Here is a 272,337-nt window from a genome sequence, read left to right as displayed (position 1 = left end):
GACACCCACCATTTCTGCACCAGGATCTCCAGGTCTCCCTCGGGGGTGGGCTTCAGCTCCTCCACGTACACTCTCAGGGGGGCGCTCTCGGCGTCCAGGAGGGATATGTCGCTGGCAGCCATGGCCAAGGAGTACCACGTCCCCGCCACCTGGGGAGGACCTTGAGATGCACTCCGGGGGCGGCAAGGGGGCCCGCAGCCCCACAGTGGGCTCTCTGTCCCACCCTGGCCTGGGCAGCCTTGAGACGCGCCCCCCTCAACTCTGCACCCTGAGGAATGCTCTCCCCAGACTCACTCTGAGCCCAAAGAGAGACCCAGATGAGCCCCCGCACGCATGGCAACGTTTGGATCTTAGGGAGATGTGGCTGGAGGGGCAGAACAACCCTTTTAGGGGCTGAACTGTGTCCTGTTAACCCCCAGAACCTCAACACATGACTCTGGAGACACGGCCTTTAAAGAGATGACAAAGGTCAGATGAGGTTGTAAGGGCGGGCCCGGATCCAGCAGGCCTGGTGACCTCACAGGAAGAGGAAATCAGGGTGCGCAGAGGACGCAGGGAGAAGACAGCCGTCTGCTCCCCAGAGAGCAGCCGCAGGAGAAGCCAGCCCGGCCGACGCCTGGACCTCAGGCTTCCAGCCTCCAGAATGCAAGACAGTGAACGCCTCGGTGAAGCCGCCAGGCGGGGGCTTTGTCAGGCAGCCCTAGCTGACTGGTGGGAATCCCAGACGTCACAGCCTCCTCTGTCCTCCCTTCGTCTCCTGAGGCTCAGCTCCCTTGCCCGCCCTGCAACTCACCACCCACCCGGCCACCCTCGAACCTTCTGGACGTCTAGGTCCTTCATGGTCTGAGTGACGATGATGGCTTGGACGCCACAGGTGAGGGCCAGGCCCAGGGTGAGCAGGAGGCACTTCATGGCTGCGGCCAGGGTCACACTTCTGAGCTCTGGAGGGAGTGGAGGGTCAAGACAGCGGGCTCGGCGCCTTATATAGGAGGAGGGCTGGCCAGCCAGCCCAGGCCGGGCCCCCGGCCACGCAGTTCCCAGAATCCCCCTGGGCTCATCCTCGGGCCCTCGGGTGGCTTCCTCTACGAGGACAATAGGAGGCCTTCTTATATCCAAGGCCAAGCAGGAAGGCCCCCTCTAGGCCTGGAAGGTTCCTGGTAAGCCCCAGAATGGGGGGGGCAAGGGGGTGTCTGGGCTCTGGGTCCAGGCTGGCTGCCAGCGCCAGGACCACTTCCCGGGTCAGCCTCTTAGACAAGGACAGGTCAGAGCCAGCACTGGGACAGCTGTGTCCTGGAGGGTGGCCCGTGGGTCAGCCAATGGCCAGAGAGCCCCACGCCCACCAGAATCCAGGGACATGGCCAGGGAGTGGCTGTCTGCCCACGTCCCCTGTACCCCTCTCCCCTCTCCTGCGGGCAGCTCTTCCTGGCAGCTCCACGTAGACCCCTGCTCTGCCCACCCCACTCTGCTGGGCAAGGCCTTCCAGCAGGCTGTGGTCCTGCCTGGTTCCTCCAGCTTCTGCCTGGGGCACCAGCTCCTCCAAACCTTGTGACCATGGCCTTGGATGAAGGGTTCTCTGCAGTCACCCCACCCTCCACAGGCTGGGGCGAGGGTGACTCGGGGTTCAGGTCGAGCTCCGAGGGGGGAACCTGGTCAGTATCAAGGGCTCTGCAAGCACCTGCTGCCCGGTTAGGGTAGCAAAAATGGCAACGCCAATGACAATAGTCATAACAACCCTCAGGACGGGAAAGTAACCTGACCCCTGGGGCGGGGACACTAGTATCACTAGGGCTCCATGCAGGCACGTGGGATTGGAAGGACAACAGGACCCAACCTCCCACCTCCCACCTCTCACCTTTTAAATGTCCCAGGGCACTTCCCCCCACGCGGCTCAGGCTACAGCGAGCTGCCTTCAGACCTCAGGAGCAACGGGAATGCCGCTGCTGGGTGTGTCTCTGAGTTCGGAGGGGGATCGAGCAGGGAGGGCACCGGACAGTCCTCCTGGCTGAGTCCACATCGGCATCGGTACCTGGCGGGCTGTGGGTGCCCTGTGCCTCTAGCAAAGGGGGTGCAAAAGCCATCAATCAACATTCTAAGCGATTAAACCGCTCATCTCAGGGGCAGGGTGTGTGTATTGGGATAGGGGAATGGGAGCAAGATGGGGATGTCTCCTGATAATGGGGGCCTGGTGGGTCGGCCCCTGTCCCCCCTGGACCGTAGGGTCTTTCCAGGAGGCCCGCTGGCATGGTCAGCATTTTGGGTGGAGGCTCAGGGGTCTCCTAGACTAGCTCTGGTTTGCTATCTGGCCTCTGGTTTCCTTCCCGGAGAGACTGTTGGTGACTGCACCAGGAAAGAGCCCACCCACGGGAGCAGACCCCCGGCTGCCCCCAGACCTCCCTTTCCGGGAGCAGGGGGGCTGTGACGGAAAGAGGAGGCTTGGCCAGCTCCAGTCCTTGCCCTGATCTGTATTAGCACCTTTAATTCTTGCAACAAGCCTCGAAGCTCAGTGTTTTATGATGAACCTGGGTTTTATAATAAACCCCAGGTTCCGTGTTTTGTGACAAACCGCAAGTTGTGATGGGGTTGAAGGGTGTCACCCCAGAACTCACGTCCACCGGGAACCTCAGGATGGAATCTTGTTTGGAATCTAGGTCTTTACAGATGTGAGCTGTTCAGGTGAGACTGGAACAGGGGCTAATCTAATGTCCAGTGTCCTTGTGACAGAAAGCGGGGACATGGAGGGGACAGCAGGAGAAGGCGTGTGAACGTGGAGGCAGAGACTGGAGCAAGGCTTCTATGAGACCAGGCCCAAGGGTGCGGCACCAGGAGCTGAAGGCGGTGGCGGGGGACAGGCTGGGGGGTGGCAAGGATCCCCCCCTGGAGCCTCCGGAGGGACCTCGGCCCTTCAGCGCCTGGACTGGGACTTCTGATCTCAGAGGGGACGGGGGCACCCCAGCAGTGAGGAGCCCTTCCCCATAGGTGGCCCCCCGAACACCAGCACAGGTGATTTGGACACAGGTGTCAGATGTGAGAGGCTGTGGCCTCCAGCATCACTCTGCTCTCAGAACTGGGTGATGCAGGGTGGAGGGAGGTCAGCCAGAGAGAAACAAGCGCCCCGTTCCCCAGCGAGCTCAGGGAATCAGGGTGCCACCAACCTCGGGGCGTCTGAGCTGCAGGGTCTCCGGAGTTCCTGTGAACCATGACCACAAACCATGCCCTTCAGGGCAAAGCTATTCATAACTTCCAGGAACCTTCAGCTTCCATAGAATACCATCCAGAGAGAGAGAGAGAGACGGAAATAAAGCACCTCTGACCTGGGGCCTGGGGCAGCTGGCACTGACCACTGTGGGAGGGAGACTGGGGCAATCTTCTCCAAGTGCTGCCCCAGAGAGTGGGACCTGGGAGCAGACCTGGACCCCTGTCGGCTCTCAGCGTCTCCCCCTCCCACCAAAACCCCTGCTCTTCAGAAGCAGGTCAGGTCCTGGGCCTGTAACTGCAGAAGCAAGAAATCACTTCTCTCAGAATGAAATTGTGGGCCTGGGCAGGGTCAGCGGGCTTTCCCACAGTCCAGGATGCCGTGCTGCTTGGGGCCCCAACCTTGGCCCCCGGAGGCTGGTATGAGTCTCACTGGTCGGCGCCGTGTGCCCCCACGCAAGTCCAATAAAATGCATAACCTGGAAGAAATGGACACATTCCTAGAAATGAACAATCTCCCAAGGCTGAGCCAGGAAGCAATAGAAAATATGAACAGACCAGTTACCAGTAATGAAATTGAATCAATAATTTTTTAAAAATTCCCACAAGCAGAAGTCCAGAACCAGATGACTTCACTGCTGTATTCTACCAAACTTCTTTTCTGGGTTGTTCTGGGTCTTCATCGCTGTGTGCAGGCTTTCTCTGGTTGTGGCGCATGGGCGCTGCAGTGGTTGCAGCTCAGTAGTTGCAGCTTAGGGACTTGTTGCCCTGCGACATGTGGGATCTTATTAATAGTTCCCCGACCAGGGATCAAACCCACATCCCCTGCATTGAAAGGCGGATTCTCAACCACTGGCTCACCAGGGAAGTCTCTAAACATTTAAAGAAGAGTTAATACCGATCCTACTCAAATTATCCCAAAAAATCAAAGAGGAGGAAATGCTCCTAAACTCTATGAGGCCAGCATCACCCTGATACTAAAACCAGACAAAAACTTTACAAAAAAAAGAAAATTTTAGGTCAATATCATTGATGAATATAGATGCAAAAATACCCAACAGAATATTAGAGAAGTGAATTCAAAAATATATTGAAAGTTCATGATCAAGTGAGATTTATCCCAGGGATACAAAGATATCTGCAAATCAATCAATGTGATATACCACATTAACAAATCGAAAAATAAAAATCATTAACAAATTGAAGAATAAAAATCATCTCAATAGATGCTGAAAAAACTGTTGACAAAATTCAACATACTTTTATGATGAAAACTCTCAACAAAGTGGGCATAGAGGGAATAAACCTCCATATAATAAAGGCCACGTATGACAAGCCCACAGTAAACATCATAATTAATGGTGAAAAACTGAAAGCATTTCCTCTAAGATCAGAAAAATAAGACGAGGATGTCCTCTCTTGCCACTTTTTTCAATATAGTATTGGGAAACCTGGTCACAGTACTCAGACAGAAAGAAAAGCAAAATCCAGACTGGAAAGGAAGAAGTAAAACTGTCACTGTTTGCAGATGATGTGACACCTTGTCATACCGTACTATGCCATTTTCATAAGAAAATCCTCAAGATGTCACCAAAAAGCTAATAAGTGAATTCAGTAACGTGGCAGGATACAAAACTAATACACAGAAATCTGTTGCTTTTCAATACACTAACAATGAGCTATCAGAAAGAGAAACTAAGAAAACTATCTCATTCACAATTGCATCAGAAAGAATAAAATACCAAGGAATACTCTAGCCAAGGAGGTATAATACCTGTACTCAGAAAACTGCAGTGAAAGAAATTGATAGAAGAAATTGAAGATGATATAGAGGGGAAAATATATCACGCTCATGGGTTGGAAGAGTTAATATTGTTAAAATGACTATACTGACCAATGACTATATCTGTAGCTTTACAGATTCAATGTAATCCTTATCAAAATACCAGCAGCATTTTTCACAGAGCTAGAACAAATAATTCTAAAAATTGTGTGGAGACACTAAAGACCCAAACAGCCAAACAGAATCTTGAGAAAGAGGAACAGAGCTGGGGGTATCAGGCTCTGTGACTTCAGACTGTAGCTCAAAGCTACAGTCACCAAAACAGTATGGCACTGACATGAAAACAGACACAGAGACCCATGGAACAGAGTAAAGAGTCCACAAATGAACTCAGCTATGACGGTTGGTTAATCTACAACAAAGGGGGCAAGACTACACTGTGAGGAAGACACAGTCTCTGCAATAAATGGTGCTGGGAAAACTCTTCAGCTGCAAGCAAAAGAATCCAACCAGACTACTTTCTAACACTGCATGCAAAAATAAACTCAAAATGGATTAAAGACTTAGACGTAAAACCTAAAACTAAAACTCCTAGAAGAAAATATAGGCAGTACACTCCTTTTAAGGAAGAGGAAACATTTGAGATAGACTTGCAGCACTGACAAGAATTTAACAAGAGGGAACAGAATGAGCAAAGCTAGACGCAAAAAGGGTAATGCATATTTAAGAAACATGAAATAAACCTGTATACGTTTTGTGTAGATTGCTGCTGCTAAGTCGCTTCAGTCGTGTCCGACTCTGTGCAACCCCGTAGACGGCAGCCCACCAGGCTCCCCCGTCCCTGGGATTCTCCAGGCAAGAACACTGGAGTGGGTTGCCATTTCCTTCTCCAATGCACAAAAGTGAAAAGTGAAAGTGAAATTACTCAGTCGTGTCTTTGTGTAGATTAAGAGTTAACAAATTAAAATTTTAACTAGGTTTACATTTTTGGAAGTCCCAAAAAGTCAGTTAAACATTTTACTTAATTCACTAGACAATAAGGAGCTGTTGGAGATTTTTGAGAAGATTATCTTAGTAAAGATATTTAAGATACACTTTAGGTGAAATATTAAAAACACAATCAGGAATTAAGAGGTCATTGCCCTTGTCTCTCTGGATCTGACCTCCAGCAGCAGTGCACATGAGGGTAGTTTGGAGCTAACGAGCCGTGACCAAGACTGAGATTCAGTTCATAAGTGTCGGGGCTCAGGATCCTTATTGATGACAAAGCCCTGGTGATTTTGCAAATGCTGAAGCCTAAGCGTCCAAGCGACAGGTGATCCTGGTCCTGAGTGTGGCAGAAGAAGTGGCTAAGAGGGCACAGATGAGACAGGTGTGGTACCCGGACTGCAAAACCTGAGTGTTTATGGATGACTTGGTTCTGAGGCTTGCTTAATGGAAGCATCCAAAACAGCGACTGTTTCCTGGGTAACTGTGCTAATCTTCAGAATGGCCTCCTGAAGTTCACCAAAACACACGTGCCTCAACACACATGGTTTGGATTGGACCTAGCAAGTTGGGACTAGACTTAGTGACTTAGAGAGTCATCACACCTTCCTTGTCTCCTAATTTCTTAAAAGCACGGTGGGGCTGTGAGAGAAAACAGCAAAAAGGAGGATGAGATAGCGTTGCTCCAGGTCAGGGTATGAGCTCATTCATCTCCCAGCAGGGTCCATGTTTGTGGAAGGAACAGACACATGAGTGGGTGAGTTAGGAGGAAGCATGACTGAGTTTTGATGAAGGTTTGTTTACAGAACTGTAGTTCAAATAAATCAGGAAAAATATAGTCAATGATGTCCTGGGGCAGGGAGGGGTCAACCCCCCGCCAATGTCCTAATGGAACTGAGCAGGACCCTATGGGGCCTCCCCAAAACAGGCTTCCCCCCATCCCCAGGTCCTCTGCCTGCCTCTTGTCTTTAAAAAACTTTAGTCTCCTAAGCTTTCCCGCACTTCCAAAGAGTACATTTAATCAGAGAAGTGAGAAAATACAGAAGAAAGGAAAACAGTCAAACAGTAAAAAAAAAAAAAAAAAAAAGTAATAGTTTGGCCATTAAGCAAAGTCCAGGATATTTAATTCTTCCTCAAGGGCTATGGCAACCCACTCCAGTATTCTTGCCTGGAGAATCCCATGGACAGAGGAGCCTGGTGGGCTACAGTGCACGGGGTCACAAAAGAGTCAGACATGACTTAGCGACTAAACAAGGGCTATGGAGAATACCCTGAGCCATCCTGTGAGGTGTTCTGCAGACACCGAGATCCCCACCAGGTGAAAGAAGGTAACTGTATGCTGCCCGCAGACCAGGTGGACCCCAGCTCAGGTGGAACTAGAAGATGGTGACTCCCGATGACCTCAAAGTTAACCAATAAGAAGAACGTCCACACGCCAGTCAGATACCCTGTAGCCCACTGTAGTCCACTCCTGTCTCTGAAAAACCCTTCTCTGAGAGCCTTTGGGGAGTTTGGGTCTTCTGAGCACTAGTGGCTGGGACTTCTTGGCACCTGCAGTAAACGCTGCCCTCCTGACCCTGCCGTCGGGAGACTGGCCGTACTGCGTGTGAGTGAGAGGATCCAAGTGTGGTTTAGTAACGCTAATAAAGATTTTTTTTTTTAAAGACTACAAAATATGTTTCTCTGACTTTTCTACCACTACTGGGAACAAAGGTGAGCCCAGGGCCAAATAACCCCCAGTCTGCCCTGTGGGATCTAGGGCTCTGACCCCAGAAACACAGCCAACACCCGGGTGGGTATTTCAGATGAGACAGTCCTAATGCAAGGTCTGTTCAGTGTCTCTTGGAGGGAAAGGCACATTTCTTAAACCAGATTCTCCTTCTCCTTGGAAAACTCAGCAAAGGATAACATGAAGCTCAGAAGAGAGACTTGAGGAAAAGATTGGTGCCACAGAGCAAGAAATGTGGTTGTGAATCAACTCTGTGTGACCAGAATTTACAAACATACCCACTTCACGGAAGGTCTTGAGTGCTGGGTTAAGAATACGTCTCATTGAACGATGTGTTAAATTCTGGAAAACAGCTAGTTTCTAAGCCATTCTCCAGAGCAAAATTATTTAAAAGTAAAAAGCAATATGTGAACTGTGAAATTCCAGATGTCCAAGCTGGTTTTAGAAAAGGCAGAGGAACCAGAGATCAAATTGTCAACATCCGCTGGATCATCGAAAAAGCAAGAGAGTTCCAGAAAAACATCTATTTCTGCTTTATTGACTATGCCAAAGCTTTTGACTGTGTGGATCACAATAAACTGTAGAAAATTCTGAAAGAGATGGGCACACCTGACCTGCCTCTTGAGAAACCTGTATGCAGGTCAGGAAGCAACAGTTAGAACTGGACATGGAACAACAGACTGGTTCCAAATAGGGAAAGGAGTACGTCAAAGCTGTATATTGTCACCCTGCTTATTTAACTTATATGCAGAGTACATCATGAGAAACGCTGGGCTGGAGGAAGCACAAGTTGGAATCAAGATTGCCGGGGGAAATATCAGTAACCTCAGATATGCGGATGACACCACCCTTATGGCAGAAAGTGAAGAAGAACTGAAGAGCCTCTTGATGAAAGTGAGAGAGGAGAGTGAAAAAGTTGGTTTAAAGCTCAACATTCAGAAAACTAAGATCATGGTATCCGGTCCCATCACTTCATGGCAAATAGATGGGGAAACAGTGGAAACAGTGCCAGACTTTATTTTTTGGGGCTCCAAAATCACTGCAGATGGTGATTGCAGCCATGAAATTAAAAGACACTTACTCCTGGGAAGGAAAGTTATGACCAACCTAGACAGCACATTAAAAAGCAGAGACATTACTTTGCCAACAAAGGTCCATCTAGTCAAGGCTATGGTTTTTCCAGTGGTCATGAATGGGTGTAAGAGTTGGACTATAAAGAAAACTGAGAGCTGAAGAACTGCTGCTTTTGAACTGTGGTATTGGAGAAGACTCTTGAGAGCCCCTTGGACTGAAAGGAGATCCAACCAGTCCATCCTAAAGGAGATCAGTCCTGGGTGTTCATTGGAAGGACTGATGCTGAAGCTGAAACTCCAGTACTTTGACCACCTGATGCGAAGAGCTGACTCATTTGAAAAGACCCTGATGCTGGGGAAGATTGAAGACAGGAGGAGAAAGGGACGACAGAGGATGAGATGGTTGGATGGCATCACTGACTCAATGGACATGGGTTTGGGTAAACTCTGGGAGTTGGTAATGGACAGGGAGGCCTGGCATGCTGCGGTCCATGGGGTCGTAAAGAGTCAGATACAACTGAGAGACTGAACTGAACTGAACTGAATAATGCAATTATTAAAGGTATAATTATTTTAACAACTATAGAACATTTATATAGCAGTGGAGGTGTCTTTAGTTTAATAGCTCCTGCAGTAATTACTTCTGTGGAAAGAACCAGAGGCTAATAATAAAGAATATAGCACTTCTTTAAATTGACATCCATATGATATTATTTCTGATATGTTTGACTCTTGAGCTCTGTCACTTGGAAGATAAATACATCTCATTTGAGTTTGATCAGCTGGTGTTTAACAAGAAAAGACCGAACAGTATAAGAAAGCTTGCCTGGAACATAAGTGGAAAATGCACCCCAGAGCATGAGCGGAAAATCAAATCAGCACTGGGTAACAATCCATCGTGACTAACTGTTTGTTCCCCAGCAATGCAAGGATCATCTGATGTTATAAAAGGTATTAATGCAATTTACAACCTCAGTAGGTTAAAGAAAAACTATTTGGTTATCTCAAAGCAGAAAACATGTTGGTTAGAGTTTAATAGCAATTCTTGGTTAAAAGCAAGCCAAAACAAAACCTTTTATCTAGGGACTTTCTTTAACCTAGTGAAATGTATAAAACCAAAATTCCCAGCAAAAATCATTCTTAAAAGTGCTGCCATCCTTAACTTTGTTCCTTTTTTTCCCCTGAATTTTTTCTCTGTTGCTGGTTTAGAATAATTTGCTATTTATGGCCTGGTGTATCTTTCTTTAGCTTCCCAGATGGCTCAGTGCTAAAGAATCTTCCTGCCAATGCAGGAGATGTAAGAAATGCGGGTTTGACCCCTGGTTTGGGAAGATCTCCTGGAGAAGGGAATGGCAACCCACTCCAGTATACTTGCCTGGAGAATTCCACAGACAGAGGAGTCTGGTGGGCTACAGTCCTTGGGGTCGCAAAGAGTCAGACACGACTGAGCATGTACGCACACACAAAGAATAAAACCCCAGAGGGCAAGGTGTAGAGGGCTTCCAGGTTGGTGAATACACGGGGATTCAGGGAGTGCGGTGCACCCGGCACGGATGTTTCTTATCCCTCCCGTACCTCGCCCTACACATCCCTCCCACCTGGCTCTCCCTTAGGTATAATCTTTATAAATCACCCGTGATCGAGTGAGTGAAACGCTCCTCAGAGCTCTGTGAGCTGCTCTAGCAGATTAATCCAACCCGAGGTGGGGTGGCTGGAACCGTCATCCTCAGGCGGGAGTGCAGTGGTCAGAGCGCCGGTAACAGCTCCGACCGGCATCTGAAGTGGGGTCTGGGGGCAGCCTTGTAGGACGGGGCCCTTAACCTGCGGGGTCTGGAGCGTGGACTATCCTGGTGACCGGTCCACGGGCGCGGGGAAGAGCTGTGTCCTGGGGTTCGGTGGAGTGTTCTGTACGAGCCACTCAGACCCCCTCGGTTGGTCGCACTGTGCAGACCATCACTGACTTTTCGGTTTCACTCTGTCTCCTCGGTCACTTGCTCGAAGGGGCTGGGACGTTCAGCCCCAACTCAAACCGTAGGTCTGTTCTCTCTCCTCTCGGCTCAACAGCTTTGCTTCTTGTGCTTGGAAGCTCTGATGCTGGTGCGTACACATTTAGGGAGGAGCAGGGAGAGAGGAGGGCTTCCCGGGTGGCTCAGACAGTAAACACTCTACCTGCAATGCAGGAGACCCAGGTTCGATCCCTGGGCTGGGAAGATCCCCTGGAGGAGGGAATGGCAACCCACTCCAGTATTCTTAACTGGAGAACCCCATGGACAGAGGAGCCTGGGGGTGGGGGTGGCATAGAGTTGGACATAACTGAGCGACTAACTTTGAGAAATACACTACTTTGAGAAATACCAGGGAGAGATGGGTTCACACCATCTGGTCCAGACTGGAAGTCCAGCCACCTATGGTCTTTGGGGAAAGTTTCCTATTAACCTCCGCCAGAGTTGCCTCTGCTTGCTTTTTTTCTTGTTATTTTCATTAATTGTTAGTTGATTTACACTGTCGTGTTAGTCTCTGCTGTACAGCAAAGTGAATCAGTTGTACACATGGATATATCCACTCTTTTTAAGATTATTTTCCCATACAGGCAATTGTATTGAGTACATTTCCCTGTGCTGTACAATAAGTCACTATTAGTTATCTATTTTATGTATAGTAGTGTGTATATGTCAATCCCAATCTCCCAGGTTATCCCTTCCCTCTCCGCCTGGTAACTATGTTTGTTGTTTTTACATCTGTGACTCTATTTCTATCTTGCAAATAAGTTCATTTGTACTGTATTTTTTAGATTCCACAAATAAGCTCTATCATATGATATTTGTCTTTTGCTGCCTGACTTCCCTTAGTATGATCATCTCTAGGTCTGTCCATGTTGCTGTAAATGGCATTAATTCATTGTTTTTTAGGTCTGTCCATGTTGCTGTAAACGGCATTAATTCATTGTTTTTTTATGGCTGAATAATATCCCATTGTATGTATGTACCACATCTTCTTCTTTAAACAAGCTTTTTCTTTTGTCCTGGGGGGTAGCTGGTTAACAACGTTGTGATAGTCTCAGGTGAACAGCGAAGGGAATCAGCCGTACATATACAAGTATCCATTCTCCCCCAAGCACCCCTTCTGTGCGCCCCATTTTACAGGTAGGGAGCAGGCGGGGGGCGGTGACGGCAGGACATCGATCAGGCTGGCCGGCAGCCCCCCACCAGCACCTGGCCGGGATGACCGCTGCCCTGGGCAGTCAGAGAAACGAGCTCCCGCCCTTCCCACCGCCCAGGGGCCAGGTCTCGGCCTGTCTCCTCTTTTCCTGTCTGGGAGCTTTCCCTCTGGAGGGGTTTGGTATCAGCTGAGAGCCGGGGTGTGGAGCCGAATGGCCTGGGGCCAGTCCAGCCCTGAGCGGGTGTCAGGGCTGGGGTTATGTGGCTGGACAGTCCGCCCAGCCCTGTCCTCCTGCCTCTTGCAGAGAAAGAAGCATCATCAGTACCGTGCAGGGGCATCAGTACCGAAACGGCTGAACATTTCTTGCTCCCGTTTCTCTCTTGAGGGGTGTGGATCAGCCCGGCCATGGCTCCTATGGGGAGGGGGCCCTGAGCTCTAAGAGGGCGGGGACAGTGACCCTGCCTCTTTGATGCTGTCCTTGTGGATGTGCCCACAGAGCAGGCCGCGGCCCCTCCCCACCCTGGAGCTCCGACACCCCCACCTCTGGGAGAGCAGGAGGGGTCAAGAAACTATTTTGTTAAGAAACATAAATGAAAATGTATGATTTCCAGGGTGAACAGCCCTACCAGCAAATAAGGTTTCCGCAGCCCTGCGATGGTAGAGGTGGGTGAATAGTAAAGGGAAATTGCGTCCAACACTCCCTGGCATGGAGGAGGCTGCGCCGGGGGGCAGACACAACCCTTCCCAGTCGGTCCTGCCGCCACCCTCTGAGCCGTCCCTGGCCTTGTCCAACCCTGCCCATCGTCCAGGAAAGACTCAGACGGGAGTGCACAGGTTTACACCTTTATTGCTGAAGGAGGAGCAGCCCCGAGCAGGAGGCCCCAGGAGGGGCCTGGAGGGGCCTGGGTCCCAGGAGGGGTGACCTCGGTCCCGGTCCCTCCTGGTCCCACTGATGGGGGAGACGGGGGTGACGTCATCTGTCCCCGGAGGGGCCAAGGCTCCCGGGCCCTGAAATGGACATGGGGCTCCCCTGTGATTCCTGGGGCACCCGCCAGACCCTTGCCAGCCTCTCCCCGGCTGGGAGTGCAGGACGGCCCCTCCTCGGGAGAAGGACCCCCTCCCCTCCCCTTTAGGTGCCCACTTCCTGGGCCTCCACCTTGGCCCTTAGCTCTGCCCGAAGGAGCTGGAGGAGGTCAGCGTGTGAGTGAGGCCAGGCCACAGGTCACTCCACAAGAGTGGGCATGCGGCCAGCCAGCTCTGCAGTCGCCAGGAGGGACCCCAGCTTCCAGCCATTCCCCTGGGAGGGATCCCGGGCCTAATGGGGGATCCCAGGCCCCACCAAGACCCCCTACCCCATGTGTGTGCCCAGGATGTGGGGCAGGGTGGGCAGCTTACCCCAGAGGCGCTGGCAGGGGCTCATCTAGACATGGCACTGTTCTGTGGGAGAGGGAGAGTCGTGTGGGGAGTCAGGAAGGGCCTGAACACCCCAGGACAGAGGGAGCTGGGGAGCGGGTGGGGAGGGGGCCCCCCACGGGGTGCTGAACCCCACCCCTTCCTCCTGGGAGGCCTGGGGAGGGAAGACGGGCGGCCAAGCTCACCCTCCCCCTGGCGCAGGTCCAGGATCATCTGCATGTGCTCTGGCTGTGATGCCAGGGCCCCCTCGAATTTCTCCATGACCTCGTCGTTCACCTTCGGGGTCCTGGCTGTGGGGGCAGGGCGTCAGGCCCCGAGGCAGCCCCAGCCCTCAGAGCCCAGAGACTCCAAGGGCTCCACCCACGAGCAAGCCCGGGAAGGAGGCACCGATGTGCTGGGGTTCGAGCTTGGTCCTGCCCCTCCTCCCAGGGTGGTCTGCAAGGCTCGGACCCCTGCCCCGCCCCCTCAGCCCCGTTCCTCTCCACTTCCTCCCTGGGTTGGTGTAGGGGTGTCTGCACCATCACGGGAGGAAAGGCTCCCCCCTGCCCCACTAACCTGGTCTCCCCCACCACCCCCAGCGACCTGACTTAGGACCAGGGGCCTCGACTGCCCGGTGCCCAAGGCCCCCTTGGGAGCAAGGGCAGCATCGCCTATATATTTACTTCGGTCAGAAGGCCGCCCTTTAAAGTTGCTTTCATATCTGAAAGTGTTCTGAAGTCATTAAAAATCTCCTCCTAGAAGACTGCTGATTAATATCAGCCAGTTCTGCCCACCGGGATGCGAGGCCCCTCCTCCTGGGAAGAGACCTGCCTCGGCCCGCTCACCCATCCCAGACCTTGTCCCAAGCACTCCGCCCCCTGCGTGTCACCTACATCTGACCACCAGTGTTTGGTGCCGAGGCTGGGACCTTGGCTTGCGTGTCCCGTGGGGGCCGGCGAGGCAGACCCCTCCCCTTCCTGCCGCCAGGGGCCGTGAAGGTTGGGAACCTCGGGTGCCTCTTATTCACAGCTCCACCACGGGTCACGTCTCGGTGAGGCGCAGCCCCTCCGGACACGCTCTGTAGGGTCCCCCCGTACCCAGATACTGGCACATCAGGCTGGGCATGGAGGGTGTGGGGCCTCCGTGCAGAAGATCATGTAGCTGCTGTGGTCTGTGTCCAGCACGGAAATCTTCCTTTCCCCGTGACCTGGAAAAGGGGCCAGAACGGAGCCTGAAATCTCTTCTGACCCCCTCCACCACAGCCGTCGGGGCGCCCAGAGCATCGCCTGGGAGCGCTGTTTCCCATGGCGGCCACTGGGCAGGCAGTGCCCTCTCCAGACACCCAGTGGACACCCTCTCTACGGGGTGCGGAAAGGCCACCGCTGGCAGCACTAGTCTGATGGACCCGCAGCCAGGACACGCCCGACAGCATCATCCGGCTGAGACCGGCCCCTCCCGCACTCGGGCCAAGATTGGAACCAGCTCGGACACGTTCACGCTGCAGCAAACCCGCTCTGTGTGCCTACCGCCTGCTTGGGCAGACTCTGCTCCCCGTGTCCTACACGTGGCGTCCATTCAGTCAGTTATTCGTCCACACCCCCAGGCACTAAATCCCAGGTGGGCCCCCTCCCTGGGGGTAGGTGCCCAGGTCCATGAGCAATCAACAAATAATTCAGGGTGGAACTTGAGTCTGGGGTGATACATGGACTGCAAAGAGTGGAAGACAGAAGGGAGGGTATTTCCAGAGGAAGGGTGCCGATGGCTCTGTCTTTCAGAGGTGAGGGGACCTGGGGGACCGTGGGGGAGACCCTGCATCCTTGGAGTCCTCGTCCTGGCTTGATTGGGAGCAGGATGATGGTGAATCCTGCCACCTTTCCAGGCAGACCCGAGGTCCTGCAGGCGAAGAGGGGGGTCTCCACCACACCCACTGCCTTTCAGAGAGAGGATGGGGGGCCTTCCCTGGCAGCTCACCGCAGCTAGAGAAAAGCCCGTGCAACAGGGAAGACCCAGCGCATCCAAAAATAAATAAACAAATGAAATTATATGCATATACGAAAAAGAGAATGTGACGAATAGCAGAGGCGAGAGGCCCTGCGGATCAGAGAGAGGGTAGCTGGGCCCTGGCAGGGGGGCTGGATCTGGGGGCCCAGGGGTGTGTCCCAGGGAGGTTGCCAGGGCTGGGGTCAGGGAGTGAGGCCTGGAATGTTCCAGAAGCAGGCTCCAGATCAGAGAGGCAAACGCACAGTGCGCCCACCCACAGGTCTGGTTTGTTTTGGAGATTTTTAAGGAGCCTCAGGCCAGTTAGTTCGTGAACGGGGAGGCGGCCACATGTCTGCCCACCGAACCCACCCCCATGGTGCACAGGACACCTGCCCCCTGCCCGCCACCTTCACCAAGCAGGGGGTGTAGACAGGGCAGGAGGGCGTGGGGGCCTCGGGCCTCGTCACCCCGGGAATGACCTCCGTGGGGGGCGGGGGGCAGGGCCTGGTATGCAGGTCTAGGCCACAGACTCCAGCTGACTCCTGCTGCCAGGACGGTGAGCATCTCAGAGCATCGGGCGGGGCCCTGTGTGGGCTGGGGCTGCCCCGAGGGCACACGGGGCCTGGGCTGGGGGCACTCACAGTCGACCGTGAAGACAGCAGGGTCCTCAGTCTTCTGGGCCATGAGGGTCCTCTCCACACACTCGTGGTTTTCCCTGAAAAGCCAGGTGGTTGCAGGGGGAAGGGGGTCATTCGTGAACCCTGCAGAGGGACAGGAGCTGGGCTCAGGGAAGTGTCCACAGGGCAGGCGTGTGCCTGGGCTGGCCAGGGCACAGTCCTCAGGTGTTGGCTTGAGCAGGCGCAGCCTTCCATGGACGCCAGCAGGCGACCCAGGAGAGGGACAGCAGGGCAGGCAGAGCTGGCCGGAACCCAGCAGGCCAGCGGCCGGAGGCCAAGGGCACAGGGCCGCTCAACACTAACCCTGTCCATGCGGGGCTTGGACACAGCGCTTCCGAGGATGCTGGGCTCATGATGGCTCAGAATTCCTCAAGTCTCCGGCTCCCCCTCTTTGGGGCAGACAGGACTCCTGGCAGCAACTGCCCAGGCCCTGATGCCCGGCGTCCTCCACACGGGTCTCTCCCCACACTGACCCCAGGACCACTCTGTGTGATGGTCTTTTTGCCCCAGAGCCCTGGGCCAGGCTCCGAGGACACAGGGACCTCTGAGCCCTCTTCCCCACCCCTGGGGCCCTGCTCCTGCCTACAGCCCACCCCTGGGGGGTCCACAGCCCTGGGTACGGGGAGTTCCAAATTGTGGGGGGGGACGCCCACCATTTCTGCAGCAGGATCTCCAGGTTGCCCTCGGGAGGGGCTTCAGCTACTCCACATACACTCTCAGGGGGCCGCTCTTGGCGTCCAGAAGTGACATGTCGCTGGCCGCTGTGTCACGGCGTGCCATGTCCCTGCCACCTGGGGAGGGACCTTGGGCTGTACTCCGGGGGCAGGAAGGGGGCCCCAGCCTCACAGTGGGCCCTCTACCACCCCGGCCGGGCCAGGCTGTCTCCCACACGGCCAGGGTTCTCAGGACGTGTGATACACTCAGCTTCCGGGTGCACTTGGGGACCACCTGCTGTGTGCGGACACGTGGGTGGGAGGGGGGAGGTTCTTGAATATTTGGAAAAACCACTGTCTCTGCCTACCCCCCTGGCCCCTCACTGTCCTAAGTCAGCCCCCATTCAGGGTGTGGACCGTCTGAGGACGAATCCATCCCGGGACAGACAGGGAAACGGGAAAGTCTGGGGAAGCCTGGGACAGACTGGGAAAGTCTCCAGGCCCGGTGGCTGGAGACAAGTCCCTCCAACGTCTGCGGGACCAGGTGGTCGCCTCCTTTGGTCCCGCGTTAGACTTCCACGGTCCAGGCTTTCCTGCCCCCTCTCAGCCCCGGACCCCAGCCCCTGGCACCCATCCTCCACACCAGACCCCATACCTTTCTTATGTCCAGGTCCTCTGCCGTCTGGGGGATGTGGGCAGCCTGGACGCCACAGGCAAGGGCCAGGCCCAGGGCGAGCAGGAGGCACTTCATGGCTGCAGCCAGGGTCGCGTTTCTGAACTCAGGAGACACGGGAAGTCCGAAGCAGCGGGCTCAGGGTCTTAACAGGAGGAGGGCCGGCCAGCCAGCCATGGCCGGGCCATCCCCCCCACCTCCTCGCAGTTCCCCGAATCATCCATGACTCACCCTTGGGGCCACAAGGGCGCTATCTTCCAGGACAGCACAAGGCCCTCCCTCTGAACCGATGTCACTGCCTTCCATTCGAGGCCAAGCAGGAAGGCCCCCTGTGTCCTGGGCCCTGATGGTTCCTGACAAGCCCTAGTCAGGGAGGGTCTGGGCTTCGGGTCCAGGCTGGCTGCCAGCATCAGAAACACTTCCTGGGTCGGGTTGTTGGACAACGACGGGCAAGTGAGAGCCAGCACTGAGGACAGGGTGTCCTGGAGGGCGGGTCCATGGGTCAGCCAGTGGCCAGAGAGCCCCATGCCTGCCAGGACCCAGGGACATGGCCAGGGAGTGGCCGTCTGCCTGCACAAAGGGCTCGCATCACTCACTCCTGACGGGTCCCCTGAGTGTGCTGTCCCCGTGGGTGTGTACCTGGTTCACACAGCTACCCGAGTGTGCACGCCCTGGGCCGCGTGTGCTCCGTGACTGGGTGGCCCAAGTGACCCCCTCCACACATACCATCTTGCTCCCATTGTCACATCCGTGGGAAAGGCCAACATCTCGGTCGAGGTCCGAGTGGTCCAGGGGCACCTTCCAGGGGGCAGCGCTAGCCCACGCGCTCAGACCTCACAGGGTGCCCAGATGGCTCTGGCTCAACCCCTCACTGGAACCTTGCTCCTTTCCAATGCCACCCTGTCAGGCTGGCTCTAAGTGACCTCAGCGTGGGCAGCCGCCTCTTCCACCCCCAAGCCCAGCCCATCCGGGACCTAGGCCTGCTTCAGGAAGCGCTGGTGCAGGGGGTCCGCAGCCCCTAAATGAGAGCATGTCCCAGAGATGGGAAGTAGAGACTGAGGCAGGTGAGTTTTCCGGAAGATTTACGCAAGGGGGCAGGCCTGGGGGACATGTGGGGGCAGGAGAAGTGACTGGAGGGGGCTGGCACCTCAGGGGATGCAGACAGGCTGGGCTCCCTGGGCACAGAGCGGGGTGCAGGGTGGACCTGCAGAAGTGCAGGGGAGGGGGTTGAGGACCCAGGAGTCCAGTCCCCAGGTGGAGCTCCCTCCAGGCCCTAGGAGGCTGGCAGGCAGTGAGCAGCTCGCTGAGGCTGAAAGCTGGCCCCCTGAACTCCTACACCTGGGCTCCTGGAGCTACGCAGGGAGGGGCCTTTGGGACCATAGTCCAAACCCAAGAGGCGTGGGCCTGAGGGTGGAAGCAGACCAGGGGCCTCCACCCTACAGATGCCTCCAGGAGCCCATAGGGGCCGGCCCCAGATTCTCTGCCAGAGCCTCTGAAGGTCCCACACCTGGTCATCAGACTCCCAACCCCCGGACTAAGAGGCAGAGTGTGCTGTCTGAGACACTGGTCTAAGGCAGTCTGCTCCTGCAGCCCTGGGAGCTTCCTGGTGGTGGGTTAAAACACCACACACGTTCTTACAGTCTGGATGGATGAATGGATGAGTGGGTGGATGGATGAGCTGAATGGAGGATGGGTAGATGTGTGAGTGGATGGATGGATGGATGGATAGAAGGACTGAAGGATGGATGGTTGGATGAATGGATGAGTGGATGTGTGAGTGGATGGAAAGATAGATAGAGAGACTGACAGAAGGATGGATGGACAGGCAGATGGAGAGATGGAGGATGGGTGGATGGATGGATGAGTGGATGGATGAGTCTGTAGATGGATGGAGGGATGGAGGGAGGGAGGGATAGTGTGAGTGGATGATTGGATAGGAGGTAGGGGGATGGATAGATGTATGGGTGTGTGGATGAATCACTTAACTCATATCGGATGGGCCATTTGGCTTCTCTTTCTCATGATCCCTCTGACTTTCAAGGTGCTTTCATGTCCATTGTCACTTTTGCCTCCCACACCGGTGGCAAGAATGAGACACACAGTACCAAGGACCTGACCTAGCTACACCACTGTTAGTGACCAACGTTGGCCTTGAGCCAGGTCAGCCAGAAGCTGGCTCGGGGACATGGCATCACTTCCTCCTTCCAGGGCTCCCAAGGCTTGGCATGGGGCCATCCTCCTGAGCCCAGGGTGGGCCCCAGGCCTGCCAGATTCCACAGACCTCCAGGCCATTCCTCACAATGGGTCCTTGTGTCTCGCTGGCTCAATTTTTGGCTCCATCTGGAACTTGCCAAAAACCCCAATTGAAGGCAGTGTGGCAGCTGTCTCCTAGTCAACGGTGGAAGGCAGGAGAGAGAGAGCCCCAGCTCCCCGGGCTGCGGGCGGTGGTTACGGCTTTGAGGTGGTGCCGATGCATATTTGCACAGAGTCAAAAAGTGGAACTCGGAGTCCTGAACACACGCCCTGTCGTCCCCCAGCCTGCCTCCCCCACCAGAAGGACTTGATACACATAACGAGCCTGGAAAAGGGACACTTTCTGCCCCTGCAACTCACGTTTTAGGGTGATCAAAATCCGAGCCTCCTCCTTCACAAGTCAGACTATTCTATTGTTCCTTTTACTACAAGAAGATGAAGATTGCAGCGCAGCTCTTGAGTTAAAGAGAAAATGAAAGAATATGAGAAAATCAAAAGGAGAGCACAGCCTATCAGAACCTGAGGGACCCCTTTAAAGGAGTGCTCCCAGGAGAACCTGTTGTCCTAAAAATAATCTAAGTAGACAAGATGAAAAGGAGTTAATTAGCCATAGTGCTGAAAAATAGGGGGTAAACACAAAATAAACACAAGAGAATAAGGAAGGAGAGGCAAATATAAAAGCAGAAACTACTGAATTAAAGTTCGAAAGATGAGGACTTCCCTGGTGGTCGGTCCAGTGGTTAAGAATCTGCCCGGCAGTGCAGGGGACACGGGTTCCATCCCTGGTCTGGGAAGATTCCACAGGTCAAGGGGTAACTGAACCCGTGGGCCACAACTACCGAACCCCACAAGCCTAGAGCCCAGGCACCGCGACCAAGAGTAGCTAGCCCCCACACCCCATAACTAGAGAGAGCCGGCGTGCACAGCCACAAATCAACAGATAAACCGAACGGAAGTGTGTTATATCTGACCAAGTGGTAATTCTTCAGAACTATCAATGAAATAGATACACTTTAGGTGGCAATCTTAAAAAGGAGAAAAACACATGAAATAATAAATGCTATTGTGAAAGTAACCACAAAAGGAGATGAAACTGAAAAACCATTAGAAAGAAAAGGTTTGCTTAACTCCATGGGGAAAAATGAAAACTTCCATGAAGCAGGTAATTTTCTAGAAAAATACAAATTACCCAACCTGACAGTGAAAAAGCTATGTTAATGGACTAATTTTCTAGAAAATCTAGAAAAAATAAAGAGTTATCCCCCCCCCAACAAAAATACCAGTTCTGGACAGTTTTACAGGGAAAATTTTGCACAAGTTTAAAGATCAGTTAGTTAGAATGCTAGAAAATTAGGGGAACTTTTCATCATTTTTATGAAGGTAAGACTCCCAAAACCTAACAAGAAATTTACAGATGTCTCTTTTTTAGTATCTAAAAATACTAACTAAAATATTATCAAATAGAAGAAAGCAACAGTTTTAAAGGGTGATACACAGAGGTTCATTCTAGGATGGTAAGTTTTCATATTTGTAAATCTATTGATAAAAGTTATCATAGCAACATGAATAGATTATGAGAAAAATTATAAAATCATTTATATTGATACTATCAAGATTGATCATTTCAAAATTATTTTTAATACTAAAATTTTTTATTTATTTATTTTGATTAGAGGATAATTACTTTACAATTAGAACAGTTAGAACTGGACATGGAACAACATACTGGTTCCAAATAGGAAAAGGAGTACGTCAAGGCTGTATATTGTCACCCTGCTTATTTAACTTATATGCAGAGTACATCATGAGAAACGCTGGGCTGGAGGAAGCACAAGCTGGAATCAAGATTGCCGGGAGAAATATCAATAACCTCAGATATGCAGATGACACCACCCTTATGGCAGAAAGTGAAGAAGAAATAAAAAGCCTCTTGATGAAACTGAAAGAGGAGAGTGAAAAAGTTGGCTTAAAGCTCAACATTCAGAAAACTAAGATCATGGCATCTGGTCCCATCACTTCATGGCAAATAGATGGGGAAACAGTGGCAACAGTGACAGACTTTATTTTTCTGGGCTCCAAAATCACTGCAGATGGTGATCGCAGCCATGAAATTAACAGACGCTTACTCCTTGGAGGGAAAGTTGTGACCAACCTAGCAGCATATTTAAAAGCAGAGACATTACTTTGCCAACAAAGGTCCATCTAGTCAAGGCTATGGTTTTTCCAGTAGTCATGTATGGATGTGAGAGTTGGACTATAAAGAAAGCTGAGCGCAGAAGAATTGATGCTTTTGAACTGTGGTGTTGGAGAAGACTCTTGAGAGTCCGTTGGACTGCAAGGAGATCCAACCAGTCCATCCTAAAGGAGATCAGTCCTGGGTGTTCACTGGAAGGACTGGTGTTGAAGCTGAAACTCCAATATTTTGGCCACCTGATGCGAAGACCTGACTCATTTGAAAAGACCCTGATGCTGGGAAAGATTGAGGGCAGGATGAGAAGGGGACAACAGAAGATGAGATGGTTGGGTGGCATCACCGACTCAACAGACATGAGTTTGGGTGGACTCTGGGAGTTGGTGATGGACAAGGAAGCCTGATGTGCTGCAGTTCATGGGGTCGCAAAGAGTTGGACATGACTGAGCAACTGAACTGAACTTCACAATATTGTGATGGTTTTCACCATACATCAACAAGAATTAGGCACAGGTATACGTATCCCCCCAAAATTTAATGAGTGTGTGCTCATTTGCTCAGTCACGTCCACCTCTTTGTGGTCCCACGGACTGTAGCCCGCCAGGCTCCTCTGTCCATGGAATTCTCCAGGCAAGAATACTGGTGTGGGCTGCCATTTCCTCCTCCAGGGGATCTTCCTGACCCAGGGATTGAACCTGCATCTCCTGCGTTGCAGGCAGATTCTTTACCATCTGAACCACCAGGGAAGCCCGGGGAAGCCCCTGGTCTTAAGCCATTAACTGATTCAGAAGCTGAGTCACATGAACAGTTCGCTCACAGAAGGCTCCGTTCTCTCCCGACTCTCTCCGGCCGCTTCCCCCCAGGACCCAGTTCGGCAGTGCCCGCGCATTCCTGGAGGACTTCCTTTTCCAAACACACCTATGTGCTCTTCTCTTCTCTCTCCCGGGAAAGTCAGCAGGCAGTGCACCTGAGCTTCTGCTTTCCCTTTTCTTCATGAGCAGTGCTCCCTCTAGAGAACTTAAGGAAAGAGCTTTTAAGAGACTTCATCATGTACACAGAAATCGTTGTTGCTCTTGATCTTTATTATTGGAGACGTCTTCTGGGTCTAACATTAGCCCGGATGCTTGCAGGGCTGTTGGATTCTAGGGACAACTATGAAACAGATCAGGACCTGTGGTCCTCTCTGCCATGTCCTCCACCTGCCTTTTGTCTGTAGAAAACTTCAGCCAAGAACGTTTAATCAGGACAAAATAATAATAGTTCAGTCATTAAGCAAAGTCAAGGACCTCTGGTTCCTCTTCAAGGGCTGTAGATGATATTCTGAGCCATATCCTGGGAGCTGTCTTATAGATACCAAAACCTCCAGCAGATGGGAGCAGTTAACTACATGATGACCAGACTCGACATTCAGTTCAGTTCAGCTCAGTTCAGTTGCTCAGTCGTGTCCGGCTCTTTGTGACCCCATGAACCGAAGCACGCCAGGCCTCCCTGTCCATCACCAACTCCCAGAGTCCACCCAGACCCATGTCCGTTGAGTCGGTGATGCCACCCAGCCATCTCATCCTCTGTCATCCCCTTCTCCTGCCCTCAATCTGTCCCAGCATCAGGGTCTTTTCAAATGAGTCAGCTCTTCACATCAGGTGGCCAAATTACTGGACCTTCAGCTTCAACATCAGTCCTTCCAAAGAACACTCAGGACTGATCTCCTTTAGGATGGGCTGGTTGGATCTCCTTGCAGTCCAAGAGACTCTCAAGAGTCTTCTCCAAGACCACAGTTCAAAAGCAGCAGTTCTCTGGTGCTCAGCTTTCTTTATAGTCCAACTCTCACATCCATACATGACCACTGGAAAAACCATAGCCTTGACTAGATGGACTTTGTTGACAAAGTGATGTCTCTGCTTTTTAATATGCTGTCTGCTGCTGCTGCTAAGTCGCTTCAGTCGTGTCCGACTCTGTGTGACCCCATAGACAGCAGCCCACCAGGCTCCTCCGTCCCTGGGATTCTCCAGGCAAGAATACTGGAGGGGATTGCCATTTCCCTCTCCAGTGTGTGAAAGTGAAAAGTGAAAGTGAAGTCGCTCAGTCGTGTTCGACTCGTAGCGACCCCTGGACTGCAGCTCACCAGGCTCCTCCATCCATGGGATTTTCCAGGCAAGAGTACTGGAGTGGGTTGCCATTGCCTTCTGGTCATAATTTTCCTTCCAAGGAGTAAGAGTCTTTTAATTTCATGGCTGCAATCACCATCTACAGTGATTTTGGAGCCCCCAAAAATAAAGTCAGCAGCTGTTTCCCATATTTCCCCATCTATTTGCCATGAAGTGATGAAACTGGATGCCATGATCTTAGTTTTCTGAATGTTGAGCTTTAAGCCAACTTTTTCACTCTCCTCTTTCACTTTCATCAAGAGGCTCTTTAGTTCTTCACTTTCTGCCATAAGGGTAGTGTCATCCGCATATCTGAGGTAACTGATATTTCTCCCAGCAGTCTTGATTCCAGCTTGTGCTTCTTCCAGCCCAGCGTTTCTCATGATGTACTCTGCACATAAGTTAAATAAGCAGGGTGACAATATACAGCCTTGACGTACTCCTTTTCCTATTTGGAACCAGTCTGTTGTTCCATGTCCAGTTCTAACTGTTGCTTCCTGACCTACATACAGGTTTCTCAAGAGGCAGGTCAGGTGGTCTGGTATTCCCATCTCTTTCAGGATTTTCCACAGTTTATTGTGATCCACACAGTCAAAGGCTTTGGCATAGTCAATAAAGCAGAAATAGATGTTTTTCTGGAACTCTCGTGCTTTTTCGATGATCCAGTAGATGTTGGCAATTTGATCTCTGGTTCCTCTGCCTTTTCTAAAACCAGCTTGAACATCTGGAAGTTCATGGTTCACGTATTGCTGAAGCCTGGCTTGGAGAATTTTGAGCATTACTTTACTAGCGTGTGAGATGAGTGCAATTGTGCAGTAGTTTGAGCATTCTTTGGCATTGCCTTTCTTTGGGATTGGAATGAAAACTGACCTTTTCCAGTCCTGTGGCCACTGCTGAGTTTTCCAAATTTGCTGACATATTGAGTGCAGCTCTTTCACAGTATTAGGCTGCCACAATTCCAAGAACTGGCCTCAAGAAAATGGGAACAAATTGACCCTGGAATTGAAGATTAATTCTTCTTAAAACAAGCAAGATGATGCTGGTCAGATCACCACATGACCAATTTCAAGACGATTGTCAGAGCTGACTGCCAGAGTCCTGCTCCAGCTGGTCCAGGGGTACCCAAGGCATGAATGGCGTCAGCGAGAGGAAAGAAAGAAACAGAGCCTTTTTTTATGGCCCAAGGACCATAGTCTTTATTGCTTTCAGTTTCTATTTATATAGCACATGCTCTTCTACGTAATGACTCTTACAATATTGTTCCATTCAGATCAATATCCCCCGATTCTAAGATGTGTTAAAAGTTTTTTTTCCTAGTCCTTTGTTACATTTTGGTTACATGTTTACCCCGAAATCTAGTTTTATTCTACTAAAACATAGTCTATGAATCGTATTGTTCCATCTACTTATTCTGTGCAGCCTGCTACTACAGCAAACACAGCGTCTTGCTTCAGTGAATAAGGACGATAGCGGTGTCTAAGGTCAAGAGTTCCTCAGCACAGCCATTGTGAGTGGTGGTTTGTTTACCATCTACCCACATACCACAAGATTATTTCTGACAGGGAAATAATTATTTCTGCAGCTTACCTAGAAACTATTTATAATACAATTCATATATTTCTTTCTGTTTACACTTAGATTCTAAGGGGCACAAATATCTCTAGAGTCCCAATCTTTATGAGAAAAGGTAATTGGCTTAGTTTCTGTAATTTTCCCTGATACATGACCCAAGTTTTCCAGTCATCAATAATAATCTCCTCATGAGGCCAGGTCACAATAGGCTTAGGGCTTGTTTTCCAAATGATCATGGCCTTATTCCCTGGCTGAGTGTTAGGGACCCACCAGTCAGGGGCCCCAGTAGGTTTAATCATTTTTGGAATGTTTCTCTGGGGCGAGGGATCATTTTTCTTTTCCCTGGACTCTCGTGACCTCATCATGGAAGCCCCTATAACTGCAGCCATCAAAGAATGAAACAGAGTTAGCCACAACAAAAGCATAGAAACAGGAAGGAGGGAAGGTTCCGATCCTGGAGAGAAACCGCTGTGCAGTTTCTTCCTGAGTGGTGCCGTGACTTTGTCATCCGGCAGCAGATCCAGAACGGCTCTCAACAGCTGACTGCTATTTCTGCATGTAGCCCCCTCCTTCCATCTTTAGAAGCTCTAGCCCTTTGGTCATCAGTGGAGGGTGGTCAGCTTTTGGACACGGGTCTGCCCTCCCCTGCCCTGATCCCCACTCCCCTGGTTGCCAGCCTCCAAAGTAAAGCAAGTCTTCCTTTGGACACCACCTTGGCCTCTTTACCGGCTTTGAAGCAGTGAGCAGTCAGACCCCACTTCTATTAACAGCTGGGCATTTAGGGTTTCATGTAGATGCACAGAATGTCTTGACCATAAAAGCAGGAGGTGGGGTGGGCGGTACACGGATGTTGGGGCAGCTGCCGACCCAGGCAGAGCCCACTGTTGGATTGGTGGGGCGCTCTGGACCTCAGTGAGCAAACGAGATATGTGAAATGACCAGTTGTGTGTCAGGCACACAGAACTCTCCTCTGTGCTATGCAAACACTAAATATTAGAGTTACAGCTTCCTTCACATGCTTTCTCATCAGGCTTGGCCGGAGACCTTTGCCCAGGGCTGTAGGAGAATGTGAAGCTCTGCTTCCGCCCCCCATCCCAGGAGCTCCTTACTCCCTAAAGGAGCAGGGATTCCCAGAAAGCTGCCTTCTGGATGCTGGGTTGGAGGTGCTGGGGTGGGAGCTCCGTCTGTCTTGATGAGGGACTTGTCTCCTTTTCCTCTAGTTGCTCTCCTCTGTTTGGGGCACTTATTGTTGCTGTTGTTGTTGACAGCCCCATGACCACGGCACTCCAGGCTTCCCTGTCCTCCACCATCTCCCAGAGCTTGCTCAAACTCATGTCCATTGAGTCAATGACACCATCCAACTATCTCATCCTCTGTCACTCTCTTCTCATCCTACCCTCAATCTTTCCCAGCATCAGGGTCTTTTCAAAAGAGTTGTCTCTGCATCAGGTTATATTTGCCTTGAAAATTATCCATCTGGGGCTTTAAGCACATTAGGTTACCGTCGAACAGCATCATCAGTCCCTTACGATTCTTTTGAATAACTTCCCCTCGATCTGTGGCCACTGATGGTTCCTGAAATGTTTGACTTGTGTGTCTCCCAGGCGTTTGTGGCAGGTGAGCTAAACCCTCCATGCCTCATCCCACCCCCACATCTGGGACACAGGTGCCTGGATTTGTTGAGTTTCTCCATTTTATTTTTTGTTTTGTTTTCATCCTTGTTGAAGATGACAGACGTGCTGCTGAGTGTAGGAAAGGAGAGACCGAGTCCTGCAACACCCAAGCCCCCGCTGAAGGTGAGAGGCCAGGTGGGAAGACGGCCAGGTGGGCAGGGCAGAGGCAGATGTTACAGATGGCCGCGAGGAACTGGGGCTGGACTCTGGGCTCTGAACAGCAGAGCAACACGCTGAGCACTCGGGGTCAGGGCGGAAAGAGCTGAAGGAAGGCGGAAGAGGGGGTTTACATGTGGGAAGGAGGAGCTGAGAGGGCAGAGACCGAGGACACAGGCCATGGGGAGTGACTGGACTTGGAAGAGGGTCGGGATGGCCCGCCATGAGTGCGAGCGTGAGAAACAAGACTGTTTGCAGGGGAAGAGCCACCAGCAATTTCTCTTGCATCCTTTTGTTTCTGTTTAAAGACAGTTGTCCACAAGCAGACAAGAGGCTCTGACCCTGGACACTGAGTCTCCACTTTTTTTTTTTAATAATTCACCAGAAAGCCGCACATGTTGCAAACGGTCATGGAAAAGTCAGAACAAGAAGACGCTGTGTGTGCTCTCTCCGGCGACGCCCTGGTCCCTGCATCACCAGCAGAGGGCCCGGGGGCTCAGAGAGACGTGTGAGCAGGGGCAGGCCTGGTCTTTTGAGCCAGAACCGACCCACGAGGATGGTCTTGGAGGAATTCACGCTGCCCCCGCTCCGGCGTGAGGCTGGAGGCAGCCGTGCATGGAAGGCTCGTGTCCGGGCCTGGACACCCCCACGTCCAGGCAGTGCTCTCCGCTCCCCCACCCCCAAAGTGCTGCTGGCGGGTCGGGGTCAGGCGGCCGGGCCTCTCCCTGAGCTCGGAGCAGCTCACAAGGCTGGGCTCGGGGCCTCATATAGGAGGACGGCCAGCCAGTCAGCCCAGGCCGGGCTCCCGGCCACACGGTTCCCCGAATCCCCCTGGCCCATCCTTGGGCCCCTGGTGGCTTCCTCTACGAGCACAATGGGAGGCCTTCTTCCACCCGAGGCCAAGCAGGAAGGCCCCGTGTGTTCTGGCTGGACGGTTCCTGGTAGGCCCCAGATAGTGGTGTTGGCTTCTGGGCTGTGGGTCCAGGCTGGTCACCAGAGCCAGGAGCACTTGCAGGGTCGGCCTCCTGGACACCTGGCCCCCCTGGACAGGTCAGCCTGAACGGGGTTCTCTCCCCCAACCCCGTCACCTCTGTGCCCCAGAGCTCTGTCTGTTTGGCAGCAGGGAAACCTGGGGTCAGTGTGTCGTGTCTACACGGTCTTGACATCTTCACCCCCAAAACAATCTCTTAAATCCACCTCTTCTGTTGTGTTCCCCATAGCATTTCCCTCGTTCTAGACCCGCAAATAAGTGTTTATGGGCAAGATGACTGAAACACCCCTCCCCTCCCCATGGCACGTTCAGCTGCCAGAGAGAAGTCTCCAGTGCAAATGTGACCCAATTCTTCTTTTCTCTGAAACAAACGTGAGTCCATCTTGGCATTCCCCGTTATTAAGGGAGTGGTTCTCACCCTTTAGGGCTCCTCAGAATCACCTGGAGAATCCCTCAAGGATGGTGCTCCCCCGGGGTCCACCCAGATCCGCAGGGCAGGGACTGGCCTGCCACACCCGAGTGCAAGGCAGGAATGTGGACTGGAGAGAGGTTATGAAGGACCGTCACACAGCCTCGTGTCAACTTTATAGCTACATCACTTAGTATCTCTGTGATCTTGAGACTGTATGTATACATATTTCCTTTTTGCTTAAAACTTTTTTTAAGTATTATTATTTTTTTGGCCATGTGGCGTGTGGGATCTAGTTCCCCGAGCAGGGACTGGACCACGTCGCCTGCATTGGAAGGTAGAGTCTTAAGCACTGGGCCGGCAGGGAAGTCCAAGGCCTGCGGTGGTCTGGGCCCCAGGAGCCCCCACACTGGTGAGAGGCTCACCCCGCAGGGGAACCCCTGCCTGGCGTCTCCTTGTCAGGGAGGAACACCCCCAGTTTCCGGAGTGGACGCAGGCTGGTCGCCCCTCGCGGCGCGGGGGTGGGAAGGAAGGGCTTGGTCTCCCTACCCCTGGGGGGTCTCAGGGTGGAAGGGCAGTGGCCGGGAGCCTGAGGGTCAGTCCAGCTCGTGGCCCTTTGGCGCCACTCCTCGGCCTCCACGCCAGAACCAGGTCCAGCTGGGGACGAGCCCCGTGGCTGACAGTGGGACACAAGCCCTGGACACAGCCCCCCGAGGTCCTCCTGGTCCCTCCCGTGGGAAGCGCGCTTACAGGATTCTTTTCCGATCCTGCGGGCCCCCAGCTCATTTTGCCCTGACCATCCTCCCCGCAGCCCCCGGCCCAGCGCAAAGCTGTCCCTGGACCCCTCCAGGCAGGGCCAGGGTGGTTGAGGAGCGTACAACACTGGGCCAGAGCTGGGCTTGGTTTCCAGACAGAGGAGAGCGTCTCCTTGTGGGCCCTGCAGCCTCTCCCCAGGAAGACGGACCACGAAAACCATCTCCATAGAAGCCGGAGCTGGACACTGGGCCCCCCAGCTGGGCCCAGGTCTCTCCAGGTGAGTGGAGGGAGGTCCCCTGGGCAGGTCTGAGCAGGACTGTCACCGGGCAGGCCCTCGCACCCCCACCACGAGTCTTACCCCCAAATATCAGGACTCTGAGCCCTGGCCCTGCCAGCCCCCGGCCGCTTCTCTGCCTCCTAGGGGACAGTCAGGTCAGAGGGGACCCATCGCTTAGGGACAGGTCAGCACCAGGTGGACAGATGGTGCCAGGCCCGGATCCCAAGACAGGAGCCCGAGGACCAGGCAGCCTTCACCGTGACCCCTGGTCAGGCTCCCGGCTCGATGGTCTCGCACTGTGGCAGGGACAGTGGGGCCAGGAGAGTTGTCACAATGGAAAGTGGACATATGCCACCAAGGCCTGGGAAGGTCTGGGCCCCAGGAGCCCCCACACTGGTGAGAGGCTCACACCGCAGGGGAACCCCTGCCTGGTGTCTCCTTGTCAGGAACCAACACACCCAGTGCCCAGAACCTGGTATCCCCATGTGGGGCCTGCTGTGTCCAGGAGGGTCCCGGAGAGCCGGCCGCCCCCACTGGGGAGTCCCACTGACCCTGTGTGGAGGGACCCCTTTTCCCCAGTCTGCAGGGAGGCTGGGCTGGGAGTCTCCTCCCACCACAAGGAAAGAGACCCTGGTCACCATCAGCTGGCTGTCAGGCGGCTGATGCCAGGCCCCAGGGGGATCTGGGGAAACTGTGGGTCGGCATCAGAAGAAGCCAGGAGGTCACTGCTGACATGGTCCCCTCCCCAGGGGCAGCGCCTGTGTGCAGCCAGGCCAGGCGGGGGGGAACAGCAGAGGCATCCCGGTCCAGGGCCCAGTGTCGGGCCGTCCCTGTCCTAGTGTGCCGGGGCCAGCCTGGCCTCCCCTCTCTCCTACCTCGGCCTGTGGGGGGCCAGGGGGCTGGGCAATCCCCACCTGCACATGTGTCCCCACCTGGGCCTGGGGCTGACCCTGCTACCCTCACACTCCTCCCCCAACCATGGGACCACCCAAATCTGCGCTCATGAGCATCACAGCCCTCCCCCCAACCATGGGACCACCCAAACCTGCACTCGTGGGCATCACAACCCTCCCCCCAACCAGGGGACCACCCAAATCTGCCCTTGTGGGCATCACGCCCTTCCCCCAGCCACATGACCACCCAAACCTGAACTCTTGGGCATCAGATTCTTCCCCCAACTTCAGGACCACCTAAACCTGCGCTTGTGGGCATCAGATCCCTCCCTCCAACCACACGACCACCCAAACCTGAGCTCGTGGGCATCAGACCTGCAGAGACCCCCAGGACCTCAGGCAGAGCTGCCAGCACCCGCCTCTCCCCGGACCCCCAGACCCATCGGACAGAGACACAAACCACGGGGACCCAGGACACGAGCAGGTCCTCTGGTCCTTCCTGCGAGGCTTCCACCTCCCTGTCCTCCCCCCTCACCCCCTGAGGGACCCCACAGACAGGCAGAGCCAACGGGGACGCTGAAGCCTTTTATTTGAAGCCAGGAGAGGGGAGGGATGGCTGGGGGAGCAAGGGGGCGGGGGAGCAGAGGGGTGGGGAGGCCCAGGTCCCAGGGGCGCCTCCCACGTCCCGCAGGATGGCGGGTCCTGATGGCGCTGCCCGGGGGTGGCCGTGGAGCCTCGGTGCCCCCTGCCCTGGAGAGGAGGGGAAAGGCCATGAAGGAAGGGGGCAGACGGGGCTCTCCCCGCCCCCAGGGCTGCAGCGTGGGGGGCAGAATGCACCTTCCACCAGGTGCACAGGTGGGCGGGCACAGACGTCCGGAGTTACACAACAGTGAGCCCTGAGCACAGAGAGGGTGCCGAGGTGCAGAGTGAAGCCCAGGGACAGGCCCTGCAGGGAGGGGCCGGCCGGAGGGGCCCTCAGAGCCGAGACACCTCCTCCTGGCCACGCACGGTCCCTCGCGCCTGCACTGGGGAGCCCGGGACACCCTGACGCCCCGTTGAACCAGGACCCTCGACGGCTTCAAGGACCACTCACCCTAGTCACTTTCAGGGTCGCAGCTTTCTGTAGAGACCAAGAGAAAGCCAGGAGTGAGAAGATGCCCCACACAGGAGCCCGGACCCCTCACTGCCCGCAGCCCGGACGTGGGTCACGGAGACCCAGAGCGGGGTCCCCGGGGCTCCCTGTGACCCGTCACAGAGCTGACGTCTCCCCACGGAGGGGCCGGGGAGGGCCGGGAGAGAGAAGGAGGGACCCGGGGCGTGAAGAGGGCGCAGAGTGGACCCGGGGGTGCTGCAGGGCCGGCCCCTCACCTGTCTGCTTAGGTGTGAAGACGTCCTCTGGGGACAAGCCCTTGCTCTGTGCGAATTTCTTAAAAGCCTCCAGGGCCTCTGGGTTCACGTCGGGATTCCTACCTGCAGGCCGGGCCCTCGGTGAGTCTGGTCTCGGGGACACCCGGAAGCAGGGTCCCTCCCAGCTCCCAGGGAGGGCGGAGGGCAGGAGGGCTCCGTCCGGGGTGGACGCCGAGCCGGCGCGGAGGAGACGGGCCCCTCGCAGCCGACAGGTCCCGGGGAAGGAGGTGGGGGGGCCCCGGGGGACACCCGAGTCCCTGGGGGTTCCGGGGGGACCTGGGCCGGATCCCAGAGCCACCTGTAGCGTCAGGCCCCTGACCTGGAAGGGCTCGCCTCCCAGAGGAACTGCGCTGCCCTCTGACCAGAGAACCCTGGACTTCACCCCCCTTGAGGGTCCTTGCCCCGAGAGTTCCTCCGTCAGCACCTCCTGCCTCCCGCACGCTGACCAGGCCCTGGCCTGAGACCCCAGGAAGTGGGACTCTGCGTGTGCAGTGACCAGAATCCCCCTGGGAGTGGTCAAGTCCCAGAAGGAGCCTGGACTGGCTGCTGGGCCGGACCACGTGGTCTCCATTCTGGAACCAGGAGTGGACGATGCGGTTCCTCTGGCTTCTGGAGGCAGAGGCTGTGGGGCGGGTGAGGACACAGGCATCCGAGGGCAAGAGGGCGGGCCCTCACCTATGAGTTTTCCCATGCGGACTGATTTCCCCTGGCGCTGGCCTTTGCAGTAAAAGATGTAGTGGCCCTCGACGGGCGGTTCCAGGATGTACACGTGCTTCTTGCCACCATCTGCGGATGGACAGAGAAAACGCATCTTGCTGTCTCAGTTCCTAGACAACATACTGGAGACCACATTAAGGAACATTGTGGAACATTCGGACTTCTCGACACCCTAGCCGTACTCAGCTCCCCGTCATCCAGGGACCCCATGGGTCTGTGCCCAGGACAGGCTGCTGCCCCAGCCAAGGCTGTAACCCCGGGGAGGAACCTCCTCCTAGGAAAGTCTCAGCCGGAGGTGTGGAGTCAGAGAGGCTGAAGGGCTCGGAGGCTGGGCCGGGCTCCAGCAGCCGCCCCGCCTGCTTCCCCATCCCGAACCTTGCTTCCCCGTGGGGTGGACGGCCAGGACCACCCGGTCCTTTATCCTGTTGTGGAGAGACCTGTCCCATATGGTGTCTGATGTTAGGACGAGACCCCTGGGAAGGGAGGAGTGAGACCCTCTGAGTGGGGACAGGGCAGGGGCCCCGGGCAGCGAGGCCGCCCGTGGGGAGGGCAAGGCCGGGGCCCTGCTTGCGGGGCGGGGATGGGCAGGGACTCACTGGAGCTGTATTTTCCGGGCTCCGCGGTCGGCTGCATCCTCTCTGTCTTCTCATAGCAGCGGTCCTCCTTCCTGGGACACACGAGGAGCAAGGGAGCCATGCTCTGCAATCACACCTGGGCCCACCCGAGCTCGCCTGGCACGTGGGCCTATCGCCCAGCATCCCCCAGATGGCACCGTCGACCCCTGCCGCCCGGGACACTTTCCCCTTGAGGTCCAGGGGATGTGCATCTTAGCAAGCACCCCGATCTGGGTGGGAAGAGGTGTCCTGAGGGGCTGGCCCCAGGCCACCCTCAGTCCATTTAGGGGGAGGGAAGGGGACAGCAGGAGCAGGATCGGGGAGGGGTGGCGACACTCACATGAGGGTGAACCTGACTTCCAGGTCCCCGCTGCCCAGGGCCATCACCGTCACAGGGGACACCTCCTTGGGCCTTATCTCCTTAGGCAGGTTCTTGTCAGTCACCATGGCCTTCACATACCAGGTCCCTGCAATCTGAGCAAGGCGAGGCCGTGAGCCCCCAGCATGGGGCAGCCCAGGTTCACGTCCGCACCCACCACCTGCCTCCGCCAGCGCAGGCTGGGCTCCAGCACGTCTGCACCCCCGCTGTCGGTCAGAACAACCTGGCGTGCAGGGCTCCCGGTGCTAGACAGAGGCAGGATGCCTGTCTTCTTTGGGGAGCAGGCTCTGCGCCCGACGCATCTTCTCTGCAGAGGGTGCAGCCGTGTCATTGGGGGTCCTGGGAATCACTTCCCTGGGCCCTGAGCTGGAGCTGCTCCCTGGGCAGCCCTGGGCCCCGCCAGGGCCTGACTGAGAGTGGAACAGAGAGCCCCCTGCTCCCTGACCCCTTCCTGTGGGGAGCCCGGGGCCAGAGCCCATCTCCTGAGACAGGCCTGGTCACGCAGCCCCCATGCTCACCGCCTTCCCCTCCACCAGGCTCACATTCTGAGGCTCCAGAGGGTAAGATGGGGGGTCCTGGGCCCGCAGGGCAGTGAGCAGGCTGAGGGCGATGGTCAGGAGTAGGGCCTTCATCTCCAGGGCTTTGGGCTCCCAGCTGCCGGCGGGTCCGGGGGTCAGGGTGAGGTTGTGCCGGCTCCACACAGGGCGGCTGTTTATACCCAGAGAACCTGGCACGGACCCCACCCCGCCCACCCAGTACCCTGCCTGGTCCTCACCAGTGGGGGTGTGTGTGCTCAGCGCTGGCGTCTGAGGAGCGGCTGTCAGGTGCCCCAGAGGAAAGGACGCACGATGCTGTCCCGGGTCCGCCTCCCGAGGGTGCTGGCTCACATACAGCCGCCCGGAGGACAGAGTCAGCCAGGGGTGTGGGGGCAAGGGGGCGTGAATGTCTCTGCCCTGAGCCCAGAAGGCAGGTCAAGGCTTCCTCCCCTCCTCCACTGCGCCCCTCCCAGAGCCCTGGGCTGGGAAGTTCTCCGGGAGCCCGCCCAAGGGACTGAGCTTCAGAAGGGAAGCGCGGGGTGTGACTGGCGGAGTCCCGGGGTCCCCAGAGCCAACTTCTCACCCGCCTGGCACCCGTGCCCTGGCTGGTCCCAGGCCTGGGAAGCAAACCCTGGGTCCTCATGGGGCTGGGGGTGCTGGCTTATGACCTGGGGTCAGTCTGGGTATCTCCTCTTCAGAGTGTGTTCCCCCGGGGGCCCTGGAGGAGGAATCCGGCCTCCCCGCCCCTCATTCCGGACCCCAGGCGGGGCTGGGTTTCCAGGTGAACGCGTGCTATCCTCCCAGTGGGGCTGCTCGCTTCTGCACACGGGGTTCACTGCCCCTCTGCCCTGTTGCACCTGCACTTCCCCAAAGTGGGGGTTCCGGCCACGTGGTAGGTGGTCACTGGACGTTTGTGTCTGAAAGAATAAACTAGTGACTGGGTCTCTGGGGCCTCAGAGGATCCCTCTCCGAGGGGAACTCACACTTCTGTGGCTCTGGGTCCCATGAGCCTCGGGAGGACCCGTGCGTGTCGGCCCCTGGGCACGCAGGAGGCTCAGCGAACCTGGGCGCTGCCTTGCGTCCTCCTGCCTGGAGTGGGACCCGCACTCATGCCACTCCCTGACTTCTTTCATTCTTCCAGAACCCCGACCACCCCGGAATGTCCCCTCTCCCGTCAGCTGTGACCCCTGTGTCCCCCGAGAACAGACCCTGCAGCCTATTCCATTTGGATAAACGGCCCGAGTGAGGCACAAACTGGCCACAGGCGGGCTGGTGCTCAGGGGTCCAGGCTGAGCCTCCTTGCGCCCGGCTCGGTTAGCCTCAGCGCCGGCTGCCCCCTAACAAGATCCTGGCCTCCCTCCTCCCTGACCGTGTAGGTCCTGGGTCTGAGTCACCCTCTCTGAGCCCCACGCTGACCCAGGGCCCGCAGGCAGGTGCTGGGGAGCGAACCTGGGCGCTGCCTTGCGTCCTCCTGCCTGGAGTGGGACCCGCACTCATGCCACTCCCTGACTTCTTTCATTCTTCCAGAACCCCGACCACCCCGGAATGTCCCCTCTCCCGTCAGCTGTGACCCCTGTGTCCCCCGAGAACAGACCCTGCAGCCTATTCCATTTGGATAAACGGCCCGAGTGAGGCACAAACTGGCCACAGGCGGGCTGGTGCTCAGGGGTCCAGGCTGAGCCTCCTTGCGCCCGGCTCGGTTAGCCTCAGCGCCGGCTGCCCCCTAACAAGATCCTGGCCTCCCTCCTCCCTGACCGTGTAGGTCCTGGGTCTGAGTCACCCTCTCTGAGCCCCACGCTGACCCAGGGCCCGCAGGCAGGTGCTGGGGACAATGACACAATGGTGTCTTTGTGCCTTGTTGGCCCGAGGCTGGACATGGCTGCAGATGGTCCGCCCCAAGTACTGGCTCAATAATAATAATCAGCTTCTCCACAACCGCGGGGGGCCGCACTGAAGGTGCTGGCGGGACCCAGTAATTACCGCATCTGGGAAGGAACTGCTGAGCACAAAGCCCACCCTCCCCGGGAGCGGGAAAGAGCCGGGTCCTTACTAAGGGCCTGACCTTAGCAGGCTGGTGTCTCCAGATCACGAGAGCTTTTCCTGTTCCCGGTTCTCCTGGACGTTCCCCAGGGAACCTGGATCTAGGTTATTACCTGGGAGTTCCTGATCTAAGCGTTTTTGACAGTGACAGACTTGATTCAGGCCTTGAGGAAACCCTGGACACAGGCAGGTCTCCCGGGGAGAACAGGGTGCCCGCCCCTGCCCTCTGCGGGGTGCGATCCAAGCCCTCCAGGCCCTCTGGTCCACCACGGCCCTGTGCCCTGGTGGGTGGAACCCTGCCCAGGTGTTCAGCTGTGTTCTTCCTGGATCCTGGTCGTGCCCGGCGCAGGGTGGACACCCCCGGAAGTTAGTGGGCAGGAGGGAACCGATACCCTTGCCCCAGCGGCCCGTAGCCAGGGGCCTGTGTCTGGCTGCTGCCTCCCTTCACGACGGTGGATCCTGTGGGGCTGCCTGTCCGCAGCCTGGCTCTCACCGCTTTGAATCTCAGGGTGGCCGCAGCCGCTTGCTGCAGCCCCTTCCCGGGGCCTCACTGCAGTGCACAGCTTCTCACTTGCCTTGGCGTTTGGGGCATAGGAAGGTTTTGGCGACACTGAGAGTGGAGGGCAGGCTGGCAGGGCTGAGGGACGTGCGCAGGGGTGGCAGAGGAGGCTGGCCGGATTTAACAGGAAGCCTGAGTGCAGGAGCAGGGCGAGCGGTGACTGCGGGATGGTGCTGACGGCCACCTGCAGCTGGAGTGCATGGCTTCTGCACGCAGACCGGACCCCGGCTTCCCGCCTCCACTGCCCGCACCCCTTCTTCTGGGCCTCCGCCGATACCCATGGGTCATAGCCAACGTGCAGGTGAATGGACACACCCAGTCCGCACGGAGCAGAACTCAAGGGCTACATACCTTGGGCTCCTCGCTCCCCAGTGGGACAATCTGACGTGATTCCACCCATTTCTCAGAGGTCTCAGGAAGACTGAGTCCCAGTTGCCCACAGTGAGGACCTTCTCATTAAAACCCCCTTTATTGAGTTTTCTACCTCTCCATCTGGGCTTCCCTCATAGTTCAGTTGGTAAAGAATCCGTCTGCAATGCAGGAGACCCCGGTTCAATTTCTGGGTCGGGAAGATCCGCTGGAGAAGGGCTAGGCTACCCACTCCAGTATTCTTGGGCTTCCCTTGTGGCTCAGCTGGCAAAGAATCTGCCTGCAATGCGGGAGACCTGGGTTCGATCCCTGCGTTGGGAAGATCGCCTGAAGAAGGGAAACGCTATCCACTCCAGTATTCTGGCCTGGAGAATTCCATGGACTGTAGAGTCTGGGGTTGCAAAGAGTCGGACAAGACTGAGTGACTTTCACTTTCACTTACTTTCACGTCTCACCTGACCTCAGATTTCTGGTTTCTAGAACTGTGAAAGAATGGAATTTCTCTGCTTATGCCGCAAAGTTTGTGGCACTTTGTTACAGAAACTCTAGGAGACTGACACAAGCTCTACCATTAAATATTCTGTCAAAATATAAGTGGACTAAATATGCAAAGTAAAAGAGATTGCCAGGGTGGATTAAAAGTCATAATACAGCTACATGCTTTTTTCCAAAGCTTACTTCAAATGTAAAGTAGTAGGAAGTTAAAATGCAGAAAAAGTAAAATAATTAAGATAGCTAACTGATTCCAGTGCCAGCTGAGTGGACTGACTCTGTAACCCAGCATCACTCTACTGTCCCCCATTGCCGGCTCTGCAGTGGTGGAGCTGGGCCAGTGGGCATTCCTCCTTTGCTTCTGCCCTGAGTTAAGCTCTGTTTGTAGGAGGCTGAGGATGAAGGGGCTTCCTTACTGGTTCCGGGGTGCTTCCATTTGATCCGTTTTCTCTCTCCTGCTGTACGGCTCACCGTGGCACCAGGAGGGGATGTCCACAGCCACTCACCACACTGAATACAGGGGATGGCCCCTGCACCAGTGGGCTCCCAGTGAGTCCTGTAGGTGCTCCAGCCTCATCCCCTGGGAGGGCAGAGGGCTGTCTCGCTTGCCGGTCTCAGCCTGCATTTCCCTGCCTGCTGGCCTCTGCCCGGACCATGAACCAGCACTGGTCCAGGGCAACCCAGCAACGTCTCCATCCTTCGGGTTGCATGCTCCCTTCTCCCACAAGGTCGGTCCCCAGCCCTGGGGAGGGGTCTCCCCCAGATTGGGTTCTTCTTTAGCTACTCTACTTCACTCCTGAGCTATGCTTCATGGTTCTTTTTTATTTATTTATTTTATTTAACACCAAAAACATTTTGTATTGGGGGATAGCCGATTAACAATGTTGCGATAGTTTCAGGTGAACAGTGGAGGGACTCAGCCATACACATACATGTATCCAATCTCCCCCAGACTCTGCTCCCACCCAGGCTGTGTTTCATGGGTCTTTACAGCTGATTGTTCACTCTACAGACCATCTCTTCTCAGCCTGTTGTGTGGCTTCTGAATCCTGATTGAAGGCTGCTTCATATAATTATGTATTATTTAAGAGGTGATAAGCGCTAAGGGGAACAGTCAAGGTGGATCAAGTAGAGTTGGAAGCGTGGAGACAAGGGGTAGTTTATACTCTAAGTGGCAGGTCCGAGACAGCAGGGTGACCTTTGGACCCAGAATAAAGATATTGGAGGAAGTGAGCCATGAAATCACCAGGTGGAGAAGCCTCCAGGTGGAAAGATCGCCCAGGGCCCGTGTTCAGGTGGGAGAGGACTGGGCACGTGTCCGGGAGGCACAGGAGAGCAGAGGGCTGGAGCAAACCACACCTGGACACGTGTGAGTCGAGCCGGGGAGGGCTCGGCCTGATGGCGCCAGGTGTGCCGGCCACACGCGGGCCTTATCATTTGCTCTGAGGAACGAAGACCCTACAGAGAGATTTTACAAGGTCAGAGAGTGACTTTTGGATTCAGAGGGTCACTCCGGTTGCCGCCTTGAGGATAGAATTTGCGAAGGGGGCTGGCAGAGAATAAAGGCGTAAAGGCAGAGAAATCAGTCAGAAAGATGCTGCTTGTAACCCAGGCCAGAAGGGGAATGCATTAAGGTCTACGCAGCCATCAGGGAATCACAGGGCGTGGACCTACACACCCACCACGAATAGAAAACTGGTCAAGTGTGTGAAATAGTTGCTGTTTTTAGATGTTGGCCCACAGGCAATGCAAGGCTTCGGTCCCTGGGAGGGAAACAAGGGCGGTGTGCCATTATCCCTGCAGCCCTGAGTCAGAAGGGAGGTCCAACACTGCAGCCCGGGGAGGGGATGGAGGCAGGGCACAGCACAGAGCAGGCTCTGGGGCATCTGAGACGACTAGAGGGAGGCGGCAAAGTCCTGGAGCAGAGAAAGCCATGCGGAGGAAGAGCTCCAGAAGCCTGCAGAGGATCTCACTGAAGTCCAGTCTATAGTCTGATCGGTATGAGCTGAAATCTTATTGTAGTTTTGACTTGCATTTCTCAGCTTCTCTGATGACTCAGCAGGTAAAGAACCCGCCTGCAATGCAAGAGATGCAGGAGACAGGGCTTTGATCCCTGGATCGGGAGGATCCCCTGGAGAAGGAAATGGCAGCCCTCTCCAGTATACTTGCCTGAAAAATCCCATGGATGGAGGAGCCTGGCGGGCTACTATCCAAAGGGTTGCAGAGAGTTAGACAGGACTGAGTGACTAAGCACAATAATTAAAAAAGATTTCTGAAGTGAGATCGTGTTGATGATTACACAACCCTGTGAAGATATTAAAATCCACTGAATTGTACGCTTTTAAAAATTGAAGAGTTTTTTTTTTATAACGCAGTTTTAGATTAACAGCAAAACTGAGGGGAAGGTACAGAGCTTTCTCATAGACACTCTACACCACACAGATATAGCCTCCTGTCCTCAGTATCCCCGTCCTCAGTATTTACTCAGAGTGGTAAATATTTCATGACTGATAGGCCTACATTAACATGTCATAATCACTCGAAGTCCAGAGCTGGCCTTCGGGCTCACTCTCGGCGTTTGGACACATGCACGGTGTATATCCATCTCTAAGATATCATGCAGCCTGTTTTCAATGCCCTGAACACCCTCCCAGCTCCCGCCCCCAGCAGTCTTTGGCAACCACTGGTCCTTTTCCCATCTCCCTAATTTTGCTTTTTCCAGCATGTCACATCGATGGGATCAGTGTGCACCCTTTCAAAGAGGTTTGTGTCACTTGCTCATATGCATGTAAGATTCCTTCATAGCTTCATGGCTCATTACTTTCCAGTGTTGAACAATCCTCCTTGTCTGTATGTACTGCAGCATAATGTTGCATGATATCCCATTGTCTGGATGGACCACGATTTAAAAATCCATCCACCTACTGAAGGACATCTTGGCTGCTTCCAAGTGTTGGCAATTTTGAATAAAGCTTCTATAAACATCCGTGTGCTGGTTTTTCCAGGGACATAAGTTTTCAATTCCTTTGGATAAATACCAAGGAGTACAACTGCTGGATCACGTGGTATGAGTTTGTCAGCTTTTGCAAGAAACCAGCAAACCATCTTCCAAAGGGGCTGCACCACGTTGGGTTCCCACCAGCAGTGGTGAGAGTTCCTGTTGGTCCACATGCTCACTGGACTCCGTGATGTCTGTGTTGCCGAGTTGTCCGTTCCAACAGGGATGTTGCTGTTCTTCAGTTGTTAAGTTGTGTCCAAGCCTTTGCGACCCCGTGGACTGTAGCCCGCCAGGCTCCTCTGTCCAAGGGATTTGCCAGACAAGAATGCTGGAGTGGGTTGCCGTTTCCTTCTCCAAGGGATCTTCCCAACCCAGGGATTGAACCCAAGTCTCCCGTGGTTCCTGCATTGGTAGGCTGATTCTTTACCACTAAGCCACCTGTGTTTCCCCAATAGGGGTGTAGTGGTATCTTATTGTGGCTTTAATTTGCATTTTCCTGTTGACATAGGATATGGAGCATATTGTAGTTGTTCTAGAAAGTGCTTAGTGTTTTTTTTTAAATTTTTTAGAGTATAGTTGATTTATAACATTGCATCAGTTTCTGTTGTACAGCAAGGTGTATCAGTTACACATACGCATACGTGTTGTCCTGTGCTAAGTTGCTTAGTCGTGTCCCACTCTTTGCAACGCCACGGACTATAGCCCGCCAGGCTCCTCTGTCCATGGGATTCTCCAGGTAAGAATACTGGAGTGGGTTGCCATGCCCTTCTCCGGGGGATCTTCCCAACTCAGGGATCGAACCCAGGTCTCCCGCATTTCAGGCAGATTCTTTATCATCTGAGCCACTAGGGAAGCCTGTGAATACTGGAGTGGGTAGCCTAGCCCTTCTCTGGGGGATCTTCCTGACCCAGGAATTGAACCGGGGTCTTCTGCATTGCAGGAGAGTTCTTTACCAGCTGAGCTGTCAGGGAAGCCCCACATACGCATACAGCCACTCTTTTTTTTCAATTCTTTCTCCGTATAGGCCATTACAGAGTACTGAGAAGAGTATGTGCTATGCAGTATATCTTCACCAGTCACCTATTTTATAGTTAGTAGTGTGTATGTCAATCCCAGTTTCCCAGCTGATCCCTCCCCAGCTCTCTGCTTTCCCTCCTGGTAACCATAAGATTGTCTTCTCCATCTGTGTCCCCATTTCTGTTCTGTAAATAAGTTCATTTGTACTGTTGTTGTGTTGTTGTTTTGAGAAGGGAATGGCAATCTGCTCCAGTATTCTTGCCTGGAGAATTCCATGGACAGCAGAGTCTGGGGGGCTGTTCCATGGGGTTGCAAAGAGTTAAGATTCCACATATAGCAATATCATATGATATTTGTCTCTCTCTGACTTATTTCACACAATATGACAACTTCTAGGCCCATTCATGTGGCTGCAAATGGTGTTATTTCATTATTTTTAATGTCTGAGTAGTATTCCATTGTGTATATATATATATACCACATCTTCTTTATCCATTCATCTGTCGATGGACATTCAGGTTGCTTCCATGTCCCGGCTATTGTAAACAGTGCTGCAATGAACAGTGGGGTGCACGCGTCACTTCGATTTATGGTTTTCTCTGGATATATGACCAGATGGAGGATCTTTTCATATGTTTATTTGCAATCTGTATATCTTCTTTGCTGAGGTGTCTGTTAAGATCTTTGGCCCATTTTTTTAATAGAATTATTTCTTTCCTTATTGTTGAGTTTTAAGAGACTTTTCTTTTTAAAAAGCTTTTTTATATCGGTCCTTTGTCAGATGTGTCCCTGAAAGCTCTCCTCCTGGTCTGGCTTCTCTCCTCATCCTCTCACCCTTGTCTCTCACGGAGAGACACCCAGCTTACCAATTATTTTCCCATGCACTGTGCCTCTTGATGTATCCACGTAGTCATCACCATGCCCAAGGTCATCTAGCAAATGATGGATGTGGGTGTGGAGGGGCTGGGCACCAAGCCTGGCATTTGTCAAAAGCTGGCCCTGGGGGTGACTAGGATGAGTTTGGGGTCCTTGGAGGCTGAGGGAGGCGGCCCTGGGGGTGGCAGCAGAGGGGGGGTGTCCTAGCCTGCTCCACAGAGAGCCTTGGGGCAGGGGGCTTGGCTGGGGCTGGGGTGTTGGGGAGTGGCTTTGGCAGGTCCAGGAGACTAGGCTCCTCACCGCCCCTACCCGGATGGTACAAGGTGCTGTCCCCTTCGTGGACCGGGAGCTGCTGGGCTCCGTGGTGGAGGGCTCTCTGGGGTGGCGGTCTGAGGGCAGGGCCGAGGGGGACCAGGATCCCCAGATGTAGGGGGGAGAGACCCTGCTCTGAGCCCTGAGCTCTCAAACCCCCCTCTGAGAGCCTCCCACCTCCCTGGAGGCTGGACTTTGGGCCCAGCCTGGAGTGAGCAGAGGCTCCACAGAGCCCCCGGCCAGGCCTCGGGCTGGTGGGCTCTGAGCTGCCCACAGAGCCTCAGGAGGCTGGTCTACACTGGACCCCAGCCTGGGCTCAGGTGGCGCCGCTGGAGAGGGAACTGGGGCCCCCGCAAAGTCGGGGAGCACAGAACTGCCCCAGCAGCTCCGATCCCCCGGCCTCAGCCTCCTCTGTCATCAGAGAGGGTGGGGCTGGGAGCCCCCTCCCCTTAGACCCCGGCCTGCGGCAGATCCAGTCCTGTTTCCGGGTATGCTCTGCCCCTGCTGGTCACTGTCGGTAATGCAGCCTCAGAAGGGGCCCTGGGGGTGGTGGGCTGGACCTTTCAGGGGAAGATGAGGGTGGGGTGTGAAATCAGAGACCCACCCGGGAGGACTCCCCCATCCCAGCTCCGTCCTCTGCATCTTAGATATATTGGGAGTTTGATGCACAGAGCCGACCTGTCCCATTGGCTGTGGGGGGAAGGGCGGCCAGCGGGAAACCTTCCTGGAGGGGGTGGTAATTGGTATTTGAAGCCAGCTGTAAGAAAAGGGGAGGTCTGGATGGAATTGGAAGGAAGAAGGTCCCATGTGAGCAAAGGCCCAGGAACAGTCCCCTGCCCCAGCCCGCACCCCAGACACACCCGGGGCCTGTGTCCTGTCCTTTCTCAGCAGCGAGGGCACAGCTGGGCCCTCAGGATGCCCTGGGCTGGATCCTCCCACTCTGATGGAAGGAGAGCGTAGGGAGCCTTTTTCGGGGTCCCTGAAGCCACTTGAGAAGGAAGGAGAGGGGGCGTCCCCATCTCTTGGGCAGCTCCTCCCCAGAGATTATCCACCTCTGAGGGAGGAACAATGTCTACTTGTTGTAAATGGTAAATGCAAGCCTTGATTATCTTATTAAAGCCCAGGTTCCATGAGAGCTGAGCAGCTGCAATTTTGCCCTTTCACTCCCTGTGTTTTTTTTAAATCTATTTTGATTGGATGATGATTCCTTTACAAGACTGTGATGGGTTTTGCCCTCCATCAGCATGAATCGGCCATAGGCATACATGTGTCCACTCCCCCTGGAACCCCAGCCCACTCCCTGTGTTAATAACGCCACACAGAGACTCTCAGACCCTCTCTGAACTAAGACATTTGCGGGATCAGATGAGTTTCACAGGCTGCCCATGCGCCTTCCACAGGTTTTCTCTTCCCCTTCACAAGTTTATGTCTCTTTGTCCTTCTGTCTGATGGACACAGTCCAAGGACACCGAGGGGCTGGTTCTGCCGCGGGCTTCTGAGCAGGAGTCACAGCAGTTAACTTGTTCTGTAGCATTTGGGCTTTCAGGGTTCTGACCACTAATACCAGGTGGGACTTCAGCGAAGTTAAGCAGAAACGATTCAGAAGGAGGACCCTGCTGCTCATACAACTAGCAGGAACCTGGGCGATCTGACCAGAGGGTGAGCGGGGTCCAGGGGGCAGAAGTCACAGGACGCCCAGCCCAGAAAGAGCCAGGTCAGCAGCGTGTCCTGGACCACAGACGTCACTGGTTAAGGCGTGCGCTGTGCTAGTTTCCTGACAGCACCCGACTTTGCACACTGGGCCCCCACACTGAGAGCATGGCTGTGTGTTACTTCGTGTGTGTGCACACACATAGACACAGACTCACACACACACATACATAGATACACACACACAGACTCACACACACACACATAGACAGACACAGACTCAGACTCACACACACAGACTCACACACACACAGACTCACACACAGAGACTCACACACAGAGACACACACACACACATACATAGATACACACAGACTCACACACACACACACATAGATACACACACACAGACAGACACAGACTCAGACTCACACACACAGACTCACACACACACACAGACTCACACACACACACAGACTCACACACACACACAGACTCACACACACAGACACACACACACATACATAGATAATACACACACACAGAGACTCACACACACACACATACATAGATACACACAGACTCACACACACACACAGAGACTCACACACACACACACAGAGACTCACACACACACACATACATAGATACACAGACTCACACACACACACACATACAAACACACATACAAACACAGACTCACGCGCACACACATACATAGATACACACACAGACTCACACACACACACACAGACTCACACACATACATAGATACACACACACACAGACACACACACACAGAGACTCACACACACGCACAGACACACAGAGACTCACACACACACACAGACTCACACACACACAGACACACACACACACAGACTCACACACAGAGACTCACACACAGAGACACACACACACACATACATAGATACACACACACAGACTCACACACACAGACAGACACAGACTCAGACTCACACACACAGACTCACACACACACACAGACTCACACACAGAGACACACACACACACATACATAGATACACACAGACTCACACACACACACACATACAAACACACACACAAACACAGACTCACGCGCACACACATACATAGATACACACACACAGACTCACACACACACACACAGACTCACACACATACATAGATACACACACACACAGACTCACACAGACACACATACACAGACTCACACACACACAGACTCACACACACACACAGACTCACACACACATACATAGATACACACACACACAGACACACACACACAGAGACTCACACACAGACTCACACACACTCACACACACACATGCATAGATACACACACACACAGACTCACACACACACAGACACACACACACAGACTCACACACACATAGACTCACACACACACAGACTCACACACACACACAGACTCATACACACACACAGGCCCTCTCCTGCCCACAGCTGAGCTCGGCATCTCAAGCTGAATGGTGGTTGCTGTTCAGTCTCCAAGTCGTGTCTCTGTGACCCCATGGACCACAGCACGCCAGGCCTCCCTGTCCCTCACCATCTCCTGGAATCTGTCCAAATTCATGTCCATTGAATCAGTAATGCCATCCAACCATCTCATCCCTTCTGTCGTCCCCTTCTCCTCCCATCTTCAATCTTTCCCAGTATCATGGTCTTTTCCAATGCATCGGTTCTTCACACCGGGTGGCCAAAGTATTGGAGGTTCAGCATCAGTCTTTCCAATAAATATTCAGGGTTGATTTCCTTTAGGATTGACTGGTTTGATCTCCTTGCTGTCCAAGGGACTCTCAGGAGTCTTCTCCAGCACCACAGTTTGAAGGCATCAGTTCTTTGGTGTTCAGCCTTCTTTATGGTTCAACTCTCACATCCGTACATGACTACTGGAAAAACCATAGCTTTGGCTATATAGACCTTTGTCAGGAAAGTGATGGCTCTGCTTTTTAATACGCTGTCTAGGTTTGTCATAACCTTTCTTCCAAGGCTGGATTACCCCCTGAAAAGCCCACTCGGTGACTTGAAAACATCTCCTGCCTTTGGTCCTGCGAGGCCTGGACCAGCTCCTCCCAGAGACCTCACCACCACCGGCCTTTCCTGAGCCCTGCCCCTCGTGAGTGGCCAGCCGACGCCCTCCTGAAGGAGCTGACATGCCCCCACTCACACCATCTGCCCGCAGACCAGAGCGGCTCTCTGTTTGCACCGGCTCCTCCTGGGGGCTCCAGGCAGAGCCCATCTGCTCTCCTTCCCGGCCTCTAGAGCCACTGGCCCCCACAGCCCGCAGCCCCTCCGTCCACCTTCAGACCCAACGGCATCCCATGGAGCCCCTGCGCCGGGTCCTCTGACTCAGCCCACCCCCATGTCCTCCCTGCCCGGCCCCCCCACCCCCATATCAGGGGTGATGGCACCAGGCCCCGGATCACCAGGATCGTCTCCATCTCACGTCCTCCCTGCCTGGCCCCCCGCCCCCTCCCCATAACAGGGGTGATGGGACTGGGCCCCGGATCACCAGGATCGTCTCCATCTCACGTCCTCCCTGCCCAGCCCCCCGCCCCCTCCCCATAACAGGGGTGATGGGACTGGGCCCCGGATCACCAGGATCATCTCCATCTCACGTCCTCCCTGCCTGGCCCCGCCCCCCCATATCAGGGGTGATGGCACTGGGCCCCGGATCACCAGGATCATCTCCATCTCACGTCCTCCCTGCCTGGCCCCCCCCCATATCAGGGGTGATGGGACTGGGCCCCGGATCACCAGGATCATCTCCATCTCACGTCCTCCCTGCCTGGCCCCCCGCCCGCATATCAGGGGTGATGGCACCGGGCCCCAGATCACCAGGATCGTCTCCATCTCACATCTTCCCTGCCTGGCCCCCCCGACCCCCTCCCCATAACAGGGGTGATGGCACTGGGCCCCGGATCACCAGGATCGTCTCCATCTCACGTCCTCCCTGCCTGCCCCCCCCATATCAGGGGTGATGGGACTGGGCCCCGGATCACCAGGATCATCTCCATCTCACGTCCTCCCTGCCTGGCCCCCCGCCCCCATATCAGGGGTGATGGCACTGGGCCCCGGATCACCAGGATCGTCTCCATCTCACGTCCTCCCTGCCTGGCCCCCCGCCCCCTCCCCATAACAGGGGTGATGGGACTGGGCCCCGGATCACCAGGATCGTCTCCATCTCACGTCCTCCCTGCCCGGCCCCCTTGACCCCCTCCCCATATCAGGGGTGATGGCACCGGGCCCCGGATCACCAGGATCGTCTCCATCTCACGTCCTCCCTGCCCGGCCCCCTTGACCCCCTCCCCATATCAGGGGTGATGGCACCGGGCCCCGGATCACCAGGATCGTCTCCGTCTCACGCTGAGCTGACCGGTCCCCTGGTCCAGCCTCACCTTCAGGTCTTCGCCACGAGCCTCACCTGGTCCTCGACTGGCTGGGAAGGGCGCGCAGGCAGCGCTGCCAGGACCAGCGGGAGGGACGGTTCCGGGGGCTCTCAGGGGGCCCATGCCAGCCTGACTCCACAGAGCAGACGTTTCTTCCTACCACCCAACAGTGAGGACAAGGCCACTGCGTGTGAGGACCCACGAGGGGGTGGGGGGACTCACAGAAGGACTGAGCCCCTCGGGAGCAGCAGGGGGACCTCCCAGGAGGGGATCCCTGGCCTTGTCTTGACCTCATGGTGATGCGTCCCCAGCAGAGGGCTGCATGGTCAGGGGGAGGGGTCATAGCAGGTTCTGTAGTCTGGGGGGGATGGGACCACCCATCACTGGAGTCAAAGCTGTGCAGTGTGGGAACCATCTGGAGCCTTCCCCTATCTGTGCAGAGGCAGACACACTCACACACACACACATACACTCACAGACACACACGGACAGATGTATGTACGCATGTGCACATGCACAGAGACACATGGACACACTCTCACATAATACAATATGCACACAAAGAAACACACATACTCAGACACGCATATCACACAGATGTACATGCAGTACACATGTACACACACTCTTGTGCAGACAAGACACCATACACACACGTGTACATCCATACACACAGCAAGGCACACATGCACCGACACACATGTGCACAGGCAAACCCAGATGCACACACGTCACACACACATACATGCACACACACATATGCACAAACACCTGCACAGGGGCAGGACGATGCCATTTGCACGTGGGTGGAAAGTTCTGGGCGCAGAAAGGCAGAGGAATGGGAGTGGGGAAGCGAGACCTCTACGTTTCTGTCGGTAGAGTCGCCCCAGCACCTTGGAGCTGGAATCAGGGAGGAGCGGCAGCGATGGGGGAGGAGGTGGATTTGGGAGGAGGGCAGATGGCTCAGGCTGCGTGGGGAGCAGAGAAGGTTCCAGAGGGTCAGCGAGGCCTCTTGGGTCCTCACTGGGGTACTGACCAGAGCACAGGAAGGTCGATTCAGACTGCGAGGGGTAAGGGACTGCAGTAGGCCTGGTGGGCCACTTGGAGGAGGTGCTCAGAGATGGCCTGAGGCTGCACTTGGGGCTCAGGAGGTCTGGGGATATCGGGGCATCAGGTCCAAGGTGGGAGCTGGAGCCTGGACGGGGACCAGCTCTCCAGGGGGCTCAAGGGACCAGGGCGGGTCCAGGATTCCTGGGGGTGGTACAGTGAAGGCCGCGGGGTGGGGGGGGAGCACAAGGAAACCTCTGACTTGTCTCCCGGCTCTGAGCCCAGAGGCACCGCTTCCCGCTCTGATAACATTCTCCTCCCAGACAAGGCTTCTCTGGACCTGTCCGACCCAAGAGTCATGGGAGCTAATGGCACACGATTGAGAACCTCCATTCACGGGATCCAAAGAAAACGATGCTTCCCCACCCACCCCGCCGGACTGAGGGCCCTTTGTGAAGGGGAGGGGGCGGGGCCCACCAGTCCGGGAATAAGTGGGTGACCTGGAGGCCAGGCGAGCCCAGAGCGGACATGGGGACCCCGGCCGGGCAGCTGCTCCCCGCCAGCGCTCAGGAGGTGAGGGGCTCTGAGAGGGTGGGGTGGGGGGACCAGCGTGGCCCAGGTCAGGCGCCTGCGCTGGGCTAGGGTCCCAGTCCTGCTGCTCCTGCCCCAGGCGGACTTGGCCAGAGTCCCCGTCTGTGTCTTTGGGGATGTCTCCCACGCAGAGGAGGGATGCGGGTGATGCCAGGGAGAGCTCACTCCCCTATCGGAGCACGGCTTCTTCCTGCCCACCTGGGGGATGCAGGCTCAGGGAGGCTTTGGGCAGATTTCCATCCACAGAGGGTCCTCTCGGCCTCTTAATCCCGGTGATGTCGTGGCCAAGGTGTGTGGCCTTTCTAAGACGTAGTTCCCTCAGAGGTCAAAGTCACAGTTTGCAAGGAACTTTGCATATCTTAAGCCCTTCCGTAAACGTAAAGAATATTGTCCCAATTATATTTCGCAAGGCTTACTGCATTTAGGGTCAGTATTAAAGATCAAGCACACTATTATCAAGCATGTTACAAACTTGGAAGAACAATGATGCAGATGGAACAGTATTTGAGGTTTGCATATGTCCAGATGCCACCCACCGAGTTCCCCCGGGGGACTGTCACAGCCTCACGTCTCAAGACCCTTGCTGCCTCCTTGGCACATCCAGGGATGTGACCTGGATGTCCCTGAGACTCGAGCCTGTGCTCCTGGCGTCCCCAACACCAGGGCTCCCGCTCTAGTGTCCAGGCCCCCCCCACCTTCTCTGCCCCCTTACTCCCCACGTCCACCTTCCCTCTCTCAAAGATGGTCAACTTGATGGCTTCTTGTCCGTCTGGGTCTAAGGACCCAAATTCCTCTCTCTTTCCCTTTTTCCTTATTAAATACCCATATCTGGGTCCTCCCTCTTCCTCACCCATGAAGGGACTAGACTCATTCAAACCTGAGAGTTATCATTCTCTCAAGAAAGTGAGTTCCAGGACCCAAGGATGAGGCAGGAGCTGCTGCTGGGAAACCAAATGCTGGTCACTGGTCCTGCCCCAAACCCAAGAACTGCCAAGCACACATGTGCTTGTCATGAGAACAACTGCCCTGGGTTTCAGGGGATGCAGTTTGGCAAAAACCAATGGTTAGAGGGCATGGGGCCTTCAAAAGTGTCAAGATAAAGAAAGGCCTGGCCACACGATCATAGTAATTTCTATGTCGGTTCTTCAATGACCTAGTAAATGAATAGATAAATGAATGATCGATGAATGGACAGCGGGTGGAGGAATGCAAGAATGGAGGGAAGCAGGCACCCGTGGATGGGGGATGGATGGGTGAGGGAAGGACGGCAGGATGGTGGGTGGATGGACGGATTAACAGATAAGTGAATGGTGGGTGGATGGATGGATGAAAGTGGACGATGGATGGTAACAGTTGGATGGTGGATGGATGAATAGATAGTGGATTATGGTAAAAAGACAAAAGGGTGGTGGACGGATGGATGAATGGATGGTAAGTGGGTGAATAGGTGAATAAATGAACGGATAAATAGTTGGGGAGGGAGGGATGGTGGATGGATGGATGATGGACACATGAGGTGAGATGAGATGAATAGACAGCGGGGTGGGCGCCTGTGAGGCCAGGACTGGTCAGGCACACGTGGACCCCTCTAAGGGCAGTCTAAACCGACCTGACCATCACTGTGAGCAGCTCTCTGCACACTTGCTCCCTCCTCGCCTCTTGCTTTGCTTGTTGCTTCAGGCCCTCTGAATCCAGAACTGTCCTGCTCTCACGGGGTCCAATGCCTTGCACGTCTCCACTCAATGGGCTCGTCAACCCAGCCTCCTCAGGAGGTTAGGGCCGCAGCAGTCTCACAGGAGGTCTCCCTCCAGAGTCAGCTCCCCTGCCGACCAGGTGGGAGGTCGGATCCAAGGACGGGGACACCCTGCGGCATCTTTCTTCCCACAGGAACAAAGACTTCATTTCTGGACCTTTCTGGTTGCTTCCCAGAGCTCCCTCGACCGTCTGACCTCTCCCTGACCCACCCAGACTTCCCAGCCCACCTTCCCAGAGCATCTCCTCAGATATTAGTCATTGCAGAAGTCAGGGCTCAGCCCTTTTCATCCTTTTATATGTTTTATAACCGTCTCTTTTTGAAGACTTATTCGTTTGTTGGCTGGGGCTTGTTGTGGCATCCGGGCTTTCTCTGGTTGTGGTGAGCGGGGGCCACTCTCTGCCGCGGCGCTCAGGCATCTCACTGCAGTGGCTTCTCATTGCAGAGCGCGGGCTCTAAGCACGTGGGCTTCAGTGGCTGGGGCTCCAGGGCTCTAGAGCGCAGGCTCAGGAGTTGTGGCTCACGAGTTTAGTTGCTGTGAGGCAGGTGGGATCTTCCCAGACCAGGGATCCAACCAGTGTCCTTTGCATTGCAAAGCGAATTCTTAACTACTGGACCACCAGCCACGCTCAGTTGCTTCAGTCATGTCTGACTCTTTTTGACCACAGGGACTGTAGTCCCACCAGGCTCCTCTGTCCATGGGGTTCTCCAGGCAAGAACACTGGAGTGGGTTGCCATTTCCTCCTCCAGGGGATCTACTCCAGGGGACCTTTCCAACCCAGGGATCGAACCCCCGTCTCCTGCGGAGCCGTATCATTGCAGGTGGATTCTTTACTCCTGAGCCACTGGGAAAACAAGGACCATCAGGGAAGCCCCCAGTCATTTTATATTTTCCTCACAAAAGCTCTTATTACAGACATCCTTTTCCCCCCAGCTTTTAGGAACATGTATATAAAGCACCGGGCCGGAACCTCAGACTTCCCCAGGGAAAAGAAGCTTCACCCCCCTGCCGCCCTTCACCTTCGTGACCAACACCAACGCTGCTTTGTAAATTAGAATGAGTATCATGTGAGTGCCCTTCTCCCCCCGCCAATTCTTGGGGTCCCCCATCCTGACCTTGGGGCTGTTGGACCTTCCTGAGCTCCAGAGCCAGGCAGCAGCTACCGGGGTCGATCCTGTGTCTTCCACATGGTTTATATGCTGGTTCTCCTGGCAGACTCCATGCAAGTAACGATGATGGTGGAGGTAATGAAAATAAGGCTAAGTCGCCATCATGGACCGAGAGGGAACTAAGCCTCAGCTACCTGAGAAGTGCTTCACAAGCCTTGTCTCATTTGCATCTTGCAAAGCTCAGCGCTGTGGGTTCATGGGAGGACCGGCCTTCCAGGCTCTCACTCACACTGGAAATGAATGGTTAGCTAGGCACACGGCAAACCTTCGGACTGGCTTCCACAGAGACGAGCAACGGAGGGCTCTTGTCCATAGGACAGGTGGCCAGTGGTCGTTCTGATGCGCCCTGTGGGCACCCCCAGTGGGCTCATCCTGCAGCTCAGCGCTGTGGGTGGGGCGGGCGGGGGACAGGCTCGGGGTCTTCACCATCGCAGGTCGACAGCCCTGTCGGGATCGTGCTGGGTGCTGTCAGGAAGATGAGCATGATGTTTCTGACAGTAGACCCGATGGTGCAGTTCTGAAGGTCCCATAACGAGAGGCTCCGAGCCCCGTGTCCTCATGGGGGAAGGGAGCTAGTCGGGGCACTGACCTTTCCAGTAGCTCCTCCCCACCCCCACCCCGGCCCCTGAACCTGCCGGGTGTTGGTCTGCACCGCCCTGGGCTCTGGAGACACGCAGGTAAAGAAGATGTGTTCTCACCCCAAACCTCACCCCAAGTCTCCTTGAGCCACAGGTGGGCAAGCTCGGTCCAAGAGAAAGGCCAGTCCTGCTGCCTGAGGCCTCACCGGGCTTGAGATGGGGGGACTTCATCCAGGCTGAGGTCTGGGGGAGAAGAAATTTGTAAGCTTCCTCGGATAACTTGTGACCATTCGTTCTGTGTGGCCAAGTCGGTGCTGGCTGGGGACGTGGATGGGGGAGGCCACAGGTGTCCAGCTGCTTTGGAAGAGCAGGACAGCAGAGCATCCGAAAGGCGACATCAGGGGCTACAGTGTTGGAACCAGCCTCTTGTTTCGTTTGAGCAAAGATGCTGCAGAATTCCGGGCCAAGGTCCTGGAAGCCTTGGGGAGGGGCGGGGGCGCTGACAGGGCAGGAGCCTGGCTGGGAGGATGAGCTGGGGATGAGCCCTGGGTTGAAGGAGGCAGGCTGGGGACAGAGCAGGGAAGGAGGGGGCCCTTTGTTTGGAAGCCAGGGCCCACCCCCTCCAGACTCTGGGACACTTCCATCACCAGACATGGGCTCCAAGGTCACTTCTGTTTTCCAGGAAGCCAAGTGGGTGCCTTCTGTTTAAAATGCCTTTCCAGGAGCTATCACCTGGGAAATTCCAATCCTGTGAGTGACCACTGGCTCAGCCCCATTGAGAGCCGGTCTCCAGGTCTCCGGGAGACGGTATTCCGGGCAGGATGTCAGAGGGGACGCCCAGCGCCTGAACGTGAGAAACTGGGCCTCTCTGGCCCCTGAAAGCCTTAGCTCTCCGCGGGCGGGTGGGGCTGGCAGTTTTCTGTCCTGTGCTCAGATCTGTCAGGCCCTCGGCTGCTCCCAACACTGGCTTGTGGTGCTTCTACACCACATCTGAGAACCAACTTCCTCTAGTTTCCTGGAGCCCAGGACCTCCGTTGCCAGGCCACTCCCCGCCCCCGGCGATGGCTTTCTCACTGAGGCTGGCCCTGCACCCAGGGACAGGAATCCTGTGCTCCCCCCACTTACCGGGTCCCATGCTTGGGAGACACAGTGCCCCGTTGGCACAGTGCCTGCCATCTCCCCTTATTTCATCCCGAGACCCAGCCAGGAATTCTGGGGGTCACGAGTCAGCTGCTTACCCGCTCCCTGCAGCATTTGGGGGAACCCACAGGGATGAGCCTCCAGGAGCCTTGGCTGCTGGCAGCCCTGCTGGGGCCACTAGAGAGGGGCCTGGTGCCTGGTCCCCACAGCCCCGAGCCACCGCCCCCTCCTGGCCTCAGGCTCCCCGCACGGGCCTCCCTCCCGCTTATAGTCACTCTCCTTCGGGCTGTGGGACCCTCTCTGATCCCGTGGGCCCCAGAGAGTCCGACCCGTGTCCCTTCCAGGGTGGAGACCCATCGTCCAAATCTGGTTCATCAAGGAGAGGACACAGGGCCTGGCCTGCTTCAAAGATGTGACGAACAGCCAGCACTTCCAGATGATGGCGCTCTTCGGTAAGGGGCTCCAGGGCAGGAGGGGCCATTAAGATGGTGGCCTGGCCACAGAGGGACTGCCCATCTCCGCGGGCACCTCTGGCAGCAGCGCTCAGCCTTTGGGTTAAACTGCATTGCACGCTGTTCATTGATCAGGGCCTGTGTGTGTGTATGTGTGTGTGTGTGTATGTGTATGTGTATGTGTGTGTATCTGTGTGTATGTGTGTGTATGCATGTATTTGTGTATCTGTGTGTATGTGTGTATGCATGTATGTGTGTGTATGCATGTATGTGTGTATCTGTGTGTATGTATGTATATGTGTGTCTCTGTGTATGTATGTATGTGTATGTGTGTCTATGTGTGTATGTGTGTGTGTGCGTGCGCATGTGTGTATATGTGTGTGTATGTGTGCGTATGTGTGTATGTATGTATATGTGTGCGTGTGTGTGTGTGTGTGTGTGTGAGCCTGCACTGTCTGCCACCATCACTGTCAGCTGACCTCTCTTGGTCACTCTTTTTTTTAAATTATTTCTTTATTTTTGGCTGTGCTGGGTCTTTGTTGCTGCACGGGCTTTTCTCTAGTTGCAGTACGTGGGCTTCTCACGTGGGATCCTCCCAGACCAGGAATAGAATCCATGTCTCCTGCACTGGCGGGTGGATGCTTTACCACCGAGCCCCCAGGGAAGCCCTCTTGGTCACTCTTCATGCCCCCATGATCCTTCCAGCATCCTGAACCCTCCCTTCCTTCCCTGGACCCCCACCGCTCACGGCCTCGGCCTCATTCGACACATTTCAACACCCCCACTCGCGGCCAGCCCCCACTGGCCAGCACCTGCTTGGAGTCCTTCCCGCCGGTTCACCGTGGGCTTCTCCCGCCCCGGGTCTTTTCCTGCCGACCTTGCCCCCTGCTCACTTTCCTTCCTCGGCATCATGCTGGGCTCTGGGACAGCCGCAACTCCTGTCCTCCCGGGTCCTGGCTGGGTGAAGCCCGCCCTGGGAGCCCAACGCTCGGCTTCACTTGCCCCTGCCCCAGCCATGAGCGGGGCAGAGGCCGGCACCGCGCAGGGCTGGTCTCACCTTCACAGTATCACTGCAGACCCCTCCCCGGGGTCGCCGGGTCGTCTCCCTCCTCCCTGCTCCAGGCAGCATCTCCCAGGGGCCTTCTCTCCTCACTGTCCACCCCTGCTTTCCTGTGTAGGACAAACCTTCACTCTGAGCAAGGCCCCGTCCGGGCCTGGATGGCACACGCCCCGGGCGGACAGAGCTGGGAAGGCCTGGATGCGGGTGCGATGTCCCCCTGCCCGCTGGGAGGGGCTCGGGTGCAGCTTCTGAGTCCCTGGCTCCCGCAGGGAGAGGCTGGGCCCAGGCAGCTGGAAGGGGCAAACGCCCTGGGGGGCCAAGGGCCACAGCGAGAGACCAGCCGATTCTAGGATGGTGTCTGCACTGGGGGGTGGGGGGCTCATGGCCATGCTGGGGAAAATGCGGGCCCCCTCAGGAGGGGCTGGGAGGCTGGGTCAGGGTGAGGAAGACAAGTTGCGAAGGTCACCGGACCCTGGAGATCAGGCACAGAGGGCTGGGGCCCTTTCTGCTGGTGTGGTACCTCCCACCCCCACCAAAACATCAAACCCTGGAGGTCCTTTCCGAGGCCGAGGAAGGCTGGGCACAGGGAGGAGGTGTGACTGGGGGCTTCCCCATCCTCCACCAGCAGAGCAAGTCTCTGCCCTCCAGGACTGGGGTGGGGTGGGCCCCCTTTCCTCTGGAGCCTTCGGATAAGGGGACCACCCCAGGCCCCCCCCGTCACGCGGGTGGCTCCTGCCCCAAACGGCCCTCACACATACCTTGTGTCTGAAGGCGCTCGCGGGTCCCACCTGTCTGGAGGTCTTGGCCGGCAGCTCTGGCCGGGGGTTGTCCCTAGGGAGAGCGGCAGGTGTCCTCTCCGTGCCCAGAGGGCTCTGGCTGAGACGACGGCCCTCCTGACGCGGGCTTGATCGACGGGCCTCAACTTCCCTGACCCACCTTCACGCGTCTCCCCTGCGGGCCACACCCTGGGTGAGAACCCAGAGGTCCTGAGAATCTTCGAGGGTTTTGTAGAACACAGAGGGCTGAACAAGACAGAAATCATCCACCCGGCTCAGGCTGGTAATGGGAATGTGTGTTTATTTCTTCTGACCTCTTAGCTGTGATTTCCTAAACCCAGGAAATGACTTTTGGCCTGTCCTTGTGAACCAGGGTAACATGAAAGGCCTGGAGCAATATACACGGCCCCTCACCGCGCTATCTCCCTGCTTCTGCAGACATCTGTCAGTTACACTGTATTTCCTGGTGCACAGCAGCTGCTCAGGATGCAGAATCACAGGGACCCTGCAGCCCACCTCCTCCTGGTGGTGCTTCTGAGTGACCTGCACCCCATTCCTCCCAGAGTCAATCCGCCTGCCCCCCTGTCTGAGTACCCAGGCTGCCCGTTTTCTCTCTGTAGCCATTCTCTTCACCACCCCCGGTTTTGCCCTCTGTGAGACGGGTGTAAGATATTCGCTCCTAAGCTCCTCTGTGAAGTTGGTCTTGATCCTCTGAGGCGCACAAGGAACTCCGCATTGCGTGTCTTCTCAATAGGACCCCCGAGGTAGGGTCTGTGTTCGGCAGGGGAGCTAGACAGTGTTTTCCGAGGGGACTGGTTAGGGCTTCCCCTTTGGTGAATAGATGAGCTGGGCTAGAAGTCCTGGGCTCTGAGCCCTGGTGGCCTTAAAGATCAGGGCATTGATGACACACATCCAGGCGCGTCTGGAGGTGCTCGGGAAAGGCAGCCCGAAGTCTGGGGGACGCACCAGGGGCCATCCTCCAGGACAGCGCTCAGGGGTCTTCCTCCCTTCCCTCTTCTTGCTGATTTTCTTCCCCAACGACACTGTGCCTCTCCTCTAGTGGAGGGAGCTGGGATGTTTCTGTCTTTTGCTCTGATGAGGAAGGTGCAGGAAATAAAACATCACAGGGCAAGTGTAGAGGTGTTTCTACAGCATAGAATAAAAGTTCCTCTTTGCACACAGCTCCAGAGTATTCTTTTAGCTTATCAGGTCTTTCGTGTGTGTGTGCACGAGAGAGAGATTATAACCAGAACTGAGCATATTTCCTTGTGCTTAAGTCTATTTTTTTAAGTGAATCATAGTGTCTTTTGTGCATATTCTCTGCAAGATTGCTTTTTTCTTTTTAAAATCTAAAACTCTTTCTATAAGGCGGCCAAGCCACTGTGCCTGTGACATGAGGCGCAAGTATCTGTCCCAGCTGATTATTTGTTTTTATGTGCTTTACCTTTACATATCGTCAAGATGTCAGTTCTTTCCCAATCTGTTAATATCTATACTTTAACATATCCTTTATAATACCTCAGCAGACATCTCGGGGAGAAACTGATGTGATGATTTGAACATTTACATAAAAATCCGAAGGCTGAGAACATGCAGGATGACCTTGAAGAAGACAGTGGAGGGCTCACCACCAGGTATTCAGACGTATGAAGCTCCAGGAACTGGGGCAGTGGGCGGGGGCAGGCACGCCGAGCAGGGCAAGGACGGGGTCCAGCCCAGACCCACACGGGGGGGCGTTGGCGACTCTGACCCGCCTGATGAGGGAATCCAGACCCGAAGAGCAGACTCTGCATCCCTCTATGTAAATACGGTCCAGCACAGACACACAGGCATTGTACTTATGACTGAGAGGCGCCGCAGACCAGCGGGAGAGGGTACTCTCAGTAAATGGTCCAGGCCCACCTGCTGTACATTCGGGGAAAAAAGTCATCTTTACTCTCACTTCACATCGTAAATAAAGATCGAGGTGGAGACAGTGATGAGAATACACTCGATGATTTCAATACCTGTAAGACCATGGAGTTTCTGCACCTTGTTTTATGTCCCTGGATGTGTTCCAGGGCCCCCTGCAGTCTGTGGGAGCTTGAATTTGTATCCTACTGTTGTGTGACGTTTGTATAAAGCTTGATTATGTTGAATTGGTTCATAGTGCTTTTCAGGTCTACCATATCCTTCTACTTCTCTGTATATTTATTCTAGTAATTTGGGGGAGTTGATATTGAAACTTCAACTAAAAATCTTAATTTACCTACTTTTTAAAAAATAGTAATATATAGTGGAACTATGCTTTTGAAGTGTGGTGTTGGAGAAGACTCTTGAGAGTCCCTTGGACTGCAAGGAGATCCAACCAGTCCATCCTAAGGGAGATCAGTCCTGGGTGCTCACTGGAAGGACTGATGTTGAAGCTGAAACTACAATACTTTGGCCACCTCATGCAAAGAACTGACTCATTGGAAAAGACCCTGATGCTGGGAAGGATTGGGGGCAGGAGGAGAAGGGGACGACAGAGGATGAGATGGTTGGATGGCATCACCAACTCGATGGACATGGGTTTGGGTAAACTCCGGGAGTTGGTGATGGACAGGGAGGCCTGGGGTGCTGCGATTCATGGGGTCGCAAAGAGTCGGACACGACTGAGCGACTGAACTGATACTAGTTCTATATTTTCCAAGTTTCCTGTAAATATTAAATGTGTTATCCTACTTTCATAATTTAAAAAAATTAAAACACTTTTGGAAAGGTTTTATAAAACAATGTAAAATGATGAAATACTAAATATACAAAAATCAGGTGTGACCACTGTAAACACAGCATGCCTTTAATCAGGCAAAATAAAAGCACAGATACTTAAAAACAAAGCTCAAGGTGGATGTTAGATCTGAGTGTGAGAGTTTAAAACAATGGCATTTCTAGTAGAATAGAGTATTTTTGTTCTTGGAGTAAGCAAAGACTTCTTAGAACAGAGTACACGAACAAATGGACAAATTAACAAATTGGATCTTTATAAAAGTAAGAAATTCTCTACAGCAAACGGCACCGTTACAAGTGTAAAACGGCAGGAGTAGAGAGAGGACAGACACCGGCCCTGTTAGTCGCTGGGCCTCGCCCAGTGTTTCCAAGTCAAGAGGCTGGAGTGTGCGCTGAGTGCCTGCACTTCCGACCAGTAGCTGATGCCACCGATGACTTGAGAGCCGCTGTCTCAGAGGATGCGTGGAATAGCCACTTGAGAGTCTTTGATGTGCTAAGACCATCATGAAGCTGGACAAAATTTACTTCAGATTCTGAGAACGTTTTCTCTGCCTGAGGCAGATTTTTCATTCACTGTCTGGTTCAAATGCCCAGTCAACCTTGTTCATATCCTTCCACCCGCTGGAGACGGACTTGTCCATCACACAGGAGCCTGAGGTCTCTTTGGAAGCTATCCCTGCTCTTAATAAAAAATAGGCTCCAAAATCATTTTTTCAAGCCATTAATGCACATGTAAAATGTAACCTTGTTTTACAGCCAAACTTTAAGAAAGTTACTAAAAATTTATATTTCTGCAATGTTGAAGGTATCTATTATTGTACAAGGTGGGCTTTCCTATACCAGCTAGAGGAAATGTAATGGTGAAACACTACACTGGTGCTGGGTGGTTATGTCTGAGCGGAAGTGTGGGGACAGAGGATGTGTCTGTCCATCTGTAGGAAGTACTGAAACTGCACCCCTTGCATGGGACTCAAACCCCCCCGCATCTTGGGGTGGAACTGGACCCACAATCCCTGACTTAGGAGGGAACTTGAACCCACTGTCTTTTCACTGAAACCACTAACCGGGTGTCAGGACTTCCTGAAGCTCAGGGGATTTTTGTCTCAACTGAACGTGGTAGGCAAAGAGTGAGTTTATGAGCATCCGCACTTGTGAGAGATGCAAGTGGGCAGGTGAGCGGGCTCTGCCTTGAGGACTGAAAGGGCTTTATTTTTATAAACAAAAGTGGGCAGGGGAGACCCCCACCTTCTTCCTCATTCTTGGGCAGACTTCGAGGCTTACATCGTTAGTTCCACTTCTGACCCTATAGGGTCTAGCTAGGACTGTCACGGCACTGTTTAAATCATATGTATAGGTAGCATAAGGATAGTAACACAGACTAAAACATGATAACTCATCTCAGGTTTTGGTATAATGCCCCCTTTCACCTAGTTTTTCCCCTTTCACCTGCATTTCTGTCTTGGCTACATGCAGAAATGCTACCCTTCAAGAACCGTTAACTCCCTGACTTCATGGAACGAGAGTTACAAACCCCGCATCTTATGCCTTGTGCTTTAACTACCTGGGCTTGTGGCTTGAGTGTGCCTGGCACTCGGATGCACCCGTCTTCCTTCACGGTGGCACAGATTGTCACTAGGTTACTGGATTCTCTTCTTGAGTGGTCATTAGCTTGCAACAGTCTCCCAAACTCCCTTAAAATTTCTGTTCTGTCTTTAGTCCCCTAGTGGGATTTCTAAACTGACTATTTAATTATCCTACTCTCTCCCTATCGATGGTGGTGGTGATGGTGGTTTAGCTGCTAAGTCATGTGTGGCTCTTGAGACTCCTCGGACTGTAGCCTGCCAGGCTCCTCTGTCCGTGGGATTTCCCAGGCAAGAATCCTGGAGCTGGTGGCCATTTCCTTCTCCAGGGGATCATCCCAAGCCAGGAATCGAATCCACGTCTCCTGCGTCACAGTCTCCTGTATTGCGGGCAGATTCTTTCCTGACTAAGCCACTGGGGGAGCCATTCCTATCAATACTACCTCAAAAAGGGGATTGAACAATTTATACGCAAACAGCCATGAATGAGAGGTCTGAATTGCCCACATCCTCACCAGCACTACAGGATGTTTTTATCTCAACCACCCTGGTGTATGTGTGGTGCTATCTTGCTATGGCTTTAATCTGCATTTTCCGAAAGCAATATACCTAAGGAGTAATGATGTGCATATCGCCAACATTTGGTGACTTTTTCTGTGAAGTGCCTCGTCAAATCTTCTGTCCATTTTTTTTCTGATGAAATTGTCCATATAAGTAAGTCTGTGTTGGTCTCGATTTAAACAGCTTCACTTGGAATTACTCTTTTTATTGTGTGTTTTTTTTTAAAAAAAAATTATAGCATTTAATTTACCATCTTAGTCATGTTAAGTGCACAGGTCAGTCAGTAGTGCTCAGTACATTTACATTGTTGTGAAACAAATCTCCAACCCAGAGCTTTTAATCTTGCAAATCGGAAACTCCAGACCCCAAACAAGACTCCCCCATCTCCCCTGCCCCCAATCTCCTGGTAAGCACCATTCTAGTTTCCATTTCCACGAGTAAGCCCACTTTAGATGCCTCCTAGAAGTGCTTCAACAGTGCTTACCTCTTGGGAATGGCTTATTTCACTTATCATAATGTCCTCAAGATTCATCTATGACAACAGCATATAGCGGGACTTCCTTCCATTATAAGGTTGAATAATATTTCACCGTATGACTCAACCACGTTTGTTTACCCATTCACCCACCACTGAACACTGGGGTATTCCACCCCTTGGCTATTGTGAAATACGGGCATGCAAATTTCTCTTCCAGACTTTGCTTTCAATTCTGGATATATACACAGAGGTGGGAATACTGGATCACAAAGCAGTTGTGTTTTTAGTTTTTTAAGTCATCTCCATACTGTTTCCCATAGTGGTTATGCCATTTTAAAATCATATCAACAGCACACGTGAGTTCCAGTTTCTCCGTCTCTTTACAAACACTTGGTATCTCCTCTATTTTTAATTAAGCAGTCAGCCTCATCTGATGTGTGAGATGATATCTCTTTGGGTTTGGGGTTTATATTGCTCTAATGATTAGTGATTTTAAGCACATTTTCACATGCTTGTTGGCCATCTGCGTATCACCGGAGAAGCGTCTATTCAAGTCTTCTGCCCATTTCTCGACAAGCGCGAGTCCTTTCCTCTCTGGGTATCAGCCCACCGTTAGACACATGGTTCTCAAACATCGCCTGCCATCCTGCGGGCTGTCCACTCAGCCACCGCGCCCTCTGATGCGGGCCTCTTGGACTACTGCGGCCGCAGGAGACAGAAAATCACACACAGAAAATCATTATCAATCTAGTGTCACGAGCGTTTCCCCTGTTTTATTTTGGGAGTTTCATAGATTTGGGACTTTCATTTAGGTCTTTAATCCATTTTGAGTTAATTTTTGTACAGGATAAGGGTCCAGCTTTGTTCTTCTGCACGTAGACATCCAGTTTTCCCAACATCATTTGCTGAAGGGACTGTCATTTCCCCGTTGTGTGCCCTGGCTCCCTATTGAAGGTCAAGTGAACAAACACACAAGGGTTCCTCTATGGGCTGCCCATGCTGCCTCTCTGGGCTACTCACTTTCATGCCAGTACCACGCCATCGTGAGTAACGAAGATTTGTGATGTGTTCTGGAGTCAGGAAGTGGCATCCCCCTACGTTGTTCTTTAAAATTTTGTTTTGGCTGCTCAGGTTCCCTTGAGATTTTGAATGGATTTTTAGATAAATATTTCTATTTCTGCAAAGAAAACGCAAAGAGACTGATAGAGATTGCACTGACGTTGTAGATTGCTTTCGGCAGTATGAGCACTGTAGAGACGCTGTCTTCTAGTCTGTGCACAGGAGCTTTCTTTCCATTGATTCGTGTCTTTAGTTTCAGCCACGTCTTGTAGATCTCAGTTTACAAGCCTTTCACTTTCGTGGTTAGACTTCTTCCTAAGTATTTTGTCCTTTTGATGCCATCGTTGACGGAATCTAAATGTTAGACTGTTGACTCTTGGCATACAGAAATGCAAATCATCTGTGGGCTGGCTTTGTGTCCAATAATTTTGCCGAATTACTTTATTAGTCCTACAGTATTTTCTGCTGTAATCTTTAAATAAGAGTTCCCACATACAAGATCACATCATATGAACATAGAGGTAATTTACTTCTCCCCTGCAAATCTGAAAACCTTTCCTTTTTCATGCCTAACTGCCTTTGCAAGGACTACCTGTACTGTGTTGAATATAAATGGCAAATCGATATCATTGCCTTGTTCTTGCTTTTAGAGAAGATATTTTAGTCTGTCACCACTCACTGTTAATTTAATGTGGGTTTTTCAGAAATGGCCTTTATTACGTTGAAGTAGTTCCCATCTATTCCTAGTTTGTTGAGTCTTTTTTATCATGAAAAGGTGCTCAATCTTGTCCTGTCCCTTTTCTACATCAGTTCAGACCATCGTGCAGATTTTGTCCATCTGTGAATGAGGGGCCCATGTCTGGGTTCATTCATTTACTCTTCCATGCATTGAGCATCTGTGCACTGTTCCCTGCTGGGTGCAGGGAGCTGAAATATCACAACGTTTTATATCCTAGATGCCACTGTTTCCTTGGAGCTCATGGCCACTGGGGGGGGGGGGGTGGCGGGCAGCATCTCAGCCACAGGCGCTGTGTGGGGTCCGCAGAGCCAGGGCATCTCTAGCACAAGGTTTTGCACCAGCTGTGGAGCTAGAGCGGGCTCTGGAGTCAGCCCCAGGGCCAGAGCCACCCGAAGGATGAGAACGTGCTCCATCTGTAGACTAGTGCTTGCCCTGACAGCAACTATTGAGCTGCAGCCGGTGCCAGCTTCAGACTAGAGCCAGCTGCAGCTCCAACAGACCAGCTCCAGAACAAGAGCAAGCTCTGGCTGTAACTCCAGAGCTAATCTCCATCACCAATTCTTGCACCACCGCCAGGCTTGGAGCTGGCCCCGGTATCAGCTCCCATTTGGGAGCCAGCCCTGCCCTGCGAGGAGGCTGCGGGACGTGTCTCTCTTCGGGAAGTCACACGGAAGGGCAGTCAGGCTGCTGGCCTTTCCTCCTCTTGTTGCTTCAGCGCCACCTCAAGATCTAGAGCAGAGCTGGCTTCAGCACCAGGCCGATTACCATCTGAGAGCTAGATCCAGCTGCAGAAGCAGCTACAGAACTACAAGCACTAGAGTCACTCCTGTCACTGGCTGTAGTGCCACCTTCAGCAGCTCCCCCCCGGGAACTGGCACCCACGGCACAACCAGCCATAGCAGCAGCTTGGAGCCTGGCCAACGTCTGCACCAGGACCAGGAAGAGAGCCAGAGTCATCACAGGACTGTTTGCCCCCTGAGTAAGTAGAGGCACATCTGATACACGCAGGAAAGCTAGAGTTACCTTGACCTGCAAAGCTAGGGTCACTGAAAGCCCCACAATTTGCACCAACCTGGATTAATGTCAGCTCTGTCACAGAGCTAGAGCTGGGGCCAGCTACAGAACCAAAGCCCCTTCCACCCAAACATGGGGACCAGCTCCACAATGCAAGCCTTTGCAGGTGCTGGTTCTTGCCAAATTTGGGAGTAATACCAGAGACCTAGAGTCAGCCTCAGCACTAGAGTCAGGTCTAGAGCCGGCTCCAGCACTATGACCGGAGACAGGGCTGGCTCCAGCCCCGGCACGGACACTGCTCCTGGGCCAGCCCTAGGCCGGGCCAGCAGCATCTCAACATCAGCCGCAGCTCCCGCTCTGGGGCCGGCTGCACCTCTGCCACGCCTTCAGCTCCAACTGACCTCCAGCCACACCAGCTCCAGCCCCAGAGCTCGTCACCTGCCCAGGAAGGCAAGTTTTTCTTACTTCTCTCTTGTATATCATCTTTGGTTTTACATTTCATGTGTTACAATTCAAATTCAATGACAATTAGCCCTGCAATTGTTTTAAATTGTACAGTTCAGCAGCATTAACCACCTTCTCTGTGCTGTGCGCACCACCACCCTCTAATTCCAGACGTTATTATCTCAACGGGAACCCTGTGCCCATTAAGCAGTCACGCCCCAGTTCCACTCCCTCAACCCCTGACAATCACGAGTCTGCTTCCTGTCTCTATGTGTTTCCCTCTTCCTGCCCCACAGCCCCTTCATGAGTTCAACTGACCCTCCATCACAGAGGTGAAGACCCTTGAAAATGCCAACATGTTCCATCGTATGACCTCGACCACCAACTCTGATGGCATCCTGACAAAAATGACCTTCAGCAAAGGGGTGAAGGTCAGGCATAGAGCCCACTCAACCCTCCCCCACCCAAAGCAGAAGGGACTCAAGACGGCGAAGGGCATCTTCTAATTGGTCCTCAGCATTGGCCAGTCACATGGTTGCCCTCCCCAGCATCTGTAACTAGGTAACTGGTTATTTACAGACTGGTCAGGTGGGCACCTTCCCCCCAACCTGCCAGCCCAGGTCACCTCCGGGCCCAGTTTCACCCTGAACCTCTCTTGCTGCCCGCATGATGCCTGCCAGTCAACAGGCTGACCCGACCTCCGTGACTGCCTGTGGCCTCTGGTGCCTTCTCGTCTCTGGGGTCCAAAGGACTAGCTGACTGTGCCAAGCAGCACCACCCATGGGCCTCATCCCTGTGCACCACCCAGGCATCGCCCTCTGCACACTTTCCTCACAAGATCCTAGTACAAGCCCCTGCCATTTGTGCCCATGGGTCCCCCCGAGCATCCCTCACCCTGTGGATTTAACCCCTGCAAAGCTGGCTCTGCCACGCAGTCACCAGGTCCCTGACACAGATTTCAGGACCTGGGGCAGCTACCACCTTGGTGCTGTGACCAGCTCAGATGGGGGCAGAGGTCTGCAGCGGGGACTCTGCCCACGTACCCCCGTGCACTCGGCCAGCTCCTCCAGCTGCGGAGTGTAGGAAATTATATGAGCTTTGGCACAGAGTCCCCTGATGTCCAAGAAAAGAAGGTCACTGCCCACCCCTTCTCCCTGACATCCCTTCCCAGCCCCTCCATTCCTGGACCGGACCTCCCCACTCCACACCCACAAAAGGGGCCAGGAAGTCCTGGCTCCTAAACAGAGTTTCTAGAAGCCCAAGAGCTGGTCGTCAGCCTCCAGTGCCCTACAGGGTCCAGAGAATCTGCTGACCATGCTGTCTCCGTGATAATTGAGAAGATCTGGCATCCGCTCGGCCCCCAGCATCACCTCCCCCTTTTGAGCTTCAACCACACACCCACGAGCTCTCTGTCTCAGGGGTCTGCAACCACACCTCCTCACTGCAGCTCTGCATCCAGCACGTGGGCAACACTGCCTCATCCACCATGGACATGGACAATGGCAACATGCGCGAGTGCATCCTTGTGAGCTCGGCAGGCTGACTGTCCTCTTGGTCCCCTCATTCAGACCTCTCTGGTACCAACCTCTTTTGAATGGCTGCCTTCCTGGCAGCATGCCCATCCCTAAAAGAAAGATGCCACCCCTTCCCCCCAATGGACACAGGAGCAAACTGAGGCAGGCTCATCAAGAGGCAGGCCTGACTCCAACAACAATTACAGAGTCAGAGGCAATGCCAGGTTCAGAGGACGACCTGGCTCCAGCATGGGCTCCAGGGTTCAAGCCCAGGCCGGCCCCAGCTCCAGAGCTACCGGCAGTTCTAGCACCATCACCAGGGCTGGAAACAGCTCCAGCATCAGCTCAAGCACCAAAACTAGAGGTAGAAAAATCTCGAGTGCCAGTCTGAACACAAACTATAAAGGAGAGGCAGTTTTATTACCAACTCCTGGGGAAACTCCAGTGATAGAAACACCAGGCCTGGAATTAGAACCAGCTCAAATTGGAGTCTGGTCCAGAACCAGCTCTAGTACTCCTTCCACGCTAGAGTGCGTGCAGTCCCCAGAGCCAACAGCAGCTGCGACAATAGTCTGAGCTCAAACACCAAAGCTGGGAGGAGCCCCAGCCTCCCGTCACCATCATCCGGGAGACAGGGGTGGCTCTGTCACCAACGCTGGAGTCAGTCCCATCCCCCGCTCCAGAGCCAGAACCTGCTCCAACATCAATTCCAGAGACAGAGCCAGTGCAAGTCTCAGGACTAGAATCAGCCCCAGATCTAGCTCTCGCCCACCTCCTGCCCCAGAGCCCGCTCTGGAGCCCCGTGCAGAGCTACGGCTGGTGCAGTCGACGCAGCAAGAGTCAAGGCCAGCACCAGCCCCAGAGCCCAGCCTGTGCCAGCCACCAACCCACAAAGCCCCGAACCCGCCTCCAGTAGCTGCTCATCAAACACAGCTGGTGTCACCTCCAGAACCAGAGTCTTCCTGCCCTCACCTGTGAGGCTATCCTTTTTCTGCTTTCTTTTTCTTTTCACATACTTTATGGTTTCCTGTGCTTTATGAGTTAACTTTCAAGTAAAAGTTCATCTTTGCAGACATGTTTAACTGTACAGTTCGGTGGCATTGACTACATTTACTGTGCTGTGCACCGTCACCATTATCTAGTTCCACAGCGTTTTCATAAACAAAACAAACCAAAACAAACCCAAAATTTTGTTTTCCCAAAACAAACCCAGTAGCCATGTACCACTCAGTTCTTGTTGCCCACTCCCATTCCACAGCATCCCCCACCCAGCAATGTAAAGAATTCCAACTCATCAACATCTTCACCACCTGTTATTTTCTGTTTACTGAACTACAGCTGTCCCAGTGGGTGTGAAGCAGCATGTCCCTGTGGTGCTGGCCTGCATTTTCCTAATACCTAACACCTGATACCTGGTGATATTTCCATGTGCTTCACGGGCCATTTGTGTATCTTCTTTGGAGAAATGTCTATTATTTGCGATGATGCTGTGTTTATGCTCTTGTGTAAAAGTCCTTTATGTATTCTGGATACAAGACCTTTATAAGATTTATTATTTGCCAATATTTTATACCATTATTTGGGCCTTCTTTATACTCTTTTGAGATTGCCCTTTCATTCATAAAAGGTTTTTGTTTTGATAAAGTCCAATTTTTCCTTTTTTTTCTTTTGTCTCTTATATAATTGCCATTCTATTAAATATCACATCAAGGGTATGAGCTTGTCAAACCCAAGGGTATGAGATTTATCCCTATGTTTTCTTCTAAGATGCTTCCGTTTTGGGTCTTAAATTTAGGTCCTTGCTCCATTAGTTTTTCTATGATGTGAGGTAAGGCTCCATCCTTGTTCTGTGGCATGTGGGCATCCATTTTCCCCACACCATTTGCTGAAGAGACTGTTCTTCTCTTATGAATGATCTTGATATACAAGTCCAAAATCAATTGCCTGGATTTATTTAATTCTATTGATATGAATTTGATATGATATTGATATGAATTTGATATTGATATGAAAGTGTTAGTTGCCCCACCATGTCCAATTCTTTGCAACCCCATTGAGTGTAGCCCACCACGGTCTTCGGCCCACGGCGTTCTCCAGACAATAACACTGGTGTGGGTTGCCATTCCTTCTCCAGGGGATCTTCCTGACTCAGGGATCGAACCTGGGTCTCCCGCAATGCAAGCGGATTCTATACTGTCTAAGCAAGACATGTATCTATAGATATATTGATATATAGATTGTCCTTGTCAGATTTCCATTACAATTTTGAAATGAAAAGCAAAAGTGGGCATCACCAATTCACTCCTGTCCTTGGGGAGAGAACTTTAAGCCTTTCTCCCCTGAGTATGATGCACGTGTTTTTCTCAAATATCCTAAACCACATGAAGGAAATGCTCTTCTACTTTTACTGTATTGATGCAGCTAATTAAAAAAAAAAAAAAGGCTTGTGTTTCTTCAAAGTTTTAAATGCTTTTTCTACATCAGTTGAGATGACCACGTGTTTTTATTGAGGTGGTGTATGACACTGATTAACTGTGCTGAACAGCCCCGTTCATTCCTGAGATAGCACTGGAGATGACCATATAGTCCTTTCAATATGCTGCTGGGTTCTGTCTGCTAGCATTTCACTGAAGATTTTTACATCTTTCTAACGGATTTTGGCCTGCAGATGTCTTTTCTTATGGCATCTTTCAGTTCAGTTCATCACTCAGTCGTGTCCAACTCTTTGCAACCCCATGGACTGCAGCGTGCCAGGCCTCCCTGTCCATCACCAACTCCCGGAGCTTGCTCAAACTCATGTCCGTCGAGTCCGTGATGCCATCCAACAACCTATCCTCTGTCGTCCCCTTCTCCTTCTGTCTTCAATCTTTCCCAGCATCAGGGTCTTTTCAAATGAGTCAGTTCTTCCCATCAGCTGGCCAAAGTGTTGGAAATTCAGCTTTAGCATCAGTCCTTCCAATGAACATTCAGGACTGATCTCCTTTAGGGTGGACTGGTTGGATCTCCTTGCAGTCCAAGGGACTCTCAAGAGTCTTCTCCAACACCATAGTTTAAAAGCATCAATTCTTCGGTGCTCAGCTTTCTTTATGGTCTTACTGTCTTTACAGCATCTTTGGAGTTTATGTTAATGGCATCACAAAATGAGTTCAAAAGTGTTTGCTTGTCTTGTACTTTCTGAAGAAATTCAGAAGGATCTGTTTTCTATCTTTAAGTATCTGAGGCAAAATATCAATGAAGGCATCAGGTTCTGGGTTCTTCCCTGTTGGCTTCTTATTACTGCTTCAGTTTGTTTACTTATAAGAGGTCTACTCAGACTTTCCATTTCTTCTTGAGTCAGTTTTGCTAGCTTGTGTGTTTCTAGGAATTTATCCATTTAATTTAGGTTAAGCAACTTGTTGATATACAATTGTCCCACGTTGTCAGTTTTTTAAATCTTTAAAAGAAAGAACTACTGGTGTCATTGACTTTCTCAAGTGCTCCTCTGTTGTTTATCCCTGCTCTAAGTTTCATTATTTGCTTTGTTCTGCTAACCTTGGGTTTATTTTGCTCTTGCCTATCTAATCAAGGGCATCATCTCACCAGCCTCAGACAACAGCCATGGCCTCTCCCCAGGTCTGCACTGTTGGGTGGACAACAGTCATAGATAGGAGTGGACCAGGCTACCAGGCACTTTCCACCCCAACTGGCAGTCCAGGTCTCTCCCCGACTACAGTTTCACCCTGAACTTCTGCTGCTCCCAGGTTTTGGTGGCTGCCCATGGACAGGCTGATCTGGCCTCTCACAGACCACAGCCTCAGGTGTTGTCTGTGCTCTGGAATCAAGAGGACTTGCTGAATTTTGCAAAGGGGCACCCACAGTCACAGGGCCCTACCCGCCATCACTAGACTCTGCCTCTGGGTACTTCCCTCACAACTTTCAGGCTTGGGTCACCGGTGCCTATGCCCATGGGCACCCAACAGCATCCATCCATCAGCTCCGACAACAGCAAAGCTGGTCCTTCCATACAGCCACCAGGTCCCCAACATGGAGCCCAAGACCAGCACAGACCCCATTCCAGGACCTGGGATCAGCTAAGGAGGTGGCCTGAGCTCAGCGGCTGGAAGTTGCCCATGTGCTCAGCGTGCACTCCAGGCCCAAGCAGAGAGGACCAACCTGAGCTTCTCCAACATGAGCTTGGCCCCCCAGGTGGCCAGGGCGAGGAGATGACAACTGCCCCCTATTCTCCGGGACAGCCCCCCTCCCCAGTTCCAGCGTACCTCACCCCATACCCGGAAGGGACCAAGACGCCCCAGCTCCTAGAAGCCCCTGGAGTCAGACGCTGGCACGGGGCACCCTGTGGGGTCTGGGCTCTGCTGATCCTCCACTCCCCGGGGGCCAGGAGTAGACTTTGTCCTCAGCGTCCCCACGGCCCTCGGCCTCCAGCAGCCCTCGTCTTCAGCTCCACACGCCCTTGGCAGCCTCGGGCATATGAGGGCTGGGTCTCAGGGTCTGCAACGCCAGCTTCTCGCTGCTCTCCAACCAGCAGGTGAGGGACCCCACTGCATCCACGTCAGCCTGGACATCAGAACAGCAACAAGTGCCAGAGTGCCCTGCTGATCCCCCCAGCCCCTCACTCGGACCTCTCTGGTCCAGACGGCACCCAAAAGGCTTTCAGCAGCCCCCTTGGGGCCCTCCGGGCAGCAGGCCCCTCCCTGAGAGGAGGAAGATGACTGCACAGCCTCCACTGAACACGGGAGGAGACAGAGGCCGCCTCCGCATCCCTGGGGGGTTCTCTGGGATCCATGCTATACGGGCTGGAACACAGGTCCAACAAAACACCTCTGAATCTAGGAGCTAAGAGGTGGGGGTTCTCCCCAGACAGCCTGTACCTTGTCCCCCTCCCCCTGCAGTGACCTCTGACTCCCTGTCCCACACTCAGAGTCCTGTGTGGTCTGGTCCAGACACCCTCCCTGGTGAGCACCTCTCATCTCCGCCCCAGGCTCCCTACCGCCTTCCTCCTCCAGGGACCCTCCCAAGCTCCGCCCCACCCCATCACCCCCATCCACAATGGACTCACCTCCAGGGCTGGGCTCAGAGACTCAGGCTCCTGCGCAAGGACAGCCTTTGGGGCCAGGCTGGCCGGGACTCAAACCCACGGTGGGGCCACGTCACGGCCCGTGACAGGCCAGCTCTTGTGGTGACTCTCTGAGCCTCAGTTTCCTCCACTGAAAACGGGATCAGTGACTCTGACCTGGGGAGGGGGTGTTGGGGATTAAAGCAGGGAGAGGAAGACACCCCAAGTTCTTGGACTCAGGAGGTGCCCTGTCTGGGGGAGCCCAACCCAGGACAAGGTCTCAGCAGGGGCTCAGTGGGGGTGAAGAGCCATGATTCTGACCGCCCGTCACGGCTGGGTTTGGTCACTTAGACTGGAATGACCTTGAGTGCTGGGACCGCTGCTCATCTACAAAGTGGGGAGAAATCACTGGGTGATTAACAGGAACTGCCCCCCAACACTCTCCATAGGGGTGCTGGGCGCCCTTCTCCATGGGCTCCCTCTGACCCTCTTACTCCAGCCAGGCCTGCCTGCGGGGACAGGCTGGACCTCAGTCCTGGGGTGCTGTCAAAAAAGACAAGCAACGTGGGCAGAGGAGGAGGGGACGTGGTGGCCCCCCTTCTCCCTGCCGAGTCGGCGTCCAGCGACTCACCAAGCCGGACCCTGGGGTCCAGACGGAGGGCTGGGGGTTTGCACGGTGACTGTCCTGTCTCCTGGTGTCCGGGACCACCCAGCCCAGCGCTCGGCGGCCAGCCTGGCTGCGGTGGGGGCGGAGTCGGGGCTCACGGGGACACGGGCCCCAGAGCAGCTGACTGGGGGGCCCGGGAGGACGTTCACGACCAGCGGTGCGGGAGCCGTTGGCGGTGCGCGCGGGTGGGAGGCCGAGGCGCATGCGCGGTGCGGCTGCAGGGGGAGGGGTGAGCAAGAGGCCCCGCCCCGCCGGCGGGTCACCCCGCACCCCATCCCGAGGTGGGGTGGGGAGGGCTGAGAGCCTGTAGCGCTCCCCCAGCCCCAGGAGGGAGGGTCAGCGCAGTGACCGCCCTGAGCCTCCTGAGCAATTCCTCGTCCAAGCGCTCACGGGACAGTTAGGACACAGGCCAGGAGAGGGGCGGGGACTCGGCCCAGCACAGCGGTGAGCCCCGCGCAGAGGGGAAGGCAGGGTTCCAGGCTCCGAGGCCGGGCTTCAGCCCCGCCATGGGGTTTGCTCTGGGAACCAGACGTCCTGAGGTCCTGGGGTACCCTGCCCACCCTCCCACGTCGGACCCTTTGCTTTGGGCATCCGCACATGGGCTCAAGTGCGCGCGTGTGTCACACCCACACTCTGAATGTCCTGCTGGGGAGTGGACCCTGGAAGGAGACGAGGAGGAAAGAGGTGGGAAGCGGCCTGAGGGGACCCATCAGTGCGGAGGGCACAGGAGGTGGGTCCCTGCTGCCTGGACGCCTTCGTTCTGTGTCCCACAGTTACTGAGCGCCTATTCCATGAAGGCGTCCGCGTGGCTCAGTCATATTCGACTGTTTGCGATCCCATGGACTGTAGTCCGCCAGTCTCCTCGGTCCATGGAATTCTGCAGGCCAGAATACTTGAGCAGGTTGACAAGTCCTACTCCAGCGGATCTTCCTACCCGAGAATCGAATCTGCAGTCTCCTGCATCTCCTGCATTGGCAGGCAGACTTTTTACCACTGTGCCACCTGGGAAGCCCCCTACCCCATGCGGGCGCCTCCCAAATGCTGTTGGCAGAGCCATGAACACAGGCTGACAGATGAGATCTTCACGCCCAGGCACACATGCCTCCCAGGCAGGTTTAGTTCTCAGGAGATGGGTCTGACAAGAGGCCTAAGTAAGGCTCCTGGAGTTCCATAATCCAGGCTGGAGGGGAAATGGGCTCCCTGGGGACCTTTTAGCATCCCATCACCAGGATGGGGCTGGGAGGGCACAGGGACCCCTGGGAACATGACGCATGTGCTCTCTGCCATGGGGAGAGTTGTAAAGTCCTTTGTCTCTGACCCTGGAACCCCGTGTCTTCTTCCGGCAGCTAGGAAATGGTGACAGGCTCAGCTGTTAGTGTGCAAGAGGTCCAGTCTCAGACCCTTCTTAGTTTTCAGTGGACCAAAACCGAAGTTGCTCTCCATGGTCCAGCCCAGAGCATTGGGGCAAAGGACTGAGGGCCTGAGGAGAGCAGAAAGGGCTTAAAGCAACTCTTTTAAGAACCACGATTTGGACAGGAATGGGTTTGGGGCTCCAGCAAGTGCTGGATCATGGTAGACTGGGTAAGAGGGCAGCCTCTGGACCAGTTCTTTGGGTCTAAGTCATGTCTCTACCACTTAATTTGTGTAGGTCACTTCCTCTCTCTGGGCCTTGGTTACCCTTTAAAAGTAGGGATCAGGTGAAGATTAATGAACCAATACAGGGAAAGTTCTTAAGAAAATGTCTGGCACACCAAGAGTTCTATAGAAGGTTTTGTGCAATTGGTTCAGCAGATCAGGGGCCCTTGGGCAGGACAGGGGGCAGAGGCCTTGCTGGTGGGAAGGGCATGGAGGCATGGCAGGTCCAGAGGATGAGGGGGGCTAGCTATGGGCTACCATACCTGATACCTGTCAGGCTGTCTGTCTGGTTCCCCAGGAGGCCATCAGGGGTAACAGTGCCCCCAGTAGAATTGGGTGACTGTTACCAGGTGGGCAAAACCTCTGGGAGAGAGATGAAAGCACCCTGAAATTGGCTGCTCAGCCAGGTCATCCAGGTGCAGGAGAGATGCGAGGGGCCCTGGGAGGAGGAGAGGGTGAGGGGCTGGTGGCTGAGCGGATAGTGAGAAGGAGGCGCAGCTGACTCGGGAGACACTCGGGGCTTCTGGCGGTCACCTGTGCTCCCTGTTACCAGATACACAAGGGAAGAGAAACATGGATCTGAAAGAACCTGGCTGGGGTGACCAGGGCCAGTGGAGTAAGGAATCCAGATTTATTAAAAAGCAGACAGTGATTTTACTAACAAAGTGGGTTTCACAGGAAAGGCAAGAGGATTGCTATCAGGACAAGCATGCCACAGAAAAAACTATAGGCAAGTCCGCCAAACAGAGAAAAAGAGAGTTACTCTACAGAGAATAGTAGGCAGCTGGGAAACAGAACATTGGAGGAAAATCCATTGGAGCAAAGTGCCAGTTCAGGGGTGGTGAGGGCTTCCCATTGGCTGAGCTGCCTGCTTTCCCATTGGCTAAGAAAAAGATATGCAAAAAGGCAAAATGGCCTTACAAATAGCTGAGAAAAGAAGCGAAAGGCAAAGGAGAAAGGGACAGATACCCAACTGAATGCAGAGTTCAAGAGAATAGGAAGGAGAGATAAGAAAGCCTTAAGTGAACAATGCAAAGAAATGGAGGAAAACTATAGAATGAGAAAGACTAGAGATCTTGTCAAGAAAATTAAAGATACCAAGGAAATGAAGGACAGAAACTGTATGGACCTAACAGAAGCAGAAGAGATTAAAAAGAGGTGGCAAGAATACACAGAACCATACAAAAAAAGTCTTAATGACCTGGATAACCACGATGGTGTGGTCACTCACCTAGGGCCAGACATCCTGGGGTGTGAAGTCAAGTGGGCCTTAGGAAGCATTGCTACAAACAAAGCTAGTGGAGGGGATGGAATTCCAGCTGAGCTATTTCAAATCCTAAAAGATGATGCTGTGAAAGTGCTGCACTCAATATGCCAGCAAATTTGGAAAACTCAGCAGTGGCCACAGGACTGGAAGAGGTCAGTTTTCATTCCGATCCCAAAGAAGGGTAATCAGAACTTTTTCCTGGGGGATGAGACTGCTGTGTGTTCTGGAGAGGGTCAGGCTGCTTCCTCGGAGATGATCTGAATGACCCGGGGAATCCGGTATTCACACTGTAGACCGTGGTATTCCCTGGGCCCAGAGCTTTCCAAACATAAAGCTGAGACAGAAGAGTCAGGCTTTAGAAAATACACACTAAAGGGAATTCCATGGCAGGCCAGTGCTTAGGACTCTTGTGTTTTCACTGTAGGGGGCACAGGTTTGATCCCCGGTCAAGGAACTAAGTCCCACTAGAGACATGGTGAGACCAAAAAATAAGAAAAAACGTAACACATATAAACTAAGTGAATAATAATAAAACAAATTGACAGTGCAGACCTTTGTCTGCCCCCAGGTTGCCCGTCTGGTCCCGGGTCTGCTCACACACTCGGATGCTCCCATGTTCCTGGCTCTGAGGCATCTATCTGCTGTCTGTCTCGCTTACTCGGGACAGCCAAATGTTAGTCCATCAGTGATCCCGTTATTCCCACAGAACTCCCACTCCAGCATGGATCTGCCCGCCTTTCCTCCTCACCAGCTGCTTCATGAGCTCTGGGGGCAGAGAAGGGCTGGGGTCCCGCTGAACAAACCCAACTGCTCCGAAAAGCCACACCAGGGCGAATGCCCCAGGGTTCAGCCCCCAGGCCAGGAGGGCAGCACGCAGGGCAGTGAGGCAAAAGAGAACCCGACAACCGGATGAAAACACCGATGTACACACGGGGACCATGATAATGTCTTCTGTGGCAGCAGTTCAGAAGGTCCCTGGGGCAGAGATGGGAGAAAGGAATGAAAAGACCAAGTCGCACAGTGAGAGATGTGCTCCGGTATTTTATCGAGTCTGTGCTTAACTGGGGGAGAAGAGACACCGTAACAGTACGCAAGGGGAAGGCACAATACGCCGCTGGAGCTAATGACTGTCACCGCGTGTCAAGGCGGCGCCACATCCTCTTCTGTAAAAAGTCCTGAGGGGCCTCCCTGGCGGTCCAGGGCTTAGGACTCAGGCTTTTACTGCTGAGGGCCCGGGTTCAATCCCTTGTCAGGGAGCTGAGATCCTGCAAGTGGCGCAGCGCAGAGCAGCCAAAAAAAGAGAGGAGTCCCTGGGAATGAGGGGAAGCAGCCACGCAGAGAGAGGAGCACAAAGGGCATGTCAAACGGGCACACACACACAACAGTTCAGTCTTATGACTCCAAAACCCCCCGAGCTCGGGAATAGACTCTGGGGCTGTGTGGAAATAGGAACTGTATTCATCATCGATGGGAATACATGTCTCTCCGATGGAGACAGTTTGGTCACGTCTGCCAAAATTACAGGTGCATTTACCCTCTGACTCAGCGGTCCCAGTTCAGGGGGTCCATCCCGCAGAAACACCTCTACACTTGCCGTATGTATATTTCCTGCACCTTCCTCATCAGAGCAAAAGACTGGAAACATCCCAGCTCCCTCCACTAGGGGAGAGGCCACGTGACGACCGTCCACGGGAGGAAACAAAGTGTTACTAGGGTAGAAAATAAGGAAGAAGAGGGAAGCGAGGAAGCCCTCTGAGTAGTGACCTGGAAAGATCCCCCTGGTGCTGACCGCTGGCAGGGCTGAGCCTCACTGGACAGTCCCCCGGACTTCGGGCTGCACCTTGAGGAGTAGCTGGATCTGTGAGCCCAGGACTTCTGGCTCAGCTCAGCCACTGAGCAGGAGGGGGACTCTAGCCAATGCCCTGGGAGCCGCGTCTGATTCCCCGAGTGAACTTGAGCCAAGCCTTCTGAGTTACCGGTGGGAAGACAGAGAATGGCTGGTTCTTTTCTGACTGTCTGAAAAGATCAAGGCCACCTTCGTGACAGCACCTAGGAACAGACATCTCACAGGCCCATTTTCTGGAAGGCAAGGCTGAAGACAGCGAAGAGAACAGGTATGCGGGGTTGATGGGCAGCATGGGCACTCAGACCAAGGACCTCACCTCCCCTCCACCACAGCCCCCGCCTGATTGGTCCTGAGCGGCTGGACAGGGACTCCTGTGGAACCTGTGGCTCCCACCTGAGCTGGGACACCTTCCCGGGCCCCGAAATTGTCTGAATCCGGCTCTGGTCGGCTCCAGGCTTATTCAGCCCGGTGTTCCCAGGCCTCTAGAACACTGCCTGCTACGAGGTAAGCAAGCAAATTCTATCGAACCAGTGCGACCCTCCCAACAGGCCTAAGAGGTAGGGGTTATGTTACAGGTGAGGAAGCGGAGAGATTCTGGGGTTCGTTCACTCGGGCCTTCTGCGCTGTGAGTGGTCCCTGCTGTGTGCAGACCCCCGGAACACTGAGGTGAGCCCACCCACGGAGGGCAGCGTCTCAGCCGCAGCCACAGGTGGGGACGCAGAGCCAGGGCACCTCTAGCACCACATCTTCCACCAGCCGTGGGGCTAGAGCAGGTTCTGGAGTCAGCTCCAGGGCCAGAGCCCCCTGAAGCGCTAGAGCGTGCCCCATCCGTAGACTAGTGCCCGCTCAGGCCCCAGCGACAGAGCTGGAGATGGGACCAGCTCCAGACTAGAGCCAGCTCCAGCTCAAATGGACCGGCTCCAGAGCTAAAGCCATTTCAGTCGCTAGTTCTTGCACTGAATCTGGTATCAGCGCCAGAATTGGAATCAACCTCAGAACTAGAGCCAACTCTAGAACTATCTCCAGCATGGTTGCCTGATACAGCCGTGTCCCAGCCTCCTAAGAGGCACCAGCTCCCAGGCCTGTTCTGCAGGCCGAGCCAGCCATCTGTCCAGCCTCGTCCACAGCTCCACCCTCAGCGCCCGTCCCTAAGCTCCGGCCACTCCTGGCTACAACCCCAGAGACCTCCTCCACCTCGCCTGTGAAAGTGAAAGTCGCTCAGTCATATCTGACTCTTTGCGACCCCATGGACTATACAATCCATGGAATTCTTCAGGCCAGAATACTGGAGTGGGTAGCCTTTCCCTTCTCCAGGGGATCTTCCCAACCCAGGGGTAGAACCCAAGTCTCCCTGCATTGCAGGCAGATTCTTTACTAGCTGAGCCACAAGGGAAGCTCGCCTGTGAGGGCAACACCTTATTTCTGCTACCTGTTATGATATTTTTATACTTAATACGCTAAATTTTAGATGCAGTATAATCTCATCTTTCATCGGTTTTGAGTGGGGCACTTTGTCAACTCCATGCGCTGGACTGTGTAACATCGCCACTCCCTAGTTCAAGAGCATCTTCATCAGAACAGCAGGAGCCCTGGCACCCACCAAGCAGTTATACCTCAAGCCCCGCCCCTGACAACCATCCACCTCCTTCGGTCTCTGTGCACGGCCCTCCCCCTGGCCTGCGGCCCCCTCCAGAGCACGGCGGACCCTCCTCTGCCCCGCCCCACCAGAGGTGAAGACCTCTGACAACACCAATGTGTTCGGTGCCACTGGCTCCACCGCCCAGCATGACTCCGTCCTGGAGATCCTGACCTTCACAAGTGGGGTGAGGTCAGGCATGGAGCCAGCTCAACCTTCCCCCACATGAAGCCGAGGGGCTCAAGGTTGCCAACAACCCCTTCTCATCGCCCCCTGCACTGGCCAGTCACAGGGTGCCCTGCCAGGGTCTACAGCCAGCTGGGAAGCCGAGCACTCACAGACTGAAGAGACCAAGCCCAGCTGCGCACCTTGTTCCCAGAAAGACAGTCTAGACCACCCGAGCGCACTTCACCTTGAACTTCTGCTGCCAGGATGACACTTGCTGCTCCACGGGCCGACCTGGCCTCCGGTGGCCCACTCACAGCCTCGAGCGCCTTCTCACCTTTGGACCAGCTCCAGGCTCTGGCTTCCAGTCCAGAGCTAAGCCACACCCATCTCCACTGGCTCGGGCATCACTCTGGGCACAGCTGCCAGAGGCAGAGCCGGCCCAGCCCTGGAGCCCGTCCACCAGGCTAGCTCCGGCTGGCCTTCCGAGGAGCGCTGCCCCCGAGCATGGCGCCCTGTCCACCAGCCAGGCCCTGTCCTCTGTGCGCCTCCCCCGCACCTCCCCGGGTGCAGGTCACATGGTCCCCAGGTGTGCCCATGGGCGCCCCAGAGCACCACTCACCCAGCGGGTGTGACCCCTGCGGAGCTGGCCGCTCCCTCCAGTCACCAGCTCCACCACAGAGACTCCAGGACCAGGGACAGCTCCCACTCCAGGGCCGTGGCCACTCAGGAAGGGCATGGACCTCAGTGGTGGGCACGCTGCCCTGTGCTGAGTGAGCGCGTGCCCAGCTCCTCCACTCTGCAGTGTGTCACGACAACGCGAGCGGTGACCCCAAGTCCCCTGATGCCCAGAAAAACAAGGTGACTACACCACCCCTCCCCGAACAGCTTTTCCCAGCTCTCCTTCCGGTGACCAGTCTCCCCCTCCACACCACAAAAGTGGCCAAGAGGCCCCAGTGCTGGATGCTGGCATGGGGCGCCCTGCAGAGTCCAGGGCACCTGCTGATCTCGCCATCCTTGGGTTCTGGGAGTCGACCCCGTCCTCATCCCCCAGGACCTCGGGCCTCCGCGGGGCCTCCGCACGTCCGTGGAGCTCCGGGCATACGAACGCTGGGTCTTGGGGACTGCAGCCCAGCCCCTCACTGTCGCTCTCCATCCAGGTGGACAACGCTGCATCATCCACGTCAGCCTGGACGTGAGAATACAACACGGACAAGAGCTTCGTGCCCACTGGAAGGGCGACGACACCTCGGTGCCCTCACTCACACGTCCCTGGGTGCAGACCTCTGCTGAATGGCTGCCTTGACCAGAGGCCACCTCTGGGCCCTCCGGGCAGCGGGCCCCGCCCTGAGACGAGGTTATGAACTGAAGTGATGCTTGAGGGGGAGATAGTTAACGTGCCCTCCATGCTCCCTCCAAATCCAGGATGCTGCAGATCTGATAGGACAGCCCCCTCATGTCCTGTCCCCCCACACACACAACCTGCGGTGACCTCCGACCCCTGGCCCCACACTCAGAGCCCTGTGCGGTCTGGTCCACCCTCCCTCACAGGTGAGCACCCCTCACCCCCACCCCAGCCTCCCTACCGCCTTCCTCCCCGGGACCCTTCCAAGCCCTGCCCCCCAGAGCCCCCTGCCTGCAGCGCCCCCTCCCCACTGCCCCCCGAATGACAGACTCACCACCAACCTGGTTCAGAGCTGTCTCCAAGGCTCCTGCGCCGGAACTGATTCTGGGGTCAGAATGATGACCTGGGTGCAAACCTATAGTAGAGCCACGTCCCAGCCCTGTGACAGGCCAGCTCCTGCGGTGACTCTCAGAGCCTCTGTTTCCTCCACTGAAGATGGAGTCAGCGACTCTGCCCTTGGAAGGCTTTGAGGGGATAAAGGTTGAGAGATGAAGGCGCCCAAAGTTCTTGGTCTCCCCTGATTGGGGGAGTCCAACACGGGACAAGGCCTCTGATGGTCAGCACAGGCTCGGTGGGGGTGAACAGCGATGGCTGGTTCTGAGTCCCCCCATCAAGCCAACCTTGGTCACTTAGAGCTGAATGGCCTTGAGTGATGGGGCCGCTGTTCGTCTCCAAGGTGGGGTGAAGTTCCTGAGTGCCCAGAAGGCTTCCCAATACCAGGAGCTGCCCCCCAGCCCTCACGCATAAGGGTGGTGGGCCCCCTCCTCCATGGACTCCCTCCTGTCCCTCTTAGACCAGCCAGGGCGGCAGCCAGGGAGAGGCTGGACGTCACATCCCAGGGTCCTTCCAGGAAGACCAGGGGCCAGGACAGGGCGTGGACGAGGCAGGCTGGGGCGGCCTGCCCTTTCTCTCCAGCGTAGACCTCCGCTGCTGCTCCAGGTCCCAGGGCCGGCCACACGCTGAGCTGGAGCCTGGGATGGAGTCTGGCTGCCAGGACAGAGGGGTGGGGGGCTTATTCGGCCACTTTCCTCTCCCGACGATGGCAATCCACCGCGCCAGCACCCTGCGGGCAGCCTGGGTAGGCCGGGGTGATCCGAGCGCTCCGGAGACGCGGGGATCGTAGAGCCGTTGGCTGGACGAACTGTGCGGAGAGCTGTTCGTGTTGCGCAGGCGCCGCGGGGAGGTGTCACGTGCACGCGCTGCCCTCGGGCCGGTGTGCGCGCCCGGCCATGGACACGACGCCCGGCTGCCCGGCAGGATGGCGGCGCACACGCCTCAGAGCCGGTCCCGCCACAGTCACCCAGGATGGAGACCCGGGACCGCGACTAGGCTGGGCTGGACTCACGCATTCTCATACCCAGGCCCTCATAGGCCCTTGGGTCACTGCGGCCGTGAGAGGCAGGACTGGCCCCAGCCCAGGAGGTGGGCAGAGGGATTACTGCCCCCATTTCACTGATGAGGAAACTGAGGCTTAGAGAGAGACTTGCCCCTTCTGTGCACTACAGAGTGAACAAAGCAGCCTTTGAACCCAGTGCCTCTTAGACCCCTCAAGGCCCACCTGACATTAAAGCTGCATCCGGATGCTACAGGAGGGACCTCTGGGCTCTGGTGTTCCCTGAGTCATTGGTCCTGGTGCCCAGAGAGGAACCTCGTCCTCTGGTGGGGATAGGCTGGTCCAGGTACTGGGAGAGCCCGCAGTGCCCAGGGCTGGTGGCCATTCCCCAGCGGTCACTGCCAGCCCCAGACAGAGGCATGGCTCTGACCCCCGAATTCACAGGAAACTCAAGGCCGGGAGGGTGTGGCCCCCAAGGAAGCCAGGACCCCTGAGCGCCAGGAGGCCCCCAGTGTGGGACAGCGGTCATGAACGATCCAAGTTTGAGAGGCGGAGTCCTAACTCCAGCTCAGCCTCTTTGTAGCTGGTGCCCCAGGCAAGGCTCTGAGCCTCAGTTTCCCTGTCTGTGAAATGGAGATATCACTGGTCCAGCCTGACGGGTTGTTGTGAGAATCACCCCAGAAATGAGTGTTAGGTCTCTTGCTCAGTGCCTGGGATTAAGAGCCAACTGCAGGTGGCGCTAGTGGTCAAGGGAAGGGAAGTCGCTCAGTCGTGTCCGACTCTTTGCGACCCCGTGGACCGTAGCCTACCAGGCTCTTCCGTCCATGGGATTCTCCAGGCAAGAATACTGGAGTGGTTTGCCATTTCCTTCTCCAGACCACCTGCAAATGCAGATGACATTAGAGAGGCGAGTTCCATCCGTGGGCGGGGACGATGCCCTGAAGGAGGAAATGGCAACCCACGCCATTACTGTTGCCTGGAGAATCTCATGGATGGAGGAGCCTGGTGGGCCACAGTCCACGGGGTCGCACAGAGTCAGACACGAGCTCATGATGGTCCCACAGGGCACATGGTCCAGGAAGCTCCTCCTCAGGGGCCCCTCCGCAGCCCTGCCCCCAGGAATAGGCAGCATTATGTGAAGAAGGTCAGGAGGTCAGCACAGCGCAAGGGAAGGAGACTCAGCGCTGGAAGAACAGCTGGAAGGCCTCCATGCCACCCTCCAGGGCCAGTGCTGTGACCGCCCCCCGCTTGCTGGTCCTCACCCCCAGTAAAGGCTCATTTAGAGGAGACTCCTGCCTCTGTTGTTTCATTCACTCACTCTTTCCTACACTGAGCACATGTTACCTCATCCTTGTCATGTTCTAGGCTTCATCAGTGAAGACCACCCTCCAGAATGGGGGTGGGCTGCATCCAATCAGTTGAAGGCCATTGAGAAAGCAGACAGAGGGCCCCCCAGGAGGAGGGAGCTGTGCACCCAGAATGCCTTCAGGCTCAAGCTGCGGCGTCCACTCTTCTGGGTCTCCAGCCCCCTGGCCCACCTGCCAGCCTCCAAAATCACATCACCTGATTCCTAAGAATGAATCTCTGTCCATAAATATGCGTACCCTATGGGGTCTGTTTGTCTAGATAACCCAGGATAATACACACTTTGTACTTGGATGGCTCTAGAGGAAGAGAATCTTAAGGGCAAGTTTACAGATTGGCTCTGGGATTTCAGGTAAGGTTCCTGAATCTGATTCGATGGAAATGCTCTGATGATTCCATTTCCAGTATTGAAGGAGCTCTGACATGGTGATGGGCAAGCAGGATGTACAAAACAGCCCACTGGGGCCCCAGTCATATCTGTATAAGAGGCAAGCTCTGGATGATCATGCATTTGATCCTCTGGGACATTTCTGTCAAACTAACAAGCATAATGAGGTTGGCTGGTGGCTCCTAATGGTGCTGGACAATGTGGGGAACACACAATGCGATCAAGGATCAGCGATCCTGGCTCACAGGCTGCGTAAGTTGCTAGAGTCCAGCTCCGACAGCCAGGGAAATGCTGAAGGGATGAACGGGGTCAGCAAATGAATGATGCAGTCTCTCACTCAAGGCACTGAACTGCATGTTTATTTTAACCATCAGGTTTTCTTTTATACTTTTATAAAAGCATTAGGTCAGAAGTATGACATCTTCAGTTTCCCCTCACCCAGATTTACTGTCTCCATAAATCATTGTTGTCCTTCAGAGTTCCCTCTTAAGTGTCCTTGTGATAAAATTGTAACTCAAGTTTGTCTCTGGGCTGCATACCACATTCCTCAGTTTATTTCTTATCTTTCTAAATCCTGCTTGAGCTCATTAACTCCTAAAAAGACTTCTTTAGCTATTAGTATCTCTAAAATTCCTAGTTTCTGTAAGCTATAGTAAAATATGCCAACACTACAACATACCTTAAACTTTTAGCTTCTAACTATTCTTAATTATTCTTAAATCCTAAACTCAGCAAACTGCTTTTGCCATAAACATTTCCCTTACAAGCAGGTTTCAGATAACAATGTTTCCCATGGCCTCAAGCTGCGGCCTATGTGCTCATCCTGGAACATTCTTTGTAAAGGTCCTTGAACAAATGTAACTTTATGAATTATTTCCTGGGCAACTGCACAAGGCTTTGTGCTTTCTCATGCAAGAACAATAAGCACATTAACATACTTTCCAGCCAACACAACCTAAGGAAGGAAAGGACAAGTCAGAATCACAAGACCTAACTCCTTCATCCCCAGACCCTGCCTGCGGGATGAGGAGAGGGGGTTGGGGCCGTGCCTCCATTTTATCAGTAATGCCTAACGAGGCTCCCAACAGTAAGTGACCGTGAGTGTCTATATTTGCACAGTCCTGCTGACTCCACGACTCCAGGCTTTATCCTTCAGAACTGTGAGGACAAATTTCTGTTGTTTGGGTGGTGGCTTAGTCACTAAGTTGAGTCCGACTCTTGTGACCGCATGGACTGTAGCCCACCAGGCTCCTCTGTCCATGGAATTTCCCAGGCAAGAATCCTGGAGTGGGTTGTCATTTCCTTCTCCGTTGTTCTAAGGCACCCAATTGGTAGCACTTTGTTATGGAAGTCCAGGGAAATGAATGGAATCCAAATATGTGGGATTGCTCTGACAAGCAGGGATCGTTCCAGTATTTTAATTGCAATATAATTTACATACCCTAAACACACCAAGTATGTTTGGCAATTGCAATATACCCTTTAATCACCTATAACAGGATGAGAATATTTCTGTCACCCCCATATCTCCCTCCAGCCCATTTTCCAGGCAATCACTGCCACCTCTCTCCGTGGCAGCCACTGTCTGATGTCAGTCACCGCAGTGTGGGGTGCCACGTCCAAGTGCCGGGAAAAGCACTCTGGCTTTAATTACCCATGAAAAGTGAAGGACGCGTCAGCGCGCCAGAGTCAGAACCGTGCTGCTCATTTCCTTCTTACTGCAAAACTGTGTACCTGGAAGGGATTCCCAACTGCCTCAGTGATAATCACCTGCCAAGCAGGAGATGTGGGTTCGATCCCTGGGACGTGGGAAAGATCCCCTGGAGAAGGAAATGGTAACCCACCCCAGTATTCTTGCCTGGAGAATCCTATGGACAGAAGAGCCTGGTGGGCTACAGTCCATGGGGTCACAAAGAGTCAGACACGAGAAAACAACAACATATCTAGAAACAAACAACTAAAGAGTGATGACAAGAAACAGGACTCACTACTTCAACTTACAAATTGTTAATGAGTCTGAAATAACTTTAAAATACAAAGGAAAAAAATCAGACTATTTCAAAGTGTATGGTATTTTGAACCTTCTTTGGCATTGCCCTTCTTGGGGGTTGGAATGAAAACTGACCTTTTCCAGTCCTGTGGCCACTGCTGAGTTTTCCAAATTTGCTGGCGTACTGAGTGCAGCACTTTCACAGCATCACCTTTCAGGATTTGAAATAGCTCAGCTGGAATTCCATCACCTCGTCTATCTTTGTTTGCAGCAATGCTTCCTAAGGCACACTGACTTCACACGCCAGGATGTCTGGCTCCACGTGAGTGACCACACCATCGTGGCTATCCCGGTCATTAAGACCTGTTTTTCATAGTCTTCTGTGTTCTCGCCGCCCCTTCTGACTCTTCTCCTTCTGTTAGATCCTTGCCATTTCTGTCCTTTACTGTGCTCATTTTTGCATGAAATGTTCTCTTTCGAAATGAGTGACAGTGCAGACCCTGGCTATGAAGGTCCCAGAACACAATTTATGCTCTCCTCAAACGGAAAGTTGAAACCATATGCTTTTCTTAGAAACAAGTAGCATTCAAAATAAATGACTCTGGTAACCAAGCACCTTACTCAAGAAGGGTGGAAAAAAAAATAAAAATAAAGTTAAAGGAACAAATAAGCATAAAATCGGAACCACGTGAAAACCACGTGTTTTCCAAGAAAATATAAATGATCAAAACTGACTTGAGGTGGAAAACTTGAATAAATTACAACAGAAGGAACTGTACCCTAGAAGGAAATAGAAATCTCATCAAATATTTACCACCATACATCATGCAAGCAAACACAAAGTCCAAGATTATTCAAATATCTCTGAGCCTAAAAAAATAATGAAGAGTTCTCAATTCAGTCTACTAGACTGTCCAGGGCTTCCCTGGTGGCCCAGACAGTAAAGAATCTGCCTGCAATGCGGGAGACCTGGCTTTGATTCCTAGGTTGGGAAGATCCCCTGGAGAAGGGAATGACAACCCACTTCAGTATTCTTGCCTGGAGAATCCCATGGACAGAGGAGCCTGGCAGGCTACAGTCCACGGGGTCGCAAAGAGTTGGACACAACTGAGCGACTAACACTTTCACTTTTGGGGGCTTTCTGGGTAACTCAAATAATTAAGAATCTGCCTGCAATGCAGGAGACCTGGGTTCAGTCCCTGGGTCAGAAAGATCCCTTGGATACAGGCATACCAACCCACTCCAGTATTCTTGCTTGGAAAATTCCATGGACAGAGGAGCCTCGTGGGCTACAGTCCATAGAATAGCAAAGAGTCGGGCATGACTGAGCGACTAACTATTTTATTTTCAGACTATACAGATCACAATAAAAATTTTACTAAGAAGATTCCGAAAGGAAACCACAAATCAATCTTCAGTTCAATTCAGTCACTCAGTCAGGTCCCACTCTTTGCAACCCCATGAACTGCAGGCTTCCCTGTCCATCACCAACTCCCATAGTTTACCCAAACTCATGTCCATTGAGTCGGTGATGCCATCCAACCATCTCATCCTCTGTCGTCCCCTTCTCCTCCTGCCCTCAATCTTTCCCAGCATCAGGGTCTTTTCAAATGAGTCATCTCTTCCCATCAGGTGGCAAAAGTATTGGAGTTTCATCTTCAACATCAGTCCTTTCAATGAACACCCAGGACCAATCTCCTTTAGGATGGACTGGTTGGATCTCCTTGCAGTCCAAGGGACTCTCAAGAGTCTTTTCCACACCACAGTTCAAAAGCATCAATTCTTAGGCATTCAGCTTTCTTTATAGTCCAACTCTCACATCCATACATGACCACTGGAAAAACCATAGCTTTGACTAGACGGTCCTTTGTTGGCAAAGTAATGTCTCTGCTTTTAAATATGCTGTCTAGTTTGGTCATAGCTTTACTTCCAAGGAGTAAGCGTCTTTTAATTTCATGGCACAGTCACCATCTGCAGTGATTTTGGAGCCCCCCAAAAATAAAATCTGTCACTGTTTCCACTATTTCCCCATCTATTTCCCATGAAGTGATGGAACCAGAGGCCATGATCTTAGTTTTCTGAATGTTGAGCTTTAAGCCAACTTTTTCACTCTCCTCTTTCACTTTCATCAAGAGGCTCTTTAGTTCTTCTTCACTTTCTGCCATAAGGGTGGTGTCATCTGCATATCTGAGGTTATTGATATTTCTCCCGGCAATCTTGATTCCAGCTTGTGCTTCTTCCAGCCCAGCATTTCTCATGATGTACTCTGCATATAAGTTAAATAAGCAGGGTGACAATATACAGCCTTGACGTACTCCTTTTCCTATTTGGAACCAGTCTGTTGTTCCATGTCTAGTTCTAACTGTTGCTTCCTGATCTGCATACAGATTTCTCAAGAGGCAGGTCAGGTGGTCTGGTATTCCCATCTCTTTCAGAATTTTCCACAGTTTATTGTGACCCACACAGTCAAAGGCTTTGGCATAGTCAATAAAGCAGAAATAGATATTTTTATGGAACTCTCGTGCTTTTTCGATGATCCAGTAAATGTTGGCAATTTGATCTCTGGTTCCTTTGCCTTTTCTAAAACCAGCTTGAACATCTGGAAGTTCACGGTTCATGTATTGCTGAAGCCTGGCTTGGAGAATTTTGAGCATTACTTTACTAGTGTATGAGATGAGTGCAATTGTGCGGTAGTTTGAGCATTCTTTGGCATTGCCTTTCTTTGGGATTGGAATGAAAACTGACCTTTTCCAGTCCTGTGGCCACTGCTGAGTTTTCCAAATTTGCTGGCATATTGAGTGCAGCACTTTCACAGCATCATCTTTGAGGATTTGAAATAGCTCATCTGGAATTCCATCCCCTCCACTAGCTTTGTTCGTAGTGATGCTTCCTAAGGCCCACTGGACTTCACATTCCAGGATGTCTGGCTCTAGGTGAGTGATCACACCATTGTGATTATCTGGGTCGTGAAGATCCTTTTTGTACAGTTCTTCTGTGTATTCTTGCCAGCTCTTCTTAATATCTTCTGCTTCTGTTAGGTCCATACCATGTCTGTCCTTTATCGAGCCTATCTTTGCATGAAATGTTCCCTTGGTATCTCTAATCTTCTTGAAGAGATCTCTAGTCTTTCCCAATCTGTTGTTTTCTTCTATTTCTTTGCACTGATCACTGAGGAAGGCTTTCTTATCTCTCCTTGCTATTTTTTGGAACTCTGCATTCAAATGGGAATATCTTTCCTTTTCTCCTTTGCTTTTTTGCTTCTCTTCTTTTCACAGCTATTTGTAAAGCCTCCTCAGACATCCATATTTGTGAATATGACATAAATAACAAATCAGTATGCTGAAATAATATACCATGGCCAAGTACAATTTACTTCAGGTTTGTGAGGATAATTAAATTCAGAAATAATCTTTGGAATTCACTTATATTAATGATATGAGAGAGAGAAATTATATATCATAGTAGATTACAAAACAACTTGACATAATTCAAAATCCATTACTGAGTTGGACGGGGGAACCTACAGTTAAGGAACTCTAAATTTAATAAGGAGAAGTTATCTTGAAACAACAACAAACTCTGGTTCCTACAATGCATCACCACTAACACCCCAGTTACAGTAAGAAATATGAGAAGGATGCCCCCATCTGAACCCCAGCAGGGAAGTCCCAGAATTTCCCCACGGCAAAGTCTTGGGGGTGACAGTCTGGTTGAAAGCATTGTGAGGAGCTTGTTTTGAATCACAGTCTTATTTAAGACCAGGAGAAGGTATGTTTTGCACATCAGAGCATGACAGACCCTTGGGACAATGTACTTCAAGTTGTGTTGTTGTTGTTTAGTTGCTAAGTTGTGTCTAGCTTGTTTGTGGCCCCATGGACTGTGGCCCACCAGGCTCCTCTGACCGTGGGGTTTCCCAGGCAAGACCACTAGTGTGGGTTGCCCTTTCTTTCTCCTGGAGATCTCCAGGGATCTCCAGGGATCAAACATGTGTGTCCTACATTGGCATGGATTCTTTACCCTCGTGCCACCTAAGAAGCCCACTTCGCAGTAGCAGAATAATGGAAAGAAAGAGGGAAAAGGAAACCTCACTAAAGATGAAGGAAATGGTGAAGCTCAGTTTTTTTTTTAAATCTCAAAAGATGATTTGTTCATCGAGCTATTTTTTTAATTGATTTATTTATTTGGCTGCCCTAGGTTTTAGCAGTGGCACACAGGATCTTTGATCTTCACTGCAGCATGCAGGATCTAGTTCTCTGACCAGGGATCGAACCCAGGACCCCTGCATTGGGCTCATGGAGCCTTAGCCACTGGACCACCAGCTCAATGGGGACTTCCATTGAGCTATTTTTGATAAAAGACTCTTCTGTGCTGTAGTCCGTGAATTCTTTCATGCTTGAGAAGGGACAGACATGCGCACAGTGAGGATACCACCCGAGGATGAAGGCAAAGGTGGGGGGCAGTTCAACAGCTGCAATCCAGGGACCCCGCCCAAAGATCAGCAGCAAAACACTAGAAGCCAGGGAGAGGGATGGACCAGAACTTGCCTGATGGCCTCAGAGGGAACCAACCCAACCAACCAACACCTCAATCTCAGATGTCTAGCTTCCCAAGATGATGAAACAATCTCGCTGTTGTTGAAGCAAGAGCAAAGCAGAAGGGGACTCTTGAAGGACAAGGAGTCTTTCTTCTTTTTTAAAACTTGTTTACCTGTCTATTCATGGCTGTGCTGGGTCTCTGTTGTTGCGCGGGCTTTTCTTTACTTGTGTCAGTCGGGGATTACTCTCTAGCTGCAGTGCGTGAACCTCTCACTGCTGGGACCTCTCCTGTCATGGCGCGCAGGCTCTAAGCATGCAGGCTTCAGCAGCTATGGCACAGGGGCTCAGTAGTTGCGACTCCCTGGCTCTAGAGCCCAGGGCCAGTAGTTGCGGCTCCCCGGCTCTAGAGCCCAGGGCCAGTAGTTGCGGCTCCCCGGCTCTAGAGCCCAGGGCCAGTAGTTGCGGCTCCCCGGCTCTAGAGCCCAGGGCCAGTAGTTGCGGCACACAGGCTTAGTTGCTCTGCTGCACGTGGGATCTTCCCAGATCAGGGATTGAACCTGAGTCTCCCATATCGGCAGGCGGATTCTTTGCCACCGGACCACCAGGGAAGCCCTGGGGAATATTTCTTCTAACAGTCACTGTCCAATGTTGCTCTGGATGTCCTGCAAGAACTAGGAAAAGGAAAAGGGAGGAGCAAAAGAAAAATAAAGACTTGGAGGGAGTTAAGTAAAGAATAATAGCAAGTATAATGGTAACTTAATGATAAGTAGATTTAGTGTGAATAAACTTAGGGTTACACACACACACACACACACACACCCAGAATCAACAGGTCAGGGACAATGTATAAACAGTTAAATCTGTTTATTACCAGCTGGCTGGCAGGCGATGTCACCAAAGTAAACATATAGCTCCTTCCATGGTTCTGATTTCAGAGACACACTGTGGTGTGTGCACACCTGGAAGGAAACCGACCAGCGTGAAGACTGATGCTGCTGAACAAGCACTTGGAGTAAAACGCAGTAAATCCAGAAATGAGCAGTTTCACTATGGCACCACAGTGAAACCAAACCACGCCCCCAAAAGGGGAAAAATCACCCTTCTGAATACCTCTGGGTCAAAGGAGGACGTAAAACCAGCCTGGTCAGCGATGTGAACACTGGACACAAAAGCTTTGAGAGGTGGCCGAGGACGCCAAGCCGTTTCCCGTGGGATGATGACGGAGTCACCCCACAGGAGGTGCTGCTGCCAAGGGAGGTCTTGGTGGAGGCAACACCACGGGACCACCCAGAGATGGTACCGACCACCTGGGTGGGTGTCCTGTGCAGAGATGTGTGTGGAATCCAGGGAAGAGTGGTTTGGGGGCTGCACAAATTCCAACATTCCTGTCGGAGGACATCTGGGGAACAGCTGACCTGAGGACACATTTCTACCAACTTGTTGCCAATTGGAGGAAACCAAGAAGAGGGAGCAAGAAGAAGCTCACTGGCCACGTGCCCTGAATGAGCTGGTCTTGGAGCACCGAGATCCAGATGGTGTGGACGGGTGTTCCTGTTTATCATGACCCTGAGAGCTGGCCAGGAGTCAGAAGGGAATGAAAAGAGAAAGTCAACAGGACTACTAGAAGAAATAAATAAAAGTATTATTATTTTCATTATTATTAACCACTGATGTGATGATCTGCCTAGAAAATTCAAGAGAATCAATTAGAAGAAAGCCAACTAAGACTAATAAAAGATTCTAATAATATAACCAGATGCGTGATATAGACACTGTATAATATAAGTAGCTTTCTCATACACTGCACACCAGCAATAACTAACTGACAAATGTGATAGCAGGGACCAGCAAATTATGACGTGTGGACTAAATCTATCCCACTGTTTTTAGAAATAAATGTTAATTTGAACACAGTGGCACTCATTTGTTTATGTACTTATGGCTGCTTTTGCCCTAAGTGCAGAGTTAAATTAGTTATGATAGGGGCTGAATGACCCATAAGCCCTAAAACATTCACTATTTGGCCCTTCACAGAAAACATTTGCTGAATTGCTGACCTTGGTAATAGGAATAAAACCATTCACCATTCACCGTAGCCATAAAAACCATTAAATGCCTAGAAATGAAACTTACTAACCATGGGCAATGTGTATAAAAGAAAATTAGGAGCTCCTGCTTTTAGTAGTGGGTGAGTAGCTAATAGACGACTCACCTTCTTGGACATGACAACTGTAAACTTTGGCCAAAATATACATTTTTTACAAAACTACCTGAAGCCTTTAAAAAGTGATGAAAAGTGAAGATTTGGAAGGAAAATCTTCACTTGGAAAAAGAGATAACAGTCGGAGAGATTCCTTTACTTATAGCTGGTAGTCCGAAGCCACAAGCCCACCAGCAACATGCAGCTAAAACTCAATAAAGAAAAGAATTCACATCTTACTTGTTTGAAGAACAAGGAGACAAGTCTGGGGTGACCACAGCAGCTGGAAACTACAAGGGAAAATACCAGAAATGAGAGAGCCAGAGAGAAGGAGCCCTGAATTCTGTGTGTAACCTCAGCCCAAGTCTTTGGCTGGTCTGTGAACTAGTCATGTGCAGGGCGGGCGTCAAGCCGCCCAGCTGACTCCAGCAGAGTAATCGAAGAATTGAGCTGTGGCCCACCCGCCGCAGAGGGGGGCCCGAAATCTGGAGCCACCCAGGTTCCTACCTCCTACAACAGGAGAGTCAACCTTTTCCTAAAGACTCTAAAAGAAACCCACTCCACAACAAACATCACAGTGTCTAGGAGACAGTGAAGAATGAGTGGACGCATGAAGAAACAGGAAGTGTATCTTCCTGAGTGGGTGGGTGGGTGGGTGGGTGGGTGGATGAAGGCGTGAATAGACAGATGGGTGGCATACGTGAGTGGTACAATCACAGTACACAGCAAAATGTTAGTGGTAGTATTTAGGCGATAGGTACGTGAATATTCACTGTACAATTTCTTATAATTTTTTGCATGCTTAAAATTTAAAATAAAATGTTGAGAAAAACAGATTTTAAAAACTTGAAGTCTTTAAAGATTTTTAAATCTTTAAAAAAAGATTTGGAAGACCTTTATGGGAAAACCTATGAAATTATTGAAAGATATTAAAGAAGACCTAAATAAATGGAGAGAGTTGTTCTTAGTTTGGGATATCCCAATTATTGAAAAGATGCCAAATATCTTCAACATAATTCTGATTTTTAAAAAACCCAGAAGGCTCCTTTGTACAATTTGACAAAAGAGTTTAAAATTTAGATGGAAATGCAACAGGCCAAAAGCAGTCAAGATATCCTTGAGAAACCAGGTGGGAAGACTTGCCCACTCAGATACCAACATCTACCTATAAACCTGGAGTGACTAAGATGATGTGTTTTTGACAGAAGGACAGACAAACAGACCAATGGCACACAGACTAGAGAGCCCCCTAAAAAACCCGGGCACATACGGACACTTGATACCATGTGGCCAATGATACTGGACATCAGTAGGGAAGAGAGCTTCTCAATAAGGTTTCAAACACATTTTCAATAAGTGGTCAGATAATGATTACCCAGAAGAAGAAAAGTTTAAATGGGCCCATACATTAAGATCACACACAAGTCAATTCCAGTAGATTAAAGACCTAAGTCTTTAATCTTGGGTCTTCCCTGGTGGCTCAGCTGGTAAAGGGTTTGCCTGCACTGCGGGAGACCTGGGTTCGATCCCTGGGTTGGGAAGATCCCCTGGAGAAGGGAAAGGCTACCCACTCCAGTACTCTGGCCTGGAGAATTCCATCATGGGGTCGCAAAGAGTCAGACACTGAGGGACTTTCAGTTTCACTTTCAAAGACCTAAGTATGAGGCAAGAACATAAAGCTTTCGGAGAATACCTAGAAAGCTATTTGGATGATTTCAAAGCAGGGTATGATTTCTCAAATTTACCTGCATTAGAAGAGTTGAAACGGCAACCTAAAAACTGGAAGAAGCTATTTTTAACATGTGTCTACTAAAAGTACTAACATCCAGAATACTAATAGACACCTACAGATCAATAAGAAAAAGACAGACAACCCAAAGCGAAAAGCTATCAACACAAGCAAACCAAACCCGGAGGTGGGCCTCGCCCACTGTCACACAGCATAGTAAACTAGGCTTTCAGGAATCCCTGACATTTAGGAATTCCCTGGTGGTCCAGAAGTTAGGACTCCAAACTTTCACTGCCGAGGAATTGGACTCAAGCCCTGATGGGGAGCTAAGATCTTGCAAGCAGCAAAATACAGCACTGTTCCCCCCCAAAAAATGGTTAAAAAAAAGAGTCAGTCTGCTCAGTGTTGTGTGGCAGCTTGGATGGGAGGAGGGTCTGGGGGAGAACAGATACATATGTATGTACCGCCGAGTCCCTTCCTTTTCACCTGAAACTACAACACTGTTAATCTGCTATTCCCCAAGACAAAATAAAAAATTTAAATAAAGTTTGGGGGGGGGAAAAAGAAACTACAAAACAAAGAGTCCCTTAAATGTATGCATTTACTTTTAATTTTTAATTAATTAATTTTATTTTTTTAATTTATTGATTTATTTTTGATTGCACTGGGTCTTCGTTGTGGCACACAAGCCTCTTCCTTGCTGCACGTGGTCTTTGGGTCTTTCTCTAGTTGCGGCAAGTAGGGGCCACTCCTTTGGTGGTCTCTCCTGTTAGCTCTAGAGCGCCAGCTGAGCACTCGTGGCCCCACAGCATGTGGGGTCTTAGCTTCTGCATCAGGGGTGCAACTTGTGTTCCCAGCATTAGCAGGCAGCCTCTTAACCACTGGACGGGTACCAAGGAAGTCCCTTGCTGAAATTTAAATACGAACAGTTTTGAAAGTCCCTGGGCATCAGGCACTGAGGTATGTACTGATGGATAGAAAGATGAAGACGTCTTGACCTCCACCCTCAGGATCTCACATTATAATGGGCAAGACCAATGGGTAAGGGAGGCAGAAAGGCAGACACAGCCAAAGGAATACCCTTAGTGCTTTATGAAAACACGGTCGTTTCTGTTGTCGTTGTTTTGTCAGCGGGAGGAGCAATTCCCTTCAACCACTGGAAGAGAGACCCAAAGGAGGCGCCCTAGGAAGGTGACCTTGTCAAGCGCTTGGAGGAGGAGTCACATTGAAGAGAAGGTGGGATGAGGAGGGAATGAAGACTGCAGGGCTGGCTTTGTCTGCAGAGTGGAGCTCCCTCCAGAGGAGGAAATCAGGCGACGGCTTCACCCGCGCCTTCAAACCTTTGGCCAATCCCTTATCGAGACGGTGGAACCCCTGACATGCGGGGCGCCCTGACACCCACGGACTTGCTCGGCAAGCACGTTCTCACCGGTTCCGAATCTCCGCGTGGTTCTTGGGCACAGCCACGTAGCGCAGCTTCCTGAGTAAGGGTGGCCTCTGCAGCATCCGCTCGTCCCACAGGTACTCGGGGGACAGCACCTTGCTGGGCTTGTGCGACAGCAGGTACCGGTTCAGGTGGCTCTCATCATGCCACACGGCCTCGATGCCCTGCGCCTGGTCGGCCGTCATGGCCTGGTGGCAGGCCGTGGTGAGCCGGTAAACCTCAGGGACCGACCCCCCAAAAAAGCCGCCCGCGTAGTAAAAATCACCCTCGTCTCTCGGGATGTAGGCTCGAGACAAGGGCCGGCGCTCATAGGTGAAGGACTGGCGCTCAGCGGCGTAGAAACCAGGGTGCAGGGTCCCGAAGAGCGGCGCCAGAATCTCCACGCCCACGTGGTCGCTGAACTTCATGTCCACGTCCAGGCACACCAGGTAGTCCACCTCGCGGAGGAAGCGCTGCCGGGAGAAATTGCTGATCATCTCCATCCGGTGCATGGAGATGTCCTGCCAACGTTTGTAGTTGCCGACGTGCAGGACCACCACCTGCCTCCCATCCTGGAGGGCGACCTGGGGCACGTCCGCCGGCCGGTCGGTGAACACGTAGTAGGTGACCTTGTGTCCCACCATGAAGTACTTCTCCGCCGTCTCCAGGAAGAGCCGCAGGAAGACCACGTATCTAATCCAACAGGAAAGAGAGGGTGGGCGTTAACAGAAGCAAACAGCGGCAGAAGAATCCACTTGGGCAAAACAGTTTATGAAACCTTAGCCTTACCTTGAGGATGTTACCTAAGTGAAATAAACCAACCACACAAAGTCAAGTGCTATATGGTTCCACTTAGATGAGGTACCTAGAATAGGCAACGTCTCAGACACAGAAAGAATGGTGGTTGCCAGACACTGGGGGATGGGGAACCTGGAGCAAGTGTTTAATGGGCACAGAAAGTTTAGTTTTGCAAGATGAGAACCGTTCTAAGGAGGGTCAGTGGTGATGGTCGTACCACATCTTGAATATGTAACACTACTGAAGTGTACACTTAAAAATAGTTAAGATGGTAAATTTTATATTATGTGCGTTGTGTCTGCTCAGCTGTGTCTTGACTCTTTGTGACCCCATGGACTGTAGCCCACCAGGCTTCTCTGTCCATGGAATTTTCCAGGTGAGAATACTGGAGTGGGTTGCCATTTCCTCCTCCAAGGGATCTTCCCGATCCAGGGACTGAACCCGAGTCTCCTGAGGCTCCTGCGTTGATAAGTGGATTCTCTACCACTGTGTCACCTGGGAAGTCCCATGTGCATTTTACCAAAATCAAAAATCAGAAACAAAACTACAGCCATTCCACAGTTAAACATAGCAGTAACAGACCCTGACTGGCTAGTAAGAGGAGGGGTTCAGATTACTTAGTGTTGAGCAAATATTCAGAAGCATAAGATATTTGATTAATCCACAAGTTTGGCAAAATTCAAATGATTGATAGTATCCAAATGATGGATGTCTCCCAGCTCAGGAGCATCCAATGGCTTCTTGTCTTTTTTTTTTTTTAATTGAGGTATAGTTGATTTACATATTATATTAGTTTCAGGAGTACAAAATTGTCATTCCAACTTTATATAGATTATACTCCTTTTAAAGGTATTGTAAAATACTGGCTATAAAATTGGATCATAAAGAAGGCTCAGCACCGAAGAAGAACTGATGCTTTCGAATTGTGGTGTTGGAGAAGACTCTTGAGAGTTCCTTGGACAGCAAGGCGATCAAACCAATCAATCCTAAAGGAAATCAACTCTGAATATTCATTGGAAGGACTGATGCTGAAGCTCCAATACTTTGGCTACCTGATACGAAGAGCTGACTCATTGGAAAAGACCCTGCTGCTGGGAAAGATTGAAGGCAGGAGGAGAAGGGCATCACTGACTCAGTGGACATGAGTTTGAGCAATCTCTAGGAGACAGTGAAGGACAGGGAGGCCTGGTGTGCTGCAGTTCATGGGGTCACAAAGAATCGGGCAAGACTTAGCAACTGAACAACAACAACATTCCCTGTGGTGTTCAATATAAATAAAGCAAACAAATGAATGTAACACGACAGAGACAGACTCACAGATATACACAACAAGCTAGTGCTTACCAGCGGGGAGAGCTGTGAGGGGAAGGGTAGAACAGGGGTAGGGGGCTAAGAGCTACAAACGACTAGGTATAAAATAAGCGGCTTCTGGGACTTCCCTGGTGGTCCAGCGGTTAGAAGTCCTCCTTCCAGAGAAGGGCCCACGGGTTTGATCCCCCGTTGGGGAGCTGAGATTCCACATGCCGCTATGCCCGAGCGCTCTGGAGCCCGCCTACCAAAGCAAGGAGCCTGCGTGCCACAACCAGGACCTGACACAGCCAAACGATAAATAGTTTTTAAAATACCATTGGGTTTTTAAAAAATAAATTAAATAAATGGCTTCTTGTCTTAAAAAAAAAAAAGGCAATTCCAGATCCTGCAATGGTCTACCAGGCCTGCTCCGACTTTGTCTCCTTCCCTCTCCTCCATCCTCTGTAGGGCAGGCCAGCTCCTGACACATGCCATCCATCCTCCTCCGGGCCTCTGCACCTTCTGCCTGGAATCCTTCCCCTGCAGTGCTCACCCTAGAGGGGCATTCCATCCTCTGACTAAAGCCCAGACTGGACACGCCCCAGAGCTCATTCTGCTGGCATTTACACCAGTGCAACCGACTGTAAAACTGAAGCAGGCCGTGCACTTGAACATGTCCATCTGACCATATGCAGATTACAGCTCAATAAAAAGGAGCAACGATGGAATATTACTCAGCCACAAAAAGGAACGCATTTGAGTCAGTTCTAATGAGGTGGAGGAACCTAGAGCCTATTATACAGAGTGAAGCAAGTCAGAGAGAGAAAGATAAATACCGTGTTCTAACGCATATATACAGAATCTAGAAAATGGTACTGAAGAATTTATTTACAGGACAGCAGTGGAGAAACAGACATAGAAAATAGACTTATGGACATGGGGAGAGGGGAGGAGAGGGTGAGATGTATGGAGAGAGTAACATGGAAACTTACATTACCATATGGGAAATAGAGAGCCAACGGGAATTTGCTGTGTGTCTCAGGAAACTCAAAGAGGGGCTCTGTATCAACCTAGAGGGGTGGGATGGGGAGGGAGACGGGAGGGAGGTTCAAAAGGGAGGCGATAGATGTGCACCTATGGCTGATTCATGTTGAGGTTTGACAGAAAACAACAAAATTCTGTAAAGCAATTAATCTTCAAGTAAAAAATAGATAAAAATTAAAAAAATAAAAAGGAGCAAATAAACATGAAAACAGATTACTCTCTATCCCCTTGCCCAAACTTAGTTATTTTTTAGAGCTCATATCGCCATCTGACATTTTTTTTTACATTCACATAATCTTCTCTTTTTAAATATGTGTGTATCTGCTCCAGGCCTTAGATGCAGCATGCAGGATATTCACTGCCTCGTGCTGGATCTTCGTCGCAGCGCGTGGAGAAATTGAATATTGGCACAGAGAAGAGTGGAAACAGCCCTGTCTCCCATGACTCAGAAAGGTTAGCTTGAAATGGGTTGGAGACTGACAGATGAGGCCGAGACCATACGATACTTAGTAGAAAACAGTGGGGAAGCGCTTGCACGTTGATCTTTGCAGTGACTTATTGGACACGACACCTAAACCACAAGTAACAAAAAATAAATGAGCGCTGCTACATCAAACTGAAAATCTTCTGTGAGAAACGATCAACAGAATGAAAAGGTGACCAACAAGATGGGAGAAGATATCTGCAAACAGTTGGCCTCCCAGGGTGACAGACTGGGGTAACGGAGCACCAGTGTCTGGGCTGCGGTGGGGTTAAGTCCCTGGCACAGTGGCTGGTACTGGAAGTGGTGAATTGAGCTGCCCGTCTCTAAAAGGCTGACAGTGACCTCTGGGGTGATGACTCTCAGCTGTGGGACCGCTGTTTTGAGCAGGGGTTCCCAGATGGCGCTAGTGGTAAAGAACCTGCCTGCCAATGCAGGAGAAATAAGAGACAGGGGTTTGATCCCTGGGTCGGGAAGATCCCCTGGAGGAGGGAATGGCACCCATGCCAGTGTTCTTGCCTGGAGAATGCCCTGGACAGAGAAGCCTGGCGGGCTACCATCCAGAGGGTCAGAAAGAGTCAGACACAACTGAAGTGACTTAGCTCAACATACACACGTCACTGTGTGTTATCACGGCACATTCTCTCTCTCTATGTGTGTGTGTATATATATATATGACTGCCTAGTGACCCCTGCACAACCCAACCCTATACCTAAAGTCACCTATACCCACGTTCACCTGTACCCAAAGTCACTGGTGCCTCAGCACCCCCACCCACCCTGTGAGCTGAGCACCTTGTCCCAGAAAAGAGAGAGGAGTGCTGCAGCTCAGGCCAGCTCCCTGGCTCACCCTGGGTGAGCATCCTTCACTTACTTTTTGATGGCAAACACAGTCAGCCCAATGGTGGTGTCTCTGAATTGCGCATCCAAGATGGCAGAGTCAAAGGTCCCGTCCCAGATGATGGGCGCAAACCAGGGGGTCATGACCAGCACGTCCACTCTCCTGGGGAGATGAGTCACAGCAGGTGAGAGCAGGTCACAGGGATGTGGGCCACAGAGAAGGATTTGTCCAAAGCTGCACAGTCCGTGAGCTGCAGAGCTAGGAGCAGACAGGACCCCGGACTCCCGACCCAGTGCTTTTGGCACCATAAGCTCAGCAGCCAGGACTCAGCACTTCCATCCCTTCACTGCCCTAACTCAGAGTATCTCCTGAGTACCGACCGTGTGCTAGATGCCCTGAGACATCCTTTTGTGAGGCTCCCTGTTTCCAGGAGAGCACAGTCTTGAGGGAGGGCAAGCACTAAGTCCTCTCTCAGCACGTGGGAACTTTGCCACAACAAGAAATAGACGTTCAGTCTCTGCCACAGCCCTCCCGTCACCTGGCACTACGCTTCTAGGACCCCTGGGAGGTCCTGGATCGCAGGAGCGGCATTTGTTCTGATGAGGTGACTCTGGGTGGGCTTGCGGGTAGTTCAGGGTGGGGGCTGCTCACCAGAAAGACAAAGCCAGGATTAGAAACTTGGAACTTAGAACTTTCTGCCTCACATCCCTTCCTCCTGGGAAGGCAGAGGGGCTGGAGGTTGAGTTAACAATCAATCACGCCAGCGAGATGAAGCCTCCATCAATATCCCTTCACTGTGGGGTTCGGAGTGCTTCCGGGCTGGTGAACACAGGGAGGTGCGGGGAGGGAGGTGCTTGAGCGCCCCGTCCCTTCCCCATCCTGCCCTATTTACCTCCTCATCTGACTGTCCCTGAGCTGCATCCTGTATAACAAGCCAAGGATCTAGTAAGTAAACTGTCTTCTTGAGTTCTGGGAGCATCCCAGCAAACCAGCAAATCCAAGGAGCGGGTGGTGAGAAATGATTTATAGCCCGTCGGCCAGAAGCACAGATGACAACCTGGAACTTGCCACAAGGGTCTGAGTGGGGGCAGGCCGCGGGGCTGACCGTCCACCTGTGGCATCTGTGCTAACTGCGGGGAGTGTCAGAATCGCCTGGTGTGGGTAACCCACACGCTTGCTGTGAGTAGACAGAAAGAGGGTTTCTTTCAGAGACAGAGCTGAGCCTCAAGCCCCCTCCCCTCGCAGGGGCTCTCCGTATCCTGTGATCTCGGCCCCTTCTCCATTCTCCAGCCGGCACGGGCCCCTCTCCCCTCCCCCCAACTCTTACTTCATGAGTGTTCATTCACTAGTTCATCACTCTGCCAGGGCCCACCAAAAAAATTCATGCCAACCTGCCCCTCCAGATGTGTGCCGACCCATGGAAATGTATGTCACTAAAAAGTGTCACAGAAAAGTAAAAGGAACCAGGTAAGATGACTGTTAATATGATGGACTTTGTTCAACTCAACATATCCAAAATATTATCATTTCCATATGTAATTGATATATTTATTGAAGTATAGTTAATCGACAATGCTGTGTTAGTTTCAAGCGTACAGCAAAGTGGTTCAGTTATACATCTATACACATATATTCTTTTTCAAGTTCTTTTCCCATATAGGATATTACCAGATGTTGAGTAGAGTCCCTGGGCTATTCAGTGGGTCCTTGTTGTTTATCTATTTTATATACAGTAGTGTATCTATGTTAATCCCAAGCTCCTAGGACACTCTTCATGTACTAAGTGTTCGGAGTCCACTGGGCACCTCAGTCACTGCACGGACAGCACAGCTCATTCTAGAGCAGTCCTGTTTCTAGTGTTCATGGCCACACATGGCTGGTGGCTCTGGAAATTCAAGGAGGTGTGTATGTGGGTCTCAGAAATGACAGTGAGCACCTCCAGGTCCCCTGGCAGGGACGTGGCAGGATGTGACAGAGGCCACTCGGCTTGCATTCCGATCTCTCTCCAGCCGTGGGGCCTCAAGCAACCTCCTTCACTTCTCTGAGCCTGTTTCCCTGCCCATAAAACGGGGGCTGATCAAAGTGGTCTCTGGGCGACTTCCTGTCCCAGAGCTCGGGGTTCTAGTGCCTCCGTGACAGGCTGCCAGCACTCTCGGGCAGTGGAAGCAGGAGGTGTGGGCCCAGGCAAGGAGGCCTGGATTAGGTGACAGGCACTTGTATGTGGAGGCAAGTTGGAACCATCCGCCCTCAGACACTGACACTCATGGAAAGGCCTCGGCGATAACCCAGCCCAGACCCCAACTTCCTTCCCTGAGAAGAAACAAGAGAAGGTTCCATGCCTGGTGTGGCCCTTTGCAAAACTCCTGGTGACCGCAAATTAGAAGCACCTTCCATCGGTCCTTCAATGGGTACCAAACCCACTGAAAACTAGCCCAGCCTCTCATAGAACAGACAGAAAGGAAAGCAAAAGGGCAAAAGAAAGACTGGAACCAGGGAGTGAGGTGCAAGAAAGGCAACCATAGGGTAGGTGGTGGCAGGGAACCCACTGGCCGCAGCCACAGCAGAAACTCATCTACTTACGAGGGCTTGAGCAGCTGGGCCTTGGGGTAAATCAACCTGCGGACAAGACATGCGTGTGAGCATACACTCGCATCACCAACACCAGAGCTGCCAGGGGCCTCTTCCTGGTTCAGTGGGCAGCTCTGCCAGGAGGCGGCAGTCAGCCACAGGGGCTTCCTTCCTTCCATCCTCCCATCTTCCTTCATCCAGCCACCTCCCATCCCCTCCCCCAGCCCAGGGGTGCCAGGGGCTTCCCCAGGGATAAACTGACAGATAAACTGATGGGGTGGAAATGCGAGGACGGGCTAGGAGGCTCTTCCCCGTCTCATGCTCGGCTGAGGTTAGAGACCTTCCTGTGCTTCGTAAGTCCTCCTTGTGGTCTAACTCGTTATGAGGAAGGTCTTCGTGTCCTGCTCTATTCAGGAGTGGGAAGCACAGGGGTGGCCTCTCCCATCCCGTCCACCAGCTGCATCCCGCCTGGAGCCACCTCACTGCCCCCCTCCACTCTCCTGCTGGCTTCTTCACCCTCCATGCCCCCCCTGGCAACCCTCTCAGTTTTCAATCAGTTTTCAATGGAGCTGAGGGCTCAGAAGCTGCAGCTAGTCTACCCTGGGTAAGACCACTGAGCTGGGACAGCCGAGAGGCCGAGGTCACGGGGGGCTCACCTGTGACCCCACCATCTGACGCCCGCTCCCCCTGCTCCCATTCTCTTCTGCCCCTCGGTACCCTCCTCCCCGCTTCCCTTGCTCCTTCCCTCCTGATAAATCTCACAATCAGGCTCGAAGTGGGTGTGAGGGGGACCGTGTAGTGGGGAGACAGCAAGCTGACTTGCTTGGAAAGAGGCCCAAAGACGCGGTCTCCAGTACCTGGGTACCTCAGGTATCCTGCAGGTGTCCAGGTGGCCGTCACCTTCACTGAGGGAGGGAAACGGAGCGCTCAGAGCTGATGGCGCTGGGAGAAGCACTGCTGTGCCGCCCGGCCAGGGCTCCTGAGGGCCATCACGTCACAGACCCTACTGAGGAGAGCTCCCCGTGGCTGCAGAGCTCGGCCGTGTGGCCAGGTGAGGGGACCGGAGGCGGGAAGCAGGGCGAAGACACCCCGGACACGATGGCCGTGTCGGCGCCTGGTGCCCAGCCTGCCGAAAGCGATGCCACGCCCGATGGTGACAAACCAGCCTGGGGAGAGCCCCGCTCCGGAGGGGAGGAGCCATGGACGCCCAGGTCAGCCCTGCGATCCGAAGGGAAGCTCTGGCAACGGCCCCCTCAGCCCTGGGAGCCCAGCTGCCGCCCTACCTGGACTCCTTCTTCTCCAGCAGCATCCGCTGCAGAACCACACTGTTTTCATCCTGGCTGCAGAGGGGACAGGCTCCCAGTCACTTCAGGAAAAAGTATCGCCTTGCTAACGAAGCGCCCCTTCAAGAAGGGAGGGGGCTCACCAGGCAAAGGCTAGGTGTGCATCCACTTGCCGCAGCCCGGCCCTCCCCGCCATCCCCGCCCCTTTCAACCAGCCCAGTCCCTCTCCAGCAACCCCGCCCCTTTCCACCAGCCCCGCCCTCACCAGCCCCCCTCACACCAGTCCCTCCCCGCCGGCCCCGCCCTCCCCGCCCCCACCAGCCCCGCCCTCTCCGCCCCCACCAGCCCCGCCCCCTCCATCAGCCTCACTCCTCCTCACCAGCCCCGCCCCTCCTCACCAGCCCCGCCCCTCACACCAGTACCCCCGCCGGCCCCGCCCTCCCCGCCCCCACCAGCCTCGCCTTCTCCATCAGCCCCGCCTCTTCCCACCAGCCCCGCCCCCTCCCCACCAGCCCCGCCCCTCCCCCACCAGCCCAGTCCCTCTCCAGCAACCCCGCCCCTTTCCACTAGCCCCGCCCCCACCGGCCCCCTCACACCAGTCCCTCCCCACCGGCCCCGCCCCCAGCTGGCCCCGCCCTCCCCGCCCCCACCAGCCTCGCCTTCTCCATCAGCCCCGCCTCTTCCCACCAGCCCCGCCCCCTCCCCACCAGCCCCGCCCCTCCCCCACCAGCCCAGTCCCTCTCCAGCAACCCCGCCCCTTTCCACCAGCCCCGCCCCCACCGGCCCCCTCACACCAGTCCCTCCCCACCGGCCCCGCCCCCAGCCGGCCCCGCCCTCCCCGCCCCCACCAGCCCCGCCCCTCTCCGCCTGCCCCTCCCCACCGAGGAAGCGCGGAGGGGCCGGAGGGGCCCGTCCCAGTCCGGAAGAGCAAGCAAAGTCTCCAGCTGCTGGCAAGGCTCAGGAATGTCAATTTTTGTGGATAAAAAGGAGGAGGTGAAAGTCATTACCTCAAAGGCAGGCTCTCCCGTTGGCCCTGCAGGTGGTGGGCCTCGGGGCTGCTGAGACAGAAAAGCCCGGTCAGCTCAATGCATTCATCCACACTTCTACCCAACAAGGATTTGCTGGGCCCCAGGGCCTGAACAGAGGAGGGAGCTGGGCCGGACTTGACTTCGAGGTCCTGCCCTGCGGGCTCCTGCAGGACCCTGGTCAGGAGCGCTCACCTTATCTGTTGTCGGTCAGCCAGAGATTGACGACCGCGTAAGAATTAGCTCTGGGAGGAAAAGTGAGCCTTTTCCCGTCTGGGTGCTAATGGGGTTAGAGGGCTCCCTGTCACGGACTGGCCGCTGGGGATGGCTTTACATGGAACAAACACTGGTCACTACTCGTCCCCAAACCCGGGCCTGGAGCTGCCGGCAGCCGTAAAGGGGTCCTCTCCAACGGAAAGCAGGATTCTGTCTTTGTAGTTTTTTAGGTTTGAGAAAGCATGGTAGACAGAGGAACTCGGAATCAGCCGGGAACTGAGTGCCTCTTTCATTACAAGGACCTCCAATCCACTGCATATTCAATGTTTACTTCTGTTCTAGATCTTTCTAGAAGGAACCACCTTGACTCCAAAGACCCGTCCATCACCTTTGAGACTCTTCGGTCTGTCTTCCGGGCATCAGGCTGAACACGTTGCTGGGGGGACAAAAGAGCGTGGAGTTGAGTCCTCACCAGATAGAGGAGAGCGGACAGGCTGTGGTTTTGAGGCCGAGACTTCAACACAGACAGCATTCTGACCTTCTGGTCTCTGGCTCCTGAGAAAATAGATGCGGGGCCGGAGCGGAGCTAGTGGGACATCTCATGCGGGTGGAAGGGGAGAATGGGGTGCACAGGCAGACGCCCCAGTCGGTGCCCTACTCCCCCCTTCCCCCATTCCACCCTATTTTAACCCCATGTCATCACCCTAACTAATAACTTGAGAAATATCAATAACCTCAGATATGCAGATGACACCACCCTTATGGCAGAAAGCGAAGAAGAACTAAAGAGCCTCTTGATGGAAGTGAAAGAGGAGTGTGAAAAAGCTGGCTTAAAACTCAACATTCATGGAGAAGGAAATGGCAAACCACTCCAGTATTCTTGCCTGGAGAATCCCATGGACGAAGGAGCCTGGTAGGCTAGAGTCCACGGGGTCGCAAAGAGTCGGACACAACTGAGCGACTTCCCTCCCTTGATTGATAAAAAAAAAAAAAAAAAAAAAACTCAACATTCATAAAATGAAGATCTTGGCATCTGGCCCCATCATCACTTCATGGCAAATGGATGGGGAAACAGTGGAAACAGTGACAGGCTTTATTTTCTTGGACTCCAAAATCACTGAAGATGGTGACTGCAGTCATGAAATTAAAAGACGCTTGCTCCTTGGAAGAAAAGCTGTGACCAACCTAGACAGCATATTCAAAAGCAGAGACATTACTTTGTCAACAAAGGTCCGTCTAGTCAAAGCTATGGTTTTTCTAGTAGTCCTGTGTGGATGTGAGAGTTGGACTATAAAGAAAGCTGAGCACTGAAGAAATGATGCTTTTGAACTGTGGTGTTGGAGAAGACTCTTGAGAGTCCCTTGGACTGCAAGGAGATCCAACCAGTCCATCCTAAAGGAAATCAGTCCTGAATGTTCATTGGAAGGACTGATGCTGAAGCTGAAACTCCAATACTTTGGCCACCTGATATGAAGAACTGACTTATTGGAAAAGACCCTGATGCTGGGAAATATTGAAGTCAGGAGGAGAAGGGGATGACAGAGACTGAGATGGTTGGATGGCATCACTGACTCGATAGACTTGAGTTTGAGCAAGCTCTGGGAGTTGGCGATGGACAGGGAGGCCTGATGTGCTGCATTCCATGGGGTTGCAAAGAGCTGGACGTGACCGAGTGACTGAACTGAACTGAATAGCTTGTAAGTGCTCATGGCCTTGTTGTCTGTGGATAGGGAACCCCAGCATCACAATCATCCAAGGAATTGTTTTTAGAGGCAAATCCAGACTCCTTGAATCCAGGCCTGAGCAGTTGGGAGGTGTGTGTGTGTGTGTGTGTGTGTAGCAATCTCCATTTTTAACAGGTTCCCTGAGGATTCTGTGTACACGCTAAAGTTAAGAAACAGCCTTCTTTCTGTTTTACAACAACTCTGCCACATAGAGCACCACGTGGCACATGGGGATCTTAGTTCCTTAACCAAGGATTGAACCTGCACCCTTGCATTGGAAGATGTGGAGCCTTAACCACCGGAGCACTAGGCGTATCCCTGGGAGTCTTTGAAGCTTGCTGGAAAGTGTTCATATTCGAACCAGGATTCGATTTTAAATTATATGCAAGCAAAAAATGTAAAAAATCTGCATCTATAAAAAAATTATGAAGGGAATCTCTGAGGCAAAGTCCAATTTTTTAAAAACTCTGCTCTAGAAGAAAACTTATTTCAGAAGTCAGATGACTCTTTTCAGTCAGTCAGTATCAGTTGAGTTGCTCAGTCGTGTCCGACTCTTTGCGACCCCATGGAATGCAGCACGCCAGGCCTCCCTGTCCATCACCAACTCCTGGAGTTTACTCAAACTCATGTCCATTGAGTCGGTGATGCCGTCCAACCATCTCATCCTCTCTCGTCCCCTTCTCCTCCTGCCTTCAGTCTTTTCCAGCATCAGGGTCTTTTCCAAAGAGTCAGCTCTTCACATCAGGTGGCTAAAGTATTGGCGTTTCAGTTTCAGCATCAGTCCTTCCAATGAACACCCAGGACTGATCTCCTTTAGGATGGATTGGTTGGATCTCCTTGCAGTCCAAGGGACTATCAAGAGTCTTCTCCAACACCACAGTTCAAGATGACTCTTTTGGATGTCAATATTTATCAGGTTTGTTTTTTCTTGTTTTTTTTTTAAAAAAAAGACAAGATAAAAACTGCCAAAAATGAGGGGGTGGGGAGAAGATGAAATGAAATCTAAACACAAAATGAGCTTCTCTGATGATTCAGTGGGCAAAGAATCCTCCTGCAATGCAGGAGACACAGAAGACCCAGGTTTGATCCCTCGCCTGGAGGAGGAAGTGGCAACCCACTCCAGTACTCTTGCCTGGGAAATCCCATGGACAGAGGAGCCGGGCAGGCTACAGTCCATGGGGCCCCAAAGAGTCAGACACGACTGAACACAAACTTGAATAATGTAGAAGAGGTGGCTGCTGGATGAAGAATCCAAAAAGGCTGCATTGGATAAAGAAGAGCAGTCAGGGACTTCTCTGGCAGCCCAGTGGTTAGGGCTCGGAGCTTCCACTAAAGGGGCTTGGTTCAATCCTTTGTTGGGGAAATAAGATCCTGTGTGCTGTGCAGTTTGGCCAAAAACAACAAAAAAGAAGCGAGGTCAGACCCCAGACTCAACAGGCTGCCAGACCCAGGTGCTTTATGGTAATAGGGGGAGGCCAGAGGGGGTGAGTGGTTTCAGAGCTGAGTCACAGTGGGAAGCTGCAACACAAGGCCACGGGTGTCTCCAGACTCTTGAAGGCACAACCCAGCATGTGCCACATGGCTCTCTGGGCTCCCTGGGGTCCTTGTGTTATAAGGAAGACTATCTTTATGCAGATCCAGCATCTGTTCCAAGAATCAGATATGGGGACAGGCTGCTTGCAGAGAACTGAGCGCTCCTGCTGGGGGAAGATCGGATGGAGACTTGGTCACCTGCCAGTCACGCTGCGGAACCAGCGCGGCCCCGAGACCCACAGCACGACAGAGGCGGCTCCGAGACGGAGATGGGCGCCCGGGGGAGCTGCAGCAATTCAGGAGGGGCCCTGTGCATGCCAACAGCCCCACCCAAGGAATGTCACACCCTTCCCAACCCTGCACCAGATGTGTGTGTGATGAGCTCATTTTGTTGCTCAGACAAGACTTACTCCAGGAAGCCCCAGTAAGTCCAGTGCTGGCAGACCAAGGAGGGGTGGTCTCCCTCCCAGGAGCACCAGGAAACCCTGTATCCACTCTTGCGACAGCCGGTCACCCGTAACTGCCTGGCACCTGTCTACTCCTCCTAACAGACCTGACATCCTTCAGAATGGGGAGCCGTCCCATGCACACTGGCAGCCCAGTGTCCTGCCAGCCAGGCTCAAAGCAGCTGAATGTGTGGGCGTGTTCCACGGCACATGCGCTCCGTTTTCCAAAGCCTGCAATGGCTAGGCCATCAGCCCTGAGACTGGATGCTTATCCCAGAGGACACTTTCCCCGAGGGACCTGGCAACCTGGGTTTGGAGTCCGGTGGAGGGGCTGGCACCCTGGCCTTGCCACTTCCTACCTTATGACCTTGGTCTCATTCCTTAACCTCTGGAGCCTCCTTTCCTGGAGTATAAAATGGGAATTGTAATGCCTGGCTTGGGCTTCCCTCGTGGTTCAGTGGTAAAGAATCCGCGTGCCAATGCAGGAGACCCAGGTTTGATCCCTGGGTCAGGAAGATCCCCTGGACAAGGCAATGGCAACCCACTCCAGTATTCTTGCCTGGGAAATCCCATGGCCTGGGGAGCCTGGTGGGCTACCGTCCATGGGGTTGCAAACGCGTTGGACATGACTCAATGACTAAACAACAACAGTGATTTTCTTACAGGTTGTAGAGAGAATCGAGAAGAACACCCACCAAGCGTTCCCTCAAAGCATCACACAGACTAAATAACCCGGAAGTGGAGGCTCTTTCTAACACATTTCTTTGCAAAAGTCATCAGTGACAAAGTATATAGCTCTAACAGCTAACAACTAAATACATATGCCATCTGCACTCTGAAATAGTAAATAAACATTCAGCAGCCATTGCACAATTGAGTTTAGGGGTAATTTCACCCTCTTATGGAATAAGAACCGGAGTACTGAAAAATAGATTTAAGGGACTAGATCTGATAGACAGAGTGCCTGATGAACTATGGACACAGGTTCATGACATTGTACAGGAGACAGGGATCAAGACCATCCCCATGGAAAAGAAATGCAAAAAAGCAAAATGGCTGTCTGAGGAGGCCTTACAAATAGCTGGGAAAAGAAGAGAAGTGAAAAGCAAAGGAGAAAAGGAAAGATATTGTCATCTGAATGCAGAGTTCCAAAGAATAGCAAGGAGAGATAAGAAAGCCTTCCTCAGCGAACAATGCAAAGAAATAGAGGAAAACAACAGAATAGGAAAGACCAGAGATCTCTTCAAGAAAATTAGAGATACCAAGGGAACATTTCATGCAAAGATAGGCTCGATAAAGGACAGAAATGATATGCACCTAACAGAAGCAGAAGATATTAAGAAGAGGTGGCAAGAATACACAGAAGAACTGTACAAAAAAGATCTTCACGACCCAGATAATCACGATGGTGTGATCACTCACCTAGAGCCAGACATCCTGGAATGCGAAGTCAAGTGGGCCTTGGAAAGCATCACTATGAACAAAGCTAGTGGAGGTGATGGAATTCCAGATGAGCTATTTCAAATCCTCAAAGATGATGCTGTGAAAGTGCTGCACTCTATATGCCAGCAAATGTGGAAAACTCAGCAGTGGCCACAGGACTGGAAAAGGTCAGTTTTCATTCCAATCCCAAAGAAAGGCAATGCCAAAGAATGCTCAAACTACCGCACAATTGCACTCATCTCACACGCTAGTAAATTAATGCTCAAAATTCTCCAAGCCAGGCTTCAGCAATATGTGAACCATGAACTTCCAGATGTTCAAGCTGGTTTTAGAAAAGGCAGAGGCACCAGAGGTCAAATTGCCAACATCCGCTGGATCATCGAAAAAGCAAGAGAGTTCCAGAAAAACATCTATTTCTGCTTTATTGACTATGCCAAAGCCTTTGACTATGTGGGTCACAATAAACTGTGGAAAATTCTGAAAGAGATGGGAATACCAGACCACCTGACCTGTCTCTTGAGAAACCTGTATGCAGGTCAGGAAGCAACAGTTAGAACTGGACATGGAACAACAGACTGGTTCCAAATAGGAAAAGGAGTACGTCAAGGCTGTATATTGTCACCCTTCTTATTTAACTTATATGCAGAGTACATCATGAGAAACGCTGGGCTGGAAGAAACACAAGCTGGAATCAAGATTGCCGGGAGAAATATCAATAACCTCAGATATGCAGATGACACCACCCTTATGGCAGAAAGTGAAGAAGAACTAAAGAGCCTCTTGAAAGTGAAAGAGGAGAGGGAAAAAGTTGGCTTAAAGCTCAACATTCAGAAAACTAAGATTGGGAAATAGATGGGGCAACAGTGGAAACAGTGTCAGACTTTATTTTTTTGGGCTCCAAAATCACTGCAGATGGTGATTGCAGCCATGAAATTAAAAGATGCTTACTCCTTGGAAGGAAGGTTATGGCCAACCTAGATAGCATATTTAAAAGCAGAGACATTACTTTGCCAACAAAAGTCCGTCTAGTCAAGGCTATGGTTTTTCCAGTGGTCATGTATGGATGTGAGAGTTGGATGGTGAAGAAAGCTGAGTGCCACATAATTGATGCTTTTGAACTGTGGTGTTGGAGAAGACTCTTGAGAGTCCCTTGAACTGCAAGGAGATCCAACCAGTCCATCCTAAAGGAGATCAGTCCTGGGTGTTCATTGGAAGGACTGATGTTGAAGCTGAAACTCCAATACTTTGGCCACCTCATGCGAAGGGTTGACTCATTGGAAAAGACCCTAATGCTGGGTAGGATTGGGGGCAGGAGGAAAAGGGGACGATAGAGGATGAGATGGTTGGATGGCATCACCAACTCTATGGACATGGGTTTGGATAAACTCTGGGAGTTGGTGATGCACAGGGAGGCCTGGCATGCTGCGATTCATGGGGTCACAAAGAGTTGGACACGACTGAGCGACTGAACTGAACTGAACTGAAAAAGTATTGACTAGCTTCTTTGAAGGGAGTAACAGTTTTACAGCTGCCAGGTTTGTTTTAAACATAAAATGGAGTATTACGATGCAGTGAAAAGGTGTCATCAGTTCTCCATGAATCTATGTAACGTGTGTGCGAGCCCCATGCATGCATGCTCAGTCACTTCAGTCGTGTCCGACTCTTTGTGACCCCCTGGACTGTAGCCCTCCAGGCTCCTCTTCTCCAGGCAAGAATACTGGAGTGGGTTGCCATGTCCTCCTCCAGGGCATCTTCCCAACCCAGGGATCGAAACTGCGTCTCTTATGTCTCCTGCATCGGGAGGCAGGTTCTTTACCACTAGTGCCACCTAGGAAGCCCCGTGGGCCCCACATGTTGATGTAATTGGTGTTTCTAAAAAGCTATAGACTCTGCCTTCTGAAGCCCTCCCCGTCCACAGCTGTGTTGGCGCTACCCTCCCAGCTGAACCCACGCCTCTGGTTATGGTAACATCTGTGAATCGCCTGGGAGCAGGGCACGGTGCTGGCAGGGAGCCGGCATCTCAGCGGTGCCCCAACGAGATCGGCAGGCTGGGAGTTACCGTGTCATTCACAGCTGCTCTGGTCATGTAGGTCATAAATCCCCACCTGCCACAGGACCCCGGGCTGTTCCCATCCTCCTTACCTGTAGAAGCCCAGAAGTATGGCAAAGAGCAGGATCAGACACAGCCAGGACCTGGTGCTCTTTCCCCAGAAATCTGTGAAGAGGAAGCCTGGGTCACCTGGCGCCTGCCACCCTGTCGAGGCCAAAATCAGGCACTGGCTGGGGACAGCCTCTCCCTCCTTTATGCTCACAGGGGAGGTGGCTTGTAACCTCTCCTGGAGCCATAATCCCACTGAGCCTTGCCCTGTAGCCCCTGGGCACCTTGCCTGGGTGCCCTTGCTCATTAGCAGGCCCCAGACAGCCAGGACCACTCGTACACTCCAGGGAAGCAGGTGCAATGGCCATGAACTGACCAGCGGGGCAGGTGACGAGACACAGGACTGAGAGAGACAAAGGTCGCAAATCCAGCTTGCCAAGGGGATTCCCAGCCTCCTAAATACCCAAATTCTAATGCTGTAGGAGCTCACACCAGGGTTACCTGCAACAGAAACAGTCAGGGCTGGGAGACCCTGCAGGGATGCTACACTCCAGGGAATGTGCACGTTTGAAGGAAGTTGTATCATATGTGCTGATAAAATCTTGGCTGGAGGCTGTGGGTTTAGCAAGCCCCACGCTGGCGTGCTGCAGTCCATGGGGTTGCAAGGAGTCGGACACAACTGTGCGACAACAACAGCATCCTGAATAGCCCCCACCCACAGCCACCACACTGCTGGGTCTCAGAGGCCCAAGTCTCAAGCTGCAGCGGCCAGAATCTGGTTTTGAGGGGCTCCCAAGTGTTGACCTAAGAAAACTATGTACCTCGGATGCAGTCCAGAAACATTTACCAAAGAATTGCATTTGGTCAAGGATAGATACCTCTGTTTCCTTTGACTAGGTATGAAGATGAAAATGGTGTGAAGATGAAAATTCTAGTCACACATATATAGCCAAGGTATGGAAGCAACCTAAATGACCATCAACAGATGAGTGGAAAGGGGTGACGTCATCCACTGTCTGGTCAAAAGTTAAGGGAGCTCTCTCAAAGTTCACCTGCTTCCTTCCCCATGGAGGCCCTTTCGTGACTATGCTTCTTTCTAGTCCTTGTTTGTTTAACCTTTTGATTAAGTTTGTGTCTACTAGGCTCCCAAGTTTGAAATAAGGCTCATGATGGCTCAAGGAGTTCAACCCATTCCCGCGGAGGGTGGTTCAGGTCCCTACATTTCCTTGGAACAGTCAGCAAGGGATTTCTACACCTCTAGGGAAACCTAGAGTCTTCGGGAAGACCAGCAAGAAGAAGTTTCAGAAGAAGAGACCGTCGGTCCCTTACCCCTTAAGAATAAGGGTGTAGAGTCTCTCAGTGGGAAGTGAGACAGGCTGGGACCTGGGACCCTTTTCTGCAATCCTTGCACCTGGACACACCTCTCCTCCAGCAACAAAGAAACTCTATGGCACTAAAAATAACTCCATGCATGTGCTGTTGGGATAAATTCTGGACAAAAGATACAAAAAAAAACAAACCCAAAACCCAAACCAACCTTTAGTTATCAGCTCAGAAAAGCCAGGAACAAAAGCAGGGCATTGGGAGCAAAAGCAGGGTAGCCTGTATGCCCCCTGCTCACAACAGCACCTAAGGGGTGGGCAAACCACCCCTGCAGTCCCACTCCTGGACACACTCCTACCCTCACCCCACATAAGGAACAAGCTTGCCCACCCCCACCCCCCAGAAAGCGAGCAAGCAAGGGAACCTGTTACTTCTCACTCCCCTCTGCTACCGCAGAGCCCCCAGTAAAACCCTGCCTGAACTTCTCTGGCCTCTGGTCAATTTCTGTCGACTGGAAAAGGCCAAGAGCCCTGGTCCCCGTGGCTCCCACGCACCACCCTCACAAGGGCCTCTGGGCTTTGGTCATGAAGAGCAGACTCTGAGGACACACAGCTTTAGGGAACCAGTACAAACCTGAACCACTTGATCCGGGAACACCCAGTGTGTCCTTCCCAGTCTGGGAAAAGGATTTCTTCTGGGAGCCCTGCCCTGAGACCCAGCCCGAGCCAAGTCAGTCTGCCTCCTTCCATCAGTGAAAGAGAACTTCTGTGTCAAGCGTCAGAAAAAAGAGGCGGCCGTGCACCCTGGTCTCCCGAGAGATGTGCGCCCCCCAGGCCCCCAGGGGCTCCCGTGAGCAGGCAGAGGACTGGGTCCTGCGGCCACTGACCCCCTGAAGGACGGCGTGAGTCCCGTCTGCCTCCGCCGCCTCCTCGCGGGTGGTGGCAGGCAGTCCCCCCCTCCCCGTCCCTGGAGCCAGGAGGGCACAGAGCGAGGGATCCAGGTTGCTGCTGGCCGCCTCTCCGACCCTCCCAGCTTCCCACCAGGGCCGCCTCCTGCTGCACTGGGTTGGCGGATGGCCGGGAGGGCAGGGGAGACTTCCTAGGTGTTTGGAAAGCCCAGAGCCCCTCGGGTCCTCCCTACCTTTCTCCACCGGTCAAGTAAGGGGAGACTCGCGCTGGGGTTTGACCGCAGCCCTGGTTGGTACCCGGGAGAAGGGGACCCACAGAGCCGGTTTTCCCATTTATGCCTCGAACTGCCGCTCCGGAAGGTTCATTGCAACTGGCCCCAGATGAGGTGAACAGTGCCTGGGCCGGCCCGGGACGCACGCACGGAAGAGTCAGGTCCTAGTGTCCTGGTCCCCCCCAAGGAGCAGCCCCCGGCCGCAGGGTGCCCCCCGCCCCTCACCGGAGGGCTGGAGCTCCGGCCGCGCACCAGCGCCCCGCCATCCCGCCTCGCACTGCGGGCGCTCACTGAGCTGGGCTCTGTGAAGGGGGCACACGAATGCCCCCGTGCGGGGGTCCTGAGGAGCCCAGGTGCCCAGCAGTCCACTTGCCCGCAGAGCCTGGGTTTCGCATCGGCAGTCACAGGGGCTGGGCGGGCCCGGGGCTTGGGAGGGTGGGGTGAGAGCAGGCGGTTCCCACGAGGGAGAGGAGTGGTTGCCAGGAAGCCACAAGCGGGGGCGAAAGGGGCCGGGCTGAGCCTCCACCCCCCACCCCGGAGGCACGGAGCACCCTCGTGGTGCGCCGCCCCTTGGTCTTCCTCCGCCCGCTCTGCTCCGTTCCCCTCTGCCTCTCGACCCCCAGCCTCATGGGTGACCTCGGTGGACCTTGGATCCGGTTAGGGCTGGGCTGGGTTCTGCCATCCAGGACGCAGCCTGTACCTACTGAGCCTCTTTGCCCCTTGGCCAGTTCCTCCTCCCCTCCCTCTCTCCCTCTCTCTGCTTCCTTCTCTGTCCCCGCCCCCACCAACCCCCCACTCCCCAGCTGCCCTGGGTTCCGACTTCCCATACTGGCACTGGGAGAGACTTTGACCCGGGAGGGGCTTTGACCAGGCAGTCTTCACAGCAGAAGGAAGTCCTTCAGTGACCACCTGCTCCCTCCTCTGGGGCCCAGACAAGTGGAGGAAAGAGAGAGCTCCGGAGATGCGGCTGTTGGGGGTGCTTCTACCTGGGGGAGACCTGGCAGTCAAATCAGGACAGCTGCCCTCAAAGGTCTGCCCTCCACCCTCCACCACCCTTGGCACGTCCAGGTTCCTCTGTCCGTGGAATTCCCCAGGCAAGAATACTGGAGTGGGTAGCCATTCCCTTCTCCAGGGGATCTTTCCTACCCAGGGACTGAACCCCGGTCTCCTGCATGGCAGGTGGATTCTTTACCTGACTGAGCCACCAGGGAAGCTCTACGTCCCCGGGAGCCATCACTATTCCTGCCCAAGACCACCCACCACACGTGCAAGGCCTTCTCTGCACCCGCCTCCTGGTTCAGGACCACCGGCTCTAACCTCGCTGGGCATGCTTGGCCAGATGGTCAGATCCCTCAAGAGGTGCCCACAGCCCCATTCCTGGAGCCCTTGGCCCTCCCCACTCACCTCTGGGATCCATGGCTCCTGGGAGGACCTGCAAGCCTGGTGCCTGGAGGCAGAGGCTGGGGATGGGAGGCTGAGGTCAGCGCAGCAGAAGCTGAAGGCAGCGCTGACCTCAGGCTCAGAGCCAGAGCTGAGGGCTTAGGTCCAGCCCGTTCCCCAGGGCCAATCCTGTCTGTCCATTCGGGGTGGGAGGAGCCTCAGCAGCTTGCCTGTTTGCCCAGATCTGCCCAGGGCCGCCAGCCAGGTCAGTCCCACGATGGAAACTAGGCTTGTTGGCTGGATGCCTAAAGCCAGTTGCCCCCACAGTTTGGGGCAAGGTCTTGCCCACACCTCAGATCACAGAGGGGCCCGGTGGGCCGCTCCCCCTGCTCTCAAGGCCAAGCCCTGCCCCTCGCTCTGGCCCTCAAGCCTGGGTGCGGGTGGTTGGCCCCTGCTTGCCTCTCTCTCCCCTCACTCACCCCCCTAGGCCATCTCTCCACCCGGGGGCTGCTTTTCTCACCACACCTGGTGTCTCACCTGCCTGGCTGCTGAAGGGCCCAGAGGCCCTGGACACTCGCAGGGCCCAGTTGTTTTCTCTGGAGGGAAGCTTCTGGTCCCAGAGAATCCCAGCATCCAGGGGTAAAGAGGAGCTCCAGTGAAGTTGTCTCCTGTGTCTTCTGGGGAGGTCCATCTGGGGAGCCGGAACCTCAGGCCAGTGGGCCTCATTCAGAAATTCGACAGAGCCCAGCTGAGCAGCTCAGAGAGGGGCAGAGGAGGTGGCAGCCCTCTCTCCGCCCCCTCCCCCAGCTCACGCTTTGTGTGCCGGTACCCCCACCGCCACCCCGGCCGAGGGGGGCGAGGGAACCAGGCTGCGTGGGGAGCAGCCTCCTGAGCAGTGGCTCCCAGGCTCAACCTACAACCTGGACACTCTCTCCTCTCCGGCCTCCATCCCTGGGTGCCGGCCACTGGGGGTGGAGGAGAGGGTCCTTCCACCAGCATCCCAAGGGCACGTCCTAGCCTTGGCCGAGCTGGGGCTGGGAGAGCCACAGGAAAAGAACGAAATCGTGCCATTTGCAGCAACATGGATGGACCTAGAGATGATCATACTAAGTGAAGTAAGTCAGAGAAGGACAGATATTATATGATCTCACTTACATGTGGAATCTAAAAAAATGCTACAGATGAGCTTCTTTACAAAGCAGAAATAGACTCACAGACATAGAAAACAAATTTATGGTTACCAAAGGGGAAAGGATGGGAGAGGGATAAATTAGGAGTTTGAGACTAACATATATACACTACTGTATATAAAACAGATAACCAACAAGCACTTACTGTATATAGCACACGGAACTTGACTCAATATCTTGTAGTAACCTATAATAGAAAAGAATGTAACATATATATATACGAATTCTAAAGATTCAGTATATATATATATATGAATATATATGAATCACAAAGATTATATATATGAATCTTTTCTGTATACCTGAAACTAACACAAAATTGTAAATCAACTATATTTCAAAAAGAGTTTTTAAAAAAGAGTTGAATGAAAATCAACTGTCACCTTTACCTCATACCATATACAAAAAAGTTAACTCCATTTTTAGTTAGTTTTTGTGAACCTAAATAAAAGAGCTTAAACTATAAAGCTCTTAGGGGAAAACAGAGGTTTCTTGACTTGGATTCAGTAATGGACTCTTAGATATGACTCCAGAAGCATAAGAAACAAAAGAAAAAATAAGTTGGGCTTCATCTGAATTTTAAACTTTTATGCATCAAAGAACACTATTGAGAGAGGAAAAGCAACCACAGAATGACGGTGTGGGATATTTGCAGATTGTATATCTGATAAGTATCCAGTGTCCAGAATGTATAAAGAACCTTTAGGACGCAACAAATAACACTCAATTTCAAAGTGGATGTTTCTCAAAATACACATCGCCAATAAGCACATGAAGAGATGCTCAGCCCCACTAGCCATCAAGGATACTCATACACATCAAAGCCACAATGAGCCAACCCTTCACACCAAATCCAAAAATAAAAAGGAAAATGACCAGTGATGTGAGGGTGTGGAGAAATTGGAACCCTCACGCTTTGCGTGGAAATGTAAAATGGCGCAGTTGCCGTGGTAAACTGTTCGGCAGTTGCCCCAAAATGTAAACGTAGAATTATCCTGTGACCCACCAATTCCACTCCTGGGTATAGACCCAAAGGAATTGAAAACATACAAAAACAAGCATTCATAGCAACACTGTTCACAACAGCCAAAAGGTAGAAAGAACCGCAATGTCCATCAACAGATGGATGGGCAGACACAGTGCGGTCCGCTCTTACACGGGATGTTATTCAGCTGTAAAACAGAATGAAGTACTGACACACGCCACCTCGTGGATGGACCTCAAAACCCAGTGTGATCAGGTAAAGGAATGAGCCAGGAAGGCCCAGATCACATAATTCCACTTGTAAGAAGTATCCAGAAGAGGGGGATCTGTAGGGATGAACCCAGACTGGTGGTTGGCGGGCGAGGAGTAGGAGGGGACGGGGGGTGCTCTTTGCTGGGTCCTGGATCTTTTCAGGGCGCGATGAAAATGTTGTGGACAGAGTTCAGACAATGGCTCCACAGGATTGTGAATCGACCAGGCGCCACTGAATCTCACACTTTAAAACTATTAATGTTGTATGTGAATTTCCTCTTAACACTTTTTAAAAAATCGACCGTGTTTTATTTTCTACCAGAGGCTCATGATGAATAAATAAGGATATTTGCTTTTCCCAGCAACCATGGCTCCTAGTTCCTGGGACTGGGTTTTTCTTACCAGGAGAAGTTTGGGCTTTGATGGGTCTGGTGGGGGGCGTGGGGAGAGGCAGAGGGAGGGTCTCCAGTGCTCGCCAAGCCTGGGATGGCAGGACATCCGCTGGGGGCATGTGCAAGAGTACCCGTGGGGCTGGACACTGAGATCGAGGCCTGGGGAACAGAGCGTGGGGCCCCTGGAGGCCCAGCTGAGGTCAGGGCTGAGGACTGCCGTGTGGCACCGTGTGGCTGAAAGAGAAGCGGTCACCACGTGGCCACAAGAGATAGGAACGGGGTGCGCTCATGGGTGATGACTCTAACTGGGTCGAAGTCCCAAATGCTAAGCACATAGGTGGAGCAGAGCCTGACTCAATGGAAATTAAGGAAAAATAAAGGTGATGTTGCTCAAGCCCGGCTGGCAAGGAGCCCATCCAGCCAGGCTACAACCTCCCTATAGCTCCGGCTCTTTCCTCAAACTTTCTCCCGCCCTTGCCTTACCACAGGGGCCTTACCCACGGGTCTTCTCTGCCTCTGTGCCCGGCCTGCAGGCCCCTGCCCCTGGGCTCTGTGACCGTGCTCCCCACGGCTGGCCCCAGCCTTGCCCCGAGCTGGTCTGGTCAATCCAATCTCCCTGAGCCAGGGTTCCTGGCACCTTATCTCCAGATTCTCGATACCCAGGACCATTTCCTTCTTGGCCGACTAAACGGCGTTCGCTCCTTGCTCCCCACGCCCCTCAGCCACCCAGCACCTGTGAGGCCAGGTCACCTTAGAGGGAAAGGCTTTGAACACAGGCCCACAGATCTAACGCACCCCCAACGTGCCCCACCTGCCCACCTTGGCTCCCCTGCTGCCTGAAGCCCACCAGAGCCAACTCCCTGTGGCCCCCCAGCAATCCTTCCTCTCTCCCCCACCCCCACAGCTGCCCCAGCACCGCTCCCCTCCGACTGGCTCCCCCGGGGTTCCCCCTGACTCCCCAGGCCTGCGGGCACCGGGCACTGCTCCACGGAAGGCCTGCCCACACCTCTGAACAGTGCTTCCTGTGACCTGCAAAATGCAAACCCCAAGGGCAGGCTGGCACGCATTTTGTCCCCGTGTGTCCAGCAAGACGTTGCATAAAGGTTCATGTACTAGGTGACTGGGGTTGCGGCCGGCTGCGCGGCAGATGCTGTCGGAGGTACCAGGTTCGGAGGCCTGGTGAAGAAAGGAGGGTAAGGACCCCCGCCCCTCTCTCTCCCCAGCACCACAGTCTCCACCCCGCGTGGTGGCTTCGACCCGCTTCCCCCTGCCATAAGCTAGGTGGCCCCCAGATGTCCGCCTCCTCTGTCCCGGCCTCCAGGAGCCTCGGGGCCTGGTCACAGGCCTGTCCCTCGTCCCTCCTTCCCTCCGCTGGTCGCCTTCACCTGTGCCGCTCTCTCTGTGCCCAGGAGACGATCCCCTCTCCTGGTGCCCCCAGGCTCGCCATGACTCCCTGTCTTGTCGCCTGCACAATCTCTGCAGGGACCCTCCATGTCAGCCAGTGACCCCCACCCTCTGCCCCACTGCGCCCTTCTCTCGCCTCCCGTCTCCCGCCTGAGCCTTGCTCCCTCTCCCCCGCTGGCTGGGCACAAGCTCTCCGATATCCGGTGTGTCTGCAGTGCACCCCTGCACCTAGTTATTTGTTGGATTTTTTTAAAATAAGGGCAATACTTCTAACAGGTTCACAATGTTAATAAGCAATAATAGTCAGATTCTGCTCCAAACTTTCTCCATCCCCAAGCTCCCCACCCCCCAGAGCCCATTTCCATGTTGTTTCGGATTTTTCTGGAATTTGCATCCATATTTTATAACTTGTATCTACATATTTCTTTATGAATCTATTTTGGGGTATTTTTTTCTCTTCCAGTGTTATGGAGATATAATTGACACACAGCACTGTGTAAGTCCAAGGCATGAAGCATAATGAACTGATCATCACAGTAAGTTTCCTGAACATCCATCATCTTATTTAAATACAATATTAAAGAAGTAGAAAAAATTGTTCCTTGTGATGAGAACTCTTAGCGTTTACTCTTAGCGATTTTCATATATAACATACAGCCGTGTTAATTGTATTTATTATGTTGTGCATCAGATTCCCAGTATTTATCTTAGAATTGGAAGCCTGTACCTTTTCAATGCCTTCCTCCAATTCCTCCCTCCACCCATCCGTTTCCTTCGGCAAACACAAGTCTGATCTCTTTTTCTGTTAGCCTCTTTTTTTTTGACGTATAAATGACGTCCAACACAGTTCCTATTACGCAACATCAGTTCACTTCAGTTGCTCAGTCGTGTCTGACTCTTTGCGACCCCGTGAACTGCAGCACGCCAGGCCTCTCTGTCCATCACCAACTCCCGGAGTCTACCCAAACCCATGTCCATCAAGTCAGTGATGCCATCCAACCATCTCATTCTCTGTCATCCCCTTCTCCTCCTGCCCCCAATCCTTCCCAGCATTAGAGTCTTTTCCAGTGAGTCAACTCTTCGCATGAGATGGCCAAAGTATTGGAGTCTCAGCTTCAACATCAGTCCTTCCAATGAACACTCAAGATTGATCTCCTTTAGGATGGATTGATTGGATCTCCTTGCAGTCCAAGGGACTCTCAAGAGTCTTCTCCAACACCACAGTTCAAAAGCATCAATTCTGCGGCGCTCAGCTTTCTTCACCGTCCAACTCTCACATCCATACATGACCACTGGAAAAACCATTGCCTTGACTAGATGGACCTTTGTTGGCAAAGTAATGTCTCTGCTTTTAAATATGCTATCTAAGTTGGTCATAACCTTCCTTCCAAGGAGTGTCTTTTAATTTCATGGCTGCAATCACCATCAGCAGTGATTTTGGAGCCCCAAAAAATAAAGTCTGACACTGTTTCCACTGTTTCCCCATCTATTTCCCATGAAGTGATGGGACCAGAGGCCGTGATCTTAGTTTTCTGAATGTTGAGCTTTAAGCCAACTTTTTCACTCTCCTCTTTCACTTTCATCAAGAGGCTCTTTAGTTCCTCTTCTCTTTCTGCCATAAGGGTGGTGTCATCTGCATATCTGAGGTTATTGATATTTCTCCTGGCAATCTTGATTCCAGCTTGTGCCTCATCCAGCCTGGCATTTCACAGGATGTACTCTGCATATAAGTTGAATAAGCAGGGTGACAATATGCAGCCTTGATGTACTGCTTTCCCAATTTGGAACCAGTCTGTTGTTCCATGTCCAGTTCTAACTGTTGCTTCTTGACCTGCATACAGATTTCTCAGGAGGCAGGTCAGGTGGTCTGATATTCCCATCTCTTTCAGAATTTTCCACAGTTTGTTGTGATCCACACAGATAAAGGCTTTAGCATAGTCGATGAAGCATAAGTATATGTTTTTCTGAAATTCTCTTGCTTTTACGATGATCCAATGGATTGTGGCAATTTGATCTCTGGTTCCTCTACCTTTTTAAAATCTAGCTTGAACATCTGGAACTTGTCAGTTTATGTATTGTTGAAGCCTAGCTTGGAGAATTTTGAGCATTACTTTGCTTGAGTGTGAGATGAGTGCGATTTTGTGGTAGTTTGAACATTCTTTGGCATTGCCTTTCTTTGGGATAGGAATGAAAACTGACCTTTTCCAGTTCTGTGGCCACTGCTGAATTTTCCAGATTTGCTGCCATATCGAGTGCAGCACTTTCACAGCATCACCTTTGAGGATTTGAAATAGCTCAACTGGAATTCCATCACCTCCACTAGCTTTGTTCATAGTGATGCTTTCTAAGGCCCACTTGACTTCTCACTCCAGGATGTCTGGCTCTAGGTGAGTGATCACACCATCGTGGTTATCTGGGTCATTAAGATTATTTTTGTACAATTCTTCTGTGTATTCTTGCCACCTCTTCTTAATATCTTCTGCTTCTGTTAGGTCCATACCATTTCTTCCCTTTATTATGCCCATCTTTGCATGAAATGTTCCCTTGGTATCTCTAATTTTCTTGAAGAGATCTCTAGTCTTTCCCATTCTATTGTTTTTCTCTATATCTTTGCATTGATCACTGAGGAAGGCTTTCTTATCTCTCCTTGCTATTCTTTGGAACTCTGCATTCAGATGGGTAAATCTTTCCTTTTCTCCTTTGCCTTTAGCTTCTCTTCTTTTCCCAGCTATTTGTAAGGCCTCCTCAGACAACCATTTTGCCTTTTTACATTTCTTTTTCTTGGGGATGGTCTTGATCACGGCCTCCTGTACAGTGTCACTAATCTCTGGCTATAGTTCTTCAGGCACTCTGTCTATCAGATCTAATCCCTTGAATCTATTTGCCATTTCCACTGTATAATTGTAAGGGCTTTGATTTAGGTCATACCTGAGTGGTCTAGTGGTTTTCCCTACTTTCTTCGATTTAAGTATGAATTTGGCAATTAGGAGTTCATGATCTGAGCCACAGTCTGCTCCTGGTCTTGTTTTTGCGCACTGTATAGAGCTTCTCCATGTTTGGCCGCAAAGAATATAATCAATCTGATTTCAGTATTGACCATCTGGTGACGTCCATGTGTAGAGTCTTCTCTCATGTTGTTGGAAGAGGGTGTTTGCTATGACCAGTGCGTTCTGTTGGCAAAACGCTGTTAGCCTTTGCCCTGCTTCATTCTGTACTCCAAAGCCAAATTTGCCTGTTACTCCAGGTATCTCTTGACTTCCTACTTTTGCATTCCAGTCCCCCATAATGAAAAGGACATCTTTTTTGGGTGTTAGTTCTAGAAGGTCTTGTAGGTCTTCATAGAACTGTTCAACTTCAGCTTCTTCAGCATTACTGGTCAGGGCACAGACTTGGATTATTACTGTGATATTGAATGGATTGCCTTGGAAACTAACAGAGATCGTTCTGTCATTTTTGAGATTGCATCCAAGTACTGCACTTTGGACTCTTTTGTTGACTATGATGGCTACTCCATTTCTTCTATGGGATTCTTGCCCACAGTAGTAGATATAATGGTCATCTGAATTAAGTTCACCCATTCCAGTCCATTTTAGTTCACTGATTCCTAAAATGTCGATGTTCACTCTTGCCATCTCCTGTTTGACCACTTCCAGTTTACCTGATTCATGGACCTAACATTCCAGGTTCCTATGCAATATTGCTCTTTACTGCATCAGAATTTACTTCCATCAGCAGCCACATCCACACGTGGGTGTTGTTTTTGCTTTGGCTCCATCCCTTCATTCTTTCTGGAGTTATTTCTCCACTGATCTCGAGTAGCGTATTGGGCACCTCCTGACCTGAGGAGTATATCTTTCAGTGTCCTGTCTTTTTGCCTTTTCATACTGTTCATGGGGTTCTCAAGGCAAGAACACTGAATGGTTTGCCATTCCCTTCTCCAGTGGACCACGTTTTGTCAGAACTCTCCACTATGACCCATCCATCTTGGGTGGCCCTACACGGCATGGCTCATAGTTTCATTGAGTTAGACAAGGCTGTGGTCCATGTGATCAGTTTGGTTAGTTTTCTGTGATTGTGGTTTTCATTCTGTCTGCCCTCTGATGGAGAAGGATAAGAGGCTTGTGGAAGCTTCCTGATGGGAGAGACTGACTTAGGGGGAAACTGGGTCTTATTCTGATGGCTGGGGCCATGCTCAGTAAATCTTTAATCTAGTTTTCTGTTGATGGGTGGGGCTGTGTTCCCTCCCTGTTGTTTGGCCTGAGGCCAAACTATGGTGGAGGTAATGCAGGTAATGGTGACCTCCTTCAAAATGTCCCCTGCACGCACTGCTGCACTCAGTGCCCCCGACCCTGCAGCAGGCCACCGCCGACCCATGCCTCCACCAGAGGCTCCTAGATGCTCACGGGCAAGTCTGGGTCAGTCTCTTGTGGGGTCACTGCTCCTTTCTCCTGGGTCCTGGTGCACACACGGTTCTGTTTGTGCCCTCCAAGAGTGTGTTTCCCTAGTCCTGTGTAAGTTCTGATGGCTCTATGGTGGGGTTAATGGCGACCACCTCCAAGAGGGCTTATGGCATACCCAGGTCTGCTGCACCCAGAGCTCCTGCCCCAGTGGCAGGACACTGCTGACCTGTACCTCCTCAGGAGACACCCAAACACAGTTCTGGCTCAGTCTCTGTGGGGTTGGTGCGCACAAGATTTGTCTGAGCCCTCCGAGCGTCTCTGGCGAGTATGGGGTTTGATTCTAAATGTGATTTCGCCCCTCCTACCGTCTTGCTGTGACTTCTCCTTTGCCCTTGGACATGGGGTATCTTTTTTTGGTGGGATCCAACATTCTTCTGTCAACGGTTGTCAGCAGCGAGGTGTAATTTTTAAATTCTTGCAGGAGAAGATGAGAGCACCTCCTACTTTGCCATCAACATGTGGTCCATCGGCACACCGCCGTGAAAGGTGCTCCACGGTTACTTACTGCATTCCCCCCCCACACACACACACACTGTGGTGTGATCACTCACCTAGAGCCAGACATCCTGGAATGTGAAGTCAAGTGGGCCTTAGAAAGCATCACTACGAACAAAGCTAGTGGAGGTGATGGAATTCCAGTTGAGCTATTTCAAATCCTAAAAGATGATGCTGTGAAAGTGCTGCACTCAATATGCCAGCAAATGTGGAAAACTCAGCAGTGGCTACAGGACTGGAAAAGGTCAGTTTTCATTCCTATCCCAAAGAAAGGCAATGCCAAAGAATGCTCAAACTACCGCACAATTGCACTCATCTCATATGCTAGTAAATTAATGCTCAAAACTCTCCAAGCCAGACTTCAGCAATACGTGAACCGTGAACTTCCAGATGTTCAAGCTGGTTTTAGAAAAGGCAGAGGAACCAGAGATCAAATTGCCAATATCCACTGGATCATCGAAAAAGCAAGAGAGTTCCAGAAAAACATCTATTTCTGCTTTATTGACTATGCCAAAGCCTTTGACTGTGTGGATCACAATAAACTGTGGAAACTTCTGAAAGAGATGGGAATACCAGACCATCTGACCTGTCTCTTGAGAAATCTGTATGCAGGTCAGGAAGCAACAGTTCGAACTGGACATGGAACAACAGACTGGTTCCGAATAGGAAAAGGAGTACGTCAAGGCTGTATATTGTCACCCTGCTTATTTAACTTATATGCAGAGTACATCATGAGAAATGCTGGGCTGGAAGAAGCACAAGCTGGAATCAAGATTGCCGGGAGAAATATCAATAACCTCAGATATGCAGATGACACCACCCTTATGGCAGAAAGTGAAGAAGAACTAAAGAGCCTCTTGATGAAACTGAGAGGGGAGAGTGAAAAAGTTGGCTTAAAGCTCAACATTCAGAAAACTAAGATCATGGCCTCTGGTCCCATCACTTCATGGGAAATAGATGGGGAAACAGTGGAAACAGTGTCAGACTTTATTTTTTTGGGCTCCAAAATCACTGCAGATGGTGATTGCAGCCATGAAATTAAAAGACGGTTACTCCTTGGAAGGAAAGTTATGACCAACCTAGATAGCATATTAAAAAGCAGAGACATTACTTTGCCAACAAAGGTCCATCTAGCCAAGGCTATGGTTTTTCCAGTAGTCATGTATGGATGTGAGAGTTGGACGGTGAAGAAAGCTGAGCGCCAAAGAATTGATGCTTTTGAACTGTGGTGTTGGAGAAGACTCTTGAGAGTCCCTTGGACTGCAAGGAGTTCCAACCAGTCCATCCTAGAGGAGATCAGTCCTGGGTGTTCATTGGAAGGACTGATGTTGAAGCTGAAACTCCAATATTTTGGCCACTTCATGCAAAGAGTTGACTCATTGGAAAAGACCCTGATGCTGGGTAGGATCGAGGGCAGGAGGAGAAGGGGACGACAGAGGATGAGATGGTTGGATGGCATCACCGACTTGATAGACATGAGTTTGAGTAAACTCCGGGAGTTGGTGATGGATGGGGAGGCCTGGCGTGCTGCAGTCCATGGGGTTGCAGAGTCAGACACAACTAAGCGAATGAACTGAACTGAACTGAACTTTTGACCTACTTCACTCTGTGTAATAGGCTCTTGGTTCATCCACCTCATTAGGATTGACTCAAATATATTCTTTTTTATAGTTGAGTAATATTCCATTGTATATATGTACCAATTTTTTTCTCTACTCATCTGTCAATGGACATCTAGGTTGCTCTGAAGGACATCTTGATTGCTTCTAAGTTTTGGCAATTGTAATTAAAGCTGTTATAAACATCCTTCTGCACGATTTTGTATGGACATAAATTTTCACTTTATTTGGGTGAATACTAAGGAGTATGATTGCTGGGTCATATGTAAGAGTTTGTTTCATTTGGTAAAAACTGCCAGTGTTTTTTAACACAGCTGTATCAGTTTGCTTTCTGGCAGTGAATGAAACTGCACTGCTCCATATCCTCACCAGAATTCGCTATTGTCAGTGTTGTGCATTTTGGCCATTTCTAACAGGTGTGTTAGTGATATCTAGCTGTTGTTTTGATTTGCCTTTCTCTAATGACATATATTGAGCATCTTTTCATGTGCTTATTTGCCACCTGAATCTCTTCCTTGTTATCTGTTCATGTCTTTTGCCCATTTTGAATCACGTTCATTTTGTGATTGCTGAGTTTTAAGAGGGTTTTGTGTTCTGATTATTTTGGATAATGGTCCTTTATCAGTTGCCTCCTTTGCAAATATTTCCTCCTAGTCTATGTCTTATGTCTATGGCTTAGAAGAGTAAGTCTCTTCTTATTCCCTTGGTATTGTATTCCACAGAGCACAAGTGTTTAATGAAGCCATTCATATCAATTACTTCTTTCATGTATCATGCCTTTGATTTTGTCTCTAAAAAGTCATAACCATACCCAGAGTCACTTAGCTTTTCTACTGTTACTTTCTTTCAGTTTATAGTTTTGCATTTTATATTTAAATCTATGGTCCATTTTGAGTTAATTTTTGTGTAAGGTGTAAGGTCTAGGTTATTTGTTTGCAGGCTGATGTCCGGTGTTTCCTACACCATTTGTTCAGAAGCCTATCTTCGCTCCATTGTATTTCCTTTACTCCCCTTTCACAGATTAGTTGACCACGTTTGTTGGTCTATCTCTGGGTCCTCTTTACTCCCCTTTCACAGATTAGTTGACCACGTTTGTTGGTCTATCTCTGGGTCCTCTTTACTCCCCTTTCACAGATTAGTTGACCACGTTTGTTGGTCTATCTCTGGGTCCTCTTTACTCCCCTTTCACAGATTAGTTGACCACGTTTGTTGGTCTATTTCTGGGTCCTCTTTTGCCGAAACCATGCTGTTTTCATCACTGTAGCTTTATTATCGTCTTGAAGTTGGATGGTGTCAGCCCTCCACCTGTGTCCTTCTGGACCTTTAATACTGAGTCAGCTATCCTGTGTCTTCTGTCTCTCCACATAAACTTTAGAATAAGTCTGTCAATACCCAGAAGCTAACTTGCTGAAAATGCAAGTAGATCAAGTTGGGGAGAACTGATATCTTGACAATATCAAGTCTCCCTGTCCATGAACACAGAATATCTCTCCATTTATTTAGCTCTTCTTTTGGTATCTTTCATCACAGTTTTGGTATATAGATCAAATATATAGTTTGTTAGATGTATACCTAATTACTTCATTTTTGGGAAGCTAATTGTTAACCTAAAGCAATAAGACAGCCAGTTATTTCACCACCAACAAAAAAAAGGCCTATTCAGGAGCAGCAAATAACTGCAATTCAGGACATGCAACTATGGTGAACTGCATGCAAGTCCAGTAAAGAAAAGGAGACTTTTTAAATTATTATTTGGCTGCATCAGGTCTTAGTTGCAGCATGCAGGATCTTCTTTGTGTCATATGGGACCTTTTCCTCACAGTGCATGGACTCTCTGGTTGTGGTGCACAGGCTCAGTAGTTCTTCCATGTGGACTACAGTGCCCTATGGCATATAGGATCTTAGTTCCCTGACCAACGTTTGAACCCACATACCCTGCACTGCAAGGCAGATTCTTTACCACTGGGCCACCATGGAAGTTGCAAGGAAAATCCTTTATAGAGCAGAAGGGGGAGCTGGAAAGGGCTACTAAAAATTAAATGTCCATTGGAGTAAACTGGGGTTTGACGTATAGTGGGTTTTCATTAGCTGAGCTGTGACAAGCTGACATTGAGCTATCACCAGGCGAGAGATTCTCTCTTCCTCCTGTTGGCAGCAGTGGTGTCATTCCTGCCTGAGAGGCAAGGCCCATCTCCTGTTGACACTGTATTGAGTGATACGTGCACGAGAGCTTCTTCTTCTGTCCTTTCAGCTTCGTTTTAGCAAGGTTCCCCTTTACAGGCACTTTGCCTTACTGAATGTCAAAGACACTGCTTTTTAAAAATTGAAGGTTGGTGCATCAAGCACCATTTTCCCAACAGCATTTTCTTACTTCATGTCTCTATGTCCTATTTTGGCAACTCTCACAATATTGAAAGAAAACTTTACACTATTACTGTATTTGTTACAGTGATCTGTCATCGTTGACTTTAATACAACTCACTGAAGGTTCAGATGATGGTTAGCATTTTTCGGTAATATTTTGAAAATTAAGGTATGGGTCTGTGCATTTTCTTAGACATGTTATTGCACACTTGGTAACTGACGACAATATAGAGTAAACATGACTTTTATATGCTCTAGGAGACAAAAGAAAACAGTGTAACTTTACTGCAATATTCACTTTATTGTGGTGGTCGATCTGCAATATCTGGATATTGCCATAAATTGCAATATATCTGAGGTATGCTTGTATCAATTTTCACAGTGTAAATGATAAAACTGTTGATTTCAGAGTTCATTTGTTCATTACTGGCATACAGGAAAGCAGCTGATTTTTATGCTTACTTTGTACTCTGCAACCCTGATATAATCACTTGTTAGTTTCAGGTTTTGTTGTCTTTTGGGTGTCTATGTAGATGATCATGTCATTTGCAAAAACAATTTGACTTCTTCCATCCCAATCCGCATGTTTTATTTTTCTTGTCTTATTGCGTGTGCTAGGACTTCTAGTGTGACCCTGAAAAGCAGCTATGAGAAGGGACACGCTTGCCTTGTTCTTGATCTTAGCAAGACACTCTGATGATGGTATTAAGTATGATGGTATTTTTATGCTTTTGGTAAACTTTTATCTAGTTGAGGACTGAATGAATTAGGGAAAATCTGGTATCTGGCTGGATTTTAGCTGTATATGCTAAGGTGCTTCTGTCGTATTGACTCTTAGCAACCCTATGGACTGTAGCCCACCAGGCTCCTCTGTCCGTGGGATTCTCCAGGCAAGAAAACCGGAGTGGTTGCCACGCCCTCCTACAGGGGATCTTCCCAACCAAGGGACTGAACCCACATTTCTTACACCTTCTGCATTGGCATGCAGGTTCCTTACCACTAGTGCCACCTGGGAAACCTACAATTTTAGCAGAGGGTAGTAATCTAGATAGTACCAAGGGAGGGGTCCCTGGATATATTGGCACACAGCTACAAAACAACTTATCTGGAGATGTGGGCACCAGAGATTTGTCTCTTTTGAAGGCAAGACTATTGAGACTAGCTGACACCACCTGAAAAACAATAAGAAAGACTTGAGAAACTCAAGGACTACTCAAGGCGGCAGTGGGTGGGGAGGCCTCCTTTAACAGTGCTGGGTAAATAGACAATGATAGGCTCCAAGTCCTAAAGTTTTAGGTTAAGACAAGGGCTGAGAATCAGGAACTTTCTCTTCCTTTGTAGAAGAATCTCTGAGTTTGCAACTGTCAAGACTGAGTTGACGGAAAACCAAAGTTTTAGCTAGTTCACCAGCAAATCCTACCTACAGGTGAATTCACAACCTTACCCGATCTCTCATGGGAAAGCCGGAGCACTCATCAGTCCTGGGAATTGAAACGGGGATATTTGGACAACCCTGGGTGTCTCAGGGACCCTGAATATCCAACCTACCGAGGACCACCTTGAGAAATCAGTCCCTGCCCTACCTAAAAACGCTCGTTTGAGGCAGTTACTTCCAAGGGGAAGCCAGTCTCCTCCATTTCACCTCCGTCTCACCCTGTCTCTAGAGTGACACACAAGTGAGATCTCAGCAGGACCCACGTGGTCAATTAGAAAGTCAGAGTCAGAAGTGTTTGAGGGGCTTCCCTGGTGGCTCAGTGGTAGAGAATTTGCCTGCCAATGCAGGTGACATGGGTTCCATCCCTGATTCGGAAGGATCCCACACGGCAAAGAGCAACTAAGTCAGTGTCTCCCAACTACTGAGCCTGTGCTCTGCAAGAGGCCGCTGAAATAAAGCCCATGTGCCACAGCTGGAGGGGAGCCCCTACTCACCGTAACTAGAGAAAAGCCTGGGCAGTAACGAACACCCAGCACAGCCAAAAATAAATAAAATAGTTTTTTATTAAAGTTGGAAAAGAGCTCCCTATAAAAAAAGAAAAAAAGCAAAGTTTGAAAAAAAAAAAATCAGGGAACTATGTGGGAACTGATTCTAGAAGTGCCTGGCCAAGAATGGAGTGGTGGTTTCAGATGTGGTTCCTTCAAGAAGCAAGATTTAGTGGGCTGGCTAGGTAACTGGCAAGGATCCCATTACTTCCTTTGCTGCTCAGCCAAAACCTGGAAACCACAGTGGCCCACGCTAAGGTTAAGTGAACCTTACAGAAATCCCTAGGAATAACTTACAAGAGCTAAGAACTGTCAGTAGAGGGGCAGGCGTGTTGGAAGGTCTTAACTGTGTGACCTGCTCATCCACCTCATAGGCTGGGGAGCCTACAGAAGACTCATCCTCTCCCAAGCTCCTGGGAAAAGCACCAGAGAAGCACTGCAGTGGCTGTTTGAAGGCTGGATGGAATGCTGTGGGAGATACAGGGGCAGAACCAAGCTTCCTGGCTAGTGCAGGTCCGGGGATCCGAGGGCAGCAGGGAACACACTGTGACATCGTTGTGAGAAGTTCCTCAACTGTTGGCCAAGCTAGTGCACAGTGCAATGACCCAAGTGAGCCAACCCATGGGGGTCTGGAGACAGCTTTCCGCCCTCTGCCCCCGGAAGGCAGGTCTGAAGAAAAGCCTCACTTGAGCTACTCAACTGCTTACAGCCCCTGAATTTCTAACTGTGAGTTCACTCAAGTCCTGGAGCCCCCAAGTAGAAGGCAAGGCTGGCTGGGAGCCTTCTTCCCAGCTTCACCCAAAGGGGGCCAGTGGGCCAAGACTACCCTGTCTTTGCAGGACTGTTGGAACCGCAGTTCCTGGTGAACCATAGTCCATGAATGTGTCCTGGTTAGGGCTATTTTTATCCAACTCACTGGATAGACCAGGAGGGGAGCCTTCCGACCCGGACTCTTGTCATTTGGTTCTGAAAACATGAGACATGAGGCCTGTTGAAGTTTCCTCTCTTTACTCTGCATTTCACTTTCTGCACTCGAGGCACACAGCACCCAAGAAGTGGGCACCAGGCTTCCTAGACTCAACCAGAAACGTTCTCTTCCCTGCAAGTGAGATGCTTCTGTTGCCCCAAATCCTGTGTGGCACGTCCTTGCTCCTGTGCACCATCAGCTGCCAGCCCTGACTCAGGGAGGAGCCTCGGTGGCCCAACCCAGGGCGCTGCAGTGTTATCTGTGTCTACGCCTGGACACAGCCAGCCTCCCAAAAGGTGAGTGCTCCACACTTCCTCATCCTTTTTCCCCTCCAACTCCTACTGTCCAGGGCTGCTTCTGATGCCACTTGCCACCAAAATGCACCAGCTACATGAAATGAAGGCCACAGCAGCACCCTAGGTCAGAGAGGCATGCTTCCCGGCCTTCCAGGCTTCAGAGGAAGGAGTGGAGTACCCAGTGATACACGTCCACCAGGCTGTGCGACGCTCCTGCGACTTCCACAAGGGATTATACTCTCCCAGCTCTCCTGACTGCAACGTATGGACATGAATTCCGGAGCAACTGTCAGGGGCAGAGTGGGTCAACAGAATCCAGGAATGAGGCTCTAGGTCAAGAAGGAAATTGTGCTGCATGATGGAATCACTTCCTAACATTTATAACCAAGGATACATATAAGCACAGCTTTACGGCTATGAAGTGCTTTTTGCACTGCCTCAGCTGCTAAGTCGGTTCAGTCGTGTCCGACTCTGTGCGACCCCACAGACGGCAGCTCACCAGGCTCCGCCGTCCCTGGGATTCTCCAGGCAAGAATACTGGAGTGGGTTGCCATTTCCTTCTCCAGTGCATGAAAGGGAAAAGTGAAAGTGAAGTCTCTCAGTCGTGTCTGACTCTTAGCGACCCCATGGACCGAAGCCTGCCAGGCTCCTCCGTCCATGGGACTTGCCAGGCAAGAGTACTGGAGTGGGGTGCCATTGCCTTCTGTGGCCCACAAATTTTAATGCACACCACTTCTATTATCTTCCAGTCCTAAACAGTCTCTCACATCTATGAGGATTCTTTGACCAGTAATTTAGAAGTGTGTTTGTAAATTTCCAAACATGTAACTTTAACAGTTACCTCTGAAATTTTAAAACTGTTTTATGGCCCAGTAACACACTTTGTATGATGCCGAAGCTTTGAAATATGAGTTGCTTTGTGGCCTAGGTGATGGTCAGTTTCCACCACTGTTCCATGTGTGCTTGAGGTTTTTTTTTTAATTTAAAAAAATTTTGGCCACACCCCGCAGCATCCGAGATCTTAGTTTCCCAAGCAGAGATTGAACCCGTACCCCTGCACTGGAACAGAGGCCATCACCAACTTGACGGACATGAGTTTGAGCAAGCTCCAGGAGTTGGTGATGGACAGGAAAGCCTGGTGTGCTGCAGTCCATGGGGTCGCAAAGAGTGGGACGCGATTGAGCAATGGAACTGAAATGACCCACTGGACCACTGGGGAAATCCCAGTACACACTGTTTTCAGATACACTGGTCTCTGTGTGTCCACCAGCTCGAGCTTGTAACTGCTCTCATCCGAATCTTCTGCATCCATCTAACTCTGTCTACTGGATCATCAGTCCCGAGTGCAGATGTTGAACACCGCCCACTTGAGTCTGTGCATCGACTTCTCCCTGCAGTTGTGTCAGCTTCTGTTAGGCAGATTTGAAGCTGTTTCTGGTGCAAGGCTGTTTTACCTTCCTGGTGATCGGAACCCATTTCATTATTCAGTGACATTTTTTCTCTCTAGCAATACCTTGTAAATTCTAATAACACATCATCATCTAATGACGGTCATACCAGTTTCGTTTTGGTTGCCATCTGTTTGTTAACTGAGATTTGGTCTAAAGGATTTTACTAACAGTCTTTCCTGAAATACAGTCCACCCGCGAGCGTTCACTTTGCCTGCCTGTGGGCTTGGACTTACCTCTGTCCCTGGGGACCCTCCAGTCACCCCAGGTAGTTCTCCAGGTTTTACCCCTTCTCTCCCGCCTCCCCCTAGACTGATACTATCCATCCAGCTCCATTTTCTTTTCCCTCCTACTCCAATAACACTGTTTCTATCTTTTAGTAGTTAGAATTTTTAATGACCATCTTCACCTTAAATTCTACTCTTTACCCACTTTACACATCGACTTGGAGTAAGTCAGTTACAGTCTGAGGACGCCCTGCCTTCTCCATTACGAAGCCCATCAACTCCACGTCAGCTCTGGCTGCAGGAGCTGGTTTTCACCCTTTCCAAGTGAGCCTGGGGCTAACACCGCAGTCACAGAGGCCATTCCCTTCCTGCTCCTGTGAAAACAAGAGGAAGAGGCGGCCAGCAAAGCCCACCCTAGATGCCCACTCCCGCCTCACGATCCCTGGTCCACGACCCTACAAGCTGCAGGGAGCCTCTGGTCTAATACGAGGAGGCTGGGGCTGGAGCTGGGTCACCCCCTTCCCCGCATCTGAAGGCTCTTCTGCACGTAGTGGAGTCCGCTTTCCGCTGGAGCCTGCACCGCTGGGATGGGGGCCGGGCAGCCGGGACCTCAGGCTAGGCCGGCGCGCGCCAGGTCTTGGGGCAGGATGCGGCCCTTCCTGCGGGCCTTCTCCAGGCGCCGCTCGGCCTTGGCTGCCTTCTTCTTGCGCAGGTTCTGCCGCCGCTGGTCCTGCCGCTGCTGCATCTTGCCCACCACGTGTGCCGTGCGCTTCTCCCAGGCGCGCTGGCGCTGTGCGCGCCGCTTCTCCTTGCGCTTCAGGGCCTCCTGCAGCAGGCGCTCGTCGTCGCGGATCCGCACGCCCTCGGCCTTGTACAGCAGGTTGGTCCAGCGCATCTTGGCCTCGAGCTCCCGGGCCTGCCCGGCGTCCCTGTCCCGCAGCTCCTCCAGCCGGGTCTGCCGCGCCTGCAGGCGCTCCAGCAGCTGCCGGTAGTTCCTGCCCGTCAGTGGCGTCAGGTTCCCCTTCAACTTCTGCCTCTTCTCCTTCCGGCGCTGGGCCTTGCTGGCCGGCTCCTCCTCGGTCACCTCCACCTCGGGGGAGAGGGCGACGCGAGCTGAGGGCCGCTCCCCGCCTGCCCCGGGGGCCCACTTCCGCCCGCAGCGAAGGGCGTGCGCTCAGCCCAGCGGTAGGCACTCACCTTGTTGAAGAGCAGCCCCGGCTGGGCCCGCGTCTCCTCCCCGGGCACCTGAGGGTCCGGCTCGCCGGCCTCCACCCCCTCCAGTGCCTTGGCCGCCTTCTCCTTTGCTCTCAGCTCCCTCCGTTTCCTCTTTTTCCGGTCACGCTCCTGCTTCCTCCGGCGTCTTTTCTCCAAAACGGCGGCAGACAGCTCCTTGGCGCTGCCCTGCGGGGCGATCCCGGGCTCACTCATAAGGTTCTCATAACGGGGCCCCCAGCTTAGCACGTGCAATCAGGTCAGGACAAGGGCCGACGGGGTGCGGCGTTCCACCCCAAGACGACCTGGCCCCAGAGTGCACCCGAAACAAGGATGAGGGGACCCCACGAGAACCACACCTTCCTGATTCCAGGCACAGACCACAGGCCAGGGCACCTCCCCAAAAGGGGGCCACTAAGTCTACTCAGTGACCCAAAAGGGACGCCCCCGTGCTCCATCCAGTCAGACGGGGCAAGGGCGGGGGGCTGAGGCTCGGTCAGGACAAGGCAGCGTCGCCTGTGCAGACCCCGGCGCTACTCTGAGCTCCGCCAGGCAGACGAGAGCGCTCTGGACCACCGCAGGAAGGCAGGGCCCTCGGGCCCGTCCCCACGTGGCGAGAGGCCTGGGGAGGTCCCCAGGGAAAGGAGCAGGAGGCGACCCCACTCAGCACTCGGCACTGAGGCTGGTTCACATCCTGGAGGGTCGGTCCCACGGTGGTCCCCACGGGCAGGTCACCTCATCTCAGGCCCTGGCTTACCTCAGGGGCTGTCAGGATAATCAGAAGCAACGCCCAGGAAGTGCTGCTGAGTGAGGAGCCCAAGCCTCTCTCAAAGGCCGCAGCAGAGAAGAGCCAGCTGCTCAACACGGAGGCTTAGCCTGCACCCCCCCAACAGATGACAAGAACGGCACCTGACCTCCCACAGGACAGACCTGCTGAGACCCTCCTGTCAGGCCCGCGACGGCTGGCAGAGCAGGGAGCTGACCTCGGAGAGCACTGGGGTGTCTCCTCCTCCAGGCGGGGTGGGGAAAGCCCGGCAGCACCCAGAGACCCCTGCCCGCCCCACACCCCACACCTACCTGGCCCCGCGCCTCCTGAATCTTCTCATGCAGGCGCTGCCGCAGAACGTCCAAGGCAAATAAAGAATCAGGCTCTGCGGCCAGGCCATCTGCAGGGTAGGACCAGAAATCCGAAAGGAGAGCCCCTCACCAACCTTCCTGTGTCCTCCCCCAGGGGCCCGATTCAAAGCCTGAGTCTCCGTGTGCGGCGTCCCCCTCCCACCCAGTGGCCACTGGTGGACCTGCAGGGCAGTTCCAGTGAACTCTCCACCTCTTCAAGCTGGACTGGCCTCCGGGGCAGGGCTTGCTTGCGTAGCACGGGCCAAACCCATCTCTGGGTTCTTCCAACTCCTGCGGCACCCACCCACACCCAGAGGCAGCTCTCAGGACATCACTTCAGAGACTTGAGGGCAGTGAAGCTCGGCAGGCCCGGCTGCGCAGGGTCTCAGAGGACACGGCTGTGCCCCTCCCGGTTACTATATGGCCTGGGCCTTCTGTGCCCTTCCTGAGCTTCCCATCCACGCAGAGGCCCTGTGATCTGTCCTCTGCAAGGTCTCACACCATCCCAGTGTATCTGATCATGTTGCTATGACCAGAGAGGGCCACATTCACACCTATCCCAGATCCCAGGGGGCCCTGCCTGCCTGCCCCCCTCACCTGTCGGGATCCTGGTGGAGCTGGCGGCTTCCTCCTCCTCCTTGGCTGCCTCTGGCTTCCCGGCCTCAGACTTCTCTGCAGGGGCCTGGGCCTTGGGCTTTGCAGTCTTCTTTTCCCGCTCCCGGGATTTCTTCTGTGCTTTCTTCCTCTTCTTTCTGGGGGCTGCAGCAGCTTCTGAGACTTGAGTTTTGCCAGCTGAAACAAGAAACGAGAAAGGGCTGCCACTTCAATCCCTGTGACCCAGTCAGTAGGTAAGAAGGTCCTGCAAAGGTTTTGATTCCAGAAGGATGCCAAAAGCCAGTTGAGCTGGGAGTTGTGGGGACCCTCATCCACTGAGTTCAGAACCACACACCTCCTGGGAAGCAGACTGGTCACACTCATCAATCCCTGAAAAACATCCCCACGCTGAGCCAGTGGTCTACTTGTAAAATTCATTCCCGGTGTGCAGATAGATCTGGCCTCAAAGATATTCATCATAGCATCCTTTTTTGAGTGAAAAACTAGGAAAACCTAAATACCCATCCGTAGGAACAGTGATGGCACCTCCCACAAAAAACTGCTGCTGCTGCTAAGTCACTTCAGTCGTGTCCGACTCTGTGAGACCCCATAGACAGCAGCCCATCAGGCTCCACCGTCCCTGGGATTCTCCAGGCAAGAACACTGGAGTGGGTTGCCATTTCCTTCTCCAATGCATGAAAGGGAAAAGTGAAAGTGAAGTCGCTCAGTCATGTCCGACTCTTTGTGACCCCGTGGACTGCCGTCTACCAGGCTCCACCATCCCTGGGATTCTCCAGGCTAAGTACTGGAGTGGGGTGCCCCACAAAAAAACCATGTAGCCATAAAAAATAACAGCATAAGCTTTCATTTTGGGCTTCCCAGGTGGCGCTAGTGGTAAAGAATCCACTTGCCAAAGAGATTTGGGTTCAATCCTTGTGTCAGCGAGATGCCCTGGAGTAGGAAATGGCAACCTGCTCCAGTACTCTTGCCCGGAAAAATCCCATGGACAGGGGAGCCTGGCAGGCCATAGCACACAGGGCCCGCAAAGAGTTGCACACAAGTGAGTGACTGAACACACACACGCTTCCATATTAACAGGTGGAGAGGGAATTCCCTGACAGTCCAGGCAAAATGATTGTCTGAGGAGTCCTTACAAATAGCTGAGAAAAGAAAAGAAGCAAAAGGCAAAGGAGAAAAGGAAAGATACACCCACTTGAACGCAGACGTCCAAAGAATAGCAAAGAAAGCGTTCCTAAGTGATCAATGCAAAGAAATAGAGGAAAACAATAGAATGGGAAAGACTAGAGATCTCCTCAAGAAAATTAGAGACACCACGGGAACATTTCATGCAAAGATGGGCTTAATAAAGGACAGAAACAGTAAGGACCTAACAGAAGCAGAATATATTAAGAAGAGGTGGCAAGGACACACAAAAGAACTATACAAAAAAGATCTTCATGATCCAGATAACCACGATGGTGTGATCACTCACCTAGAGCCAGACATACTGGAGTGGACCTTAGAAAGCATTATTATAAACAAAGCTAGTGGAAGTGATGGAATTCCAGTTGAGCTATTTCAAATCCTAAAAGATGATGCTGTAAAAGTGCTGCACTCAATATGCCAGTAAATTTGGAAAACTCAGCAGTGGCCACAGGACTGGAAAAGGTCAGTTTTCATTTCAATCCCAAAGAAAGGCAATGCCAAAGAAGTTCAAACTGCTGCACAGTTTCACTCATCTCACCCGCTAGCAAAGTAATGCTCAAAATTCTCCAAGCTAGACTTCAACAGTACATAAACTGACAAGTTTAAGGTGTTCAAGCTGGATTTAGAAAAGGTAGAGGAACCAGAGATCAAATTGCCAACACCACTGGATCATAGAGAAAGCAAGAGAGTTCCAGAAAAACATCTACATCTGCTTCTTTGACTACACTAAAGTCTTTGACTGTGTGGATCACAACAAACTGTGGAAAATTTTTAAAGAGATGGGAATACCCGACTACCTTATCTGCCTCCTGAGAAATCTATATGCAGGTGAAGAAGCAACAGTAGAACCAGACATGGAAAAATGAACTGGTTCAAAATTGGGATATGTCAAGGCTCTATATTATCACTCTGCTTATTTAACTTATATGCAGAGTACATCATGCAAAATGCCAGACTGGATGAAGCACAAGCTGGAATCAAGATTGCCAGCAGAAATATCAATAACCTCAGATATGCAGATGATACCACCCTTATGGCAGAAAGCAAAGAGGAACTAAAGAGGTTCTTGATGAAAGTGAAAGAGGAGAGTGAAAAAGCTGGCTTAAAACTCAACATTCAAAATGAAGACCATGGCTCCAGTCCCATCACTTCATGGCAAACAGATGGGAAAACAATGGAAACAGTGACAGACTTTCTTTTCTTAGGCTCCAAAATGACTGCAGCCATGAAACTACATGACACTTGCTTCTTGGAAGGAAAGCTATGACCAACCTAGACAGCATATTAAAAAGCAGAGACATCACTTTGCCAACAAAGGTCCATATAGTCAAAGCTATGGTTTTTCCAGTAGTCATGTATGGATGTGAGAGTTGGACCATAAAGCATGCTGAGCACCAAAAAATTGATGCTTTTGAACTGTGGTGTTGGAGAAGACTCCTGAGAGTCCCTTGGACTGCAAGGAGATCCAACCAGTCCATCCTAAAGGAGATCAGTCCTGAATATTCATTGGAAGGACTGATGCTGAAGCTCCAATACTTTAGCCACCTGATGTGAAGAACTGACTCACTGAAAAAGACCCTGATGCTGGAAAAGAGTGAAGGCAGGAGTAGAAGGAGTCAGGATGGGATGGGAGGGCTGACAGATGATGGGATGGCTGGATGGCATCATGGACTCGATGGACATGAGTTTGAGCAAACTCTGGGAGTTGGTGATGGACAGGGAAGCCTGGGGTGCTGCAGTCCACGGGGTGGAAAAGACTCAGACACGAATGAGCGACTGAACTGAACTGAATCAGTGGTTAGGACTCCACACTCTCACTGCCAAGGGTCTGAGTTCAATGTGTGGTTGGGGAACTAAGATCCCATAAGTGATGTGGCAAAGAAAAGAAAAGGTGGAGAAAATGTTTACATTTTAAACGGAAAATGAGAAATGAGTGCACCAAGTAGGGACCCAATTGGTTCAGGGAGAAATACACAGGAAAGGAACTAGAAAGACACAGGTCTAACTTTTCACTGAGTGATGAGAAACTCACTTAACCTCTCGAGTGAACAGGTTTTCCTGGTATAAAAAAAGGCCGTTTCTCCTCTGGTAGGTCCACGCCGGTCCCTGCCGCTCTCCCCCTCCTCCAAGCCCCGGCTCCCCACAAGGCAGTTTCTGTCTGCTTCGCCTGTTTGTGTACATGAGGGACCCTGTCTTCCTCGCCACGTACACTCCCACTGGCAGGAGCGATCTTCTTCCTTCCTTCTCCCCACACTGCCCACAGTAATGGGCTGAACGAGTCATTTTTCTCGTCAATGCTCACACCAGTCTTTCCACTCAATGTGGAGAGCTGGCCGAGCCTGTTCCACAGAATCACCTCCTCCAAACCCCGGCCGAGCTTCCTGCCTGGTGGGGCGCACGGCTGAGCCCCCTCGGACCCCGAGACGGGGCCCCCCAACGGGCCAGGGCAGGGGCGCGGCCCTGAAGCGTCTCTCAAGGTATCTCCCTCTGGTACTTCGCAGGCCTGCTTCACGCGTCTGCGCGTCTATTCCGCCTGAAGACGGCTCAGGGGCGGTGCAGGGGAGTGGGGACGCGAGCGCCGCGGGGGTGGACGGGGTCCCCCTTCCGAAGCCCTCTCCGCCCCGGGCCCCCGGCCTGCGCTTTTACCCGATTTGCGCTTCTGTGGCTCGGCGCCGGGCTGGGAGCAGATCTTCTTGGCCAGGCCTTGCAGGTAGGCGTCCTTCGCCTGCAGAGAAGTCATGACTGGAGGCTCGGGGGTCGGCCGGGGCTCGCTCACCGTCCTGCTTGGAGCGAGGAGGGCCGGGGTGCAGCGTCTCGGGCCGCCACCGGACCCACAGGACCCTCACAAGACAAGACCCTCACAACGCAAGACCCTCACCGGTCCGGCGGCGCTCGCCGGAAATCACCACGTGCGCAGGCGCAGCTGGCCGAGCGCCGAGCCGCCAGCGCGCGGCGATTGATTAGCCGGGCCTCGGTGCCGCCGGAAGAAGCCTTTGGGGCGGGAAACGCAAAGCACTGTGGGGCGGAACGCAAAGCATTGTGGGGCAGGGGCGGCTCCCCGTAGGCGGCGAGCGCCTGGATACCTACGGGGGCGGCTGGAATAGACCCCCAGAAATTGAGGCCTGTTTAGAGCTCAGCCCCCAAGGGGAAGCTAGCGAGACCGAGACCGCGTTCGTCCGGAAAGGACTTGCGCGCCAGCCAGGTTCCGAGCCCTGGGGATGCGAGCGATGAAGAAAACACGCGGCGGTGTCCCCGTGGAGTGTATGGTTCTTTGGTGACTAGTTATAAATTCCGAATATCGGAGGTGTCGGGTCGCGGGCTCTCATTTCCTCCGTACACTGGGACGGTGACCTCCCTCTGGGAAGGAGACAGGGCGCAGGGTTGACGTCCCGGCTCTTCTGGGGTAACGGCCCCCCCACCGCCCCCTTAGGTGAGCCTGGCTCCAGGCACTGGGCCTCGTATTCCACCTGGGTTGAGTCCTGGCCTCTCTCACTGCACTCCGCAGCTCGGAGACCACGGGATACAACACTTCATCCCCTCCGGAGCCTGCGGTCGGTCCTCCCTGAGATGCCGGTAACCACAGCCCTGACTTGGGGGGCAACCGGAGGTTCGGGCGCCCGGGCCACATGACATGCAGTAACGGTAGCAGTTTCTCATACATTCACCAAGTATTACTATCAAGGCCCTTCTAGGTCCTAGCCCGCTCTTTCCAGGCAATGGAAATGCAGCCATGAACTCCATGCTGATAGAGCCCCCCGGGGCCAGAAGGCTGACCTGGAGGCCAAAGTGGACTAGGCAGAGCCGAGGGGCTCTTTTCCGACAGCCACTGGCAGACCGAGTGGTCCAAAAGCAAGAAAAAGAACCAACCGATGCAAAAGGGCAGAGGTGGTTTTATTCAACAGTCTTTTATAACAAAAATAACCAAATGTATGCAGCAGCAGAATTAGGAAGGACCCTGCCTGACTTCCATGAGAGTGGGCAGCCCCCTTTCCCCACAGCCCTGCAGGGGCAGTCAGCTAGCACAGAAGCCTCACGGTGAGGTAGTGGGCAGAGCTGTGCATGGAGGCCGGGCCTTGGCTAGTACTGTCCACTCTGAGCACTTCCCCCCTCCCCCCATAGTAAACAGTATGCACAGGTCAGGTTTCCCAACACTGGGCATCCTCCTGCCCCGCTGCTAGGTCCCCAGCGGGACAAACTCTCCTGGAAACTCCCTTCTAGCCAGTCTAGAAGGTAGCAAATAGGAAGGATGGGCCACCCTGTAATGGTGGGGGGCACTCCTTCCCCCAACACTCCTAGGTGGGCTGTCCCAGGGCTGACAAGGTTCCCAAAGAAGCCACAGTGGCTCCCCAAGTGGGAACCAGGGAAGAAGGGAGTGAAGGCTGGGGTGGGCCCAGAGGGGAGGACTGGATTTTGTTCCTAAGATCCTGGGGCCCCAGGGGGGGAGCCCCGGGAGGCTCAGGTGTGCTCCGTGGGGCCGGGGCCACCAGTGTGGGAGTGGGCAGGGGCTGCAGGCTGCAGGGGGCCGCCAGCACTGGGCTCCGGGGACGTGAGCAGAGGGGCTGAGAGGCAGTCAGCGGAGTCTGTGTCCGGGTCCAGCCTCCAGTAAGCTTCGCACAGAGGCAGATCATTAGCTTCGCATAGACTTGAGCTTTTCCACCACCAGAAACCCAGGGAGAGACAGGAGCAGGCAGAGATGAAGCCAGGGAAGGAAAGCAAGATAGAAGCAGTTAAGGAAACACAGACCACACCCCAGACCTGCATTCCCCTCCTCCCCTGCGTGCGAGCCCCTCCACCAAGTAGGCTTGGCTGAGGGGGAGGCATGGGGTGCTGCGCCTGCTTACAGGTCATCCAGGGACCCATCAGGGACCCATTTGGGAGCAGCCACTGGCAGGCTGTGTGACCTCAGCAGGTCCCTTCCACTGACCGATCCGTGTCCCTCCTGCCACGTGGCCACCCCCTCCTGTCCTGGCTCCGGCTGCCTTCCTCCTGCAGGGAGCTGTCAGCTCCACTCTCCAGTTGCAGGAACCAGCATCCAGAGGTGGTCTCCACAGTCCTTGCGCTTCTCAAGGCCCCTGGGGGCAGAGACCCTGTCTCCTCTCTGGGTCTGGGACTCAGCCTGAATGGGGTGGTGATTAGGTGCAGAGGCCCTGGCGTTCTGTCCTGCAGCCCGGCACCAGCTGTGTGACCTCAAACAGGACCCCAGCCCCGTGAACTCAGGCTCCCGTCTCTAACGTGGGGACAGTCTTCGGCCACACCACACTGAATGCACCAGCTCTCGTCTAGTATGGGGACAGCACGGCTGGCCTCCAGGGGCAAGGATGCAATGAACAGAGCATGGCTCATGGGGGTCGTCAAGGGGGCGAGTGGAGCCTGCCCCGTCCCCACACTTGTCTCGTTGGCTCTCCCCCGAATCCTGCCTCTCGCTCCCTCCCTTGCTCCCGCCCCCAGCATCCAGCCTCAGAACCATCCTGGACACAGAGCAGAGTTTCGAGTAGAGTGGAGGGAGAGAGGGAGAGAAAGCAAACTGAGCAGAAAGCGGGGGAGCAAGCGTGTGGGCAGTGGCGACGCACGCGGAGAACTGGCTGAGCACTGGTGGCTTGAGGCGGGAACGTGCCGCCTGTGTAGGGGACAAGCAGGGAGGGGCCCACAGCCGGCACGCCCTGACTCAGCTGAGCCCCGGCCACCACGGGCATTTACAGACGGAGGACCTCAGCCTCTCGAAGACCCTAGGCTGGACTAGAAACGCCTCTGAGCTAGACTGATGGCCCAGAGCCAGGACAGGAGGAGCCTGGCTCTCAGGCGTTTCCCTGCAGCCCCCACTGCCCTCAGCCTCAAGAGGCAGGGCTAAGCTGCTCTCCTGCAGACATTCAGTCCACAGCTCCAACCCATGGGAGCCACAGGGGGACAAACACAAGGGCATAAGGAGCAACGTCCCCAGCAGGGTCTGAAACCCCCCCAGGGACCACGCTGGACCCTTCCCTGAAGACTGGTATGTAGGAGGCACTTGCTGCGTGTCTGCTGAGCCAACAGGCATCAGGGATGAGGGGTGCCCCAGAACCCTCTGGAAGAGTTTATAAACCACTCCAACTGAGCAGTGACTCTTGTCCATTCCCACGAAGGTAAAGGTGGGAGGGACCGTGAGGGGTGGCACTGGAACCCACGCAGAGAAACCAAGCCTCAGACCACAGACACGCTGGCTCTGGGCATCTGTGGCTCTAGCCTGACTGCCACTGGACAGAAAGGAGCAATGAAAATCCATAACAGGAAAGACACATTTGTCCAGCGAGGGCGTGCGGGTGCCAACCCCATGTCTTCTGGACTGAGTCTTGATTTTTCCAAGCTAACAAGGACAGATGTGAGAGGCCTCTCCAGCCTCTGTTTCCCCGTAAGTAAATTACACCTGGATTCTGATCTCCTGGGGCCCCTCCAGCTCAAACTGCCTCGGGTTTCAGGATTCTAAGCAGGCCACGAGGGCTGGGGTCACAGGCCTTGCCCACTGCTGTAACTGAAGCCCAGTATGGGCCTAGCGCGCAGGAAGGCTGTCGTCTATGAATCACGCTGAGCTGAATGGGAACTCAGTGGTCCAAGTGCCCAGGCCTGGCGTTCAAGGCCACGCTCCGCTTGGATTTTCTCCTCCTCCTTCCCAGGAACCCCCACCCCAACGCACACATACAGAGTGGGTGCTCAGTGACACCCATGGCGAATCACAACCCTGGGCAAGCACTGGGGTCCTGGACAGGGGCTGGGTAGCCAAGAGCGCTGGCCCCGCGTGGCTGGGATGTTTAAATCTGGATTAGACGGTTAAGATGGATGGACGGGGCCCCAGACAGAAACGCTGGCCTGGCCCTCCCAACCCTCGAGGTTCCAATTTTCATTCTGATGCCTGGGCCCCGGGAGGTGGCATCAGTTGTCTGTTGATCAGATGCTCTGACCCTGAGGTCTGCTCTGAAATCCAGACAAAGGGTTCTGTTGCCGAGACCAGGGAGGATTTGGAAACAAGGACCTTCGGGCTGCCAGGCCACCCCTGCTGGCCGAGCCCGGGTCCGCAGGTCCGCTGTGCACAGGGTCCAGCCCTATTTGTACCTGGACGAGTAATACTCCTCCTCCAGCTCGTACAGGTCGATGGAGACCTCGTCCCGCAGTGCGATGAGCTTCCGGTCACACTCCTCCTGCAGGGCTCGCAGCTGCTGGTTGCGCTGGTCGATGGCCTCATTCACTGACGGGAAGTCGTTGAGGATGAGGAACTGCTTGAGGTCAGACACCAGCTTCATCAGGGACTCGCCGGCTCGGACCTGCAGCCGTGGGGATCAGGCGGCGTGGTGAGGGGCTGACAGCCGCCTGCCTCCGTGTGCCTGACGCTGGGTAAGCAACGGCAGCAGGGGCCTCATCCGTGAAGCGGGGCCACGGCACGCACACAGGGTCATCGTCAGAAGTGAGGGACTAGAAGGTGAGCGAGGGGAGGGCAGGGTCCCTGGCAGCCACTGCAGGCACGTGAATTTCTGCCAAGGCAGGCGCCATCGGGCCTCTGGCTTCCACTCCTGCAGGTATGATGGCCAATTGCACACTTTACTCAATCACGTATCCTGCTTTGGAAAACCTCAAACCCCAGACAAAACTGCCGTCCAGTTAACCTGCCCTGTTATTCCTCAGGGCCAGCACACCTGCCAGTTGGGGGTGGCTCGTTTAGAACCCTGCGCTATGCATTTCCATCATGGGTGTGGACCCGTGGGAACGCTTGGTGGCTTTGCTTATTCTGTGGCATTGAAAGGGACCAAGAAGCCTGTCCTGTTTCATCTGGCCGTTTGCTTCCTGCATTTATAGAACCTTCACTTATAAAGAACCTTCATTTATAGAGACCCTGCACTTACAGAGACCCTTCAGAGGAAGGGCTGACCTCTTTGAAACCCCTGCCCAGCACTGGACAGCGTGGCCGTGCCCACTACCTGCCAGCCCCTCCTTCAGCTGCCGAGGAAAGCCCTCCTCTGGAAGGGAGTCTCCTGAGCAGCGGTTTGCCCCTCTGCCCCCAGGAGCCCCAGTAGGGACCACAGGCTTCTGGAGCCCGGACTATCCCCCCCATCTGCTGACTCACGATGTTGGCGGCTCTCACGTGCATCTCGTAGTTGTCCTGCTCGCCCTGAGTGGCCCTTGATACCTGCGTCTCGTCCTCAATCTGGAGGGCAAATGAGAAAGTCCAGCGTGGGCAAGTGCCCTGGCCCACAGGTACTCAGCGGCGGCAAGAGTGCACCCACACTTCACACCCTGTGGCCTGTCTTGCCCTCTGCACCAGGCGCTGCCCCCAGACCATGGGCCGCGTGCACCAGTGCCCACCCCCGCCCCCTTCTAAGGGGTAACGGGCACCCTCACACGACCAACAGATGCCTAAGTACGAGAGCTGCTGTGCCAGGTGCAAGGAGGGGTTGGCCCCATCTTTTTCGCTCGGGCACTCAGTGACCTGCTGAATGGATGAATAAAAGGACAATGTATTTTTTTAAGTGACCATTTACTGAGCACTTCCTGGGTGCCAGGCACTGTGTTAAGCACTTGACCATCATCTTAGGAAACTCTCACTGAAGCCTGGACCATCTTCCCTGGTGGGCAAACCTGAAGGCAGGGACAGACCTGAGTGCACTCAGGTGTCTCAGACAGTCAGTGGAGGAGCGGGGAGTCCTGCCCCACCTGTCCTGTCCAAGGTCCGGGCTATTAACTGTCCCAACTCACCCATCAAGCAGGATGTGGGCAGGGGTCAGGGCACTCTAAGTGGTAGGGACCCAGATTTCCCAGGTCCCATTCCCAGCCCTGCCAGATATTCGCAGACTGACTTGGGGCAGGATGCTAAAGCTTCTGAGTCTCAGTTCTCTCCTCTGAAAAGGAATTGGGAGGGCAATGACCTGCCTCATAGCATCCTTGTGACGATCAAATGGGACAGGACACAGAGGGCCCTCACAGCTCAGCCTGATACCACGTGAGCACTAAATATCACCGACAGACTGCTGTCATCATCACTATTAAGGCTCAAACGAGTTACAGGACTGGAACAGTCATGCAGACCAGCCGCTGACCCTCTCTCTGCCCACATGAGGGGCTTTCCCCAGCTTCTCTCGGGGACCACATGCGCTCACAATAATCCCCACAGTGACCGCTTTATGCGGATGAACTCATCCAGCCACACAAGGACGCAGTGCTGCAGGGGACACTGAGGCACTCAGAAGTCAAGACCTCATCCAACCCCTTGCTGCTAGTAAGTGATGCTGGATCCCGGCACTGCGACTGGAATTCCCTACAAATGCCTCCCCAGGGCCTGTAGTTAGCCGTATGATTTACCTGTCTCCCTGTTTGCTGTGGTCACACACACCCCGCCCCGACCCCGCCCCCCGGCCCTCCCAAACGTCCTCCCCATGGGGACGAGGGCCCGGCCTGTGGGCTCACTGCAGTATGGCCACCACCTGGTTGGGAGCACCCATGTGCAGTGGGTGCTGTTGAAAGTGGACGCCCCGACTCAGCTCTGCTCACCACTGTATTGGTCTCCAAGGGAGCCGGAGACCGGCGGCCCCCACCCACCTTGGCGGTCTTGATGATCTCGGTGAAGTTGTCCATGATGGACTTGACGTCGTCCTTGAGCCGCTTGTTGTAAGACTGCAGCAGCGTCTCCTTGCTCTGCGGCAGGGCTCTCTGCTGGGCCATGGCGGGGCCTCAGGCGGCGCAGGGCGGGGAGGGGGCACCTGGAACCGAGTCTGGGTGTGAGCAGGCCAGCTCCGGCCTCTCTCCCCGCTGCAGGCGCCTGCCTGGGTAGAACCTTCGGGCAGGCTCTCCGGAGATGCCCTTTCCGCCAAACACGCGCTACGGGCTCTCCTCTGGCCCGCGCCCCCTCGGCCGGACTCCGATGACCACCCAGCCGGCACCGGCGCAGCCCTCTCGGAGGCCAGGCTCACGCACGTCCCCGCCGGCCCGCGCGAGCCCGAGGAGCCGCTCGGATCCCACCTCCACTCTGCCGCCCCCGTCTCCAAGCCGGGGCCCCTGGAGGGCCGCCCCACGGGGCGTCGGGGCTCCTCCGTCCCGGGACCGCCCGCCCTGCCGCCCCGCGCCGGGTGCCTCCGGGCTGCGCGCTCCCGCCCGGCGAGGCCCCCCCGACCGCACTCGCGGGGCAGTAAACCCCACCAGAAGGACGCCGACCGAGCCACGCCGCCCCAGCTCCCGCAGTGGGTCCCCAGAGCCGGAGCCCGCCGGGTACCTCGCCGGGGGCGGAGTGGGGGGACAAGCGCGCGCCCCTGCCAGTCAGTCTCCGCGGCCCTTCCCCGGGGCTCCCACGGCACTTCCTGCTCTAGGCACCGCCCCCGACCCAGAGGACGGAAAAGGGAGTTCTTTCTCTTTAAATCCGAGATCCCGCGCCGCTGCCAGTTCTCGCGATCTCCGAGGGCGCCTACAAATTACCCACAATTCCCTGTCCTTTCTCTCTACGCCAGTCCTTCAAGATGGTGAGTTTCCTTTCTGCTCGTGGTGCCGGCTCTAACGTCTGAGCTCTATCCGCCGCCATCCTCCTCGGAGCGCGACCGCGCGGGGGTGCCTCCACTGCCCAGAGCGAGGGGCGCCCCGCAGGGCCTCGCTCAGCGGCCTTGGGTCTGGATAAGATTCCCCGACTCCGCCTGGCAGGGGCGGATGAGGATCTGGAGCGCCGCAGCGCGGGGCTCGGGGACGGACGGAGCCGAAGCGCCCCGGGGGTGGGGGGCTCCTCCATTTCTTGGAGGGCCGCTCAGGGGGTCTTGGCCCGCGCGGTGTTTTCGCACGCCTCTGCTGTTTGGAGCCTGCCGGTCCCCGAAGAGGGGGCCCGCTGTCCCCGTCGCGGGTTCGCGGGCGCGCCGGGCTCGTGCAGATGATGTGAAAGAATATTTGCTATCTGAGTGATGGTGAGGACGTATCTGACCACCAAGATCGCTGATGTACGAGCCGGGGGCGGCCTCCGGGCCCGCGCGGCGCCCGATACATGTGGGGTCAGGCTTGCCCTCGGGGGGTGGCGGGGTCGCCCGCCGTCCGCGCTCGTCTTCGGGGGGCCAGGCCCCCGGAACCCGCCCCTCTGCAGAGAAACCGGCAGAGGCGGCGGCGGCGAAAGCTGGTGTTTTTCTCGCCCAGCCGAAGGGAAAGAAGGCCAAGGGGAAGAAGGTGGCCCCGGCCCCGGCCGTGGTGAAGAAGCAGGAGGCCAAGAAGGTGGTCAACCCCCTGTTCGAGAAGAGGCCCAAGAATTTTGGCATTGGTGAGTAGGAATAAAGGGAGATGTTGTGTTTCCACGTTATCCTCGATGGAGAAAAATAATAGTTGATTGAACAGAAGGTCGTGTTCTATTCTAGATTTCACTGGGTTTGGAGTCGAGGCTTACTTGGGTCGGAATGCTCACGTTTTGCCACTTTGTAACTAAATTGCGCTCGGCTGTTAATCTCTCGTTTTGAGAGTGGGCGGCAGTGATGGTCGTTTTTCGGTGGCCTCACTGTAAGCCCGAGCGTGTGTCACCATGGAGCCCAGGTGCTGGCCTTTGGGGTTCGACTTGGCCATCAAGAAACTGGCGCTCCCAGAGCAGAGGTGATGGGCTGACTGCACCTTGGCTGCTTGCTGAGCAGGAGGTGGTGCTATAGTCTCCCCTGTGTTCTTTGGTGTTTGTGTGCAAGTGATGTAAAAGTATTTACCTGGAAGATGGTGAGGACATTTTAAGCCACCAAGATCGCTGATGCACCTATGTCCTTAAGGGTGTCTCTATACCTGAACTTGACAAGGAGCTTGAGCCACCTCGTTGCTTGTTACTTCACAGGACAGGACATCCAACCCAAGAGGGACCTCACCCGCTTTGTCAAATGGCCCCGCTACATCCGGCTGCAGCGGCAAAGGGCTATTCTCTATAAGCGGCTGAAAGTGCCTCCTGCAATTAACCAGTTCACCCAAGCCTTGGACCGACAAACAGGTGAGGTTCCGTGGCCTAAAAACACCGCTGGGGATGGGTCCCTTGGGCGTGTGGTTGCCGCCCTTCCTTGCACCTGCAGTGGGTATGTTTAATAGGCTGGTTTATTAAAACTTAAACCATTCCTTGTCTAGTTCCAGAACGTGATATACTGATGAGATGAACTGGGTCTGAGATCTCTTGGATTGTGGTTGTATTCAGGATAGTGATCTAGCATTTATTAAGTGACAAACATTGGAACTTCAAATCTGGTCTTTTTTTTTTTTTTTGTCAGCTACTCAGCTGCTTAAGCTGGCCCACAAGTACAGACCAGAGACAAAGCAAGAGAAGAAGCAGAGGCTGCTGGCCCGAGCTGAGAAGAAAGCTGCCGGCAAAGGCGACGTCCCCACCAAGAGGCCACCTGTCCTTCGAGCAGGTAAGTGCACCTCTCCTTGAAGTGGGTGAGTTGTGGGGCAGGCTGTTGGCAATGATGCATGAATTTCTTCACCTGGAATCACTGTGGAGAGTAAAATCCGAGCTTTTTAACCCTGAGTCACAGCCAGGCTGCAGTGGGACTGCTTTTGTGAACAGCAGCCCGACCCCTCCCTCATGCAGACGGTGTGTTCTAGGTGTCAACACCGTCACCACGCTGGTGGAGAACAAGAAGGCTCAGCTGGTGGTGATTGCTCACGATGTGGATCCCATCGAGGTGTGTGTGGCTTTTTCTCCTGTGTCAGCTGCTGCATTTAGATTGGGGGTGCTTGTCTGTACCAGGAAGATAGCGCCAAGCTAGATGCTGGGTCTGACAGGCCATGGTGGAGTGACAAGGGTTGTCAGCTTTTCATACAAGGAAGTCCTGACAAGGGATCCAGTTCCTGGCTTTTGCAATGATGTGAATTTCTTACTGAATTAAACCTTGAAGTGCAAACGCATGAGCTTTTTAACCCTGAGCAACTGCCACCACGTTAGCCTTTTTAAATTCCTGCTTTTGCTCCAGATAACTCTAGAGCTAACGCTGTCTTCCAGCTCGTGGTCTTCCTGCCTGCCCTGTGCCGCAAGATGGGGGTTCCCTACTGTATCATCAAGGGCAAGGCCCGGCTGGGGCGCCTGGTCCACAGGAAGACGTGCACCACCGTAGCCTTCACACAGGTCAACTCGTAAGTGCAGCGGAGCCCAGCATTCCCAAGTCACTCGGGGACCACCCTGCCCCGATTCCAAGGTCACGTAATTTCTCAGGATCTTACCTTAAAGGCCACGCTTTAAAAAGTACATTTTCTGAATCTTTGCCAATGATGGTTATGAATTTCTTCACCTGAATAAGCCATGTGGTCACGCTGTATCTGAGGCAAAAGGCTTGTGTCGGAGCTAAATTGATGTCGTGTCTGCTTTGAGGGAGGGGGGTACCTTGACAGGTCAGTGACCTGAATTGCCCCCTCTGCTTTGTCAGGGAGGACAAGAGTGCCCTGGCTAAGCTGGTGGAAGCCATCAGGACCAATTACAATGACAGATACGATGAGGTAAGAAACACATTCGTACAAAATATTGTCTTTGAGGGAAGCCTTTAGTCCAAGACTGGCTGCTCTTGGCTCTCTGAACAGTTGTATATGCCAGTGAACTTGGAACAAGGAAATAGAATTGCATGAACTAGCGTGGTGTGAAAGCCTCAGAAATGACACAGCAGGCTGACTGCCTCTCCCCCACAGATCCGTCGTCATTGGGGAGGCAATGTCCTGGGGCCAAAGTCGGTGGCTCGCATCGCCAAGCTGGAAAAGGCGAAGGCTAAAGAACTGGCCACCAAGCTGGGCTGAGTGTACACTATTGAGTTTTCTGTGCATACAAGTAATAAAGGTTCCTCCTCAGTTGGCGCCAAGCGTTCTGGGAGAGGTGTGCTCATCAGTTGTGTCCGGTTTTGGTTTGGGGGGGGGGGCATGCTTGGTTTTCTTTTACTGCACAGGCTTTTCCCTCTTATTTGTGGTGAGCAGGGGCTCCTCAAGTTGTGCATGGGCTGCTTATTGCAGTGGTTTACCACTGGGCCACCACTGAAGGTGGGTGTGTGGGTGGGTGTGTGTCCAGCTTCTTGAAAGGCTGTCTTAGGTGGTACATTGGAGTTTGGGTGGAAAGAAAGGCACTTGGTGTGGTGTAGAGATTTATTTATACCAAGAGCATGTGTTCAGCATAAAACCAAATCTCTTGCAGTGGCTTCGGTTGTTCAGGGGTAGGCTGACTTCTGCTAACCTCACACACCAGGAGTCCAACTTAGGAACTTCTTGCACCACAGATAGGATGTGGCCGCACAGAGTCCGTACCTTGGTTTGAGAAGCAGGGAACACGGTCAGCGTCGGGGGTGGGGGGAGGGAGCGGGCGAGGCTGGGCCGGGGCTCACCAGGTGATGATGTACTGCAAGTGCTCATTCCGCAGCGTGACTCTGGTCTGCCCTCCAATGGGCCCTCCAGGGACTGTGCTCTCTGCAGGGACAGCAAGCCCCTTGATGTTCTCAGCACCTGTCAAGCAAAATCGGGCACGCCCGCCCACCGACACACCCGCCGGGCTGTAAAGGACAGGAGGGGAGGTGTCTAGCCAGGGTAACAGGAAGGCATTGGGGTGTGCCAGTCATAACATACTGAAGTCAGCATCGATGAAGATGGGCTCTGCGCCTGTGAGCCTGGCCATGGCCTCCAGGTCCCGGTAATGCCAGTGGTTCCGTTCCGGGTTATTCTCGGGGACAAAAGGCTTCCGGGTCTCTGTGAGCCTCACCATCCCCACCAGGTCCACTTCCCCCTCAATCTGAGGGAAGGTGAGAGATGCTGTTTCTCTACAGAGCTGGACAGCTCCTCCCGGAGAGGACGGTCCATGCCCCTTACCTGGCCTTTGTGTCGTGTGTCTGGATTCACCTTCCTCCTGGGCACAAACCCTCTGTTCACCAGAATGGTGATTCTAGAGGAGTAAGAACACGCTGTTTCAGGCAGGGAAGAGGTTCTGAACAGGTGATCACTAGTGGTCATTGGGGGCCTCAGGAAAGACAGCACAGGGAAAGATTTCAGGAGCGCGAGCTGGGGCGGTGGCTCCAGCCCCAAGAGTACTGGGGGTTCACGCCCTCCCCACCGCCAACCTCTGCTGTGTTTCACCAGCTGCATCACAGCCAGTGACTGACATCTCCCCCCTGCCTCTCCCTTCAGCTCCTGCCTTCAGTCCCCTGTCCTGACCTAGCTGCAGCACTGGGGCCCATCCAGCACCTAAAACCAGAAGGCGGAGGCTGAGGCCCTGGGGTTTCCTTCGTAGGCCAATGCTCTAGTTTTGGATCTTGGTGCGGGGGGTGGGGAGCAGTGCTGCGGGAGTGGTACTGAGTACATACCACTTCCTACTCAAACAGCGTCTTGGGAAGGCTCCCCTGACCCAAAACCCTCCACGCAAGGCTGGGGTTCCTCTGCTGGCCCCTCCTGTCGCCCCCTAATCATTAAATGTGTCAGCCACTGAACAGTTTTTCCAAAGATACCTGTTTCGTTCTTCCCCTTCAGAGCTCGACAACGCAAACGAAGTTCAGTAATTAGTTGCCTTAATAACACCAGGATGACATTTCAAATTCTCCAAGGAGTTAAGCTGTCTGGGTAGCTTGGATTCCCCGGGGTAGGGGGCCGAGAAGGAACGTGAGAACCAGTACCTCTGCCAGGCCACTCACCCCAGCTCAGTGCAATGGAAGGGAGTGACCACGTAGGCACCGCTCTCGGCTGCAGATGAGAGCCGGCCGGCGTCCCGGGCCTCTCGGGCAGGGTCCACCATCGTTCGCGGCATCATGTACAGCTCTTTGGAGTGGTCAAAGTGCCCCCTGACCTTCACAGGCCTGTACTCCAGGTTCTTCAATTCCATTGGGCTATACGGGGTGGGAAAAGGGGAGCCGAGACCCACTTGAGGGTCCGCAGACCACAAGGCCCACCATGGCCTCAGCAGTGATGCAGAAGGTGAAGCACAGGACTGTGGGGGCTGCAGGGCTGCATGCTGTGCCCTCTAAGGGGGGCTGAGTCCTTGGAAGCTACGTGGGAATGAGGATCTGTGCTGCCAAACGGTCCTCGTTTTCAAGAAAAGCTTAAAGCTGTGGACTCCTGTGTGAACTCAGTAAAACACGGGGGCCAAAGTGACCACTTGCAAGGCAAATACGACCCACTGTCTGCTCCCTTGAATGGAAACCATCATGACAACAGCTGTCCTTCTAGGTGAGTGCTTTTAAACGAGGGGAGGAGGCAGGAGAACCACTAGGCACATTTTCAAAACGGCACTCATGTCCAGACACGACAGACGTCTGCACTCCCGCCACCTAAGAACTTCTGCTACGGGAGGCAGGCAGCACTGCGGGGCCCCTCAGTACACTGGGCCTGGAGATGCGTGAAGCCCAAAGGCCTTTCTACACGTGTGTGTCAGGCAGCAGCTGGGTGTCAACAAGAAGCCTAGCAGAACCACTGATGAGTCAGGAAGGCAAGCTGCAGCCAGGCCCCACTGCTGACCTTGAGCAAGCCCAGCCCCAGCTGGGCAGCCGCACAAACTCACTCTGCGGGCAGTGGGATGGGCTCGGCCATAACTCTGGACTCCAGCTCTGCGATCAACTGTAGCTTCCACTTCCGACGCTGGACCTGTGGGCACAGGGCGTAAGCCCAAGTGGGCGGCAGCACGGTCAAGGGCTCAGGGCCAGGAGAGCCACGTCAGCCTTTACCTGCCACGTCCCCAGGCCAAAGGCAGTCACAGGAATGAGAAGCAAAAACCAGCGGAGGAAGGACTCATCTTCGGTTTTTGTGGCAGTTGCTTCGGCTGAAGAGCTGCTACACCTGCTGGGCCTCCAGGCCAACCCTAGGAGGTGTCACAGCATGGGCATGGGGCCGGAAGCCCTGGAACGAAGAACTGGAGTGGCCAATTCCTCGAAGCTGCCCTGACTGCCTGAGAGAACGTGGTCACAGGAAGAGGGCCAGGCCACCACAGGCAGTCGGAGCCAACCAGCAGCACCTGCGTCAAGTCCAGCTCCTGACCCAGGGCCTGGCGCAGGACATCCACTCAGTGGACAGTCACTGACTGAATGAGATCCAGCTTAGGTCCTGGCTCTGCCACCCACCATGACCCTGGGTAACTCATGGCTTTCTTGCAAGAACATGCTGAGATGTATCCTGTCACTTAGACGCACGGACTGCCCGTGCTCTGCAGAGACAGAATGTGATACACTTCAGGAAAGTGGTTTACAGAGCTCTCAGAACGACTTTTCTCTTGTTCAGTTCAGTTCAGTCGCTCAGTCGTGTCCGACTCTTCGCGACTCCGTGAACTGCAGCACGCCAGGCCTCCCTGTCCATTACCAACTCCTGGAGTTTACCCAAACTCATGTCCATCGAGCCGCTCATAAATTGAAAGTTGGGAAAACGTGCACAAGAGGTACCTTTAAGCTCTCAGAGCGTGAGTCCCAAGCATCCTAGGTCTTAGGGATGGTTAAAAAAAAGCAAGCCTGGAGTAGAGTTACAGCCGCTTTTGCAGGGCGCACAGCGCTCTATACACAAACACCCTTTGCTGAACCTCGGGGACCACATGCAAACTCTACAGACTAGCCATGCTTTCCTTTAGGATCCCAGACGGCTTCGGTCTCGGGTCGGCCCCGCCGGCCGGGCGGCTGCACGGAGAACAGCCCGCGTGCACACAGGGCCCGACTCCCGAGGCTGGGGCGGCAGTTTCAGAGCTTATCGCGACACCCTCGCCCCCCGGCAAAGTGGACGCACGGACTGAAAGGCTTTCCCGGGGCGCCTGGGGCGTCCCTGCACGAGAACTCACCTGCGCGCGGGGCGACCCCCAGGACGCTCCTCCAGACAACGCTGGCCGGGGCCTGCGGAGACGCGAGGAGCCGGCTGAGCTCGCCCACTCCGAGGGCGCGCCCGGCCGGCCGCACCCCCGCCCGGCCGCACCACCCCGGTCCGCTCACCGGCCCCGTGCCCGCCGCGCACAGCAGCGGCCGCAGCCCCGCCGCGCGCAGCCCTAGGTACCGCGCCGCCGCCGCCGCCGCCGCCGCCGCCGCCGCCGCCGCCATCGCCCCCCCCCCGCTCACTTCCGGGCCATGGAGGCGTCTGCTTCCGGAGTGTTGCTCGGCCCCGCCCCCGCTCGCCCCGCCCCGCCCCCGCCCCGCCCCCTGATACACGTGTTTCCGGCGAAGGTCTGTACCCAGCTCCGCGCGCCGAGCCATGAGCGAGCTGCCCGCCGACGTACGCGCCTTTCTGCGCGAGCACCCGAGTCTGCGGCTGGAGCCCGGCGCCTGCAAGGTGGGGGCGGGGCGGGGCTGGGGTGCGGGAACCCCACGGCGGGCCCCGAGACCCCCACCACCCGGACCCCGTGACCGCGCCGCGCTCCCGCCCGCAGGTGCGGTGCGCTCTGACGGGCCACGAGCTGCCCTGTCGCTTGCCCGAGCTCCAGGTCTACACCCGCGGCAAGAAGTACCGGCGGCTGGTCCGCGCCTCCCCGGCCTTCGACTACGCCGAGTTCGAGCCGCACATCGTGGCCAGCACCAAGAACCCGTACGTGGCCGGACCGGGGCGGGGCGGGGCGGCGGGGCACTGCCGGGGAGGCCCGGGGAGGGACATTTCCTAGTGCTGAGTCTGGCCGGGGCTGGGTAGACTCCGGAGCCCCGACCCCTCCCCTCAGAGATGCGGCCAGTTCGGCAGCGCCCACCCTCCCGTCAGATAGGACACTTGAGATGCAGGTGGGAGTTCTGGAGCTGTGAGTCACCTGGGACCCCAGTGAGGCCCCCGTCTCGTTCATGTTTGTATGTGTGTGTGTTCAGTCGCTCAGTCGTGTCCGACTCTTGGCTACCCTGTGGGCTGCAGCGCACCAGGCTTCTCTGTCCTTCACCATCTCCTGGAGTTTGCTCAAATTCATGTCCACTGAGTCGGTGATGCTAGCTAACCATCTCATCCTCTGTCGTCCCCTCTCCCCTTGCTCTGAATCTTTCCCAACTTCAGGGTCTTTTCCACTGAGTCGGCTCTTCGCATCCGGTGGTCAAAGTGTTGGAGCTTCAGCTTCAGCATCAGTCCTTCCAGTGAATATTCGGGGTTGATTTCCTTTAGAAGTGACTGGTTTGATTTTGCTGCAGAAGGGACTCTCAAAGGTCTTCTCCAGCATCACAGTTCAAAAGCATCAGTTATTCGGCTCTCAACCTTTTTTATGGTCCAACTCTCACATTCCTACGTGACTGCTGGATGGTACTGCATTACAGTGGTGCCATCTGCATATGTGAGGTTGATACTTCGTTTCCTTTTTGTAAACACGAGATTTGCCACCTGGGCCTGTGTGCTTTGTAGAGGGTTGGCGCACTGGTGCTTTGTCACCTGAGGTTCTGAAGGCGGTCATTTTCCTTCTTTAGTTTAAAGGAGAGCTTTGATTTAGCTGAGAAGGCACGGTTGACAATAGTGGTCAAGATAAAAGGGGACGGCAGACAGTTCCACCGTCCAGCACTTTGTGAAGCGGTAGTCCATATGCCTCTCCTGCGGGAGCAGTCTGGGGAGGCGGGCCAGGCTGTCGAGGCCTGTTTTCTGGGTGGACAGTGAGGCTGTCTGGAGGAGTGGCAGGCTGCAGTGGCTTGGAAGCTTCAAATCCTGATGCCTAAGCCACATGGCAGACCTCCCCCATCAGACTTTCTAGGGGTGATTCTAAGACGTGGCCATGGTAGAGAGCTGTGGGTCTGGACCCTGGCTTGTGAACTGTCCCTTAGGCACCAGCTGTTCTGCAAACTCACCCTGCGACACATCAACAAGTCCCCGGAGCACGTGCTGAGGCATACCCAGGGCCAGCGGTACCAGAGGGCGCTGCGGAAGTGTAAGTAGCCTCGGGGGACATGGGTGTCTGGGTGCTTGCGTGCTCTCCCCAGGACCAGCACCCCTAGAAGGCAGAAGCTGCAGCCCGGTCAGCCTTTGGTGGCCCTTGGTGGATGCACCAGGCCTGGTCCCAGCACGGTGAGGAGAGGGTGATGGTAGAGACGGCACAGAGCGAACAGCAGACTCCAGAGTGACGCAGGTTGGGTTAAGTGCTGTGAAGAAGACGGTGCTGAACCTCACCAGGTGGGCCTGCCTTACCCAGGAGGCTCTCTGAGGGTTTCTCTCCAGATAGGACTTGAGGGGCTGTGGGGAGAGTGCTCGGCTTGGCTGTGGGGGGTTCTGTAGGATGGCTACTGTGCCACCAGGCAAGGTGGGCTTAGAAAGGCAGGTGGGGATGAAACCACAGAAGCTCTTGGCAGCTTTGAATGGGAGTGCGCTGGAGGGTTAGAGCCGGGACTTCATGGAGCCGCATCATCCAGGGAGGGGTCCCAGCTGTTGTGCCTGAGGGGACTTCAGTCTCTGGGTGGCAGGCTGGCGTGGCTTCCTGTGCCTGCTTGGCCCCCTCCCAGCTGCGGCTTCCTGGAAAAGTGGCTGGAGCCGAAGGAATGGGTGCTCCGGGCCCATTCAGTCTCCGCTGTCCTGCCCCTGGCCCGCACCCCCACGCACCCGGCTGCTCTCCCAGGAGGAGCCGAGCTAAAGGCTCTCCTGATGTTTCCCTGGGGAGAAAGGTGGCAGGGCCGAGGCCGAGCCCAGCTGTGTACTGGGGAGACGCGAGGGAGCCAGGCAACGTACCGGTCTGTCTCGCAGATGAGGAGTGTCAGGAGCAGGGCGTGGAGTTCGTGCCGGCCTGCCTCCTGCACAAGAGGAGGAGGGAAGACCAGCAGGACAGTGACGGGCCGCCACGTCCTAGAGAAGCCTTCTGGGAACCCCCGTCCAGCGATGACGGCGCCGCCCCGGGTGACAGTGAAGACAGCATGACAGACCTGTACCCGCGTAAGCTAGCATGCGGCCCCCCCCACCTCTCCTCCGGGTCGGGTCACAGCTGTCCCCGCGGATCCCATCGGCAAGCAGCTCCCTCCCGCTGCGTGTCCTCCTCTGGTCCTGGGCCTGGCTGACCCCTCGGCACAGGTGGTGCACTTGACCTAAGACAGCCCAAACCTCTACCCCTTGCAGCTGAGCTGTTCACCAAGAAGGACCTGGAAGCGACCGGGCCCGGGGACAGCACTGACAACTTTCTGACAGAGGACAAGGCCGAGAGGCCGAGGTGCCCCGCACAGAGAGGCCCTGAAGACAGCGGGGCCCTGGGAGTGGGCCGGGGGCACGTACTCAAGCGCAGGAAGGTAGTGCTATCCCCTAGCAGCGGCTTCCTGGAGCCTTGGGTTTCAGCTTCTTTAGAAAAAAATCAGATACCTTTTTTTTTTTTAACAGCTGAAAATTTCAAGCCAGCAGTATAGGAGACAGGCGCTGGCGGGGCTGCTCGGTGGGGGCGGGGCTGCCTCCTGGTCTGCGCCTGCGCAGAAGAGGCTGCACGGAGCCGACTCAGGGCCCCCGGTCTAAGGCAGGGCGGCCCCGAGCGCAGCGCAGGAACCTCGAGGAGGGGACTCGATCAGAGCCTCCGGAACCTCTGAGACTGGGGCAGGAAAGAAGGTTCCGTCAGTGACACAGCACTGGGCCGGTAGAGGGCAGGGCAGGGCTGTGCGGTTGGGGTTTGAATGCTGCCTTTAACTGCCCCGCCGAGTGTTCATGGAAGCCGCAGGCAGAAAGCTGCCCAGGGGTTCCCACTAAAGTCCCTTACTCTCTGCAGGCTGGGCTTGGGGGGCAGGCTCACAGCACCCCGGCATGGCATCAGAATGCCCCCACCGACGGGAATTCTCTGTTTATGCCACAGAAACAGTCCAGCTTCTTGAAAAAGAAGTTCAAAAGTCACCACTGCAAACCTAAGAGCTTCAGCTCTTTTAAACAGTCGGGTTAATGGAAGGTCGCTGGGGAAAACACATCTTGAGAGAATTCTGAAAGTCCTCGGAAGCTGCCCGCCAGGGTCCCCGCTGGTCCAGTGTCCCAAGACCTGCTCCACACTCCTCGTTTGCTGCCCCTGCACGGCTGGGGTCTGACCCCCACCCCTAGGGAGCAGTGGGGACCCCAAAGGAAGACCTCCGTCTGGACACCGTCTCCGGCGACGCCTGGAAGGGGCACCCAGGGAGAGCCCTGGCCAGGCCCCTACCTGGCTGGAGGACACCAGAGGACCACACTGCATACAACAAATGCCATTATTTATTTTGACGTGTCTCCAAAAATCAAAATGTTTTCAAACACAACTAAGATATAAAATACAGCATGAGATTTATACCTATTTCCCACAGAGAGCAAAAAAAGATTTTTTTTTCCCATAAATTGTTTTTGCTAAAACCAATTTAGTAGGTCCTTTTTCCTATTCTTACATGAGCATCTACCCCTGCCCCGAGCACTAGCCCACTCAGGGACAGGGGAGGTGGACTGGTGACCAGGGGTCAGTCTGTTTTTACAAACCAAAAACTATACCCTGCCAAACAGTGCCGCAAGCAGCTGCGGCCTAGCCAAGTGGGCTGTTCCCTGGGGCCGGGAGGCTGGGGTACCTGGGCAGGGGTGTGCAGAGAGAGGCCACCCTGCCTACACTGAGACATGGAGTCAGAACCCCCTTCGTGTGGGAGCACCCCAGGGATGGAAGTAGAAAGCCCTCCAACCTTATAAATACTTGGGGAGTAGGGAAGTGGGTCCTGGGGGTGGGGTATAAGGAGCCTCTGCAGTGGGGGTCTCGGGGAGGTGGGGGGACACACGGGTGGTGCTGGAAAGATGGCAATGGCTCCCCTCGGGTTAGCTGGGTCCAGACGGTAGGGAAGGTTCTAGCAGCTCTAGTGGGTAAGAGCCAGCCTCCCCCTGCCCTGTGAAGCTGGCCAGGGGCTCGAGTGGGTCGGTGTAGGGGTGGTTCCCCGCCTCACCCTGGCTCGACATGGAGGTCTTTGTGGATCCAGGTTCAGGACTGGCCCCGGAAGCCCCAGGGAAGGCCCTCGGGTCAGGATCACACCCCCAGCAGATGAATCTAGAGAAGATGAGGCCAGCTCCAAGGCAAGGCTTGTGAGATCTCAGAGGGCCTGGTCCCCAGGAGGGCCTGGGGAGGGGCCCGGGGTAGCCCGGGTGGTCACCTCGGGGCATCTGCTCCAGGTGGACGAGCGAGGAACAAGCTCATGGCCCCGCCCCCAAGAAGAGAAACACAGTATAAGGCAATGTTAGAAAACTTTAAATACAGGATCAAGATCCAATCGGTAAGGCATCAGAAATCGTAAAAAGTAACTGGGGCTGCATTCAGCATAGCAAATAGACAATCTGAGCAAGCAGCGGCCTCGTGAGGGCGGGGAGCGAGCAGGGCTGGGGGGCGCCGGGCCGGCTGCGGCTCTGGGACGGGTCGGCCTGAGGTAACTGGTCTGAGCACCCGCTCTGGCCCAGCCCTGCCCGCGGCGGCGGCTGCTCCCCGGCTGGGCACGCGGGCACCGACGAGGCCCACGTGCTGCCAGGCCTGGGTGAAGGCCCCCGCGGGCTCTGGGCGGCTTTTCTGAGGGCCTCGTCCCCGCTATGAGCCCCTTGCGCTCCCAGGCATCGCCCCGCGGAAACCACACCGACCCCGGCCAATTCTCTGAGGAATGCCCTGACGGTAACTGCGGCCTCGGCTGCCGCTCTAATACTGCCTTATTCTTTGGGTCTGGGGTTTCTCTCAACGCTCTCACTGGCCCTATAAAGGGGTCACAGCGCAGGGCGGAGACCACGGGGAAGGCACTGGTGCGGGTCTGAACCAGTGTGTGGATGTTGGGCTGGGCCACCCCAAATCATTGAGCAGTTTTAGCTAAAAAGGTAAACTTCAAAAAAAAAAAAAGAGGGAGACTGCTTTGAATGATACACGAATGTATCTGCTCACAGTACAGCTTCAAGGTCCCCCACCCCAAAAATGAAACAAAAAAAAAATTGGGTTGACAGGCCACAGCCAAGCAAGTTGCTCACTCCAACAAGCCACAGCCCTGCCTTGGGGCGGGGGGCGCTGACCTCAGGCCGGCAGGCTCTGCGCGGTCAGATACCAGGCTGTGGGTCCATAGCAGGTTTAGCTGTTAATTATCAGGTGTCTGCAAATAAAGTTCTCAAAACATCTGTGCCTTTACCAAGGGAGGGAAGGGAAGAGGGTACAGGAGATGCTGGCAGTTACTCGAATCCACCCTGAACCAGTCCTCAACGGCCGCGGGTCCCAGCCAGGCAGGGAGGACTCCGTTACCATTCTTTCTTCTTCTCGTCCATGGACACCCCCCCGGGGCCCAGCGCCACCACCAGGAGCAAGCCTCCGATCACCGACATGGTCTGGAAGAAGTCGTACTTGAGGAAGTCGTGCATGGGCTTGTAGACGGGAATGGTCCAGAAAGCGTTGAAGTACACGTTGATGGCAAACAGCCAGATGACAAGAGTCAAGGCGGCCAGCTTGGTTTTGAAGCCGACGGCCACCAAAATCATCAGAGCCGTGCCCACGATGTTCTGGAGGATCTGCATGGGTCGGAAGGTATGGAATGAGGATGTGGAGAAGAGACGTGTCCCATTTGGCAGGCAGGCGAGTCCCAGCTGCCTGCGTCCCCGCAGGCCCCGCGCTAGGGTGGAGTAACTCAGGGCGTGCTGAGAGCCGGCATCACAAGCAGGGAAGGAAAAGAGGTGCTCCCGCGGCGAGGGTGGCAGATGGCCACCCGGGCAGAGCGAAGTCTGCAGTTCACAGGGGTTATCAGCGGGCCTCACTCATGGCTGACCCTAGGTGCCCTGTTAGCTGGGACCACACTCCCCGGGGCTGCTCAGGACCAACCGCTCCCTGCCCTCAGCTCCAGGAGCCCCTCCTGGGGACCTGCCCAGCCAGGGCCCCAGTTCTATAAGCTCCTAGGGGTCAAGGATGAAGCCTTTGACTCTGCAACCCCAACCCCTGGTGTACACGCTGCAGACAGGCGTGCCCGGAAGGAGAGAGAAGCAGGTGGCTGCGCTGTGAACCTGCATCCCCAGCTGGAGGAGCCCTGCGGTGAGGTCAGGGCAGCTTCCTGGCCCTGAGAACTCAGCAGCGTCATGCCTCCTTGCACAGGACCGTTCTGATGGCCCCTTGGTGGTGTGCGGTGCACAGGGAGGAGGGGGCAGCGCCCTTCTAGAAGGTCGGGGATCAACCAGGGACACGTACCGAGAAGAAGCTGGCGTCAAAGTGAAGCAGCGTCATGAACATCAAGACCAGCAAGACCCGGCCTCCGAGCTGCATGTACTGCTTGGGGGAGCTCTCGCGCATGGTGGGGACGCCCGCGAACATGCTCTTGCCTTCGGAACGGGACTCAGCCAGCAGCAGCAGCAAGCCTCCTCCCAGGGCCAGGTTCCTGCAGGACACACCCCCACAGCGTTCGCTCAGGCCCACCAGGCCCCGCGAGAGCCAGGCGGACCGGGTCAGAGGCCCCGGCAGGAAGGGGACTCCGCTGACCCCTGCGGACAGGACCGGAGACACAGATGAGTCTGCGCCCCACCGAGGGGCCCGGGCGGGCTCTCCTGCTGACCAGCGCTCCCCCTGGAGTCTCAAGCCCTCATGAGACTGGGGGTTCTCACCTATGTTCTCGGGGTTCGGGGACGGGGAGGAAAAGGCCTCACCAACGTCCACTACAGAGTCTAGGAAGCACAGTTTTGACCCAGAGCAACTCACTTCACCCAATCGCTACTGAGTTTAGAGACATAAGGAGATACAGTAGTCACCAACCAGAAGACACCTACCTCATCAGAAACTTCAAGTCCCATAAAATGCTGTAGGCGATCGTCTGAGGGACAGAGGAGAGAAACTGGAGTCTCAGCGTTTTCAGACAAATTTGTGTTTCTACAGAATTAACAGTATCAGGCAATTCTTCCAATATACGTGAGAAATCTAAATACAAGACAGACAAAACCCTTTCGGGACACCAACAGCCCCAAACTCAGCAACAGGCTCAGCGTCCCTCGGGGTGGGTGGTGGCCCGGACCTGTCAACAAGCTCCTGCTTCCCCAGATGGTTCTGGAGGACACAGTGGCTCCAAGACCCGATCCGGATGAAATGTGAGCTAAATATTTCATGAGTAGCTACGTGTTCTCTGTGAAGCAGAGAACCCTGTGACCTGCTGCCTTGTCAGAAGGAACTCGGGGAAGTGGCCAACAGTGGAAGCCCGGAGCTCGGCCCGAAGCACTTCCAGGCAGACCAGGGCGGGCTGAAAGGGGAGCGGGGCTGAGTCCTCACGGCGCCTCTGCCCCAGGGACTCAGCTCTAAGCAGAGCGAGGAGGAGGGAGACCCGCTCACCTGCAGCGCGATGATGCCGAAGAGCCCGAAGCAGGCGTACTGCACGAAGTTCCTGCTCAGCACCAGGATGCAGCCAGCTGGAAGGAGGCTGAGGTCAGGGCTGTGGCCCCTCACCGGGCCGCTGCCTCCGCGGCAGCCCAGCCACCCACCCCGAGCAAAAAGCAACCTCTGGCAGGGAATGGCCTTAACCTATCAAAAGCCCTGGTCCAGAAAGCGGACTCCTGGCTAGAGTCGCCGTCTGTTACAGGCAGCTCTACTGGGAGCCGCAGTCCTGTCCTGGCCCCTGCCGTGCAGGGGACGGAGGGTGGCGCCGAGGACGGTCAGGGGGTGCCGGGCCCAAAACCCACGCGGCCCGCCCTTCTCCGTTTACCTCTGTCATCCTTTCCAGACCCCGCGTTTGGGGTGCCTCGGCTCCTCAGTGGCCGTCCCCCAGCCCCCTGCACCTCCTGCTCCGGGCACTGAACCCAGGGCCGCAAAGCAACGTGGCCAGGACTACATACAGGGCAGCCAGCCGCGGGCCGGCAGGGCTAGCTCCCAGCCCGCCCGGCGCCCTGGAGGAGGGAGACCCTCGGGGGTGTGGGCGCACTCACTCAGCTGCCCGAGCAGGTTGAGGAAGACGAAGGAGGAGGCCAGCAGGTAGCCGCAGCTCCAGGTGGTGTCGATGTAGTCCCGCTGCTCGCCCCACTGGAACCACATGCGGATGCCGTCCTCCAGGAACGTGCTGATGAGGCAGAGGCGCGCCACGTGCGGCAAGTACTGCTTCGTGACGCGCAGGAACTGCGGAGCCAGGACAGCCTCGGTGAGCGCGGCGCCCGCTCCCAGCCCTGCCCGGCCCTGCCCGGCGGTCGGGGCCGGGGTGGGGGAGGGGGGACCTCAGGCCGGCCCCCGCCCTCCCCTCTGTCGGGTGTGCGTCTGTGGGTCGACGACAGTCATCACCCCTGGAACTGCAGCAGGACCCCACGTCCACGCTCAGTCAACAGCATGGGCAGCCAGACTGGCCCGTGACAGACTCAGCGGGCCCTTGGGGACGCCCTGGCCCAGGGTCTCTCTGCCGCACTACTACCCCGGCACGCGCTCCGTGTCTGTCGTGGGGCATCCACGAAGGCCGTGAGAGCCTGCCTGGCCTCGCTAGCTACCCTCGAGCTGCTGGGGCAGCCCCACTCCCATGCTGACAGCCAGAAACGCCTGCAGACGCAGCTTCCTCCTGCCCTGTGCCAGCCAGGCCGCTTACGATGGCCGACCGAGAAACAAACACGCAACTCGGAACCGAGGGATGAGTGTCACTCGGCTGAACCGCGCGCACTTTCTCTTCCCAAGCACTCGAAGCTGAGGGACCAAGGGAAAGACGCCCCGTGACACAGGACAGCAGCAGGAACTGGGGCGAAAGGTCGGTCCCCGCCCCCGCGACCTGTGTGTCAGGGGCCAGAGTCCGAAGGGCACCCGTGAGTCTGACCCCTCGAGGGGACATGGACTCCGCGTCACAACCTCTGAGGCTGGCTAAGCTGCCGCTGGAATAAACGAAGGTGTGCCTGGGAGCGTCTCTTCGCTTCTGGCGTTTTGAAAAGCTGACCGACAGTCCTGGTGCTGCTAAACCGGCCACTACGGTGAGCAAGCAGCCTGCTGTTCAGACCAACCTTTAGTTGTCAGTTCTGGCTTAGTCAGCAGAGACGCCTCCCCTCCCCCGGCTCTGGGCCACAGTGGCCTCGCCTGAGGACAGAGGTGACAAGCCAGGTGTCCACCCTCTCCAAGTCCCAGAGCCTGAGCCCCGAGGCATCGCCTGTGCACGCGTCTCCTTGGCCCCTGACCCCCACGGAATCGCGCCAGGGTCCCAGTGAGAGAGGGAGGTGCACAGACAGGCCAGCAGGCGGGCCTGGGGCAGGAAGCCAGGACTGAGACCGACGGCTTGTGCCCTCACCCTGGCTCTGACCCCACCGGCTGGCACACTGTGGACAAGCTGAGTGAATGCTTTGGTGGTGTGGTGGGGGCAGGGGGTCTCTACTATCCTACAAACTGAGGACCAGTGGGTTAAGGGTTGTGAAGATTCTTTCCAACCTTAATGAGCAGAGGAAAAAAGAGAAGGACAACAGACCTCGTCTTTAAAAGGAAAAAAAAAGGGGATCCCAAATACACCTACATGAACTCTGGAGTCCCCATAGGATAGAAGCACTTCAGATCAGCTGTGGGGACAGCGGACACCACACACCCTCCCGTTTCTGCCTCAGGGCCTGAATCAAAACGCCCAGCAGTGGGGTAATCACCCAGCCTGGTAGGCCCAGCCACCAGCCAAGAAGCCCTGGCGACAACACAGGCCTCAGCAGTGTGTCGCAACCGGGGGAAAACCATATGAGGCTGGCACAGCCCCCCGGGAGGGCAGTGTGGACTGTGAATCCCAGGCGGGGGGCCGACTCGCCTCCACTGGCCCCTAAACCACAAGACGCAGGCGGTGTTTAAAGCCTCCATGACATGTCTGCGCTCTTAATTTGGGTGTCTGGGTCAAGGGGATTAGAGAGCGGCGGAGAGAAGCTCCCTTTGGAAAGGTAATTCACTCCCTCCTCCGAGTGTGGACATGCCAAGACAGATATCTCTCTGCGTTAGAAAAAAATGCAAAAATTCAGGTATCTGCGCTCTGAGCTAAGCACATCTCGGCGATAAAGAATCTGCCTGCCAATGTAGGAGACGTGGGTTTGATTCCTGGGTTAGAAAGATCCCCTGGAGAAGGAAATGGCAACCTACCACTCCAGTATTCCTGCCTGGGAAATCCCATGGACAGAGGAGCCTGGTGGGCTACAGCCCATGGGGTCGCAAAGAGGTAAACATCACTTAGCAGCTAAACAACGTGGGCTATGTTTAGGGCTATTTGATAAGTCAGGCTGATCCAGAGCCTCTCTGAAACCAGCCATCCTCTAATGAGCACCTGTTTGGATTGAACACAGAAGACGGCCAGGTGTGACGACGTGAGACCAGACCCGATTTACGTCTTGCCTGCACACGTGCTCTCAGGGTCTGGGCCCTGCACCCACACTGCGCTGCTGCAGACACTGCCCCCTGTCTGCAGATGCCAGCTGGCGGTGCTCATGCTAAGCTGGCCTCCTGCACACACCATGGGGCCCGAGGCCAGGGGCTAACCGCGGCCCAGGCACCCACAGTGGTCACCCACGCCGTGCGCCCGGGCAGAGGATCACGATGGGAAGGCCGGAGGGAGACACTGAGCGGGCAGGGCCGGCAGGACAAGGGACAGGGCCTGTCACCCTCTGGGGAGCAGGCCTTTCACAGGAAGCTCACGGTCAAGCGTGGTACATGGGTCCTAAGCAGGATCCCACCTGAGAGCTCACCTCACCTACAGAGCTGCGGTTTCCGTACCAGGGGCTGTGGTTTCTGAGCGGCAGGGATTTAAGCAGCAGTTGTACCCAACCTGAGACGTAGCTCTGGGACACGGCCATCACGTCACACAGCCACCTGCAGCGCCCACAGAACACGGAGAAACCTACTCTCTCTGAATGCTCAGGACAAAAGGGACGTGAGGAGAGCAGGCTGCAATCCTTGGTTCATGAGGACTTGCAGGCAGAGGCGAGAGGCAGGTCAGGCTTCCGTGCACCCTGAGAGCTGGGGCTGCCCTTCTCCAGGGCTGGTCCGAGCCTGCACACCCCAGAAGATTAGTCTGCGGCCAGTGACCTCCGGCCCATCAGGCTGAGTCAGGGCTGGTACCTGAGCTTGGTGACTCACAGGGGCACACCCACCAGGACCCCCAGACCCCCAGCGAGTCTCCCCGAGTGCTCTGTAAGGCCACGCAGCACCTGGAGGTCCAGGAAGAGGTGTCGGTCAGCCCTGGGCTGGAGAGATGGCCTGGCTTCCCTACTGAAGACCCACATGGGACAAAGCCCAACCGAGAGAGCAGTGCCAGGCTGCTCCTGACCTTCTGGGAGAAGCGTCGCCGCCCCCACGCCTCCACCCCCCTCCCCAAGAGGCAGGGAGGCAGGGTGCCTTCTCAGAACCTCCTGTCTGAGGTCGGAGCAGGGGAGAATGAGTCAGCCGGCTCCTCTCTGCCCTCTCTCCGCTCCTTTTTGCTGTAAGGCTGGAAGCCCTTGTGGGGGAGGGATGACAAAGGAACAGGCGGAGAACACGGAGAAGCCACCCAGCGCTGTCCCAAACCCTACCCACACCGGTGGCTCCACATGGAGTTAAGGCACAGCCCCGAGACCTGGGGGCTTACGTAGACCTGGCTCAGTGTCCACCAGGGCCATCCCCGCTCCTCAGCACTTGACCAGAGGCCAAAGGGAGCTCCTGGAGGTGAGAGCTCCCAGGACTGGCTCTGTCCTGCCAGAGGACAGGTGGAAATACCAAGGTCCACACAGAAAGCAAGGCCTCATGCAGCTTATCTGTCACCTTGGTGACACAACCCATTAAGTGCTAATACTCCTATTTACTGGGGCAAATGTGCTTGGGAGTCATAGTCTGCAGCCTGGCTGTGAGTCCCAGCTGCAGGGGACGGGCGTCATTTTGAATTGCTGAGTTCATTAGTCTCTGGCCCCTTCAGACCCAGGCTCAGATGGCTTCCGAATGCCAGCTTCCGCAGACAGCTCTCTCAGCACTTTCTCCAGCAGGAGGATGCTGTCCCTGCCACCCAGGGCAAGGAGCCTGATGCCAAAGAGGGAGCTGAGCCTGCTGGCCACAAGGAGCCAGACCACTCACCCGCACTCGTGCCTCTGCAGGCCTGAAGGAAGGTCGCAGCTCACCGACTCAATGTGGCGGCCCACCACGTGCCGCACAAGACCACACAGACCTCCCTCTGCGCCTGAAGATGGAGCACGTGGCCCAAGCTCCCAGGACCCTGGGGCAACGCAAGGAGTGTGCACGGACGACCTGGCCCCAAGCCGGAGCATCAAAGACTCTGGATTACCGTCGTAGCTCTCAGGGAACACAGGGCCCTTCTGAGACCCAGCTCACTTTTGGCCGACTTTCTGTCCCTTCATTTTTGCTTTTGTTTTCTGAAGATGAGGTTAGAAAAGACACACGTGTCATGTCATGTTTATATATACCGGTCACATCAGTGACTTTCATGGCATTTCCCCAATCCCTTCAAGTGAGATCATTTTCATCTTAAAAGCCCGGACCTTCTGCACCTTTACTGTTGGCAGCTGTTTTAACACTATGTGGATCAATGTGAAAAAACAAAAGCGCCAGCCCAGCCTGGCCAGATTCTGTCCACAGGAAGCCATCGCTTTTGCTCTGCGCCCCGTCACCCGTCCACACCTTCCTCTCCCACCAGGCCGGGTGGCAGAAGCAGCTCCTAACTTCTGTGGTGACAGCACAGCCCGGCCCTGCCCTCCCGAGTCGCCCACGGAAGGGGAGGTGTCTACAGACAGCTGTCACCACCAAGGTGGGCTCCGGCCCTCAAAAACTGACCACAGGAGCCTGCCCTGACCAGCAGAGGCGGCCTTGTGTTTCCAGATTTTAGGCCGCGTGCTCTCTTACAGAGAAACACCAGGCCTGAGAAGCATGTTGCGTACGATATGGGGCTTTGCCCAGGGCTGTGGCCCCAGGCCCCGGGAGCCTCAGCAGTGAAACCGGTACAGGTTGATCCTGTGTGCCCCTCGAGGGCCTTTCAGGTTCCAAGATTCTGCTTCTTTTATTTAAAGCAAACAAAATGCATGGAGAAAAAAAAAAAGAAAGGATTACATAAAGAGAGTCTGATTTTTTTTTTTTTTGGCAGGAGGCGGGTTTATCATTTGATAGTTGGCAGCAACTTGAGAGGAGACATTTTATCTAGATTCAGTTATGAAATTCAGTTGCAAAACCGGGGTTTTTCCGGGCTGCAGAGAGAGTGTACGAGGCTCTCACGGCTACCATGGCTGAACGGAGCCGTCTTCTTGGGTGGCGGCTACTTGGGGAAACAAAACTGGGTCACTAAAATCATGTCAGTGAGAACGGACAAGGCCAGCTGGCTTGGTTTTTGAGAGCTTTCTATACAAATTGTTTTTGCAAGGGATACAATTTTTAGATCATAAACACAAAATTATGACCTGAGAGAAAAACATTTCTTCACGTTGACTGTTTTAGCCCCACACTGTTTTATAACATAAGCAGCTCACAAGAAAGCGGGGCTGGGAGAACCCAGCGGGGAGGCCACACCAGAGAGATCTCATCCGTCAAGGGAGCAACAGGAAATCTTGTGCACCAGTAACTGATTAGAAAACAGCTCACTTCACTATTGTTTGAAAATCCATCTCTCACACACACACACCTTCCAGTGAGCCCAGCCTGGGGTACCATGAATTATAACCACCCCCATAAAAACAGAAACTTAAACCTCACTGCTTTTAACTCTGACGAAGCCACACACCCATTAAGTAAACCGATGACAGCCTGGCAGTCAGCCGGCCATGGCTCTCCCTACAGGTCTGCGGACATAACGGGACACTTTCAGAAGTAAAGGCACATGGCTAAAGAATCACCGCCATGGTCTCGGGGCCAAGCCTGGTCGAAGGAGATGGTGGGAGAGCTCTGTCCTCTCCCCTCTGCAGGACCTGGTTCTGTCCGTCTAGTTTCAGTGACTCAGTGGCCTGTTTCAAGGGCTCGCTTCCCTGTTGCTAGGAATGCCACCTGGACACTCCTGGACCCGGCGAACAGGAAGGTAGGCGTCCCCCTCCCCCCAGCCGTGTGTACAGACAGATACCCATTCATTTCAACGGGGGGCAGAGTCCAGACAGGGAAGGAAGATGGAAGGGAAGGGTCAAAGGGACCCCATGAACCCAACACGTCTGGGACAGAGCAAAGAAACAGTGCCGTGGCTTTCTGCAGCGGGGGTGCATACCAGGGCGCCCCCCCCTTTCCACCGGGAGGACCCCCCCCCAAGGCCTCCATTCTGACCAAGCCCCCTGTTCAGGATCCGCCCCCTAAGAGTGCCCAGTGGAAGGACAAGCGTGCAGGGACCACCCAGCGGTGCAGAAAGGAGACAACGTTCCCCAAGCACCCCCCCAACCCACCCCGGGGCCTCAGGCCCCTTCTCGGGAAGAAGGGGGGGACAGCCGCTGGCGTCCCTCGGCGTCTAGGACGAGCCGGGCAGGATCAGGGAGGGAAGACAGGCCCACAGAGCTGGGCGCCCGAAGCCCGGGCCCGGGGAACACACCCAGGGCGCGCAGGCGGCGCAAGGGCGAGCTGGGCCCCCGAGGCCGAGTTTGGGGGTGCCCCCGGCCCGGGCGGGCGGCGAGCCGGGAGGCAGGGCCCCGGCTGGGGGAGGGGGAGCGAGCCCGCGGGGGCCTCGGGAGGGGCCCGGCCCAGGCCTCGGGGCGGCGCGGGAGCCGGAGGCCGGCTCCGGGGGGCGCGGGCGGCGCCCCGGGGGCACCCAGGCCGGGGGCCCGACAGGAGGGCCGGGGTGGGGGGGCGCCCCGGGCGGACGGGCCCGCAGGCCGCACCTGGTCGGCGAAGTCCTCGGCCGTGCCCATCAGGTCGTTCTGGCCCATGGCGGCGGCGGGAGGCTCGGCTCGTTCGCTCGCTCGCTCCCTCGGCGCTCGGCCCGTCGGCGCCCGCGCCCGCGCCCGCTGCGGCCTCCACAGGAAGTGCCCGGCGGCCGGCCTCGCTCCGCGTCCGCGGCTCTAGCGGCTGCCACGTAGGCCAAGCCTTAAAGGGGCCGCGCCGCGGGGCCCGCCCCGGCCGCGCCTTAAAGGGGCCGCGGGCGTCCCGCCGCGCTCAGGCCCCGCCCTCCCCGACGCACGCGGGCCCCGCCCTCCCCGACGCACGCGGGCCCCGCCCCTGAGGGCCGGCCTGCTGCGAGGACGCCGCGGTGGGCGCGGTTCAGGCAGGGAGGGCCCGGGGTCCGGCAGGCGAGCTCCCAGGGGCTGACGGGTGCCCCCCGGGTGGGGGATGGGCGCACACCGGCCGCGGACCAGACTGCGCATGCTCAGTCCGGGGTCCGACTGCGGCTCGGGCCAGAGGCGCACCCCAGCGCCCCGCGGAGGGACAGCGAGGCCGAGTCTTCCTCTCATGACCCTATGGAAAAGTACCAGGTGCCAAGCGGTCCCCTGCGAGGAGGCGGGGACGACGAGGAGCCGATGGTCAGGGCCGAGCCCAGAACCCGGTCCTGCTGCCACTACCCCCAGCTCCTACCGGTTTAACGGTCACAGTCCCTGTGGCCCCCAGGGCTTCCCTGGGGGCCTAGCTGGTCAAGAATCTGCCTGGCAATGCAGAAATTAGATGGACCCGGGTTCGATCCCTGGGTGGGGAAGATCCCCTGGAGGAGGACATGGCGACCCACTGCAGTATTCTGGCCTGGAGAATTGCCATGGACAGAGGAGCCTGGCGGGCTGTAGTCCATGGGGTCGCAAAGAGTTGGACACGACTGAGCGACTAAGCACAGCACACCTGAAAAGGTGGCCTGCATCCACGTCCAGCCCCAGGGAGGCAAGGCGCCCGTGTTGGGCCAGCATTTGCCACTAGCTCATAGGTGACTTCCTGGGTGTCCTTTGCCTCTCTGCATTGGGTTTCCCCCTCTCTAAAATGATGGATGAAATTAAGGCCTCTCCAGTCTGAATATAGGATGCTGGAAAACAACTTCATCCTTTTTCCCCACAGGTCCTTGCGCTTTAGCTCCTGCAAACCCTAGAACATTCAGAATTCAACATCTGCAGCCCTCAGGGTCCTAAGACACCCCGTCAGTAGTCCCTAGGTGGGGGAAACTGGGCCTTTTCCAGGGCTTGTGAAAATGTTTAGGGCCTGAAAAATTCACAAACGGAAAGTTGGAAAATAAAGAGAAATGAATGTTTCAGTTCAGTTCAGTCGCTCAGTCATGTCCAACTCTTTGTGACCCCATGGACTGCAGCACGCCAGGCCTCCCTCTCCATCAACAACTCCCGGAGTTTACTGAAACTCCTGTCCATCGAGTCGGTGATGCCATCCAACCAACTCATCCTCTGTCGTCCCCTTCTCCTCTTGCCTTCAGTCTTTCCCAGCATCAGGTCAGTTCTTCACATCAGGTGGCCAAAGGATAGGAGCTTCAGCATCAGTCCTTCCAATGAATATTCGGGACTGATTTCCTTTAGGATGGACTGGTTGGATCGCCTTGCAGTCCAAGGGACTCTTAAGAGTCTTCTCCAACACCACAGTTCAAAAGCATCAGTTCTTCAGTGCTCAGCTTTCTTTATGGTCCAACTCTCACATCCATACATGACTACCAGAGAAACCATAGCTTCGACTAGATAGGGGCTTCCCTGGTAGCTCGGTTGGTAAAGAATCTGCCTGCAATGCAAGAGACCCCGGTTTGATTCCTGGGTCGGGAAGATCTGCTGGAGAAGAAATAGGCTACCCACTCCAGTATTCTTGGGCTTTCCTGGTGGCTCAGCTGGTAAAGAATCCGCCTGCAATTTGGGAGATCTGGATTTGATCCCTGAGTTGGGAAGATTCCCTGGAGAAGGGAAAGGCCCCCCACTCCACTGTTCTGGCCTGGAGAATTCCATGGACTGTATAGTCTATGGGGTCGCAAAGAGTCAGACATGACTGAGCAACTTTCACTTTCACTTTGACTAGATGGACCTTTGTCGGCAAAGTAATGCCTCTGCTTTTTAATATGCTGTCTAGGTTTGTCATAGTTTTTCTTCCAAGGAGCAAGCATCTTTTAATTTCATGGCTGCAGTCACCATCTGCAGTGATTTTGGAGCCCCCCAAAATAAAGTCTCTCACTGTTTCCATTGTTTCCCCATCTATTTGCCATGAACTGATGGGACGGATGCCATGATCTTAGTTTTCTGAATGCTGAATTTTAAACCAGTTTTTTTCAGTCTCCTCTTTCACTTTCATCAAGAGGCTCTGTAGTTCTTCGATTTCTGCCATAAGGGTGGTGTCATCTGCGTATCTGAGGTTGTTGATATTTCTCCTGGCAAAGCTGATTCCAGCTTATGTTTCATCCAGCCCAGCATTTCACATGATGTACTCTGCATATAAGTTAAATAAGCAGGGTGACAATATACAGCTTTGTTGTACTCTTTTCTCAATTTGGAACCAGTTCATTGTTCCAGTCCGGTTCTAACCATTGCTTCTTGACCTGCACACAGATTTCTCAGGAGGCAGGTAAGGTGGTCTGGTATTCCCATCTCCTGAGTAATTTTTCACAGTTTGTTGTGATCCACACAGTTAAAGGCTTTAGTGTAGTCAATGAAGCAGAAGTATATGTTTTTCTGGAATTCTCTGGCTCTTTCGATGATCCAGTGAATGTTGGCAATTTGATCTGTGGTTCCTCTGCCTTTTCTAAATCCAGCTTGAACATCTGAAAGTTCTCGGTTCACATACTGTCGAAACCTAGCTTGGAGAATTTTGAACATCACTTTGCTAGCGGGTGAGATAAGTGCAATTGTGTGGTAGTCTGAACATTCTTTGGCATTACCTTTCTTTGGGATTGGAATGAGAACTGATCTTTTCCAGTCCTGTGGCCACTGCTGAGTTTTCCAAATTTGCTGGCATATTGAGTGCAGCACTTTCACAGCATCATCTTTTAGGACTTGAAATAGCTCAGCTGGAATTCCATCACCTCCACTAGCTTTGTTCGTAGTGTTGCTTCCTAAGGCCCACTTGACTTCGCATTCCAGGATATCTGGCTCTAGGTGAGTGATCACACCATCATGGTTTTCTGGGTCATTAAGATCTTTTTTGTGTAGTTCTGTGTATTCTCATCACTGTAATATCTTCGGCTTCTGTTAGGTCCATACTGTTTCTGTCCTATATTGTGCCCACCTTTGCATGAAATGTTCCCTCAGTATCTCTCATTTTCTTGAAGAGATCTCCAGTCTTTCCCATTCTGTTGTTTTCCTCTATTTCCTTGCATTGGTCAGTTGGGAAGGCTTTCTTCCCTCTCCTTGCTAGTCTTTGGAACTCTGCATTCTGGTGGCTGTATCTTTCCATTTTCTCCTTTCCCTTTCACTTCTCTTCTTTTTGTAGCTATTTGTAAGGCCTCCTCAGACAGACATTTGAACATTTACCAAATGCATAAGATGTCAACTTTATTAAATGTTAGAGTCAGTCTTTGTAAAAAAGATTCGTTAATCTGACAATGATTCATTAGGTTAGGTTTTCCTTGCTTTGTCAGAATCCCCTTTGTGTGGGAGGGACAGGGAGGTGGTGTGGTGGGGAGTGAGCTGGTGGTAAAGCAGATGAGCTTCTGGGTGACCAGAGAATTTTAAAAACAAGGTTACTTTTTAAGAGGAAAAAAAAAAGCCTTGATCTGAGGCACCGGTGCATTTGACTGTTTCATTTGACCCTGAAAGTGCCTGAGTGTGAGCCTTCTTACACAGGCATGAGCTGCTCAGGTCTCCACCCCTGTCACCCCCTTGAGCAGGCTTCAGGCCACAGGTGCTGGGTTACAGAACCCTAAACCTTCTCTGGGCTCTGAGGGTCCCTAGACTGAGGGCCCCGCCGCCTGGACGCCCTCCTTGGCATCCTGCAGCACCCTTTCCTCCTTCCTCTGATGAATCACCCAGCCTCATGCGTCCATGCACCATCTCTGGAGTCAGACCCCCGACTTCCAGTCCAAGCCAGGCCCTCTGAAGTCTTGGTGCCTTGGGCAAGGACCCAGCTCCCAGTGTCTCAGTTTCCTCCAATGTAAACGAGGAGACAGCAACAGTGCCAACTGTGTGGGTGGCTGTAAAGCGCTTGGCACGTGCCAGGCTCACACGGGGCCGTGGCTTATGATTGCACCAATTATGGACCAGTTACTTTTGTGTTTGGTGGCCCAGTTTGGAGGGGCCGCTGGAAGCTGGGATCCTAAGGGACTGCAGCGAGTGAAGAGACCACCCGCCCCAAGGAGGTGCTGGCTCTTGGACGCCTGGCTGGTCCTAACCACAGGCTGGAGAAGGGGCTCGGGGCAGTGGACAGAGCTCCAGAATCGGCCCCTGAGAGATGGGTTCAGGTTTGCCTTTGCAGGCCTCCTCAGCCTTCTGGGTTATTTCCTTCTTTGCCAGCCCATGAAGAAAGTTAGGAGGACTGGAAAAGACCCTGGAGATGGGCACACTTTGGGAAGTGCAAAAATGTTGTGCGTTTTCCTGGAAGCTTCTTCTCTTTTGCTGGTAGATTTTGGACTGGCTGAATCCTGGGGCCTTGGGGGTGAACCTGGTGGTGGAGGAGATAAAAACCAAAGTAAAACGCGTGATAAAGCAGGTGAGAGGCCGTGCCTGAGGCACTCCTGTGGGGCTAGTGCACCAAACGTACACGGATCTCCCCCGCCTTAGAGGAGGGCTTCCTCATGTGACAGCCGGGTTCCTGTCTGCCAGCAGTCCTGGAGGCAGATCCAGGGGTGGCGAGGGGCTGCAGGAGGAGATATGGGGGTGGTATGAGGCTCCTTGGGGTTCCCTGGAGACTCATCTCTTCCACCTTGATGGGGAAGGAATGCTCATGTTTATTCCAGCAGCGACCACAAACATACTCCCCATTTACGTGGACATGGTGCCAGGCGTCATTGTCATCTTATTTAACCGCCCACCAACTCAGCAAAGTGGGACCGGTGACCCCTCGTTATAGCCAAGGATAAGGAGGCTGGATGGCATCACCGACTCAATGGACATGAGCTTCAGTAAACTCCGGGAGTTGGTGATGGACAGGGAGGCCTGGCGTGCTGCAGTCCGTGGGGTCGCAAAGAGTCTGACACGACTGAGCGACTGAACTGAACTGAACTAAAGGAGGCTGGCCAGGGGTGGGGGCAGGGTCTTGCCCAAGGTCAGACAAGTTTAAGGGCAGGACACCAACCCTGGGCCCTTCCCCTCCCTCCTCACCAGGGCTGGTACAGCAGGGTGGAGTGGGCACCTTGGCATGTCCAAGACCAGGTGGTCCAGAAGAGTGGAGGGTCTAGGCCAGAGCTTTGCTGCTGGCTGCTGCCGGCGCCTTCTGCTCTGCCAGGCCTCCTGTCTCTGCAGCAGTTCCCCTGAGGCAGCCAGGCTGGGAGTCCATACCAGCCTCCTGCTCCTTTGTGGGCTGGCCTCGAGGACTGACCCCCCACCTATCCACTCAGGACAACATGCGCTAAAATTTTCTTGATTTTTCACTCTGTATAAGCAACTCTTGATAGGTCTTCCCTGGGGACTCAGTGGTAAAGAATCAGCCTTTACAGGAGACTCAAGTTCGACCCCTGGGTTGGGAAGGTCCCCTGGAGAAGGAAATGGCAACCCTCTGCAGTATTCTTTCCTGGGAAATCCCATGGACAGAGGAGTCTGGCAGGCTCCATGGGGTCTATAGGGTCACAAAGAGTCAGACACAACTTAGCAACTAAGCAACAACAAGCAACTCCGATAAACAAACTTAGCGTTAATTTTTTTGAGGATCCATGATTTCCTTGGGATAAATTCCTAGAGGTGGGATTTCCAGGTCAAAAAGAGGTGATGATTTTAAAGCTCTCAGTATGTTTTTGGCCAAAATGACTTAAGCACGAGCCCCTGAAGAGAAGAAAGGAACTCACAGTGCACCTGTTTCAGGGGTCTTTACGTGGGTCTGGGAATCACCCACTAACTGCATTTTCATCTGTGATCAGCTGATTACGAGTTCGTCATTGGTAAATCTGAGGAGCAGAAGTTCTGGGTGAGGGTCTGGTAGGATGCGGTGACGGTGTGCAGCTGCAGTCTTTGCCGCCAAGCGCGGTGCAGACTCAGAGTCGGTGCTGCTCCGCCCCCCACCCTCTCTCCCTCTGCACACGCCCCCCAGGACGCATGTGCAGTGCGGGGCAGCCCTTCCCACCTGAGTGAGGAATGAGCGATAAGCCTGACACTTTGCCAAGCTCTTTGGCTCTGGGGGCAACACATTGTTTTCTTCCCGGCTTTCGAGATGGTCTGAAAATGGTTAATGATTCTTTGGAGTTTATGTTATGCTGTCCTAAACTTATCCTTGCAATAGGAGCAAAGATGATCTCACTGCTTAAAGTATTTCTGGATCCATCCTTAGAACCTCTCCAGGCCCATCTGGTGCTGTGTGGTGGGTCACGAATGATAGGAGCTTGACACCCCTGGTGAATAATGATGATGGTGGTGGTGATTATGGTGGTGGTGATGGTGATGGTGGTGGTGACTGGGATTTTGATGGTGATGATGGCGGTGATGATGGTGATGGTGGTGGTGGTGATGGTGGTAGTGACTGGGATTTTGATGGTGGTGGTGATGGTGGTGATTATGGTGGTGGTGATGGTGGTAGTGACTGGGATTTTGATGGTGATGATGGTGATGATGGTGGTGATTATGGTGACGGTGGTGGTGGTGATGGTAGTGACTGGGATTTTGATGGTGGTGGTGATGGTGGTGATTATGGTGGTGGTGATGGTGATGGTGGTGACTGGGATTTTGATGGTGATGATTATGGTGATTATGGTGGTGGTGGTGATGGTGGTAGTGACTGGGATTTTGATGGTGATGGTGGTGGTGGCGATGATGGTAGTGACTGGGATTTTGATGGTGGTGGTGGTGGTGATGATGGTGATGATGGTGGTGGTGGTGATGGTGGTAGTGACTGGGATTTTGATGGTGATGGTGGTGGTGGCAATGATGGTGGTGATCATGGCGGCAGTGGTGATGGCGGCGGCGGTGATCTTGACGGGGGTGTTCACTGCGCACTGACTGACCGAGCTCTCTTGTGCTCCTCTAGGTGGAGTGCATTGATGAGCATCAGGCCAACGAGGCCCTGGAGGAGGTAACACTCTGGGGGTCACCTCTCCAGAGGACGTGATGCAGGACACAGAGACTGTTCTGTACCCACCTGTGGAATGAAGGGGGGAAGCTGCTGGGGGCTTGGAGAGTCAGGACCAGCTCTTGGCTGGTGCTGTGGAGCCAGATGCCCCCAGGTCATGAAAGGAGTCTGTGCCCCAAACATTTATTTCTAAATCCAGGTGTCGACAACATAGAATATATGTTCTCAGAGAAGCTTACCTTTAAATCTTGGCTAGGTCCCTAGGCTGTTCTACCAATAACCATCTTTTAACAGATCTTTTTCTTTAATTATGAAAGTATCAGTTACAACAGAAAATGTGGAAAATAGAGACTTGTTTAACAAAGAAAACATAAACTCTTTTACATTCCTTAGATCTGCCAGTCGGCACTGCCGGTAACACCCCGATTTACAGTAAGAGCAGGAACAGCTGCGTATACTTCAGTTTGCCGGGCAAAGGCTCTGAGCTGTTCTCTGCTCTTCTTGCATTTCACATGAAGCTAAATGTCTCCCCTCCCATCTAACGGCCATCCATTTCTCTTCTTTCTGGAATCATGAGCTTTTGAGCTTTACCAGCAGCTATTCCGTCCACAGCGTGTTTGAGGCACGGTGATGGACCCAGGCCACATTCATGGAAGAAAGAAGTGGGGGGCCATCCCGTACCCCCGCAAGCATCATAGCCCCCCCAACTCCCTCCCACATCCCACTAGGCCACCGCCTTTCACACCCAACCCACCATCGTGAGCAGCTGTCCATCTGGCTCCAAGCTGCTAAGGGAGCCACTTCTGCCGCCTGTGTTTGTTCTCAAAGCACTTGGAGCTGAGGGCAGGGGCCTGGGAGACCTCTAGTGTGCACAGCCAGGAGGCCAGGGGGCCGGGGTACAGCAGCACCCTCCTCCCTTCAGCCACACCCCCTTCTCCAGACATCCCGGACTCTGCCTGCATCGGCTCACCTGGTCCTCCTGACACCCCATAAGGCAGATACCATGGGTACTGCTCTTTCCAGATGGGGCTGGGCGGCTCGGAGAGGTTGAGGAGCCTGTCCTCAGTCATACAGCATAGCCAGCCCATCCTGGAGACAGGACTTACCCTGGGCCATCTGACTCCAAACCTCCGGGCTGCCCACCCTCCCGGGACCCCCGCCCCTGCCCTGCTCTGAGCGGGACAGAGGAGCATGGCTGAGATGCGGTCTTCCCCACACCTCCACCTCCTCTGCCCTTGTCCACAGCTGATGCCGCTGCTGAAGCTTCAGCATGCCCACGTCTCCATCTACCAGGAGCTCTTCATCATGTGGAACAGTGAGGTGGGTCAAAGCTGACCCCGTGGACTCCACGGGCACAGAGGGCCCCCACCCAGCCGATTGTAACCCTGTGAACGCCAATGGCAGGACCTCTGTGAGGCTCCCCCAGCTCTGCACCCTTCGGGCCATGTGGGGCTTCTGGGCAGCATCTCACCTGGGACCCTACAGCCTCTGCATAGGGCTCATTATCCCACTTTCCAGGAGATGCTGGGAGAAACCAGCTGGCAACAACCCAGTGTCTCTCAAGTCTGGGCGTGGCAGCCCCTAAGCCCCGTGCTGGGTCCCGGCGGCCGTCTGACCCCTTGTCTTTACAGGGACCCCGAGGCCTGCCTGCTGGTTACTCCAGACGGGGTTGATCTGGGGGCTGCTGGGTCCCGTCAGTCAAGGCCCCTCAGAGGGAGGAATGGGTCTCAGCTGAGCCCTAAGAGATGAAGGTGGTAGGGCCCCAGGCGCCGTGGCCTGCCTGTGCCGTGGTGGATTCATGCACCTTTAGGAAAAGCCCAAGGGGCTCAGTGTAGACGGGGGTGGGGCAGGAGCGGGGAGCCACTCAGGATGGGCCGTGTCCACTCGCGGGGGGCGGGGGCCCTAACTCAGCACCTGGCTAAGGGGTCCAGGCGGGACCTGGCTTAGGGGCTGTGTCCCCTGCAGATCTCCTCTCTGTTTCTCTGCCTGGTGATGGAGTACCACAAGGGAAGCTTCCAGAATGTCATTGAGAAGAACAGGGCGGCAAAGACAGCCATGGACTCCGAGGTAAGACAGACGCTCAGGGATGCCAGGCCTGGGGCCCACCTGGACCTTGTGAGGTCCCCCAGCGGGGGGCAGAGGGGCACCGGCGGGGGGGGCGGGGGGCAGGCACCACTGGCCCTGGGCTCATTTCTTCTGACGCTTATGAATGAAGGTATTTGCCTACCGTAATGTGCACAGATCTTAAGTGTAGAGCGGGCTGCGTTTTGCATGGGCGGACACTGTCCCCACCTCCCATGAGGTCAGAGTGCTCCTCGCCCTCCAGATGCCCCCAGCCGGTGCCCAGGGCTCGACTGCCGCCTCCGGAGACCCCCTGCCTGTCCCTCAGGTTCTCACAGACGGGCCTGTACGGCATGTCATTCCCTTGTGTCTGGTTCTCCTGTTTCTCCTGTTGCTTTGAGGTTTGCTCACCTGTGAGTGTGTCGGGTGACTCACACCTGACTCACATCAGGTGATGCTTTTGAACTGTGGTGTTGGAGAAGACTCGTGAGAGTCCAAATATTCATTGGAAGCACTGATGCTGAAGCTGAAGCTCCAATACTTTGGCCACCTGATGCAAAGAACCGACTCCTTGGAAAAGACCCCAATGCTGGGAAAGATTGAAGGAGGGAGGAGAAGGGGACGACAGAGGATGAGATGGTTGGATGGCATCACCGACTGGATGGACATGAGTTTGAGTAAACTCCGGGAGTTGGTGATGGACAGGGAGGCCTGGCATGCTGCAGTCCAAGGGGTCGCAAAGAGTCAGACACGACTGAGCGGCTGAACTGAATTGAGTGTGTCAGGAGAGCATGCCTGCCCATGGCCAGGTGCCGCTCCATCGGATGGCCGCACCTCCGTCATGCAGCTGGTCCAGGGCTGTGAGCATCTGGATCGCTTCCAGTTTGGGGCTGTTGTGAGCAAGGGCTGCCATGAATGCTGCGGGGCGTGTGTCTGATGGACCCAAACTTTCGTTTCCTGGGGGAGTCCCTCGGCATGGAGTTGCGGGTCGCAGAGTGGCTGCGTGTGCTGCTGTGGCCAGCATCCCGGGTCTCTGGGATGGTTCATCGACGTGGTGTTGGCCCTCAAGCTGTGGCCCTTGGGCGGCGCATCCCGGCCCACACTGCGCCACGTCAGTCTCCTTCTTCTTAGCGTTTCTTCACGTGGCTGCGCCGGGTCTGAGCGGCAGCACGTGGGAGCTTGTCCTCATTGCGGTGTGCAGCATCTTTACTGTGGCATGTGAACTCTCACTTGCGGCGTATGGGAGCTCATTCCCGACCAGGGATCAAACCCACGCCCCCAGCATTGGGCGCACGGAGTCCTAACCACGGGACCGCCCGCAAAGTCCCAGACTTCTTAGTTTTAATTAAAAACCACATTTCAGCTTCAGGTATTTTGAGCATGGTCATGGTGAGCACTTTTTTGCCATTTGGGTATCTTCTTTGGTGTCTGTTGACGCCCTCGCCCATTTACACACGGGGTCATCCATGTTGTTGATTTGTACGCACTGTGTCTATATTCTGGACACAGTGTCCTGGCCTGCGGTTGCCAGTTCACTGTCTCAGTTGTCGGGAGCTGCGGTTCACCAGTGTTTCCTCTGGTTGGTGCCTTCTGAGCCTTCGGGGAACCTGCTCTTGGCCCAGGATTATGACAATGTTTTACTCTGTGGTCCTCAGACTGGATCTATCTCGCTTGCACATTTAGGCCTGTGACCCATACCGTGTGACTTTTGCTCTGAACACACCTCTGTTCTGCGGGCCTCTGGGAACCGTCTCCCGCAGGCAGTGGGTGGGTGGTGGTGGGGTGTTCCAAGGGGCACCGGGCTCCTCTCCCCGGGTGGGCCTCAAGGGTGGGCCTCAACACAAGCTCAGAGTGGGGTTCAAACTTTCTGTTTGTAGAACCCTGTCAAGCACAGGATGTTCTCAGAACCCCAGTAAGGCGATCAGAGGCACTCTACTCATGGGCCTGGGGTCAGTGGGAGGAGGAAGTCCGATGTCCTGCCCCCTCAGCCCCTCTCTGGCACCCTGGCTGGGGTCCATGATCCCAAGGAACACTGTGTGAAAACCACTGCCCTGAGAACTACATGGATCTTGTTGCTGACACAAATTGCTTCCAGAATGTTCTCAAGGCCCTATTCACTCTAATGACCTGGAGAGGGAAGCGCCAAGTGAGAGTTGAACACTCAGCACCACTGGTACCCTCAAGGGGTAGGGTGCAGGTAGGGCTGGAACCCAGGGCTTTGCGACTGAGGAGGTCTTGCCGTCCTGACGGCCCCCACGCAGCCTGCAGCAGAAGCTCCCGCACTGGCTCTGAGCTATCGGCCACTGGCTTCAGGCCCATCTCGACCCACAGGGCGGGAATGGTCCATGACCCCAAGGGCTGCACTGAGCGGCCCCCGAGCTGCCTGTGAAGGGCGGGCGCTTTCCGGCCCCCCCATCCCGGCGTCTCTGGCTTTCTCCCCAGTGGGTGCAGAACATGCTGGGCCAGGTGCTGGACGCGCTGGATTACCTGCACCACTTGGACATCGTCCACAGGTGAGCGGGTGGCCAGGCCCCTCCCGGGGGGACACCTCCCAGGCAGTGAACGCCGGGGACAGGCCCACGGGAGGGAGGGGCAGCCGGACGAGGGTGGGCCCTGCTCCTCCCGGAGCACCTCCCAGACTCAGAGGGCGTGCCACCCCCTCCCCGACCACCCCCCCACCCCCCACGCACACACGGGGCAGGAGGTTCTAAAGTGCAAGGAAAGAAGCAGGTCAACAGCACCCACGGCCTCCGGGCCCTCCCAGGCCGAGCTTTTGAGCCTGAGAGTCGCAGCAGCAGTGCAGCTGCATGCTCTAGAGTCACCATCGGAAGGATCCGCCTGGTGTTTGAAGGAGAGAAAACCGTGTGAACCAACATAGGAAGGGAGCCTCGCGATCCTGTTGAAGTCACTGATGGGAACCAGGCCCCGATCGAGCTCTTGGCTGAGATCTGGAAGGCTGTCGGTGGGGGGACTGTGGGCCAAGCGCCTATTTCCCTGCTTGTAGTTGCCTCGTTTTCCCCGTTTGAAGTGGCTGAGTGTCCTTACGCTTACAGGAAGTGCTATTTTAAAAGTGGACCCAACAGGGCATTTACTGAGCCGGGAGGAGAAGGGGTGGGGGCCCTGGGTGTGGTGGGGGCGGAGGGTTTGCAGACGTGGCCCCGCCGGGCAGTGGGTGGAAGGGCGCGCCTCTCGGTTGCAGGAACCTCAAGCCCTCCAACATCGCCCTTGTCAGCAACGACCACTGCAAACTGCAAGATCTGAGCTCCAACACGCTCATGACCGACAAAGCCAAGTGGAACATCCGGGCGGAGGAAGGTGGCTGGCGTCCTCCCGGCCAGGGGGCAGTGGTGGCTGGGAGCAGCGGGGAGGGGCCATTCCCTCAAGGGGGGTCCAAGGGCAGGGGCCACTCTAGGAGCTGGAACAGGGCAACAGCAAACCTCTCCTTGCTCAGAAGGTCCCCAGAGACCAACCCCCGCCCAATCCCGGGCTTCTGTGGACTCCACAGAGACCCCCTTGCCTGGGCTGTAACCGAGCAGGGTCCAGAAGACACTCAGAAATGTTCACCTGCGTGGAGGGGGAAGGGAGGTCTCAGGAGGAAGGCAGGGGAGGGAGGCGCGGGGATGGGGGGGGTGCTGGTGAACGCCGGGCAGTGGCTCGGGCTGGCTTTCTTTCTTTCTTTGTATGTGGCTGTGCGGGGTCTTCACTGCTGCACGGGCTTTCTCTGGTTCCAGACAGCGGCGGCTGCTCTCTAGATGCCGGCTTCTCACTGCGGGGGCTTCTCTCATTGCAGAGCATGGGCTCTAGGCACAGGGGCCTCAGTAGTTGTGGCCTGTGGGCTCTGGAGCGTGCAGGCTTCATGAGCTGCGACTCGCAGGCTCCAGAACTCGGGCTGTAGTTGTGGTTCCCAGGCTTAGTTGTTCCTGCAGCTTGTGGGGTCTTCCCCGAGCAGAAATCGAACCAGTACCCCCTGCACTGGCAGGCGAGTTCCCATCCACTGTGCCACCAGGGACGTCCCTGGGCTTGGATTTCTTTACTGAGCTTCAGAGTAACCCAGGAGATGGTAGCGGTGAGGAGTCAGAGACACATTTCCATCCTCTGAAAAGACCACAGGGCAAAGGGAGCTGGGCTTCAAGCCTAACAGCCATCAGGGTGGTGAGAGGAGAGGGCGGCTCTCCATGGGAGAACGGCAGAGTCCTGGGCTGGCAGGTACTGGTGGCACGCTGCCCTTGGTGGACAGGTGAACAGGTGGGTGGGTGGACGGACATGCAAACGGATGGACAGGTGGATGGACGGAGGGGTTGACAGATGAGTGTGTAGGTGGGTGGGTGAACGATCCAGATGGATGGATGGATGGGTGGGGCGGGTCTGCTGGCGGTGTGGATGGCAGGGGTCCTGGGAGCCACCCCTTTACTCTGCATCTTGGCAGTGGGGGTCCAGAGAGGGAGGGGTGCCTGAGGCGGGCCAGGCACTGAGGCTGGACGAGGGTCCTGCTCAGCTCGCTCCCTGTTTGGGCTTCAAGTTGAGAAACGGGAGCAGGGCACCTACAGCTTCGCCTCGAGGTCCGGACACTCAGAGCCGAGGCGCTGGAGGAGAGCGGGCCTCACCCTTCCTGGAAACGCCCTGTCTGACCATTCCTGCAGCCACTGTGGGACTTGGGGGCACACGGCCGGCCTGGTGGGCCCCAGCCTCGCAGGCAGCCTCACTAGCCAGGATCTTACTGACCTGGGGCCTCAGACAGCACGTCTCTCCCTCCCCCAGGGAGAGTGACCAAAGGCTTATTTTCAAGCTGCTTGCTTCCCCCGGGGAGCACAGGACTCACACATGCCCCGCCCTGCTCCTGCCAACAGACCCCTTTCAGAAGTCCTGGATGGCCCCCGAAGCCCTCAGCTTCTCCTTCAGCCAGAAATCCGACATCTGGTCCCTGGGCTGCATCATTTTGGACATGGCCAGCTGCTCCTTCCTGGACGTGAGGGCCTCCCGCCTGCCCCTGCCCCTCAGCCCCAGGGAGCCCACCTTGGCCCTGAGAGGGATGCACGCCCCCCATGGCATCCTCCTGCGTGGGTGTGCCCCATGTGAAGCCCCCCGCGCTCCGCCCTGCTGGGCCCTTGTGTGGGGGCGATGCTGGTAACATGCCAACCCGCCCCCTGCAGCAGCCCCTCGGGGACAAGGCCCACCGAGTGCTGGTGCTCTAACCGGCCCACCGCGGGGTCCTGGCCGCAGAGGCAGGTTGTCCCCTACTCCCTCCGGCCAGTGAGATGGCCACTGGCTTTTCTCCAAACCTGCATTTCTTCTCTGGACCAGAACTCCGGGGCACAGGTGGCTTCCGTGTGTTCCTGACAGCAGCGGCCACGTCAGCTCCCTCTGCCCGGGGTCAGGCCTCCTCCCTCCCACTGGGAGAGTACACAGGGTCTTCTCTCCTCCTAGACGCTGGAAGCCATGCACCTGCGGAAGTCCATCCGGAGCTCCCCCGACAGCCTGGGGGGTGTCCTGAGGACCATGGAGGAGAGGAAGGTCCCTGACGCGAGCACCTTCCAGTCCCTCTTGCCTCTGATGCTCCAGGCCGACCCCGCGGAGCGAGGCACCGTCAAGTGAGCTCGGGCTCCGGGGTCCCCTCTCAATCTCTCAGCAGCCACTTGGGGTTTCAATGCCACAAAGTGCTTCATCCACGGACAGTAGCTCCTCCTAGCCGGGCCATCCCAAACCGCGGCCACGTCTCTGAGCCCTGGACCGACGGGCCCCGGCCCCGGCCCAGGAGCATGTTTGAATTCTAAGGTATTTTAAAGTCAGAAGAACAAAATGATCCATCCTGCCTTCTGATCCATCCCTTTACTTCAACACAGCTGGGAATTTTTTTTTTTTTGGTCTACGTTATGGAGGGAAGGGTCCACACGGGTGAAAGTGCTGGGTCCCTCCTGGATGGGACGTGCTGGGGCACCCGCTCTTACAGGAGTGAAGAGGTGCTTGCAAAGTGGGCGCCCACAGAAGGTGGGGGCCCCGCGGCTACTGGCGAGTGGTGCACGGGCACAGGCGGCTCTCCGCTCCTCCCCAGGGATGTGATTCACTTCACCTTCGTGCGCAGCAACTTCCAGTCCTCCAGCATCGCCCTGGCACTGCAGCGGCAGGTGGTGCCCAAGTTCATCATCGACACGCTGCTCGACAGCAACGTGGCCAGCATCCTCGGTGATGATGGGGCCCCCGGGGCCGGCGAGGGGGCCCCTGGGCTGCTCCTCCTGTGGCCGGCGGGCTTGCCCCTCACCCATCCCCAGCGTGGCCCTGCTCAGTAGACCCCTCCACCTGCCGGGCCGGAGCCGCACCTCTGCTCTTGGGTGGATGGTGGGTCTGGAGGTCACCTTCAGTTCAGGCCTGGCTCCGCCCTCCGGCTTTCCGTCCCTGCTGTGGGAGGGCCATTCACTCCCTCCTCCCCTTCAGTGGCCCCCTGCCTGGGCGACGACAAGAGACCCTCCTACCCACCTACCCCCAGTGGACCACCTCTGCCTCCCTTTCTGGGGAAGGGGCATCTCCTGGGTCCTAGCTGCCCAGTCTCCCTGTCTCGTGGTCATGGGCTTTGGAGGCGGACAGCTGGGTCCAGTTGAAGCCCATCACCCGCTAACTGAGTGGCCTGCAGGGAGTCGCCCAAGTTGAACCCCCTGGGTGGGCACTGAGGCTGACCCTGGACCTAGGCCCAGTGGCTCCGCCCAGGAGGTGGGGATGATAAGGGAGTGGCCTCATGCCTGGTCACGTGTCTGTGTGGTGGGGGCTCACAGACGGGCCCTGAGCCGAGGCCTCCCCGCGCTGCCCTGTCCCCTGCAGAGGTCATGCAGAACTTCTCCAGCCGCCCCGAAGTCCAATACAGGGCCCTGAAGAGGCTCCTGAGGATGACCGAAGACCAGCTGGGTAGAGCCCCCCCATCCCAGCCCCACCCCGCCCCTGCGCTCGCTTCCTGGGGAGCCCTGCCCCCTCCAGCGCTCCTCACTGGACTCCGAGGCCTGTTGTTCAGTATCCGCGGCGTCACCACCTGCTGGGAGCAGGAGCCTGGGCTTCTCTTGCTGAGCAGAGAGGGTGGTGGGTGGCTTGGGGTCAGAACCACCTCCTGTGGCCTCGTTCCACCTGCTTTTCATAGACGCTACATAGACACCCCACCTCTCCACCGTCCCTCTGGCCAGGCGTTTGAGTGGCTGCTGATTTCCCAGGATCATAACCGCTGTCACACAGGCCACCTTGGGGCATTTGCGCGCTCAGTCGGTTTCTGCACAGTAAGACCCCAGATGTGCAGGCCTGGGTACTTCACATTTTCACAGACACTGCTCACTGCCTGCACAGACGCACCAACTTACCTCTCAAGAGTGCATCTCCATCGAGTATTAATACTAATAATACTGTTAATTCTGCCAAAAGATGGTTTTGGAAGATCTCTGCACTCAGCCTGTCTCACCAGCCTGAATATTACATTCACACACCCATCCACCCACCATCCATCCCTTCCACCCACCGTCCACTTGTCCATCATCCATCCTTCCATAGCAGGCCGTCCCAGTGGCTGGGCTGCAGAGATCACGGAGGCCGAGCCCCAGCCCCGTCATGGGGCCGCGGAGACCTCCCCTCAGCCATTTCTCTTCCCTCCTCCCTCCCAGCTGGGCTGTCCTGAAGACCAGCTGGCTAGAGCCCCAGGACAGAGTTGATGGGAAGGGAGAGTCTGCTCCCGGGGAAGGTGAGGGCGGTGCTGGGTCCCTTCTGAAGGGGGCCTCATTGGCCACCCCGCCCTCAGGCACCTTGTCTGGAGATGGCCGGCCACGACTTGGCTTCCCTGGCGCCAGCGCCTCTGACCTTGTCCTTCTCGCGAGGACACAGGCTGGGAGAGGGCAGGGCAGTGGGAAGGGGCATAGCTGGGCCTGGACCCTGCTGCCATGGCCAGTCCAAGGGGCCCGCAGACGTCCCCTCTGAGGGCAGCCACGGCCGGGAGCGCCGGCGATGTGGTCACACCAGCTGGGTTCTCATCTGTCAGCGGAGGGCTGACCTTGCAGAGCTGCTGAGACAGGACGACGGCTACGGCAGACCTGTGGCAGGCACCCCGCGCAGCTGACGGATGGTGTCCGGTCACCCAGGGCCCACGCGCGATGCCCCCAGCTCCCAGCGGGGCTGGTCCCTGGTCTGCTCCCCGCCCCTCCCCCCACCTGCTCCTGTGCTCCCCAGGTCTGCCGTGGCCGGCGGAGCTGGTGGAGGTGTTGCTCGCCATCATGAAGCGGCACAAGAGGGTCCTGGACATACAGCTGTACGCCTGCACCCTGCTGCTGCGCACTCTGGGCCGAGGTGGACTCCCCCGCCCCCTCCACACCCTCCCTGGGCCCAGCTGGGCTCCCCCCCCCCCCCCCGCCCCCTCACCCCAGGATGACGACAGGCGTGGCCAGGAGACTGGGGCACCACACTGTGACCTGCCCCGGGGCCCTGGGCCGGCTCCTCCCTGCTCTGGCTCATCTCCAGGCACGAAAGGAGGAACTGGACAGGGGGGTTCTGCAGTGTGACCACCCACCCCCAGGCAGGCTGGGCGGGGGCCTAGGCGTGGGCTTCCAGGGGAGTCACTGAGGGGGCAGCGAGAGAGGCTGCGGTCTGGGCTCCTCCCGGAGTCTTTAAAGAAAGCTTTAAATACCTGGTTTTTAAACTGGAAGTATTTCACTACTTTTCTGAACTTTACTATTTATGTTGAATTTCCACAACGTTTTATGTATCCACTCTGTGATAAATGTCTGCCCTGGCATGTGCCCCCAGCCCCTTGGTCCTTGACTCGGCACTTGTGGGGACCCGCTCTGCGCCCCAACCTCAGTGTCCTCCCCGCAACCACGGAGGCCCCCCTGGCTGTCTCCCCAGCCCAGCCCAGCCCGGGTCAAACCCTGCTTTCCTGGGGCCCGCACAGCGCTGGCCCAGGACCCAGCGGCCACGGTGCCGAATGCAAGTGCCATCACCCCTGTGCTGCTGAGCGTCCTGCGGAGCCACCCCGCGGAGCGGCAGCTCCTGGTCATGGTCTACAGCCTGCTCACCATCGTGGCCAGTCAAGGTGGGTGCCACCCGGGCCGCCCTGTGCCCACGCGCGTCCCTCTGCGTGTGGGCACGGGCCCTGCCAGGCCCCGGCACCGCCGTGGGCTTCAGGCTCCTGCCCTTGGTGCCCCTCCACCCCACCTAATGGCCACTGGCGAATCCTGGCCGAGGGACAGCATGGGGGAGAGGATCACCCCCCAGGGCCTTACCCAAGTTGACTCTCCTCCAAACACTCACCTCTGCAAAGGGAAGCTGGGGCCCCAGAGAGCCCAGGACCCTCCCCTGGAGCCCGCCCGCACTAACTAGCCCACCACAGTCCACTGACCCCACGGTGGGGAGTGAAAAGGGCTGCCATATGCCATCATGCTAGGACGACAGGTGTTAAGTCAGGGCCACTTGGCCATGTCCAGTCACCACCCAAGGGAAAGCGCCTTGAAGAGCGGCTCTGGAGGCCGTCCCAGCCCAGTGATGGGATGCGAGGTGCCGGAACGGTGGCCCAGGGGATGGACCGATAGTACCCTTTCGTTTCCGAGTCCCACGCTGGGCACGCGGCTGGCCCAGAGCAGGCGCTAGTGACTAAGCGTGCGTGGAGCTTGCAGTGCCCGAGGCCAGGAGAGAGGGGGCCCCGGGAAGGCCTCCTGAGGAGGGGCTCTCCATGGCCTCACTCCAGGGCCCACCCACAGGACTGGTCACAGACGAGCTGCCGAGGGCCGGGCTGTTTGAGGACATCCTGGAGCGCCTGGACAGCATCCCCAGGGACAGGAACATCTGTATCCACGGCCTGAGACTGCTCTGGGCCCTGCTGGTGGACGGTGAGTGGGCCCAGGGCTGGCACCCCTTCCCGCTGCTCCCTGAGCACCCGAGAGCTGGGAAAAGGGAAGGGAAGAGGCAGATTCTGACCCCAGGCCCCCCACCCGCCCACCCGGGAGGCCCTCTGCTCACACACATCAGGGCTTTCCTGGCCTCACAAGTTGGCTCTAGCACTGGGCGACTTCTCAACTTTTGATTCTGAAAGGGGGAGCCCCGCAGGCCAAATGGCTCCCTCTCCAGGTCCCACTTGGCCCTCCAGCACCTGGACGGTCCTTTTCCCAAGAAGAGGTCTCCCAGCCTTGGAGGGCCCTGAGCACAGCTGGGTGCAAGATGCCCCAAGCCTCCCCTTGGGGTCCGATGCCTGCCCAGACTTGCTAGCAGGCTGGAGTCGGCCTTCCCATTTCCCCCGTTTGGAGGACAGAGGACCTTGAACCCACAGCTCCTGCTGTCCCAGTGGCAGGCGGGGGCGGGGGCCACACACACAGCAGGCACTGCTCCCCGAGCCAGGAAGCAGGCAACCCCTCCTCACCCCATCCTGTTGCAGCTATCATTGTGAACAAGGCCCCCTTGGAGAGAGTCCCGGCTCTCGTCGCCGAGGTCCTGGCCACCTTTCCCAAGGACGCAGAGATGGCCGAAGCCGGCTGTGCAGTTCTGTGGCTGCTGTCCTTGCTGGGTGAGCAGCTGGGGGCCCAGGGCCGGAGGGCTGGCCGGGCCCCTGGACACAGGTGTGCTGGCCCCTCTGCAGGTTGCATTCAGGAGCAGGAGTGTGAGGAGGTGGCGGCCCTGCTCCTGCAGAGCATACAGCTGTGCCAGGACCGAGCGCTGCTGGTGAATAACGCCTACCGCGGGCTGGCCAGCCTCGCCAAGGTGTCCGGTGAGCCCGGGCCCGATGGGGCTGCCGCTCGGAGGCGGGGGTGGGCTTCCCAGTGAAGCCTGCTGGTGGCCCACAGACCAAAACCATGCACGCACTCAGCAGGGAAAGGAACACCCATAGTCCCAGCACGTGGGCGTCCTCTGCACCCACGTCTCACTCGCTGTGACCCTGTACCGTGACCACCCCCCCGCCCAAGCACCCTTGGTGTGAGCAGAGGTGCTTCTTCAGGTGTGGCTCTGAAGTCAGCACAGGGGACAGGGCCTGAGCCCCACTGCCACAGGGACCCCGGCCGTCACTCAGCCCCCCAGCCAGGCTCTGCGCCTGACTCAGGACCTCAGCCCTTTAGAGACGCTCGGGGCCTGGAGTCCAGCCCAGGCTGCCTGCTGCGTCATGGAGGTTCAGCCTGTGAGGCCCTTCGGTCCCCTCGGGGGCGCAGGCTGGACGGGGTGACCCTTGCTCCTGGAGCAGCTCTGGAGGGGGACAGGGTCTCCCCTTTCTGAAGGAGACAACCTAGGCTGCAGATCTGCCCCGACTCCCTCTGGGATCCCATCAAACCGGGCAGGGACGGGGCCTGGAGCCTTGAGAGCAAAAGGATCGTGGCTCAGCACACAGGAGCTGGGTCGTCAGAACCCCGTGAGCCAGACCCGAGTCAGAGTTTGGCTGAGAGCCTTGGCTTCGCCACCTTTGAGGATCTATCGATGCCTTGGGGTGTCTGCCTCCCCCGGGACTCCAGGGGACCTGATGACCACATGGCATCTGGAGCCGGGTCTAACCCTGCCCCAACGGGCCTCCTCACGTGGGGGCACCCTCCCTCCTTGGCCTGGGAGACAGCTGGGATGGAGAGATGGGTGCACCTCTGCCAGAGAACACCCCCAGATGAGGAGTGGTCAAGGCCTGACTGCAGCGGTCCCCGAGGCCACTGTGGTGTCCTCAGCCAGCTGAGGCTTGCTGCCCACAGCGCTCTGGGCTCTCGACAACCCCACAAACTCAGGATAGCTGTCCCCCATCTCCTGGAGGACCCTGAGGCCCACCTACCAGGGAACGAGTCCCTCCCCCCCCCCCAGAGCTGGCGGCCCTGCAGGTGGCGATGCCCAGGGAGACCGGCAGCGGCCTGGACCTCATCCAGGAGACGTACCAGCTCCACCGCGACGACCCAGAGGTGGTGGAGAGCGTGTGCATGCTGCTGGCTCACCTGGCTGCTTACAGTGAGGACCCCGGCTCGTGGCCGTCGCCGATGGGGGGAGGGCAGGGACACACTGTGCCAGGCACCGTGCTGCTGAGTCCCAGGGGTTCACACTAAGCCCCGAAGGGTGGGGGCCCGGCCCTGTCGCGCCGGCCTCAGGACCCCTCCTGCCCGCAGAGGAGATCCTGTCTGAGCTGGCGTCCAGCGGCATCGAGCCCCTGGTTGCAGAGATCCATGGTCGCTTCACCTCCAGCCTGGTGAGCGCGGGCGGGCCCTCCCTGCCCCACAGCAGCTGCAGGACCCCCCGCCGGGCAAGGGCGGTGCCCTCAGTGCGTGCACCCAGAGACCGGCCAGGACAGCTGCCGCTGCCTTCTCCTTGCAGGAGCTCGTTTCTTACGCAGCCAGCGTGCTCCGCGGACTGGAGGCGGTCGCCCAGCACAGCTCCGAGGGCGGCCGGTAGGCGCCACCCTGGGGGCCGCGCAGCCCTCCTCTCCTCCTCGGCCTGTACCCGACGGGGTGCCCAGTGCCACAGGAGTCTCCGGGGGGGGGGGGGCGTGGGTCAGAAGAGGTGGGACCCAGCCGTCCTCAGACACAGGGCCTCCACAAGGAGCAGCTCAAGTAAAAACATGCGTTTATGTCACATGACCTTCTTGGTGGCTTCAGACTCTTCACGTGGCCGTCGGGGCTCAGCACAGCCTGGGGCGCCACACGTTCCCCTCAGTGCAGAAGGCTGTTCCTGCCCTCAGAGAGCCCGCACGCAAGGCCGGGCGGAGCGCTGCAGGCACCCGCACTCACACGTCCGTACAGGTCGGGGGGTGCCCACCTTCAGGACAGCTGCACTGGGCAGCCCGAGCCCCCCTGCCTGCTGCGGGCTCTAACCTGGAATTTAAATACAGCGGTGTGCACGGGTCGGGTGAGCGGACCCCACCCTCAGGAGGTCCCCCCAAGCCTCCGAGTGGCACAGAGAAGCCCTCAACAAGGCTGCGACTGGGCAGCGGCGTGGTCCACACCCGAGTCCATGGAGTTCCTTTCTTCCCGTTGCCCACGGCAGTGAGGGAAAGGGCCCCCCTCAGAGGAAGGGGATGAAGACCTGGCAGACAACCGGGCACTTCCCGCCCTGGCCCCGGGTAGCCTCAGGGCCAGCCCCCGGCCCTCCCGTGCGGGAGAGGCTTGGACGCCACCCCCAGACGGAGATGCTCAGCTCAGCAGCACGTGTGCCTCGTGCCTCTGCCGCTGTGACTGTGAAACCCGCACGCGGGGTCGCTGCGCCGGGGGCTCCGTCCGTCCTCTGACTCGGTCGCAGGTCCCGTGGGCGCGAGGGTGGCTCGGGGCAGGGCCCTGCTAGGTGTCCTGGCTGCGGGCCTCGGGGGCGGGGGGCCGCCTGTCCCCAGCGAGGCTCTCCCAGTCCCTCTTCACCAGGACATACAGCCTCATCGCCACCTGCGCGTCCTGGACCTGGGGTACACGGGGCGTCATCATGGCCATCCTGCCGGGTGACCGGTGCAGCCACAACCCCCGTCCATCCCACAGTTCCTGAGTCCTGCCGCCAGACGTGGGGCGATGAAGACCACCAACAGGAGCAGGGGTCCAGGGACGCGGCCCCGCAGGTGGGGAGGGACGGGCGTGCCGGCTCACGAGGTGCCCCGGACACCGCACGACTCGGAAGGCAGACGGGATGGCCGGCGGGCCCCAGGCTGATGCCCAGACGGCGCCTCACCCTCAGTCCTTGGGGCCCTGCCATCTAGACGGGGCCTTTCTCTCCAACTACAGTGCGCCAGGAGCGCCCGCCGTGAAGTGCTTGTGCCACCTTCGGGTGATGCTGCACCTCGCCCACGAGCTCAGCACGGCCCCCGATCCAGAGGCCCGTCACCCAGGACCCGGAGCCCCGTCACCCGTCACCGGGGACCCGGAGGCCCATCACCCGGGACCCAGAGGCCCGTCAGCCCGTCACCCACCCGGGACCCGGAGGCCCGTCGGCCCATCACCCACCCGGGACCCGGAGGCCCGTCACCCGGGATGCACTTACTGAACAGTGCTCTGCCTGCTGCACCTGGATCCCCAGGATTCTCTCTGCAAGGAGCTTCAGTGACGGCCGTCCACTCTGCCGGGGAGAGGGGCACACGCTGCCACGTTAGGGTGGGCCTGGGCAGGGTGGCCTGCTGAGCACCGACCCAGGTGACCGTGAGTGTCCCTCCCACGCCAAGTGTCTGCGGCCCCGTGGGCTGGTGACTCCCCGGTCGGCCCACGGAGGGCCAGGGAGGGACTGCGCAGCTTTGGCCTCGGGCTGCCCTGCTCGTCAGGGGCGGCTCTGCCTCTGGAGCACAAGGGACGCGCCTTCTGACCCACGGCTGGGGGTGTGATCAGACAAGAGCGGACTCACTGCCCTCAGCGGCACTAACTTTGGGTTGGCCACGTCTTTTTTCTCTAAGATTCCTTTTTTTTTAAACATCTAATTCTCCTTGTGATTCTTGTTTATTTAATCACTGGTTTTTTGGGGGTTTTTTTTGCTGAGCCATGCAGCATACAGGATCTTAGTTTCCTGACCAGGGACTGACCCTGGGCCCCCAGCAATGGAAGTACCAAGTCCTAGCCCCTGGACAAGTAGGGAAGTCCCTCCTTTTAGTTTTAAAGGTTAAAAGGGAAAACCAAACCAAACCCAAACACCTCTAACCAGGATGCCAGCCTTCAGGGATCAGAACCGATAATCACGTGAACCATGCCTTATAGAGCCGCATGGTTTCAAATACCTTCACTTGGGTCCTGAAAGGTTTGTACTTCTGAGTGTCCCGGATCTTCCTCTTCGGGTGGCCCAGAAACAGCGCCTGGAGGAGGAAGGCACGACAGGCATTTTGCTGTTTGTCTGCAGAAAGGTGCACCCCTTTCTCAGAATCCCACACCTAACACACACACACAGTACAAGGCACTGATGCCAGCCTGAACTCCTGGGGGCAATTATCGCAGGACAGGTGATGCTCAGCAGGAAGGACCGCGTGGATGAAAACACAGCCTTGAAAGCAGGGAAGGCGGAGACCCAGTCATCAAGGAACCAGCAACCGTCTGTCCCGTATTTGAGTTCATGTCACACACACACAGGATGTCAGGGATGAAACGGGCCCCCCACGACCTTGAGACAGGCCCAGGAGAGGTGGAAGCCAAGTCTGCCCAGGTGGCCAGGGCGGGGAGGGAGCGTGAGCCCTGGGGCCTCCGAGCTGAGAGCACGTGCTGCCCCAAGCTTCTTATCCCAACCGCTGGGTCAGTGCCGCCCGTGGCAGAGACCCTGACGGGCACAGGAAGGGGCCTTCGGAGCTGGCCCGCCGCCCGCCGTGCTGGCCTTCAGGGGCCGGCCTGTGAGACGGGGGCTGCCCAGGGTTTCGGGGGAACGGGCACCAGGGAGGGGCTCTGCCCTGAGGAGCGGGGCCGTTGGCGGGCGGGGCGGCAGCGGCAGCGGCTCCGTCCACACGGGTGTGAGGCCCTGCCCCCACGGCCCGGCTCTCACTGCAGGCGCGTCACCACGTCAGGAGGCGCGCGCAGAACACAGAGGCGTGGGGCGCAGCGGCGCGGGGCCGGCACCTTGAGGTCGTTGTGCAGTGCGTGTCCAACCAGAATCCGGCCCTTGAGCAGGTCCGCCACCTCCCTCTGGACAACTTCAAATGCTTCTCCTGGAAGCCACACACAGCAGGGGTTTCAGCGCCCTGCTGAGAGGGAGCGCTCCTGCCCCATCAGACCCGGGGACCCCGGGGCCATCCCTACCCCGCCGCCCAGAGAAGCGGGGGTTGCACTCACTGCCGCCCACCAGGGCAACTGACGGCTGAGTCCCGAGAGACCAGGGCCAGCCCTCCCCTCGCGCCCAGGGGGTGCTGCCCGCCCAGCCCAGGCAGGACTGGCAAAGACCACGCGATCAGAGGAGGGGCAGCCGCCTCGAGCCCCCACCCTCAGGGTCTCTCCAGGCCCCAGACCTCAGGGCCCCGAGAACAGCTCGTCCAAGGGCAAACTCTCCAGACTCAGCCTCCTGGGTGTGTCCCAAGGGGGAACACGACTGGGCTCCTACCGCCGCCCTGACGGAGGTCACCTCCAGCTCACCACCGCCTGCCTCCCCGACCTCATTCCCAACGCCACAGCGAAGGAACCTTCGAGAACCTGCCCAGGCCAGGCCTCCCGCTGCTCACCCCCCCCCCCCCCGGCTTCCTCTCAGCCAGAGACCCTGCTGCCTGCCCTGCCTCCCCGGCCCCCTCTTCACCTCCCAGCAGCCGCCTCCGACACCCTCCTCCATCCCCGCTGCCCAGAGACACCGTGGTTCAGGAACACTGGCCCGGTTGAAGGTTAGGTGGCCGAGAGGCAGTGAAGCCGACACAAAGCCCACCCACCCGGGAGGGAGGAGAGACTGCTGTGCTCTCGCGGAGGACATGCCCGCGCTGAGCCACCCACCCTGCGCCAGGTCTGTGGGCCGGATCCCGCTGACCGCGGTCCTGTAGTCGGTCACCGGCTGGGTTGGCTTCACGTGCTTGTCGTACACACACTTCCCGTGCTGGTTCACCAGGGACACGCGGGCCACGATGCTCTCCTCTCCCTTGGGGCCGACGCCCACCATCTCGCAGTCCATGGCTAAGGCTTTAGTCAGCCTGGGGGGGAACGAAGGCTCCAGGTTAACCTGAGTGCGGGACCCGGGGACCGGCACCACCACTCAGGAACGTGCTGAGGACGGGGCTCAGCCAGACGCCGAGGCGCCTGCCCGGTACAATGGAAAGGGAGGGAAGCAGCCCCTTCCTAGAGACCCCACCCCAGTCCCCCAAGGCTGAAAAGTGCCCCGCGGGGCCCGCGTACCCGCCAAAGGCCTGCTTCTTCACCAGCCTGACGCTGCTGTCGCTCTGACCCAGCTGCTTCCTCGCTATGCTGGCTGCCTCCGGGCCGATGGCTGCTTCAATGTCCGCTGGGTCAACATCGTCAAACCAGATGTCGTCTCTAAAAGACAGGGGGGAGCACAGCCTGCTCTTAGGGCACTCAGGCCCGTGTGCCCGGCCGCCGGCCACTGTGATCACCTTGGCACTTTCCCGTTTAATTAAAAAATACACTCTTTAGCTAAAATTTAGGAGCCACAGAGCAACACAAAGACTACAAAACAGAAATACACCTCCACCCCACTCAGGTGTAACGGCTGCTAACACTTTCTTCTCGGTGACGGAACAAACAGCTACCACACACGTAGGAACACGCTGCCAGTGGAAGGGAGACTCAGCCAGCCCTTGGTGCTCGCAGCGTCCCCGTGCCGAGCCCAGCAGACAGGGACGCCCAGGCTGGGACGCACAGCTCTGCCTGGTGAACGGGTCTTTCAGGCTCAGCCGCCGGGTCCTCTCCTCAGAGACGCACTGGCTGACTGGACATGCCCTCTGCCCTCTGCCCCCACAGGCTCCTCCTCGCTGGACTGCTCCCGATCACACCGCGGGAGCCACTGAAGCAACTTCAGCACGTTGTCCGTCGCCTCCCCGCAGCTGCCCCTCCACGAGGGAGGGACCCGCTGGGACTGCTCTCTCCTAAGAGGCGCCTGGCACAGGGACACACGGCCGGCGCTCAGACGGTGCTTCCTGAAACCTTCAGCCACCGTGTCCCCAGGCGGATCACGCACACGCCACCCGCGCCGAGCCACCGAGAGGCAGCTGCTGCCCGGTCCTCCGTGTGGGCGACACCCGGGCTTTGCTGAGGCAGCACCAGGCTCTGGGGCGGCACGTGCATCCACAGACCCAGCACAGGTGACCAGGCTGCGGCTCAGGGCGCCCCAGGAACTTGCCCAAACCACCCGACTGGCAGGACACGGGGACTGGTTTGGACTCAGGTCTTCCTGGCTCTGCTGCTCCTTCATCCCACATGTCTTTCCTGGGGGCCCACGAGGTGCCGAGCCCTGTTCTGGGCCCTGGAGATACAGCAGCTGTGGGCCAGGGTCAGCCTCCTCTATGCCTACGTTCCAGGGGAACACTCACCCTGGGTTAATTCTGAATCACCAACGAAGAACCCCACAGCCCCGGGGGAAGGTGACAGAGGGGCCACCAGCCTCGGCCTCCTCAGGGAGAGACGCCTCAGTCGCCGTGACCAGGGAGGAGGCTGAGGCACAGGATGGCTGGGGAGGCCGTGTCCGTCACCACGTCCCGCCGGACTTACTCGGTGGGCGGGGCTGGAGGCAAGGGGGCAGTCGGCTCCTTCGCTTTCCGCTTCTTATGTTTGATGTTGCCTTGTTGCGGAGAAATGTCACCATTGGTCCTTTTCTTGGCCCCTTTCTCCTTGGGCTGCGCCTGTAGCTTCCTGCTCATCAGCGATCTCGAGGGCCCGGAGGCCCCTGCGGCCTCAGCGTCTGTGTTTTCCGTCCCCACCTCATCTCTCTTTGCTTTATCTGAGACCGAGTTTCTACTTTGTTGGACACGCTGGGGCTGCTTTTTGGAATCCATTTGAGAGAGAAGTCGAGGCTCTTGTGGGGTCTGTGATCGTTGTTTCAGCAGCTAATAGAACCCAAAACAAAACACATAACACACTGTAATTTGGAAATCACACACTAGAGACTGCAACAAAAGCGTGTATGTGTCTAAAAGCAACCTGTTCCCACGTTCAGCTATTTTAGAGTTAACGCCTTCACGGCTGCTGCACGGTGGCCACTTCCCCAGTCAGATTTCTCGGTTTGCTCCTGCTATGAGGGTCTTAGGAAGAGATGGTCATGTCCAGTGACACAGGGTGGACAGCCACACCACTGCTCCCCTGCAGGGAGGGCTGAGGGCTCCCCGCCCAGCGCCCTCAGTCAAGACCCTGCTATCCGGCAACCAGCTGAGTGAGGAGGCAGGTTCCTACCTGCCTGTTCCCGTGATGTTTAAAGAACAGGAGAACTGCCTTTCTTGTATGAATGAGAGAAAATGTGAGGTTTCTTCCCACAATAAACATCCATCTCTCTACTCGCTCCTTTTTGCTTTACTTTCTTGCGAGAGAGGTGGAGTTACAGCTCAGGAAGTCCGAGATCCCTGGGGTTGCCCAAAGGAATTTCATGGTCTGTGTGTCAGGAGAGGAGAATGATCTGGACTCCTCCCTTAAAGCACAGGTGAAGTCTCAGAAGCCCTTCTCTGCTCTCCCCCTCACCCACTCTGAGGCTCCAGGAGAGATCTCAGGAGCTCAGAAGAGGCTGCAGAGACACCGTGAGGGTCAGCAGCAGCAAAGAGCGCAAACTCCCACCCAGCCCTGTGCACCTGCGCCCCAGGTGCTAGCTGTGTGACCCTGGGCCACGTCCCTTAACCCCTCCCACTCTCCTCATCCAGAAAATAGCGGTAACACCAGCAGCCAACTCTGGTGGAGGTGGAGACAATTTACGAGTGAAGCACAGCCAACACACAGCACTCAGAGACAGTGACTGGTAAGTAATCTGCAAGTGAGTCTCGGCCCACTGATGGCCCAGAAAGGTGAGGAGGCGTAAAGTGACATTAAGAGCAGGGAGGTGGGGCAGGGGGGTGTCTGACTCCTGGTTCTGCTGGCCCAGCAGCAACCCTGGACAATTTACTTAACCTTCCAGACCCATTTCCTCATCTGTAAAATGCAGATGACTAAGGACCTTTGTAATTGTTAGGTAGATTGCCATTATGTGACTCTACCACATTTTATTTACCCATTTCTCATGTGATAGGGAGAAGGCAATGGCACCCCACTCCAGTACTCCTGCCTGGAAAATCCCATGGACAGAAGAGCCTGGTAGGCTGCAGTCCATGGGGTCGCGAAGAGTCAGACACGACTGAGCGACTTCACTTTCACTTTTCACTTTCATGCACTGGAGAAGGAAATGGCAACCCACTCCAGTGTTGTTGCCTGGAGAATCCCAGGGACAGTGGAGCCTGGTGGGCTGCCATCTATGGGGTCGCACAGGGTCGGACACGACTGAAGCGACGCAGCAGCAAGGACCTCAGGGCCGGTGTCAGGTTAAATATGAACACCTACAGCTCAGCTCACCCACCCGTGTCTGAAGCACATTTGAAGCGCTCAGTGATCAGAGGCACCAGTCACCGATTCAACGCCCAGTGTTACCAGAATTTCATGGCAAACAGATGGGGAAACAGTGGAAACAGTAACAGACTTTATTTTTTGGAGCTCCAAAATCACTGCAGATGGTGACTGCAGCCACGAAATTAAGACGCTTGCTCCTTGGAAGGAAAGCTATGACAAACCTAGATAGCATATTAAAGAACAGAGATGTTACTTTGCTGACAAACATCCATATGGTCAAAGCTATGGTTTTTCCAGTAGTCATGAATGGATATGAGAGTTGGACCATAAAGAAAGCTAAGCACCAAAGAATTGATGCTTTTGAACTGTGGTGTTGGAGAAGACCCTTGAGAGTCCCTTGGACTGCAAGGAGATCCAACCAGGCCATCCTAAAGGAAATCAGTCCTGAATATTCATTGGAAGGACTGATGCTGAAGCTGAAACTCCAATACTTTGGCCTCCTGATGGGAAGAACTGACTCACTGGAAAAGACTCTGATGCTGGGAAAGATTGAAGGCAGGAGGGGAAGGGGACGACAAAGGATGAGATGGTTGGATGGCATCACCAACTCGATGGACATGAGTTTGAGTAAGCCCCGGTAGTTGGTGATGGACAGGGAGGCCTGGCGTGCTGCAGTCCATGGGGTAGCCAAGAGTTGGAAACGACTACTGAACTGAACTGAACCGTTAGCAGGACCCTCTGCATCGAGCCTCTCTGTTCAGCAGCCCACGCGCTCCGGCCCCTGCGATCGGCTCTGCTTCCCGCGTCCACTCCAGCCCGCGCCCCCCGCGACCCACACACCGTCCCCCTCTCCGCCCGCAAGGCCCCCGCGGCCTTGCCTCCTGCAGCGCCTTCCAGTTCGCGGAAAAGTCCTCCGGGGCCTTTGGGGGCCGCACCGCGACCACTCCGGGGTCGTCCCCCGGCGCCCCGCCGGCTTCTCGCGCTTTGCTCCTCCAGACTCCTTTCTTCCGCCTCGGCTTCCTGACGGGCCCGGCCGCAGGCGCGGGGCCACGCGGGGCGCGCCCGTCGGCCGGCCCGCTCGCCTTCACCATCCCGGCCCTGGAGCCCGGCTCTGCCCGCCGGGACCCCGGAAGCCGCCCGGCACGCGTCGCCCTCACGTGGGCGCCGGTTTCCGGGAAGTGCTCGCTCTCTCCCCAACCGGGCTGGAAACCAGGCCTTCGCCTCTGGTTCCGCACAGCCGGGAGCAGGGCGGGCCTCCTCGGCTGCTAAGGAGAAGGGCCGCCGCCCTGGTGAGCGGCGTCCGGGGCTGACGGCCCCGGGTCGGCTTGGAAGAAGCCCGGGCTGTCTCTGAGGGCCGGCCCGGGGCCGAGAAAGGCGAGCGCCGGAGAGGGAGCGGCGGTGGGGGGACGCCGTCGGTGTAGCCCCGAGGCCGGGCCGGCGGGGCGCGCAGCGGGCGGCCGCCAGGGGGCGCTGGGCAGCCGGACCGGGGAGCGGCGGGCGCGGAGCGGACGCCCGGGGCTGCGCGCCCCGCCGGTCTTGGCTACGCGGCGGGGAGACTGAGGCCCGGGGCTGGGAGGCAGGACCCCAGGTGGCGCAGCCTGCTCTCCGCAGTCCAGCAGCAGCCGATAACAAGGATAAAGCGCTGTGACAACTGTTGTCAGTTCGGTTCAGTTCAGTCGCTCAGTCGTGTCCGACTCATTGTGACCCCATGAACCGCAGCACGCCAGGCCTCCCTGTCCATCACCAACTCCCGGAGTCCACCCAGACCCATGTCCATCGAGTCGGTGATGCCATCCCGCCATCTCATCCTCTGTCGTCCCCTTCTCCTCCCGCCCCCAATCCTTCCCAGCATTAGGGTCCTTTCCAACGAGTCAGCTCTTCGCATGAGGTGGCCAAAGGATTGGAGTTTCAGCTTCAGCATCAGTCCTTCCAATGAATACTTGGGACTGATCTCCTTTAGGATGGACTGGTTGGATCTCCTTACAGTCCAAGGGACTCTCAAGAGTCTTTTCCAACACCACAGTTCAAAAGCATCAATTCTGCGGCACTCAGCTTTCTTCACCGTCCAACTCTCACATCCAGACATGACCACTGGAAAAACCATAGCCTTGACTAGACGGACCTCTGTTGGCAAAGTAATGTCTCTGCTTCTCAATATGCTGTGTAGGTGACTCATAACTTTTCTTCCAAGGAGTAAGAGTGTTGTATGTTATGTGACAACAACAAGGTCACTCACACCCTGCCTGGCTCTGACAACACCTGGAGGCCAGGCCTACATCTCCCCAGAGCTCCCATCCCACCCTCTGTACCTGCGCGGGGGGCCTTCAGGGAAATACAGACACCAAATCAGCAGTTTTGTATCCTAGCAACTGCCACCAAGATGAGAAAATGAGATGCTGTGGTAGAGACCAAGGAGGGTTAAGGCTGCCAAAGAACATGCAAGACACCCAGAGAAACAGGAATTTCAGATAAAGAATAATTTTTACTATAATATGGTCCATATAATAGCTACAATACTGAGGGCATACTTCTTATTTAGTCGCTAGGTTGTGTCCCAACTCTTGCGACCCCGTAGATGGTAGCCCACCAGGCTTCTCTTGTCCATGGCCTTTCCCAAGGCAAGAATACTGGAGTGGGTTGCCATTTCTTTCTCCAGAGGATCTTCCTGACCCAGGGATCCAACCACATCTCCTGCATTGGCAGGCGGATTCTTTATCACTGAGCCACGTGGGAAGCCCTGAGGGCATCGTTGTTGTTATTCAGTTGCTAAGTCGTGTCCAACTCTTTTCAACCCCATGGACTGCAGCACACCAGGATTCCCTGTCCTTCACAATCTCCCAGAATTTGCTCAGACTCGTATCTATTGAGTTGATGATACCATCTGACCATATCATCCTCTGTCATCCCCTTCTTCTCTTCCCCTCAATCTTTCCCAGCATCAGGGTCTTTTCCAAGGAGTTGGCTCTTTGCGTCAGGTGGCCAAATTATTGGAGCTTCAGCTTCAGCATCAGTCCTTCCAATGAATATTCAGGGTTGATTTCCTTTGGGATGGACTGGTTTGATCTCCTTGCTGTCCAAGGGACTCTCAAGAATCTTCTCCAACACCACAGTTTGAAACCCTCAATTCTTTGGTGCTCAGACTTCTTTACGGTCCAACTCTCACATCTTGTACATGACTACTGGAAAAACCATGGCTTTGGCTATACGGACCTTTGTCAGCAAAGTGATGTCTCTGCTTTTTAATACACCATCTAGATTTGTCACAGCTTTCCTTCCAAGGACAAGCATCTTTTAATTTCATGACTGCAGTTACCATCCACAGTGATTTTGGAGCCCAAGAAAATAAAATCTGTCACTGCTTCCACTTTTTTCCCTTCTATTTGCCATGGAGTGATGGGACTGGATGCCATAATCTTAGTTTTCTTTTTTAATTTATTTTTTTATTGAAGGATAATTGCTTTACAGAATTTTTCTGTTTTCTGTCAAACCTCGACATGAATCAGCCATAGGTATCCATCTCTCCCCTCCCTTTTGAACCTCCCTCATCTCCCTCCCATCCCACCCCTCTAGGTTGATACAGAGCCCCTCTTTGAGTTTCCTGAGCCAGACAGCAAATTCCCGTTGGCTTTCTATTTTCCATATGGTAATGTGAGTTTCCATGTTACATTTTCCATATATCTCACCCTCTCCTCCCCTCTCCCCATGTCCATAAGTCTACTTTCTATGTCTGTTTCTCCGTTGCTGCCCTGTAAATAAATTATTCAGGACCATTTTTCTAGATTCTGTATATGTGCGTTAGAATATGGTATTTATCTTTCTCTTTCTGACTCACTTCACTCTGTTTAATAGGTTCTAGGTTCATCCACCTCATCAGAACTGACTCAAATGCGTTCCTTTTTATGGCTGAGTAATATTTCATTTGGAGAAGGCAATGGCACCCCACTCCAGTACTCTTGCCTGGAAAATCCCATAGATGGAGGAGCCTGGTAGGCTGTAGTCTGTGGGGTTGCTACAAGTTGGACACAACTGAGCAACTTCACTTTCACTTTCATGCATTGGAGAAGGAAATGGCAACCCACTCCAGTGTTGTTGCCTGGAGAATCCCAGGGACAGGGGAGCCTGGTGGGCTGCCGTCTATGGGGTCACACAGAGTTGGACACGACTGAAGTGACTTAGCAGCAGCAGCAGCAATATTCCATTGTGTATATGTACCACAACTTCTTTGTCCATTCATCTGTCGATGGGCATCTAGGTTGTTTCCAAGTTCTAGCTATTGTAAATAGTGCTGCAATGAGCAATGGGATACATGTGTATTTTTAATCTTAGTTTTTTGAATGTTGAATTTCAAGTCAGCTTTTTCACTCTCCTCATTCACCCTCATGAACAGGTCCTTTAGTTCCTCTTAATTTTCTGCTGTTAGGGTGATATCATCTGCATATCTGAGGTTGTTGATGTTTCTCCCGGCAATCTTGATTCCAGGTTGCGACTCATCCAACCCAGCATTTTCCATGATGTACTCTGGATATAAGTTAAATTAGCAGGGTGACAATATATAGCCTTGTTGTACTCCTTCCCCAATTTTGAACCAGTCTGTTCTATGTTTGGTTCTAACTGTTGCTTCTTATCTTCATACCAGTTTCTCAGGAGGCAGGTAAGGTCTGGTATTCTCGTCTCTTTCAGAATTTTCCACAGTTTGTTATGACCCACACAGTCAAAGACTTTAGTGTCGTCAGTGAAGCAGAATTCTCTTGCTTTTTCTATGATCCAACAGATGTTGGCAATTTGATCTCTGGTTCCTCTGCCTCTTCGAAACCCAGCTTGAACATCTGGAAGTTCTCAGTTCATGTACTACTGGAGCCTAGCTTGAGGGATTTTGAGTGTTACCTTGCTAGCATGTGAGATGAGTGCAATTGTATGGTAGTTTGAGCATTCTTTGGCATTGCCTTACTTTGGGATTGGAATGAAACCTGACCTTTTCCAGTCCTGTGGCCACTGCTGAGTTTTCCAAATTTGCTGGCATGTTGAGTGCAGCACTTTTACAGCATCATCTTTTAGAATTTGAAATAGCTCACCCAGAATTCATCACCTCCACTAGCTTTGTTCGTAGTGATGCTTCCTAAGATGACTTCGCATTCCAGGATGTCTGGCTCTAGGTGAGTGATCACACCATCGTGGTTATCCGGGTCATTAAGACCTTATTTACAGACCTTTTACACAGTGGAAGTGAGAAATAGGTTTAAGGGACTAGATCTCATAGACAGAGTGCCTGATGAACTATGGATGGAGGTTAGTGACATTAAACAGGGATCAAGACCATCCCCAAGAAAAAGAAATGCGAAAATGCAAAATGGTTGTCCAAGGAGGCCTTACAAATAGCTGTGAAAAGAAGAGAAGCTAAAGGCAAAGGAACAAAGGAAAGATTTACCCATTTGAATGCAGAGTTCCAAAGAATAGCAAGGAGAGATAAGAAAGCCTTCCTCAGTGATCAGTGCAAAGAAACAGAGGAAAACAATAGAATGGGAAAGACTAGAGATCTCTTCAATAAAATTAGAGATACCAAGGAATATTTCATGCAAAGATGGGCCCAATAAAGGACAGAAATAGTATGGACCTAACAGAGGCAGAAGATATTAAGAAGAGGTGGCAAGAATACACAGAAGAACTATACAAAAAAGATCTTCACGACCCAGACAATCATGATGGTGTGATCACTCACCTAGAGCCAGACATCCTGGAATGTGAAGTCAAGTGGGCCTTAGGAAGCATCACTACAAACAAAGCTAGTGGAGGTGATGGAATTCCAGTTGAGCTATTTCAAATCTTCAAAGATGATGCTGTGAAAGTGCTGCATTCAATATGCCAGCAAATGTGGAAAACTCAGCAGTGGCCACAGGACTGGAAAAGGTCAGTTTTCATTCCAATCCCAAAGAAAGGCAATGCCAAAGAATGCTCAAACTACCGCACAATTGCACTCATCTCACATGCTAGTAAAGTAATGCTTTAAATTCTCCAAGCCAGGCTTCAGCAATACGTGAACTGTGAACTTCCAGATGTTCAAGCTGGTTTCAGAAGAGGCAGAGGAACCAGAGATCAAATTGCCAACATCCGCTGGATCATCAAAAAAGCAAGAGAGTTCCAGAAAAACATCTATTTCTGCTTTATTGACTATGCCAAAGCGTTTGACTGTGTGGATCACAGCAAACTGGAAAATTCTGAAAGAGACGGGAATACCAGACCACCTGACCTGCCTCTTGAGAAATCCGTACGCAGGTCAGGAAGCAACAGTTAGAACTGGACATGGAACAACAGACTGGTTCCAAATAGGAAAAGGAGTACGTCAAGGCTGTATATTGTCACCCTGCTTATTTAACTTATATGCAGAGTACATCATGAGAAACGCTGGGCTGGATGAAGTGCACGCTGGAATCAAGATTGCCGGGAGAAATATCAATAACCTCAAATATGCGGATGGCACCACCCTTTGTTGGGAGCCATTCTGGAACTACTGCCGGATGACAAAATCACGGCACCAATCAAGAAGAAACTGTAAAGCGGTTTCTCTCCTGGATCGAACCTTCCCTCCTTCCTGTTTCTATGCTTTTGTTGTGGCTAGCTGTGTTTCATTCTTTGATGACTGGAGTTGTAGGGGCTTCCATGATGAGGTCATGAGAGTCCAGGAAAAAGAAAAATGATCCCTTGCCCCAGAGAAACATTCCAAAAATGATTAAACCTACTGAGGCCTCTGGCTGGTGGGTCCCTAACACTCAGCCAGGGAATAAGGCCATGATCATTTGGAAAACAAGCCCTAAGCCTATTGTGACCTGGCCTCATGAGGAGATTGTTATTGATGACTGGAAAACTTGGGTCATGTATTAGGGAAAATTACAGAAACTAAGCCAATTACGTTTTCTCATAAAGATTGGGACGCTAGAGATATTTGTGCCCCTTAGAATCTAAGCATAAACAGAAAGAAATATGTGAACTGTATTGTAAATGGTCTCTAGGTAAACTGCAAAAGACTTGTCCCTGCCAGAAATAGCCTTGTGGTATGTGGGTAGATGGTAAATAAACCACCACTGACAATGGCTGTACTATGAGGAACCCTTGACCTTAGACACCGCTATAGTCCTTATTCACTGAAGCAAGACGCTGTGTTTGCTGTAGTAGCAGGCTGTACAGAATAAGTAGATGAAATAATATGATTCATAGACTATGTTTTAGTAGAATAAAAGTAGGTTTCAGGGTAAACATGTAACCAAAATGTGACAAAGGACTAGGAAAAAACTTTTAACACATCTTAGAATCGGGGGATGTTGATCTGAACGGAAAAATATTGTAAGAGTCATTATGTAGAAGAACATGTGCTATATAAGTAGAAACTGAAAGCGATAAAGATTATGGTCCTTGGGCCATAAAAAAAGGCTCTGTTTCTTTCTTTCCTCTTGCCGACGCCATTCATGCCTTGGGTACCCCTGGACCAGCTGGAGCAGGACTCCGGCAACCCTTATGGCAGAAAGTGAGGAAGAACTAAAGAGCCTCTTGATGAAAGTGAAAGAAGAGAGTGAAAAAGTTGGCTTAAAGGTCAACATTCAGAAAACTAAGATCATGGCATCCAGTCCCATCACTTCATGGCAAATAGATGGGGAAACAGTGGAAACAGTGACAGACTTTATTTTTTTGGGCTCCAAAATCACTGCAGATGGTGACTGCAGGCATGAAATTAAAAGACACTTACTCCTTGGAAGGAAAGTTATGACCAACCTAGACAGCATATTAAAAAGCAGAGACATTACTTTGCCAACAAACGTCCATCTAGTCAAGGCTATGGTTTTTCCAGTAGTCATGTATGGATGTAAGAGTTGGACTATAAAGAAAGCTGAGCACCAAAGAATTGATGCTCTTGAACTGTGGTGTTGGAGAAGACTCTTGAGAGTCCCTTGGACTGCAAGGAGATCCAACCAGTCCACTCTAAAGGAGATCAGTCCTGGGTGTTCATTGGAAGGACTCGTGTTGAAGCTGAAACTCCAGTACTTTGGCCACCTGATGCAAAGAGCTGACTCATTGGAAAAGACCCTGATGCTGGGTAGGATTGAGGGCAGGAGGAGAAGGGGCGACAGAGGATGAGATGGCTGGATGGCATCAGCGACTCAATGGACATGAATTTGAGTAAACTCTGGGAGTTGGTGATGGACAGGGAGGCCTGGCGTGCTGCGGTCCATGGGGTTGCAAAGAGTCGGACATGACTGAGCAACTGAACTGAAATGAAGACCTTTTTTATATAATTGTTCTGTGTATTCTTGTCACCTCTTCTTAATATCTTCTGCTTTTGTTAAGTCCTTGCTGTTTCTGTCCTTTATTGTGTCCATCTTTGCATGAAATGTCCCCTTGATATCGCTCATTTTCTTGAGGAAATCTCTAGTCTTTCCCATTCTACCGTTTTCTTTTATTACTTTGCATTGTTCACTAAGAAGGCTTTCTTATCTCTCCTTGCTCTTCTCTGGAACTCTGCATTCATTTGGATAGATCTTTCCCTTTCTCCTTTGTCTTTGGCTTCCCTTTTCTCAGCTATTTGTAAGACATCCTTAGACAACCACTTTGCCTTCTTGCATTTACTTTCACCCTTACACCAGAGAAAGAAAAAAATTCCATTGTTTTTCTGAAATTCAGATTCCACTGCTGTCCTGACTTTTTTTTCTAAATGTGGCACCCCTTGAGGGGGAGGGGGTACCTAGATGGTGCCATGAAGGAGGCAATGTTTGGGCTGAAACTGGACTGTGACGACCAGGAGTGAGAGGGAGGAGCAAAGCACTGGAACTGTTTGAGGGACGGAAGGCAAGCTGGGGCGGGGGTGTAGCTAAAGGTCTGTGAGTACAGAGGAGGGCTGGGGAGGCAGGCAGAGGGCTGGCAGGGCCAGACTGTGAATCACAAGGCCTGGAGGCCCAGGGAAGAGCGTGGGCTTGTCATCCTAGGGGCAGAGCTGGGGCGTGAGGACATGGCATGGGAGGGGGGAGGGAGAGAGAGCCGAGGGTCCAGGTGGGGAGCCCAGTCCAGATCCCAGACCAGGTTGATGAGAAGGGGCGGGATGAGCACCGTGCATCAGCTTGGGTCTTGGGACGCACTCCCAGAGATGGAGTCGGCCGTGCACACCACCCACTGGTGTGGGATGCCTGTGGCAGATAAAGGGGCGGGGGCTCAGACCCCTACTGACGCCAGATGGATGGGCAGGTGCCTCCAGCGTAATGGGACTCGTAATGGGACTCGTAGGGGGCTGAGGCGGGCACAGACCACAGGGGACCGCTCCCTCGTTAGCCTAAGTTGGGGAAGGCGTCCTGGAGGCGGGAGGGAGTGGGGCACACGTTCCTGAGAACCTCCCAGGAAACAGAGGGGACCAGGGAGCCTGCGGTGGTGCCCCCAGCCCGGTGCTGTGAGCTGACACCGGGTGCAGACACAGGCCAGGCTTTGGCCGAGAGGGAGGGAATGAGGTGAGGATGGGAGCCCAGGAGAAAGCGGGGTGTCCCTAGGGGAGCGGCAGTCACACCGCTGGGAGACGAATCCCACCCCTCCCCAAGCCCCCGCCCCACACCAGCCCGTGCTCCCAGAGGCAGGCCGGGTGGCAGCGCTCTGAATCAGGGCCCAGCCCCGCGCACGGCCAGGAGGAGCCAGCAGGCCGCCCAGTCCCCAGCGCCTGCCCTGGGAGGAAGCGCCCTCGAGTAAACCCAGCCTCCTGGTCCAGCCCGCGGGCCGCCTGCCGCACTCCAGGACTCCCACAGACCATCGCAGGAAGCATGGCTCCCTCCGTGCCCGGGAGATGCGTGCGGGGGACCCTCACTTCTGCACTCTTCCTCCTGAGCTGCTGGGCGCTCCCTGATCCCCGGCAGGTGGGTGGGGCCGCGGTGCTGGGGGAGCCCGGGAGCTGGGAATCCAGAATCTTCTGGGGCCGAAGGCTGGGTTCCCTGGGGGGCGAGGGGGTGCCCAACAGCGCTTGGGCAGAGGGGGAGGAAGTCTGAGCTCGGGATTCAGGGTGGTGAGGGGCGGACACCATCCATGGTGGTGTGAGGGGCTTGTCCCCGCCCCCCGCTCCATCCAGGGCCCCTCTCTCCCCCCTCAGCCTGCTCCTGTCTTGCCCGTCCCCCACCTCCCTCTCCCTGTGTCCCCTCACTCATCAGTCCTGTCCTCTCTGTCTCACAGCAGTTTCTGCAGGCCCTGGAGCCAGGGGACGCGACCTCTTACTTTGGCCCTGATGCTGCCTTTGAAGGTACGGGGGTCGGGGGATGCAGGGGCTTCTCACCATTGAGTCAGGGGCCGGCTCTTTGGAGGCTCTGCTGGAGGAAGTCAGAGCCTGCTGTTGCTCTTAATTAATTCTGCTGCTCCCTGCCAAGTCGATAAAGACCAGTCCGGGTGTTCCGGGCGAGCTGGGATTCTGACCCTGGGAGTCTACTCAGGATCTCGAGGCAACGGCCACTCATTAGCTGGTCTCTCCTGCCCCAGGGCCTCGGCTGGGCTGACCGGCTCAGGAAGTCTTGCGGTGTCTGGCCAGGATGTAAACATTTATGTTTTCTGTGAGAAGCAAGATGGGCACTGGGGTCGCGCTCCAGCCAGAGCCTTTCCCATTGTTCCTGAGCCACCTCTGTGGACCTCTCCGTGGTGCCAGCCCCCTTTCCGACGAGGACCACTGGGGACTTTGATCCAGAGGCTGGTGGGGACCAGGGGCCGGGCGGGCGAGTGGTCGGGGGGCAGAGAGTGAGGGGTGTCCCGCTCGTGACTGCTCTGTATCGGGGTCAGGTGCCTGGGGCCAGGCTGGTGGGCCAGCGGGGACCCCCAGGAGGACCCAGAGGGCCGAGCAGGGGTGAGCAAGGGGCTCCTGTCTCCCGCAGTGCCCCCATTCGACGTGGCCCCCTGGCCTGCGCCTGCGAGCACAAGGATGAGGGTGGGCCGGCGGGGCCACCTGCAGGACCCCACGCTGCTCCCTGGCAGCCCTGGGCCGGCTCTTCTCCTTCCGCTTCCGGCCTGAGCTGGGCCTGCTGGCAGCCTCCTTCACCAGCGAGCGCGCGGTCAGTGCCTCCCTGCGGCTGCTTAGGGGGCCTGCCCACCCCCGCCTCATGGGAGGCTAGGCCCTGCTGCCCCCGGATGCAGCAGCCAGGCTCACCTACTGCTCGGGCTTTGTGGTGAGTGGGCGCCCCGGCTGGCTTGGGGGACACCATGGGGCGGATGTGTCCCCCAGCCCCCAGATGCGAGAGCGACACCGCTTGGATCTTGGCCAGACTCTGACCCCATGAGGGCCTGTTCCTCGGAGGCTCAGAGAAGCCGCTGAGTTCCCTAGGGTCACCCAGCTAGCAGGGGACAGAGCTGAGTGCAGGCCCGGGGCGTGGGGAATGGAAAGAGGGTGGGCTTTGCAGTGAGAGCTGACTTTGGGGTGCCCCTTCGTCCAGCTGACCTTGGGCCGGTCCCTCCGCTGAACCTGTGTTGTCACTGAGAAGGCGGCACCGGCCTCTTGGGGGTTGGGGGACTGGTGTCATGCATTGTCATGAAGTGTCACTCAGTGAGCAGAGCCATTGATATCATTACAAGCCCCCGCCCCTGCCACCAGGTTCCAGGGTTGAGAGGTCCAGCCTGGGCCGAGACAGCTGGCACTCGCGGTCCACCTGGTGACAGGCCGTGCTGTCCATTAGCACAGGCCTAGTGCACCCCACTCCAGCACTCTTGCCTGGAAAATCCCATGGACAGAGGAGCCTGGTAGGCTACAGTCCATGGAGTCGCTAAGAGTCGGACACGACTGAACAACTTCACTTTCACTTTTCCCTTTCATGCACCAGAGAAGGAAATGGCAACCCACTCCAGTATTCTTGCCTGGAGAATCCCAGGGACGGCGGAGCCTGGTGGGCTGCCGTCTATGGGGCCGCACAGAGTCGGACACGACTGAAGCGACTTAGTAGTAGTAGCTTAGTAGTGCATCCCTCGAGACCCCCTCCATCCTTTTCCATGGTCTTCACCAGGCCCTGCAGTCTGGGGCCTGAAGCCTGAGCCCATGACGGGGAATGGGAACCTGGCCGTGGGCGCTGGTGGCAGGTGGTAGTCAGTGGGTACACCCCCAGAGGGCATGGGTCCCCCGCTGTCCCATACAGATGGGCTCTTGGGCCTTAGACTCGGGGAGGAGCCCTGGGAGAGACCCAGGGCCAGTCTGTGCCTGGTGTTGTGAGGGCCCAGTGAGGCCCTTGCCTGCACGGGGGGGAAGGGCTGGTAGACCAGATGACTGTCTGTCCTCCAGGAGGCTGACATCCTGGTGGGTGGAGACAGGTTCCACATCCGGCTGTTGAGAAGGCCGCGCATCCCTGGGGGGGCGCACAGCCCCACCTGATCCACAGGCCCACCCCCGGGGCCCCCACCGTTCCAGGTACAGCTCCTGGGAGGGGGAGGGGGCTGTGGGCAGGGATGGCTCTGGGGGAGGGGCCAGCCCTCCTGATGCCTGGGATCGTGTGGAACAGCCGAGCTCCATGAGCCACCTTCGTGAGCATGCAGGCTATGCCAGCCCACGGGACAGGCCAGGGGGGTGTATGGCCACCAGCTGTGCCCTCAGACCGTCTGCTTGGCAGACATGTAGACCTCCTGCCTCTGAACAGCCGTTCACTGTCTACAAAGCGCGTTCACTGACATGGGCCTTGGAGCCTTGGGCCCTAGGTCAGAGGTCACCAATAGTTCCCACGCTGCAGATGGGAACCCAGAGGCCCAAAGATGAGAAGTGGCCGCTGCAAGCCTACGCAATGACTCCCGGGCACAGCCAGGGCGGGAGTCGGCCCTGTTGCCCCCAGGCCTGCTCATGCCTTCCCCAGGCTGCATCTGCTGCAAGCACGGTGGGGTCCTGGGCTTCTCTTACCATCCTGGGGTGACCTCGTTCTCCAGTATGCCCACAGCTTTGGGGTGACCAGAAGGACGTAGAATCCACACAGTACTGACTCCTGGGCCTTGCACTGCCCTGCATGCCCGGTCAGCCCAGAGGGGTGGAATGAAGGATCTCCACCCAAGACAGCCATCCTCCTCTCTCCCGTGAGCCGGGCAAGCTGTTTGTTCTAAGTCACAGCGTGAGTGACGTGCGAGAGCCTGGGACTGCCCACTCCCTGCCCGAGGAGGGCAGAGATGCCCTAACTCAGCTGGTGACCGTCCGAGGGCACAGAACCACGGGCGCCGAGAAGCCAGCTCTAGGAGGGCCAGCGTGGAACTGCTCACTCCATACCGAAAACAAGCTTACTGTTAGCAAAGGAGGGGAGGGGAGGAGTAAATTAGGAGTTTGGGATTAACATATACACACTACTGTCTATAAAACGGTACAGTGGTAAAGAATACGCCTGCCAGTGCAGGAGATGCAAGAAACTTGGGTTCTATCCCTGGGTTGGGAAGATCTCCTGGGGGAGGAAATGGCAACTCACTCCCGTACTCTTGCCTGGAAAATCTCATGGACAGAGGAACCTGGCGGGCTACACTCTGTGGGGTTGAAAAGGGTCGGACATGACTGAATACACACACACACACACACACACATGAAATAGATAAACAAGGTCCTACTTACGGCACAGAGAACGCGACTCAATTTTTTTGTAATAACCTAGAAGGGAAAAGAATCTGAAAAAGGATGAATATACAGGCGTGTGTGTTTATATGTGGGCTTCCCAGGTGGCGCAGTGGTAAAGAATCCTCCTGCCAAGCAGGACACTCCAGTTTGATCCCTGAGTTTGGAAGATCCCCTGGAGAAGGGCATAGCAACCCACTCCTGTATTCTTGCCTGGAGAATCCCATGGACAGAGGAGCCTAGCAGACTATAGTCCATGGGGCTGCAGAGTCAGACATGGCTTAACAACTGAACACACACACACACACACACACACACACACACACACACACACACACACGCATAACTGAGTCACTGTGCTGAACACCCGAAACTAACACATTGTAAGTTACTATAGGTCAGTTAATTAACTAACTTAATAAAGAGCAAATTAATGATTAGAAAAGAACTAGCAAATGGCTCACTCAGTCTCCCTGTGCCAGAGGCAGTTCCTCGTGAGAAAGCTGAGGCTGGGGCTGGCCAGCTCCCCCTTCCCACAGTGAACAGCACAGGGGGACTTCCCATCACCGCATCTCAAAGCCCAGGAGCCCAGGGGACGGTGAAGCCTGGCCTCGCGGGGCCCTGAGGTCAGCTGACCAGGTGGCCAGAGCCCCGTTTCACCCGCTTTCCAGGACCCTGGCTCTCAGCCCTGCCTGCTCCCTCCCCAGGCCGCCCCCCTGCCCCTCGCCTCTGGAGACGGGCTGCCGGGAACGTCCTGCACCTGGAGCTGCTGGTGGCTGTGGGGCCCGACGTCCACCGGATCCACGGGGAGGACACCGAGCGCTACGTGCTCACCAACCTCCAGATGGTGAGAGCTCCTCCGGGCAGCGGGCTCTGTGGGCAGTGCTGACCGGGGGGCGGGCTCGGGGGCTGGGGGGCAGCAGCGGTCCTTGGAGACCGCCACTGGCCCATCCTTGGGAGCCTGTGGACACAGCGACCCGCACCCGGGCCCTGTGCACAGCATCAGTGGGCTGGCTTATCTGGTGGATCGAACACGGTGTAAACCTGAGGCTGGGGTCACACCTGAGGCTCAGGGTCCTGGGGTGGGGAGATGTGATCTGTTCTTATCTCCCCTCATTTGGGGAGGGCAACCCCCAGCCTCTTGCTCTTGGGTCTCTTTTCTCTGGGACCCTCAAGCTTGGCCTCTCCCCCAGCGTCCCTTTGACCTGGGGGCACCTCAGCTCACACCGCCTAGTAGTGGGGCTCCCCCACGTTGGGCTCTCTCAGCGCCCTTCTTGCGGGCACCCCCGTGTGGGAGGGGCTCCCCTTCACTTGACTTCTGGGGTAACGGTGGGGGCGGGACGCACAGCTCCCATTAATTATTATCTTGGAGACAAAGAGGCAGTATAGAAACAGGTGGCCCCAAAGCTGATGGTCACGTTCCTGCTGGAGCGGTGCCACGCCAGAGTGTATTCGCTTGTAAATACACAGAAACACACGTGTTCTAGGCAGCCAGGTAAGTTTCCACAAACCTTAGGAGATCAGTAACCCCCGCAGGCAGCACCAGGGCCCGAGCTGCCCCCCTGGTAAGTGGACCCTGGAGGGCGGGCAGCGTCAGAAGGTGGGGTCCTTGGCATCACCTTGCTCCCAGCCGCAGGTGTGTCCAGCTATTTTGGACAAAAGGAAAGGATTCGCCCCCTCTCAGAGCCCCAGGCCCTCTGAGCCCTCTCTTCTCTCGGGTCTTCTCTGGGGTTCCCACTCTGCAGGGAGCCTGGGTCCCAGTGGTCATACCCCTATGGCCCCGAACCCTGGAAAAGCTGGCTCAAGTCCAGGACAAGCCGGCTTGGGTTACTATCTGCCAGCCCCAGAGGAGGAAAATATTCCCTCTAAGTCACTTGAAAGCTCTTGTTGTCAAGCTTGGGGGGGGGGGTTCCACCTCGAATATACTGAAATTTGATCATCAAACCATGCTCCCTCTGGCCATTCAACGTGTTTTATGAGGCCTAGCGATGGTCAGGTAGTAGATTGCAGACTGGCTCCTTCCCAGATGGTGCCGGTTGTGGTAACGGCCAGCGTCATGACCGGGCACCCACCTTGTACTGGCTGCATTGTTGCCAAGTCTGCCAACAGCTATGGAAGTGTTTCTCTCCCTCTTACAGAGGGGGAAATTGGGGACCTGAGGTTAGTTAACAGGATCCTGAGGACACAGGTAGGTAGAGGGAGAGCCTGGTTCAGACTCAGGTCAGCTGAGGCCAGTGGTGGCCACATCCTCTCTGCCAGACGCCACGTCTCTAGACGACAAGCTCATGTGAACAACCGCCGTGCAAGGTGACAGCAGCTGGCATCCTGGCAGATGCGCTGGGAGAGCTGGGGACCAGGTGCAGTAGTGCTCAGCTGCTCAGTCGGGTCCAACTCCTCACGACCCCATGGACTGTAGCCCCCAGGCTCCTCTGCCCGTGGAGTTTTCCAGGCAAGAATACTGGAGTGGGTTGTCATTTCCTCCTTCAGGGGATCTTCCCCACCCAGGGATCAAACCTGCATCTCCTGTGTCTCCTGCACTGGCAAGTGGATCCTTTACCACTAGCGCCACGTGGGAAGCCCGGGAACCTGGAGGGGGACTTCTCATTGGGGAGGGGGCCAGGGCAGGGGGAGGAGCTGCCTCGTGGAGTTGAGCAGAGGTGAGAGAGGTGTTGGATGGAGATGAGAAAGGACACGGTGATTCCAGGCCAAGAGAAGTGAAAGTGAAGTCGCTCAGTCATTCCAACTCTTTGCGACCCCATGGACTGTAGCCTGCCACGCTCCTCCGGCCATGGGATTTTCCAGGCAAGAATACTGGAGCGGGTAGCCATTTCCTTCTCCAGGAGATCTTCCTGACCCCAGGAGTGACCCGGGTCTCTCATTGCAGGCACTGTTTACTGTCTGAGCCACCAGGGAATCCCATGTTTGAAAGGAACATTCTAGATGGGTGGCAGTTATTCGCATCCTGTTGTTTCAGGGGTTCTCTGTGTTGGCTGGCCTTCCTGAGCTGTTAGCAAAGGGAGGGCTGGAGGCCCAACCCTCTCTGCGGCTGGCTTCCAGCTGGAGGACTAGCACCTCAGGTTTCCCCCACGCTGATGGAGCATCCTCCCCAGGCACCCCACCCCACCCCACCCCCGGATCCCCGAAGTCAGCCGCGCCCGCCCTCATCTGTCACCTCTCCTGCCCGCCCTTCCACAGGGGTCAGAGCTGCTGAGGGACCCATCCCTGGGGGCTCAGTTCCGAGTTCACCTGGTGGAGATGGTCATCCTGACCCAGCCTGAGGTAGGTGCTGAGCCGGGAGCCCGGTCCCCGGGAGGCCTGTTTCTGCAGGTTTTAACCTCTGTCCATAAGGTCCACGGGAGAAGGGACAGGCTCCCCACTCCAGCATTCTTGGGCTTTCCTGGTGGCTCAGCTGGTTAAGAATCTGCCTGCAATTCAGGAGACCTGGGTTCGATCCCTGGATTGGGAAGATCCCCTGGAGAAGGGAAAGGCCACTCACTCCAGTATTCTGGCCTGGAGAATTCCATGGACTGTATAGTCCATGGGGTTGCAAGGAGTTGGACACGACTGAGCGACTTGCACTTCACTTCTCCAGCGGATGCACAGCAGGGGTGATGTTTTCCTGCCCGCCAGCCCTGCCCCCGAACTCTAGCTCTGCCCTGCGGAGCCTCAGGCCCCTCCTCTGTGCCCTGGGACAGTAGTAGCATTGTCATGAGGACTGAGGCTGCAGCAGCAGTCAGCACCCTGCTTGGAGTGGACCCCCTAAACGTGTGCTCTGTTACCGGCCTCCCAGGATGCTCCGAAGATCACAGCCAACATCACCGCGTCGCTGCTGAGCGTCTGTGAGTGGAGCAGGACGGTCAACCCGGAGGACGATGCAGACCCCGGGCATGCCGACCTGGTCCTGTACATCACCAGGTAGCTGAGCCCCCCGGGGGTGTGCCAGCCTGCCCGGGAGCTGCTCCTGTTCTCTGCCAAGGTGGCCTGCTGGCAGGCAGTCACCTCAGCACCCCCTGGTTCTATTCTCTCTTCCTGAGGTTTGACCTGGAATTGCCTGATGGTAACCGGCAGGTTCGGGGGGTCACCCAGCTGGGGGGCGCCTGCTCCTCCTCCTGGAGCTGCCTTATCACTGAGGATACCGGCTTCGACCTGGGGGTCACCATCGCCCACGAGATTGGGCACAGGTAAGGGGCCCCATGCCCTGGCCCCAAGCTCTAGGCATGGTCGTGTCCTGGGGAGGGGAGGTCATGGCTGGCGATGGTCCCAGGAAGAGCCAGGTGAGAGGACCCTCTACTCTTGACTCCAGTGGACTCGGGAGGGTGAGGGGCAAGGGCTGGGAAATCTGATACTTCTTTATTACCGAATAATTAAAACATTTTTTCCCCAAAATATATAAGCAAAACAAACTTAGGAGTTAAAAAGTGATTATTGTAGGAAATTCATGTAAAGGAAAACAAGGCTGTAAAAATGATCCCAAATCCCACCACTTAGAGAAAACATCCATCTTTTCTTTATACACACACATACATCATTTTTATCCACAAAATTGGGATTATGCTGTACGTTGGTTAACTGCCCTTTAAAAGAATTTTTCCATGTAACCATTTTTTTTTATTAATTATCTTTGGCTTCGCTGGTCCTCATTGCTTCTGTCGGGCATTCTCTAGTTTCTACAAGTGGGGGCTACCCTCCAGCAGCAGTGCGCGGGCTTCTCACCACGGCAGGCCCTCATTGCAGAGCGCAGGCTCTAGGGGTCGTGGGCTTCAGTGGTTGTGGCGCACAGGCTGAGTTGCTCCGAGGCGCGTGGGATCTTCCTGGACCAGGGACTGAACCCATGCCCCCTGCATCGGCAGGGATTCCTAGTCACTGGCCCACCAGGCAGGCCAAGTTAACTGCCTTTTTGTGTAAGAATATATCCCACACATTTCTCTCAAACGTTCTTTTACGATATATGTTGATTTTTTTGGTATGCACATATTTTGCTTAATCCATCCCCCGGTGTTAGACACTTAGGTTATTTTCAGGCTTCTCCTCATGTGACCGTTACACGCTCTTTGGGCAACTCTGTGCTCCTCTGTGTTGTTTACCAAGAGTGGAGGGCCTGTTGCTTTTTTGATTTCTAGTCTTTTCATTACAAAAGCAAATACCTGCTTTCTGCGACAATTCAAATAGTACCGGAGACTCCTAAAGTGAAAAGTGAGTGTCTCACTTCCTCGCCCACCAGCCCCCCACGCCCACACCCTGCCTGTTAGCCCCCTGCCAGCCGGGAGGAGTTCCCATCCCCACCTCTAGGACAAGGCTGGGCTCCTACCCACAGCCGCCACTTTCACCCTAGCTCTCTGCATCTCTGCCTGACTTCTCCTCCCACCCAGCCATCACAATTCCTTCATCTATCTCTTTTGTAAAAAACATTTATTTATTCGTTTATTTGGCTGTATGGGGTCTTTGTTGCCCGCCCATCATGTGACATCTCAGTTCCCTGGCGCTGGGATCCAGCCCTCCGCTGCATTGGAAGGTGGATTCTCAACCACTGGATGGCCAGGGTCCCTCCTCCATCTGTCTTGTTTGGAGAAACAAACAGGAATTGAAAACCGTTGCTTTCCATTGGGAGCAGAAACCCTGGCCAGAGGCCACCTCTCCACTCCTCCGGAACGCAGTGTTTTTCCTGTATTCACCCCACCGATCCGCCCCAGGTCGAGAAGGCCAACAGCACCGCGCCTCTCCGGCCTTCCCTGGCGCACCAGCCTCCCAGGCTTCAAACACCGTGGAGTGTGGCCTGCACGTTTCTAAAGCCTTTAGACGTGTATCGGCCCAAAGAGGCCAGAGCCACCTGGCCGGCCCAGCCCTCCCTCCCTGGGTGGGGGAACCGAGGCTGGGTGCTCCACCGCCCATTAGCAGGTGGCCGGGCGTGGCGAGCCCGCGGGAGTCGGGGGGCGGGGTACCCGGGTCAGCGCCGCCCTCAGAGCCGCCTCCTCCGCAGCTTCGGCCTGGAGCACGACGGCGTGCCGGGCAGCGGCTGCGGGTCCAGCGGGCACGTGATGGCTTCGGACGGCGCGGCGCCCGCCCTCGGCCTCGGGAGCCCGGCGTGGTCCCCCTGCAGCCGCCGGCAGCTGCTGAGTCTGCTCAGGTAGCCGTGCCCCCCACGCCCCCGTCTCCACTCCTCGCCCCGCTCCTCCGCTCCTCCGGGCCCAGCCCTCCAGCGGCCCTCCGCCCGGTGTCCACTCCCGTCGCGGCCCCCGTCCACCTCTCCTTGGGCTCGCAGCCCGTCTCGGGGGGCACCCCTCCGTCTCGGCTTCCCTCGCCCTCGCATCCGGTGCCCACGCCTCCATCCCGCCCCTTCCCGGGGTTCCCCACCCGGGGTCCACCCCTGGCCTGAGCCGCGGCCTGGTCGCAGCGCAGGACGGGCGCGCTGCCTGTGGGACCCTCCGGGGCCGCGGTCCGGGCCCACAGGGCGGCCTCCCGAGGCACAGCCCGGCCTCTACTACGGCGCGGACGAGCAGTGCCGGGTCGCCTTCGGCCCCACGGCGGTCGCCTGCACCTTCCGCGGGGAGCACCTGGTGAGTCCGGCCGTGGGGGATGCGCCCTGCCACCCGCCCTCCGCACCAGGGCCTCCCTCTGCCCTCTCCTGCCCCCACTGCCCTTCTCCGCCCTCCTGCCCACTGGCCCAGGCCCTCAGATGCCCCTGGAAATTCTCAATTTCCGAACAAGCGCCCTCACGTTTTCCTTCTGAGGAAGCCCCACAAATTATGTAGAGCTGGCTCTGATAGAGCCCCTGAGCCCATGGACCTTGATCCTGCACAGGTGGTTACCAACAGCTTCCAACCCAATGGGAGCTGGAGGGCTTCCTGGAGGAAGTGACCTCCAAGCGGAACCTTACAGCAGGAGTGGGAGCTGGCAGTGGGAGGCGGGTAACCTACAGACCGACTTCCTTCCAGGGCTGCAGAGGACCTGCAGGCACTTTTGCCTCTGTGAGCCCCTTCCTGCTTACAAAATACTTGGAATTACATCTTAGTGTTTTTGTAAAATGTGTGATATTACAGGTGTTGTTATAAACACAAATATATTAATGCTATATATTAGGACATTCTATTTGATCTAAAAGATCATCTTTTTTTTCTTCCAATTTTAAAAGAAATGGGAGCATTTTTGTGGGCCCTGGCCACTGTTCCTGTTCCCGATAAAGGAGTCAGCCAGGTCCCCCTCTCCACCCTCCACCGCCCAGGATGCTGGCTGTGTCACTGTGTCCTGTGGTCTGGGAGGGACAGTTATGGCTGGACACTGACCCCACAGGCCCTGGGGGCCCCTCAACTGGCCATCTGTCCCTCCCCTTAGGACATGTGCCAGGCTCTCTCCTGCCACACAGACTCCCTGGACCCAAGCAGCTGTAGCCGCCTGTTTATTCCTCTCCTGGATGGGACAGAGTGTGGCTTGGGGAAGGTCAGTGGGGAGCGGAGGAGCATGTGCATGTGTGTGTATGTGTGTGTGTGTGCGCGCGTGTGCATGCTCACACGCGCTCACCCAGACCTGCACCCTGCAGCCCCCTCCTGGGGTGGAGACAGCAGAACCTCAGTAAACAGGGGCAGAGGGCCCTGGTGCTGTCCTGGGTGCCCTGGTCAGGAGAGGTGGGGAGCCCAGTGCTCGCCCTGCCCCCCTGCAGGTGGCTTTATTCCAGGTTTACGGGACCCTCGTGACTCTGCTGGGGCAGGCGGGTGTCCGGGGCCCCCCTCTTGACCTCCTCACTGCCCCAGAGAACGCAGTGTACTTGGGATGCCCGATCCCAGGCCCAGTATGGTGGCCTGCGGACAGGGATGCGTTGTCAGCGGCTTCACAGAGGGGCGGGGTTTCTCGTGACCGCATGGTCACGCGCCTCCGTGTGCCCTGCCCCGGTCACCTGTCCTCCAGCTGCCCTGCGTGTCCCCTCTGCCTTGTGTGGCCAGAACCTTCCTGCAGTCCCTGCACTGCAGCCTGGCGTTTAGCACTGGCTCCTGGGCAGCATGGAGGTTGCAAGAGTGTGTGTGTGTGTGTGTGTGTGTGTGTGTGTACGGGGTTACCCTGTGCGTGCAGGCATGCCCTGGGTGTGGAGGGCCCTGGGTGCCAAACACGGTCCCACCCTTCTCTTGCAGTGGTGCTCCAAGGGTCACTGCCGCTCGCTGGCGGAGCTGGCCCCCGTGGGGGTGGTGCATGGGCAGTGGTCTAGCTGGGGGCCCGCCACTCCTTGCTCCCGCTCCTGCGGAGGCGGTGTGGTCACCAGGAGGCGGCAGTGCAACAACCCCAGGTACTGCGTGGAGGTGGCCGCTCCGTGCTCCCTGGCTCGGGGCCACGGGTCACCTCTCACCAATTCGTCTTGTGGGCATTTTCAGACCTGCCTTTGGGGGGCGCGCATGCATAGGTTCTGACCTCCAGGCCGAGATGTGCAACACCCAGGTAGGCCTGCTTCCCTGGGCAGGGGAGGGGCTGCGGTCAGAGGTGGCGCTGGCCTGGAGGAGCCAAGGGTCTGGACGGCTGTGATCTGTGGTTCACACAGGGCACTTTCAAGGGCGAAAGTGGTTTTATTGATGCCCCGATGGCTCAGCTGGTAAAGAATCTGCCTGCAAGGCAGGAGAGCCCAGTTTGACTCCTGGGTTGGGAAGATCCCCTGGAGAAGGGAAAGGCTACCCACTCCAGTATTCTGGCCTGGAGAATTCCACAGACTGTATAGTCCATGTGGTCGCAAAGAGTCGGACACGACTGAGCTGCTTTCACTTTCTGGACCACAGCGCACTGCCCAGGCCTGTCCGACCACTGAAAGCAGCCCCCTCTGAAGTGTCCGCCTCCTTCCCCGGATGGCACTGCCCTGCACTGAGAACACCCCTCCTTCCCGCAGCCAAGCCGGACACTGTTAAAGTCAACCATGTGAAATCGTGCAGTTCAGTGTTACCTAGACGCTTCACAACACCATGCAACCACCACCTTTTTCTAGTTCCAAACAGTTCCCATCACCCCAGAGCAAAACCCCAGCCCATTAAGCAGCCACTCCCCTGCCCCTCCCCCCAGCCCCTGCCAGCCACCCATCCGCTTTCTGTCTCTGGGGGTTTACCTGCGCTGGACATCTCACATAAGGGGACTCATACAACGTGTGGCTTCCTGCATCTGGCGTCTTCCACTCAGTGCGTGGTGTCTTCACGAGTAGCGTGTATTAGAACAGCCATGTAGTGTGTATTAGAACTCCACTCCTTCTCGTGGCTGAATAATATTCCACTGGATGGATGGACCGCATTTTGCTCATCCATTCATCCGTTGTCCATTTGTCTGTCCATTTGGACTGTTTCCATCTTCACTTGTTGTGAATAGTGCTGCTATGAATATGTATGTACATGGACTTTTTAAAGTTCCAACTTTTCACTCTTTGGGGTGTACACCTAAAAGCAGAATTACTGGATCACGTGGTAATTCTACATTTAGCTCCTTGAGAACCTCCAAGCCATTTCCTGCGGCAGCTGAACCGTTGGGCCTTCCCACCAGGAATGTGCGAGGGTTCGTCTCCACATCCCCTCCAGCATTTACCTGTGTTTCCCACACGGCCGTCATAGCGGCTGTGGAGGGCTAGTGAGGCTCCTCCAGCCTTGACTTAGGCTCTGCACGTGGTGAGGCCTTCCTTGCCTGCCTTCCCAAGGCGGACTCAGCTGGCCCACTCCAATTCTTTTCCTCAGACTCCAGTGCAGAGCAGGCCAGGATGCCAGCCCGCCTCGGTGCCCAGCTTCTTGTGCAGAGGCTCTTTGCTCTCGACTCCTGTGACTTTTCCAGTACTGATACCTGCACAGACATAGTTCAGTTCAGTTCGGTTCAGTCACTCAGTCGTGTCCGACTCTTTGGGACCCCATGGACGCAGCACACCAGGCTTCCCTGTGCGTCACCAACTCCCGGAGTTTACTTAAACTCACGTCCATCGAGTCGGTGATGCCATCCAGCCATCTCATCCTCTGCCGTCCCCTTCTCCTCCTGCCCTCAATCCTTCCCAGCATCAGGGTCTTTTCAAGTGAGTCAGCTCTTCGCATCAGGTGGCCAAAGTGTTGGGGTTTCATCTTCATCATCAGTCCTTCCAATGAACACTCAGGACTGATCTCCTTTAGGATGGACTGGTTGGATCTCCTTGCAGTCCAAGGGACGCGCAAGAGTCTTCTCCAGCACCACAGTTCAGAAGCATCAATTCTTCGCAGCTGTCTTTATAGTCCAACTCTCACATCCACACATGACCACTGGAAAAACCGCAGCTTTGACTGGAAGTAGCGCAGACATAGTGGATGCACATAAACGGGGCCTCCCTTCTGCCGAACTCTCTGCCTGGCTTTCTTTCCTCTTCGTTGCTGGGGGCAGACCCTGCCCTGTGTCCTCCCAGATGCTTGTAGAATCCTCCCGTCAGCAGAGGAAGGCTCTCGACACCCCCACTCTCCCGGGCAGGGAACCGAGGTGCAGCCAGGAGCCAGGCTCAAACCCACGTCTTCATCCTCGCGCTGCAGGGGCTCTTGCTGCCTCCCCGGGGGCGAGGGTTCCCTCCCCGAGCCCCCTGCCCCGGCCCCTCCTGTGCCTGTTCTCCGCCTCCTCCATCCAGGCCTGCGAGAAGACCCAGCTGGAGTTCATGTCCGAGCAGTGCGCGCAGACCGACGGCGAGCCCCTGAGCCTCTCCCCGGGGGGCAGCGCTGCCTTCTACCACTGGGGGACCGCGGAGCAGTACAGCGAAGGTGGGCCTGGATGGGGGCGCCAGGCCCGAGACTCCGGGCGGGGAGAGTGACTGGGGAGGCCCAGCGTCACTCTGATGCTGTTGGGAGCTGGCTCTGGCTCGGCATCCCACCGAGCATCCTACCTGCCCTTGCTGGCGGGTCAGCCGTGACCTCCCGTCCTTGAGTCTCTGTCTCCCGGCTGTAAAACGGAGATAAGAGGCGTGGCGTGATGCCGGAGAAGCATCTGACTCGTAAGTCAGCACACTCATCACACGGCGATGTGATTACTGCCTCGGGGGGCAGGGTGGGTGGGAAATAAAACCCACCCTGACCCCAAATGCAAAGAGCACAGTGAGATGGCGCTTGGGGGTCAGCGAGAGGCCACTCGGACCCAGCTTCGCAGAGTCTCTGTCCCCGGCTCCCTGCACCCTCCCACTGGGCTCCTTGTCCTGCTTCTCCCCAGGGAACGCCCTGTGCAGACACGTGTGCCGGGCCGTCGGCGAGAGCTTCATGGTGCGGCGTGGGGACCATTTCCTGGATGGCACGCGCTGTGTGCCGGGCGACCCTCAGGAGGACGGGGCCCTGAGCCTGTGCGTGTCGGGCAGCTGCAGGGTAGGCGTGTGTGTGCGGCGGAGGTGCCCTTCTACCCTCTGTGGCCCCGAGGGCTCTCCCCAGAGGAACCAGGGCATGAAGGGGCCTTTGAGGGGGTCAGGTCTGGCAGTGCAGCCCCCACGAGGCCGCAGCAGAGTCTGTGCTGGGTGGTGCTGGGGAACAGGCCGAGCTTGGAGTCAAGAGCCTTGCCGTGACCGGGGGCAAGTCATCTAAGCTCACCTCCTACACCAGAAATTGCAGAAACATCTGGTTTGGTTGTGTGAACCCCGAAGGCCAGCCCTGTCCGACGACACCCCTGGGGCCTCACCTGCCACTCTCCTCTGCACAGACGTTTGGCTGTGACGGCAAGATGGACTCGGGACAGGAGCGGGACGTGTGCCAGGTGTGCGGCGGGGACAACAGCACGTGCCGGCCGCAGAACGGCTCCTTCACGGCCGGAAGGGCCAGAGGTAGGGCCTCCCTGGGGGCGAAGGGCCCGGCTCCCCCCAGCCTCCAAGAAAACGTGCCAGCCCAGAGCCTGGGTGCCTGGATGGTGGGACGGCATGCTCGCTCTGTCCTGGGCCCTCCCAGCGGGCCTCAGCCTCCCCAGGAGGCTCAGGTCAGTGAGGAGGCTGCTGCTGGATGATGCCCATCACTCACGGCTGCTCACGGCACCTGTGAGGCAGAAGAACATAGACATGGGAGACCTGCAGTGGGCTGTTCTCTCCTCTCCTGCTGGAGGAATCTGAGCACGAGGGATGCTATGCTTGGAAAATCCTTGACTTTGATCTATTTATCCTAGAAGTCAGGTCTCTTGCAAAGTCGGTGGAGGAGCTAAGTCCCAACTCCCTCTGGCGCTAACGTTTCCTCCCTCTGCCTGTGACCTCAGCAGCCTGAGAGCGCGCCCTCCTCTGCTTCCTCCTAGAGTATGTCACGTTCCTGACCATCACCCCCAACCTGACCGGCATCTACGTCATCAACCGCAGGCCTCTCTTCACACACCTGGGTGAGCTGGCCAGACTGTGAAGTTTGAGGGCGCAGCCCCAAGGCGTCCTCACTTCCAACGCCACCTGCAAGTCTGAGGGTCCCTCAAATGCCCTCAGGTTGGGGATTCACCGGGTGGACCCCCAGAACTCTGACAGCTGTTACACTCACGGTTACGGCTTATTATAAGGGGCAGCCAAAGGAAGAGATGCTTAGGGTTGTGTCAGGGAGGGCTCTGTGTCCAGCCTCGAAAGCAACCACACACACAGTGTACTGCCAACCCTGGGAGCTCTCCTGAACTCAGTGCCCGGGTGTCATGGGGACTTCCTTATGTCGATGAGGTTGAGGGACTGACTGATTGCGGCCCGGATGATTACGATCTTAGTCTCCAGTTTGGCTGAGGCTTGGTGACTCAAAGACCCCACCCTAAATCACGTATTTGACCTTTCACCCTAAACAAAGACAGATCAGGTCAGGCACGGGGCATGGGTCAGACTGGTCTCTGGGTAAGGCCGACCTCTTTACACTGTGGGGTTTTATGTGCAGAGGGTGCCCTTTGAATCTGGGCTGGGGCGCTCACCCTGAGGTCCTTGTGCCTGCACTTGCTGAGGGAGCAGGCCCGCGCGCTCCCCGGGTTCCGGGAAGAGGCCCAGAGTAATGGTGTGGGGAAGCCTCCCTCGGTCAGACTCCCTGTGCGTCTCGGAGCGTGGGGTACCAGGAGGGTCTGCTCCCCGGGAGGGTGGGGGGCCCTGGGGTGGGCGTGGCAGGTGAAGGCCTGGACGTTGCATCCTGTCGGTCCAGTTGTCCCTTCTCCTTAAACAGGGCCATCCGTGGGAGGGCGGTGCGGTTGTGCCTCCCCGGGGGGGGGGGCCCTGCAGTGCTGACAGCCCCTCCCCCCACAGCAGTGAGGCTCCGTGGGCACTACATCGTGGCCGGAAATGGGAGCCTCTCTGCCAGCACCACCTACCCCTCCCTCCTGGAGGACAGCCGCCTGGAGTACAAGGTGACCCTGACCGAGGATCGGCTGCCCCGCCGGGAGGAGATCCGCATCCAGGGCCCCACCCGGGATGACATGGAGATCCAGGTGACCGCAGGGCCTCCCCCGCTGTTGGCCTGTCCCTTGGCTCAGAGCCACACCCGCTCGTTCAGCAGCCGCTGGGGGGCCGGCGTCCCATTCAGAGCCCACCGGAGCCTCTGGAGTCCTGAGAGTGGCTCAGAGGGAGAGCCCTGCAGAGGGGCCGGGGGCTTCCCGGGAAAGCGCCGTGCGCCTGAGGTCCGGGAGGGCGAGCTGAGGCTGCGGGTGAGCAGGGCAGGAAGAGTCTTAAGGGACCAGGGCCTGCAGTGGAGGGGCGCTCAGGGGCGGGGAGGCAGGGGGCCCTCCGGTGAGGAGGCTGCTGGAGGGCTGGGCAGACCTCGAGGGGCCTTGCTGGCCGTGTGAGGGGTCCAGGCTTCCTCCTGGGGGCCTGGGGAGCTTTGGGGGGCTGGCCCTGTGCAGGTGCAGTGGGACTGGGCTATGTCAGACCCGCCGACGGAGGGTGTGGGTCTCGAGACAGTGGGGAAGGCCAGGCCATGCCCGGGGGTCTGGCCAGGCCATGCCCGGGTTAGAGACCCCCGTGGGGTCTGTCATCCCAACAGGAGGAGCAGAGGCAGCCCAAGAAGGGGGAGCAGGGTGAGCCGGGGGTCAAGAGCCTGGCTAAGGGCTCAGTCCAGAGGTCAGTCCTGGCTCCGCAGAAACTTGGGGCAAAAACTTAACTTCTCCGAGCCTCAGTTTCCCCTGTCTGTGTGCGAAACGAAACTAAGCACACCTAAATAAAGTAACTGTGACGATTCATCTTTTTTTTTTTTCCAAAATACTGGACCGTGAGCGCTTGGCAGAGTGTTGGCGCCCTCCACGTGCGCACGGATAGCAATCCTACCTCCTAAGGTCGCGGGTGGGCCCAGGGAGTGGACGCGTGTGCCGGGCAGTGTGGGCTGCAGTCCCCGCCTGGGGCAGCTCAGCTTGGATGTGGGTCTTGCTGTCTCTCTGGGGCAGAGGGAGCCCAGCTGTGTCTGGACGGGTCCTTCCTGCTGTGACCTGGCCTGCGAGCGGCCCCGTGTGGGCTTTGCTGAGGAAGGTGCTCGGAGGGCTAGACAGAAAGCAGTGGAGGTTGAAATAGCCCTGGAGAACCTCCGGGGGTGGTCTGAGTCTTGACGGCCCCTGGCTTGGTCTAGCAGCCCAGCCCCTGCTCCCACAGCTGGGGAGACAGCAGGGGCTCCCCCCAGAAGGCCAGGCCAGAGTGAGCCCGGGGGAGCGGTTAACCCCTTCCCTGCCTCCCCATGTGTCCTACCTAGTTCACCCCCCTCCCCACCCCTGGAAGCCTACTTCCAAATGCTGGCTGTCGAGCAGTTCTGTTGGCATCCTTTGCAGTGCAGATGGAAACACAGATTCCCAGGCCCTGTTCAGGGCCTCTGACCCAGGACCTGCTGGTGACAGTGGGGGGTGGTGTGTGTGCCGAGAACCCGCACATTAGGATGGGCGGCCAGTTGAGGAGTCGCGGGGCAGGTGCTGGAACCCAGGAGCCTCCTCCTGGCCTCTGCCCACCGGGCTGGCCCCTCTGGGACCCAGGGACCTTCCTGCAGTGCAGACAAGCCCAGCATCCCTGCTGAACCCCCTTCCTTAATCCCCTGTGTCCTCAGGGTTGAGCCCAGACTGCGAGGCCCCCTCCAGAGCCCCAGATCCAGCCCGTTCCTGCCCTCCCCAGGGCCTCACTTGTGCTGCAGAAGCCAGAGCTGTGGGCTTCTCACCCCGGGCTGGGCCTGGAAGGCGCCTTCCGCGGCCTCCTCCCAGCTGTCCACCCTGCTCAGCCTTGGGGCCCTTCTCTGTGCTCCGTGGTGCCCCCGTGCGCACCCCTGTTGCTGTACCTGCCTGCAGCCCACCCTCCCCCACCCACCATGAGCTCCCAGAGCCGAGGGCAGTGTGACCCCGTGTGGCGTGGGGTCAGCCGGGGGCAGTGTGACCGACGTGTGGCGTGGGGTCAGCATCAGTGGAGGCTTGCTGAGTGAAAGAACGTAAAGGAGAGGAAGGCGGAGTGGAAGGCTTCCTGAAGGAGGTGGCCATGACAGCCCCCGCTCTCCTGGCAGGTTTACAGGCGCTATGGCGAGGAGTACGGCAGCCCCGCCCGCCCGGACATCAGCTTCACCTACTTCCAGCCCAAGCAGCGGCAGGCCTGGGCGTGGGCCCTGGTGCGGGGGCCCTGCTCCGTGAGCTGCGGGGCAGGTGGGGCCCGGGGCGGGGCTCGCCTGGACACCTGGTGTGCTGCCCGCCCCGTGGAGGTGGCCCAGCCCCCATTCCCTTCCAGGGCTGCGCCAGGTGACCTACAGCTGTCGGGACCAGGCCAGGAGCGAGTGGGTGGAGGCTGCCCGCTGCGCGGGGAGCCAGCCCCCGGCGGCGTGGTCAGAGACCTGCGCCCCCGAGCCCTGCCCCCCACGGTGAGTGCTGGCCGCGGCACCCCCGGGGGTGGGGGTGGCTCAGGGGCCCTCACAGCACAGCTGGCAGGGTCTGGGCGTATCCTTGATCAGCCCTGGCAGTGTCTCCAGGTGGCAGGGGAGGACACTGAGACTCAGGCAGACCCAGGGGGCTGGTTAGCCTGGTGTGACCTGCTGCCCCCGTCTATGGGCAGCTCGCTCCCTCTTTGAACTCAGACGCTCACTGCCTGCGGAGAGGACCGCCCTGCCTGGGAGGGTCGTGGCGTTGGCTCAGGGAGGGACCACACCCGGGTGGGAGCATGTCGCTAGGGACAAGGCCCTCCGTGTGGGGTGCGGGGCGGGGGCAGCCAGCCACTGGCACTTTCAAACAGGTGTCCTCGGGCTCAGGAGCGGCTCAGGGACACCTGGAGAGCAGGAGGACTGGGACAGCGGCCCCCGCACGGCGTCTAGGTCCCTGAAGGGACTCTGGGCCCCGCCCCGGCCGGGGAAGTGATCTGATGGGTCACAGACAGATCTGCCGACCACCCTGCCCGCGCCCCGGCGCCAGCCCGGGCACCTGGCCAGGGCCTGATGCTCTGATCCTCTCCTCAGCTGGACAGCTGGAGACTTCGGCCCCTGCAGCGCCTCGTGTGGGGAGGGCCTGCGGGAGCGGGAGGTGCGCTGCGTGGAGGCCCGGGGCGGCCTGCTGAGGACCGTGCCCCGCTCCCGGTGCAGAGCGCTGGCCCCACAGCCGGCGGCTGTGGACACCTGCAGTTCCCAGCCCTGCCCCCAGAGGTGAGCACCGGGTGGGCAGGGCCCCCCAAGCCAGATCCAGGCAGAACCTCCCTGGCAGGGCTCGTCCCTGCGCTGAGCCCTTCCCTTTTGGGGTGTCCCCTCTTCCCGAGGCCTCTGGCCGGGCCCCGCCACCCTCCCACCCAGGAGGCCCTGGACTGGCCAGTCCCCTCTCTTTGAACTTTTTTTTGAACTTGTGAGGACTGAGCAAACCCACAGATGTCCAGCCACAGACGTCACTTTGTCATTGCCGTTGTCCACTCCGCAGCGTTCCAGCTGACGGAGGCTTATCAGTGTGATTTGCCGCTAGCCGTCTGGGGGACCCGAGCCAGTCCCCTCCCTCTCTGGGTCCCAGATTTGTCACCTGGGCAGCGGGGAGGGGGGTGGCCTAGGCCACTGGTGGTCCGCAGGTGGCTCTGGGCGCCCTCCCCCTCCCCCGCACGCCGTGTAACTGTGGCAGACACAGCAGTCACCGCTCTTTCCTGCTGAGGGCCGAGCCTGCCCCGGGATCCTCTCAACATGGCACTCCCGGCTGCCTCCAGCTCTCAGGGCTGGTGCAGGGGACGCATTTGCTGTCCCTGAGCTGGTGAGCCGCCTGCATCTGGCACGTGGCTCCCAGCACCGCTGGATGTAGGTTGCACGGAGCCACGCTCTTGTCTGGTTGGGGACCCGCCTTTGCCTCTGGAACGTGGGAGGGTCAGGGCCAGTATCGGCACCCTGGGTGCTGAGCAGAGGCCCGCAGCCATTCAGCCAGGCTTCAGGGAAAGGCCCCTGGCCTTACCTCTGTGTGGGGGTCCCTCTCTGGGCTCTTGGAGCCTGGGGAGCAGGTTCACCACCCCTCTGCGCCAGGAGCTGGCTTGCACCGACCGTCCAAAGGCAGAGGCAGGGCCTGATGGCTGTCGTATTCCATCCTTAGGGAGACAGACGCGTGCTTGTCAGCCTGTGGAGCAGACCCAGCTGTGCAGAACACGACGTGTATGCCCGGGGCTGATGGCACAGGGCTGCCGGCAACTGCTGGGCCCTGCTCCGCAGACGCGAAGCCGCCTGCCCCAGAGCCCTGTGTCGGGGCGGCATGTCCTCCCGGCTGGGACCAGGTGAGCGTCCCAGGAGAAGGGGGAGCCCTGATTACGCTGGCCTCCCGGCTGGCGCTGGAAGGCTGCCCTCATGCAGGGCTGCTGTCCTCGGGAGGCCCCTGGGCAGGGGGCAGACTTCGACACAGAGCTCAGGGTGCTGGGACGCCCCCTCCCCACTGGCGAGCAGCCTGAAGCATCCAGAACCTGATAGGACGGTGGCATTTTGCTGCCAGGTTCCCGCCGGCATCCGCTGGCTCAGGCTGGGAGGTGTTGCTTTCAGACAAGCATGCCGGCCAGTGTTCCCCACTCCTCCGGGCTGGGGCAGGCGGGGTGACTTCTGGGCCAGGCGTGCCTGCGGATCTGGCTCCCAAGGCCCAGTGCTGCCTGCCCCACGGTGACTGCTCACGCTGGTGTAGAGGCCAAGGTGGGGCATGAAGGCACCGCCGGGGCCAGGAAGCCCGATTCCCAGGAAAGCAGCCGCGGGGGTGGGTGGCCTTTGGGTGCTGGTGACCACTTCTGTTCTCTCCTGAAGGACTGCGGTGGGTGGGAGTGGAGGGCCAGGTGCCCGGGGGTCTGGAGGTGGGAGGCCCAGACCCACCAGCTCGGTGCCTGGCCCCTGCAGCTGGACATCCGGTCCCCGGGGCGGGAGGCTGTGTCCCCAGCGGGCAGCCCCAGGCTGGAGGCGCAGGCTGCACACGTGTGGACACCCCTGGCGGGGCCCTGCTCTGTCTCCTGCGGCCAAGGTGAGGCCCCCGGCGCTCCTGAGGGTCAGCTAACTGGAGAAAAGCGTTTGAGGTGGCGTGCACAAGGCCATGATGCAGTAAGCAAGGAGACTGGGGCCAGCCAAGTACAGCAACCACGTGAACGTGCTTGTTGATTGGCTGGAAGGTAGGACGTGATCATAAAACCCGGCTATGCTGGGACCCAAGAGCAGGTCTAAGGCAGGCCCCAAACTTAGCTCTGAGCTTTCTGGTGGCCAATCCAGAGAAGCAAAATTAATGTTAAGATACAGAGTGTTTTAAGCTAAAACCCCTGGGAATTCCCTGGTGGGCCAGTGGGTAGGACTCACTGCCATGGCCCGAGTTCAATCCCTGGTCAGGGAACTAGGACCCTGCAAGCTGCGAGGTGAGGCCGAAAATAACTAACTAAACTAAAACCCTAAGCACTTGCTCAGCTAAACCCCAGCATGTTTAGAACTGAGGCCAGAGATTTCTTTTGTGGATACTCCTAAAGGAGAGATTCAGGAACACGGCCCTAATAGCGTCTTGGCGGCAGACACAGGAAGAGGTTTTAATGTAGCAACCCTTATAATGCCCCTCAGTGAAAAAGATCAGCCACCATTTCTGAGTGCCCACCGTGTGCTAAGCACTGTCTGTGTGTGCGCGCATGCTCAGTCGCTCAGTCGCGTCCAACCCTTTGGGACCCCGTGGACTGTAGCACCGGGCTCCTCTGTCCATGGAATTTTCCAGGCAAGAATCCTTGAGTGGGTTGCCATTTCCTTCTCCCTGGGATCTTCCTGACCCAGGGAACGAACCCGTGTCTCTTGTGTCCCCTGCGTTGGTAGGCAGATTCTTTACCACCGAGCCACCTGGGAAGCCCATCAAACACTTTCTAGTCTCCTTGAAAAATCTTGATAAATATCCCTCCAAGTCAGGCACCATTAGATGAAAAAACTGAGGCTCAGAGAGGTTGTCACTTGTCCAAGGTCACACAGCTGGTAGGTGGCAGAAAGTGAAAGTCGCTCAGTCGTGTCTCAACTCTTTGCGACCCCATGGACTACACAGTCCATGGAATTCTCCAGGCCAGAATACTGGAGTGGGTAGCCTTTCCCTTCTCCAGGGGATCCTCCCAACCCAGGGATCGAACCCAGGTCTCCCGCATTGCAGGTGGATTCTTTACCAGTTGAGCCACAAGGGAAGCCCAAGAATACTGGAGTGGGTAGCCTATCCCTTCTCCAGGGGATCTTCCCGACCCAGGGATCGAACTGGGATCTCCTGCATCGCAGGCAGATTCTTTGCCAACTGAGCTCTGAGGGAAGCCGGGACTCAAATGAATGGAGGCCTCATCTGCTAGAGCTGTCCAGAGAGTGGGGCTCCCATGGTCCTTGCTGACCCCCTTCTCGGGGCACGGGGTCCCTCTTTCTTCCCTGCAGGCCTGACGGAGCTGCGTTTTGTGTGCATGGACCCTGCCCTCAGGACACCCGTCAGGGAAGAGCTGTGTGACCTGGCAAGCAAGCCTGGGAACCGGCGGGGGACCTGCCAGGCTGCCCCGTGCCCAGCCAGGTGAGTCTGAGGGCGGGAGGCCGTGCAGAGGGACAGCAGTCTGGGTGCCCCCGGGAGGAAGGAGCTCCAGCCTGGCTGCGGCTTCCTGCGGAGCGCGGGCCTTTCCTTCCTGCAGGTGGGAGACCCGAGCCTTGGCGCCGTGCCCGGTGACCTGCGGAGGCGGGCAGGTGCCCCTGGCTGTTCGCTGTGTGAGGATGGACCAAGGCCGCCTCGTCTCCCTGCCTCACTCCAAGTGCTGGCCCATGCCCCGGCCTAGGCCCCTGGAGGACTGCAGCCCGGAGCCGTGCCCTGCCAGGTGGGCCCTCCCTAAGGAGGCGAGCATCCTTGGAGGGTGGCTTCATCACCTCCCATTAGCTCCTAAGCCTTGGCGTCCTCACCTGCAGGAGAGGTTCATACTGGTGCACAGAATACTGGGGGGTGGGGGTGTTTATCACTTAGGGTTTGGAATGCCGTGGGGACCTGCGGTTGGTGGCTCATTTTTCATCACTTGTTCTTTCCTGGGCACCTCCTATGCCCAGGTTTTGTGCTGTCACAAGGGGACACCACTGCTAACAGGACAGGCAGGCAGCTCTGTGCGCGTGGAGCAGACGCTGGGGGCTGGGGGCGGGGGGACAGATGACAAATAAGATTGATGGGGAGATATATATACGTATGTGTATATATATATAATTTGATGGACGGTGTTGGTGTGATGTGGAAACACAGTGAGAAAGAAGGTTGGGAGTCCTGGCGGGGACAGGTCCGGGTGATAGTGGGTCTGGGATTCCTCTTGGAGACCGACGCCTCTGCAGGGCCCCTGGGGTGCCCTTCCCCTTCCCCACTGCTTTTCTGGACACATCTGCCCTCAACTTCCCCTTCTGTAAAATGGGCTGTTCTGAATATTCCGTGTCCACTATGCTGAGCCTCTCGGTGGAGACATGAAAGCGATTCCCCAGAGAGAGAACCTTTTCCAGGCACTTTCCGGTCTGGGGTGGACGTGAGGGGAAGCCGGGCTCCCCCCGGGCGCCCCCTGACTCCCGTTTGCCCCAGGTGGCGGTACAAGCTGGCGGCCTGCAGCCTGAGCTGTGGGGGAGGGGTGGCGCAGAGGATCCTGTACTGCGCCCGGGCCCATGGGGAGGACACGGAAGAGGAGATCCTGCCGGATACCCAGTGCCAGGGGCTGCCCCGCCCAGAGACGCAGGAGGCCTGCAGTCTGGAGCCCTGCCCGCCCAGGTCAGCAGCCCCAGCGTGGGCAGTAGGCAGCCTGAGCGCCTGGCAAATGCCGACGCGGGGCCGGGCCCATGGGGGTTACAGGGCGTCTCAGGGGCACCAGAAATAGGACGCCCAACCCCCTCCCGGCAGGCTGCACCCGGTGTCATTCTAGCAAACTCAGGCCCTGTCGGGTCTAACGGGGGTGGGGCTGGGGCTTCCGGGTGGTGCTAGTGGTAAAGAGCCCGCCTGCCAATACAGAAGACATAACAGACTCAGGTTCGATCCCTGGGCTGGGAAGATCTCCTGGAGGAGGGCATGGCAACCCATTCCAGTATGCTTACCTGGAGAATCCCACGGACAGAAGAACTTGGAGGGCGACAGTCTATAGGGTCACAAAGGGTCAGACATAACTGAAGCAACTTAGCACGCGTGCAAAGTAGACGCGCAAACTATTTTTCCAAGTCACTAGCTAGCGGCATCATTTGCTGCACTCCCCCGCCCTGCCGGGTGCCCCCTCTATTGCACCTGAATCCTCCTGTGTGTCGGATCCACGTTGAGGGCTTCCTACCAGGCTCTACTGGTTTATTCCCCCACCTGCTGCCACCCCCAAATCTGATTGTTTTAATCACTGTAACTTTATGATCCGTTTGCTATCCATACCTGTATCCCTTGATTTCCTTGCTCACGCTGAAACGTGCTCTCCATTTACTTTCGCGCATCATATTTGAGATGCTCTGGGATTTTTTTAATGGAAATTTCGTGCACACAGGAGCTCTGCTCACCCCTGGAGTGTCCTTGTGGCCTCCCAGGCCTCCTTGATGTTCTGGAACATTCCAGGCAACGCTTGTGCACCTGCCTTCCCGCTGCCTGCGCGGGTCTCCTCGGAAACCCCTCCCCAGGCTCTGCTCCAAGTGCCATCACAGGGAGGCAGGGGGTCCTCCCTGGGACACTGTCGCAATGCGGGGTGGGCGCGGGGTGCACTGCTGCTGGCATCTAGTGGGTGGAGGCCGGGGGTGCCCCTAAACACACCTTCCACTGTACCGATGGCCCCACGACAAAGACCCATCCGGCCCCACACGTCACGAGGTGGAGACCTGTATGTGCTCCGAGGCAGGTCGGGGGGACTTGGTCTGGTTCACGGCCATATCTTGGCATCTAAACAGTGTCAAGCCCACAGAAGGCATGCGATCGGGAGGGGGCATCTTGGGTCTCGGGGGTGGGGCAGCCTAGTGCAGTGATTAGGACTCCAGGCCCCAGGGCAGCCTGCATGGCTTCAGCCCCAGCTCTGAAATACACCAGTTGTCATCATTTGCTGAAAGATGATAAATCACCACGGGTAGGATTGAATGATGGGGACAGAGATCAGCTGTCCGTCGTCCTGGGGCACCGCTGTCCCGTCCCTGTTCTTGACCCAGCCAGCAGCTGGTGCCACGGGTGTTCTGTGACAAAGGGGATGGAAGCGGGGACCTTCGTAAGGAAACAGAGCCCTCTTTCCTGCAGAGCCTCCCCTGTGCCACTCAGCCCGGTGATCAGCCAGGAGGGGCCCAGGGGCTGGGCTGCTGGACCCCCCCCAGGGGCCTCTGAACTCGTCCTAGATGGCTGTCCGAGGAGTCCCCCTGGGCAGTGCCGCCTCTGGGGGAGCCGAGCCTCTCTCTGGGGTCTTCTCTTGCTGCAGGTGGAAAGTCACGTCCCTTGGCCCATGCTCAGCCAGCTGTGGTCTCGGCACGGCCACACGCTCGGTGGCCTGTGTGCGGCTGGACCGTGGCCAGGACACGGAGGTGGACGGGGCGGCCTGCGCAGGTCTGGTGCGGCCGCAGGCCAGCATCCCTTGCGTCATCGCCGACTGTGCCTACCGGTGGCACGTGAGCACCTGGACGCAGGTAAGCACTGCAGCTGGGTCTGGCCGGCCAGTGCGTCAGCCGAGGGTCCTCACACAGGGGGACCTTGGTGGGGGGTCGTGATCCCCTGAAAGGAGTGGGGAGAGCCAGGTCTGTTAGGGCACCCAGGGATGGAAGACACAGCAAGGCCTAGAGGTGTCAGGGGACAGGTGGGCCTTCAGAGGCCCCGAGGTCTGGAGACGCCAGAAGATGAAGGGCTGATAACTCCAGAAGGTGAGCAGCTGCCATCCCCTACCCAGCACCTTGCAAGGCCCTGGAGAGACGAAGGTAGAGAGGGCTGGGTCCCCCAGAGCGGCTCGCTCACAGCGCAGAGGGGAGAAGACGCGGAGCACGCGGCCACCAGCGTCGGAGGAGCCTGGGCATCCGGGGCGGAGAGATGATCACTTGGAAGGGGCGGCACGGGGTGGGAGGGCAGGGCAGACACTGCGCTGCAGTGAGTGACGGAGGGCGGAAGGAGGAAGCCACGGGTCCCCACTCTGGGGCCCGAGGGCAGCGAGCCTGGAGGGCGACACTGAGAGACCCGGGTTTGAATCCGTGCTCCTCCTCCCTCTATGACCCTTGCAGGGTGACCTCTCTGAGCCTCAGTCTTCTCATCTGGAGAATGGGCACATATGCTCGCCTCCTGCGTTGGGCAGAGATTATATCAGATCCTGCCTGGCCTCTGGTCAACCACTGTGCTTGTCTCGCTCTGGCAGGGTCAGCCTCACTCTGTCCCTCTTCCCTGGCAGTGCTCCGTCTCGTGTGGGGAGGGCATCCAGCGTCGGCACGACGCCTGCCTGGGACCCTGGGCCAGGGTGCCTGTGCCCGCCGACTTCTGCCAGCACCTGCCCAAGCCAGTGACCGTGCGGGGCTGCCGGGCCAGGCCCTGCGCGGGGCAGGGGATGGCCAGCCTGGCGCCCCACAAGGAAGCCGCTGCTCCAGGCCAGACCACAGCTGCCACAGCTGCGTCCCTGGAGCGGCCCCAGCCCCACACCCGCCTCCTCTCCCCGGCTCCTCGGCCTCAAGGACACCTGCCGGGGCCCAAGGAAAGCCCAGTGGAGACCAGTTAGGTTCATTCCTTCTTTCTGTGTGGGGGCGCTGCAGGAGGGGTGGGCAAAAACGTCTTCACCAGGGAGAGTCAGACCGCGCTCTGCAGCACTCCGGACGCTGGGCTGAGTGTGGCTGAGCTGGAGGGGTGGCTTGGGAGGCTGGGCCCTCTGCCTCACTGGGAAAGCGCAAGCTCACTTTTATTATCATCGGGGAGAGGGACCCGAAGGTTGAGAAGAGTCGGAAGCCTTGTCCGTGTGACCCACTGGACACACCGCCTCTCTCCTGCTGGCACATCAGGCGTGGCTCTGTGCCTGGGGTGGTGATGCTCTGATCCATGCAGCCCCCTTCTCTCCCGAGAAGGCTTCCAGTGGGGCCTGGGAGGACATGAGCCACCCCAGCTCCCGCGGCCCTGCCCTGCGGGGGATGCCCCGCCTGGGAGCCCTGCTCACCTGCCCTCCTGCTGCTCCCTTGCCAGGCGTCTGTGGCCGGCAGCACCTGGAGCCAACAGGAATCATCGACATGCGAGGCACGGTGCGGGCGGACTGTGCGGTGGCCATCGGGCGGCCCCTGGGTGAAGTGGTGACCCTCCGGGTCCTGGAGGGTTCTCTCAACTGCAGCGCTGGTATGTCTGGGGCCACGGGAGCAGCTGTTGCCAGTGCCGGGGTCTGGGGATGCCAGTGAGAGTAACTCGAGGGTGCCCCATGCCTGGGGGCATGCTCCAAGTGCACCCCCATATGTAATCACTTCAGCCTGCTCCGGACTGGGGTGTGGTTGTCCCCATTTCACAGATGAGGAAACTGAGGCTAGCAGAGATTAAGTTACATATGGAGTTCCTTAGTGTTGCATGGCCAGTAAGTGGGAGCGTCGGGACCTGAACTCAGCTGAGTCTGCCCCAGGCCACTGGGCTGTCGCTGGACTGGGGATGCTGAATCCTCACCACACTGCCCCTTCCCAGGGGAGATGCTGCTGCTTTGGGGCCGGCTCATGTGGAGGAAGACGTGCGGGAAGCCAGCCGGCATGGCTTTCAGCTCCCAAGCCAACACGCTGCTGGTGAGGCAGCGTCTTGTGCGGCCTGGAGGCGGAGTGCTGCTGCGGTATTCAAGCCAGCCTGCCCCAGGAGCCTTCCACCGAGGTACGGCGAGGCGATGGAGCCTCCCCACCAGCCCAGAACCTGCCAACAGGGCGGTCCTGATGGGTTGGTGGGCCAGGCAGACGGAGAACTGAGCTGTTGTTGTTCAGTTCTCAGTTGTGTCCCACTCTCTGAGACCCCGTGGACTGCAGCACGCCAGGCTTCCCTGTCCTTCACCATTTCCCTGAGTTTGCTCAAAACTCATGTCCATTGAGTCAGTGATGCCATCCAACCATCTCATCCTCTGTTGCCCCCTCCTCCTCCTGCCCTCAATCTTTCCCAGCATCAGGGTCTTTTCCAGTGAGTAGGGTCTTTTCCACTGAGTTGGCTCTTCGCATCAGGTGGCCAGAGTATTGGAGCTTCAGCTTTAGTATCAGTCCTTCCAATGAATATTCAGGACTGATTTCCTTTTGACTTGACTGGTTTGATCTCCTTGCAGTCCAAGGGACCCTCAAGAGTCTTCTCCAGCACCACATCAGTTCTTTGGTGCTCAGCCTTCTTTATGGTCCAACTCTTACATCCGTACATGACTCCTGGAAAAACCGTAGCTTTGACTAGACAAACCTTTGTCGGCAAAGTAATGAGCTTGACTGCAAATGAAATGCAGTGCCTTCCGGGCCCCCGACACCCCACCCCTGCACGTGTGGCCAGGACGGGGTCCCGAGCTGTGCGGCCTTCCTTCCTCTCGGGGCCCCGCGGCCCCACACTCGGGTCCTTCAGGACCCTTTACGGGCCTTCTGCAGGCCGCCTCACCCGGCCCCACTGAGTGCACCGTCCTCTAGGCTCACCCTCTGCAGAGCAGGGTGTGAGTGCGCGTGCACCCCGTGTGCAGCGTGGTGTCCAGGAGCCCTGCGAGCCCGGGGCCCCAGCGCACTCGTGGATAGCCCTCTGGCTTGCTTTGGGGGTCTTACCCTAGCTGCTGGAAGGTGGATCCCCGGGGGTTCCAGGCACTTCTGGGCCCCCTAGGCCTTAGGTGAGAAGTGGGACCCCGGGACCCTTCTTCCTTGGCCCCTCAGCGTGGAGCACAGGCCCTGGCTGGCGGTCTGGTCATTGCTCCTCACTTCCCAGGCTCCCCACGCACAGGCGCCTGCCTTGGGGGAGGCTAAGGAGGGCGGACCCTGGGCTGGGTTCAGTGTGAAGCTCTTTGGCGCGTGTGACTTTGCCGAGGCCTCTTCAAGTCTGCCCTGCCCAGAGTGTGCTGGTCCCTTCCCTTTACAGACGGAACTGAAGCCCGGAGCATTTAAAGCCTTCACTAGGGTCACCCAGCCAGGAAGTCGTAGAGATGGGGTTCTGTGGGGACTTCTGCCGGGGGCCCTGATCCTGACTGAGGTGCCGCACTGATCCCCACTGCTCCCCAGGTGTGAGCTGCCCTGGCCTCTGGCAAGAGCAGCCATTCCTGGGGCATCCTCTGTTTGTGAGACGGTCCACATCCGGTGTGTCCACCTGCTCTCCCCTGCAGGATGCGACACGCAGCTCTTTGGACCCCGCGGTGAAATCTCGAGCCCATTGATGAGTCCGGGTGGGAGAAACGTGGGGGGCTGTCGCATCTTCATCGACGTGGCCCCACGGGCCCGGATCGCCATCCATGCCCTGACTGTGGACAGGGGTACCCGAGCCAAGGGAACTGATGCCAGCTACATCTTGGTGAGTGCTGGGATGGGGATGGAAGGGGCTGACTTCTGCTATCATTCTGGACAGCCATCCCTGGGGACAGGGAGCAGGGACTGGACTGGAGGGTTGCTGGGCGCACTGAGTCTACTTCAGACCAAAATCCTCAAAATCAATGAATGAATGGGAGATAAGTTTCCTCCACTTATTCACAAACCAATGTTTCTTGAGCTCCCTACAAGAATGAAATACAGGAACTGGCTGATGTAGACAGCTGGTTCACCCAGGACTGAAGCATAATTTTAGACCCTCAGATAATTTTACTAGAAGAGTAGGCCAAGCCCTTCCTCGATGAGCTTTCGTGTGTTCTGGGAGAACTGGCCTCTGTAAGGTATCAGCTTCCTTCAGGAGGCTGTCTGGCCTCTGTACAAATCTGGGCTCAGATCCCAACTCTGGCAATCTGGCTGTGTGTCCTTGAGGAAGGAGTACAACCTCTCTGAGCCTCAGTTGCTCAGGTAGAATAACAGCATCTTCGTGATGGGCTGTTGTGTGACCTGGGTGTACGATATTTTGTACATTAAGGGCTTATGCTAATTATTACTTGTGGTCGGTCCTTTGGGCTGCCCCTTTCCTCCCAGATCCGGGACATCCACAGCCTGAGGACAACAGCGTTCCGTGGGCAGCAGACGCTCTACTGGGAGTCAGAGGGCAGCCAGGCAGAGATGGAGTTTAGCCAGGGCTTCCTGGAAGCACACGCCAGCCTTCGAGGCCATTTCTGGACCCTCCACAAGAGAGCTCGTTAGCCGGCTAATCCCCTGCCTCAGCTTCCTCTCCAAGCGCATCCCTAAGTTGCCCAGTGGACACAGTGGAATGCCTCCTCCCAGTCCCGGAAGGGAAAGGAAGGCGCCTGACATTTATGAACACCTGGCAGGTGTCCGTCCAGCCCTGGAGAGCTGACTCTGGTGTCTGAGTGCCTCCCCCAGCAGGCAGCACACTAGAGGGTGGGAGGCGGAACTCTCCCAGCCCCTCGGGTACCAATAAACTGAGCGCTCCGTCTGAGTGGCGTTTTCTTTACCCAACCTGTCCAAACACGGCTTGAAAACCCAGCCCACCGCACGACGGGGATTCCCTGGCCGCGGTCGGGCTCCACATCCACACCAGATTCTAGGAAACCCCTGGCCACCGCTAGCGGTCGTCCGTCTACCCAGGGAGGGAGGCTGGAGTCCCGAGGCCCTGATGCCGGCGCGCCTGTTGGTTCCCTGCGACGCCCCTCCCCTCTGCTAGTCTGGGTCGGGATGCTGACCGCCGGAGGGTCCCGCGGGGCAGGGCCCGGCCCGGTGCTAGTAAGCGCGAGGGGCCGGGCGCGCTCAGTCCAGGTCCCCGCTGGCCAGGCCCCCTATGCTAATGACACGAGGCCCCGCCTATATGCTAATTAACAGGCGCCCTTGGGCAACCCCCCCGTCGGCCCCGACAGCCCCGCCCTCTATGCTAATAAGCGCGAGGCCCCCCGGCGCTCTGTTTAGGTCCCCGGGCCACGCCCCCTATGCTAATGACACTACGCCCCGCCCATATGCTAATAAGCCAGGGCCTCCCGGGCGCCCTCCCTCCGCCCGGCCCCGCCGGCCCCGCCGGCCCCGCCCCCTATGCTAATAAGCGGCCGCCTCTCCCACAAGGCCGCGCGCCGGGACGACGCTGCCGGCTCCGCGGCCCTTTGTGCGCGCGGCGGGCAGCGCCGGACGGCGGCACCATGAGCGGAGCGGGCGGAGCGGCGGCGGCGCCCGCGAGCTCGGCGCAGACCGCGCAGGAGGAGGGCATGACGTGGTGGTACCGCTGGCTGTGTCGCCTGTCGGGGGTGTTAGGGGCAGTCTGTGAGTACCCGGCCCGGCCCCGCGCCCCCCACCCCGCGTGCCCCGGGGAAGGGACCCGCTCGGGATGCAGTCTGCGAGGCGCGCGGGAAGCGGGCGCTTCTCTGGTTGCCATGGTTACCGGCAGGCGGCCCGGGCTGCGGGCGCGTTCCGGGGGTGTTGGAGCGTGATCGGCCCGGAGAGCGGCGGGCCCGACGTGGCCTCACCGCCGCACCCCTCCGACGCGCCTGGCCGGAGAGCAGCCCCGCCTGCTGACTCTGCTGCGCGTGCGGACGGCGGCCGCCTTATCCTTTGGGCGAAGGTTGTTTACACGTGGGGCGGGTGGTGTCAGGGAGCAGGTGATCCCCGAGGAGGGGAGGGGGCCCCTCCTCTGGGTCCTCGCTGTCCACTTGGAGACCGTGCGCTTCCTCTGATGTCAGCTGTGCCTCCGGCTGTCAAGTCAGCCGCAGCAGCGCCTCGCATCCTCCCTCCTCCTGTTCCCGGGACACAGGCTCGTCCTGGACACACCCCCAACCTCAAGTTTTCCAGGAAGCCAGGCTCTTTTAGCACAACCACCCCCAAAAGAGCAGGTATAGGGAGGCGGATCTGCTACTCAGTGAAAGAAAGATCTCGTGGCAGGTCTTCTGAGGCAAGCATCAGTCTAGTTGAATGGTGCTGCTACCCACAACCTTGTGAATTACTGGACTGGGGCGGGCACAGCCCGAGGTCTTGGAAAGGGAGTGTCTGTTTGTCCAGGCATTCTCAGGATTTCAACAGTGACTGCCTGGCACAGAGGGCCGGGGCCAGGTGGACCCTGATCAGATATGCCAGAAGGGCACCTCTTTAGGGTCCCCTTCCCATCTCAGCCCTCCCAGGTGGGTGGTGGCCGGAAGGAAGCCCAGGAGTACAGGTTGGGGCTGTGCTGCTTGGCAGGGTGTGCCCCTGTCCAGAGGCCAGAGTGGGACAGGCCCTCCCCCAGCCACCAAAGGGCCTCTGAGTCCCTGTCACTGCTATTCAGAGGGAACATGCTTTTGACTTTGTAGGAGAGACTGGTCAGGTCTTAAATATGATCCTTCAGAGTTTGGGTAGCTGTTTCCCTGGCAGATCAAAGTGAGGCTGCTGTGGGACTGACATTGATGGTGTAGGGAGGGGAGGGCCTGACTGTCCTGTGGGCCATCACCCTCCTCTCTCTGTCTTGGGGTCCTCAGCCCTGCCGGTGGTGGTGGTTTAGTTGCTAAGTCTTGTCCAACTCTTGCGACCCTATGGACTGTGGACTGTAGCCCGCCAGGCTCCTCTGTCCATGGGATTCTCCAGGCAAGAATACTGGAGTGGGTTGCCATTTCCTTCTCCAGGGGATCTTTCCGACCCAGGAATCGAACCCGGGTATCCCGCATCGCAGGCCGATGCTTTACCAGCTGAGCCACGAGGCTGAGTCCCTTGTTAACTCTGGCATCCCATCCAGCTCTGTGCTTTTGAAGCGAGATACCTGGGCCGCTCCAGGAGTTCGCGGTGTTGGGGTGCTGACCAGTGACGATGAAAAGAGGCCTGCGGCTTCACCCTGAAATGTCCCTTTCACCTGAAGATTTGGGAACGTGATTGTCATGTGGATCCCCAACAGCATATAACACAGGGTAGATTGCAAAGCACAGAGGAGTTTTAGAGATGAGACCAGAGTTCAGATAGAGCTCGTGCTTCTGTCTGGTCGCTGTGCGGGAGCACCACCTTCTCAGGTAGGGGCCTCGGAGAGGCGTTGCTTTGGGGTCTTGATTGTCATCTGGAGGGGACAGGCTGGCCCTGGACACCTCCCTCACTTGGCACGAGCATCGGAGGCCCCTGAGGGGACCTCATCTTCCAGCCCTTGATGGCTGAAGGGCTCCTGGCTGGAGCCTCTTTACCTGGGTTGACACCTGGTCCTCCCCGAAGGTTGGCTGTTGGTAGACACGTGGGTGGAGGTGGAAGGCAGGACGTATTGGCCTCTGTCAGGCGAGACCAGGCACAGCGGACTGTCAGGCAGAAGCAGTGTCATGTCGTGGGCCCTCACATCTGTGGCCCTGGGGAGTCCTGCTGCCTGAGTCAGTGTGATGGTCCAGGACAGGTGCCACCTTTAGTAGGGCGGAGCGCATCTGTCGCTGCGGGAGACCTTGGCAGGGGGCACACAGGGCAGTCCCCTTCTCTTCCTGTGGTTTCATCTTCCATTGCTTGCTGTCTGCATAGGGTTACATGGGAACACATCAGGAGGGTTCCAGGCCTTCTCAGGGATCAGGTTCGGAGGGAGCTGCTGCAAATTTAATGAACTGGTTGCTCATTGCTGCCTCGGGGTGGGGGGGGCAGTTTCCTGCCCAGCAGCTGGCTTCCTGGCCCTGGCTGGCAGGCTCCCGGAGTTCTTGGTGAAGTGGGTTGGGGCCCTTGGGATGGAGGGAGATGAGGGCACAGACTCTGCCGTGGGAGGCCGTTGGGAGGGTGAGCAGGCTCCACGTTTGGAGCCCCAGGGAAACCACTTTGCGGGGTAGCAGAGGATGCCCCCTCCCCGCCGCAGGCCCTGGGTGTTTCTGGGTGGGTGGGCTGGGCTGCAGGAGAGAAAACAGGCCTGGAAAGGTGAAAAGACCATACCCACAGTCAGTGGGCTGGGTTGTGGTCAGAGCGGGAATTGTGACCCAGGCTGACCTGGTCCTGATTTCTGTTCCAAGAGGGGCAGCCCTGTCTGCACCCACACCCAGAGGGCCCCTCTTGCGGCCTGCGCTGTGCGTGGTGCCGCCTGCCCTGCCCGAGCCCTTGAGAGACGGTCTCTCTTTGCTACTGCGCACCTTGAGAGGTGGGTGTCGGAAGAGCTGGGGCTCAGAGGGCAGGCTCCCCCAGGCCCGGAACAGAGAGAGGGCGGGATGCCCTCACTGAGCCCTCACTGAGCCCTTGAGCAAGGCAGCTCCGGGATCCAGCTGCGCCCTGGCCGTGGGGTCTGGGCAAGCGCTTCACCTGCCTAAGGCTGTCCTCACCGGTCCGTGGAGCGTGTGCTGGCCTCACTTGGATCAGCTGTCCAAGGGCAGACTTGTGGGCGCTGTGAGGAGAGCCTGGGGCTGGGTCGGAAGGGCTTCTCGCGCCGTCTCGAGCCATCTCCCTGGGCGGCCTCCCCTGGCCGACTCCCACCCATCTGTCTCTCTTTCCAGCTTGTGCAATCTCGGGCCTCTTCAACTGCATCACCATCCACCCTCTGAACATTGCGGCTGGCGTGTGGATGATGTGAGTAAGCATGCACCAGTCCTGCCTGGGGGGTGGGGGTGTGTGCACAGCCTCACCTCCCAGGAGGGCTGGGGGTAGCCCACGGGGGTCGAGTTGGGAGGACTGGTCCGTGAGGGTTGCCGGTGGTGTGCGGGGACCTGGGGTGGTGTGAGTTCCTGCTCTGGGGTTCACGGGATTCTTGGGGCAAATGGGGGCCCTTTCCCTCCAGGCTGCGGGTGGATGGAAGGGCCTGGCCCGCTGGAAGGGCCCAGGGTCTGGTCACTGCGACTGTGACCTGGGCTCCTTCGTGGGAGCCCCCCGAGGGGGGCCGTGGCAGCCCCCAGCCTTGGCTCTGTCCTGGGCGCCCTGCTCCAGCCACCCTGTTCTGGCTTGTCTCGGAGCCTGATGGGGTGCGCAGCCGGGAGAGGGGGTTCCCCGAGGCAGGAGCGGGAGGGGTGGCAGCCCGGGGACGCTGGCGCGGGGACCCGTCGGCGTGGCCCCGTGTCAGCCTGCTCCTCTCCCCGGCCCTCCAGCATGAACGCCTCTGTCCTGCTGCTGTGTGAGGCGCCCTTTTGCTGCCAGTTCATGGAGTTTGCGAACGCCGTGGCGGCCAAGGCGGACCGGCTGCGCTCCTGGCAGAAGGCCCTCTTCTACTGCGGGTGAGGGGCTGCGGGCCAGCTCCCCCAGACCCTGCCTCTGCCCCACGTGGCAGTGTTGGCCGGGAGCGGGGAGGGGACGGCTGACCACTACGGTGTGCTCCCCGTGGAGGTTTAAACGGGCATGGCCTTTGTGCCGAGTCACACGGTGGACCTGCTGTACGACGTGATCCAGCGGTTCTGCGTCCAGGGCTCTGCCCTTGCCCGCAGCTCCAGCCGCACAGGCTTCAGACGTGAGGTCCGTACGCCTTGCAGCATTAAGGGTAATAGAGGAAAGGAGAATCGCCTGGGCTGCTGGCCCATCCGTTCAGAGTTGTTGGGCAGATTCTGCTAGATCCGTTTCTCCCTCTGTGCAGCCTTTCAGGAGAGTGGCCGACCTAGGTGTCCCGACATGGAAGGGGGAAGAACAGGAAATAGGGCCTCCAAATATGCTTTTCTTGGATTTTCCCACTTCTAGCGACAAGTTCAGCATCCGAGTCCTCGCGTCTGAACCCTGAGGTTGAACTAACTTCAGGATGTGTCTAATGCAGCTTCTAGAATAGTGCCTGGTATCTGGGAGGCTGTTAACAGCTCCTGGCAGCAGCAGGAGGAGTAGTTATCTGGATTATCCTTAGATGTCAATATGGAGGTTTTTATTCAAAGCTCTCTTCCCTTCCTGGAGGCAGTGGCTGTGATAGTCTGAGCACAAGATGTATGTTCGGTTCTAGAGCCGCTTCCCCCGTGTCTGGTCACAGAGGAATATGAAATACCACGCGTTGGCATGTCCTTTGCCTTGATCTTGATTTTTTAAATGTATTTTGAAATGCTAACAGTAATGTGTATTTCTTAAAAATAATGTGGAAAAGAGAAAGTTGTTACTCAAAGCCCCACTACTTGTTAACATTTTGATATGTGTTTTTTCAGTCTGTCTGCAGGCATTTTTAAAAACCCGTTTCTCACACAGTTTTAACCATTGCAAGTAAATTTGTGTCCTGCTTTTCCCCCCTTAACATCCTGGTAAAAACATTTTCAGTTTTACCACAAAGGCTTCATAAGATGACTTTTAATGATAGAAATATTTATTCCACTGGGTGTGTCGTGCTTTTCTTACTTTGTGAACTGAAGTACAGATCAGGCTGCGATGAACATCTTGGTGCTAAAAATTTCTGCTTCTGATGATTTCCTTAGGACCTGTTTCCAGGTGCGGAGTTACTAGGCCGAAGATGATGCTCATTTAAATGATTCCAACGTGTGGCTAAATTGTTTTCCAAAGAGGTTCCCTGGGTTTCTTCCTACTTGTCCCTGGCCCTGGGCCATGTGCCATTTTCACGTTTGTATCTGTTGGCTAAGAGGTGAAGTCTTTTTCTCTGTGCTTTTACTAGTTGCATTTTATTTTTTGGTGATTAGTGGTTTAGTTTCCTTTCTGCCCATTGACATCATAACGTCTCACTTAGTGAGCCGCAAGTGTTTTCTATGTTAAAGATTTCATTTCCAGCCTGTTGTTTGCCTTTGTTTTGACAGAAGATTTTTTTTCCCACGATCTCTTTTCTCCTTCACAGTTTCTATTATTATTTTATTACTGAGAAATTTTATAACTCCAGTAAAACCTCATGACCACCATCCTGCCAGAATGGAAATGCAGGTAGAATTCAGTTGGTCAAGCCCAGGAACGGGCTGCAGTCTTGTCTTCATTGTGTACAGGGTGTGTGTGTTAACCCAGATCGCTGCCCCTGGTCTGGACGCCCCAGCCAGGACTGGGCACTGACCCTGTGGGCGTGTAAGCCAGAGCGGCCGCCTTCCTCCAGGGGGTGCCAGCGGGACAGACAGAGCTGGGGCTGCCTCACCCGTGACACGCTCTGCGTGCGCCTCGCAACAGGGAAGCCCCGTGCAGTTTAACCTTTGGAATCTTCCTTGTGGAGAGATGGCTGATTTCACTGCGCCAGTAAGAGCCTTAGTTTATTTACTGCCTGTGCTGTTCCAGGCATCGTGTTAGGTAGTCAACACGCCTTGCCTGCTTCATTTCACAACCTCTGAGATTTGATCCCACCTCACCGTAGAGAGATTGAGCCTCAGTTGAATAACGTGCCCTGAGTCACAAAGCCAGCACGGGCCTGAACTGACACTGGAAGTTTCTCCTCTGCCTGTCTCAATGAACACTGAAAAGAAGAGAAGCGAAAAGCAAAGGAGAAAAGGAAAGATATTCCCATCTGAATGCAGAGTTCCAAAGAATAGCAAGGAGAGATAAGAAAGCCTTCCTCAGTGGTCAATGCAAAGAAATAGAGGAAAACAACAGAATGGGAAAGACTAGAGATCTCTTCAAGAAAATTAGAGATACCAAGGGAATATTTCATGCAAACATGGGCTTGAAAAAGGACAGAAATGCTATGGACCTAACAGAAGCAGAAGATATTAAGACGAGGTGGCAAGAATACACAGAAGAACTGTACAAAAAAGATCTTCACGACCCAGATAATGATGATGGTGTGATCACTCACCTAGAGCCAGACATCCTGGAGTGAGAAGTCAAGTGGGCCTTAGAAAGCATCACTACGAACAAAGCTAGTGGAGGTGATGGAATTCCAGTGGAGCTATTTCAAATCCTGAAAGATGATGCTGTGAAAGTGCTGTACTCAATATGCCAGCAAATTTGGAAAACTCAGCAGTGGCCACAGGACTGGAAAAGGTCAATTTTCATTCCAATCCCAAAGAAAGGCAATGCCAAAGAATGCTCGAACTACTGCACAATTGCACTCATCTCACACGCTAGTAAAGTAATGCTCAAAATTCTCCAAGCCAGGCTTCAGCAATACGTGAACCGTGAACTTCCAGATGTTCAAGCTGGTTTTAGAAAAGGCAGAGGAACCAGAGATCAAATTGCCAACATCCGCTGGATCATCGAAAAAGCAAGAGAGTTCCAGAAAAACATCTATTTCTGCTTTATTGACTATGCTAAAGCCTTTGACTGTGGATCACAATAAACTCTGGAAAATTCTGAAAGAGATGGGAATACCAGATCACCTGACCTGCCTCTTGAGAAACCTGTATGCAGGTCAGGAAGCAACAGTTAGAACTGGACATGGAACAACAGACTGGTTCCAAATAGGAAAAGGAGTACGTCAAGGCTGTATATTGTCACCCTGTTTATTTAACCTATATGCAGAGTACATCATGAGAAACGCTGGGCTGGAGGAAGCACAAGCTGGAATCAAGATTGCCGAGAGAAATATCAATAACCTCAGATATGCAGATGACACCACCCTTATGGCAGAAAGTGAAGAAGAACTAAAGAGCCTCTTGATGAACGTGAAAGAGGAGAGTGAAAAAGTTGGCTTAAAGCTCAACATTCAGAAAACTAAGATCATGGCATCTGGTCCCATCACTTCATGGGAAATACATGGGGAAACAGTGGAAACAGTGTCAGACTTTATTTTCTGGGCTCCAAAATCACTGCTGATGGTGATTGCAGCCATGAAATTAAAAGACGCTTACTCCTTGGAAGGAAAGTTATGACCAACCTAGATAGCATATTTAAAAGCAGAGACATTACTTTGCCAACAAAGGTCCATCTAGTCAAGGCTATGGTTTTTCCAGTGGTCATGAATGGATGTAAGTGTTGGACAGTGAAGAAAGCTGAGCGCCAAAGAATTGATGCTTTTGAAGTGTGGTGTTGGAGAAGACTCTTGAGAGTCCCTTGGACGGCAAGAAGATCCAACCAGTCCATCCTAAAGGAGATCAGTCCTGGTTGTTCATTGGAAGGACTGATGTTGAAGCTGAAACTCCAATACTTTGGCCACCTCATGGGAAGAGTTGACTCATTGGAAAAGACCCTAATGCTGGGAAGGATTCGGGGCAGGAGGAGAAGGGGACGACAGAGGATGAGATGGCTGGATGGCATCACTGACTCGATGGACATGGGTTTAGGTAAACTAAGGGAGTTGGTGATGGACAGGGAAGCCTGGCGTGCTGCGATTCACAGGGTCGCAAAGAGTCGGACACGACTGAGCGACTGAACTGAGCTGAACTGAACTGATGCACATTGAGGGCTTGGACCATCTCAGCTCTGTTTCAACCTTTTTGGATCATGGACCCTTTCAAAAATCTTTTTTTTTTAAATAATTTTATTTACTTTTTGGTTGTGCTAGGTCCTTGTGGCTTTGTCTAGGCTTCCTCCAGTTGCAGCAAGTGGGGGCTCCTCTTCGTTGTGGTGTGCAGGCTTCTCACTGGTGGCTTCTCTTGCTGCAGAGCACGGGCTCTATAGACCGGGAGCTCAGTAGTTGTGGCCCATGGGTTTCGTTGCTCGGTGGCATGGGGGATCTTCATGGATTTGGGATCAAACCCGTGTCTGCTACATTGGCAGGGGGGTTCTTTACCACTGAGCCACCAGGGAGGTCTCCCCAAAATCTGATGAAAGCTTTGGGTTCTCTCCCAAATGCACAGAATTTTGCAGACAGGCTCATGGGTGTTTGAGGACTCTATGAAGCCCGACTGTGAGCCTGTGTCCCAGCTAACGCTGGGGGAGCCTTCCTGTACCTGCTGTCCAGGAAGGGGCTGGGTGAGCCTGGGCAGCAGGAAGTGGTGCCGTGGCCATGGGTGGTGGGCATGCCGCTTGACCTCTGCTTCTCCCCTAGGATGGCGGTTGTCCCCATCGTCATCAGCCTGACCCTGACCACACTGCTGGGCAACGCCGTCGCCTTCGCCACCGGGGTGCTGTATGGGCTGTCGGCACTGGGCAAAAAGTGCGTCTGTTGGTCCCGGCCCGGCTGCCGTCGAGGGGGGTGGGGGTGGTCTCTCCCTCCTGGAGCCTCTCGGGGACACAGGTCTGGGAGCGGCCCTGTTTCCTGCTGTCTGAGCTCTAAGGGGTGGAGGCAGGAGAACTCACGGGACCCCTGGGGCGTAGGGATGGCAGGGACGCAGGGGCATGGCTCCTGGAGAGCCTCTGCCCATCGGGCCCACTCCCAACTTGGTGTTCAGATGCACCCCAGTCCTGCAGAGCCCAGCCCAAGGATCCCAGTCTTTCTCAACTCACGTCCCCGGCAGCCCAGGCCACTCTCAGAAGTGACAGGATGGGTCTTTGCCATCCTCAGTGACAGGGTCTTGTCTGGGGAAACCAGAGGGTGCGTCAGGCTCTAGGCAGGCCACCCCCGGGTCCCAGGCCAGGAACGGGGCAGAGGCCAGGTGGCTGCGTGTCTGGGGTCTGTCCCCCGTGTGGAGCTGACTGCCCTGTCTCCCCAGGGGCGACGCGATCTCCTATGCCAGGATACAGCAGCAGAGGCAGCAGGTGGACGAGGAGAAGCTCACGGACGCCCTGGAGGGGGAGCTGTGAGGGGGTCTGTGTGAGCTTGTGCTGAGGAGCGTGGACCCCGAGGGGCCTGTGGAGGAGCCTGTGTCCGGTTCTCTCAGTCCCGCTCACCTGTCCCCACGCCCGGAGTCCTCCTCTCTCTGCCCCCCTGTGCCCCCGCTCCACCCCACCCACGTTTGGCATCACCCTGAACCAAGTGCCAAGGGGCAGGGTGAGGGCTCAGAGGGCCTCACCAGCAGCAGCAGGGCGAGCAGAGTGAGCCTTGGGGTGACCAGCTGCAGGGCTCCGCACAGACACCCACCCCTGGCCCTGCTGTTCCCAGCTGGCCTGGCTTGGCCGGCCACAGGCCTCGGGTGGGTTTTGAGACTTCAGTGGCTGGCAGGACCACCCATTGCGACCGGCCGAAGGCCTGGGAGGAGCTGCTCCTGGGGACGTGGGTCCCATCTCCAGGTGGGAGCACGTCCACTCGGGCCTCCTGGCCCCCCAGGTAGGAGCACACTCGGTGAGCTGAGCTGCCTGGGCCGCTTCCGTCCGGCCGCCCCCAGCCTCCACCACTGCCCAGGCCCCGCCAGTCTCCTCCGTGGGCGTCCCCAGATACCCCTCCAGTGCCCCTGCTGGCAGCCTGGCAGCGTGCTCCGGCCCCTGGTCCCCGGCACTGTGGACGAGCGCAGAAGCAGCCCTCTCCCCTGGGCCTGGCCGGCTCGGGCAGGCTGTGCACGGCTCTGGGGCTCTGCCCCTGCCCCTCCCAGGAGCCTGGGGGCTGCTCCCACCTTCTGGAGCCGGCCCCAGGCCCGCACCCGGTCTTTGTGTCCAGATGGACCTTCATCTCTGGGGTTTGCCAGGGTTGGCAGCTGGGAGGCAGGCCCTGTCCCAGGGATAGCAGCGTGCCCCCTGAAGCCCTCCAGGGAGCCTAGCCAGGCTGAGCTCCGGGGCGGCAGGGCCTACCCCGCGGCTGGCCCAGTGGAACACGTGCCTTCAGGGGTCCTCTGGGACCACCTTCCTTAGGCCAGCGCTGGGGCCAGAGGGCTGTGGGCTATGGGCCTCCCTCCCCAGGCCGGCAGGGTGTGTGTGCGCGCGCGCGCGTGTGTGTGTGTGTGTGTCTCCTGCGTGTGCTGTGGGTCAGACTGTCTACCTCCCTGGAGGAGCAAGGGCCCCGCCCGCCCCTCCTGCTCATCCTTCCCCAGGAAGTGGGGCTCTGGGGTCACTCCTGCCTCTGCTGGGTCTCCCTGCTGATGGGGGCTCTCTCTGCTGACCGGGGGTCTCCCTGCTGATGGGGGGGTCTCCCTGCTTACAGGGGCTGTCCCTGCTGACGAGGGGTCTCCTTGCTGACAGGGGGGTCTCCCTGCTGATGGGAGGGTCTCCCTGCTGATGGAGGGTCTCCCTGCTGACGAGGTCCTCCCTGCTGATGGGGGGGTCTCCCTGCTTGTGGAGGCTCTCCCTGCTGACCAAGGTCCTCCTTGCTGACCGGGGTCTCCCTGCTGCAGGAAGAGCTGGCTGTGTGTGGAGCCGGGTTGTGCCTCTGGCCTGTGAGGAAGCTGGGCGGGTGTTGGGCAGGCCCTCCAGCCCCCGAGTCACAGGCCAGCGTGGGCAGGTCACCCGCCGAGGTGGCCAGGGCTCGCCCACCCTGGGGGTCCGGGCTCTCTCCTCCCGTGGTCCTTGTTGACTCTCCGTGTCCGGCTTGTGTCTTAAGCAATAAAGCCTGGTGGTGGTCTGTATGCTTGCTCCCGCGCTCTGCTCGTTACCTTTTCCCTCTGGTCCCGAAGGGACGCCCCGACCCCAGAGCAGCTGAGCAGGGGCCACCAGCCCCGGGGGACCCGCCATGACCTCGGGGTGCCACGTGGCCTGCTCCCAGCTTCTCAGACGGCGCAGGTGGCTCTTCCGAGCGCACAGCTAGGAGGAGCTGGAACCTCACGGCCAGGGGACCCCTGGCCCTCGCCCCTTCCTTCTGCCTCGCTGTGGGCAGACGGGTGGCCTGGGGCAGCAGGCCCTGGTGACCTTGGCTGAGTCTTGGGTCTGGCCTGGCTGCTGGGGTGGGGGGCTCCCCCACCGGGAGTACTCTCCACTCCCTCCTCTCATTTATTGGTATAAATAGGGTGAACACAGCTCGCACTCAGGTGCTTCCTGTTCCCAGAAGCAGGGCGGGTGTAGGGGGCAGAGTCCGTGCTGGGCCCTGTGCCCTGGCCGGTGGGCGTCCAGCTTGTCCCCTGTGGTGCCCACAGTCTTCACAGGTGCAGCTTCCTGTCCTGGTCCTCACAGGGCCACCAGGCGAGGGGAGCAGGCGGACGGGGGGTGGCGGCGTCCCTGTGCAGAGCCAGTCCACCACCTCCGGCCCCGTCTGTCCTCTGCACGAGATCTAGCAAGGCCTTGTCCCTGGCCCGGGGCTGTGTGACGGCCCCCTCTGCCAGCAGGTCCGGCGGATGAGTGTGTGACGCTCTGGACGGCAGTGCTGCCTGCCCAGGGCCTGCACGTGTTCCAGGGGCTGTCAGGCCTCTGGGCCACCGTTCTGTGCCTGGGCCGTCGGCGGCGGGTTGCTGCTGCCTCCTGGATGCAGGGTGCAGGTTTGGGGCCAGAGCCCAGCTCCAACGCCCTCTCCTGCGGGGCCCCTCCCTAGCGCAGGAAGGACCTCCTCCCGGTGCGGAAGAAGGACTCGATCTGCTCCAGTGACCGCCCCTTGGTCTCCGGCACGCAGCAGCCGGTGAAGGCCAGGTTCACCAGGCACACGGCGGCGAAGAAGAAGAAGGGGGCCTGCAGGCCGAAGGCGTTCTGGGGGGGAGAGCGCGTGGGTCACGGGGAGCCCAGCGCCAGCTTCTAGCCCAGCTCTTGCTAGCCAGCTGGGGGGCGGCGCTCCATGTCATTACCCCGGGGCTCCCCGCAGCCGGCAGGAAATGCAGCTGCTTTAGCAGGGTGTTCGAGGCCCTCTAGGACTGCAGGCAGCCCTCCTCTGGTGCTGGGCCCTGGGACTGACTTCCTCCTCTGAGCTGGAGCCCACCCTGGCCCTGGACACCAGCCTCTCTCTCCCTGGTCCCAAGGCCCACCTTAATGCGCAGCCTTCCCACACGCCTGCCTGCAGCAGGCCCACCACCGCGGCATGGCTGGCGCGCGCTCCTCCTCTGCCTGCCGCTACCTCCTCTGCACCGTCGCTCTGCCTCCCGCTGGCACCAGCTCTGGGTGCCCCCACCCTACCCTGACCCACTGACTGCACCAGGACAGGCCCTGCCCAAGCTGGCCGCGTCAGATCCTCCCACCTGGGGACTGGGGCTCTGGTGGGCTTCAGGGCCTGCTGGGAGTCTGAACCAAGAGGGAAGTTAGGACGGGGAAGCACTCGGCCGAGAGACCCGAGCTGCCCACCGGAGGGAAGACTCCGCGCGCTGCCCGGGAGGGCGGGCCTGGCTCTGTGGTCCCACCCTAGTCTGGGGGTCAGGTCCCTGAGCCGAGTGTTTGCTGAAATGAAGGAGCCTCCGCTATGCCGTCGCTTGACGGTCCCTGGCTTGCTGTGAAGGGAGCGTGTGCTGAGGCCGAGGGGACACACGGGGACGCCCTCACACGGGCCCTCAGCACCGGCCAGAGGGGCCCCCCGGCCCCCGGGCTGAGCACTCACCATCACCAGCAGGAACGACTTGGTGAGGGCAAAGGCGGTGAGCCAGCTGACCAGCACGCAGAGCCCCGAGGCCGCGCCGCGGGCCCGCAGGGGCAGGATCTCCGACATGAGGAGCCAGGTGATGGGCCCCCAGCCCATGGCGTAGCCTGCCGGGGGTGGGGTGGGGACACGGGCGCGCTCAGACCCCCATGTGGGGGCCGGGGGAGGCCTTGGTGCCTCCCTGGAGCTGCTTGGAGACCCTCCCCAACCACTGAGACGGCAGTGTCCCGCACATCCAGCGCATGACGCTGGCCCCACCCCTCCACGGCCGTACCTACCCATGATGAAGAGCATGGTGGCCAGCAGGGGCACCAGGGTGAGGTAGCTGGTGGGCGTGGTCAGGGGCTGCTCCGTTCCGGCCAGGGCCACCCGCTCCAGGCCCATGGTGCTGTTGGGGGCCAGAGACTTCGGACCGAAATGCACGTACAGCCCCAGGGTCAGGTTGGCGGCGAACATGCCAGCCGCTGTGGACAGACCGGCGGCCCTCAGGGGGCCGGGACCCCGTGAGCCAGAGCCCCTCAGTGTCTGCGCCGGCTGCTCCCGCCCACCGGCAGCTGGGCCGTCACACCCAGCATGCGTGTGTCAATCGGCTTGTTCACTCCTGCGAGTCCCAGCCGGCCTTTCTGGATGTCCAGCCCTGCGCTAGGCGCCAGGGAGACCGAGCCCCCGGCAGGGTGGCTGTGACCCCGGCCCCCCTGAGGCTCCCATCGCGAGGGCAGCAGCTGAAGGAGTAAGCGAGGAAGTGCCGGCCACCCGCCCGCACTCACCTGAGATGAAGAGCAGGACCTTGCGGCCGGCCAAGTCCATGGTGAGGGCGGCGATCAGCACGGACAGCAGCCTCACGGCACCCACGATGGCAGCGTCATCCTTGGGGGGCTGCAAGGAGGGGGCCCTGAGGCAGAGCGGCCCCGGCCTGCTGGTCCTCTCCCCCATCCCCAAGGCTCCACAGGGTCAGGCCCCAGGCTCAGCTGCTTTGTGCCAGGCAGTGGCACCGGTCACCCAGCCCAGCCCGCGGGGCCTCGCTGGCAGGGGGCACAACTGCCATGCCCACCACTAAGCCCAGGGCTGGTATGGGATTCTGGCACCACTGCCCCTAATCTTCACATCTCATCTCATCTCTGAGCCCAGGACAGGCGGGTGAAGGCCTGCTGGCTATTATCTCCAGTTCGCAGAGGAGGAAGCTGAGGTTATGGGGGGGGACTGACTTCCTCAGCTAGTGACAGATGCTCTGAACCTGGGATCTGCGGCTCCCAGGGGGTCTGTTCTTCTAGAAGACTAATCTCCCTTGTAATTCTGAGTATCTTATTTAAGACACGCGAGCTTTACTCACAAACATTACTCTGAGGACATTGCGGGCGGCACAGAAACAGTTATGAGACGTGGGTATGCACACAGGTGCGTGCGCCCGCAGCCCCGGACAGGGCAGGCGCTCAGCGGGAACGGCCTCCCTGGACCTGGAGGCAGAGCCGGCGGGGCGGGGGCGGGCTCTCACCAGCAGGACTGCGGTGCTGTCGAAGATGGACTGCAGGTAGACAAGGATGGGCGTGATGCCTGTCAGTTGCTGCAGGAAGCGCATCAGCAAGGCGATGACGATAGGGCGGTACATGTGGGGGTCCCGGGCCTCGGCCCACGACAGGTGGCTGCTCTGGAGACACAAGGCTGCCGCTGCAGGGGGCGCTGTGCCTCCCCCTCCGGCTGGAACCACCCTGGCCTGGGCTGCGCGGGGCTAGGTAGGAGGCTCCCTTCCTCCCTCTTCTAGGAAATGTCTCTGCCACTGGGGCAGCCCCAGCTCTGGGGACCCCCAAGGGACCCAGGCTCTGGGGTCAGTGGGTGGGCTGAGGCAGACCCCCCGCTTGGCAATATGGCCGGGTCCCTAGGTGTCCACGGTGTGGCGCATACACACCCTGGGCACGCCCCGAGATGTCCCGCCCCCACCCCTCGTTCCTGGAGGTGGGAACTGCTCTCATCCCTGCCTTCCAGGAAAAGCAACCAAGGCTCATGCCAGCAGAGTGAATGGCCCGTGTCCCACAGCGGTGTGGGACACCCACCCTGCACACACCTGTCTCCGGACGGTGTCCTGGATCTGCTCGAACTCCCAGCGGGTGTCGGCATCGGCCCCTCGCAGCCAGGCCAGCGCCTGCAGCGCCTCCGCGTCCCTGCCCTTGGAGAGCAGGAAGCGAGGGGAGTTGGGCATACAGCTGAGCAGCAGGACCATGATGAGCACCGGCCCCTCCCCGGCCACGGCCAGCCAGCGCCAGGGCAGCAGCAGGCCTGCAGACAGGAGCTGTGAGGGGCTGGGGTGGGACTGGACACACCCCTCCCACCAGGGGCCTCTGAGCAGCCTTACCTGCCTTTAAGGGTTAGTCCCAGGGCCGCCTCCTACAGGAAGCCTACCCTGGTTGCTCCAAGCCGGGCTGCGCTCTGATCACAGGGCCCAGGTCCTTGGAGGGCCCCAAGGGTCATAGCGGAGTGATGGAGGAGTAGCCTGAGCAGCAAGGCCCCGGGGGCCTGTACCAGCAAACACTGACCACCCCCTGCAAGCCGGCCGCACTCTGGTCACTTTTCTCCCATCCAAGTACAGACCAGGCCTGACCCTGATAGCTTCTGAGATCAGACAAGATCAGGAGCGTTCAGGTGGCATGGCCGTAGACCTATCACTTTTATCTGTGGACTTTCCATCTAAGACTATTTGCCAGAAATCACTCTGCTACTAAAAGACAGTTTACAAGACCTCCAGCCTAAGAGAACCCTCATGGCCCAGTTAGGGGTGGGGCCTCGTGACCAGAGAGGTGCAGGGGACTGCCTAGAGGCACACAGCACAATGGCAGCCACCACCCCTGGCCTCCCAGCAGGGCAGGTTTGTCCCTTCCTCTCTTGGGTTGGGCTTCCCTGGCAGCTCAGACAGTATAAAAGTTTACCTACAATGCAGGAGACCTGGGTTTGATCCCTGGGTCTGGAAGATTCCCCTGGAAAAGAGAATGGCAACCCACCCCAGTATTCTTGCCTGGAGAATTCCATGGACAGAGGAGCCTGGTGGGCTACAGTCCACGGGGCGGCAAAAAGTCGGACGCGATTGAGTGACTCACGCTTTCACTTTCTTTTGTCCTTTCCAGCCCCTGCTGCTCAGCGGCCCCATCCCCCCGCCCTCCAGCCTGCACACAGGAGGCATTTCGTGTGCATCCGGATGATACTTGCCGAGGGCATAGAGGGACAGTGACCCGAACACCGCCATGAGCTGAGGCGTGGCGCCCAGGGCCCCGCGGACGCTGGGGGGAGCAATCTCAGACACGTACACCTGCAAGACACGGCCCACCCGGCCTCTGCTGAGGACACGCGCCGGGCCCGGCTGGGATGGACGGGGTGGCCCAGTGAGCCCCGGGGAGCAGGGAGTGGGAGCTTCCGTGGATTCTTGCCCTGGTTGTGATCTCAGCAGGACCTCAGCTGCCCGAACGGTCAAGTGGGCAGAACCACTCAGCTCTGATACGGGGACGCGAGGCTGCGGGTGGAGGCCGGAGGCACCCAGACTCTGGCCTCCACTCCCCCGACCCAGGGCTTTGTGCCCAGCTGGGCCTGCCCAGCCCCGATGTGGGAGTGGTGGGTAACATGCGGGGTCCCAGGAGGGGTGTAGGGCAGGGACTTCCTTTCCCTCCCTGTTACGTTGCTCAATGTGGATTTTCTCTGATTGAGCAACGAGTCTGTCAGGCCTTAAGACAGGAAGTTTGGGGAGTCCAGACTGGGGGCAGCTTGGGGCATGGTGTCACATTTCCCCCAAGTTAGCTGCCCTGGGGGTTGCTGAGCTAAGGCTCCCTGACAAACACATCCCCACAGATTGGGCAGGGGGCCCAAAGCCAGGAGCCCTCAGCTCATGGTGGTCAAGGCAAATACTGAGGCAGTGAGGGGACCGGGGTGGGCAGTCCTGGCCTTACCGGGATGCAGGCAGCTGTGAGCCCCCCTGCGAAGCCCGTCAGCATCCTTCCCAGAAGCAGCATCCAGAGGCCGTGGGCGCCTGCCATCAGCGCATAGCCAGCTGCTGAGGGCACAGCTGAGAACATGATGCTGAGCTTCCGGCCCAGGAGGTCATTGAGGACCATGGCACTGAGGCCCCCAGCTGCTGCACCCAGGGTGAACACGGACTGCAGAGGAAGGATGCAGGGCAGGCGTGTCTGGGCACTCTGGGCACTCAGCCCCACCCCCACCCCCGCCCCCGCCCCTTCAGAGCCTAGAGACAGCTGCTCTCCCAGGCTGTCCCAGGAGTCTGGGCTGCAGGACTGGGGCTCTGGATGGTAGTGAGCCTGCTGTCCCCAGAGGGGTACAGGCAGTACATGGATAGCTGTTTGTGAGGGAAGCCACAACAGGTGTCTGCCGTGGTTCTGTCCAGACTGATGTTTAAATGCCTAGTACTGTCACATAGCAGACAGGAGGGTTCTGACTTGAAGCCCTTGGGATTTTAAGGTTTGGGGGTTCTCGGACTCCCTGTTGAGTACACGGGGAGTTGGATCCGGTCAGCGACCTGGGCATCCTGCTGAGCCTGTCTGAGTCTCAGTTTCTGCAGCTGCATTATGGGGAGAGCAGTGGCACCCACCTCCTAGGGTTGGCCCCGGAGTGAACCAGCTCTCGTGGGAAGGGCCAAGCAGGGGCCTGGCACACACTAGGTGCACAGCGCGTGCTGGGTATTATTATCTTGCAAATCCAAGGCTGCTAAGACGGCAGTTCTAGAATCTTGGGACTCCGAGGACCCGTGCTGTTCCTACCCACATGCCCATCATCTCTCCTGGCACCCTTGTGGCCCAGCAGTGCTCTTTCCATCAGTACCAGAGTGCCCTGCCTCCCCTCGTCCAGGGAGGTGCCTGCTCTGTGTGACGGCCCAGCTCCAGGTGTGTGTGGGGGGCCTGGGGAACCCTCAGCCCCGCTGGGTGGAAATCTTAAGGGACACCTCCCCACCTGCTCCTTCCCACGCCTGCTCCATCAGCTTTCACTTCCCCCTTTCATTTCAGAGCCATTATCTGACCTCACCACCCCCACCCCTACCGCCGACCTGACGTGGGTGGGGGAGGGGCAGACCAGGGCCCTGGAGGGGGTCTCGTGGCTGAGCTTCGGGGGGCTGGTTTCCTAGCTGGGGACAGAGCTCAGTGGGTCCCCGCTCCCCCTGCCCTGTCCCTTGTCAGCTCAGAGCGTGGCTCTTACCCCGAACCAGGAAGCCTGGGTTTTGGTCAGATTCAGGTTTGGATCCGAGGAGTGCTCCAGGGCCGGGATGACGGGGGACGTGTAGACCAGGGCGTACCCGAAGCTGAAATTGCCCAGCACAGCAGCGAAGGTAGCCAGCAACACTCTCTTGTTCTGCAGGACCCTGGTGTGTGGGGGGGCGGTGCAGAGCCATCAGGATCTTTGAGTCCACCCCCCCTCCACAACTGCTGCCTGGCCTGAGCACAATGGCTGCCCGCTCAGACGGCAGTGCCGACAGACGGGTCATAAGCTGGTCAGACTGGCACTTCCCGGGCCGGAGCACCAGCTCCCTGAGGAAAGCCCCAGGGGATGAGGACAGCCCATTGCTGAGGCTGGGACACGGGTGCAGGGCGCCGTTCCCAGAATAGGAGCCCCGGCGTCTGCCCCTAGCTTTGCCATGCAAGGCTTGCCGCTTGACTTTAGGCAAACCCCTCACCTTCTCTGGGCGTCCACGGCCCTGTCTCTGCCAACTGGGGGCTGGGCCTAGTACTCGGGGGGGGACCAGGACTAGTGCGTCTGAACGAGGCGGCCCCTTGGTGGCCACTCGCCGGCAGTCAGCAGAGGCCTAAGGTGGAGGAGCCAGCTGCCCACTGGAGGTTCCCAGGCCGTCCGCATCCTCTACCCGCAGACCCTACGCCCAGCGACTCTCACCCGGCCCGCGTCCTCTCCCCTGGTGACGGGGGCGGCTTCTCGGGGAAGGTGTCATAGTCCCGGCCTTCGGCTCCTAGCAGCGGCTCCTGCATGACCGGCTCCTCCCTCCCGCGCGCGCCGCGAGGGGCCGGGGCAGCTCTGTCCCGAGGCGCGTCGGGCCGCAGCGGATGGGAGCATCCGGCAGAGCCCGGAGCTCCGCCCCCCGGCCGCGATTGGCTGCGGGGCGGCCCTGCAGAGCGGGCGCCGGCCAATGGGGCGGCCGCTAGTGGTGAGGATGCTGAGGATGCCCGCGCCGAGCTGGGTGGGGCGGCCGGGCTTTCCCCAGGAGCCGACTCGCGTCCCGGCTAACCCGAACCGGGAGGTAGGGTTTTCCCTGGACGCCGCAGGCCCCTCGTGAGCCCCGGGAGGCGGCAGGGCTCGCTAGGCGGCTAGGAGCCCCTCACGGAGGGAGGCGCTTAGAAGTCGTGCGGGGCCTGGTCCAAGCTGGGTACCAGCCCTGGGGGCGTAGACAGCATCCCTGCATCCCACCCGGGGCCCAGTTGGTATAAACGGAAGGAAGCTGAAACCCAGAGAGGGGCCGCAAGGCGCCAGGGTCACCCAGGGGACATTTATGCCCCTTCGAAGGAAGGCCGTGGGCTCCGCCTTGCACTCGACTCCCTCTCTCCCTGCCACAATGCGTCTGGAGTCACCGCAGTCCCCTAACGCGGTGAGACCCGGCTGGCTGGCTCGCCAGATCCAGGGCCGCCTCAGCCAGGAGGTGTGGCGTGAAGGCAGAGGGAGGAGGGGGTGGCGGTTCCCGTGGGCGAGACTTGTATATTTTCCCATTTCTGACTGGGGGAGTAACCTGGGCTTGTAGCAAATCATCCAGGTAATAAGATACAATTTACAAATAGGAAAAGCAGAAACTGAAAATTCCCTGGAAGTCCAACTTAAAAAAACCCCCCAACCAACCAAACAAAAAAACCAACCCAACCCCCACACAAACACACACACCACACACCACACAACAACGACAAAAAGTCTTGAGTTACTAGTGTCAACTGTCCCTTTGGACTTTTTCAGAGAGGAGAGAGGAAGATGAATCAGACCCTATTGTACTGAATGGACGTCCACATATATTTTAAAGCCGATCCTTTGTTGTTGAGCATTTGGGTTATTTCCAAATTTTATCTGTCAAAATAGCAAAGAGTTTTAAAAAGTTGTTACAATTCTCCTTTATACTCATCGAAGTATAACCATATATATTAGAACAGAGAAAACAGAGACGTGGGAAAACCACGCGCTCTGCCAACAGCTTCACCTTCCCCTCTTTCCTCCACGTGTCTGCATATTTGCACACTGAATGTGCATCAGATCGTGTGACACTCACACTGTCTTTTAAGCATTTTCTTGTTGCTATCAAGGGCATGGTCTTTGGACTCAGCACATCCAGTAAGTGGTGACTCCTGCTACAATGCTGCATAGTCCTCATGACCGTAGTTTGAAAACTGAGACAGAAGACTTTGACGCTGAGCAGGCCCGGATGGGGCTTTCCCAGGACAGAGCACCTCCCTGATGTCCTTCACCTGCCTTTTGTCTAGAGACAAACGTTAACCATAGAATGAACTTACTCAGAGAAAGGAAAAAAAAAAATGCAGAAGCAGAGAAAAGCAAACAGGAAAAATAATAAAGTTTAGTCATTAAACAAAGTCAAGGACCTCTTAGTTCCTCCTCAAAGGCTATAGATAATACTCTGAGTCACCTCCTGTGAGCTGAAACCCCCACCTCCTGTGATACTGAAACCCCCACTGGGTGGAAGGAGTTAACTCCTCGATGACCAGACTGTAGCCGTGACATAACGTGCACCATCTCACACAGTTCCAAGAACTGGCCTCAAAGAATGGACCCAAGCCAAACGTGGAACTGAAAATTAACTGTACTTAAGAGGACACTGATGAGACCACCGTGTGATGGATTTCAAGATGATTGTTGGAGCCGACTGTGCTGTTTCTGTAGGTAGCCCCCTCCCTCCACCTATGTGTGCGTGCTAAGTCGCTTCGGCTGTGTCCGGATCTTTGTGACCTTATGGACTGTAACCCGCCAGGCTTCTCTGTCCGTTGGATTCTCCAGGCAAGAATACTGGAGTGGTGACACAGGAACCAAACCTGTGTCTCTTACTCTTCCTTCGTTGGCAGGCCAGTTCTTTACCACTTGGGCTTCCCTGGTGCCTCAGATGGTAAAGAATCTGCCTGCAATGCAGGAGACCTGGATTCGATCCCTGGGTTGGGAAGATCCCCTGGAGGAGGGCATGTCAACCCAATCCAGTATTCTTGCCTGGAGAATCCCCACGGACAGAGGAGCCTGGTGGGCTACAGTCCATTGGGCCGCAAAGAGTCAGGCAAGACTGAGTGACTAAACGCAGTACAGCGCCACTTGGGAAGCCCTCCTGCACCTGTGAAAATCCCGAAAATCCCTGAGTAGCACGCGGAGTAGGCTTTTAGACCCGAGTCGGCCTTCTCTCCCAGGTTGCTGGCCTCCTATATAAAGCAAGCTTTCCTTTCCTACCAATACTTGTTTCTTGAGTATTGGATTGCAAGCTTCAAGCAGCCAAATCTGAGCCCAGTAGCAACATCTCAGATGTAAGCTCAATGAATAAACTTCTGTGTGCCCCCCAGGAATTGCAGCTCAGATCACAAAAGAAGCTTCTGGGTACCTCCTTCCACACACGTGCCCCCTCCTGGGGTCCCATCACCGACTTCTGTCCTTGTGGATTACATTTCCCTACTCCTGAACCTCTTGAATGGACTCCTGCTCTTGTTTTTGGCTCTTTCCCCCCTAGTTTTTTCCCATTAATTTTTTTTTTAATGTGAGATCTTCCCAGATCAGGGGTTGAACCTGTGTCCCCTGCATTGGCAGGTGGATTCTTAACCACTGGACCACCAGGGAAGTCCCCAGTTTTTTTTCTTTTAGAGTCAGCTTTATTGAGGGACAATCTACACACAGGGAAATGAACCCATTTTAAGTGTGTAGGTCGATGAGTGTTGACAGCAGTATCACCCCACGGCCCCCAGTCAAGACAGAGAACCTGGCCATCCTCCAGAATCCCCCTTCCCATTCAATATGCCTCCCTCATCCCTCAGCAACTACTGATCATCTATCTCTGACTGCCAATTACATTAATCTTTCCTAGAGTTTCATAGAAAGAGACCTGTATAGTAAGTGCTTCCTTTCTGGCTTCTTTTACACAGTACATCTATAGATTCATCTGTGCTGTGTTCTCTAGTGGCTGACTCTCTTTTTGTTTCTGTATGTGTGAGTTCCATTCTTTTATGGGTGGTTTGGGTTTCACCGGGCTCAGGGCAAGCCACCCTGAAATATGCCAAAGTGGCAGACTGATGACTCTGAATTTAAGCTGCTTGAGAAAAGCAGTGGATGCAGGAAGGAGTCTCTGACCCTCCTCTCTGTCCCCTTGAAAGGAGGAAATAAATGTCCCACGTGGAAGCTAGCCTTCCTGCACCAGGAGGCAGAGAGTCGGGCTTATCCGCAGAGACGGGGAAATCGGGGCACGAAGGCTGGTGACACACTCCTCTCGGTCTCCGCACGAACTAGCACCCCAGCCTAAGTGTCTTTGTCTTGCCAGTTCTTGACAGATTTGTTGTTTCTTTGTCTAAATAACATAAAGGCTTCCTGTCTTTGGTCATTTCTTTGGGTCCTATGTCTATGAAAGTGCTGTATGTGTGACATTCAATTTGTTTGTTTGATTTTCCTCCTGTTGATCTGTCTTGTGTCCACTGAATTATTAGACTGGCTGAAATAACGAAGAAGGGCAAGAGGAGAGGTTCCCCTCCTGGACAGGCCATTTTCAGTTTTGGGCTCAAGGATGAATCTTGTATGACTCTCCTTGTTCACAGCCCCCTCTTATGGGGTTTATAAGATTCTTAAGTGGATGAAGCTGGAATTGCTCATGAATGCTTTTTTTCCCCTAAACTAATATGTTTATAAAAATATTTATTTATTTGAATGCACTGGATCTTAGTTGTGGCATGTGGGATCTTTAGTTGTGGCACGTGGGAGCTAGTTCCTTGACTGGGGTTCAAACCCAGGTCTCCTGCACTGGGAAAACGGAGTCTTAGCTACGGGACCACCAGGGAAGTCCTTACCTTTCTTTGCTTTTAAAATTAGCAACGGGATGAACATCTTTGTCCGTAAGGGAAAACTTCCTTCAGCAAAGATCACTTCTGTGGTCCTCCAGGCTCCGCGTCCTGGAGGCTGGAGGCGTCAAGGAGCCTCCTTGCCTCCTCCGGCTCCCCCCTGGGTCTGCCCCAGACGGGCTGCTCCAGAACCTGGCCTCGGTGCTGGGGTGGGCCTATCCCCCTTCTTCCACCCCACCCCCTCGCCGCCTGGCACAGCACGGGCACATAGCCAGTGCCCAGAAGCCCCTTGCCGACTGGAATTTAGAGTCTGTCCCTCCTCCTTGGAGGAGGATCGGTTACCCACTCCAGTATTCTTGCCTGGAGAATTCCATGGATGGAGGAGCCTGGCAGGCTACAGTCCACGGGGTCGCCAAGAGTCGGACGGTGCCCCCTTTCCCTCATCTTCCCCAGCCTCCACGCGGAAGCCTCAGCTTAGAGGGAGCAGAAAACACTTCTGGGGGAGGAGGCATCTGGCTCCTCAGGGCCTGGGAGGGCCCTGGACACACCCAGGTGGGGGAGGGGCTCACTCCCGCCTCCAGCTCTGGCCGCGCCCTGGGGGCAGCCCCAGAGGGGGTGGTTTCCTTAGAGGAGAGAGGAGGCCACTGAGGTGATCACTCAGGCTGCCACCCACTGGCCCCGTCCCTGGGGAACACGGCAGCTCTGGGGTAGGCTTCTCCCAGGACGCGGGAGCCGGAAGGTAACTGTCCTGCAGAACTTCGGGGCTGGGGGTTTGGGAGGGGCTTGTCAGAGTCGCTGTTCAGAGACACTCCGCGTCTCCTGGCCCTCGCTGGCTGATCGAGGGCCTGGAGCCTAACAAGCAACCTAGTCCAAAGCTAGTCCTCCCTGGGCAGGAGACTGAGGGAAGGGTCTCAGGCTGCCACGACCCTCTCTGCCAAACTCTGGGGCTTCTTGGGAGTCCTGCTCCAGGAGGCACTTCCTTTACCGAGCCTCATTTTTCTCATCTGTAAGATGGACATAACCTGGTGCTCCTGTCCTTCGCTGCCGTGCGGGCAGAGAGCAGCTGATGGTAGCCTTGTTGCGAATCCTCCTGCAGTGTAACCAGGGCCCTCCAGACAAGTCCGCTGGCTTTCAGTCACCCAGGAAACTAACCGAGCTGCATTCCAGGCTCCCTGGCACAGGGGGAAAGGTCTCCGAGGAGGGGAACAGCAGGGCTGAACCTGACCTCCGGCCCCGTCATCTCGAGGGAGGAGGTGGGAAGCTTGATGGGACCGCCGGTGGCCCCTGGGGCTGTCGTGTCTGGTCCTTGTCCTCCCTCTGTGGTCTTCCGCATCCCCATTTCACAGAGGAAAACACTGAGGCTCAGGGAGTCACTGCCCGGGGGCACCTCTTGGCTCCTGGCTCCTGCTGTGATGGGGGGCTTCCCCAGGGAGACGGATGGGCGGGGAGGTGGGTGTGAGGTGGGCCCCTACCAGAGGAAGTCCTGTCCCTCACCTCCTCCTCTCAGATGGGCCAGCCTGGGCCCCCCGGGGAGAAGGTCTCTGACACCCAGCTGTCTGGTGCCCCGGCCGCCCCCCACCACGCCCTGGCTGACGTCATCCCCGGCCCTGAGGACTCGGACCTGGTGCCCTCTCTGACCCTGGCTGCAGCCCTGGTCCTCTTGTTCCTCCTGTTCTCCATCTGGCTGGTATGGGACTGGCCCCTCCGAGACTCCCGCTGACGTGGGCTCCCGAGCGGGGGTCAGGGCATCCCTGGGCCGGGTATGGCACAGCCTCCCAGCCATGCCCTGGGCCAAACCCTGTGGCAGCCCCATGGGACCCCAGAAGGCCCCCAAGCACCCCCCACTGGAGCGCAGGAACCCCGATGAGTCCTGGACTCTGCTGCAGAAGGCCGCTGCTGGAGCCTCACCCCCGGGGATGGCCGCGGAAGGTGGACTACGGGGCTCAAAACCGGCTCATCCTGGCTTGCTGCAAGCCGCAGCTGGGTGCACACCCCGGCCCTGCCGGCCTGAGTGCGGCGAGTGAAGCCAGGTGACCCCTGGGTATCTGTGGAGTGGGTTAGACTGAGTTAGGAGATGAGAGTTGCAGCTCAGGCTCTGTCCACGCTGAGCGGTGTGAGGGTGGACAAGGGCCCGCTCCATCCCAAACCTCAGGGATGGCAGTCCTGCCGCTGGGCATTGTTGGGAGGGCCCACCGGTAGGGAGGTATTCTGTGGTCCCTCCGCAGCTGACAGTCGCCCTCTCCTACTTCCTGGGACCCAGAAAACCCTTGGAGGAAGCCCCACGCCCTCCCCCGCGCTGCGGCGGGTCAGAGGCGGGATGCACTGGTCTTGGCCGCCACCTGGTGGCTAAAGTTGAGAATCGCGCCGTTTGCTTTGAGAGCCCTTTGGGCTTTCCATCAGGGCCCAGGAGGGGAAGGTGTTTTATTTTTAAAAATTTGAGATTGTGGATAAGCATGCATCTCATTACCCGGAGAAAACCTCTTTTACCATTATCTATTTGCGTTTTTCCCTCTGTTTCCATATCTATGATCTGAAAAAGCATCGGGAAGGAGACAGAGCGGGTGAGGAAGAACTGTGTGCAAGGTCTGGTGGGGGTGGGGGCAAGGCCCAGGGTCGCGGGGACTTTCTGCCCCACAGCGGTCCTCCTTGGGCCTTGGTGGGGGAAGATGTGCATTTCTGGGGATGGGAGGGCCGTGGAGACCTTCAGGTCGGGGCTGGAGGCCCCGGGACCCTCCTGACTCTCATTGAACAAGCACTTATCAAGACCCTCGTGAGCCGGAATCCTCCATTCTCCAGGGAGAAGTGGCCCCTCTGGACCCGCCCGGGGTCTCGGCCTTGCCCACGGCCCCGCACAGGGTGAGGGCAGACTGTGTGTGGCCTCTTGTTTGCATTTCCGTCCAGCGCCCAAGAAAATGCTGCGTGGCTTCAGCGGCTGCCTCACGGCCTCCGGCCCCGCCCCTGTGGTTCTTCCAGGCCCTGGAGCTCCCCCCAGCCCGAGGCTGGCACTGGCGTCTGTCCGAAGCTGGTCCAGAAAGGAACTGCACCTGTGAGAGAAACACTGCTCTGTGTGATTCAGTGACCCATTTTATAAACACTGTGGTTCCCTTTGGGGTTTATGCTGCCCCATCTCCCCTCTCTTCCAGGGGTGCTGGGGCAGCCAGATGCCTGAGATGGCGGAAGTCTGGGCTTTGGGCTGGCTGGATGTTGCCAAGGGTGACAGGAAGGGCTGGGCCAGGGGCTGGAGGCCTGCTCCTGGAGCCCTTTGGCAGAGAAGGGTCTGGGAGCTGGCAACTTGTGTGTGAGTATGTGTGTGTACATGTGTGTCTGCATGTATACATCTGTGCCTACAGGCTGCAAACATGTGCGCCCCACATGTACATGCGCATAACCCTCATGAACCTGTGGACTTAAGTCTCCGTACACATGCTCGTGTGTATGTGTGTGTGTGTGCCTGCACACGTGCGTGAACGTATGTATGCACACACATGTACGTATGTGAATATATGTGCACCATGAATGTTTGTGTTTGCATGCATGCATGTACTTGTGTGGGCTTTCCTGGTGGCTCAGTGGTAAAAAACATCTGCCCGCAATGCAGGAGATCCAGGTTTGATCCCTGGGTCAGGAAGATCCCTTGGAGGAGGGCCTGGCAACCCACTCCAGTATTCTTGCCTGGAGAACCCCATGGACAGAGGAGCCTGGCGGGCTACAGTCCATAGGGTTGCAAAGAATCAGACACAACTGAAGCAACTTAGCATGCATGCATGCATGTACTTGTGTGTATACAAGCAGGCGTGTGTGCATGCACGCGTGTGTGTGTGTGTGTTTGCTCTGTAGCCCTGCTACAGGAGTCTGGGGATGCCATGGAGCTGGCCTCTTCCCTCGCAGCCTGGGTGTAAGCTTGTGGGTGTTTGCCAGGCAGGGTTCAACGGCCCGGGGGCCTGGAGGCCCCGCCCTGGGGGAGGGGCTTTCCCCTGGTTTCGTCTCCCGTGGGCTCTCTCCAGCTCTGGCCGTGGGCTGGGCGAGCTCCAGACCGAGTCTCCTTTCCTCATCAGTCTGCGGGTCACTGGGACCATACTGCTCCTCTACTCCATTCTGCCTCCTTCCCAAGAGGGCCCTGATGGTGTCTGGGGTGGCAGTGTGCCTACTAAACTCACAGGTCCTCCAGCCACCCTGCAGCTGGGTGGCCATGTGAGTCCCTTCTGGCTAGGGGTGTGGTTAGTCCGGAGTGTCCAGGGAGGGACACCTTCCTGATTAGCAAGGCTTCGGGTCCTATCCCCTTCTTCCTGCCTGGAATTCAGTCGTGTTGCCTGGGGATGCAGCAGCCCTCTTGTGACCAGGAGGTGGGAGCCCAGGCTAGGATGATGAGCAGGGATGAAGCAAGAGCTGGTTCTCTGGGGATGTGGAGGCTGGGCACCTTGCCGTGTGAGCTGGTTTTCTGGGTGTCACAGCCACAAGCACTGCTAACTGCTATAGGCCATCAACTCCTCCTTCCCTGTGGAAGTGGCCTGGAGACGGAAGGGGCGGGCTGGTGGGTGTGCTCCAGACCTGGGCCCCCTCTTCCCTCTGTGCTGGGGCACCGGGGCGCCGGGGAATGGTCCTCAGAGGCCTTCAGGCACCTCTCGGTGGGAGAAGGACGAGGGGACCCGGACAGCTGGCCTGGCCTCCCACTGGGAGTGGGGGCCTCCAGGGCCGGTGTCTGAGACCGAGCACCTGGAGCCACAGGGCTGCTCCTGACAAGGTGAGAGTTAAAGAGGCCGGAGGAGGTGATGGTGGAAACCCCCTCCCCCAAACAAGGGGCTGGCACCAGAGGCAGGTAGGTGGGTGGGCAGAGGGGACAGCCAGCCTTCTCCAAGGTGCAGAGTGGCCAGTCCCCAGAGCCCGGCCCTGGCTGGACCCCTCTGGTCTCCTTCTCACCAAAGAGCCGGCCGGACAGCCCCCAGCAGGCACTTCTGGGGACCTTCTCGGGGTTCCAGCCAGGCATGCCTCACGGGCAGGTGTGTCTTGCTTGGGGCATGAAGAGGCAACAGCAAAGGCCAAGGTGAGGCTGACCGGCCTCCGTGCTGGCTGCCCGCCCCTGCAATGTGGAGTTGAGTCAGGCCTGACCGGTGAAGCACGTTCCTTGCTGCTCTGGCCTTGGCGCTGGGAAGGGTCAGACCCAGGTCCCCCCACCCGCCCTCCGCCCCGGCCAGATGCGCCGTGACCCCGGTTCTCACCACCCTGGGGTTCACGCCCCTCCCCTGTGGCCAGCGCTGGCCGGGCCTGGGGAGGGCGGGGCTGAGGCTGAGCGGGGCCGGCCAGCCTGGCTTTTTTTCGCCTTTTCACGGCCTCAGCCAACACCCTCTCCCGGGACGCGGCCAACTATTTGTGGGCCGCTGAGTCGCCCAGCAGCTGCTCCTCCTGCTCGAGTGTGACATTACATTTTTTCGGACGGCCGGACGCTCCCTGCTTTGCAGTGTTGGAAGCAACAGCCTCGCTCTGTCCCTGCCGCTCCCGTGTCCCTCCAGCCCACCCTGCCCTGCAGTGGGCCCCCCTCCTGCACTCAGACGGAGCCCACACTGAGGCCAGGCTGCAGGTGGCCCGGGAACCCTCTCCTTGGTTATTTTTGGCCCCTCTGCTGGCCCAGGGACTCCCTGCCAAAAGCAGTCACTGAATTTTCATCTTGTTTTGCTGACGGCTTAGAATATGTCAACAATGTTCCACGGGGAGACCCGAGGGCACTTCGAGATGGGGGGTGGGGAGGGGGCTTGGGCGCCGAGCGGGGGCTGGGTCCCCCAGGACTGGACTGTTGGGGTCCCTGGTGAGGCAGCGGAGGAGGAGGGGTCAGCGAGGGCCGTCCCTTGCAGCTGTTGTCCGTCGGCGCCCGGGAGCACTAGCCTGTGTGCAGACACTGAGAACCCGCTCCTGGCAATGAGGAGTCTGTCTTCCGAGGCTCAGAGCTGCCCTGCAACTGGCTGACGTCCCGGTGCTGGGAGGTGGCTGCAGGGCTCTGTGCCTGGGCTCTGCCCCTTGTTTGTGGGCAGTGGGCTCACCCTGTTCTGCAGTGGGCAGGGCTCGGGGGCTCAAAAGAAGAGGCAGGATCTGCCCCCAGGGGTCTCTCCCTTCCCCCAGACTGTGCTCAGTGCCACGGACCAGAGGCCAGGACAGCAAGTCAGGCCTGGCCATCTTCTCAAGGGGCTCTGTTGTGTGGCCCTGGGGTCTGCACCCTGGCCCCTTGACTCCAGCGTCTCCACCAGGAACACCACGCTGCCCTGGGGAGGACCTCAGATTCACAGGAGGCTGGATTCCGCCTGGTGGGCTTCATCCTGGGCCCAGGCCGCCCTCTGCTCCCTCCCCAGTCCTTAGGAATGTCCACCGGCCACGGACAGAGAGACAGAGGCAGGCTGCAGCCCCGGTGCTGGGAGCCCGGCGGCCCTGACTCGGGTGGGGGGCTCACCGCCTGGGCTTGGGGCAAGCTTCAGACCCCGACCTCTCTACCAGCCTCAGCACCACCCCCAGGGAGTTTCCAGAAGGGTCGGGAGTCTCCGGGGAGAGGAGTTGGGTGGGAGTTGAGC

General features: G+C 55.8%; 15 protein-coding genes, 2 long non-coding RNA genes and 5 other non-coding genes across 50 annotated transcripts in view; 11 read left to right on the top strand and 11 right to left on the bottom strand.

Annotated features, from left to right (window-relative positions):
- The window catches only part of PAEP (progestagen associated endometrial protein), an 8,621-nt gene extending 7,709 nt beyond the window's left edge, over positions 1-912 (bottom strand). Inside the window, exons 1-2 of the mRNA XM_081588263.1 lie at positions 817-912; positions 10-149 (exon numbers count right to left, since the gene is read on the bottom strand). Of these exons, the coding sequence (XP_081444389.1) occupies positions 10-149; positions 817-912 (236 nt within the window). The remainder of the gene's footprint in view (positions 1-9; positions 150-816) is intronic.
- A 30,795-nt stretch (positions 913-31,707) lies between these two features.
- On the bottom strand, positions 31,708-37,146 carry LOC145544871 (von Ebner gland protein 2-like). The gene is made up of 8 exons (XM_081588262.1): positions 36,878-37,146; positions 34,249-34,384; positions 33,888-34,037; positions 33,692-33,825; positions 33,334-33,404; positions 32,696-32,806; positions 31,982-32,083; positions 31,708-31,733 (listed from the first exon to the last, which is right to left on the bottom strand). Exons 1-8 carry the CDS (start codon positions 37,144-37,146, stop codon positions 31,708-31,710), a joined length of 999 nt encoding a protein of 332 aa, XP_081444388.1.
- Positions 37,147-50,032: 12,886 nt separating this feature from the next.
- Positions 50,033-72,603, bottom strand: LOC145545764 (uncharacterized). Of its 4 annotated transcripts, none has more exons than XR_014082171.1 (7): positions 72,387-72,603; positions 71,759-71,932; positions 70,959-71,256; positions 56,548-56,754; positions 53,270-53,380; positions 52,506-53,024; positions 50,033-52,234 (listed from the first exon to the last, which is right to left on the bottom strand). It is a non-coding gene; the product is annotated as an uncharacterized LOC145545764 (long non-coding RNA). The 4 variants fall into 4 exon arrangements; XR_014082172.1 differs by having other exon boundaries at positions 53,258-53,380; positions 56,548-56,620; XR_014082169.1 differs by lacking the exons at positions 50,033-52,234; positions 52,506-53,024; positions 53,270-53,380; positions 56,548-56,754 and adding an exon at positions 62,686-64,459.
- Positions 72,604-76,345: 3,742 nt separating this feature from the next.
- LOC145545763 (uncharacterized) lies at positions 76,346-81,521 on the bottom strand. Its single transcript, XM_081590582.1, has 5 exons — positions 80,658-81,521; positions 79,971-80,160; positions 79,594-79,812; positions 77,165-77,340; positions 76,346-77,033 (listed from the first exon to the last, which is right to left on the bottom strand). The coding sequence occupies exons 2-5, from the start codon at positions 80,148-80,150 to the stop codon at positions 76,685-76,687; spliced, it is 924 nt and encodes a 307-aa protein (XP_081446708.1). The 5' UTR covers positions 80,151-80,160; positions 80,658-81,521; the 3' UTR covers positions 76,346-76,684.
- Positions 81,522-81,588: 67 nt separating this feature from the next.
- LOC145545762 (uncharacterized) lies at positions 81,589-82,996 on the top strand. The gene is made up of 2 exons (XR_014082168.1): positions 81,589-81,798; positions 82,774-82,996. It is a non-coding gene; the product is annotated as an uncharacterized LOC145545762 (long non-coding RNA).
- Positions 82,997-94,542: 11,546 nt separating this feature from the next.
- On the bottom strand, positions 94,543-118,086 carry LOC145545761 (histo-blood group ABO system transferase 2-like). 2 transcript variants are annotated; one of them, XM_081590581.1, is made up of 18 exons: positions 117,902-118,086; positions 117,347-117,388; positions 116,549-117,117; positions 116,036-116,091; positions 114,857-115,617; positions 114,593-114,756; positions 114,086-114,217; positions 112,174-112,246; positions 105,274-105,321; positions 104,652-104,702; positions 103,645-103,701; positions 103,219-103,266; positions 102,374-102,409; positions 99,827-99,955; positions 95,924-96,032; positions 95,346-95,812; positions 94,997-95,072; positions 94,543-94,824 (listed from the first exon to the last, which is right to left on the bottom strand). In XM_081590581.1, exons 9-17 carry the CDS (start codon positions 105,303-105,305, stop codon positions 95,066-95,068), a joined length of 936 nt encoding a protein of 311 aa, XP_081446707.1. In that variant the 5' UTR covers positions 105,306-105,321; positions 112,174-112,246; positions 114,086-114,217; positions 114,593-114,756; positions 114,857-115,617; positions 116,036-116,091; positions 116,549-117,117; positions 117,347-117,388; positions 117,902-118,086; the 3' UTR covers positions 94,543-94,824; positions 94,997-95,065. The 2 variants fall into 2 exon arrangements, with proteins under 2 accessions (XP_081446707.1, XP_081446706.1); XM_081590580.1 differs by lacking the exons at positions 114,086-114,217; positions 114,593-114,756; positions 114,857-115,617; ... (1 more) ...; positions 117,347-117,388; positions 117,902-118,086 and having other exon boundaries at positions 95,346-96,032; positions 116,036-116,206.
- A 16,150-nt stretch (positions 118,087-134,236) lies between these two features.
- On the bottom strand, positions 134,237-141,130 carry SURF6 (surfeit 6). The gene is made up of 5 exons (XM_081590562.1): positions 140,864-141,130; positions 137,015-137,209; positions 136,379-136,467; positions 135,287-135,490; positions 134,237-135,179 (listed from the first exon to the last, which is right to left on the bottom strand). Exons 1-5 carry the CDS (start codon positions 140,955-140,957, stop codon positions 134,700-134,702), a joined length of 1,062 nt encoding a protein of 353 aa, XP_081446688.1. The 5' UTR covers positions 140,958-141,130; the 3' UTR covers positions 134,237-134,699.
- A 957-nt stretch (positions 141,131-142,087) lies between these two features.
- MED22 (mediator complex subunit 22) lies at positions 142,088-148,511 on the bottom strand. Of its 4 annotated transcripts, none has more exons than XM_081590576.1 (5): positions 148,373-148,511; positions 147,776-147,936; positions 146,307-146,387; positions 145,301-145,509; positions 142,088-142,865 (listed from the first exon to the last, which is right to left on the bottom strand). In XM_081590576.1, the coding sequence occupies exons 2-5, from the start codon at positions 147,896-147,898 to the stop codon at positions 142,673-142,675; spliced, it is 606 nt and encodes a 201-aa protein (XP_081446702.1). In that variant the 5' UTR covers positions 147,899-147,936; positions 148,373-148,511; the 3' UTR covers positions 142,088-142,672. The 4 variants fall into 4 exon arrangements, with proteins under 4 accessions (XP_081446702.1, XP_081446705.1, XP_081446701.1 ...); XM_081590579.1 differs by having other exon boundaries at positions 146,325-146,387; XM_081590575.1 differs by having other exon boundaries at positions 148,446-148,511.
- On the top strand, positions 147,403-152,033 carry RPL7A (ribosomal protein L7a). 3 transcript variants are annotated; one of them, XM_081590559.1, is made up of 10 exons: positions 147,403-147,455; positions 147,992-148,413; positions 148,595-148,689; positions 149,342-149,462; positions 150,012-150,161; positions 150,433-150,573; positions 150,767-150,846; positions 151,164-151,294; positions 151,585-151,654; positions 151,841-152,033. In XM_081590559.1, the coding sequence occupies exons 2-10, from the start codon at positions 148,032-148,034 to the stop codon at positions 151,943-151,945; spliced, it is 1,275 nt and encodes a 424-aa protein (XP_081446685.1). In that variant the 5' UTR covers positions 147,403-147,455; positions 147,992-148,031; the 3' UTR covers positions 151,946-152,033. The 3 variants fall into 3 exon arrangements, with proteins under 3 accessions (XP_081446685.1, XP_081446686.1, XP_081446687.1); XM_081590560.1 differs by having other exon boundaries at positions 147,747-148,413; XM_081590561.1 differs by lacking the exons at positions 147,403-147,455; positions 147,992-148,413 and having other exon boundaries at positions 148,667-149,151.
- Positions 149,080-149,154, top strand: LOC145504077 (small nucleolar RNA SNORD24). Its single transcript, XR_014052059.1, has one exon. It is a non-coding gene; the product is annotated as a small nucleolar RNA SNORD24 (small nucleolar RNA).
- On the top strand, positions 149,866-149,935 carry LOC145504078 (small nucleolar RNA SNORD24). The gene has a single exon (XR_014052060.1). It is a non-coding gene; the product is annotated as a small nucleolar RNA SNORD24 (small nucleolar RNA).
- LOC145504072 (small nucleolar RNA SNORD36) lies at positions 150,620-150,694 on the top strand. Its single transcript, XR_014052054.1, has one exon. It is a non-coding gene; the product is annotated as a small nucleolar RNA SNORD36 (small nucleolar RNA).
- LOC145504071 (small nucleolar RNA SNORD36) lies at positions 151,020-151,092 on the top strand. The gene has a single exon (XR_014052053.1). It is a non-coding gene; the product is annotated as a small nucleolar RNA SNORD36 (small nucleolar RNA).
- LOC145504073 (small nucleolar RNA SNORD36) lies at positions 151,421-151,487 on the top strand. The gene has a single exon (XR_014052055.1). It is a non-coding gene; the product is annotated as a small nucleolar RNA SNORD36 (small nucleolar RNA).
- A 237-nt stretch (positions 152,034-152,270) lies between the features above and the next one.
- SURF1 (SURF1 cytochrome c oxidase assembly factor) lies at positions 152,271-156,208 on the bottom strand. Of its 4 annotated transcripts, none has more exons than XM_081590563.1 (9): positions 156,082-156,208; positions 155,934-155,985; positions 154,840-154,973; positions 154,677-154,759; positions 153,814-154,005; positions 152,999-153,071; positions 152,759-152,921; positions 152,521-152,638; positions 152,271-152,443 (listed from the first exon to the last, which is right to left on the bottom strand). In XM_081590563.1, exons 1-9 carry the CDS (start codon positions 156,184-156,186, stop codon positions 152,374-152,376), a joined length of 990 nt encoding a protein of 329 aa, XP_081446689.1. In that variant the 5' UTR covers positions 156,187-156,208; the 3' UTR covers positions 152,271-152,373. The 4 variants fall into 4 exon arrangements, with proteins under 4 accessions (XP_081446689.1, XP_081446690.1, XP_081446691.1 ...); XM_081590564.1 differs by having other exon boundaries at positions 152,521-152,602; XM_081590565.1 differs by lacking the exon at positions 154,840-154,973 and having other exon boundaries at positions 152,521-152,602.
- An 86-nt stretch (positions 156,209-156,294) lies between these two features.
- SURF2 (surfeit 2) lies at positions 156,295-160,369 on the top strand. Of its 2 annotated transcripts, none has more exons than XM_081590573.1 (6): positions 156,295-156,415; positions 156,513-156,667; positions 157,861-157,964; positions 158,771-158,956; positions 159,137-159,303; positions 159,852-160,369. In XM_081590573.1, the coding sequence occupies exons 1-6, from the start codon at positions 156,338-156,340 to the stop codon at positions 159,933-159,935; spliced, it is 774 nt and encodes a 257-aa protein (XP_081446699.1). In that variant the 5' UTR covers positions 156,295-156,337; the 3' UTR covers positions 159,936-160,369. The 2 variants fall into 2 exon arrangements, with proteins under 2 accessions (XP_081446699.1, XP_081446700.1); XM_081590574.1 differs by having other exon boundaries at positions 159,137-159,306; positions 159,858-160,369.
- Positions 160,217-171,906, bottom strand: SURF4 (surfeit 4). Of its 5 annotated transcripts, none has more exons than XM_081590567.1 (6): positions 171,695-171,906; positions 164,903-165,146; positions 164,313-164,389; positions 163,760-163,803; positions 163,188-163,374; positions 160,217-162,520 (listed from the first exon to the last, which is right to left on the bottom strand). In XM_081590567.1, the coding sequence occupies exons 1-6, from the start codon at positions 171,770-171,772 to the stop codon at positions 162,254-162,256; spliced, it is 897 nt and encodes a 298-aa protein (XP_081446693.1). In that variant the 5' UTR covers positions 171,773-171,906; the 3' UTR covers positions 160,217-162,253. The 5 variants fall into 5 exon arrangements, with proteins under 5 accessions (XP_081446693.1, XP_081446697.1, XP_081446696.1 ...); XM_081590571.1 differs by having other exon boundaries at positions 164,313-164,412; positions 164,813-165,089; positions 171,725-171,906; XM_081590570.1 differs by having other exon boundaries at positions 164,313-164,412; positions 164,861-165,089; positions 171,725-171,906.
- Positions 171,771-193,558, top strand: STKLD1 (serine/threonine kinase like domain containing 1). Its single transcript, XM_081588261.1, has 20 exons — positions 171,771-171,868; positions 171,976-172,315; positions 176,364-176,450; positions 178,914-178,958; positions 180,201-180,275; positions 180,921-181,022; positions 183,459-183,529; positions 184,216-184,331; positions 185,864-185,982; positions 186,441-186,604; positions 187,066-187,196; positions 187,827-187,910; positions 189,207-189,323; positions 189,925-190,065; positions 190,730-190,858; positions 191,401-191,529; positions 191,602-191,730; positions 192,795-192,935; positions 193,091-193,170; positions 193,296-193,558. The coding sequence occupies exons 1-20, from the start codon at positions 171,771-171,773 to the stop codon at positions 193,371-193,373; spliced, it is 2,376 nt and encodes a 791-aa protein (XP_081444387.1). The 3' UTR covers positions 193,374-193,558.
- On the bottom strand, positions 193,528-202,003 carry REXO4 (RNA exonuclease 4). Of its 5 annotated transcripts, XM_081590556.1 has the most exons (9): positions 201,754-202,003; positions 200,723-200,725; positions 199,064-199,398; positions 197,735-197,872; positions 197,339-197,532; positions 196,484-196,572; positions 195,661-195,735; positions 194,940-195,014; positions 193,528-194,368 (listed from the first exon to the last, which is right to left on the bottom strand). In XM_081590556.1, exons 1-9 carry the CDS (start codon positions 201,964-201,966, stop codon positions 194,255-194,257), a joined length of 1,236 nt encoding a protein of 411 aa, XP_081446682.1. In that variant the 5' UTR covers positions 201,967-202,003; the 3' UTR covers positions 193,528-194,254. The 5 variants fall into 5 exon arrangements, with proteins under 5 accessions (XP_081446682.1, XP_081446681.1, XP_081446683.1 ...); XM_081590555.1 differs by lacking the exon at positions 200,723-200,725; XM_081590557.1 differs by lacking the exon at positions 200,723-200,725 and having other exon boundaries at positions 193,528-193,792.
- A 13,262-nt stretch (positions 202,004-215,265) lies between these two features.
- On the top strand, positions 215,266-242,207 carry ADAMTS13 (ADAM metallopeptidase with thrombospondin type 1 motif 13). 2 transcript variants are annotated; one of them, XM_081590550.1, is made up of 27 exons: positions 215,266-215,283; positions 217,632-217,715; positions 218,227-218,351; positions 218,471-218,617; positions 220,414-220,560; positions 220,828-220,990; positions 221,766-221,870; positions 222,557-222,708; positions 222,794-222,857; positions 225,022-225,151; positions 225,594-225,742; positions 226,071-226,191; positions 226,647-226,727; positions 227,608-227,789; positions 229,826-229,961; positions 230,044-230,173; positions 230,762-230,944; positions 231,858-232,035; positions 232,637-232,757; positions 234,167-234,296; positions 235,326-235,508; positions 237,163-237,367; positions 238,114-238,429; positions 238,890-239,036; positions 239,370-239,546; positions 241,003-241,187; positions 241,790-242,207. In XM_081590550.1, the coding sequence occupies exons 1-27, from the start codon at positions 215,281-215,283 to the stop codon at positions 241,952-241,954; spliced, it is 3,909 nt and encodes a 1,302-aa protein (XP_081446676.1). In that variant the 5' UTR covers positions 215,266-215,280; the 3' UTR covers positions 241,955-242,207. The 2 variants fall into 2 exon arrangements, with proteins under 2 accessions (XP_081446676.1, XP_081446675.1); XM_081590549.1 differs by lacking the exons at positions 215,266-215,283; positions 217,632-217,715; positions 218,227-218,351; positions 218,471-218,617 and adding an exon at positions 234,412-234,591 and having other exon boundaries at positions 220,404-220,560.
- Positions 242,208-242,827: 620 nt separating this feature from the next.
- On the top strand, positions 242,828-253,857 carry CACFD1 (calcium channel flower domain containing 1). 2 transcript variants are annotated; one of them, XM_081590551.1, is made up of 5 exons: positions 242,828-243,019; positions 246,157-246,229; positions 246,742-246,867; positions 251,472-251,579; positions 252,076-253,857. In XM_081590551.1, the coding sequence occupies exons 1-5, from the start codon at positions 242,899-242,901 to the stop codon at positions 252,164-252,166; spliced, it is 519 nt and encodes a 172-aa protein (XP_081446677.1). In that variant the 5' UTR covers positions 242,828-242,898; the 3' UTR covers positions 252,167-253,857. The 2 variants fall into 2 exon arrangements, with proteins under 2 accessions (XP_081446677.1, XP_081446678.1); XM_081590552.1 differs by lacking the exon at positions 246,742-246,867.
- A 348-nt stretch (positions 253,858-254,205) lies between these two features.
- SLC2A6 (solute carrier family 2 member 6) lies at positions 254,206-261,808 on the bottom strand. 6 transcript variants are annotated; one of them, XM_081590543.1, is made up of 10 exons: positions 261,654-261,808; positions 260,964-261,126; positions 259,706-259,912; positions 258,971-259,074; positions 257,839-257,935; positions 257,272-257,424; positions 256,547-256,655; positions 256,058-256,243; positions 255,741-255,886; positions 254,206-254,905 (listed from the first exon to the last, which is right to left on the bottom strand). In XM_081590543.1, the coding sequence occupies exons 1-10, from the start codon at positions 261,743-261,745 to the stop codon at positions 254,750-254,752; spliced, it is 1,413 nt and encodes a 470-aa protein (XP_081446669.1). In that variant the 5' UTR covers positions 261,746-261,808; the 3' UTR covers positions 254,206-254,749. The 6 variants fall into 6 exon arrangements, with proteins under 6 accessions (XP_081446669.1, XP_081446668.1, XP_081446673.1 ...); XM_081590542.1 differs by having other exon boundaries at positions 257,839-258,050; positions 258,975-259,074; XM_081590547.1 differs by having other exon boundaries at positions 257,839-258,050; positions 258,975-259,074; positions 261,439-261,680.
- Between the last annotated feature and the right edge of the window lie 10,529 nt (positions 261,809-272,337).

Source organism: Giraffa tippelskirchi, chromosome 4 (assembly GCF_054371585.1).
Source record: "Giraffa tippelskirchi isolate mGirTip1 chromosome 4, T2T-mGirTip1v1.2.pri, whole genome shotgun sequence".
In the NCBI taxonomy this organism is placed as follows: domain Eukaryota; kingdom Metazoa; phylum Chordata; class Mammalia; order Artiodactyla; family Giraffidae; genus Giraffa; species Giraffa tippelskirchi.
This window is presented reverse-complemented; position numbering and strand designations above follow the sequence as displayed.

Coding starts and splice junctions, on each gene's coding strand:
- LOC145544871 (XM_081588262.1), bottom strand. CDS start 37,146: ATGGGTATCGGCGGAGGCCCAGAAGAAGGGGTGCGGGCAGTGGAGGCG. Junction 33,826..33,887: donor TGCGCTGGCGGAGGCAGGTG/GTGGGTGCGGAC, acceptor CGCCTTGCTCAG/ATTGCAGGGACCTGGTATGT. Junction 33,405..33,691: donor GAAGTCAGGTTCACCCTCAT/GTGAGTGTCGCC, acceptor CGTGTGTCCCAG/GAAGGAGGACCGCTGCTATG.
- LOC145545763 (XM_081590582.1), bottom strand. CDS start 80,150: ATGATGCAGCGTTGTCCACCTGGATGGAGAGCGACAGTGAGGGGCTGG. Junction 79,813..79,970: donor AAGGATGGCGAGATCAGCAG/GTGCCCTGGACT, acceptor TCTGGGCATCAG/GGGACTTGGGGTCACCGCTC. Junction 77,034..77,164: donor AGATCCAGCTACTCCTCAAG/GTGCAGCCCGAA, acceptor TTTCTACCCTAG/TAACACTTTGTTTCCTCCCG.
- LOC145545761 (XM_081590580.1), bottom strand. Junction 105,322..112,173: donor ATACTTCTGGGCTTCTACAG/GTAAGGAGGATG, acceptor TTGTCCCCCCAG/CAACGTGTTCAGCCTGATGC. Junction 102,410..103,218: donor AGGATACCTGAGGTACCCAG/GTACTGGAGACC, acceptor TCTTGTCCGCAG/GTTGATTTACCCCAAGGCCC.
- SURF6 (XM_081590562.1), bottom strand. CDS start 140,957: ATGACTTCTCTGCAGGCGAAGGACGCCTACCTGCAAGGCCTGGCCAAG. Junction 136,468..137,014: donor CTCCACCAGGATCCCGACAG/GTGAGGGGGGCA, acceptor CCTACCCTGCAG/ATGGCCTGGCCGCAGAGCCT. Junction 135,491..136,378: donor TTCAGGAGGCGCGGGGCCAG/GTAGGTGTGGGG, acceptor ATCGCCCCGCAG/GGCAGCGCCAAGGAGCTGTC.
- MED22 (XM_081590576.1), bottom strand. CDS start 147,898: ATGGCCCAGCAGAGAGCCCTGCCGCAGAGCAAGGAGACGCTGCTGCAG. Junction 146,388..147,775: donor AGATCATCAAGACCGCCAAG/GTGGGTGGGGGC, acceptor TTTGCCCTCCAG/ATTGAGGACGAGACGCAGGT. Junction 145,510..146,306: donor ACGTGAGAGCCGCCAACATC/GTGAGTCAGCAG, acceptor CCACGGCTGCAG/GTCCGAGCCGGCGAGTCCCT.
- RPL7A (XM_081590559.1), top strand. CDS start 148,032: ATGCCCTTTCCGCCAAACACGCGCTACGGGCTCTCCTCTGGCCCGCGC. Junction 148,414..148,594: donor ACGCCGCCCCAGCTCCCGCA/GTGGGTCCCCAG, acceptor TTTAAATCCGAG/ATCCCGCGCCGCTGCCAGTT. Junction 149,463..150,011: donor GCCCAAGAATTTTGGCATTG/GTGAGTAGGAAT, acceptor GTTACTTCACAG/GACAGGACATCCAACCCAAG.
- SURF1 (XM_081590563.1), bottom strand. CDS start 156,186: ATGGCGGCGGCGGCGGCGGCGGCGGCGGCGGCGGCGGCGGCGCGGTAC. Junction 154,760..154,839: donor TTGGCCTGGGGACGTGGCAG/GTAAAGGCTGAC, acceptor CTGTGCCCACAG/GTCCAGCGTCGGAAGTGGAA. Junction 152,639..152,758: donor CTTCATCGATGCTGACTTCA/GTATGTTATGAC, acceptor TTTGCTTGACAG/GTGCTGAGAACATCAAGGGG.
- SURF2 (XM_081590573.1), top strand. CDS start 156,338: ATGAGCGAGCTGCCCGCCGACGTACGCGCCTTTCTGCGCGAGCACCCG. Junction 157,965..158,770: donor CCAGAGGGCGCTGCGGAAGT/GTAAGTAGCCTC, acceptor TCTGTCTCGCAG/ATGAGGAGTGTCAGGAGCAG. Junction 158,957..159,136: donor CATGACAGACCTGTACCCGC/GTAAGCTAGCAT, acceptor TACCCCTTGCAG/CTGAGCTGTTCACCAAGAAG.
- STKLD1 (XM_081588261.1), top strand. CDS start 171,771: ATGGCGGCGGCGGGAGGCTCGGCTCGTTCGCTCGCTCGCTCCCTCGGC. Junction 184,332..185,863: donor GAACATCCGGGCGGAGGAAG/GTGGCTGGCGTC, acceptor TCCTGCCAACAG/ACCCCTTTCAGAAGTCCTGG. Junction 193,171..193,295: donor GTCGCTTCACCTCCAGCCTG/GTGAGCGCGGGC, acceptor TTCTCCTTGCAG/GAGCTCGTTTCTTACGCAGC.
- SURF4 (XM_081590567.1), bottom strand. CDS start 171,772: ATGGGCCAGAACGACCTGATGGGCACGGCCGAGGACTTCGCCGACCAG. Junction 165,147..171,694: donor CGGGCCCGTCCGCCCGGGGC/GCCCCCCCACCC, acceptor ACCGCCGGGCAG/GGCCGGGCAGGGCTGGGAGC. Junction 164,390..164,902: donor CAACCTGCTCGGGCAGCTGA/GTGAGTGCGCCC, acceptor GCCTCCTTCCAG/CTGGCTGCATCCTGGTGCTG.
- REXO4 (XM_081590553.1), bottom strand. CDS start 201,966: ATGGTGAAGGCGAGCGGGCCGGCCGACGGGCGCGCCCCGCGTGGCCCC. Junction 195,736..197,338: donor GCCCACAGACCTGGCGCAGG/GTGGGTGGCTCA, acceptor TTCCTCCTCCAG/GCGCTGTTTCTGGGCCACCC. Junction 194,369..194,939: donor AGCAGGCAGAGCACTGTTCA/GTAAGTGCATCC, acceptor CGTGTACCCCAG/GTCCAGGACGCGCAGGTGGC.
- ADAMTS13 (XM_081590550.1), top strand. Junction 220,561..220,827: donor CAGCTGCTGAGTCTGCTCAG/GTAGCCGTGCCC, acceptor GCCTGGTCGCAG/CGCAGGACGGGCGCGCTGCC. Junction 239,037..239,369: donor TTCTCTCAACTGCAGCGCTG/GTATGTCTGGGG, acceptor GCCCCTTCCCAG/GGGAGATGCTGCTGCTTTGG.
- CACFD1 (XM_081590551.1), top strand. CDS start 242,899: ATGAGCGGAGCGGGCGGAGCGGCGGCGGCGCCCGCGAGCTCGGCGCAG. Junction 246,868..251,471: donor AAGGCCCTCTTCTACTGCGG/GTGAGGGGCTGC, acceptor CTTCTCCCCTAG/GATGGCGGTTGTCCCCATCG. Junction 251,580..252,075: donor CTGTCGGCACTGGGCAAAAA/GTGCGTCTGTTG, acceptor CTGTCTCCCCAG/GGGCGACGCGATCTCCTATG.
- SLC2A6 (XM_081590542.1), bottom strand. CDS start 261,745: ATGCAGGAGCCGCTGCTAGGAGCCGAAGGCCGGGACTATGACACCTTC. Junction 261,127..261,653: donor GGGGAGAGGACGCGGGCCGG/GTGAGAGTCGCT, acceptor CCCACACACCAG/GGTCCTGCAGAACAAGAGAG. Junction 259,075..259,705: donor TCACAGCTGCCTGCATCCCG/GTAAGGCCAGGA, acceptor CGTGTCTTGCAG/GTGTACGTGTCTGAGATTGC.